Below are 288358 nucleotides of genomic sequence, written 5' to 3'. Positions count from 1 at the left end.
ATAATCTTCTCAAGACGGTCTTGTCCTTCTGCCATCTTTTTAACTACGGCCTCCATTTCCTCCGATCCCACTTCCGACACCAAATGTCGGAGGGAAGGTCGGAAACAGAAGCGAAGAGGCCATAGGGGTTGAATATTGTAGGGCTTTTTATTGGTTGTGTTCAATAACCCATAGTATTATAAGGGTTTACTTTGTAAAGAAGTTCAACAGAAAAGAAACAGTCATGTTGGTACGTCACAGAATGTTCCTGGGGTGATCTTCCAGTGTTCTGTCTTGGGGTTGTTAGTCAGGTGGTCGGATATATGCAGCTCAGGTGGAACCGGTAGTCTTTGTCACTGCCTTTGGGTAGAGCTTCCCCCAGAGTACCGAAAGCACTCAAATAAAGAAAAGAAAACAGCGGTCTCTGACCCTATCTGGCGTAGAGGTCTTAAATAAGTCTGTCACCACACCACGTGTGAGGTTGTGTTCTCAAGGGATCACTGAAATATTATCGACGGTCACATTATCGACTAGCAATAATATCGTTGAATAATTATCGACTACAAAAATATCGACTTTGTATACTTATTACACCAAATACAAAAATATCGACTACAAAATATCGAGTACTTAGAATATCGAGTACATAAATATCGTCTTATTAAATATCGACTACTAATATATCGTTGTTCATGAAATTACACCTAACACTACCAAAATATCGACTACTAAAATATAGAGTACAAAAATATCGTTTCTAAACAAATATCGAGTTATTTTTTGTACCCTTTCATGTCTAAAATACCATATTACTCATCTATAAAAGTCATTGCTCTATACAAAAAACAGTTTACATATACAACCTGTTACTTTTATAACATTACTATTTATCATCATTTCCTATACATTATATTAAATTGGTTATATCATTTGAAAAAGAATCTTTACATGTAACTAAAATTTTCATAATATTTTTATACTTACACATCTATTTTATTTAACAACTAACCTGCTTTAATGCAGAAACCACCACATACCACCATTCTCACATCAACAAACACACCAATTAACTTAAAAAAATTCAAACTAGCCTATACAATTCTTCCTTTCATCCTACAACCAATCAAATCCAAGCACACAAAATACACATACTATAAAAAGGATAAATCCATTCTACCATTTGCTGCTGCTAACTCTATAGAAAGAAGATGCCAACACTATGAAGATTTTGTTCCTGAACAAACATCTTTAAAGACCCAGCTCACTAGCTAATCATTCAAGTAAGTTACATTGCATTATTTAAAAATCTAAATTAGTAGTCTACTATTTTACTTATATCTCCTAACTCTTCCACTTATGTAATTTTTATCTCCTCCTACTTTTCTGATAGAAACTACTACAAACAAAATCCTAATACCTGCTCCTATTTCTTCCCCTGCAAAATAAGATAGTAAGTATATATTAATGCTCTGTTCTACAACAACAACTGTTTTTAAACACTATTTCACAAGATTCATACTTTACTTAAAACATTTTATTCACAGATATTCAGCGATTTTCCGATTTCAACACTACAAATGTATAGAACTACACTAAATAAACATGTAAGTATATATGTTTTTGTTATTAAACAACCAAAATTTAAAATGCTAGTTTCTAAACAACATATATTGCATATTACATCTTCCCTACAGATAAAATAAATACATCCTACATCAACTATACCAAAAGACAAGACTACCCTTGTAAAAAATGTAAGTATACATCAATTAGTGTAAAACTTCAGAAATAAACAAGAACTATGTTCTTAACACCATGTTATGTATTTTATATTTCCTCTACAGATATTGTGAATACATCATACATCTATTCTACCTACAGCAAAGAAAAGTACATATTTAGAAGTTAGTATACTTTTAAATATTTCCAATTTCCCAACGTTAAAAATAATTTTTATAATATGTGACATGTATTTATTCTATCTTCTCTACAGATCTAAACTTGACTACCTTGATGTACTCCACCAAATACTACAACTCAACTATTTAAACAAGTAAGTATATGTAATGTTCACATCAAATGTAGTACTAAGCAAATTAAAAAACTGCTTTCTCCTAGGAAAAACGTGTGTTATGTATATACATTAACTTAGCATTTCTATATTTTCATACCAACAGTAAATAAAGAAATACATACAAGAAAGTCCTTCAAAATACAGTTCTGCATTTGTGATTACTACTTTTAGTAAACGTAAGTATAAATACAACATTAATTATGTTTGCACCACTAAGTGAAATATATGTAATTTGATTTGGTTTCTTTCTACTCTTTCCTAGAACAAGTAAAACAAAATGACAGAAGGTGCAGAATTTGTAATGTCACAGAAAAATAAATTACTGTTATGTTATATGGGTTATGTTTATAGTCAGGAAAGACAAAGTGGTAGAAAAGTTTTCTGGAAATGTACAAAATATTACTCAAACAAATGTTATGGAAGGGCTACTACAGAGGAAACTAATGTGCTATTTACCAGGGAACACAATCATCCCCCCAATGTCACAGAAATTGAAATAAGAGATGCTTTAGAAAGTATAAAGACTGCTAGCACACAAAGTGATAGACCAACAACACAAATCCTTAAAGAGGAACTGTTAAAAGTCCCAGCCCATGCTTCAGGTCAACTACCCTCTATTGACTCACTAAAACGCACAATTGCATACACTAAAAGACGCACTTCCACAACTCCACCCAACCCTACTACTTTTGAGGAAATTATTATTTCACCAGAAATGTCCATCACACACAATAAAGACAAATTTATCCTTTTTGACAATGAAAGCAGTACAAACAGAATCATAATGTTTGCAACTGCAAGTAATTTAAGAAAAATCCAACAGTGTCCCCAATGGATGATGGATGGAACATTTAAACCATGCCCAAAACCTTTTTATCAACTATATTTCATCCACGGGTTATACCATAACTATAACATCCCTTTCATTTACTGTTTGCTACCAAACAAACAGCAAAACACTTACACAGAAATATTAAATGTTCTCAAAAATGAAATCAATAATTATTTTCCAGAAAAAATAATTATTGATTTCGAATTAGCTATGATTAATAGCATTTTGAAAATATTTCCCCACACAGCAATCCAGGGTTGTTACTATCATTTCAATCAGAGCATATGGAGACATCTCCAAAAATCAACTTTAAGTATTTTGTACTCAACAGATAGCACCTTTGCCTATCAAATAAAAAAATTGATAGCACTGGCCTACGTTCCTGTTACCGATGTAGCGGAACACTATAATTTATTAATTGACAGCACATATTACAAGAGAAATGAAGATAAACTAACCCCATTACTGGATTATTTCGAAGATACTTGGGTGGGAAGGTTGCACAGATCTGGACATCGACGCCAACCCAAATTCCATATCCCTTGGTGGAATGTCTATCTTAGTACTTTAAACAAAGAGGCAAAAACCAACAACAGTGTAGAAGGGTGGCATAATGCTTTCCAAGCTACCACAAGCAGAACAAGACCCACATTCCATAACCTACTAGAAGCTTTGATAAAAGAACAAAGCTATCAAGAACTAAGAATGGAACAATCAGTGACCCAAATTGGTCCAAAACTAAGTAAACAAACTAAACAAATGTTCCGACAACTGCAAAGTCAAGTCACACTATACCCTACAACTAGAGGATTAGAATATCTGTCAATAATAGCTAAAACCCTACTTTAAAAATGTCTACAAAATATACTAATATCTTCTTACAATAATGGTACATATAACAATCATAAACATTTCTAAACAATTATAAATAATACATATTTGTTTTACAAACTTATCAAAATTTTGGACATTATTTCAGAACAAATATGCAATATTTATAATTACCTCACACATACACATTACATAAAGATCGACATTTCCCACCCAATAAATAGAAATATAAAATTACGTACTATTTTTGTAGATGACAGAGACGTAATGAAGCAAAATACAATCCATACAATCCATTACAAAGTAAGAGAAATCCAAAATGGGAAACGATCAAAAACTCGAAAATAATGTTAAAATAAAATAAACGCTCCAGGAAATCCCGAAAACTGTAGTGTGGACACTTTATTATTTAAAGTGATATACACACAACTTTAAAAAAAACGTTGACGCATACCAATGTATCAATCCAATACGAAACCCTCAAAAAACCCGAAATAAAGGTAAAAATTATTAAAATCCGCTCCTGGCAAACACGAAAAATAGGAGATACACGTTAAAATATAACCATAATAAGTCATACATTAGTATCTCCCAAAAAAAAACACGCTTCCTTCCATGTAGTTTTCATGCGAGGAACCGGAACCTGTAAAAAAACATACATAACGAAACCCACCCACAAATAGCCTTTAAAATTTCTAAATACACTCACAATTAACATTAACCATGTAAGAAAACATTTCCTAACAATTCAAATAACACTAGAACTAAAACATACACGACGCATCTATAACGACGACATTACACCTAAACGCTACATAAACAATTCATACATACACTCAAAAACACTACACAGTTCGAATATACCCTCACACATTACCACTCAATCATAAATAGTATATAAAATTTACCTTACCTCTCTCCACACGAAGCAACACCCAACCGCGAGCTTCTCCAGTCCTGAATGAAGCGCAATAACCTTACGCGGTAAAAAAGTAGTCCCCTTAAACCAATTTTGAGAAGGTATCATAGAAAATACAATGTTATAGTCTAAAAATATAATACATAAACATTGTTATTGTAACAAATTAATACAGTAGACTCATTATAATTTAAACTGTTTAAAAAAAATATTTTTCTTTAAATATTAATTAATATATAGTAATTAATATATATTAATAATATTAAATAATTATGTAACACTTGAAATAATATATGTAAAAAATTTAATTTTGTGTACATTAATAGGAAAAAATTTGTGTTTCTTTATAACTAAACATGATTAATTTTTTTGTTAATAATTAATAATAATAAATAATATAACTTATTTATTATTATTAATATACAATTTATAACCATTTACTATATAAATAATTGCCTTAAATAATGTATTTTTATTTCTCTGAATGTATGTATTTCTGAAAAGAAAAGATAAATGTTTAAGTTTATTAATTAATAATAATAATAATAGTTATATTTGTTATTATTTTTATTAATTAATTATAAATTTTAAATAATAATGTCTAAGTATTATAAAAGTATATAATTGCATAAATAATCTTTTACCAATACCAGATATTATTATTATACATATTATTCCCCTTTACAGTTATAAAGTTAACAACATTATATATTTATATGTATAATTTAAAAACAACATTGTCAGAAATATGTGTAAAAAAATGTCTTAATTAGTATTTCCATATCTTGAGCAAATATAATAATTGTCATGTTACTTTATATAAATGTAAATATTTAAAATAAATATTTAATAATATTAATATCTAATATTAACATTATTAAATATAAATGGAAGAAACAGAAAAAAAACTGGTATTTTATTTATTTAAATATAAATACTTGTAACAGAAAGTGATTGATAATAAGATTTTGTTTTGACATAAAAAATGTTGTGAAAAATGTTTGTGTCACAAATTAAAACATGTACATAAATGATAATGTGTTATTCTGCAAATACAACCTTTCCAAAAATCTTTATGTTATATTTGATAGTGATTGTATTGTATTACACATGAAAAAATAAAAAAATTGTAATAAAGTTTTGTGAAAACATCCATTTTGCATTTTCTTGTAATATAATAACACACTAAATAAATTTATATGCAAATGTGCTGGACACTGACCAATTAATAATTGCTATTCCTACTCCAGTCAAAGTATTATCAGAGAAGTTGCTGGACACTGACCAATTATTATTTACTATTCCTACTCAAGTGAAAAGAATATCTTGAAAGGTGCTGAATACTGACCATGTATAAATTAGAATAGCTACTTTAGTATAATGTTATTGAGTAAAAATGGTCAAATATTTATATATATTGTATAAATATTATAAACATATTTTTTTAGTATATTTTTTGCTGAATAGTTCCAAAAATTATTATTAGCATTTAAAATAGCAAGTATTTGTCACTCAAAAATTTCAAATATTTGTAATATTTATAATAATTTTTCTCACACTTTATATACCCAAACAGACCCTGAACCCTAAAAATACCCCTTTAACCTAAAACTAAAAAGTGTCCATGAACTCAAAAATATACTCCTTTACCCAAGAACTGGAAACTGACCCTGAACCCTAAAAATACCCCTTTAGCCAAAAACTAAAAACTGACCCTGAACTCAAAAAATTCTCCTTTATCCAAAAACTGAAAACTGACCCTGAACCCTAAAAAATACACCTTTACCCAAAAACAGAAAACTGACCCTGAACCCTAAAAATTCCCCTTTAGCCAAAAAGTAAAAACTGACCCTGAACCCAAAATATACCCCTTTACCCAAGAACTGAAAACTGACCCTGAACCCAAAAATATACCCCTTTACCCAAAAACTGAAAACTGACCCTGACCCATTAAATATACCCCTTTACCCAAAAACTGAAAACTGACCCTAAACCTAAAAATATACCCATTTACCCACAAACTTAAAACTGACCCTGAAGCTTCAATAAACCCCTTTACCCAAAAACTGAAAACTAACCCTGAACCTTAAATATACCCCTTTACCCACAAACTGAAAACTGACCCTGAACCCTAAAAATACCCCTTTACCCAAAAACTGCAAACTGACCCAGAACCTTAAATATACCCCTTTACTCAAAAACTGAAAACTGACCCTGAACACTAAAAATACCCCTTTACCCAAAAACTGAAAACTGACCCTGAACATTAATTATACCCCTTCCCCCAAAAACTGAAAACTGACCTGAACATTACATATACCCCTTTACCCACAAACTTAAAACTAACCCTGAACCCTTAAAATACCCTTTTACCCAAAAACTGAAAACTGACCCTGACCCTTAAATATACCACTTTACCCACAAACTGAAAACTGACCCTGAACTCTTAAAATACCCCTTTACCATAAAACTGAAAACTGACCCTGAAACATAAAAATACCCCTTAACCCACAAACTGAAAACTTACCCTGAACACTAAAAATACCCCTTTACCCAAAAACTGAAAACTGACCCTGAACATTAATTATACTCCTTCCCCCAAAAACTGAAAACTGACCCTGAACTTTACATATACCCCTTTACCCACAAACTTAAAACTAACACTGAACCCTTAAAATACCCTTTTACCCAAAAACTGAAAACTGACCCTGACCCTTAAATATACCACTTTACCTACAAACTGAAAACTGACCCTGAACTCTTAAAATACCCCTTTACCATAAAACTGAAAACTGACCCTGAAACATAAAAATACCCCTTTACCTAAAGAGAGAAAACTGACCCTGAAAACAAAAATTCCTCCTGTACCCAAATGTAAATAATATTATGTAATTAACTATTAATGTATTATTAACAAAAAATAATAAGTTAATATATTAGCAAAGTATCTGTAATTAATTGAATGTAATTATTTATAATATTTATTCCCAAACAAATATTTAATAATAACAAATTATAAAAAAACATATTTGTATAAATAATAATTAAATTAACTAATTATTATTAATTAATTACTAATTATTTACTAATGATAAATATGTACCAAATTATATGATTTTATTAAAAATATAATATTTATTGATAACCAAATAATTGATCATTTAAATTTATCAGAAACATATAATTAATTTTTATTTTTAAATTACTCCCCACCCTTATCCCCTATTAACCCAACATCCCGCTCCTAAACATTAAGTACAATTTATACCAATAACAAGGATAAAAATATTTTAGCACATTAACTGTAATTTTTTTTATTTAATTATTAATGAATTTCCCCCCAATTATGTAACTAACTATAACAACTTTTATATATATAACTATTACTCTAAATAATTTAATTAACTAATTGATATTAATTATTTATCAATTTATTAGTAATACAAAATTTAAACAAAATTATAATAATTAATTAACTAATTAAGAATATTTATTTTCCAATTAACTAATTAATAATACATAATTACCAATTAATTACTACTTAAAATTTTATTACCAATTATATAAATTCAATAACTAAATAATATTATTCAATTTCCAATTAACTAATTAATAATAATTAATTACCAATTAATGACTACTTAAAATTGTATTACCAATTATATTAATTAATTAACAATATTCAAATTCCAATTAACTAATTAATAATAATTACTTACCAATTAATTACAACTTGAAATTTTATTTCCAATTATATGAATTAATTAAATATTTAATATTATTTATTTTCCAATTAAGTAATTAATATTATATTACCAATTATATTAATTAATTAACAATATTCTATTTCCAATTAACTAATTAATAATAATTACTTACCAATTAATTACTACTTGATATTTAATTTCCAATTATATGATTTAATTAACTAATTAATATTATGTATTTTCCAATTAACTAATTAATATTATTTAATTATCAATTAATTACTATTTAAAAATGTATAGATATTTATAATAATTAATTAACTAATTATTATTAATTATTTCCCAATTAATTAAAATATAAAAATATTTACAAACATATATAAATTAATTATTTATTTTAAATTACTCCCCACCCTTATCCCCTATTAACCCAACATCCCGCTCCTAAACATTAACTACAATTTATATTACTATTAAAATTTATTTATATTTTTTACCTTTTTTCAACATAATATCGATATTTTTTCCTTTGACTATTAATCAATATTTTGTCATGTCGATATTTTTGAGTCGATATTTTTGTACTCGATATTTTATTATCATTATTGTACTCGATATTTTTCACAACTATATTTTTGTTATCGATATTTTATCATATTCGATATTTTTAACTCGATTTTTTGTCCATTCGATATTGTGGAGTCGATATTATGTCTGTGCACCGTTCTCAAGATGTGAGGGGGGCGAATACGTGAAGGAGTTTGAAACTAGGTGCAGAAGTACTGGAGCATGAATCAGGGCGTTTCAGTTAGAAGTTTAGGGCAGTTACATAGCTAAGCTGCAGCCTTATAGGTATAAGAGTAAGAGCGGGTAAAGTAGAGCGCTGGGATATCTACAACACGAGGCAGATAAAAGCGCTATCTCCTCCTCCCTGATTATCCCAGCCCACTCCCTTAATGCTCCAGTGGCACAAGCTACGTACCGCTGTATGCCACAACTCTCCTGAGTTGTGGCGGCTCGTGCGTGTCCTCCGGGCTCCACCACTCCTCGGACCAGGTTTCGGGCTCTTCCGGGTCTTCGGTTGGAGTTCCCTCATTGTCTCCTTGTCACGCTGTGGAATCCTTGGTTTCGTCTGTGTCTGCTCCTCTCTCCGTGGTCTCCTTCTCAGCGGGCGCGCCGATGATCTTCACTTCCGGCTTTTTCTGCTCCTTTCGGCCTTTGTTGTCTAGGTCCCATTGGTCCGGCCACGTAGTCCCGCCGTTTCCGGGAGGAACGACTTCCAGGTCGAGTTCTTCGTACTGTGGGGCGGGGAAAAGAGCCTTCATTATCAGGTAGTCTGTACCTTCGGTGCCATCTTCATCATCATAGAGACGGTAAGGAGTCCAGCGGGAGGTGGTGCTATCGGGTGAGACTTTGCGACCCTGATCTTCCTCTCAATCATACATTGTTATGGTGACCTTGAAGGCTTCTGCACGCAGTGTACAGACTAAGGTCATGGTGTAAGTCTTGGGATGTGAAAAACAGACCGTTCTCCTGCGAGGAAAATCAAGCAGTTTAACTTATAACAACAGTTACATGTAGCTGCAAAGTGGCAAAATGGCATTTAAACTTCTAATAAGCTTATGCTAACATAGCTTGTTCTTGTGCAATAACTTTATTTCGCCACTGGGGCCATCAAAGTACAGGTAGCAGTAAACAGATATTGTACATTTGTAATTAAAAAATGTTGATTTCTCAAATTCATATATTGGAACAATGGTAATCCACTGGACACACAAGAATGAAAAATCGCATAGAGAAGTAAAAAGCTTTGTGATACAATCTTCAGTCCATTAAAAGAAGATAAAAGCAGTTAGCTAAAGGAGGGCTGTGCTTTAAATTATTACAAATCTAAAAATATGGGACTAAAACAATAAACCGAAAACATGGATACAATTATTGAACCTGTCTAATTTCATGCATTTCTACTTCCCTGAAGGTTCTAGGTTAAGATAGCTCGTCGGATGCGCCACATGCAATTTAAAAATCGGGATACAGCAAAGACTATTGGTGGTTGGGTGTCGTACTTTAAAACTCTGTAGGCCTCTGCACAGCGCACAAAGCCCAGGTTCTTACAAAGTTGGATTAATCAACGCTTGTGCGGCAGCAGATAGGCTGGGCAGAGGAACAAGACGTGTATTTCAAACTCCATCTCATAATTACATGCAGGACAATCCCCCTTTTGATCTTTAACCCATTTGCTGGTAATCGCTAGTAATGGGAGGGTCCCTAATCTAAATTGCACATACAATTTCCTGGCCAATGGGGATTGAATAAAATCCAGAAAATGTTCCTTGCTATATGTGTATTTAACTAACAAAAACTCAGCTGTCAAACGACCACATGTGGCACTTTCTTCCATAGACATTAAATTAAATTGTGTGTAGCAATTAACTAATTATAACCTGGAAATCATAACACATGATAGTTCAGGAGTTCTACAGAGGCCTGGCTTGCCTAACGTAAAGGCAAGATCCCTTATGTGACAAAGCCAAGGGATTTTCTTGGTGGTACAGATGGTCAGGAGCTCATTTAACTCAGCCCTATAGATGGACAACTCTGGGGTAACCCATAGCCTCCTCCAGAATGTTAAAGGTCTCAGAGTAATCTCTTTATCAAGGGTCTTGATGCCCATCTCCATACAGAGGGGAATAAGGCGGGTACTATGAGGTAGGCCAACAAGTTGCAACATGAAGTTGTTCTGGACCTTCGTTAGGTTGGTGGTAGAGCAATGCCCCCACAACTCCATCCCGTATAGCGTGCAACCCCTTGCTTGTGCTTTGTAGATTTCCCCCACAGGGGCGGCTGGTTTAAAAATTGAGCTTCTGTACATTTTCATATACCGCCCACTGTCTGGCTTAGCCTGAGTCTTGCTTTGGCCAGCTGGGGCCCCCATGCAAAATGCTCTGACAGGGTAACTCCCAGATAGTCAAATATCTTTACTCTTTTTGGAGGTGTAGTGTAGTTCCTATTATCCCAATAGGCTCTGCGCATTGGAATAATATCTTCAATAGTATAGACGTAGGACAGAGGTTAACTAGGTCTTCTACTGACGATATTAGACTTAAAGTTTAGTGTTTGCCAGCTAGCTCAGAGTTCACTAGAAACTTTCTCGAATAGACAAGGAGGAGTTTAACCTCCCTGGATAGACAAGAAGGGATTTAGTTTCTGACAGCCATAGAACATGACAACTTTGCTCTCCCCTAATCAAGAGTGTATCTCTAGAGTCGTGTGAAAACAAAAGACAACTTATTTTACTCAGTCAGTTCAGTGCATTCTTAGTTTCACCAGATTGTAGAGAAAAGGAAGAGACAGGCGTGTTCAATAAAAAGATGTTATTTATTGATCAGTCTCTTTTCTCATACAAGAGAAATGAATCGCTATTATTGCAATACTTATCGTTAAGTAAAGTGCATACAGTAATAACAGAATTATAAAATAATACTGTAAAAGCATTGATATGGTTTCTTAGCCATATGATACTTAAAATGGATAAAATAGATACATACATATATACATTGACTAATCGTACTCAACTGGTGCTTCTAACTACGCCTACCCCAACGTACCTGACCTAAGCCTAATACGTGGGCGGGAGTAGATAAGTAGCAGTTTAAGTTAAGTTTGCTTTGCCAAGGGTCTGCTTCAAGAACTCTCTGCAAGGGGTTATTCAGTTCAGTACCTGGGATTTAGAAGGCTGGAGGGCTGGTATCTCTATCTCAGGGCTTGATATCCCAGCTGCCTGCAAGGGCGGCTGGAAGCGCCGGAGCTGGATTTCTCGGCAGGAGAAAAGGCAGCATCTCTCTCTCAGCGCGTCAGAAAGGAGGGGCAGCGTCTGTGGGCTTCGCTGTCAGCTGGGCTCCTCGGCAAGTCTCGCTGCTCCAATCTTGTCACCACCTCGTGTGTTTGCTTAAGGCAATGTCGGTATTATTTATACCTGAAAGGTGCCGAGATTGACGTAAGGATGGACATAAATACGTCAATAAGGATGTCATACGAACTGGTCGTTCGCACATTCTTTACTGAAGTTCTCGGCTAAATCAAAACAATGGCTGTGGGGATTTCCCAGGTCGTGGTAGGTTTGATTTGTTTTGAGAACACCGTATGCCTATTAGGGGGCTGGAGAAATAGTGCTTGCCTAATGAGATGGCATGCGCTATGAACTAATCAGATAACGGGCTTCTGTGCCGTTGTATGGCTAATCAGATAACGGGTTTCTGTGCAGTTGAATGGCTGCTAGTTAATTATTAACCAGACAAGGGTCAGAAATAGGGGGATCGATACAGTACCCATAGTAAATACATCACACCCACTCCACGTAATCTATGTCCATATTTACAAATCTAGGCATAGTAAACAAAACTAGTAGTGCATGTGTATACCGAACCACCCCAAAATACAATCAAATGCATTCTGAAAATTGGAAATGCGAAATACACGAAAAGATGAGTATAGTTACTATATGCACTTCAAGCAGTATAATAATGCTAAATCTAATACGCATATTTTGAAATCAGCATGAACGAAATGCGGAAATTACACATGAAATGGCTCTTAATACAGATGAACATGCTAGAGGGTAGCTAATGTCTCTAGAGTAGTTAAAAATAGAAATTTTGTTCTCTAAGAATAGTTTTACTTTAAGCAGAAGATGTGTCCCCAAAAATCGTAAATATTTTTGGAAATGGATGGGGAAAAAAAAGTCTCGCTTTCCGTAAAAACTGGTGAGAAAATTTCTTATTGCTTTATTTTCAAAGTTGAAGGCCAAATTCAGGGTGTAGGGAATGCCGTGTGCTAGTTTGCTCAAAGTCATTCTCTCTGCTCTGGTGAAAACATCATATTGTTGAGACTTTCGAAAAAACTATCAACTGCTTCCTGCGAAAGTTCCACTAACTCGGAATTTTTTTTTAACATGCATTCATGAGCATGATTGCCTTCATTGATGTTTCGATCAGCATAGCTGACAGAAGGTCGTACCTGATCGATGCTGCTTTCATCTTGTACTTCACAACTCTTCAATCGTAGTGGTGAAGTCTCCACGAATGCCGTCATCAGGATTGGTAGCCGCTGGGGACAGTACAATGCATGAGCCATTACCGGACCCAACAAAGTCTCTGCGTCCATTGGCACATCCGATTGTAGTGTCAGACAGGTGTCCAACACGCATTCTTCGCCGCATAGCAAGCACCTTAATACAGGCATAACACAACTTTGCCACATCGGTCTAAATGAAAGAAACCAAGTCATGTTCAGGTCTCTAAGCCGGGCTATTCCAAGGACTTTAGTTATGCGGTCCCTGTAGCGTATGGCTAGGATTGTTTCTTCCATTGTCGCTGGTGTCTTGTCTGTGACGTGGTTTGCCATAGCGAAGTAACAGGATCAAAAATAGGATGCCTGCCACTAGTCCCAAAAGGAGAGGAAGTCCGCCAAAGATGGAATGGACAAAATCAGGAAAAATACCCAGGATGGCTTTGAATGGGGTTAAAGCTCCCGAAAACACTGTCTTAAATACACTCGAGATTCCACTTGTATCAGAAATATTTAAGATTTCGCTCAGTATTTCTGCGAAATGTATGGGGGAATTGGTTGATAACAGTGAATGAATTTCTGCAGTTGTCCTTGCAACTTGGAGATCATACGTTTCTTTTGATGACGTTAACATGGTTGGCGTCTGTAGGAGCACAGTCTTCATTCTGCTTAAAGTATCAATTCGAATAGAAGAAATTTTCAAACTGGGCCATAACCTTGCCTCCCTGTCTCGAGCATCGTTTGGGAACAATACTCTTTCACAGCACATGACCTTCGTAGTCACGGTTATGAGATAAGGTTTTCTGGGCAGCAGACTGCAACATCTGCGATCTACAATTAGAATGTAACTCCCGTTCGAGAGTCTCCTAAAGAATGGTTCTATTTGTGTTGCAGGTGTGCCTAGCTGGTGACATGAAAGGTTATTTGTAGTCCCTTCACAGGCTCCATGCAAATTAATACCCTGACACAGAAGTGTACCGCTTAGTGATCTTGCACAAATATTGCCACTAAGAAACACATTCTGGCCTTTATTACTAACACATGTGTGTGTATAGGGCAGGTTCCATGTTGACTTAATGTACCCTTTACCCAACCTTTCATACTGGCCTGCCTGTATATATTTTTGGCAGTATTGAAACTGGAAAGTTGTTATCGGAATATTTATTATCCCATGTATTATCCATTCAATGACAGGTCATTCTGACATTGTCAATGGTAATCTCTCAAGTTTTTCAATGCTCAGAATTGTATAGTCAGCAAGTCAGCACCCTTCTGTGCCAAACTGATTTGTTTATCAGTAAGGTTAAAGATATTAAATAGTGACGTTGTGTTGATTAAACGCCAAGGCACATAGCCTGAGCGCAGATTTTGTAACGTCCAGCCAAGTTGTACAATAGAACGCAATTAGGACTGACCGTGTTGTAACATCAGTAAGTCTTGCGATATTATATCGATTGCTGAAGACACAATACTGTCCAGTGAATATATTCTGGAGGACAGAGTCATTAACCCATTGTCCACAACAGAAAGTGATTTTTCCAAATTAATACGGTCAATTTCCCGTATTTTTTCTGCTGTCTCAATTTGAGTTACTTTCCAAGCTTCATTGTAAGCTGCATATATAGAGGCCATAATGAAATCACGCAAGTCAGCACCCTCTTGAAGTAAAGTTAGGTGTTGCTTAATTTCTGCCAGTGTGGATGTTTGTAGCCATTGAAGGCAGAGCTTGCCCACACTGTAAGTAGTTACTATCCCTGGATGTTGTCTTGGGGAATATCTAGGGTCTGGCCTGGTCAATTTGAACCCCTGTATTTTGTTCAGGAATCTGTCTTGACAGTTATTTGTATCAGTGGGCCAGATCAACCATTGTTTCCAATCAGGATGTGTTCTGTTTTGGTTTAAAATATGGTTCACGTCTATCTCAACATCTATAGAGTTATTACTGTTCGTTGTTGGCTTTGGAATAGACGGTTTGTTTAAGTCTTTGATTTTGGCTAAGCCAAGACAGGTAGTTTGTTGAATAGTGTCATTCAAAAATATAATTTGTTCTGGGATCATGCAGGCTCTGAACAATGATTCTATACCTTGTACTTGCCAATCTTTTGTACCCCAAACAGTTTTTGTTTCAATTTTATTGTTCCAGAAATCAAAACCAAATGTATTCATTTGCTCAAAAAATGAATCTGAATATATCAATTTTGTGTTTGTAAGCATGGTCTTCATACCTGTCATACCTGTCTTATTTGACAATTTGAAATAAAATGTTTCTGCATTACTTGTGTTAAACCCAGAAAAATATGAATATTTATCATAACATGTTTTAGAACTACCCTTTGGAGGAGTAGCACAATGTTCCCATTGGTTATAATTTAAAACATTTCTAGGTTGTGCAGATTTATGGAGATAATGGTTACCATAGTGGTTGTAGCAGAACATTTGATCATAATTAGACGAACCCTGCAAATAATCATGTTCTGTAAATTTAGCAGACATTAATAGGTCAGACATTATATCATTAATACTTTCAAAGTCCCAATCATCAGCAAATGTACTTGGTTTTACAAAGTCACTTAACGAGATCTTAAATTGATGTGGATACTTCAGGATTTCAACCGGGCCATAGATTTCATAATCAGTATTGTCCCATGCTACACCGCCTGGTATAGGATTGGCTGTGAAGTTTACTGAAGAAAGTTCTCTTTTCTTGACGTGTGAAGATGTGTGTGGTTTAAGGACCAAGTTGATTTTCTGGCTTGCTGTGTCCATTTTAGCATATTTTCCCTCAATGAAATGTCCCAAGCATAGTACCATGATGAGCCAAAGTATGAGGACAAATGCACCTAATGTCACCCAAATTTCAATCCATGGAGAAGTCAGATAGGTTCCCTTTAGTTGATGAAAAAGTTCCTTTGCTTTGTCTTTAAAAGTTTTTGTTGATGGCTGTACTTCTGGTTCACTTGGATCTTCAGAAAAATCATCGAAGTTGATGAAGTAGCCGGATGCCGTTCTGTCAATTGTTCCAATTGCTCCTGGATTACTTTTTGCTTTTGGATTTTGCTTTGTTTCATTAGAAAAGTCTGTAGTTACATCATCGTAGATCGGTGTTTCTTGATGAAAAGCTTTGATTTGGGTTTTAAGAGGTTCAAGTTCCATTGCTTTGTTGCATAGTCCTTGTTGTTTCACTGTAGATTTTCCAAATGTGATCAGTCTTTCAGTTTGAACCTCTGTTGATGTAGCAAACTTTGGTGTTCTGCTACTTCTTGGGAGTCCACTTGGCCTACTATTTGTTATCGGCCACATGATTGTGGTTTAACCAGGTCGATGGATATGACTCGGTTCTCCTTTTTACCAGCAAGGGGCGGTAGTACTACTGATCTTGTCCCGTTGATAGACAAGACAGGAACTGCTTTTCTGTAAGAAGGCCCAAATTCCTTCTTTACAGCGATCTTCTCTCTGACCAGATCCCCGACTTTTGGAATCCAGACAGGCCTTGCTGGGACAGGTGGTTTTTCTTCAGTGGTTGTTGGCTGCTGTTTCAACTTTATGTTGCTCAGGTCTTTTCTTGTTTTATTTAAGTCCTGTAAAATAGCCAAGCGATCTTTGATATCAAAGCATTTTTCTTTAACCACTGAAGTCTGACTATCTAAGTCCTGGATTAACATTCTAGTCCCAAACAATAGTTCGTACGGACTGAGTCCTTTCAGAGAATTTCTTGGCAGGTTATTTAGACTACGTTGGACACTTATTAAATGTTTGACCCACCCAACTCCTGAACCTAATATCTTTGCTGTTATAGATTGCTTTATGCCTTGGTTTTTTCTTTACACCATCCCGTTTCCCTCAGGAAGGAAGTGAGAAGAGTCCCGCAATGCAATGTTTATTCTGGCCAGGCACTCCCCATAAGCTGTTTTAGTGCTAAAGGAAAGATTTTGGTCAGAACGTAACATACTTCTAGCGTATATGCCATTCTAGACTCGCAAATCTTTGTATAACAGTTCCGACGTCAGCCGAAAGTTGGGGTCTACTATATAAGTGAAAAATAGTCTTTACATGTTAATGTGACGCATTATTCATACTGGGTTTTTATTCTTTTTGTTGATTTGAGACATTCTGGAGTGAAACGCCATGGTATTAAACCGTTTCTTTCGCCACTGCGATCTCTATTGCAGTCTGGGCAGTTTTTTACAAAAATGTGATGATGCAGGCTCATGCCTGGCCACCAGTACACTGATTGTAATTCTTCCAGAGAATCTTTTAGCTTGAGGTGTCTGAGACCCTCACCCATATGTGCGTCTGCTATTAACAAGCCTCTCCTGTCCGTGTTTGGAATTACTCTATCCCCCACTCCAGGGATTCGAGCAAAAGGGACTGAGTTTGCATCGATTATGTATGTATAATTGAGTGGGTAATTGATCGGTAGCGCTGAGCAGTCGCCTTTTGATGACGTTTTTACTGCCAGCACAGTTTCTCCGTCAATGTATTTTACTGCACGCTTTTTTGTAGCTACGAAAGCCGATTTAGTTGCTACCGCTGTGGCTGTCTCAGCCAATGAATTCCCTGCAACGTGAACGCCATCACGCTGATGACTCAGTGAGTGTATCACGTGAGTTTTTGGTAGTTCTTTCTGTAAAAGAACTACTTGTTCCCAAAGCACTTTTTGCTTTATTGTTGCACCTGTGTCATCTTTGTAACCGTTTTGAATCCATTTCTGTAAATCGTTATTGTATGATTTGACGCAGTAATACGAATCGCACACTATAAGTGTCGGGAATTCGCAATCGGCATTATCTAGCGCCATTTTTAACGCTATTATTTCAGTTTGTTGTTCTGAATTATTTTCCACTGAGTGTGTTTTTTTAAGTAGAGGTCTTAATTTACCTCCGCGCCACACGTCTTTTACAATTTCGCATGTGGCGTTGTAAGCCAGCTCTCCCCAAACTGAGGGTTGAGCATGACCGTCTGTATATATTACACAGGCGTACTGTCGTAAAGGCAGAATGTCGATTGGCAGAGGGTATTCTCTCTCATATTCTAGATATTTTAATTCTTTCATTTCCGGGTCAAAATAGTATTTTACTTTGTCTGTAGCAACAGAATTTACCCATTGTATCCATTCTGGATTCAGTGCCTTTGTCGGTAAATTACATGGAGTTGTTAATGCCTCAAAAGCTGATTCTGCTGTTCTGACTGTAACCTGTCTACCGTCGGCTTGGTATTTTTCTTTTGCTACAGCTGTTTGAACCGCATGAACAATGTTTTCCTTAATGCTGAACCTTTTTTCAGCTTCTGTGTACAAATGTGATCTGTATGCAATTGGTACCTTCTCTCCTTCATTAGAGGTCAGGTATGTGAATCCGCATCTTCCTGGGATGACTCGAATCACAAGGTTGCGTGTGTTGTCACGTGTTTGTAATTTTGTTTTAACTAACATATCTGTTTGTAAAGATCTAAAAATTTCTGTGTGTTTTTGAGTCCAATTGATTCTTTTAAAATCTGGTTTTATAAGATCATAGAGAGGTTTAACTCTCTCTGCATAATTTATAATGTAAGTTCTTCTGAAATTTAGGAAACCTAGAATTGATTGTAAGTTTTTTAGTGTTCTAGGTGCTTGGATTACAGCACATTTCTCTAGGAAATTGTCAGCCAGGCTTTTGCCTTCACTTGATAGTTCATATCCTAAAAACAGGACAGTTAGATGGGCAATTCTTAACTTTTTTAAAGTTCAATTTGTAACCCTCTGCTGCGAACCCAAGTATTATGGTGTTCACTCTCTTCAAGTGAGTATCCAAGTCATCATCTGTTAGATAGATGTCATCGACATAAGATAATGCCTCATCATCATATATTTGTAGTAATTCTGTTACTCTTGCTGAGAATAATCCTGGGCTGTTCTTAAACCCCTGGGGCAAACGACAGAAATTTTTTTGCGCGCCATTTATTGAGAACGCGGTCAAATATCTGCTCTCTGGTGCTATATTTTGACAGAAGAATCCATTAGAGATGTCTAATGTTGTTTTGTATTTTTTGCGCACTATGTTATTCATTAGTGCAGCACTATGCGAGTTTTGTACTGCAAAGGTTTTGCAACATGAGTTAAGGTGTCTGTAGTCCAAAACAAGACGATATGAATTGTCTGGTTTGGAGACAGGAAACAAAGGATTATTCATTTGTGAGGTGCAAGTTTCAATCACCCCCTGGTATTCAAGTTAATCTAGGATCTCTTTTACCCGTTTTCTAGCTTCTTGCTTAATTGGGTACTGCCTCTGAGCAGTAGGTTGTGATTTTAACTGGATTTTGTGAGGAGGAGAGTCCTCATCCCATCCCACATGGTTTTTATATAATGCAGGGGCTTGGGCTACTGCCCACTTTCTTGCAAGTGTATATTTTTTATGAATTGGAATATGATTTAGGAAGGCAGGCATAATTATTTCTTCGCCATGAGGGCACTCCCTGACAAACTCTGGTGGCCAGTCTCTTTCAGCTAGAAGGATATCATAGCCCTTGGAGAGATTATCCCAAAAGAGACCCCTTATTTTCCTAGTCTTATCCCCCTCTATACGCAATGTTATTTCATATATTTTATGAGGTTTGCTAACTCTGGTATCTGCAGTTTCCACCTGAATGTATTCATTCGTGTCCACTGTCTCCAGATGATTCATAAGGATCTTGCGAGCTATGCTCACTTCTGCTGCGCTGTCTAGCATTGTCTGAGCCCATTCTCCGTTTTTCAGCTGTGTCCTCAGTATTCTCGGCATGTTTGATTACTTTAATACTGGCTACCTTCTTTTTTGGAAACTGTAATTTTTTATTTTGATGAGCAGGTTCCTTGTGTTTGGACTTGACGTGCTCTTCCCTGTGTTCTGATCGTCCTCTTCTTTCCGATTTCTGCAAGGAAGTCTCAAAAGATTGAGAGGGACGTGTATCAATATCTTGATATCTATCAGGTTTTTTTAGATTATTCCTATTTCTAAGGTTGTATTTTTTCTCAGAGGGCTCCCTTTGGGGAGACTTGCGTCCTTGGTCCGGAGATCTTTCTCTCCGCCGAGGAGACCTTCCTCTGGACTGGAATCTTTTTTCTTTAGGAGTGGATTGTTTATTTCCATCCCAGCTCTTTTTTTGATTGTTTAGATTATTTTTAATAAATACCTTTTCAGGATTTTCAATAAGTTGGGGTTTCACCGGTTTTCCACCCAAACTATCTCTTCCTAGTTCTTCATAGGATTTTTCTATGATTCTGGCAATTTCAAATGGTTGGTCTGCTATATCTGTCTCTTTCAACCTCTGGCGGATCGCCACATTTGCTGCTTCTCCCTTTATATTGGCTAATAATATTGCCGAGACCTGCTTGAAGTCTTTTAGTAATTTCATACCAAGAATTAAAGCAGGTTCTGGACCGTATTCATCTTGAATTTGTTTTAGCACATCTGGTATTACTGACATGGATGGAACACCATGTGTTTTTGTGTAAATGGAAGCAAAGACTGTACCCCAAGTGTCACAGTCCTCCACATGTGGTGCGATTCCCATTGGAAGACAGATAGTCAGAATCCTGTGTTTCTCAACCGGGGTGGTATCTGGAAATACCGCCTCTATTTGAGTTATTTTTTGTGCTAACCAGAATGGAATTTGTTCCCGTTTTGCGGGTACTTTACCTAGACAGGACTGTATGTTCTGTGGTGTAATTTTATTTGTGTTCCCCTGGTGAGGGATCAGCTGTGGAATTTTAATAGCTGGTTGGACTGTTGAAGTCCGCATTACATATTGGACTAATTGTCTATGTATTTTAATTAATTGTTTTAGCTGTGCTAAAAGATCTGGTGCAGACATTTCTTCAATGTCTGGATGTGGTGTGTATCCGGCTAGGACCGGCCACGTTGCTCCTGGTCTACCTAGTGGACCGAGCCTGGTGATGTGATTATTATGTTTTAGGGCGCCATTAAACCAGAGCAGGTGCTCTTGGTATTTGAGTGGTATTTCCACCTCCTCGAAAGGAGTGTACTCATTTGGAGGTTCCTCTATTTTGTAATAGTGGAAGTCCTTTGTTACAGCGTTTGCTGCTGGAAAGTTTATCCATGAATAGAATACCTCTGTCTGCCGATATTCGTGTGCCTCAATTACGAATATGACTGTACCACCTCTCGGTGTCAGCCCATTTTCTATACGTTTTAAAGTTATAGATTTCCTTATGTTGACCGGGATGAGTATTGCATCCGGGTCTTGCTGTTGGAGACTATTGTCAGCCGCTAGGAGTTGAGCTGCTATTCTAGCTGTCTCCCTTTCTTCTTCATTTTCTGACATTCTACTGTCAAGAAAGTTATTTTTTTATTTGCAGATCAGGTTTCTATGGAAACAAAGATTAGATGCACAATATTTTGGAACAGTGTATCCTTCAACGTTGAATAAACCAAGAACCATACATAGGAGTCTCCTCCTACTAAGTTTGGCGGATTTAACCTTTCACCCACTCTAGACGTCTTTGGAGTATTATGGGGAAAAGGGGTCTGTGTGAAAAAGCACGACTGAGTTACTCTAATGTCTTACGTTAGATTTATCGCCTATCCAAACAGTTGGGCGCCATGTAGTGTAGTTCCTATTATCCCAATAGGCTCTGCGCATTGGAATAATATCTTCAATAGTATAGACGTAGGACAGATGTTAACTAGGTCTTCTACTGACGATATTAGACTTAAAGTTTAGTGTTTGCCAGCTAGCTCAGAGTTCACTAGAAACTTTCTCGAATAGACAAGGAGGAGTTTAACCTCCCTGGATAGACAAGAAGGGATTCAGTTTCTGACAACCATAGAACATGACAACTTTGCTCTCCCCTAATCAAGAGTGTATCTCTAGAGTCGTGTGAAAACAAAAGACAACTTATTTTACTCAGTCAGTTCAGTGCATTCTTAGTTTCACCAGATTGTAGAGAAAAGGAAGAGACGGGCGTGTTCAATAAAAAGATGTTATTTATTGATCAGTCTCTTTTCTCATACAAGAGAAATGAATCGCTATTATTGCAATACTTATCGTTAAGTAAAGTGCATACAGTAATAACAGAATTATAAAATAATACTGTAAAAGCATTGATATGGTTTCTTAGCCATATGATACTTAAAATGGATAAAATAGATACATACATATATACATTGACTAATCGTACTCAACTGGTGCTTCTAACTACGCCTACCCCAATGTACCTGACCTAAGCCTAATACGTGGGCGGGAGTAGATAAGTAGCAGTTTAAGTTAAGTTTGCTTTGCCAAGGGTCTGCTTCAAGAATTCTCTGCAAGGGGTTATTCAGTTCAGTACCTGGGATTTAGAAGGCTGGAGGGCTGGTATCTCTATCTCAGGGCTTGATATCCCAGCTGCCTGCAAGGGCGGCTGGAAGCGCCGGAGCTGGATTTCTCGGCAGGAGAAAAGGCAGCGTCTCTCAGCGCGTCAGAAAGGAGGGGCAGCGTCTGTGGGCTTCGCTGTCAGCTGGGCTCCTCGGCAAGTCTCGCTGCTCCAATCTTGTCACCACCTCGTGTGTTTGCCTAAGGCAATGTCGGTATTATTTATACCTGAAAGGTGCCGAGATTGACGTAAGGATGGACATAAATACGTCAATAAGGATGTCATACGAACTGGTCGTTCGCACATTCTTTACTGAAGTTCTCGGCTAAATCAAAACAATGGCTGTGGGGATTTCCCAGGTCGTGGTAGGTTTGATTTGTTTTGAGAACACCGTATGCCTATTAGGAGGCTGGAGAAATAGTGCTTGCCTAATGAGATGGCATGCGCTATGACCTAATCAGATAACGGGCTTCTGTGCCGTTGTATGGCTAATCAGATAACAGGTTTCTGTGCAGTTGAATGGCTGCTAGTTAATTATTAACCAGACAAGGGTCAGAAATAGGGGGATCGATACAGTACCCATAGTAAACACATCACAGAGGAGTACCATTTAGAGAAGGGTTTGGCCTAGTCATGCTGGGGGGATTGAAGACCATGTATTTAGTTTTAGTTAAGTTGATCTACAGCCCTCACAACTTACAAAAATTGGCAAAGTCATCAAGAGTGCACTGGATACTCATTGTTGTTTTTGAAGTTACAGGGTGTCGTCAGCAAACATCAGCGCAGGCACCCTCCCCGATGCTAACTTGGGAGTGTCTTTTATGTTTATAAGGTGGTCAACAAGACCGTCAATAAAAAGACAAAATAACGTAGGGGCTACAACACATCCCTGCCGGACCCCCTTATGAACCTGGAAACGGGAAGTAAGTTCCCCATATTTTCCACAATGTACTTGGGCAAAATTTCCCAGGTGGAGCCTCCAAATAACTTTAAGAAGGTAGGGAGGAATTCCAAGATCACTCAACACCTTCAAGAGTTCTCCCGAGGGACAGATCAAAAGCTGACTTCAGATCAACAAATATAAGGACCCTCTATAGTCACCATTTTCCAGAAAAGTAATTGTAATCTAAATGACTACGGTTGACATGTTTGATCTAAAGCCGGCCTGGTAGGGACTTAATATTTGTTCTTCTTCCAACCAGCCCTGCAGACGGTCCAAAAGCACCCAGCTAAGATGTTTTTTGGGTTATGTCGATTAACTAATCAGCTTGTAGTTAGAGGGTGAAAGAGGACAACCTTTTTTAAATATGGGAACTATCTCCTCCCCACGCCAGGTATAGGGGGGATCCAAACCCTTCAGGACGGCATTAAATAAGGCACACAAATATTGTACCCATATTTTGGGTTGTTCCCGGAAGAGGTCCCCCAGTAATTTATCTAGACCTGGCGCTTTATTGCGGTGTAACTTATTAATGGCATTTCCCACTTTGGTCATAGTGCTCTCCGGGAACCCCACCAAGGGGACCTCTGCTATCTTACTAGGGGTAGTGGAATTAACAGAGCGGCCATTCCCAATGGCATACAATGACCCAAAGTGGGTTTCCCAAGCTTCAGGCGCTATATTGGGCTTAATGGCCGATCTCCCTTCCCTATCGCCCAGATTACTATTGCTCAGAAGGTTTCCAGATCTTTATCGTTAAGAGCAATCCTGAGAGTTTCCCACCTCTCTAGTTCCCAGTTTTTGTTTTTCCTGGTAGGTGATCCATTTATACCTGGCCCTAGAAAGTTTAATTAGTGTCCTGTCCTTCCCCTTCACCGTATCCAGGAGGTCCTTCTAAGCCTTGCGGCATTTGTCATTAAACCAAGAACATTTATTTCAATTAGTTTTCCACCTGCACACAGTGGGGAAGAATACAGTCCGCTAGTTTCGTGGTTAGCTCCGTGTATTTGCCCTGCCTTTTCTAGATCCACAATGGGCCCATCCACCTGTGTTGCCATCCTCATTTTGGATATCATTGAGATTGCTAGCTGGTAAACTTTAGCCAGCTTGGAGGGAGACTGTTGTATATGGCCCCATTAAAGTTAGTGGGCCTGTCCCGTTTGTGGTGGTAGAAGGGAGTTTGGAAATGCCAAGGTCCCATGGTTTAAAGGTCAAATTCAGGGCATTGAAGTCGCTGTCCTGCCTCTGCATATTATAAAAATCAAGGATCTTATCCCAAAATCTCGTTTCCACCATGATGTAATCAATTAAGGAGGATTGTCCTGCTCTATTAAATGTGTGCTGACTTGGCTGTTCGGATTTAGTCCGTCCATTGCATGACCTAAGCGATAGAGCTAGAGTAAATGAGTTGATCTGCATTACCAATGGTAACCATACTTTAGTAGGGGTAGTCAGGGGATCGGGTATAGACCAGTAAAGAGCTTCTTCAGTTGAAGCGGAATGATTAGGGTCAATGAGGGGTTCGAAATGGCAATTAAAATCACCCGCAACGATCAACCATATCTCTGGGTCCAAGGTAGGAATAAAATGTCCCATGTGGTTGATTGTGGCAGATTCTTGACTGTTTTTAACAGGGCAGGAATACAAGTTGATTAGGGTGATTTTCGTCTTTGAGGGAAAGAGAGCAGGACACATTGGATGTTCTTTGTGGGTGTTATCATTTGCTCCGCCTTGCAACCAAGGTGAGTGCCTAGATGTTAAATGAGGCAAAACTCATCCGGTGGAAGTCTTCCCTCGCCCATGTCTCCTGAAAGAAGCATATATTATGTTCATCAACAAAATCACCCCAGTCAGGGTAGTTTGTTTTTAATACCTGCCAAATTCCACGAAAGTATCCTCATCCCTCTGACTTGCCCTCCTCCCCACTTACAACCTCAGGGACACTAGACCGGTGAGGTGGACGGTCACCCTTGTAAACCACACACTGCATATTTGGTGCCCCCTTCAATTAACCTTCTCTTCTTGCAATACCCGGCAAAACGGGGGAAATAACATTGTGGGTCCCGCTTGAGTCTATCCTACCTAAAGCAATGTGTGCAAGCAGGGCCCTGACTTCACTACAGTATCACTGGTTCAATAATAAATAAAGTCCCAAGTGCATGAAGGTGAGGTTGGAATTACATTTGGAAAAATCACCAACTTGAGAGAAAAAAGGAGAATTTGGAAAGGCTTGAATTGATATCAAAATATTTATCTGGGAATTTTGTGTTACAGAAAATCACTGTATGGCACTGCACAAACACATAATATTACCAGAGCTGCTGCCAATGTTGAGAATTGGGGTACTGCTATACAGCTTGAGGGCGGTGAACCCCTACTGAAGCAGCAGCTACAATTTCTGTCAAGATGAAATCATAAGCAAATCCCAAATTAACCTGTGCTTAATCCTCTGGTAACAGGGCAGAAACCCAGCCAGGCTTAATTTAGAAGCAATGTGTAAAGTATTTTTGCAGCACTGCAAAAAGTAATAAATTATAAGCTGTGACCCCAAACTGAGATTGTACTTTATGCAAATGGGAGGGTTACGTGAGCCCTTTGGACTACATATTCAATCGTGCGTTTATAATTTGGGTGGATCTGCCCAATGTTGTTATTGTTATATTTAGACGTTTTTCAGAAACTACGATCAGTGATATGTAATGTTACAAATATCCATGAACATGTATCCTCCGGCACGCAACCCAGCATATACCATGTAAGTCAATAAAATATGTTGTTAAAGAAAAAAATAATAATAAAGTGAAAACATGCCGCAAGTAAAATCCCACACCAATTAAAAAATAGAGTAACATTTACTGGGCCAAATCAAATAGTGTCTCTTTTGTGTGGTTACTGCCATTTTTGCTGACTGTTTTTTAAACTCTGCACTTTGAGGCACTACAGTCTAGGTCCCAGTGCATGTACACTGACCCAATAAACATGGCAAAATTATTTAATTTCAAACTGGCATATATGACGTCCCATTAACCTGTTCGGTGCAGAGGATGGAAGAGTTCTGTCATCCACCACGGTGCTCCTGTGGCGAGAATGGAACCGTTCCATCTTCTGTATATGACCACCAAAGGTTTTAGGTTTTTGCACCTTGGGAGCTGAAGAAGAGCTTTGTCAACCTCCCGAGGTATTTTTTTTTATGTCATTACACTGAAACTGAAATGAGTCCATCGGTTCATTTCAGTTTCACTGCTTCGGTGCTCATGGAGCTATCCCAGCCCTCTTGCACCGAAACACACAGGAGAGGTATTGTTGGAGAAGGGGAGAATCTCCTCTTTACAATGGTACCCTTCCCCAGTGGATCTCTACTTGGGGATCATCACAGGAGGGCGATTACCAAGGAGAGATCCACCACTGGACACCAGGGAGGGGGGAGTGGCCCCTTGGACAAGGGCCTTTGCTTCCCCCAAATCTGGATTGTATATTAAGTCTTTCTGCCCCCCCTGGGGGGCATATGTGGGCAAAAGCCCATGACCTCCCTGGGGGGGGGGGCAGACGGCACACTAGCACCTGGGATTATTATTTATTTTAAAACGTTGGGGAGGGGGTTGCCCGAAATAGGCATGCCAATGCCCCCACTCCCTCTAAATCAAAAGGGACAGTCTTTCTGCCCGATGGGAGTTATTACCACTTGGTCAGAAATCCCACTAGACACCAGTTTTTTTAAATTTATATAAAAGAGAGGTGGGGGCTGCCCATAATGAGAATCACTAACTAAATATCGATGGACACAATATGGACTACCCAAAATATCGAGGCCAAAATATCGACGGACAAAATATCGAATTCCTATCTACAAACAGGTAAGTACCAAAATATCGAGTCCAAAATATCGTTTATGTATATATACATTGTAAAAATATCGAATTTGTTAAAAATAATGTAAAATAAATAAATTATTAAAAATAAATAGCTAAAATATAGTTAAAAATACTTAAATTACCTTAAAATTATTAAATAATTAATTTAACTTATAAACAAAAAAATATATAATCATATCTGTTAAAACATATATATATATATATATAAACATAATAATAATAAAAAATACACAATATTATTACCGTAGGATAGCGTAGGGGTAAAAATTACTATTCCCACTCCTGGAAGTGCAACAGTAGGGAAAGCGTTGGATAGCGTAGGGGTAAAATTACTATTCCCACTCCAGTAAGTGCAACAGTAGGGAAAGCGTTGGATAGCATAGGGGTAAAAATTACTATTCCCACTCCAGAGAGTGCAACAGTAGGGAAGGCGTTGGATAGCGTAGGGGTAAAAAATACTATTCCAACTCCAGTGAGTGCAACAGTATGGAAAGCGTTGGGTAGCGTAGGGGTAAAAATTACTATTCCCACTCCAGAGAGTGCAACAGTAGGGAAGGCGTTGGATAGCGTAGGGGTAAAAATTACTATTCCAACATCAGTGAGTGCAACAGTAGGGAAAGCATTGGATAGCGTAGGGGTAAAAGTTACTATTCCCACTCCAGTGAGTGCAACAGTAGGGAAAGCGTTGGATAGCGTAGAGGTAAAAATTACTATTCCCACTCCAGAGAGTGCAACAGTAGGGAAGGCGTTGGATAGCGTAGGGGTAAAAATTACTATTCCTACTCCAGTAATTGCAACAGCAGGGAAAGGGTTGGATGGCGTAGGGGTAAAAATTACTATTCCAACTCCAGTGAGTGCAACAGTAGGGAAAGCGTTGGATAGCGTAGGGGTAAAAATTACTATTCCCACTCCAGAGAGTGCAACAGTAGGGAAAGCGTTGGATGGCGTAAGGGTAAAAATTACTATTCCAACTCCAGTGAGTGCAACAGTAGGGAAAGCGTTGGATAGCGTAGGGGTAAAAATTACTATTCCCACTCCAGTGAATGCAACAGTAGGGAAAGCGTTGGATAGCGTAGGGGTAAAAATTACTATTCCCACTCCAGAGAGTGCAACAGTAGGGAAAGCGTTGGATAGCGTAGGGGTGAAAATGACTATTCCCACTCCAGTGAGTGCAACAGTAGGGAAAGCGTTGGATAGCGTAGGGGTAAAAATTACTATTCACACTCAAGAGAGTGCAACAGTAGGGAAAGCGTTGGATAGCGTAGGGGTAAACATTACTATTCCCACTCCAGAGAGTGCAACAGTAGGGAAGGCGTTGGATAGCGTAGGGGTAAAAATTACTATTCCAACTCCAGTGAGTGCAACAGTAGGGAAAGCATTGGATAGCGTAGGGGTAAAAATTACTATTCCCACTCCAGTGAGTGCAACAGTAGGGAAAGCGTTGGATAGCGTAGGGGTAAAAATTACTATTCCAACTCCAGTGAGTGCAACAGTAGGGAAAGCGTTGTATAGCGTAGCGGTAAAAATGACTATTCCCACTCCAGAGAGTGCAACAGTAGGGAAGGCGTTGGATAGCGCCGGGGTAAAAATTACAATTCCTACTCCAGTAAGTGCAACAGTAGGGAAAGCGTTGGATAGCGTAGGGGTAAAAATTACTATTACCACTCCAGAGAGTGCAACAGTAGGGAAAGCGTTGGATAGCATAGGGGTAAATTGTAATATCCCCACTCTAGTGAAAATAAATTAATATAAATCACATATTTTAAATTAATCAATTAATACATTTTAATTGCCAATTAAGAATTAATTATTTACCAATTAAAAATTATTTAACAATTAATTCTAAATAAATACCAATTAATTAACATGTTTAATTAATTATATTAAATTACTTCCCACCCTATTCCCCAATAAACCCACAACCCGCTAATAAAAATAAAATAATATTATTCACATAATTATCAATTAATCAATTATTAAAAATAAATTATCCATTAACAATTAATTAATTACCAATTAAAAAATAATTGACAATTTATTCTAAATAGATATCAATTAATTAATTAACATGTTTAATTAATTATAATTAAATTACTTCCCACCCTATTCCCCTATAAACCCACAACCCGCTTCTAAAAATAAAATAATATTATTCATATAATTATCAATTAATCAATTAATAAAACTTAATTATCAATTAACAATTAATTAATTACCAATTATAAATTAATTGACAATTTATTCAAAATAAATACCAATTAATTAATTAACATGTTCAATTAATTATAATTAAATTACTTCCCACCCTACTCCCCTAAAAACCCACAACCCGCTACTAAAAATAAAATGATATTATTCACATAATTATCAATTAATCAATTAATAAAAATTAATTATCAATTAACAATTAATTAATTACCAATTAAAAATTAATTGACAATATATTCAAAATAAATACCAATTAATTAATTAACATATTTAATTAATTATAATTAAATTACTTCCCACCCTATTCCCCTATAAACCCACAACCCGCTACAGAATTAAATTACGCAAAAATTAAATAACATAAAATTAATTGCTTACAATAAATTACAAATAAATATACACTTTTCACACATAAACTAACATATAAAACACTTAAAAAAATTCGATATTATTAAAAAGTCGATAATTTTAATTACCTATATTATGTACTTCGATATTTTGACTGTCTATATTTTTTAATTCGATATTACAGTACTTACCTTCAAAACGATATTTTGGATGTCTATATTCTGTCCAGTCGATATTTTGTCCATTCTATATTTTGGACTCGATATTTAGGTTACTCGATATTTTGGAATCGATATTTAGACCATTTACCGTGGACAATAGCCCTGATCTGACTCCTGGGGGCAAAAAGCCCACTAGGCACCAGGGACAATTTTGTTTTCTCAGTGTAGGGGTGGGGGCTGCCCAGAATGGACTTGCTAATGCCCCCACCCTCCCATAAAAAATTGCCACAGTTTTTCTGCCCTCAGGGGGGCATAGTGTGGCAATAGCCCCCGATCTGCCCTCCCCAGGCAAATTTGAGGTTTGGAGTAGATTTTGGGTAGGGAAACTTTGGATGATCCACAATAAGCCACACCTCCCTGGACTTTCCTGGGTCTCTAGTTTCCAGAAATTTCTGGATTTGGTTGGTTTCCTTGTTTGGCCGCCAAGCCCGTAACGAAAAACTCAGGTGACTCCCCCAAACCAGGTCTTTTTTGTGTTCGATAATTTTGAAGTCTCCACAATAGGTTTTGGTCCATTTCCGGTCACAGGAACTTGGCCTTCCCACACAAGTGAGGTACCATTTTTATTGAGAGACTTGGAGAATTGCTGATTGGGTGTAGATTTGTAGCTCCCGCAGATTGCAAAACTTCCCATTACAGAAATGTGATGAAAATGTGTTTTGTTTTGACAAAGTTTGAGGTTTGCAATGGATTCTGGATAACAGAACCTGGTGAAATCCCCACCAGTCACCCCATGCTGGATTCCCTCGGGTGAAATGTATTAGCTTGCTAGGTTCCCCAAGTTGCCGGCTGAGCAATGGTCCATAATCCACAGCTTAGCACAATGAAAAAATATTCAGTTTTCAGTGAAAAAATGTGATGTGTCCATGTTGCATTTCTGCAGTTTCCTGTCAAAGCCACCAGGCCACCCACGCAAGTGAGGTACCATTTTTATTGGAAGACTTAGGAGAATGCTGGACAGGGTTACGTTTGTGGCTCCCCGCAGATTCAAAAACGTTCCATCCCAGAAATATGAGGATTTTTGTTTTTTTTACAACGTTTGATGTTTGCAAGAGATTCTGGGTAACAGAACCTGGTGACAGTCCCGCAAGTCACCCTTTCCTAGATTACCCTGTGTGTCTAGTTTTCCTAGGTGCCAGCAGAGCTAGCGTCTGAAATCCACAGCTAGGCACATTGCAAAAAAGTTCAGTTTTCAATGGAGAAATGTGATGTGTCAAGTACTATTTTTTTCAGGAGACTTGGAGAAATGCAGGGTGGGTATAAGTTTGTGGCTCCTTGCAGATTCTAGAACTTTCCATCACAGAAATGTTATGAAAATATGTTTTATTACAAAGTTTGAGGTTTGCAAGGGATTTTAGGATATCAGAACCTAGTGAGAGCCACACAAGTCACCCCATTCTGTATTCCCCTGAGTGTCTAGTTTTAACAAATGAATGGGCTTGCCAGGTTTCCCTAGGTGCTATCTGAGCTAGGGTCCAAACTCCACAGCTAGGCACATTTAGGGCCAGTTCTCACTGGAAAAATGTGGTTTATCAATGTTGCTTTTTGGGCCGTTTTCTGTCGTGGGCACTAGGCCAACCCACTCAAGTGAGGGACCATTTTCTTCAGAAGGCTTAGTGGAACACAGAATAGTAGACTTTCTATGCATTTTTGCCTTCTGAATGTAGGAAAGACAGTATGTAAAATAGAAATCATTTTAAAAAATGTGCTCCAATTCACATGCTAGTATGAGTATCCACAAATTCGGAGATGTGCAATATTTAGGAAAAGTGACTATTAAAAAGTCAGCCTTCATCTGACTGAACCTCCAGTAGGCCAATTAGCATTAGCTTGTTGGCAGATGTTGTTGCTAGTGCTTCCTATAATGAGGTGTACAAATGGATCACGGAACAGGCCTTTTCACAAAAGATCTGGAAGTAAGTGATGTGACACATGAGCTCATAAAGGGAGGTCAGGGATGGATTGGGATCTTCTTTAACTTTAAACGAACCAGGGTGAGGCCTGCCCAATCATAGTTTAGTGTAAACGGAGACCTTGGGAAGTGTTTCCTTTTGTACTCTAGTCTCTCTGTAACCAGTGTGGCGCCAGTCCAGTGGGAGGGGTATCTTGTCCCAGAATCAGTTTGTTGTAGCTGAAGAGAAGGGTGCTGCTCATTCCCATGATAGTCATGCAAGCTCAAATCAGGGGCAGGAAGATTCTGCGATGTTGGATAGTGGATTGTGCGATAGTTTGCAGTAACGCAAACATGATGTGCTACAAAAGTAGGAAGGGTTCCCTGGATACTTTTTTCCCATTTGGTTAAGGAGTGTCTAGGAGCCACCATGACCCACCAGCTAGGGAATATAAAATGACCTCTGTGCAGGAACTACTTTGCCCTCGTTGTGCCCTTTGATCACTAGCTAACAAAGATGAATCCTAAGGACCCATTTGTGGTGCCTATACATTGTACTTACATTATGTGCATTTCAATAAATATAAATTAAAATAAAAAGGATTTTTGTTTCACTGCACATTCTGCCATTATTTTCCAGAGTCTCCCAGAGCCTTGTTAAGCCAATATTTGTCTGCAGTGTTAACAGTTTTGAAGAGATAAGACTGCTCTGCTAATTTTATTGAAAAAAAGGCGAGTCAGAGAATGCTGTTAGCAATAATGTTCCTCACAACTTTATTGTACAAGAACTATTAAGCATGCAGGGGTATTTTTTATGACGCAAATCAGTGGCAACTCTGGTGTACTCCACAGATTTCATTCAAGAAACAGTCTAACTAAATTTTTAAAAGAGCGGGACATTACTGTTTGAGAAATATATCTGTTTAAAGCTATGCAAAAGGTTCAGAACCATTATTAGTCTGCAGCTAAGGAAAACCTAAAATCCCAGGCTGTGATGAAGCAGAAAAAAAGCCTGAGCAACTAGTTTGCCCCGATGGAATTTAAGGAAAACCATGTGATTAATATTCTGAATCAAAGCACATCTGTACCCTTTGTATCCAAGGCAGAATTTCATTTTTGCCAGATATTTAGATTGGCCTGTAGAGATGCCTTGCAAATGTCAAAACACAAGTAAAACAAGGAAATTCGAGGAAAATATATTGTGAGATAAAACAAAAACCATGAGTGATAGAGCAAGTCATCATTTAAGTGATTCAGGAAATAAGCTTCAATAAAAGAATAGAAATAAACAACATTTAACATTGAAATAGCAAAACAATTCGTTTGGAATGGAAGAAACATGTTTAAAAAATAGAATTTTATAACAACTGTGAACTCTTTAAAGTGGAAGGGAATGTTATCCATAAGGAGCTAAGGACTAATGACGTATCAGAGAGTTTTAATTGCATCTCAATTCAGTGCCTCTGATCTCTTTCGCTTACATTTGTATCCTGAGGACATTAGCTGTCTGTCTTTCAGTTATGTCACTTCTGTGCCTATGAACCTCGCTGTCCTTTACTTTTGCCACCCCTTGAAGCCTCCTTCTATCTGTCATTCATCTCTGTGTTTCTAACTCACAGAGGTTAGAGAGAGATAAGTTCACACTCATGGAGTTTGAGAGGCAGAGATTTAGTAAAACATTTGAGTGACAGTCAGGGGTAAACTGATAGGCAAACATATAGCAACTTGGAACATTTTTATGGGTGAGAAAAATGTAGAGTGCAAAAGATAGAGAGAGGTGACTGAAAGAGAGTAAAACAGAGAAAAAAGAAGGAGAAAAACATAAGTTGCAAATTACAGAGTTTGTCTTGAGATCAGAAGAATAGTGGTGTGAACAAGTTGGAGTTGCAAATAGCTGAGGGGGCTGGAGTGACCAAAAATGACCTCAAAGGTATAAATGCAAAAGTGAGACAGAGATCAGTACAGAAAATAGACTCACTAAGAGGAGAACGAGAGAGAGAAAAGGGCAAGATACATGCAAAGAGAGAGAGTTGACAAAAATAAGAGTTACAGAGTGTTAGAAATGGGATCTCTGGTTGGCTAAAACTTGGGCCAAAGCCAGGCAGAGACCACCACTCTAGTGAGGGCAAAGGAGTTACACGTGAAGGATAACACATGCTCACCCCCTTGGTAGCTTGGCACAAGCAGTTAGGCTTATCCCGGAGGCCATGTGTAAAGCATTTGCACACGCACACAGCAACAACATCCCAGGCACACTACAAAAGGGACTCCACACAAGGTTATATCAAAAATAGCCTTTGTATTCTCATAACACATTAGAATAGTAAACACATAATATACATGGTGCCACCTGGCACTAGGTCCTATTTACAAGGGATTATATACACCTGACAGGGCCCACTGGATCATCACCAAGTGAACCTATTAAAAGTAAAACATATCATGAACGTTCAACCAGTAATCACTGGTAACCACTGTACTCAGCATCAGCCTGTAACATAAACTACATTATGCACAGTATCACATTAGGCGCGAATTACATTCGGCGCCAACCCCACCAGCATAAACACATTATGCAATCATCTCGTAAGTCTAAACGCATTAGACCCTAACCTCCTAAGCATACTCACATTACGAAATAATCTCAGTGGAACATAATCTCACTGGCATAAACCATAATAGGCAAAACAACGTCATAATCATAAAAAACACATTTAGGGGTATAAAACATGGTGCGTAAATCATACTACATGAATCACATTTCCTAGCACCACATAACTCACATTAGCACATAGTCTCCTAAGAAAGACCATAGTAGAGGCATACATCACATTATGGCCTGGAGCCCTACAAGCCTAACAGTTCCCCATGCCAACTGGCCATCTCAAAAGGGGCTCAAATGCCCTATGTCCAAAAGACAGGGCATGCTGCCAATGCAGCAGTATCCATGTGCGCACTTTGCGCTGGGGCAGGAGTGCATCTCACTCCTATCTCTCACAATGCCCCCAAAAGAATGATGTCCTAAACGTGACAGCTGGCACTAAGTGCTGTGCAGCTGTGCATGAAACTTGGGCCTTTGCACCTTGGTGCCCTCGGGTTCCCTCTCTGGCCCTCTCTAGCAAGAAGGCTGCCCAATTATTGCAGCTGCCCGCTACGGTGGTGCAGCTGTGAATTCACAAACAGGCCCTCTGCTCTGGGGCTCTCTGAAAACAAATATGCCCCTCAAGTACTGGCACTATTCGTGTATGGGGGAGCCCCAATCACTGGGCTCCTCCGTGTGCCTAAGACAAAGAAAATGCCCCCGTCGTTGGAGCGGCCCGCCCTCTGGCGGGTCCGCTCAGGAACTCCAAACTGGCCCTGGGCCTCGGTGGGCACAATTACTGCTCGAGGGAAAAGACCCCCCCCCACTCACCAGGGCTGCAGGACAGGCCTCCTCAGGTCTCCACTCTACACTGGAGGCCGGCACTCCGCTCCTCTCCCTCGCTGGGGCGGCTTCCGTGGCGTTCTCTCATGCGGCGGGGGCAGGCACCGACAATGTGCCTTGTGCCCCCTCCATCTCCTTTACCATGGGTGGCTGGACACGGGCTCTCCTTCCCACCGGGGAGCTCTGTCTTCTCTTCCAGGCACAGATTCTGCATTATGCCCCGCCCACAGACAGGCACTGCAGCGGCCTGACTTTCTTTCTGCTGCTCACCTGGGCAGTGGCGACTCTCCTCCACCCTGCAAAGTGCGGGGTGGGCACCCACCACTTCAAAGATGCCCGATGTGGGGTGGCACCCGCTATTCAAACAAAAAAACAGGCAACATGCGGGATGGGCACCTGTCATTAAAGGATAGCGGGAGAGCGGGGTGGGCACCCGCTCTCCAATACCCAAAGGCCATAAGGACATCCAAATGCGGGGTGGGCTCCCGTCAAGCAAATAAAGGTATCAGCAGGGTGGGCACCCGCAATGTTCCCAAAGAATGCGGGGTGGGCACCCGCCCTTAAAATAAAGAAATAAGCGGGGTGGGCACCCGCATAGCTCGGCATTGATAGGGGGGTAATCCCCACGTCGGGATTCTCTCCCAACAAGCTGCAGCTCAGCACTGCAGTGAAAAGCAGAAGAGCTCCTTCCTCCTGGGGGAAATACAAATAGCGCACTTCAGGGCCTAGGAGTCCCAGCTCCTCTAGGAAAAGTCCATGAGAGGTTCAGGGCATAGCTGGACCCAGGGAGGCCAGCACACAGGGCCCTCCAGCAGGTAGGCAGCCCCCATGGCGGTTCCTCCTGGGCCCCAACCGCAGCAAGCCCCCACGAGTACAGGAACAAGAAGTGAACATTTTCCTGGGGTCACAGCCCATATATTTATATTAGATAATCCCTTTATGTCACTGCACAGGGCTTGGGGATACCAGTGAGAACTGGTTTAGAGGGGATTTGGAGCACTTTGTTTTGCTCAGCTCCTCTCCCCTTTGTCAGATGGGGGCTCAGTGATCAGACACACCACAGGGGGTGTAGCCAGGATTGTGGAGGGAAGGCACAGCCCTATTTGAGGTCCCAGATGCAACTCCTACCTCCCATCTGCATGCAGATCTCTCTATTCATCACTGGGCTTACTCACCCTGTCTCCAGAAGCCACCCACACCCCTCAGCTCCTGTTAATCACACGCCAGGCATGCAATTCACATCAGGCAGGCAGACACACAGCACCCAGAAATGCCAACTTCTAAAAGTGGCATTTCTCCACCAATCACCATAAATCTGCACACACCACTGCGCAGCATTTATCCTCACAAGTTCATACATACTAAACTCGTCCCTGCACTCCTCTCATACCAGGAATTATCATAGACACACAAATCCCCCAATCATTCCTATGGGAGGGCAAGCCAATCTCACCACACGCACTCAGAGAGCGCACACACACATTACACTGGGCCACAGTGCTAAAGTGCATAAAGGCCTAAAATCACTACTACCATGTCAGAGCTTAAGCACAAAGTTCAGGGGTGAACCTGCCAAAAGGGCCAAGTCCAACACAGAGGTATGAAAAAAGATCAGAGGCACAGAGGTGAAAGGTGAAAGATTAGACATGACAGTAAAAGAAGTGTAAATCAAAAGGTATAGTACAGCAAGCATTTGTAAAAGAAGTAGGCATGTTTTGCATTTAACTGTTAAAAGCCATACCAATGTGCTTTGCCAGTTCCTGTTTGTGTGTGTGAATGTGGTGTGTATGAGTTTAAATGTAGGTGTTTTTCTGAAGATGAAAATGTATATGTGTGTAAGATGCAGTTTATATGTGAGTGCATGTCTAAATAGCTGCACTTTACATTTTTTGTGTTTGATTATCAGATCAAGATCAGATCAAAGATAGCTTTATTCGGTATTTTGACAAAAAACCATAAAAGCGCACACAAAGCAAAAATACATACATGAAACACACACATTAGCTTTACATTTAAATGACCCATTACAAATTGCATAGTAATAAAATCAGGGCATATAAAAACAATTGTTAAAATACATATAAATAGGGAAATTCATAAGGAAATTCATAAAAAGTTATACAATTCATAGGGTTTCGAGGGACCATGTGGTCATTGCAGCGTATGTATTATTTGATGTAGTTATGCACAAGATAATACATTTTACGATCACGGTCACAAGTCATAGTTATTAGACCAAAGTCCCTCTACATTTTACAGCAAATGTCAAAAATTTGATCGACACGATGATGGTGAGTTCATCTTGCATCATGTACAGTCTGAGCAGTGCAGGTTTACATTTTCTCAAACCCCAAGATTTTAAAATAGGTATCAGATATCTTTTTCTACCCCACTGGTAATACTTGCAAAAAAAGATGCAGTGTACATTTGACTGGGTAGATATATCATCACATGGACATTTTATCAAATTAGCAGACCAATCATTAGGAGCAGGGAACGATATTAACCTATAAAAACAATCAGTCCTCATTCGTGTAAGAAGCATTCTATGGTAGCACGAAAAGGCTGGTGCCAGATAAGGATGGAGGCCCAAACCGTGGAGAATACGACGGTGGGCTACAATTGTACTCTTATTCCCATCTAAGTACCACCTCCTCTCCTCCAGTAAGTCGAGGCATGCCACTTTTAAAGCTTTTTTAGTTATTCGTGTGCATGAGGTGGGATTTAGATAGAGATCTGGTTGACCAACAGAGTTCAGAAATTTTTTAACATAGGCTAACCATGGGAGCTTTCTAGAAGCGGATTGGTTTAAACAGTCTTGGATTACTTCCCTGCTAAAAATTGAATCCTCACATGTCCAAATCTTATACCACAGCATAACTGGGGCTATCTTTATCAAATCGGTGATATGAACTCTATCTAGTTCATTATGGCATATGGTCGTGGAAGTGGATCGTGGGACTGATAGCAGGTACCTGAAAAATGCGTTTTCCGCTGTTTGTATTTGGGTGCAATCTGCCAACCCCCAAATACCAGCCCCGTATATAGCTGTGGAGACACATTTAGCTGCATAGATCTTAAGCAGTATATCTACAGGTTTCCCGCCCAATCTTTTGGCAAATTGTTTAACTGCACCTATCGTGCGAGAAAAGGCCAAATTACGAGAAGTAATTGCTGTTGTCCATGTGCCCTATTATTAAAAGTGATGCCTAAGTAAGAGAATGTTTTAGTCGTGGCTATCTTTGTATGGTTTACAAAGGTTTTGCAGTCTAATTTTGAGTTATTTCTAGAGGTGCAACACATTGTAAAAGTTTTTCCAACATTGATTTTTAATCCTCTAGTGCTCATAAAGGTTGAAAATCCCGTTAAAGCCCTCTGGAGGCCCAACTGTGTGCGAGCCATAATCACAGCATCGTCAGCATATAATAATAGTGGGACTGAGAGACCATTTATTTTGGGGTAGTCCACTTCTAAGTCAGATAAAAAGACTGCTACCTCGTTAATATATAAATTAAAAAGGAATGGCGCAAGGATGCAGCCCTGTCGAACACCCTTTTCTATGGGAAATTTTCTAGTTCGCTCTCCGTTTTTGCCATATCTAACCGTGGCACCTGCATCTCTATATAATTCCTGTATAAAAGATAGAATGTGCAAGTCTATTCCCATTTTAATCAAGGTTTTCCATAACACTCTATGATCCAGGCAATCAAAGGCCGAAGTTAGATCGACGAATGTTAGGAACAGGTTCCCTTTTTTTACTCCAATATATTTACTCATTATTAGGGTCAAGTTTAATCCCTGCTCTACTGTACCTAGGCCGGTCTTGAAGCCGTATTGGAATTTCGAAAGAATCCCATTACTTTTGGTCCAGGCTTGTAGTTTAGTTAACAACACTCTGCCTGCTACTTTCATCAGAGTGTCTAGCAGGGAAATGGGACGATAGCATTTTGGGTCCTGCCTGTCCCCTTTCTTAAATATTGGGATTACTATGGCTTCATGCCATGTGTCGGGAAAACCTGTTTTACTGTAGGCATTTATTACATTTGCAAGCAAGGGGGCCCATAGATCGACGTTCTCTTTAAATAAGTCAATAGGGACTCCATCTGGGCCAGGGGCCTTTAGATTAGCACTCTGGGAAATTGCTTGCTCAACCTCTAATGGGGTAATAAGTACATTTAGTGGGAAACTATCTTGAATTGATAGAAGTTCAGCCTGCCCATTAATAAGATCACCTTGTGGTGCCATGGAAGAATTTAGCATTACTAGTGAATTGCTCTTGTACAGGGACGTGAAATAGCTGACCCATATGTCTTCTGTTATGGCTACCTCCATTGAGTCTGTCTTACTGTCAGAAAAGAAAGGGGCGTTAATTTCTCTCCAGAAAGAAATGTTATCCCGTGAAGCACTTGCCTTTATCAATGCTTCCCAGGCGTTGTTTTTCAATTCTTCCTGCCTACCTCGTAGTGTCTGCTTATAGGCTCGCCTGGCGGCCTTAACTGAGCCAGTGTCTTTTGGCACACTCTTTAATGCCTGTAAAAGAACTTTGTGGGCTTTAGTACAGGCAGAGTTGAACCAGCCAAGTAATCTTCTTTCCTCGCCTTCCTTTTGTTTTTTAGTTAGCTTCTCGTTTATAATGGCCACTATCTTGCCATAAGCCGCTATGATCAGCTGGGGATTAGAGCAATGTTCCAGACAAGTAGTGAAATGTTGCACTTCTTTATGGATTAAGTCCTCCAAGAATTTTTTGGAGTCAATCTTAGCCCATTTGATGGCGTATCCGTTTTTCCTAGCTAAGGAGAGAGAGTGACAGTGAAGTATATCGGATATGCTTGTAATATGGCTCCCACAATTTCCTACAGAGATACTAGTACTGATTGGGAAGTGGTCACTCATTGCCAAGTCTTCAGTATCAAACCCCAACACGCAGCCTTGGTTATTATTGGACACTAAAATAAAATCTATTACGGTACCTGCCCCTCGTCCATGGAAAGTTGTTTGAAATGCTACAGAAGGTTCACAGAGTTCATTGGCGAAACCCAAATCCCAATCGTGCATGAGTTGATTTAACATATTGCCAAAAATAGAATGTTCAAAATGTGTGGTGGGATCCCCTCTTAGATTAAATATGCCACAATTTTTTGTCTCACTGTAGGGGCATAAATGGCAGTTAAAATCTCCAGCTGTGAGGATACAATCTGCGTCCCCAACGCCTCTCTTTAACATTGCAATTAAATTAACTAATAATGCTTTCAGATCTTCTTTTGGCACGTTATTATATATATTAATCAGGAAAAGGCTCCGCCCTTGTGCTTTAATCGCAAGTCCCTGTAGCGATTTACATACTCCTGTTTTAAGTCCTCCCCCCTCATTTGTGATCACTTTTAGATTGCACAAATTTGAAACAAAAATACACAAACCACCAGAGCCTCTGCCTCGATTTCCCTGTGTGGATGGAATAAAGAAGGTGCTGAAGCCCTCTATATGGGTCTCCTCCTGATCCCAGCACTCCTGAAGACAGATTATGTCCAGATTTTTCATAAAGGTTAGAAATAGCTGGTCCCTTGATTTTTTAGCTAGCCCTGCAATATTCCAGGATGTTATTTTTAAACTGGTTTTGCCCCCATTCTGTACACAGTCTTCAGCCTGCGGGATTAAAGTGTCAGTGCCCACTACACTGTGTACTATATCTTTTTGGGTTTGTATGGTCTCTAACGGACTTAGATGTATACTCAGATTATCAGATTTTTCAGAGACTGGGAATCCTTCCGATGTTAAACCCATGACTAATTGATGTGAGAACTGCTGGTCCGGGAGCACTATCTCCCAATCAAGGGCGTCAGCTGTTTTCTCCGGGGGCGAAATAGTATTACCATGGATCTGGGGGTCATTGTACATTTGAACTGAGTGATCTAGAACCAGATAAGTGGGACATAGCATAGCTGGCTGATGGACCCCTTGTTCCCCTATTATTAGCGTTGTTGGTCAATCGACCATATCTAAACAGTCGAACCTGTTCCTTGTGGGGAAGCCCCTCCAGTATTCAGGATTTAGCTCTTCTCTTCTTGGTAACCAGGGGCGAGCATCCCATCCTCTAGACCAGTGATTATTACTGTTCCTGTTTCTATTTCTATTGAAATGCCCCACCTGTGTCCAAGGCCAGTCCTGGCCTTCCTCCCAACTGGAAGATTCGCCGTAATTAAAAGTGTTTAAAGGTGGATAGAAGAAGGAAAGACGCTGTACATCAATCCCCCCCCTTTTCTCCAGAGCTGGCCAGGAAGAGATATAGTCAACTGTGGAGGGGTCATCACAATTGACTATGACACAGTCACCCTGTATAGTTTTTTTAGTGTCCCCAATCCAGAACACTCTTCTTAGTGAGGTAATTCTACTAGAGTTTGAGAATTGAAGGGGTCTATTTTGACTCAACCACTGCAGTACTTTATTTCGCAGTGACCATGGAGGTTCTTCGACATTATCTGCCAGTTCGGGGACCCCGGTAAGGATGACAGTATATGGGGTCGCCTCAGGTGGCAGATGTATCGGACGCCTATACCTTGCACCTTTCCTCTCAACGGCCTGAGGTTGTAAAGACTGGCCTTTGTGTGTTGTATGTGGGATATCCTTCGGTTTAACTGGCTGAATTTTTACTTCTGAGGGTGCCGGAGTTATTTGAGAGTTATCTATAGCGCAATTTGGTTTTCCCTTCCCATCTGTTGGAGTAGGTCTTGGAGTGTTTTTTGTGGCCCTCTGGACGGGTTGTGTATTTACAGCTCTTTCGAGCGGTACAGGCTGTGGTCGGGTAACTGGTACAGAAGGTTGAGCCAGTTTACTGGCCTCTTTGGGTTTCCCCTCCCCTGTGGTAAGTGTGCCTAATGATTTCTGTGTGAAGACTGGGGTGTTTAATTTCGCTAGTTGTTTTTCAATAATCATCAGGCTCTTTTCCATAGGTTGCAAATAGCGTTTTAGCAGCTCCCCCATACTATTTATCAGAAGATCATGTAGTGTTACGCATGAGGTGCATGGATCATGTGTACCACCCACTACTCCCCGAGTTTGTGAAATCTCCCGCGGATCAGTATTCTGAGATACAGAGATGTTATCAACGTTTGTGGGGATAGGAGTAGGCTGATCTAACACAATTATGTGACTGTTTGAGTTGGGGGGTGACTTGGTTTTGTGTAAATCAAGAGTGTTCTCATGTGAGTTCGTCTCCCTGATCGTCCTTTTGGCTATTGCACCCTGCCGCATACCCATAGAGTTCGCCTCTGTTATGTCCGCATGGTTGTGAGAAAATTGTAGATCAGGTGTTTTTTCAAGATCGTCACTATAGTGGGAACCTAGTGATAGTTGGGTAGCGGATAAATCCACGGTGTTTGGGACGGTGTGTATCAAAGCGTTAGTATTTTCTGCTACATTGAGCAGAGGGGTGATCGGTCCCTGATGGATGGGAGTTTGGGCAGAAGCTAAAGGACCCATAGAGGATCTTCTCGCGACTTCCAGTTCGTGTGATACTCTACGCTCCAACATGTGTATACTCTGCTCAATCACTTCATTAGTTTTAGTAATGAATAGATCTATAGGGCCTGTTATCTGGGCGACTTTAAGCGCCTTTTTACTTCTAGTGCCCTTATTCATTACTGCACAGCGAGAAACAGGATAAATGATAGATAGCGGATAATGACTGGCAACAGTATACAACAACCACGTGAGTCAACACAGTGTGTAGCAAAAATAGGAATGAAAAAAAAAAATTAGAATACCGTGGCCCAGTCCCGGCGTCCCGCTCGCGTCCCGCGAGACGGGGGTGACGCTGTATTTAAGCGCCTCCTGGCGCGCAAATGTCGCGGAGTGTGCCGCTATGGGTGCTGGGTATAGAAGTCTTTTGGCCCCACACCACGCTCCACTCGGTGGCCGGACCCCCAGGTGGTACAGGAGTCAGGCGGCGGGAGGCGGGTGGTCGAAGACGCAGGTTTTGGCAATCCTAGTTGGGCACAAAGTCAGCAGAAGGTCCGTGAGCACAACAAATAATGTGACAGAAGGTTCCCCCCCTCGACCGGGGTGACGCTGTATTTAAGCGCCTCCTGGCGCGCAAATGTCGCGGAGTGTGCCGCTATGGGTGCTGGGTATTGAAGTCTTTTGGCCCCACACCACGCTCTACTCGGCGGCCGGACCCCCAGGTGGTACAGGAGTCAGGCGGCGGGAGGCGGGTGGTCGAAGACGCAGGTTTTGGCAATCCTAGTTGGGCACAAAGTCAGCAGAAGGTCCGTGAGCACAACAGATAATGTGACAGAAGGTTCCCCCCCTCGACCGGGGTGACGCTGTATTTAAGCGCCTCCTGGCGCGCAAATGTCGCGGAGTGTGCCGCTATGGGTGCTGGGTATTGAAGTCTTTTGGCCCCACACCACGCTCCACTCAGCGGCCGGACCCCCAGGTGGTACAGGAGTCAGGCGGCGGGAGGCGGGTGGTCGAAGACGCAGGTTTTGGCAATCCTAGTTGGGCACAAAGTCAGCAGAAGGTCCGTGAGCACAACAGATAATGTGACAGAAGGTGTTTGATTATCATTTTAATTGTATGTTGCACACTCTGTTATGAGGACTCACAGTTGTACATGTCCAACTTTCCTGAAAGATTAGAAGATGGCTTGCACTGATGTACAAGTGAAAATGGAGTAGGAAGAAAAGGCAGCATCTTGTCTAGCTCAGGGAGAAGAGCCAGAGCGAAAACGCAAGCATGCACAGCATCAGCCAGCCATATTGCAAGGTTAGGAAGAGGAGGAATGCAGGCAGGGACGTGCCAACATTGGGAGATGGTGGATGCGGAGGTGTCAGGGAGACCAAAAACTGAAGAATGGCAACTTACAACATGGAGCAGGGAGAAGACAAGTGCATATCTTAGGGGGAGGACTTCCCTTCTGGTAGAGAGGGACAGGAAGTGCCTAATAGGGAGAAAAAAGGGGGCAGGGTAGATAGTTTGAGCACAAGTTACAATGGTGGGAAATTGTCCCACCCTCCTACATGGACTTGAGAGATGACACAGTGACGTGCATCTTCTGAGGGCAGAGGGTGTAGTTGGTATCTCCTGGCAGGTGAAGAGCACCCGTTTCTGTGCTGGATGTGGGTCTGTGGGCACTGTTTATCTTCTCCTGACACAACAGGACCTCTGAGAAGGAAAGACAAATGCTCCTGAACTCTGCCAGACTGGGTGAAAGACATTGTGGTGACAGCAGGTCTAGCTTGTTATGGTACTGACTGGAACTGCAGAAGGTGACACTTAGGGGGCGATTACACCGTCACATAAACGGGACAGAGCGACCTCCCGTCAGCAGTCCTGCCCACCTCATTATGATGCGACTGCATTCTGGCATTTCCCTATGGGAGCATGCATTATGGCTGTGAATTGGCCATAATACATGCCCCCATAGGGAAATGTGAGGTGTTGTTCATCCCCGCACCCTGTGACAGACACTTAAACGTGCCTGCCATGGGGTGCAGGGATCAACAGGGGGCACCTCGGCCCGCAACTGGAGGCCACACACACAAGGGGGCCGTGCTGGGGGCCCCAAACATGTTTTCTGACATGGTTTTTATGTTGGACAGGCCCGCAAGGAAACCATTCCGGAAACCGTACAGATGAATCCCAAAGGTGGAAAGGCCCACCCTTTGGGATTACATGCTGGTTCTGACTGGGCGACGGGCCCCTTGAGCCCATCGGAAGCCAGCATGAATGACCAGCTGGTTTCCATTCCGACCGGCTGATACATAATTAGCCAGTCGGAATTGAAACCGAATATGGAGGTCGGAAAGCCTATCCGACTTCCATTGTAATAGGCCCCTAAGTGTTCAGTAGGGAGCAGGGTACTAGAAGGAGGAGGCAGCTTTGCAAGTCTGTCTTGTTCATGTCTTTACCCAACAAGTGATGACAGAGAGTGGGATAGCTGGTTTGGTCATCACTGTGCAGAAAGTTAAATGGGGGGCTTTCTCAGGAAGGTGACACTGGAGCATTATAGTGGTGGTACTGGGACAGGATGTGATGGTGATGATGGTGATTGTGATAATAGTAGTGGTGGTAGTGTTAGTGATAGTGGGGGTGATAAGGGTGGTAATGGGTTGATATGGTGGAGGTAATAGTGATAGTTGTGATAATCTTAACAGTGTTAGTTCTCAGGGTGGTGGTGATAATGGCAGTGATGTGGTTGAAGTGAGGTTGGTAATGGTTGTAACAGTGCTGGTGATAGTGATAGAGGCACTAATGGTGAAAGTAGTGGTGATGTTAGCAATAATGGTGATGTGATAGTGGTGTGGATGATGGTGATAGTAGTGGCAATGGTGCTAATGGTGCTTGTGGTAGTAATTGTGATGCTGTGATAGCGGCAGTAGTCATGAAGGTGGTGTAGTGGTGGTGGCAGTGATAGAGGTCTTGGTGGTGGTAGTTTTGGTAATAATGGTAGGGTTCATGATAATGGTGACAGTGATGGTAGCATGATGGTGATAATGGGGGTAATAATAATGACATTGATGTGGCGGTGATGCTGGTGGTGCTGGTTTTAGGGGTGGTGATAGTAGTGGTCATGGTTGCCATTTTGTTGGTGATAGTGGTGTAGTCGTGATGGTGGTGGTGATAGTCATGGTTATAATATTGATAATGATGGCGGTGATCGTGGTGAATATTGTAGTGATGGTGGTGATAGTGGTGATGCTGATAGTTATAGTGGTTGTGAATGTGAATGGCAATGGTGGTGGTCATAATGGTGATGGCCGTAATGGTTGGGCTGATGATGGAGATACTACTGATGCTGGGAAATAGATTTTGGTAAGGCTAATAAGAATGGTGATGACAATAACAGATGTTATTGACAATAGGGGAAATATGGGCAATCTTAACACTGATAATTGTGGCAGTGAAATGGTAATGTGGTGGTGGTATGGTGGTGTGGTAATAGTGGTGGATGTAATGGCACTGATGGTAATGATGGTAGTAAATGTGCTGGAAGTATTGATGGTAATACTGGTGGTGAAAGTGGTAATTGTGACGGTAGTGGTAGTAATAGCGATCTTAATGTTTGTGACTTTAATTTGGCAGTCATGGTGGTAATGTGGTGTTTATGGTCCTGTTACTAATAGTGTTAGAGGTAACAGTATTGGTCATAATTAATTGTTGTGATGGAAATAGTGGGCGTGGTAATGAGGTGGTGATACAGTGATAGTGGTGTTAAGGGTGGTGCCAGTAATGGCAGTGGCAGTGGCAATAGTGAAGTTACTTGTGGGGTAATGGTAATAAGTGGTGATAGTTGCCATGCTATGCATGACGACTTATAGTAAAGTTTTGTTCCATTCTTAAACATTTGCACTATTAAAGCATTTTCGCTTCTTTTTGCTTACAAAATGTATCTTTCTTAAGTAGTGGAAACAGCACTTAATCCTATTAATAAAAGATACTTTTTTGCCAATGGATGAATGCTTTTTCTTGTTCTGAGATTCACACCTTACTAAATACTACATGTGAAACATACCATTTGCCTCTTATCAAGGAGACAAACACATACAAAGTGTAAAAAAAGATGATGATTAATACTGAGGTTGTTCTCAAGGCATCAAATTCCACTTGACATCAGGGAAGAGGAAACAGCAAAGGAAGTGTATCCAGAAATAGATCCAGTTGAGTTACAAGTGTCGGAAGCAAAAATATAAGGGAACAAATGTATTGGAACCCAACCATCAATTGATAATGTTTCGTTAAATATGCTTCAAACAGGAGTTGACATTGCTTCATCTTAGATTGGGAACCTTCAACAGCATTCTAAGGAATCATGTTGGAGAGGACATATAAGGCATGGCCAGCCCCCTTTCCTTAAGCAGCTCATGATATTCAGTTCAGGAGGAGCCTGAAGACGTGGCTTTTTAACTCTTAGTCTGTTTCTTTATTAAATGGTTTCTTTTATTTTCTTTTTGGTTTCTGTTCTTATAGTGTTGTGTTACCTTTTATCAGCCGTTGGTGGAAAAAAGCGTCGGGACACTCCAGTTCTAGCCGTACGCTATATAAAAGCAACGTAACATAACATAACATAACATTTGTTAGATACATGAGAGAGGAACCCAAGCTTGACACTCTTTGGCTAGAGTTTAATTCCGCTGTCCCACCATCCCCCTTCATTCATTGGGCTCCATGTAGCTAGCAGAACACTTCTCCAGGCAGAGATATCACAAAACCAAGTTTTGCAAGACAAGAAAAAAATTGTTTATTAATAAAATTGTGTGCATGTGCTTTTCCTTAATGATAATAATAATAGTAATAATAATAATTAAAATAATAATAATCATGATAAGAAGAAGAAAAAGAAGAAGAAAAGTTCCCTTTGCTAAATATACTGCATTAGTAGAGTTTAGTCAAACCTGACTGAAAGGAGTAAGAACATAAACTGTATTGTCTCTCTCTCTCTCTCTCTCTTTCTCTCCCTCTCTCCTCTTTCTCTCTCTTCCTCCCTCTCCCTCTCCCTCTCTCCCCCCTTCTTGTAGTTTTTTCCAAAATATACTTAGTAATTTCTTAATATGGTCCAGGAAATGTCACTCCAGTGGTACATCACCAGTTACTTATCCATATACATGTATGGGAAAACAGTTGCTTTGTCTCAATAAATTGAGGTCCAGAAAAACAAGAAATTACACTGACATTAGCAGTCAATACTTATCATAACGTGTCTCGCTGAGTCAATCCTGCATATATCAGTAATAAAAGTCCCTCCTTGAAGCTAGCATTTTGTATAAAGTCTGCTGAGTCATCTGCCTCCCCTTATGATAGGGACGGACTAGATCTGCAAATCCCCAATCTGCGAAAAACCATAGGCATGTGGTCTGGCCCTCCTTTGTGTTAGCCTTCAACTTTGGGAAACGTACCAAATCGTGTTCAGTTTTTCTCAAATGTTTCATTTGATGAAATACCAATGTGAACAGCTTTTCAACAGCATAAATATGCCATACCTTGGACTACCTCATGTTGGAGGGGGTGAATTAGTTGTTTCCACGTATGACCTAGTGTGACGCAGACAGCAAGCAAAACGTGTGTAGAAAGTTTGCTTGTGTGTGTAGTTAACAGGTATTCTAGATAATCACCTGTATCTACTACAAACAGTTACAGGAGATTCCTAGATAGCTAAATAGCTGTCATTAGCTTAATTGTTTCTATAACCTTCTTTCAAAATGTTTGGATCTGGCCACAGAGCTACCATATTTGAGCCATCGTTCCCATCTCCCGCCACCTCTCCAGCATGTCTCTGGTGAGACAAACATTGTGTAAAGCCTGACTGAAAATACCACACTGAGATGTTATGTTATGTTATGTTATGTTAATAGTACTTATAGAGCGCACGATTACCCTTGGGTGTCCTGGAGATAATCATGTAGCCATTTTCTTTAGGTTGTGTACAAATAGATGCCTTCACTGTGTGGGACAAAGTGTTCAACCATGAGTTCTCTGTTATTTGCACCCCTAGTTCAGTTTCCCATGTGAACACAGATGGTGATTTTGTCTGCTGATACCGGATACTAAGTAATATGTATAAATTCAATATCCTCCTGTTCGTTAACTCACTTTTTAAGAATGATTCCATTGGGGTAAGCTACCTCAATGCCTCTTCTCTCTGCTTCTGTTGAGGAGCCCAATGTGCTAGTCGTGTATAACTAAAGGGGTTTATTCTAGGGATTTGCCAAAGCTGTTGGCTTGATGCCTGAGATCTAATTACGCCCTTGTGATATAAACCACGTATTTTCACAGTGGGGCTATAAACCAGTTTCTAATGCACCTACACTGCACGCCTGGTGGAAAGTCAGAGTTGTTAAGAACTGGGGAGGGAGTTGGAGGAAACCTAGTCAGCTCACCACATCTTATTGTCACTGACCAGCGTCTCATGGCGATTCTAGTTGGTGTTAAAAGATTTTCTGCATCACAAGATTTAGCAGGTAGCCATGAGAGAACATGTAGGATAAATGTTGCTTATTCTTTTTCTACCTGGACCCATAGCTCCTCAGAATTTGTAGTAGAGGCCATAGTTGTGTACCTGAACATAAGTCTCCAAATGTGGTAAACACAAGCCGGCTCCATATGTAGCTTTACAGAATGTTTTTGGGGATATCCTAGAAATTCCTTTACCCCATTGTTTCTAACTCCATCTTTGTATTAGTGACTGTTTGAGATGTCAGAAAGTAATTAATTGCTTTTGCCATCAGCACACAAAGTGTACCTTTAAAGCCCTTATAGAATGTAGATGTGAGGCATCTGAGCCTGGTGCCTTATTATTTGGCAGGTTTATTATGGCATAACTGCCCTCTTTGGCTGCAGTACAATTGTTGATAAGGTGTACTTTCTGTTGCCCAAGCGGTGGGACTAGGATAACACATAGATAGTCAGTTGTGATCAATTCAGGTACTTCTTCCCCTTTATATAAAGCTGAATAACAATTTGGGAAATTCTGAGCAACATCTTTGAGTAACAATACCATATTCACAGAGGAATCAATCTCAGTTTTTAAAAGATATTAAAACCAATACAATCAAATTAATAAAATCATTACATCGTGTGAGTCATAACCATAACATTCTTGTATTAATGACATCACCAGTAAGGCAAAACATAGTTATTTCACAGAGAAAAAGCAATTACAAGTATGCTAAAAATCCTAATGAATCATATCAATTATTTTCTTCTAGATACTAATGGTTTTTCTCATATTGATTGCTTTCACAATAAACAGGGCAATGCTATAGCAAGTCAGGGGGTCACCTAATGTCTCCAAATATTTCAAAGCTACTTTATGTGACTTAATATTATGGGTGATGAACAGTGGTTTTAAATAAAAACATCTAGAATTCTTATAAAAATGACAAAACAGCATAAAGTGCAATGTGCTCTGTTTGCTTATTTTGTCACATGGAAATAATATATCTTCAGGCAGATGAGACCGCATTATAGGGAAGGCTACAAGATACTGAACAATGCCACATCTTAATCTTGTTAAGACAAAACGGTGCTGGGCATAGGTCACATATGTCAAATAGTTATTGGCACTTAGATCTCTGGTCCGTCCTATGTTGTAAAAAGGTGTCTCTGATCTCTTTCTTTGTATATGTCAGAATTTTGGATGTTTCTGACCATACTGATGTTTTATACATGTTTTCTAAGGCAGAATTAATATATAACAGCCATGGTATTTTAAGTACATCATGCAATTTAAGACAATCTAAAATATTTAATTTAGTAAAAGCAGTTTCTTCCCTTTTCCATATTGGGTCCCACAGTAGCAGTGGTCGGGCCAATAGGAGGTCTTCCAGAAACTGGAGACCCTCCTCAAAATGTACAATGGTGTTTGATGAAGATGGCGTTAAAAAAAGCAAATGTTTCAGGAACAGGCTTTCCTGCATTTGAGGGCCTTATTTCTTGTATGGCCCTATAGCCCTGCCCCATAAAGGGCTATACTTGTTCCTTTGGCTTTATATAAAGCTACCATCTCATTAATTGCAGATTCCCCAATTTGGAAGAAAATTTTAAAATGCCCTGGATCCTGCTCATTTTAGCTCTAGTATTTGAAATATTTTGGGACCATGAGCCATTTTCCGTAAAAACAATACCAAGTTAGCTAAAAGAATAAACAGTCTTAATAGGGCTATTATAAAAAAAAAGGTTTTAAGTAGGTTTTGGTTTGGGCCCACAAATCATGGTATATGTTTTAGATTTATTTATGACCATTATCTTCTGTATCATAAAAGTTGAAAATACGTCCATCAATCTCTGTAGGCCTATCAGGGTTCTGGCTACGAGTACGTCGTTGTTCGCGTAGAGTAAGAAAGGTATCGAATGACCTGCCACCATAGGGGCCTCAGCCTGTATCATCTGCAAATAATTATCTATCCCATTTATAAATAGAGAGAATAAAATTGGTGCTAGCACACAACTGTGACGGGCCCCCCGCCCCACTTTAAATTTGGGTGTGCATTCTCCCTGGGGGCCAAAATGGATCTGGCTAGATAGTTTCTCGTACAGACGGGAGAGGAATCCGTTAATCACCCTAAGCGCTCCCATCGAGGTTAGGGTTGACCAGAGCAAGTTATGGTCCACTAGGTCAAATGCACTGCTTAAATCGGAAAAGCAGAGGTATATGGAGCCTTCCTTTGCCCTAGTATACTTGCCAGTGAGCAATGCTAAATTTGTGCATAGCTCAATGATCCCTATTCACTTTCTGAACCCATACTGCACTGGTGTTAGGACAGAGTATTCAGTTGCCCATTCTTCAAGTCTTAGTAAAAGGACCCGACCCATCACTTTCATAGCAGTATCTAAGAGTGAGATTGGCTGATAATTTCTAGGATCCTCTTTATCCCCCTTTTTAAATATGGGTATATATATAAATTTCTTTATTCGGTTTTTCGCAAAAGAAAACCATAAACGGAACATTAAAAATACAATTTACATGTTTTCACAAATATACAAATAACTAAAATAGGTTCCAAAGAGATTCATACAAAGACAGTTTTACGAATAAAAAGAGAATATCAAAACATTTCGATTCATAGAGATTAAGTTCCAGAGGGCTTTTTACAGGTTTTTCCTATGCTTCATGATACATTTTAGGAAATTAAGAACAATGTAACAAACAGATTCAGATTCCAACATTTTAAGGCGAAGGAAAACAGGCCGGCAATGTCTAAGACCCCAGCACTTCAGTGTTGGTAATAGCCAAATTTTCCTATGTGGGTGGTAGAATTTACAAAGCATGATAACATGTAAATTTGACTGGTTTGATTCCCCATCGCAGGGACATGGGGGAAGGCTTAGGTCCCAGCTGTTAGTCACAGGGAAAGCTACCAGTCTAAAAAAATATCTAATCTGAATCTGGTCAACAACATTCCCTCATAGGTTGTGACCTGAAGGGTTAAATACGGCTGAATGCCATAAGTTAGCTGAACCATGTTCGCGTGGAGGACCGAAGATTTTGTCGCCTCGGAAGTCAATCTCAATGTCTCTAAATGACAGAGGGCTTGTTGCTTTAAGGCTTTTTTCGGGAGGTCAGCTATTGACTCCGGGTGGAAATAATATTTTTCTAGGCCAAGGTCTTTAAAAAAGTTTCTAATGTAGCAGAGCCACTTTACTTTTGAGGACTGGTCAAGAGCCACTGTGTCAGCTACAATTGCCTGCGTCAGTGCATTTTTGACAGAAGTCCAAATGCGCCGCCACAGCATCAATGGTTGAATCTTGAGCAAGTCCTCTAAGTAAGGAATTCCTAGTTCCAAATGAGAGGCGTAAGTTGAGGTGCCTCTCGGGGCAGCTAAAAGAAATCTTAAGAAAGTGTTTTCTGCTACCTGGAGGGCGCTGGTGTCAGTGTGTCCCCAGACTCCCGCTCCGTATAGGGCAATAGCCTGGCACTTGGCGCTATAAATTTTCAGTAGCTCCACTGGTGCCCTCCTCCCCAATCTCTGGGAAAAACTCATCAGTGCCGCCATGGATCTTCTGAACAGAATGCACCGAGTCTCTACTGCTGTCTTCCATGTCAATCTATCATCTATCATGATGCCAAGATATGGGTACTGGGCAGTAACCTCGAGTTTTTGGTTGTCAAGATAGATGTCTTTTGCTCCTTTTCTCCCTTTGCCTGAGACCATGACAAATGTTTTTTTGACATTTACTTGTAGATCCAGACCGCCCATAAAGGTCGTGTATTTATTCAGAGATTTCTGGAGTTCGCGCGGTGTGCGCGCGAGAATGACGGCATCATCTGCATAGAACAGAGCGGGAATCAGGCGCTGTTTTACACGTGGGAGGTCCTGGGCCCCCATCAACATCTCTGGCTCCAGGCCGTTGGTGTATAATGAGAAAAGAAAGGGGGCCAGGACACAACCCTGCCTGACTCCACGCTCTACACCAAAAGATGCCGTCAGCTCTCCACTCAGGCCAAAGCGCACTCTTGCCGAGGCACTAGAATAGAGTTCCCTCAGAAAATCTAAAAGGGAGGAATCCACTCCCATTAGACTTAGGACCGTCCACAGTTTTGAATGCGAAACGCAGTCAAAAGCTGCGGACAGGTCTACGTAGACCATATAGAGCATGTTCTTCTTTGCCTGTATATATTTACCCATAATTAAACTGAGGTTAAGGGCCTGCTCTACCGTCCCAAACCCCTCTCGAAACCAAACTGGAGATCAGAGATAATGCCCCTCTCCTCACCCCATTGCTGAAGTCGCTCGAGGATTACTCTCCCAACGACTTTGCCGAGTGAGTCCAGCAATGAGATGGGGCGGTAGCATTTCACATCCTGACGATCCCCTTTTTTAAAAATGGGGACCATAATAGACTTGGTCCAGGAATTTAGCACTCCCACATTTGCGGCGGCTGTGCACACTCTAGTAAGGATCGGGGCCCAGAGGTCCAAATTATGTTTAAATAGGTCCACCGGGACCCCATCTGGACCTGGGGCTTTTCCAGTCTTACTTACTTCCAGGGCCACTATTAAGTCGGGGGATGTCAAAAAGCAGCGGAATTGGGTATTGTACTTTTGGAAGTATATTCGCAGTCTCTCCTATATTTACGTTGTTTTTAAAAATGTTAGTGAAGTGGGCGACCCATGTTTCTTCGTCTATGGCCACTTCAATCTTAGGGCTGTTGTGATCAGTAAGATAGGGAGATCTAACAGTTCTCCAAAAAGCCTCGCTATTTTTTGAGAGAGCGCTCGTATGCAGGTCTTCCCAGAGTTTCTGTTTCAGTTCTTGGGTTCTTAGCCTGCGTTCCTTGGTGTATTGGCGCCTAAGAAGTTGGATCTGCCCCGCGTCTCTAGGTTTATTATGTAGGGCGAGTTTTAGTTTAGAAAGGGCTATGGTACAGCTATGGTTGAACCATCCTTTTTTCGTTGGATTCTTGGGCACTGATTTTGCAGTGAGTAGTCCCTTGATTTTCTCTAAGATTTGACTGAAATTATTTAGGACTTCTTGATGGTTGACCGAGAGATCCAAGCATTTTATTATATTGGGATAAGCCACTTCGACCAGTTTTTTTGTGATTTCATTTGGATTAATTTTACCCCATTTTATTGTGTAGCCATTCTGTTTTCCTAGCTCTAGCTTATTCTGGGCAAGAGTTTTCGCTATTTCTATATTTCGGGGCTTATAATCAGTTAAGTAAAGATCCAACCTCAACGCAAAATGGTCACTCAATGTGTTGTCGATAACCTGGAAAGTTTTAGCTATGTCAAGCAATCCAGGAGACAAAAAGATATAATCAACTGTCGTTTGGTGACCTCTGCCCACATAGGTCGGTTGAAGGGAGTTTTGATCCAGACTGGGGCGATTAGCTATTACAAGGTCCAAGTCTGAGAGCAGATTATTCATGGCGTTCCCCACCTTGGTATGTACAAAGTGGGCTAATGGAGCCTCGAATTCGTCCACTATCCCGCAGCACTGTGAATTCGCCTGTGGGCATGGATGGAGGTTGAAATCCCCTCCCCATAAAAGATGAATTGGCCCGTGTCCATCCTATAACTGATAGAGTTGCATTAATCTCTCTTGAACGTTACGCAAAAGAGTCAAAAATTGATCATCCTCTAAGTTGTTGTAAGAGTTGACCAAAAGAATAGACTCCTTATTCGCAAATAGAAGAGAGAGGATTTGACAATTTGACTCAGAATAAACCATGAACACTTTTAGATGATTCACTGTATTAGCTATGTATGTTATTAACCCTCCTTTAGGCCTACCAATTGAGCTACACACGGCTGGGATAAAGAAAGTTTTAAAGCCCAAGAGATGAAGCTCTGTTATGGACCATGTCTCATGGAGACAGATTATTTTACATGGTGCCAAAAAATACGAGGCAGTCCCATCCTCGATCTTCGGGCGTAAACCCGCCACATTCCAAATGAGGGTGGGTATAGGCAAGGTATCAGCTTTTAGTGCAAAGGTTTCAGTAGTTACCGCGGGTGATCTTATTCCTGGGGTCGTTCCTATTTTGGGGGGCGGCTTGGGTGAATTAGGGTTAGCAGATTCAGTTTCCGTTGATGGTCAATCGACCATTTCGAGTCCGCTAAATCTGTTGCTCAGCGGGATGTTATACCAAGGGTCCCAGCGGGGCGGTTCTCTGTGAGCCGTCCTGTGTGTATGTGGGCCCCATTCTTCCCAACCTCCACCCTGATAACGTGATCCCGCAAAGTGCCCTAGAGTTATCATACTCACAATGACGAGGGCCTCCATATTGTCTTGTGTTAGAAAAGTCGATCTGACGAGGAGGTGGTGCATGCCAGGATGAATCATAATCGTGAAAAAGGCCATTTGGTTGTCTTGAAGGGTAGAAAAAGGAGAGTGGTTTAATCCCTATACCTCCATTTGCATTCGTGTGATCCCAAGAGCAGATATAATCTGCCACGCGGGGGTCTTCAAAAGTAATCACAACACAGTCCCCTGGAATCGTTTTTTTGCCTTTACCCACCCATGGAGTCCTACGTACTGTCAGGATCCTTCCATGCCAGGTTGGAGGCATGGGGCGATTAGTGTGTAGCCAGTGTTGTGCCTTGTTTTTCAGGGACCACATAGGTTCAGCGTTGTGGTCCGCTAGCTCCGCGACGCCAGTCATTACCACTACGTAGGGTGATGCGTCCGGTGGCAGATCAAAAGGAAATATAATCTCCCCGGGTCCTCTAGAAACATTTCTATTACCTATTGGAACCGGAGGATTAGAGCCAGAGTTTGAGTCACCGGAGTTTTAGGTGTTACTTTATTTGCTTGCACTGTCTTCGATACAGGTGTTGTTGTTGACAGGGCGTTTCCCTGTGACTGGGTAGTGGCTACATTGGTAATTGGATTCAATGTGCTCTTAGTGTTCGTTATTATAGGTGTTACAGCCCGGGATACATTCTTTTGGGTGGTAGCGGGTTTCGGAAGGGTATTTACTGGCTTGAGGGAAAGTTGCTTATTATGATTATTTCCTCCAGTTTTTTTGACACCTCCCGGTTGTTTATGGTGAGGGAGGTTAACCACCTTAGATATCTGAATCTCCAACTGCGCTAACTTTTGTTCTACTGGTTGTAAATATAGTTTAAAGAGGTCAGCAATCTTGTTTAGCAGCTGTGAGTTATTACTCTCTGTTAAACCCTTACTGGTGGATAGGTGAATGGACGATTCCAAATCAATAGGGGTAGGAGTTTCATGAACAACATGATGGATCAACGCGGGAACTACCAACTGTTCTACTCTAGGGGGTGGGATCTGGGCGATACTAGAGGTATGTTCCGTCAGATCAGGGATAGGGTGTTTCGGATCATTCTTTCTTTTACTTATTGCACCCTCCCTCCTCCCTCTTGCTAGGATTCTTTCCTGTGATGCCGTTAGTGAGAGGCTTAGGGGTAATAGCTCAGGTGTTCTTTGGAGATCAGAGCTTATCTGTGAATCTGAGAGCTGAGAAGCTGACAGATCCACATTGTTAGGCAGACTACGTCTGCCCTCACAAAGCACCCTTGGCCCTTCATTATTGTTACCAGGAGCGGGTGTTCTAGCATCCGCCAGATTACCCATGGAGGATCTTTTGGTGAATGCTAAATCCAGGGACACCCTTTCCTCCATCAGTGAAATACTTTGATCTATGAATGTGTTGGCCTTTGTGATAAAATCATCCATAGGACCTAGCAATTTACCCACACTACCCGGGGCCTTAGTTTTATTTCCTCTGGTCATTACCATATTACCTAAAAGGTGACAAAGAAGTAAGCGAGGTACGGGGAAAGGGAGATGGCCCAGTCCAGTCTCTCCGGTCCTCGAACGGCCTCAAACGGCCCGCCCTTTGCCCGGGCTTCGCCCCGGGCGCTCCCGCGCAGCGGCTGTTCAACCTTCTAAAATAGTAAAAGGGAGGATTGATGGGCGGGGGGGGGCGGGGCCAGCAGGGAGAGCAGCCCAGGAGGAACAGATTGGGCTCGCAGGGACTCCTGGGTGATGGAGTCCCTGCTAACGTGCTCGCAGCCCTGCCAGCACCAACACGCCCCAAGTCCTGGCACAGGAGACCGCCCCTCTCCCAGCAGCAGCTCCCACTGGTGTTAGACGCACTGCGGGACCCGCAAAGCGGGTCCAGCGAGGTGCTGAGGGTTTTCCAGGGGCAGAAGAAGTTGGCTAGAAAAGCAGCAGCAGTCCGATGACAGGTCCAAAAAGGCAGGTGAGCGTCCCACGAACAGAGTCCTGCAGCCTGTTTTTACTCCGTGGGCGGGGGGGCGGGCCAGCAGGGAGAGCAGCCCAGGTGGAACAGATTGGGCTCGCAGGGACTCCTGGGTGATGGAGTCCCTGCTAACGTGCTCGCAGCCCTGCCAGCACCAACACACCCCAAGTCCTGGCACAGGAGACCACCCCTCTCCCAGCAGCAGCTCCCGCTGGTGTTAGATGCGCTGCGGGACCCGCGAAGCGGGTCCGGCGAGGTGCTGAGGGTTTTCCAGGGGCAGAAGAAGTTGGCTAGAAAAGCAGCAGCAGTCCGATGACAGGTCCAAAAAGGCAGGTGAGCGTCCCACGAACAGAGTCCTGCAGCCTGTTTTTACTCCATGGGCGGGGGGAGGCGCCATCAGGGAGAGCAGCCCAGGTGAAACAGATTGGGCTCGCAGGGACTCCTGGGTGATGGAGTCCCTGCTAACGTGCTCGCAGCCTTGCCAGCACCAACACGCCCCAAGTCCTGGCACAGGAGACTGCCCCTCTCCCAGCAGCAGCTCCCGCTGGTGTGAGGCGCGCTGCGGGACCCGCGAAGCAGGTCCGGCGAAGTGCTGAGGGTTTTCCAGGGGCAGAAGAAGTTGGCTAGAAAAGCAGCAGCAGTCCGATGACAGGTCCAAAAAGGCAGGTGAGCGTCCCACGAACAGAGTCCTGCAGCCTGTTTTTACTCCGTGGGCGGGGGGCGGGGCCAGCAGGGAGAGCAGCCCAGGTGGAACAGATTGGGCTCGCAGGGACTCCTGGGTGATGGAGTCCCTGCTAACGTGCTCGCAGCCCTGCCAGCACCAACACGCCCCAAGTCCTGGCACAGGAGACCGCCCCTCTCCCAGCAGCAGCTCCCGCTGGTGTTAGACGCGCTGCGGGACCTCGAAGCGGGTCCGGCGAGGTGCTGAGGGTTTTCCAGGGGCAGAAGAAGTTGGCTAGAAAAGCAGCAGCAGTCCGATGACAGGTCCAAAAAGGCAAAAAAGGTCCAAAATATGGGTATAATGATTGCTTTTCCCCATGTCTGTGTGATTATATCTATAGCAGCTATATTGAACACTCTGGTTAGAATGGGTCCCTGTGAGAGCAAACAAAATTCTTCTTCTACATAATAATGACACTGCCTTTGCTTTAGTGGGGGCTGAACAGTTAAATTATAGGGAGTACAATAAGAACCTCATCTGTGTGTATCGCATTCCAATAAATGTGTTTCTTGAAGGAGGGCTATATTAATTTCATGAGTACCTAACCATTCCTGTAGGGTCCTGCATTTCAATGGGGAGCTAAGACCCTGCGAGTTTAAGTTAAAATTGTTAACCAATACACATTTGTTCTAAATGATTTTTACAACTCTTATCTGATGATCATGGATGATTCCCCAACCTCTACATGCATCAACTCTGACCTTATTTCCCATACTGGAGGACATTTCAATGTTCCTGTACCCTAAGTAGGGATAGAATAGAACTTAGGATGGAAAGGGGAAACAATAAAAAATTAAGGTAATAAAAATATGCATAGAAAATCACAAACAGAAGGCACCACGCATGCTGTCAATTTGGCTCCAGTTTGGCACTGAGAGGGGAAGCTACTCATTAAGCTACCCATGTCTGGGCAAAAAATGGCTTATGCAATAAACTAAATTATATAATATCCCTAAACAACATATGTGAGCCCACTGACCTATGACAAATATCACTTTAAAGAGCAGAGGGAGCTTAGAAATCAGCATATATGATGGTAATCATTGACTTAAAGCAAATGTAGCTTCACATTAACGATAAATCAGCCAAATAGGCCTGCAGTATGATTGGGTCTCTGTACATATTTCCTCCTCAGATGGTGCCTCTGTCAACTCTTAATCCTGTACTCACCAGAGATACCTAGCCTCCCTCTTATTTGTATTTGTCTATTTTCTCTGTCAGAAGCTGTGACTCAACCACAGGGATCCTAGGTCACCTCACCATGTTCATTAACTCAAGTATTTGGTGTCCCTTTTTTGTTAGAAGTGACTGAAAGTTGTTTTCCTTTGTAGTTAAATGAGAGACAAAAAGGGAATCTCCAACAATAGGGAATGCTTTCAGCGAGCAAGTGTGTAAGATTAAATGTCTTGGAAAATGGTGACAGAGTCTCCAAAATGAAAATTGCCCATTCGTCCGGCAGCTGTGGCAATTTCTGCTTTTATCCAATTAAAGTGAATCTGAGCCAGAGCACCCAGGGGTAAATTCCTTAGACTTTTGAAAGTCAAAAAGACCCTATGGGTCAGGTTCAAGATTCTACAGATGCTTTAAGAATAGTTTTAAAGAGTTTCAAGACATGTTGAGGTAGATCTGAGCCTATTGTATTGAAGTTTATACTCTAATCCTTAGGATGTTTTAGCCTGTGTGGTTTTCTCCATTGTCAATTTTGCCTTGTGTCTCCTGTTGGTGCTTCCCGAGGACCAGTATTCCATTGTGCATGTTATCCTGTCCGTGAAAGCGCTTTAACAATGGTGTCTCCAGAAGGTCCACTCTTGTTTTAAATATTTGTAGATGATAATCAAGGTTAGATAGATATTTAGAGAAATCCTGGCGAAGCGATGATATGTCATTGTGTAACTCTTGCATGAGCAATTGAAGGTCTCTCTTGGCAGCCGGTGACTGTAAGTCTCCTGTGATTGTCATCTGAGTGAGAGGGGGCTCAATAGAAAGATTTGACGGTTTGTCAGTTGATGCAAACCCTTCCTTGATCATAGCAGTCTTGTGATTTTTATTATTAGACATTGAGGTTGGGTCGTCTTAGATGGACTACTGATTATGATTTCCAAAGTGCCCTGTACAAATGCTTACTGATTCTAGATGAAAATATCACCTTATAAGCAGGTTCACACAATTGCCAACTCGAGATCTAAGTCAGCAACTACACAACAGCCATTCCAATGGATGGACGCTACAACTCACATCTCGGCAGATGGACTACATTCAATCTTAGTTTGCATTCCCCACCTGTCCAAACCTATCCAAACTTCCCATAAGACTGTCCCACATCATGTTCATTAAATCACCCCATGCGTCTTGTGCAGCATATTAGGGACTTCCATAAAGAAATGAAGAGTAATAAAAACCTCACCTCCTGAAATGAGGCTGATTCTTTTCTAGTGACCCCAAAAATATATTAAATGAGTGTTTTCAGTCTCAAACTGGAGCCACCATAAGGTCACGGAGTAGACCACAAATATATGACCTATATGCCAGGCCTGACCAGGACCAGGAAACAGCTTGTTGGTTTTAGTCCCACGTCACAAGGATTGGGCATTAAATTGGCCAGCTGGAACTAGGATGCACAGTGCAACAGCCCCACAGTTTGCTACAAATCTCCAGGTGGGCCTCTAGAGTCCGCAGGCTCCCCTGCGACCACTAGATTCTGCACAGCAAGCTTCCTTTGCACGTGGGCCTTCCCTTTTCCCAAGGATCATCTCCAGGCACTCACTGATAACCACAGTAAAGCAGCAGATGTTATTACAGCTCCCTGCCGGCCCTTGGGATATCAAGGAGGCCCTGTGGACAACCATAGCCTGACACTGCAAGGGTGTTCTTCCTACTCTTCCTCCAAGCAGATGCAGGACAGATGGGTTAGAGAAGCCAGTTTCTGTTTATCGCCATCTTCCCTGTGGAGCTCTACTTCTGCCTGGCTCCTCTGACCAATCTTCCTGCTCCCGACTCCTATTGAGCATCTCTCATGCCTGGGAAAGGGCTCACATTAAAAAATTGTTAGGGTCTACAGGCCAGATCTCAGCAGACACACATGCTCTCCGGTCTGTGCCCAGGCCACGCAACCCCATCCCCTTCATGTAGTGTTTTGAAGATATGAATATGGTATTCCAGACAACTAAAGTTGACAGTAGCCAAATCTAAACAGTTGAATGGGAGAGAAAAAAAGAAAAAGACTAAAATAGATTTAAAAAACAAAGAGGCATAGATATCAGAGTCACAAGGTGAAGAAGATAGACCAGGGGTGACAGAGATCAGACATAAATGTGAGAAGAGAGTGATCAAAAGTACATCCATGAGAGGAGAGACACAGAACTGATAGTACAATTATTCCAGGATTACAGAAATAAAGACAGCGTAAGAGAGATAGACATAGGAAAATAGTGAAAGAGAGCACGAATGAGAGAGATGGATGAAGAGACCAGGAAGAATTGATAAGCACTAAAAAGGGAAGAAGGCACAGAAGGAATTTAGTAATAGAGCAATTAGCAAACATCAAAGACTCAACTGCCGGTTGGGAAAAGAAGCATGCACAGAGAAGAATGATTTTTCTTTATTTGATTCCGATGATGCACAGAACTGATAATGAAATCTATTCCGGGATTACAGAAATAAAGACTGAGAGAGAGAAATCGAGAGACATATGAAAAGAGAAAGAGCGCGAGTGAGAGAGATGGAGAAGAGACCTAGGGGAATTGATATGAGCTAAAGAAGGGAAAAGGCACATAAGGGATTTAGTAATAAAGCAATTAGAAAACATCAGAGACTCAATAGCCAGTAGGGAAAAGAAGCATGCATAGATAAGAATAATTTTTCATTATTTGATTGCGATGAGGCACAGAACTGATAATAAAACCTATTCCGGGATTACAGAAATAAAGAGTTTTTTAGAGTGTGATCGAGAGTCATATGAAAAGCAAGACAGATAGAGTGCTTGAGAGGGATGGAGAAGAGACCTAGGAGAATTGATGTGAGCTAAAGAAGGCAAAAGGCACACCAGGGATTTAGTAATAGAGGAATTAGAAAACACCAGAGACTCAACAGGCAGTAAGGAACAAACATGCACAGAGAAGAATGATTTGTCTTTATTTGATTGCGGTTTTATTTCTTATGAAGCACGATGGTCACCAAAAAAGCTTCATGGCGCCGAGGAACAGAGACAGAGTAAGAAGAAGCACAAGCGTAGGGTCTGACAGAGTGAAAAGAGAGCTAACGGAACAAGTGAGTTTTCAGTGCCTTTATACAATGTGTGACTCCCTTTTTCTCAACTACAGTGGCAGCATGTTCCAGAGTTGAGGACTCAATAGGCTAAGAGCTATTGTTCTTTTTGGCACCCACATTTTATTCTATAGACCTACAGCAGTAGCATGCTGTCTGACTAAAGAACATGGGCTGGAACATTAGCGAGAAAAACAGTAGGAAAGATCAGAATATTAAGTGTTCCAGAATGTTTTATGCTATGGGCAAAAATGTTAAATTAATTGCTGCTCCACGATAATTCTATGACGATTCCAGATGCTTAGGTCACATTATATTGTTTAAGTGGTAAATAAGAAGATTGGCAGCATTGTGCATGTGCTGCAGTTTTTTTCTCGGCGTATGTTGCGATTCTACACATAACATAAATCAGACAGCCAAAAAACGTAGGCAGGTAGCACAGGACAATGAGTCAATTCAATTCAATTCAAATAAGTCTTTATTTTGACTACATGTCATAAAAGACAACATATTTTAAAAAAAAATAAAGAATAATAACAGCATCAATTCCATAGTACATTATTATAATGTATGAATAATTATTTCAACTAATATACTGCAAGATCAAAAGGATGTTCTTGTAAGTTCTACTGAGTTGATCCCATCTACTGATTGTTCCATACACGTCAGTTAAAATCATAAATATTATAAATTGAGGTTAAACACACTAAAAATAAAACAAAATTTACAATACATTTATAATGTTTAGACAATCAAAATTTAAAACAGGATTAGACTGGTGGGGTATTCACTGATTTTAGTTTGTTCCTACGGATTGCCCTCATCCAATTAAAAAATGTGGCCACGGCAATTACTAAACTCTCGGAACAGTCCGTTCTTAAAATCCTTAGCGCATCTGTTCCTCTTTTGATGCCTTTCTGAATGCATATTGGCCTGAGCCACTAATAACGTGGGGATTTATACTCAGGGCATATAAAGAGGACGTGAGCTAAGCTTTCTGGTTGGGTAGTACAGAAAGGGCACAAAACACCATTACTGGTTGACCATTTGCTAGTAAATGTATTAATTGGGAGAGTTCCCACCCTGTACTGGTGGAACCATTTCCTATCCTCAGGAATAGTAATGATATCCCAGTATGGTTCGTAGGCCGGTATATGTTTGTGCTCCAAGAAATCCCTAGTGGTTGAAGGAGCAATACACTTCTGGAAATCTCTTTGAGTTACCATGGCCCAATAGAGCTCCTTTAGGGTCTTGCGTGACGGGAAAGTATTTTGTAATGGGTTGTCCCATAAGTCCCCTAGACCCATAGCTTTATAGATCAACCTAACTTCTCTGAACCAAGGTATTCTACTTCCTTTGTCCATATCTCTAGTTTCTAATAGAGCCTGAGCATAGTGAGAGAGTTCTGGGGTAACCCAGATCCTCCGCCAGTATGCAATCGGTCTAAATCGTGCAACGTCCTCAATTCTCTGACAGCCCAAATCTAAGTAGAGGGGTATCAGCGGTGTAGATGGGGGAAGCCTCACCAGGCCCCTCATGAACTTATTTTGGGCAATTGTCAGGGCCGAAATATTAAATGGCCCCCACAATTCTGCCCCGTATAATACAGAAGCCCGTATTTTAGTATCATATATTTTTAGGGCTGGAGCTATTGGTTGTGTGGCCAAGGATCGTAGTTCTCTTAAGAGCACTCCTGCCAGCTGTGCATGTTTAGTGGATAAGTCATTCATATGGGGTTTCCATTCTAGTCTTGACCCCAAAGTCATTCCAAGATAGGTAAAAGATTGGGTCTGCTCAAGGAGCTCTCCATTCATTAGTGCCCTTCCTTTCACAATCTTGTGCCTGTGCATGACCATGAATTTTGTTTTAGATACGTTGATGGTTAGGCCGTAGTCTGTACAGAAAGCCTCAAAACACCCAATTGCTCTCTGGAGCCCTTGTTGTGTTTTGGAAATTAAAAGGGTGTAGTCGGCAAACATTAACAGGGGTATGGGGACACCATTTAACTTAGGAGCATCTGTAGATAAGTCCTTATAATAATCAATAACCCTGTTAATGTACAACGTGAACAATGTCGGAGCCAAGACACACCATTGTCTTACTTCTCCCAGAGTTGGAAATTTATCGGTGGCCGGCTTGCAGTGGTGACATAACCTCGGCGTCGTCTATCCAATTCTGGATCCTGAACAGCACGAGCCTAGCCACCACCTTCTGAAGACAGGCTATCAGGCTATTTGGCCTGAAGTTGGCGGGATCAGCACAATCTCCTTTCTTAAAGATAGGGATTATTTCGGCTCCCTTCCAGATATCTAGAATTGGGGAGCCTCTAGCGATGGCATTGGCAAGTAACTGTATATACGGTGCCCAGACCTCTCTGCCATGTATAAAGAGATCCGCGGGTATCGTATCCAGCCCTGGAGCTCTCCCTTTAGGGACAGTAGTTAAGGCATATTCAACTTCTTTCAAGCTGAATTGCAAAGGAGTAGTAGTTACATCGTTAAGGATGATATTACAGCTTGTCCCTTTATCCCAATCAGAGCATGCAAACTGAGTCTTACAGTGCGACACCCACGATTCAGGAGGGACATAATTTTGCAGGTAGGCCCTATAGCACCCCTTACCCCATTTTACCAAGTCCCAGAAACCTACCATATTTCTCGACTTGCTAGCTTCAAATAGCTCTTCCCAATATTTTTCATCCCAGGATTTTTTAGCTTCCTGCTGGGTAATTTTATAGTTGCGTCTTGCAACATGTATTAGATCCCTATTCTTCGATCTTGCTGCTGCAGCAAGTAATTTATATGCAGCCCTGCAACTTTTACCGTACCAAGTTTCTGCCTGCTTTCTATTGTTACATTGTGGGCCAGTTACCTCTTTGATAAAATATTTACTAAGACTAGTAAAAAGTGTTGTGTGAATTGGAACAACCTTGGACATAAGATCATCATCAGATATACATCCCTGGAGCTCTGTGGTTGCGCTTACTACTAGTTTGCCCATTTCAATAATGTATTCCTGTTTCAGAAGGCACTCAGTCCATTTCACTCTCCTAGTATCATTTGTGGGGAAAATGTCAATGGTTATCTAACTGGCTACAGCATCCTTTGCTTTAAATAATTCTAGCTCTAAACTAAGGGGGTTGTGGTCACTCTCTATTCTATTTATAATAGCCATGTCATGGATGGATGACCAGAACTCTAGGTTGACTAAGATATAGTCTATCCGACTAGTACGCACCCCATTATCAAATGTAGGTCTCCCCTCTTCGTCTGGTTTTGTACAGCCATTTATGGCCCTAAGGCCCTGTTCGAGGCATAGGGCTTTGAGCTGAAGAGCAGCCTGAGTCCACCGTTTGATGGGGGGGATGGTCAGTTGAGGAATCTGCCAACTGCGATCTTCTCCCTTGGTGAGTTCGATGTCATTTTGATCCAAGGGTTCAAAAGAACAATTGGTATCACCTGCTACCAATAAGTTTACCTTGCCATTATAAATATCCAAATGTTGGCCGAACTTGGTGACTATCTCGGAGGGTTTACCTTCTGGTTTGCCCCTAGCATAGATATTGAAAACAAGTAAATCTCTACAGTCGGGACATTGTAGCTTTACAATAAGGATATCATTGCAATTAGAATTTATTTGTTTAGTTGTGTACCTATCATCCTGCTTGATCCAGGTGGTCAGGCCCCCCCATAGGCCTGCCTCTTTTGGTATGGACTGCAAGTACAAAAAAGTTCAAATAGCCCTGCCTAAACTGGGGTACCGTCTGCCATGTCTCATGGAGTAATATTACCGTATACGTGTCGATAAAAGTTAACCAATCCAGGGACACTAGTTTGTTCTTGAGTCCTGCTATATTCCAGGACACCAATAGTTGGGCAAATGTATTATTACTAATGCACTCGTCTGTCTGTGTGTGCCTCTCTGTGTGAATGTTCCTGAACATGGCTTTAGTCCTTGTGGGTGCAGTGTACTTTATATTTAGACTATGTTCTGCTCTAGAGTTTACGCCTATATCTGGATCCCTCCCATTTTCTACTTGGGCCATAATAAGATGAGGGTCGTTTCCTTTCCCCTTTTTCCCCCTTCTATCTTTCATGAGGGTTTCTTTGGCCCTATCATATGTTCCCTTAATGACCACTAGCGAATCACTGCCTCTGGGCACAAGTCGTTTACAGGATATCCCATTTGTGCGTCAATCCACCCAATCAAGTCCAGACAACATAGAAAAATTGTTAAATGTTGGAATGTTAAAGCCTGGGGTTTGTGCTTCCCTTACGCCATATTTCCTTGGCTCTCGTGTATTAGTCATCTGATACTGGGGGTAGAAGTATGTTAAGTCCTTAGTGGATATTCCTCCCCCTCCACTTTCCAGGTACCAGTCCCTTAGATACACAGTTGCCCTACGATCCCTGAAGTTTACAGCAACCACGTCCCCTAGTATATCTTTGGGTCTCTGGCCCACCCATCCCAGTCTTCTTAAGTGCAGGATCTCCCCGCTTATATTGGGCGGTAAGGGCCTATTATTTGTAAGCCAATGGACAACCTTGTTTTTAAGTTCGTGGTGCCCTTCTTTCCTCCCAGCTGTTAATTTGGGGACCCCAGTAAGGACTGTGAGATAGGCTGCTGATTCAGGTGGCAAATCTATTCTACGAAAAATACCTCATTCGTCCCTATCTTGGGGTCGGGCGTCTTTTCCGTATTTGCTATCTGGGATAGTATTCTGTGCGTTTATTGGTCCTCCCTCCCTCCCTTACCTGTCTTTCTTACATGTACTAGTTGGTTTGGGGGGGGGACAGATTATTTGCCTGTGGCTGAGACGTAGTGCCATTACTGATTACTTGATTAATTTTTTGCCCATCAGATATTGGCACACTGAAAGTAGGGCTTGCTTTGGAGGCTGCCAATTCATGTAAGATTCTGGTATTTGATGAAATTACCTCCTCTATACCACCCAGCTGTTCATTCATTTTTTTTACCCGCTCCATTAGTGGTAGTATAAGAGATCTAACTAAATGTTCAATGTTTCCCAATAGTTCTAAATGAACATCAGTGGGAAGGACTGAACATTGCAGGTGAGTTAGGTTAGCGGCTTTGTTCTGCAAGCCCTTAGGGGGACTTGTGGCTATTGAAGCCATTTTTGGGGTCTTGGCACACCTGCCCTTGTGTCTATTTCCCCCACGTTTCCTTTTGTTTACTTGTCCTAGACCAAGTGAATTTGGGGTGTGTGTCCACATTGGAACTAGTTGTCATAGGGGGTTCTAAATACAAGTCATCAATATCAGACTCCCTGCTGGTATTAGTGGAAGCACTTCGCCCTAATAGTTGTTGAGGGATGCCAATATCTCCCGTAGAGTCCCTTTCTGTGAATGTGTTCAGGGGAGTAATAGATTGCTGGATGAGGCCCAGAGACGAGCGCTTATTATACAAAAGCTCTATGGATAAGCGACGTTCCGTGAGGGCTATTTCCCGTTCTAAGACATTTGCAGCCCTTGTTATGAATAGGTCCAATGTCCCTTGAACAGACCCTCCCACCAGTGATTTTTTACCAGGACTCATTGTTATCACCGCAGTATTCTATCAAGCTCACATTAGCTACCGTGGTGCGATCCCGCGTCGCGGGGGCTCTCGTCAGTTTTTAAGCGCCTCCAGGCGCGGAGTCAGCGGCAGCGGCCACAAAGGATGCCGGTGGTTGTGGTCTTCTCCTCCTCCCTCCACCCAGCGGCCACAAGATGGTATGCTACGGCGGCGAGAGGGAGAACAGGGAACAGGATGGCAGCCAAGGAGAAGTAAGGCAGGTAGCAGGGAGCTATACCCAGAGCCAAACAGGAACCATAGAGACAGTGAGTCTCTTAGAGCTCATCTGAAAAGGCACAATATGTAGAAACAAGTACTACAAACTAAGTTGATCAGTGCACTCTTAGAGAGCTCTTGGTAAAGAATGAAACACAGATACTTAACATGGTGAATCAGCAAGGACTCGACACCTACGCTCTTTAGTTCCATTAATGAGAACATTAATCTTGTAGGTATGTGATTTTAAACAGTTTGCCCCATTCAATACAGCATTGCCTTTAAGCAATTCTAGTGGATGCTCGGTGAGACTGATGACTATAAAAGCAGGCGATGTACTATTGCCCACTTTCAAAAAAATTATATTATAATAATAGATAATGGGTACAAATGCAAATTAAAAAGTATTGAGACAGACATGATTTTTTGGAACCGTTAAGCACATGAAGGTACTTTTGAATTTATAATGAAAAGCTTGTCCACCTTCCATTCATTCTCGTATGTGGCTACAACCTCCTGGAAGTCATTACTATTCAATGAAAGCAATTTAAGGCTAGCCCCCCCCCCCAGCCTAATTTCCTTCTGCAGATAAATAAAAAATCTTCTTTTACAGACTATATCTTGTTATGATTTCTTGTCCTCAATGCTGATCCCATCCAATATGCATGTTTGGTTCACATTCAATATACACTTTTGGTTCCTCTCCTGTTCAGATAAAAGCTTATATTTTTCTGGCAGCATAATTCCCCCTCCGTGATAGTTGATACATATTCCTGAGTGACTAGCGCAATGGAAAACTCTCAAATAAATAAATACAATTGTGTATTGTTGTGTGGCATTTTAAGCTATGTGTGAATTTTCCCGTTTCATGCCCTTATATAGGTACAATTCACATTGCCCTTATATAGGCATAGAAATCAATCCCTCATTTAGGCAAATACAGGCATGGCTACTTCCACCCGTACCAAACGTCACAAGGACTTCTTGGAAAACTTCTTGGAAAACCAGTGACTTCCCCTTGCTTGAATATTGATTTGTCCAAGAACTCACTTACTTTACAAAGAACAACTATTCCCTAGGGGTTCTTTCCTGACGTTCATATGCCCGACTTTACGTCAAACTATGGCATTCCTAAACACCTTCAAGGTGTAAATATACCTTCACTTGCTCTAGCAAGATACGGTGGTTCGGAGCAGTTCGAAGACCTACTTGCCCAATGCAGCTCGCTACAGCAAGTGCAGAAGGAAGCCGACTATCCAGCTGATGCACTGATCAGGAAGCTGCCCTTCTCCTGCCGAGAATCCAGCTCCAGTGTTTCCGGCTCCCCTTGCTAGGTGTTGGGAAATAGAGTCCAGAGACAGTGATACCAGACCTCCTTCATTGTAACAAGGTATGGAGCTGATTAGAACCTAGAGAAACCTTTGGTAGATTCTTGGCAAAAACTAAACCTATGCTACACAATACTTACTTCTTCCTCGTACTAGACTTAGGTTAGGTACATTGGGGTAGGTGTATTTTAGAAGCACCAGTTGAGTATTTTAGTCAATGCTATTTATGTATGTATTTTTATATGGCTTAGAAACCATACAATGCTATTACAGTATTATTCCATATTACTGTTTACGCTGTACGCATTATACTTTGCAGTATGCATAACGATTGTAGCAGTTCACTTCTCTTGCATGAGAAACAAGACTGTTCAATAAACCCTTTTTATTGAAAACGCCTGTCTCACTATTTCTCTGCAACTCTGTAGAAACGAAGCAAGCACAATTGACTGAGTGAAATACGTATCTATTGTTTCCGCGACTCTGAGAGATATAGTCTTATTCTTGGGAAACAAAGTTGTCATGTTTATGTGGTTGTCAGAAACTAATCCCTTCTTGTTTATTCAAGAAAGTTTCTAGTGACCTCTGAGTTAGCTGGCATGCACACAATTAAGTTTAGTATATTTGATAGAGACCTAGTTGACCTTAGTCCTACGTCTAATCTATAGGATATATTATTCTAATGCGAAGAGCCTATTGGGAATATAGGAAGTACACAACATGGCGCCCAACGTTTTGTAAGGCACTAATTTAATGCTAGATACTAAAGTAACTCAGTCGTGCTTTTCTCATAGACCCCTTTTTCCGTAATACTCCAATAGAAGTCTGGAGTGGGTAAAGGGATAATATCCGCCATAACTGAGTAGGATGAAAAATCCTATGTATTAGTTTTTGGTTTATTGAATGTTGAAGGATACAGTGCTCCAAAATATTGTGCACCTTATCTTTGTTTCCTTAAAACTTGCTTTGTAAACTTTCATAAAACAAAACGACGAATAGCGACACCGAGAACGGTGAAGCTACAGGCAACAACGCCGTACAAGTTTTAAACTTTACAGAAACTGCAGATGAACATTCCAGAAACTTTAAGGAAAGCCATCACTATAAAACTTATAAGGACTGGCCTATCAGCAAGAGGTGGTAGGGTAGTTTTTGTGATAGAGGCACATGAATATCATCCGACAGAGGTATTCTATTCATGGATAGTTTTCCCTGAAGCAGATCCAAGAACAAAAGTGTTTCACTTCTACAAAGAAGATGAACCACCAGAGGAATACATTCCTTTCGAGGATATTGAAATTCCACTAACATACCAAGAGCATGCACTCTGGTTTAAAGGCGCCCTAAAACATATACATCACATAACCAGGCTCGGTCCACTAGGTAGGCCAGGAGCAACATGGCTAGCTTTAGCCAGCTACAGACCTGAACCTGACATTAAAGCAATGTCAGATTATGAATTACTTAGTAATATTAAACATTTTATTGAATCATATAGTTAAAGGTCTTTATTAAAAACACTCCTACTCCTCCTAAAAAGAAGTGGGAGAACACTAAACAAACTTCTAAAGAGAAGCGTTCTCAATCCCGAGGTAGGTCTCCTCAAAAGGAGCCCTCTGAAAGGAGGTATAACCTCAGGAATAGGGATAATTTGAGAAAACTTGATAGACATCAAGATACTGATACATGTTCCACTCGTACCTTTCAGACTTCGTCACAGAAATCCGAAAGAAGAGGACGGTCAGAACAAAAGGAAGAACGTGTGAAGTCTAAAAATGATCAACACGTTCAGAAAAATTATAAAACTCAATTCACCAAAAAGAAGGTAGCAGGTCTAAAAATCAGACATGCCGAGGACACAACTCAAAAACGGGGAATGGGCTCAAACGATAGACAGCTCAGCAGAAGTCACCATAGCTCGCAAGAACTGGAAGGATCATCTGGAGACAGTGGACTTGAATTAGTACATCCAAGTTGAAACTGCAGATACCAGGGTTAGTGTCCCACATAAGTTATACAAAGTAACACTCCTGATGGAAGGGGACATACAGAGATAAAAAAGAGCATTTTTGTGGGAGCTATTCTCTAGGGTTATGATATTCTTCTAGCTGAACAAGACTGGCCACCGTAATTTCTCAGGGAGTGCCCACATGGCAAATAAATCATTATGCCAGCTTTCTCCAACCACATTCCAATTCATTTAAAATATACCTATGCCAGAAAATGGGCAGTAGCTCAGGCTCCTGCATTATATAAAAATCATGAAGGATGGGATGAGGATTCTACTCACCATAAAATCCAGTTAAAAAATCAACCAACTGCACAAAGACAGTACCCAGTTAAGCAAGAAGCTAAAAAACAGGTCAGGGAGGTATAGATCAACTTGAATACCAAGGGGTGATTGAAACATGCACCTCATCAATGGTCAATCCTTTGTTTTCTTTCTCCAAACCAGACAATACATATCGTCTAGTTTTGGATTACAGACATCTAAACTCTAGTTGCAAAACGTTTGCAGTACAAAATGCACACAGTGCAGCACTAATGAATAACATTGTGCGTAAAAAATACAAAACCACATTAGATATATCTAATGGTTTCTTCTGTCAAAACATTGCACCAGAAAGTAGGTACTGGACCGCTTTCTCAATTATGGGGACACAGCGTCAATTCTGTCGTCTCCACCAGGGATTCAGGAATAGTCCTGGGTTATTTTCAGCCAAAGTAACAGAGCTACTACAAATCTATGATGATGAGGCATTATCATATGTCGATGACATCTATCTAACAGACGATGACTTGAATAGGCACTTGAACAGGGTGAACCCCACAATATTGGGCTTCGCCTCTGAAGGGTATAAATTACATTTCAAGAAATCGGGAATTGCCCACCTTAACGTCCTTTTCCGAGGACACGAGTTGTCAAGTGAAGGCAAAAGCCTGGAAGCAAACTTTCTCGAGAAATGTGCGCTGCTTCAACCTCCAAAGACGCTGAAAAACTTACAGTCGATTCTAGGTTTCCTGAATTTCGGAAGAACTTACATTCTAAACTACGCAGAAAGGGTTAAACCTCTCTATGAAGTAATCAAACCTGATTTCAAAACAGTTAATTGGACTAAAAAACAAACAGAAATGTTGTGTTCATTGCAAACAGACATGTTAGCAACAAAACATTTACAAACTCGCACAAACATATGCAACTTGGTGATCCTAATCATTCCTGGACAATGCGGATTCACATACTTAACCTTTAACGAAAGAGAAATAGTACCAATAGCTTACAAATCACATTTGTACACACAAGCAGAAATGAAATTCACTTCAACAGAAAAAATTCTGACAGCGGTTCAAACTGCAGTAGCAAAAGAGAGAGCCCTCATACAGGGTAAGCGCATAATGGCCGTTACTCCTGTACCTGCGTTAGAGGTAGTGATGAAAGCGAGCATTCCGAATGCTTAAGATTTACATCCGAGATGGATACAATGGGTTAATTCTCCTACTGCAACAGACGTTGAATACATTTTTGACCATTATTTAAAAACACAAGCATTTCTACAATACAAACAAGAATGTCCTCTGTCTACTGAGTTTCTGCCTCTAGAACAGTGTGAATATATAATTCATACTGACGGATCAGCCCAACCCGCAACAGGGGGTAAACAAGCATATAGTGCTGCATGCGCGATCGTTAAAGGTCGCTGGCGTGATGGTAAATTCCGACCAACGGTCACTAAAGCACAATCTCTAGGAGATTGTACAGCTCAGCGAGCTGAACTACAAGCATTTAAGATGGCGCTTGAAAATACTGATCGCGAATTCGCCACACTCATAGTGTGCGATTCGTATTATTGTGTTCAATCTTACAATGAATACTTGCAAAACTGGATTCTGACCAGGGTCCTGCGTTTAGCTCTCGAGCTTACAAGGAGGCCATGGCCAAATTGGATGTTGCATTGCGGTACTCTAGTCCATTCCATCCTAAGGGAAATTCGGTAGTGGAGAGAAAAAAACACGACATAAAGCAATCTATAACAGCTAGGGTATTAGGCTCGGGTGATGGGTGGGTCAAACATCTAACAAGTGTCAAACGTAGTCTTAATAATCTTTCAAGAAGTTCTTTAAGGGGAATCACTCCATATGAAATACTTTTTGGAACAAGAATGATTATTTCGGATCTCGATTGTCAGACTTCAGTGGTAGAACAAAAACCCTTTGATATCAAAGACCGTTTGGCTGTTTTGCAGGACTTAAATGAAATAAGGAAAGGCCAAAGTAACGTGTTCCTGAAGCCAACAACCACTGAAGAGAAACCAACTGTCCCAGCAAGACCTGTCTGGATTCCAAAGACTGGGGATCTAGTCAGAGAAAAGATCGCGGACAAGAAGGAATTTGGGCCTTCTTACAAACAATCAGTACCTGTTAGCCATCCACGGATCAAGAACAGTGTTACTACCGCCCCTTGCTGGAAGAAAGGAGAACAGGTTTGTGTCCATCGACCTGGTAAAACCACATCATATGGCCGATCATAAGCAGTAGGCCACGTGGACTCCTAAAATGTAGCAGATGTAGCAGACACCCTAATCTGGCTACTATCCAAGAGGTTCAAACTGAGAGACTCATCATTTTTGAAGAATCTGCAGTGCGAAAAGGAAAGAAGAACTATGCAACAAAGCCATGGAACTTGTACCTCTTGAGACCCAAATACCAGTTTGTCAAGAAACGCCTATCTACAATGAAATATCATCTGACTATACAAATGTAACAAGTGATCAAGTGGTTCCAGCGATTTCAATGAATCCTGATGCAATCCCTACAATTGACATGACTGCCTCTGGCTATTTCATTAACTTTGATTCGTTTTCCGAGGGTCCCAGTGAACCTGAAACAACGCCAGTAAAAAGAATTCTGAAAGAACAAGCAACAGAACTTTTTCATCACCTGGAAAAGTCTTATCTGGTTTCACCATTGAACTTTGGATTGTGTTGGGTGTACTTTTTCTTCTACTTTGGTTGACTCTTGTAATAACTTTGGGAATGCTGATAAATGGAAGATATCTTAAAAAGGACACAGAAAGTAAGAATATCAACTTACTCCTCAAGCCACACAAATCATTTCATCATGAACAAAGAGACTTGTCATTCACTTTGCCCTTATATAGGCATAGAAATCAATCCCTTATTTAGGCATAGTCCATGCTACCTAAATACAGGCATGGCTACCTCCACCCGTACTAAATATTACAACGACTTCTTGGAAAACCAGCTTAAGCAGTCAGGGACTTCCCCTTGCTTGAATATTGATTTGTCCTAGAACTCAGTTACTTTACAAAGAACAACTATTCCCTAGGGGTTCTTTCCTGACGTTCAAATGCCCGACTTTACGGCAAACTATGGCATTTCTAAACACCTTCAAGGTATAAATATACCTTCACTTGCTCTAGCAAGATACGGTGGTTCGGAGCAGTTCGAAAACCTACTTGCCCGACCCAGCTCGCTTCAGCAAGTGCAGAAGGAAGCCGACTCTCCAGCTGACGCACTGATCAGGAAGCTGCCCTTCTCCTGCCGAGAATCCAGCTCCAGGGTTTCCAGCTACACTTGCGGGGTGTTGGGAAATCGAGTTCGAGACAGAGATACCAGACCTACTTCATTCTAACAAGGTATGGAGCTGATTAGAACCCATATTACTGTTTACGCTGTACCCATTATACTTTGCAGTCCTCATAAGCATTGTAGCAGTTCACTTCTCTTGCATGAGAAAGAAGACTGTTCAATAAACTCTTTTTGTTGAAAACACCCGTCTCACTATTTCTCTGCAACTCTGTAGAAACGAAGCATGCATGATTGACTGAGTGGAATACTTATCTATTGGTTTCGCGACTCTGAGAGATATATTCTTATTCTTGGGAAACAAAGTTGTCATGTTTATGCGGTTGTCAGAAACTAATCCCTTCTTGTGTTTTCGAGAAAGGTTCTAGTGACCTCTGAGTTAGCTGGCACACACACAATTAAGTTTAGTATATTCGATAGAGACCTAGTTGACCTCAGTCCTATGTCTATTCTATAGGATATATTATTCCAATGTGCAGAACCTATTGGGAATATAGGAACTAAACTACAGTATGACCTTTCATGATTTATGAATACAACTGTAGAACAGTGTCCCCTATAGCGACCTCCTTCAAGCACGATAAAAGGAACAACTGGTCCTTAGTATTGAATGCAATGGATAGATCCAAAAGGGTCGATGCTGCATATCTACCTCAACTGTAATGGCTCTCAGTTCCTATGTGGCCAGAACCATCACAATTTCCATCCCTGTTTTAGACCGAAAGCCCAACTGTTAAGGGTCTAAAACATCTGAGAGTCCTTGGGAGTCTCTTCACCACATTTCTTTTGAAGATTGTACTCAAGACTGAGAGAATTGTTACCAAACAACAACTAGCCACCTCCATTAGGTCTTTAGTTTTTTTTAGGACTGGTTATGCCATGGCCTTCTTCCTAAAGTAAGCCCCCACAGATAACAAACAGCTAGGTGTCTTCTTTGTTTCAAACTGTTCTTTCCACTCAAGTTGCTTGAATTAGCGTCTTTAACCAATGGGCCAATGGGACACTAATTAATGCAGTTGATGCCCAGCTAGACTGTGGGTCTTCACGACTATCTATCAGATAGACTACAGAGGGAGCATGATGCTCTTTTCCTTGCAATTCCTAGCTTGAAAGAGAGAGATCATGTCTATATAGCATTGGTGAATCTTGCAGTGGTTTCCTGTTAGAGACCATATTGCATTCAAAGCCTTATGCCATGGATATGGGTGCCTGCATAATTTAGACCCCAGTAGTCTAGCCACCAAAAATTAATTGTTACCTGCCAGCTCAAGGCATGCATCGTAAGACTTAGGAAAAAACGATTGATACTAAAGTTCAACATCAAATCGCATATTGATGGCTCTTTTTGGTACAAGGGCCTTAGCTCTCGGATGCTCTTCACATGTGGCTCTCATCCACATTTATGAGCTTCAGGCAAAAGCTGACAACCCATTTGCTTGACCAGGTTGTTGTAGGATCAGCTCCAATGGACCTCTATTGGTGGTGGGTGCTTTATAAATGCGGTTACTCACTCACATTTCTGGACCTTGTAAGACTACATCTAAAGAAAAATGCCCTGCTTGACAAAAGAAGAGTCAAACATTCCCTAATTCTACTTGCATTCAGGGACTGGAACTGCTACCCAAAGGCCAGATAGCTGGCTACTTGCTTGTCTGCTCCAGAGACACAAATATTAGAAGGACTCCTGGCTCCAAAAGGGCCTAACTGACCATGGAGGACTGCACCCAGCAGCCAGGGCTGGAGACTGACCTAAGGCTTAGAAGCCTGCATTGAGCATCTGGGAGCTGCAGAGGGATTTCCAGTTTCCTCATGTGCCCATCTTTTGTATCTGTGTTAGTGTGTAAGCCTGTATTGATGTTGTCCACGTGTGATTGCAATTTGCTGTTTGGATATTTCTCAAGCGGCATTCCGCATTACACTGGTAGCTTGTGTAATGTGCAGCACACAACAAACATTTCCTGGACAATCTTTCCAGTAAGCACTGATTGCCAGGTTTAGGCATCAGAATATGGATTTGCATATGCTGGAAAAATACAGTTATGCTATGTGTCTTCCGCTACATTCTGTTGAAGGTTTTTTTGGATTTCCAAAGGGGTGTCGTGAGCAAAGGTATAAAGGCATAGGGCCAGATGGAGGTAATTCGTATTTACCGATTCATAAATACCAAATTTTACAGATTCGGTATTTATGAATCGTTAAATATGAAGGAGGGAGATTTAGGTAGATTCGGTAATTGCCAATTACCGAATCTGTAAAAATCGGTATTTACCGAATCGGTAAATACCGATTCGGTATTGCCCATTGATTCCTATGGGCCTTGAAGCCCATAGTAATCAATGGGCAATACCGATTCGGAATTTACCGATTCGGTAAATACCGATTCCAGCAAGGGTGCAGGGGGTGTCACTTTGACACCCTCAAGCACCCCAAATACAGGCATGTGTGCCATGTGGCACACAGACATGCCCTAAGGGCATGTCTGTCTGTCACATGGCATAGGTGTGCATGCATACATGTGCACGCACACCTGGATTCGGTATTTTACCACCCAATTGGATTGGGTGGTAAAATACCGAATCTGTAAGGCCTTTGGGACTCAGAAGAGTCCCACCTACATCAAGAAGTTACCGATTCGGTAATTTTACCGAATCGGTAAAATAGGGCCCCTACATCACAATAACCCATTTACCGGTCGGTAACGGCCGAAATCGGCCGTTACGGTCGGTAAATGGCCTCCTACATCGGGCCCATAGTTCTTAAAAGAAGACCTTATCTACACAGCCTGCTTTCAAAGCATTGAAGGATGGCACAGGGCTCAAATATTTATAAATTATGCTTACTCCCCAGGTACTTGGTAACAACAATGGTGAATTGGTGTTTGGCACCCTTGATTACCTATACATTTATTGAGTGTATGTGTGTATGGTTTCTGTATATCTGTTCTGTCATCAGGTGTATTGTGCATGCAGGCAAGGCAACCAGGGTGCGTGGGTATTTGGCTATAGCACAGACGTTTGTGTTGACTCTGCTGATTCGATCTTGATTTAGGAAATCTGCGGTGCTGTCAGGTGATGGACAAGATTGGCTCTAGGTCAGTGAAGGTATTCATATAGTGTGCCTTGCAACCCCCAGTCCTTTTGGCACATGTGCTGTCAAAGGACCTCATGCCTGTAGATCCAATACCACAAGTAATTTATTGTGAGCTGGTTTTGAATGTGGCCTACTTGTGGTTGCCTCAAGGAAGGATGTGATTTGGTCTAGGAGCCTCAATATAATATCACTGCTTAGCCTATATTTCCACCTGATCCCCTCCCAAAAATAGCCACCCTCACTTTGTCGATTTGTTTTATGCTGAGCCACCTCCAGTAAACATTCCTCGTAATTTACAGCTACTGCAGTCTCTGTAGTTGAATTCTATATTCTATTTGTGCTACAGGCAGAGAGGGATAGTGCACTTTTAACTGCAGACATTCTTTACCACATCTTGATTAGCATGAAAAAGCACCAAGGCATGAGTAGTTCAGTCCAAAGGGACAATTTCCTAGACCATTATCAGTACAGGTGGGATGAGGTCCACATTGAGTGAGTGGTCTTCCTTATGCATGGCTCCATTCCCCAACTCACTACCCCAGGAATCAACCAGCATCTTCCACACGTAGGCTGAAATTCTCCACCACAATCAGATGTTTATGGAATATAGAAACTTGGCTAATTTTATTTATTTATTTATTTAGCGATTTGTATAGCGCCTGGTGACCCAAGGGCATCCCCGCGCTGTAAAAGGCTGATATCCATTGAGGGAAGGGAAGGGAGGAGGGACATTTATTTCGGGAATGCTGGGGGTCATAATAACTTATTTAATAACACTGAGTCTCTTCTGAAGCACTTGGTGGGTGATGGCGTTGGCAAGATTTTGGCGAGAAATTTCACAAAGCTACATTTTGGTGACTAATAATCTGAAAATGAGCGGCAGCACAGGAAACATGTCCACATAAACACACATGCAGGTGCACGCAGACGCACACAAACTCACACACGTACACTGACCACAATGTGGATTATACAAAGCAACACACAAGCTCATAGATAACACAGATACTCAAAAGTGGTAACACACAAAACAATTTCTTATACTCTATTCATCATTCTTCAAAGCACAGTATATGGATTAATTTTGTTTAATGCATTTTTTAGATTTTCAGTGCACATGAATGTGGGACCACATCAATTTGGAATGTGACCAGAGAGAGAGAAATATGTCAGAAAGCGGAACATAATAGTCCGTGCAATTAGAGGAGGCAAGAATCACTCCATCCGTATAACAATTTTGGCTAGTCATGCGCTATGGATTCTAGTTTTCATTCTATTAGTTCACCACCTAAAACACCAATGCTTGTTAATAGGTGAAACATATGATCCTTTTTTTCAAAATAATATCTTTACTGGCTTCTATTGGTATATAATGCAAAAGCACCCAGTATCACCTATCACTTCATTGATAATTGGGTCTGTTAAACTGGAAGTTCACTTTCAACTCAATAAATGGGGGGCCCATTCACAAAGGTAAACTTAGACATTTGGTCTAAACTGAGACCAAATGTCTAAGTTTACGACTTTGGGAATTCACAAAGGGCATTTACAAGTACTATCTTTATGTCCGCACTCGAGCCCGAACTCCACCCCTGGTATGGACATAAAGATAATACTCGTAAATGCCTTTTGTGAATTCCCAAATTCTTGAACTTAGAATTTTTTTCTAAGTTTAGACCAAACATCTGAGTTTATCTTTGTGAATCGGGCCCGTGGTTTCCATCTATCAGTATTACTTCACGAACACTCTCAAGTGAAATCAAATGCTAGGTTAATATGATGGAGCCCTTCACCAAGATGTTTTCTTTTTTCTTTTCAAAAAGAAAACTCCGAAGCAGGATTTTCTTTTTTTGAAAATAAAAATAAAATGCATTTAGCAGTTTTCACTGTCCCTTACGACCATGGTTTTCATGGCAGTGACCTAAACTCTAATGCCACCCATCTAAACTAGGTAGGTGGAATTAGAGGTCTGCCTCCGATGGCTCTTACTCTGCAGGGTCTTCGGAGAGGTTCAATCATGGCGGAGACAGTGGAGTCTCCACCGTGATCAAACCAAGGCGTGCCTGCATCTAAATTGAATGGGTGGACCATTATCTTGGTAGTATTTATACTCTGTTGCCATTGCGATGGAGTATACATACCGCCAACGTATGAATTAACACATTAATGTGGTGTAAATGATAGATCAAGGGCATTTCAAACAGTGCATTATCATGGAGTGAAAAAAAGGTGCAAGAATAGGGAGGAGTGGGGGGAGTCTTCTCCTCTTATGTATCACCTATCTTGCCTTTCATCAATCAAAATATGTGTCTTTTTTGTTACTTCTGCAACAATGGCTGATCATCTGTCTACAATGATATATTCTAGTGTGGAACTGCCATAGCTCATTTCAACCTCTTTCTTATACATACAATGTGGGGGATGCTTAGTGGAGTGGCAAAGCATTGCCAAGGTGCAAAAAGACTATTTGGCATCATCAGTATACAGCTGTGTATCACTCTCAGTTTCCAAATCAGCCTACTTGAGGCAGGGTAGAGGGGAAATTCAAGCCTTATCTCAATATATTTCTAACTTCAAAATGCACGAATAGCATTCACATCAGTACCATTTTCAAGAACATAAAGAGAAATGGACAAGTCTATGGCCACCTGTTTGCAAGTCACAGCCAGTAATCAATCACTCTTTTAATAATAATTTACATTCCAGGGTGCCAATTGTCAGAGTCTCTGGTTAGTTTAACCAAGAACGTTTTCACGTTGACGTTTGGTCAGTCATGATTTTACTAATATCAAATTATCTTCAGGGCTATGGATTCCACAGTAGCCCACCTTGAAACAACACCCCTCCAGGGAGTTAACACGGGCACAGAAGCCAACTATATTGCTCTGCATTGAATGATATAACATGTTGGCCTCCTGTTAGTTCCAGACCCCTTCTAAATACACTAGGCAAAAGGGTCAAAGTAAATACCAAAGGCAAAAGCTGGCATCCCTCTCTATTGCTATGTTCAATTTCCTCTGGGTTGAGATTACTTGGCCTGTAAGAACCCATGCCATAAGGAGGGCACACATAAACATTATCAGATAGATCAGGTTCAGGCCACAATTTATGGGTCCAATCCGATGTAATAAATACCTCCATATCATGTGATGCCGAAAGGGAATCTCCCATCTGCATGTTGGCCATCGGGTGAAACAGGTATATGAAGCTGGGGAACGAGTTATTGACTAGCGCAAATCCGTTTTGACTGATGGCTGTTAGGGATGTTGATATTGGGTGCCCAGGTGTAACTTTCTGTTGGGTCTTTGTCATGCTAAAATAGCACTACTATTGCAGCCTTCCAAGAGTTGGGGGTAGCCATCACTCAGCAAAAACATCCAAGTACAAATCCATAAGCTGTGGTGGAATTTGACTTTTACATGTGGTATAGAATTACACAGGACGTCTGCCTGTGCCAGAGTTTTTCTTCCTTCCTAGCATTCCAATTGCTTCCCCTATTTTAACATTGGTTAGGCCACCTAATAGTTATCTCTATTCAGGACACAGGCTGGGAGACCTCCTGCATCCAGGAAATCAGCTATCTGATGCACATGCCTCAAAGGTGTCTGAGGCCAAAGCGAAAATAGTGTTTTGCAAAAATGGCATTAATCTCTAGCCAGCGCCATGGCAAGTGTTCACCTCTAACAATTTTGCAGACAGAGTCTCAACAATTAAACACTAAACATACAGGACGCACATAATTTTCTGCCTGATTCTAGGTTTCTTTTCACTTTATACCTCTTTCCTGACTAATTCTTATAGTGGGAGCCTCCTTCAATTCTTCCCTGCCCTCTCCCACAGTGGAGACTTAATTGTCTTAATAGTAGATCATTATCACACCCCTTATGTTCCCTCCGAAGGGTAGCTTACGTAGAGGGTTGAGGGAGGGTCATAGGACCATTGAATCCTACATACTCCCATTTGTTAATTAGTTTTACTGTCCCCACACACTCCGCTAATAAAGGGATAACTTAGATTGGTTGAGTTTTTTTTTAATCTTTAGTTATGCCTCCTAGCTTATTTTTTAATAGGAGCTCCCTGGAACATGGTGAGCCCACCCTGACCTTTAGAAGTCTGGTCGAACCTGATGAAGCATCATGCTACTAGAGTGTGTGAGGGTTATTCAAAGAAAAGGAATGTTTTCTTTTCCCATGCCTAGTAGCGTGGAGTCTAGTGGAGGCAAGAACCTCCTCTCATCACATATAGCATTATGAGACTAGGTGGGATACATTTTTTGTATTGTGCATTCAGTTTTGGAGGACTTATATACCCACCTCTTCTTTCCTAGGGTAGAAAGGGTCTCTCTACCCTCTAGGACTGCTCAGTATGTATTACACTTCCAGTTATCTGTTAACAGTAGCTCAAGTAGAGCCCTAATCTGCTGTTAATATGAGTGGATGGACAACTGTGACTTGGTTTTCCACATTCAATGGTACGTAGTAGTGGATTATGGTCAGAGAGGGTCCTGCTTAAGTACTTAGTGTTCACTGCCATCAGGGACCTTCCCAGTAATAACTAAAACTTGCCCAGTTTTCATCTATAGGTTATGAATTGTTGAATAAACTGAGTATTCTCAGTCCTGCTGGTGGGCCTTTCCCCAGATTGTATGGTCACAGTCCAATTTACCATCTGCATTTGAGAGAAAATCAATAGACAGACTGTTAACATGCAGTCATACCAAAGTAAGGGCTCAACATCTGTCGGTCTTAAGCCACTACTAAGCTGTACATCATATTGTTGCTGTGGGAACAATGTTTAGACCTCCACTCTCCTTTCCCACTTACAGTTCCAAATACGTCCAAGACTATGGTTGAAACTGGTGGCTAAGTGAGGAAATGTGCTTTATATATGAGGTAAGACAAGAAACATGTTTGATTTGAACTTGTCTCGTCAAATAGAAAGTCGCTAGTATACCCAAGAGTGCTGGATCTTTTAAACAAACAGAACATGTGACTACTGTTACTCTCTTCTCTTAACTCAATTTTAATTGCATGCAGTGTATTCTTTTCTATGGGCTTCACATAAATAGTCACATTCTATAGAACCTGAAAAATGCCCAAAAATTACTCTAGCAATGGATACGCTTGAATAAACATTCAATCTGTCAATGGCACAGTACCTTTATCTTGCTATTGCCAAGGGAATTGTTGTGACACTGGTCCTGTTCTGTTGTCCTGTATGGTTGTAAAAGCTTCCTAACTTGAGGCACCAAACAGAAACAAAGGTTCACAGAGAATTTGAAAATAACTCTGCATAGGGACAAAAAAAAAGTGAAAATCTTAGCCAAGGCCCTGGCAAATCACTTGTTTGGAAACTTCCCTTCCTTGGTGCACCCAGGTCAAGCGGGGTTCAAGCCCTGGCGGGCCACTTGACGCAATCTACGCAGGGTTCACAAAGCTATAGCCCTGACGGTCTGACCCTTTCATACTTCTGGAGGTTATAGAAAGGGTGTTTGATTCTGTTACCTGGAATTACTTGTTTCCTCACCAGTGGCGGCTTAATTTTGGCCCCAGATCCATCGCCTATGTCGGCCTTCTTTCTACTGACTTGATGGAGCACGTTCCGGTGACCTGATCCCTATTGGGCAGGGAACACGGCAGGGATGCCCTAAATCGCTCCTGCTATTCGAAATAGCAATAGAGCCTCTTGCGCAGTGGCTGCCTTTGATGCACAGGTATTGGGGTTTGATTGGAGCAAAGCATTGTCAGATTGCATCCGCCTTTATGTAGATGAGGCAGCAATCTTTTTTATGCACCCCGAGACTTCGAGCCTGCGGATAAGTGCAAATGTTGTGGATATTTGGGTAAACATTCAGCATTATCCTTAACTCGTTCAAGTCCACTATTTTTTTTTCAGTTAGTAGCCCAATGCCAGTTTTATGCTGAGCGGCTGATATACTGGTAGCTACCTAGGATTTAAGTACTTAGGGGTATTGATGACACCTGACGCCACGCTAGCTTGGGCAATGAACATCAAACCACGGTTGGACAGTCTGCAGATGGAGACCAAGTCCTATTGTCCCTTCTAGGGCGGTCCACCATCTTCAAGATGGTGTCTCTCCCTTGTCTTTTACAACTATAGAACTACCCTTATGCTCTACCTAAATCCTTTTTTCGTGCCTTCACTCCTTACTTAGAGACTTCTTGCGGAATTACAAGACCCCCCACATAGCACATACTAAATGCTTCAAGGCCATCTACGACGGTGGTATTACAGCTGCAGATGTGGAAAGTTACTGTAGGGCCTCTCACCTTGTAATCATCAATGAATGGTGGTCATAACTCAGAGAGACCCAGCCTGTGCTACTGCAAAGTGGGTTCTTGGAGATTTGACCATACTCCAGGTCCTTGATGGCACGGTGCTCCTGTCGACTCTCCCCTGGTGACAGTCTGCAGATGGAGACCAAGTCCTATTGTCCCTTCTGGGGCGGTCCACCATCTTCAAGATGGTGCCTCTCCCCTGTCTTTTACAACTGTAGAACTACCCTTATGCTCTACCTAAATCCTTTTGCTCCTGTCGACTCTCCCCTGGTGACTAGGATGGTGATCTTGACTAGGCGGCTGACCTTAAAAGCCTTGCCTTGGGGCACGAAATTGATGGGCCTGACACCCTTGTGGACAGATACCACGCTTCCACAAGTGGCATGACTGCTGGGTTTTTGCGTTTGGGATAATATTGGGATCTCCACCTATGGTGCCACAGTCAAGTTTGAGACTTTTTACACAGCACATGGCTCTCTGCCTGTTAAGGGAGGGTACCCTGAATTGCATAGGGCATGTCCTGGCCCAGTCGATATCGCAAGACCCGAAGCTTGTCCTCTTGCATGTAACTGATGACTTAAAGCTGATTTCATATGGCACAAAACTTCTTTGGATGGTCCCACACTAGCAAAGATAGATGTGGTGCCCCGTTGGAAAGCAGAGTCCCGGCCATCGGTGGCTGCGTATAAGAAAGGGGTCGATTGGTGCATGGTAAGGGAACGACCCATAGTGCCAATATCGGCCCACTCACCAGCCCTCTCGCAGCAACATGCATGTCGCAGAAATAAGCAGACAAGACAACTTTTTGTTGGAGATAAATTGCTGCAGGTTTATTAGCATATACACATGCCAACATGGTGGGTTATCTTACAGGCGATCCAAAGGCAAGCCGCCCCTCGCGGCCTACCACCTGATGGGCCAATTTGCATCGTGGCCTTAGCCAATCGTTGCTTAGCGGTTGTGGTGAGGAGATAGCCCCTCCCATTTCTGGTGAACCATTGGTCCACCCTCTTGCTCATGCCCCCCCACCTACGAGGGGCGGAGCGTTCAAGCGACCCCCGGTTGTACAGGTTTCCAACCGCCCGTAGGATAGCGGGGCGCCGTCTCACCCCAGGGTCCACCGCACAGACTTCCTGGGGATATTAGGCCTCAGCATCCTTTGTGCTCCTGAAGAGGGTACTCCCGGGTACCTTTCCGCCTCTGGATTGCCCTGTAACTCCGCCTGCAACACAAATGAGAAAAGATTAGAAGACATTTCCCCCCACCCTGAAAGCGCCGGGTATGCGGTAGGGAGGGAAACGGCGTCAGCGGACAAAGAGGCCGCTAGGTGGTCGGGGGAGGAATATATACTCTCCCCCACCCACACCAGGCCGGAAGTGACGAGCGGGACCCTTACAGGGATCTCAGGGCATTGGGCTGCCCCGTGTGCCATCTTGTGGCACTATGGGGGCCGCCCTCTTACTAGTGTCCCCTGCAGGGACGTGTCGGTCGGCCTGCATAGTGCCAATATCGGCCCACTCACCAGCCCTCTCGCAGCAACATGCATGTCGCAGAAATAAGCAGACAAGACAACTTTTTGTTGGAGAAAAATTGCTGCAGGTTTATTAGCATATACACATGCCAACATGGTGGGTTATCTTACAGGCGATCCAAAGGCAAGCCGCCCCTCGCGGCCTACCACCTGATGGGCCAATTTGCATCGTGGCCTTAGCCAATCGTTGCTTAGCGGTTGTGGTGAGGAGATAGCCCCTCCCATTTCTAGTGAACCGTTGGTCCACCCTCTTGCTCACGCCCCCCCTACGTGGGGCGGAGTGTTCAAGCGACCCCCGGTTGTACAGGTTTCCAACCGCCCGTAGGATAGCGGGCGCCGTCGCACCCCAGGGTCCACCGCACAGACTTCCTGGGGATATTAGGCCTCAGCATCCTTTGTGCTCCTGAAGAGGGTACTCCCGGGTACCTTTCCGCCTCTGGATCGCCCTGTAACTCCGCCACAGCCCTGGGTGTGACGACCGTCACAGCCAGGGCCCCGCACCAAGGCCGGCATTCCTCCTACTATTTCTAGCGCGTTATTTCTAGGGCCTCTCCCCTAACCAGCCTGAACAGGTCCAAGTTTAAATCGGGCAGGAGTGCCAAAATGTCCTCCCAAAGCCCCTTGCGCTTGGCGTAAAGTCTCCCAAGTCTAATGACGTCCTGTCTCCTCTGCCCCTAGAATTACACACAGCGCAGGACTTCCTGAGCATTGGCTCCAGCGCCTCCCCTGACGAGCGCCTTGCCTACAGAGATAGAGACATGTCTGACCACTGACCCCCCCACCAAGGCCGGCATTCCTACTTACATCCTCCTATATCTAGGGCCACTCCCCTAACCAGCAAGAAACGAGCCATGCTTATACTGGTGAAACCACCTGCGATCCTGATTCCTACACCAAGACGGAGACGAACTGCACAAATGTGTGCCACAAGTTTTGCTTCAGTCTAAATGGTGTATCCACTGGGACCCATGCGTGTTAACGCAAAAGCTGTGTCACGTGCTACAGCCCTATCATGCCCTCTACGTCCCTCAAAGACACCTTCCAGTCTGATGCCCCCCGAAGCTCTAGCGAGGGGTTTCATGGCCCAGACTCCCCAGTCTGAGTTATTAACCGTTATCCCCTCTCCATGTTCCAGATAGTGTGAATGGCTAAGCCTGTCCTGGCAAAGGCCACCAAGGCGAACACCCCCTCCCTTTGGTGACTGTCCTGCCAAGGGATATGTGACCTAAGCACTGGTGTCCTAGCCTACTAGCCATGAGAAGAGGGGGGGGGGTCAGACAAGCCGATAACTTGCCCCTTCTTGATCAGGTGACCGCTGAACACTCCTTCTTCCAACATTAAAGCCAAGTTGTGTTCAGACCCTATGTTCCCCTAAGTGTTCTGCACCCCAACCCATGAACTATGTGGCTGCTTCTGCCAATGCCTGGCAACAGGGCCGGAATTGTTAGTCTTTCCTGGATGGTCTTGAAGATCCATCTCTTGGTGCATGCCTGCAACCCTTGAAATGTCTTGGCTTACTCCGTGCCTGTTAAGTGGTCTTCTCTGAAAAACCAGGCAGTGATATTAGTGACAATCGAAGGACGGTGCTGCGCACCATACACAACCACCCTGTCACAAAAAAGGACCGGTGAACTCGTTACTGGTAATGGCAGAGGCGGTCCCTATCCGCCCCTCCGGAAGTCCAGACTTGACTTTCTCACCTAGCTGGGAGAAACCTTACAAATAAGACGTGTGTTTACCCCACACCCGAGCATGCGAGGAGAAGTAAGGGTCCCCACCCTGTGCGACACTGGTGAATGTGCTAAGACAAGAAGAATTATTTAATACACTATGGGCCCGATGTAGGTAAATCTAATATAACACTTCTAAAATACCGAATCATACCGATTCGGTATTTAAGAAGTGGTAAATTATAGGGGGGGAAATGTAGGTAATTCTGATTCGGTAAATACCGAATCTGTAAGATTCGATATTTACTGATTCTGTAAATACCGAATCGGTATCCCCCATTGATTCCTATGGGTCTTGAAGCCCATAGGAATCAATGTGGAATACCGAATCGGTATTTACCGATTCGGTAATTACCTATTCTTGCAAGGGTGCAGGGGGTGTCACTTTGACACCCTCTAGCACCCCAATTACAGGCTTGTGTGCCATGTGGCACACAGACATGCCCTAAGGGCATGTCTGTGTGTCACATGGCACAGGTGTGCATGCACAGATGTGCATGCACACCTGGATTCGGTATTTTACCACCCAATTGGATTGGGTGGTAAAATTCCGACTCTTGAAGGCCTGTGGCACTCTTCAGAGTGCCACCTACATCTCTATTTACCGATTCTGTACATTTACCGATTCAGTATTTTACCGAATCGGTAAATGTACAGAATCGGTAAAATTACCGAATCTGTACTTCTGTAGCCCCCTACATAAGAAATCCGTAATACCGGTCGGAAACGGCCGAATTCGGCCGTTTCCGACCGGTATTAGGGCTCCTACATCGGGCCCCAAATGTGTCCCGGTGTCTATCGCACAGCAAGTGAAAGGAGTTAAACAATGGTTACTTAAAACCAGCCGCTGTGCATGCTACGAAATTCGTTTTAATATTTAAATTGTTTACTTACCTGTAATTATCCATATGCCGGTTTTTAGCCCTCTCCACCCTGGCCCTCCCCGCCTCCCTACCCCACCGTAACTCCCTCCACGGCCCGCGGCTGCTTAAAACCAAGAAATTATCTAATAAGACCGTACAGTAAGCTGCACTTGAAAATGCACTCATATGAACCCTATCCAGAGGAAACTTACACCTGGCCTGCTAGTCGCCTGGCTTGAGATTATCTTGCCACTTGTAGCTGACTGTATCGTTAGTGCATGCCAATGGTCCTATACCACCTGGTACCATCATGTGACAACCTGGCCCCTTATATTACCAACTCTGACGGTTGCACTCCATTCCCGGACGTGCTGACCCAGGGCCCCCACACTGGCCCCAGTGTGCTCTTCCCCTGTACCTGCTCCGCGCCCTGGCAGGCCAGCCAGAAGGCGTGGAATGGCCTTCGTAGGACGAAACCCGTGAGAATCTGGAAGAGAGAACAGATCCATGAAAACAGCCCAAAACCAGCAAGACAGGTGAGCAAAAAGCTATTTCGCTGGCCAGTAACCCGCTCTCCTAATTGAGCACCAGTAGTTGTACCAAAGAACACCTTCCATCCTCACACGGGAGATGCATGATTAGCCCCCGCTCCCCAAAAGTTTAACGGAAAACACATATCATATATGGCACAGGGGTTGTCCAGGGAATAAACAAATTGCCCAGACTCAGAACATTTACAAGGGAAGGCCCAATTATCGCACAGGGGATACCTGCTATTCTCAAACTCGCCAGTTCCAGCAGATCTATATTTTCATGGGGTGGAAACCAACGAATACCCCCTCCTATAAACCCAAAGTACCAAAGTAGAAAAGACAGGGGGACCCTGCATCCCATGTGGGGTGACCTATACAACACGTAACAAGCAAAACTGCTTGTAATCCCATCCCGGTCGCCCCACCTGCTGTCCGTAAGTGGCCCTTAGAGTTGAAACAACCACGTCCCAGAATGCTAAATAGCCCCCGGGATTGGTACCCCTCCACCGGAGAGAGGGAAGGGGGCGTGTCAGATGGCACGGGGTCGAAAACCGGGCCCGGTAGCACAGACTCGCACTACTGCACGCCCCAGGAAGCAACGTGAAGAGCGGCAGATGCCGTGCCATCTGGCTCAGCTCCAGGCAACACTGATTGCAGGCTCAGGAACCCCAAACACCCCCATGGAGGCCCACGCTCGTGGAACACACACCCCAAATGTCATTCTAGCCGGATCTGAACCAGCGACCTAAGGATGCAGTTACTCCACTACAGTCCTCCGCTCTACGAACTGCGCTATCGTAGGCTGGGAAGAGGGGAAACAGCCCTCAGATGCACGAGGCAGGCCCCCGAGGAAGGGCGCGCGGGGGGTGGGCTGCCCCTAACGGAGCGCCAGGAGAACCAGGCCCTAATCGTCCTCCCCTCCGCGGCCCGGGAACAAGCCGCGTGACCCCACCGTACCAACAATGAAAAGATGGAGCGGGCAAAAGGTAGCCAAAGCGAACTCCCTATCGCTGGCTCCGTTAAAATCGTGCGCAAGCAGAAACACTGAGCCTCGTGATCAGGGCCCGCCCTCCCAGTGGCACAGCCCCTGAGTCCTTCCCAGACCCTCCAACCAGTGCAGCGACGGAATGACGACCATAGACTCCCGCAAAGGGTCGGCTACCTATAGAAAGTAGGGGGTAACAGCTCCACAGGTAAAACCTGAATGACATGGGACAGGATTGGACCGAAAGCTAGATAGAAGCCCTACCGGAAAGATAGCCTGCCCCGAGCGAATGCCTCCTAATAGCGACATCTCCGTGCTCTAAGGGTAAGGAATCGCCGGGTAGAAGCGATTCACGGAGCCAGGGAAGCCTCAACACACCAGATGCGGCGCAAAGGAGTAAAGCCTAAAATATCCGGAAGTGGAGCTGTCCGAGGGGCTCGAACAGAGTATTCTCAGCTTACAGGCCGGCCGAATACTGCGCGACCACATCCACATTCAGATACAAAAAACGCCCGAGCTGCGCGGCTCATTGACCATGCAGTGCACTCATGGACAAAAAGGCTCTCCCAGCGGCCAAACTTGTTAGGCGACCACGGACAACCGAGCCGGCTCTCCGCCCTCCTAAGCGACCACAAAGAGTGCCGCCTACATACACATGCTGATTACTAAACCTCCATAGGAGGACCCTGAGGATGGCCCCCAGACCCGTAGGGAAGAGAAGCCAAAATGGCCGCACCCGGGCGCCGTTACCCCCGTGCGCCGGACCTCCGTACCGCAATTGCTCCAAAAGTACTAAAACATAAAACATCACCCTTTGCCCGTCACCAACACCGAGCTCGGGGCCCAGTAGACCCCGTGAAAACCCCAATACTCTTCAGGCCACCCAGACTGGAAGAAAGGAAAATGGATGCCCGCGAGGTCGCCATTTTCCCCCTGGGCCTCGCACTAGCGGCCGCAATTCCAAGAAATTGCAACTCCTTCGAAAATAAGTGTCCCCAAACACCGCCACTCGAGGAGGGTCCTAGCGAACGCGGGGGGAGCCGGCCAAAAGAAAATTCAGCCTCCCATAGACCCCCTGCTTAAAACCAGACAGTTGCAGCCGCGTGTGAGGCCGAAACCCCTCTCCCACCCGCAGCGGAGACCCAGACCCAAGGAGGGGGGCAAACACGGGCGTGAAACCCCCCGTCGCAGAGTAACAAATCCCCTACTCCTCCGCGGCCATGCAGTCCCACGCTGGTAGGTTCAACGCAGTATGAGAACTGCCCCCCCCCCTTAACTAACCAGGAAAACACTGTTAAACAATACTTGCACACCAAGGAAGAGTGACCATAATAGTACGCCCCCGCTGCAAAAACCGGGGAGGTAGAAGCCAGCACCGTGCCCAGATCACCACCCCCGAACCGTAACCAAACACAAGATTACAACATCGACATAATTGAAAGCATGCCCCAGCTTCAGCGGCCCGCTCCTATGCAGGCAGCCCAGCCCAGGTCAACCCCCATACTGGGGAAAGCAGGCACGAAGGGGGTACAAGAAAGCTCACCTGAAATCAATCTATTCCTGGGCACGATCAACAACGAGGCCGTTAGGCCAGCTGGCAGGACCGGGCGAGTGCTGTTTTATGACCGACCGTGGCCTGAGAGGTGTCCTTCGAGCCGCCCTGAAAGCGGTGTCTAACCAGTGCAACATGCCCCGCCGTGCTGCAGTCACTAAATCTGGCAACAAGCTTACAGCGGCACTTGTGTGCACGCACCTGGGTGAAAAGCACTTCTAGCCCCCATGCCTCAAGGAGAGGAAGGGCAACCGGTCTGACCAGCAGCAGCAGTGCCCCAGCCTAGTACTCGTCAGCTTTTGAAGTCCGCACGCTCGCATGCATTACCCCCTGCTCGACTAAACTGAGCTTGAAAACTGAGCCCCGCTGCACAAAGCCCAGAGATCTTACTAAAGGACACCAATGTACCCGAGACGGTTAGGAGCACTGAGCCCCGCAGATGACTACCGCCGATAGAGGCTAGCGACAGCGTTCATGGCATGTCGGGCGATGGGGTCTAACTGCAGCACCCCCGTCGGCCCTTGGATGCATGCCGGCAGTGTTGGACTAGACCAGAAAGGCACAAACACTAGGTAGTGGCCTCGAGTATAAAGTGCAACACCTTAGCCGTAGCACCACATTAATGCATACATATTACACCTAAATGCCAAATAACCGTAACATTCATGGGGGGGCTACCGTGGAAGTCCTTGTAAAAGATGGTCGCTGGCCAGGCGACCGCGTACCCCACGGCCTGTTGACGCAAGATGGACGAGTGCCCCCCAGCAGCGAGCCAAAATGGCCGGAGTCCACTTGGGCCGCACATTGCATAGGAAGCGACTGGACGCCAACACTGCGAAGATACCTCACCAAAGCGATATCTTGCCGAGTGCTGATTAGCCGCTACAACCTGTTTGAAAAGTGCAAATCCAGGGAACGCACACGAGGGCGCTGAAAACTATGCTTGCCTGGCGGGGCGGGGCGCCATTGCCCGGCAGGCGCCCCATGAGTGCCCCTAATTGCCCCGGCAGTGAAAAATTACCAACAGGGACATGTGCGTGCAGCTATGAAAGATAGCGTGCCATTTCTCTCGACTGCTCAGCTCGCCAGAGCTTCAGCAGAAACCAGACAGCCTGGTACAAGTAGGTGCATAAACCACTCCTTCCCTACTAAAAGGCAGGGGCCCATAACCACCGCGCTATCCGGACACGGCAGCCACGGAAACTGCGGGCTTCCAAGCGCGGCATAGCAACCAACCCAGTAGGGAGTGCCACAGGTTGTTGAACCTTCACCCCCGAGATAGGATGAGGTGCCAGCATGGAGATCTGAAAAAGTGCACAGACCCGATTCCATATTAGTGACTATACCAACAAAGTGTCCTAGGTATCTGGACATAGACAGGACTGAAGAAGAAAAGTTCACCTTTAAGAAGCCTCTATGCTTTTTCCAAAGAAGCAGACATGTCCCCAGCCCACATGGTCTACTGAGGGCAAATGGTGGACACTAGTAATTAAATATTAATTTTGTGCTGAGTTGTTTTTTAATTACATTTCCAAGTAAGCTGTATAGAAAGTGGCTGTGGAATTTTAATTCCCAAACATTGTTTTGTGCATTATACATTTGCAGCCAAGGGGGGTGTTAAGACTCCGACTCATTCTCCCATATATTGCATCCCCTTCTGAACTGTTCAAAAGAAAATAGAGAATTAGTGTGCTTATAAATGTGTTATTCTATGTTTTTAACAATTAACCCCATGTCTATAATAGGTGGTGCATAATAGTGACCTAAATTGTGCAGGAATAACATAAAGTTATGGCGGCAGAAGGGATAAAACATACATAATATTTCTACTAATAGATACTAGCCCTGTTCCAATGTGCACTGAATTTTGACCCACGCCCCCGCAGAGTCACCCTAGCCTGTGGCCCAATAGCCTAGGGCCGCTCCATAAAATACCGTCTTCCAAAATAAGGGCATAATTAAAGGTGGCGCAGTAATTACGCTATTTCACCGGGCGGTATATCACACGCCAAAAACCGGAGCACTCGAAACGAAAGCCTAAGGTCCGGATTGAGAGAACAGAGAGTGGGGGTTCCAGCCAATCCCACGCCCAACAAGGCTATCCTAAGACTGAGGTGAAAGCCCCTCTCGTGCAGGTGCCTCGCGACATGTCCCCTCGCTCCTTTAACTGCCGCTTCCCCAATGAATGAATAACATAATATACCAAGTGTGAGTACCGTCTGCATCTGTCTCACCGTGCACCATCCATCCCTCACCATGGAAAATCATTGCCAGCCGTGGCGGGGTTCGAATTCGAACCCACACCTCCTGAGACACTAGACTAGATCCTAATCATGCTGCTTAGACCACTCTGACACGCTCCCTACTCATCTGAGGGCGTGCTGAACACAATCAAGGGAGAGAGCCTGCTAGAGCCACAAACCCGGATATATATCCTCCCTGTAACAAAGCACATCTCCGCTCACCGACAAAACCTTCCATAACGCTGCACCTCTACTCGCGGAGCGTGGACATCAAAGCCTCCTTGCCTACTCGGCGCCGCAGGCTTAACCTACAAAGCATTGCCACCGGCGATACCACCTCAGCGGGCCCAAAGGCGACTCCACATGCCCCCGGACATGCCATGGCCGTGTGATCGCTTGATCACAATTAGCGCCAAGCAGCACCTCACCCCCCAAGGCCTCTCAGGGGCAAACACACGCTCCTCGCAAGCCCTCGCAAGGCTGAGGCCGTGTACAGGCAAAACTCCCGGGGTGCAGGGCAGAGGCTTGCACATGCGACCCGTGGCAAAAGGCGTCTGCCCCCCCCGCTTCCCCGCACCTCACCTAGTAACCCGACTCACCGCCATAGAAAGCAAACCGTCGGAAAGCACAGCAAACCGACGCCAGACCAGGCCTCTGGACGAGCTACCAGAGGCACACCAAACGGCGTCAGGGTGAGGGGACAGCGGACAAAGAGGCCGCTAGGTGGGCGGGGAAGGAATATATACTCTCCCCCGCCCACACCAGGCCGGAAGTGACGAGCGGAACCCTTACAGGGATCTCAGAGCATTGGGCTGCCCCGTGTGCCATCTTGTGGCACTATGGGGGCCGCCCTCTTACTAGTGTCCCCTGCGGGGACGTGTCGGTCGGCCTGCATTTATGCCGCATGGGGAGGCCCCCAGAAGCATGGAAGGGTTTGGGGTTAGTGGCCGGCTTATAGAGACATACAGCTTGAGGGTGACCACTCTCTTATCCTGGATATAGTGGGCAAGATCAGGTCATCCACGGAGTCGAGCCGCAGATCTAACAAATGTTGCATGATTCTGTTGATATTTATGGGGTGGGGTTGGGTACAGGGAGGTTTGGCACAAGGGACACAGAGCTGTTCTTGTTTCAATTTCTTCTTTATTTCCGTCATGGCATATTGTAAAATAAAAAAAAGTGTTATTAAAAAAAGAAACAGTACCATGATGCATCAGGAAGGTTGTGCAGAAGCCTGGACTGGACTATTAAGATGATCTGGTACTGCACGGTGTAGAAGTGTGTAGGTTCCCCTTCAGGGGTAAAGGCAGGACCGCAGAGGGCACTTGTGAGTGCTATCTACTGGCTGGAGTACAACATCCTAACACTTACTGCAGATGCTTCCTTGAGTTTTCCTGTGTGCGTTTCATAACAGTTTGTGAACATGCAGTACCCTCCAACCCCTCGAATCACCTGGGGGAACTCAAAGATGGCAAGCAGAATGTATGTGCTGTCACATTAAATTTTGGGAACAAATTAGAACACTTTAAATTGATTATAAACCATATAAAAAAGGCTGACATATTGGTTTACATAATGGGTTTCAACCTTTTAGAACATTCAACTAACAGCCCCACATTGTTTACCACATGTAATTTCTGGTGCAGGTTATGATGTCACTTATTAACACTGGCAACAACGTTTTGCAAAGTTTCATTAATGAACCTAGTTGGTGGAACAACCTTCCCACCCACCAAATGTGTTTTAAACTCACAACAATCAAGGAGTTATTCACATAGGACTCCTAATTATTATTTTCTGTTTGCAATTTCAGCTCATTAAAATCACTCTGAAATCTCTTCTCTTATAGGACAGACATTTTCAAATTTGTCTAGGTATTCAGCTTAGACACTACTTAGTAGTAACATGAACAGCATTGAAGAGCATGCATTTCTGTAGGGGTTATAAATGTAAACATTAGGGGTAGCTTAGGGATAACACTAGTCTGCTATCTTGGTGATTGTGAAATATAAGCTGTATTCCCTGCATATGAATTAAACGTTAAATGAAAATAGGATGTCATGATGATTTAATGATCGTTCCTATGATGCTTAACTATGTTAGCAAATGGACTGTACTTTTCTTTTGCAGAACTACTTGCCCGTGCCTGTGCTGCCTGTGAAAAGTACATCGGAAAGATGAAGCATGATGACATAGACTTGAATGAGGACTCTACTCCATGTATTACTGAGATGGAATGGAATGAGTTGCTTAAGCAGTACTATGCCCTCGTTCAGTAAGGTTCATTTTATGCACCTGAATCAGAAAATATTTTCTTTTGTAATGAAACATTCTCTTTTACAATGCAAATACAGAGAGACTGTATTTAATTCTATTATTTATTTTCATTATTATGTAAGTTATTGAAACATCTGGCGTCTACCCATAGCTCCATCATGATTATGCACACTAAATTGGTGCCATTGCATGTTCCAACCCACTCAAATCTTATAGCATGAATGCCCACTCCTGCTAGGCAAGTAATAAAAAAGTAATCAAGATGTAAGCAATGCTTTGAAACATTGAAACAAAAGACGTCCTGGTAGGCAGACAAAATGTATGTGTTGCAAACCAGTAAATAAAAGCCTATTTATTGTATTAACACCCCAAATCATCAACCACCTGCCCCTTCTGTACCATGAGTACTTATGAAAACTTAATGCATGTTCTGCCTCTCTCATGTTATAGCCATACATGCTGCCATGTTTTCCACTTCAACTTCCTACATTAATTAACTAAAGACATAATCAATTGTATATGGCTCAATGGATCCAAACGTTGGCTCTGTCTTCAAACCTAGACAGCTATGCCCTATGGTCTAATATGTAAGTAGTTTGGTATCAATGTGGGGAAATGGGCAATACAGAAGGACAGCGTTGTGAATTTATTATATATTTCGAACGTTGTAAAAAGTAATTGCAATTATCCCAAAATTGCCAATACATATCTCACCCTTGGAACCGCTCTGTGTTATGTTATGTCAAAGGCTCTTATGTAGCATGAACACTCACTCCCAAAGGAGTATCTCGGCGCTTGCTACTGGACAGATAGCACCAAAATATTTAAACAACCATGTTTTTAGGAGTTTTTTAAACGTGGAAACGTGAAATGATCTGGACAGGCACACATATGAAGGGGGAGCTTGTTCCAGTAAATTGGGGCGAGCTAAGAAAAGATTGACCCCGAAATGTGACCTATGGGATATCACAGCACTTTCCTGTCTGTCATTTCTTTTAGTGCCTGCAGCCTCCTCCTTTTTGTGATAAAAATGTGCTCACTCTTCCAGATTTTAGAACAATGTCACCTGCACACCAGTCGGTGTTTATGCAGATTTTTTACATGTGAGTGTATTAACAAATACAGATTCCTCTTTGTCTCTTTTCGTTCTGGTCTTTTATGTTCCGTTTCTTCTGACACTTATACACAAATGACAGCTGCACAAGTTTCATTTGCCTGGATTTTGCAGGCAGTTAGTATCCAATGACATTACTTTTCTGAGGATATTTATCGCTTGAGTGCCACATAAAAGTACTAACCATCCCAATAGGAAGCATAGCACCGATTTGTGAATGTGTTGTGGATTTAACATGGATGTAAAGGCCAATACCACTGAGATTATTGTGAGAGTGCGCAAACAGTGTTGGAAATGACCAGCTTTTACGTGGTGTACCCCCAGCTTTTTGCCTTGACTGTTTTTGCTGGCTGTAGAACTCGGTACACTTTACCCTTGCTAACCAGAGGTAAAGTGTATGTGCCTACCTTCCATAATTCAGAAATTGGCATACCCCTAATTGTCATATTTAATTTACCTTTAGGTAGTAATTAGTACAAGAGTGAATTCCAGGGCTTAATTTGTGCCGGTGCTTTCCAGTGCTTAGCACGGGCACTTTCTTGACAGGGCCGGGTCTACACTCTTGCACTGCGCACACCAGGCACAAGTCAAATTTTTCAATTTAAATTAATCTTACACTAGTACTGTGTGTGATGTGTCTGTATGAACTCTCGTGCAGTGCTGCAGCGTGTTTTTCGCATCTCCCAAAGAGTGAGTCACTCACAGAGTAGTAGTCACACTCACACTGGCTGTATATATTCTGTATTATTATTCATATTTAAATAAACTTAACAGTGTTGTTGATGTCATGGCGGCAAATGCAAGCAGTCTCATCGCACTGCGCGCCACGGAGGCCTTAGCCACTTACTTGCTGTTGTGAGCTGGCCGGAGGTTTGGGTGTTTTTTGGGGTCGATTTTGGTTATGTGATAGAGTAGGGGCTGTGCGGCAACATGTGCAGATTTTTTACACATTGCCACGCCCAGCCCCCAGCATAACCACTGCATGACCGCAGTGCGCAACAGGCAGCTGAGCTCGCTCAAGTCATCACGAGCGGAGCATCGCATTAAAGTCGGCCCCGTCCCCCGCCGCCCGAGGCCCGACCCGAGTGTGTCTGGTGGTGGTGGTACTACAATTAAGCAGCAGCAGTAGCACCAGGCCTAATCGCAAATGCAGCTGGTGTGTCCATAGTCCCTGCAGGCCGGCCCACCACCACAGCAGGTAACGGGTAAGACCAACGACGTTAAGACAGTACTTTATCTTTATGACACAGACACACACACTTTTGTCAATCTGTGTTGCATTTGCTCAGCCCTTCCTTGGTCCGGGAGACGGCGTAGTACGAAAACTGTCACTGTCAGCTCGAGTAAACTGGACACGAAGACACTGACTGAGCTTTGCATTCACTAGCGCCTTGACACCGAAGCTTGGAATGTGCCATGCATGTAAAGGTAAATACAATGTAAGTACCATACAGGTAAACCGCCAGTGTTAATGGCGGTCTGCACGGAGCAACTGCAAAGTCATAGACCATATTGTGAACTCATGGCACAATGTAAAAATGTAAACTCTTTTGCAGTGCGTGTAGGTGGAGACAATGGCAGCCTTACGTCATCGGATGTCTGTCATGATCCGAGCTACTACAGCATGATCATGTCTGTTAGAGCTCTGCTGACTTTTTAGATTTTTCTGTTGAATGCACCTGACTAGACCGCACATTGTCTGGTGCCCCTGAGCCATCGGTTCGCACCTGATCGGATTCAATGAGATAGCTAGCCACTCTGCTACACACGTAGCATCATGACCCCAGCCTTATTAGCAGTCAACTGTTCTAGCCAGCCTGGAAAGGGTCGGTGCCATTGACTGGCACCAGGAAGTTTGTTTTTTTACGTGAAAAATCCTGCCGGCCTGGCCCCCAGGAAGGCATCATTGCCGCCTGGCTTGCCTGCAGGAATAAATCAAAAGAAAACAGCTGATCGAGTCTTGTCGACACCTGCTACCCTCAAGATGTTAATTTAGCAAAATCCTGCCAACTCGGGCCCCCTGTGTGGTGAAAGAGAAGTATGCAGCAACCAGGGAAGCGCTGGCTGAGAGACAGTGTGAGACGTCATGGCCAGACAATGGAAACATATTAATGTGTAGCAATTGTGCCCCAGCATTTGATTGATAGCATATAACTTTTAATTCTAAATACCAGCATAATGCAATAATACCATGTCACAATCTAAATGGCAAATACGCTTATGCCTCGTCTGTACACAAAAGAAAGGCCCAAATGAAGCGTGACTGAATTATATCTAAATACCAATAGGGACAACGAAGTCCATGGTGAGTCTCTGCTACCACTTGCTGTAATAGGACAAGGGCAATATTTTATGAGTCAAGTTGTTTCCTAATGAAAATGAACACTAAGCACAGAAGCAGAGACCATGAGCTGCAGACACTTATAGACTACTGGAGCACCTCAAGCAAGCTCTCTTGCCCTCCTGTCCAAGGGCCAAATAAGCTCTCTGTCTCAGTCTGGGACTGCAAGGAGGACTTACTTCTGGTAGCAAAGATGAGTCCAGCAAGAGAGCACTTACTCATCTGTGCAATGGGGGCGTTGTCTGTGAGAGTGTGGGAGCGGAGCTAAGATACTTTTAGCGCTTACTTTCTCAAGAGGGTTTAATATCTGATATTTATGTCTTTCAGTGCATTTCATTACTTGGTTTTACTCATGAGAAAGTGTTGGGCAGTTGAATGTCACTAATAAGTGCACTGAAACCATAATAATGTCACGCATCAGTCTTATTTGCAAGCAGTATGGCTTCTCACATCCTGTTTGGTACAGTCGGGTCTCACAGTGCCCTTGCATTTCCGGTGCTTTGCTGTGGTTTTAAGATCTTCTTAGTGTTCCTCGTTGCTCAAATGGACGTAATTTCTTATATTTATACATTTCCCTCGTCTTCATTGCTTCGTTTTGGTTGCGAAAAGTTGTCACTTATAGTCGTCGAATGTCACTCATAATTACACTGAAATTATGAAAATGTCACACATAAGCTGTCTAAAACCTTGGCAGCTATGTCAATTGTCTTTGACTTTTTAACCGTCCCCAGCCCTAAGTGAGTTGAAGTTCCTACTGCCTAATCGGAACCAATGCCAACAATCCCCACAATGTGATTTTTAAATAAGGGGGGGAGGAGGGGGCCTGCCGAAGTAATGACCTGCTGCGGTTAAGACTTCTAGTTCTTACTACAGTATGACATGTAGAGAGATGACTCGAGTACAGAGAAAGCCAATGCCCTGTCTGGCATGTACGCACATCCGCTTTCTTTGTTGTCCAAACAGAGCGCGCAGCAGCCGTGGCCACGCAGGATGAATTAGGTTGGCGGACCTTCCTATGACTATCTCGTGACCTAGAATCCCTAGTAAGTTCGGATGAGCAGCTCCGTATTCCATAGGATAGCACTTTGTTAAAGTGGGCAGACTGCTGTCTGATGCATGGAAACAAAAGGTGTGTGACGTGAGCCGACAGCCATAGTAGCACAGACTGGGATCACTCAGGCCATTGTTATTTTTTTCTGGCTCCAGTGAACATGCAGGCCAACTGGGTGCTGGACGAGGACGACACACACAATATTGGGTTAACTGGAATTTAGGGCCGTTAGCTGATGGGGTCTTTGACACTGCTGATCTACTTAATCCACTCCTTACAAAATGTTGTCTTTTTGGCTGTATTCTGTGCAGGAGAGTAGGGTCTGCTTTCCTATGGTCACCCCACTTTTGCTTTTTGCTTCACTGGTTTTCAACTTAAATGTGGCTGTGGGCCTGCTAATCAGACCCACAGCCCTGCTGTTCGCTCTCTAAATTCACATCATGTACTTTAGGTACATCACCAATTGGGATTTGGGTCACTCTTGTGAGTCCCTGTACAGTGTACTATAGGTACCCAGGGCATAGGTGCACCCAAGGCCTACCAGGGGCTGCAGCATATCTTTTGCCACCCCTGGCTGACCACCCAAACTGACACAACTGGCTGATCACTCAGCTGGGGCAAGGTCATGTAATCACCCCTTGCTTAGATATAGTATTCCTATATCTAACCTTATATCTAGACACATATACACCTATAAGTCACTCCTATGGCAGGCCTTAACAATCTTGAAGGCAGAGTGCTTGGTTTTATGTGAGATGGTGCTCTAGCAAGAGCTGAGCCTGTCTGCAGCTTTTGGAACCATGCCCTTATAGCTGTTCTAGGATATAGCCATACCATATACTCTTAAGTGCATTATGAACCTCACAGTTAAATGCTAACTTTGGTTTGGCTTTATCAAAACATGTCGTGTAAGGTGTCATACGCTTTGGAATACAACCCCCTCGCCAGTTCTGGCGACGGGGGTAGCATTCCACCCTTCTAGAGGGAGAAGACATGTTGTTCCTACTAATCCAGGTTAAAGTTAACCAGAGCCTCAGCATCACAAAATGAATGCTGCTGCCACAGACACAAGTCTGACCTCCTCCTGCTGGGAGTCCTTCCAACGAGGGAGGCTTGGACAATAGGTTTCCTGTCTTGGGAGGTGCTAGCACCACCCCAGACAGGCTATAGTGTATTGGGGCAGGGAGGGCTGAATGAATTGAGACACTGCCTGGAGCACACAAGGGAGTCCCATGCATAGTCCAGTTCAAACCGGTGCTGGGGCACTCCAGCCCCAGCTCTGGCACGCAACTGGACAAAGGGAAAAGGGTGTAACCACCCCCTTCCTGGGTCCCACCCATAGGAGGGTCCCAGCAGGTAATCCAGCCCCTAAATTTGGTATATAGGTAGGAGCTGAGTACCAAGACTTTAGATTTATCCTGACTGAAACTTGAAACGAAACTCTAGAACTTCGATGTTCTACTGCAACTAGAAGACTGAAGAATCTCCCTTGTGGTCAAGGAGTGACCACCCTGTGCAAGCAGGCACCATCAAGCGAGCAACGGTTTGCTTTGTTGACGCTTCCGCCGGAGCCCGAGCATAGAGCATGACAAGACCTGGACTTCCAGACTTCCAACAGCCCGATCCACCGTCACAGCAGAGCTGAGACCCGTGGAGGCGACGAGAGACGTGGGACCGGCTATCTTGGAAAGCCAGCAAATTGCTTTCCGTGCAACTTCTGAGGCACCCTCGAAGTTGTGCATTGGGGATTGAGAAGCCCCAGCCCTGAGCACCAATTGCACCAAAGATCAGCCCTCCACACTTCACGAGTTCTGCGTGGGGCCCTTCTCCATTTTCCTGCTCGACGTGTCTGTCCGGTCACTTGCCCATTGGCTAGTGGTCTCTGTGACAACAACACCTTTGATTTACACTGCTGGTCTGGTTGCTCCAGACTGGCCCCTGCTTCCCTGAAAAGGAGAAGCCCATCAGACCTTGCTGGTCTGATCAAGAAGCCATCTTCGATTCCTGCGTGGGTTGCCTTTGCCAAGGCTTGTTGACTCCAATCTGGAAGCCGACACCGCCAACAGCGAGAACCTTTGTGGGACAGTCTGTATCCAGCTCTTGGTTGTTGTTGACACCTCCTGGTCCATGTGGCTGCAGAGACAAGCTTCCCAAGATCACCTGATTGCTTCACGACATCGCCTGGTTCCTTCCTGGTTCCTTCCTGGTCACTGACTAGTGACCCAGACTCTGTCCCCTCTGCTTTCAGGTACTCTTCATCCTCGATCCACCCTTGGATCCACCCGGACACTTCTCTCCTGGTCTCCTGCAGCATCTTTCTCCAAGGCTTCATAGGAATCCCCGACGAAACCCGACACACTTTGACACCTATGCACCCGCTTCCTGTGGGTGAGGTAACACGAGTATTTTGGTACTCCTGTGGGTATTGACTATCCTAGTGTCCTAGTTTCAAGTAGCTTTTCCCTAGTCCATCCGGAAGTGTCCTAAAAGAACTAGTTTCCAATTCTTTTGTTCCCATTCTAACTCTATGGTAACTTGCGTGCGTGTAAAGACACTGCACACGCATCCCGTCGGCCTCCTGCTCCCTATCCTTTGGTAGTACAGCGTAGCCCTAGCGATTCTCCAGGCCCTAGGCCTTTCCTTTGTTCATGACGTGGTTCTTATACCACTATTTTAGTATATGGTGCGAAGTGCCCCTAGTGCCCCTTTTGTGCAACTTATTGTATTTTAATTAAGTGTCTTGTTATGTGCTGGTGCCTCTGACCTCATAAAGAGTTCAGAGGATTGTGTTAGAAATAAATACATATATATTTTGATATACAACCTGTGTGGTGTCCTTTCACTTGGTATTAAGGGGGTTACATATGGTAAAACAGCTGGCTTCACATGCCCTCTTGAGTTTAGCCTAAGACTGCTTTGTCCATGCTACCACTAGGATAGCTGGTCTATAAGGTTGACTTTACAACCATCACCATAACGGTTCTTTGGACTGGTGCAAGGTGCTCACTAGAATAGTGAACATCATATATCAGGCCAACTTCTCACATTGGTGTGCAGCGGTTGGGATTTGAACTTGCTGTTGTTTTGCCAATTGTAATCTTTGCAATAGCATTTGAAAGATCATACAGGTACCTATAGGTACATATAAAACAAGACTTAGATTACTTAATCTACTGAACTTAGTTGTTGTAGACCAATTGGCCTAGCACACCCTGACTACAACTCCCAGGGAGGTTTAGTAGGAAACACTTAGTGTAGGTAGGTGCACACACCACACCTCACTAGACCATGTCTGCCACAGGTGAGCCAAGTGTGCCTCTACCTGTGGGGAGTGACCCTCCAAGGGCACCCCACAGATATGAAATACTCAACTTCCAAGAGCTGAGACACTTGTGTACCACAAGGAGGTTGAAACAGGGTTCCAACCCTACCCTTCAGCACCTGATGGAAATCCTAGAAGAGTATGATGCTCATAAGGCATCTGGCTCAGGTCCTACAGGGAATGCAGATGAGGTTCTGCCCTCAACAGAGGATACCACTGATCCTACTATTATAGATAATGAGGATGAGGTGGAGGCAGAGGACTCTGAAGATGGGGAGGATAGCCAAGGCCAGGTTCAGGTTAGAAGACTTAGCCAGGCCAACTTAAGCCTATTAGGGGCTGAGAATGGGACAGCCCCATTCAGGCCTTCAAGTGGGTTTAACCAGAGGTATAGGAGGGAAAGATCTCACTCAGGTGAATCTCTCCACTCCAATGCCTCTAGAGGTTCTCAGAGGGGAATGAATTCCTCTCAAAGGAGAGAACATGAGGCTAGGATGAGGGAAGTCCAACTCAGCAAACTTGCTTTGGCAAGGGAGCAAAAGTTAAGTGGATTAGACCACTGGTGGCAGCAATATCCCTAAGGATAAAGACAGGTCCTATGACAATAGACACCTGAGTAAATCAAATCAAATCAAATCAAGCTTTATTCGGTTGCAGGAAAAACAGCCATAAAAGCACAATGTATTTAGTGGAGAAAAACTCGATAAAATACAGTTTAAAAAGTTAAAAAGAAAAAAGATGATCATAACTCTAAAATGTCGTAAAGGGACAGAGTCAGGTTAAGTTCCAATTAGCACCACAATATCACATAGTATTCCTTTACACCTGTAAGTGAGCAGTCAGATATTTTTCTTGATTTGTTGCTGCTAACATAAGAAAATCAGACAGGCATGTATAGAGTGCTAAAAATACTATATAAAAAAAACCCGATAACATCAATACTAGAAGAAAACACTAAAAGAAAGCCATGTAAAACAATATATCAAGAACGGGGGAATAATACAGCCAGATAAAGGTGATCAAAATCGAAAGAAACCACAGATTTTAAAACAAAGAAACACCCCAGATTCACCCCAAGTTCTGCCTATGCTTAACTACTAGTTTCAGAAATTTTACCAACGATCTGGCGAACGGTTCGCTGTCTAAAAATTGGAGGGCAAGAAATGCTGGGCGGCACCTACGTAGGCCCATGACTCTCAAAATCGGGAGTAGCCAAAGGCACCTCGGATCCTGATAGAATTTACAAAACATAATTGTATTGATCGTGGTTTGGTGAGAGCTATCGTCACAGGGGCAGGGTTGAAGAGGTTTTTTCCAAATGTTGATCCTAGGAAAGGTAACCAAATGGTGAAAGATGTTTAATCTAAATCTGGTTAACAAGAATCTTTCGTAGCCGGTAAGATTATAGGTTAGTAGGGCTGAACCGTGAATGATGTTTGTATTTGAAGTGAATGCTGCACTGTAATTTTTTAAACCTCACTGGAAAACCGAAGAGATTCTAGGTGAGCCAGACAGATCTTTTTAAACCTCTTTCTTGGGATGACAGTGATTAGTGTGGGGGAGTGATAATACTGGATCATGCCTAGGTCGCTGAGAAATTTCCTAATATAAGCGATCCAGCCGATCTTTAATGCCATGTCCAGGGAAATACAATCCTCTAAGATCTCCCGGCAGAGGATGGTTTCAGTAGACGACCAAATGCGGTGCCACAGAAGGAGGGGTTGAATCCTAATCAGGTCTGTTAGATAGGATAAACCCACCTCCAAATGACATGCATAAGTCGATGTGCCCTTTGGGACTGCCAAAAGAAATCGAAGGAAAGCATTTTCCACCTTTTGCATCTCCTCTACCCTAACGTGACCCCACACACCCGCCCCATATATTGCACTCGATACGCATTTGGCCCTAGAAATTTTGAGCAATTCCACCGTGGGCCGCCTGCCTAGTTTATTAGCAAACTTGACCAAAGCAGCAGTTGTTCTCACAAAGGTGAGTTTCCTGGATTCGATGGCATATTTCCAGGAACATTTATGATCAAACGTAGTAGTACTCTCTAGTTTTTGATTATCAATGTAGATAGGCTTAATGTTTTTGATCCTTGACCTTGCAGACATTACAAAGGTTTTTTTAATGTTAACCTTTAGGTCAAGATTGGCCATGTAGGTGTGATATTTCTCAAGGGCGAGCTGTAATTCCATAGGGGTGCGGGCTAGGATCACAGCGCCGTCCGCGTAGAGCAGAACCGGGATTGGGCACGTGTTTATAGTGGGGAGGTCATGGCAACCCGTCAACATGGCTTTTTCCAAACCGTTGGTATATAAGTTAAATAGAAACGGGGCCAGGACACAGCCCTGTCTTACCCCTCGGTCTACTCTAGACGACTTGGTTAACTCACCCCCGTACCATAACTGACTCTTGCTGTGGCATCTGAGTATAGTTCACGCAGGAATGTTATAAGGGAAGGCTCTACTCCCATGTCTGCCAGAATAGTCCACAGCTTATTATGGTTAACACAGTCGAATGCTGCAGACAGGTCGACGTATGCCATGTACAAAGCCCCCCCCTTGGCATTAACATATTTCCCTATCAATAAAGATAGATTCAATGCTTTCTCTATGGTTCCCAGTCCCTCACGGAATCCAAATTGCAGATCCGACAGAACTTTGTTGTTTGAGGCCCATTGTTGGAGATGCTCTAGGATGACGCGGCCGGCCACTTTCCCTAATGTATCCAAGAGGGAGATAGGCCGGTAGCATAATGGTGATTGGCGGTCCCCCTTTTTGAAGATAGGGACAAAGATTGACTGAGACCATGATTCGATGGGTCCCAGGGCACATGATGCTTGCAGAACCCTAGTCAGGATTGGCGACCATAGATCCGTGTTGAATTTAAAAAGATCGATTGGAACGCCATCAGGGCCTGGTGCCTTGCCGTTTTTACTGGCTTTTAAGGCGAGATCTACCTCCTCGTGTGTTATGGAGATGGGCAACGGGAAATATGGTAAGTCTAACCCCGCAGTAGTTGGATGATTAGCATTTGAGGAGAGGCTGAATATACTCCCAAAATGATCAACCCATGGTTGTGCGTCACTCGCAACACCGATGCTGGGATTAGCCGTTGCATCTGATAAAAAAGGTGACTTCACAACCTTCCAAAAGGCGGCGCTATCCCTCAGGGTACATGACCTGTGGAGTTGAGTCCAAAGATCTTTTTTAAGAGTGTTCTTCCTGGATTTTAGGGCCTGATGATAGTTTTTCCTAAGAACTGCTATGTCCTTTGGTGTTCTATCCTTATTATTTAAAGCTGCTTTTAAGGTCCGATAAGCTTTAGTGCAAGAACTATCGAACCATCCCTTAGTTCTGGTTTTCCCGGCTTTTGTACTAACGAAAAGGGTTTCCCTGATTGATGTGATCAATTTAAAAAAATTACTCATAATTCCCTCTCTAGTGGTGGTAGGATCAAGACAATTAACAAACAATTGCCTAAAATTTGTCACCAGGCTTGTGGTAATAGCCAGCGGATCCATTTTTTCCCACCTCAGTGAGTAGCCATTTAGACTGTCCATTGAAAGGTTATTTTGGGTTAAAAGCGTTTTAATATTTGGCCTTACGTGATTCATGGGAAGTTTTAAGGAGATGCTATTCGGATAGTGGTCGCTGACAATAATATCATGCGTTTTACAGGTCAGTAGGTCCTTTCCCGCTTTCCTGACATAAATATAAAATCAATTGTGCTAGGCCTGCCTCTACCATTGTAAGTGGGTATTACGGGAACAGGAGGGTTCACCAAGTCATTAGAGAGGGCAAGATCTATCCGCACAGGGTTTCATTTAAACATTAAGTAAGATTGAGTAAGATTGTGCCCCCCTATAGAGATGGGGATGATATCCACAAATGATTAACTGCTTTGGAGAGGGCCTGCAAGGTACAACAGATCCCCAGGTCAGTGGGCAGCAATCTTATGGCTCTCCTTTGCAGAAAAAGGAAGAGACAAGTTCCTCACAGTTAGTGGTGATGATGCTAACAATTACACTGTCCTGAAGAGTGCTGTAATTGATGGGTTTGGCCTAACCACTGAACAGTACAGGTTGATGTTCAGAGATACCCAGAAGACACAGACTCAGGACTGGACTGTTTTTGTTGATTGTGCCACTAAGGCTCTGGAAGGCTGGTTGCTGGGAAGTAAAGTTAAGGACTATACAGGATTGTATAATTTGATCATGAGAGAACAAATTCTTAACAATTGTCAGAACCAGTTGTTGCACCAACACCTGATTGACTCAGATCTGACCTCTCCCCAAGAATTGGGAAAGAAGGCAGACAAATGGGTCAGGACCACGGTTAAGCAGAAACCCCAGAACCAAGGTGGTGATCAGAAAAAGGCAGACCAAAAAGGTGGGGATCAGAACCAAAAAAGACCAGAAGTCTTCATCAGGCCCCCAAAATTCTAATGAAGGGGGGTCCCAAACTTCTAAGAAGAAGAAGAAAGATGGTCCAAAGAAACCTTGGTGTAATTATTGTAAATCTGCCTCTCACTGGTTTAGTGAGTGCACCAAGAAAGGTACAGCCCCAACCACTGTAGCCCCTAAGGCATCTGCACCCCCTAGTACAGTTAACAGTGGTAGTTTCCAACCCAAGGCTATAGTGGGGTTAACCATGGGTACTGAGGTGGATTCTGGCCTAGTCAGGATCCCCACTCAGGCTGTTCTTGTCTTTAATGTGGACATGGCTATGTCCTCAACTGTGAGTCCCAGTACTCTGGGCAAGTACAGGCAATCACCTTTAATCAATGACAAAGTTGCTCAGGCCTACAGGGACACATGTGCCAGTGTCACTATGGTAACACCTAACTTTGTGGACCCTGGACAGATTGTACTGGGTGATAATTACCTGGTGAACAATGCAAGCAATGTCACTACTACACATAGTGTGGCAGTTGTTAACTTCTCCTGGGGAGGGGTAACTGGCCTCAAAAGAGTCGTGGTAAGTGCAGACCTCCCAGTTGAATGTCTGTTGGGCAATGATCTTGAATCCTCGGTATGGTCAGAAGTGGAGTATAGGACTCATGCAGAGATGTTAGGCATATCAGCTCATGTCCTTGCTGTGTCCAGGTCACAGGCCAAAAAGTGCCAAACTGAACAGGCCTTGGATCCTGAAACTATGGACCAAGTGCCTTACAAGAGAAATAGCAGTAGGGTGAAGGCAGTGCCTTCCCCCCTGCCCTCAGGTGATGATCAGCCTTCTCAGGAAGCTGATTGTGAGACCCCTGAAGGAACTGTCCTAGAAGAGCTTGAACCTGACTAGGTTGAGTTTCTTGGGAAAGAGGGACCTTCAAGGGCAGACTTGAGGCAGGCACAGTTAGACTGACCCTCTCTAGAACCCCTCAGACAGCAAGCTGCTTCTGAGGCTGCTGGGAATACTACAGGTACCCATAAGGATTACTGGGATGAAGGACTCCTTTATTCTGAGGGTAGAGGCCCAAAGCCTTGTGCTTCCAGGAGGTTGGTCATACCTCAGGCCTTTAGTGGTTTCCTTCTTACCTTAGCCCATGATATTCCCTTAGCAGGACATCTAGGCCAGAACAAGACTTGGGCCAGGCTTGTCCCTCACTTTCACTGGCCCCATATGTCAGAAGATACTAAGGAGTTTTGTCGCTCCTGTGTGACCTGCCAAGCCAATGGCAAATCAGGTGGCATAACAAAGGCCCCCTCATACCACTACCTGTGGTGAGGGTACCATTTGAAAGAGTTTGGATTGACATTGTTGGACCAATGGATCCCCAAACAGCCTCTGGGCACAGATTTATACTGGTGGTAGTGGATCATGCCACCAGGTATCCAGAAGCTATTCCCCTAAGGACCACAACAGCACCTGTTGTGGCAAGAGCCCTCATGGGAGTTTTCTCAAGAGTGGGATTTCCAAAGGAGGTCTCAGACAGAGGTGCAAACTTCATGTCTGGGTACTTGACTGCTATGTGGAAGGAGTGTGGTGTTAATTACAAATTTACTACACCCTACCATCCACAGTGCAATGGGCTTCTTGAAAGATTCAACAAGACCCTCAAGGGTATGATCAATGGTTTACCTGAAAAGCTTAGGCGAAGATGGGACATCCTTCTACCCTGCCTTTTGTTTGCTTACAGAGAGGTCCCACAAAAGGGGGTTGGCTACAGCCATTTTGAACTTTTGTTTGGGCATCCTGTAAGGGGACCCCTATGTCTGGTGAAGGAAGGATGGGAGTTACCTCTCAAAAAGCCTAAGCTAGACATAGTGGACTATGTACTTGGTCTCTGCTCCAGGATGGCTGAGTATATGAAGAAGGCTTCTAAAAACCTTGAGGCTAGCCAAGAACTTCAAAAAGCTTGGCATGACCAAAAGGCTGTGCTGACTGAGTACCAGCCAGGACAGAAGGTGTGGGTGTTGGAGCCAGTGGTCCCAGCAGCACTCCAGGACAAATGGTCTGGACCCCACACCATTGTTGAGAAAAAGGGAGAGGTCACCTACTTGGTGGACCTTGGAACTCCCAGGAGCCCCCACAGGGTGCTCCATGTCAACAGTCTCAAAGCTTATGTTGACAGGGCAGACATGGGCTTGCTCATGGCTACAGATGAGGGACAGGAGGAAGAGAGTGACCCTCTCCCAGACCTGTTGATTCAGAACCCTGATGATGGTTCAGTTGATGGTGTGGCCTTAGCTGGCAGCCTCACTGACCAGCAGCAACAGGACTGCAGACAAGTTCTACAGTCCTTCAGATATATGTTTTCATTGACACCTAGTCAGACTAACTGGTGCACCCATGAGGTGGACACTGGTGACAGTCTGCCTATGAAGAGTAAGATCTACAGGCAACCTGACCATGTCAGGGACTGTATAAATACTGAGGTACAGAAAATGCTGGAATTGGGAGTAATTGAGCCATCAGAGAGCCCCTGGGCCAGCCCAGTAGTCCTTGTACCAAACCCTCACACCCAAGATGGTAAGAGAGAGATGAGGTTCTGTGTGGACTATAGAGGTCTCAATGCTGTCACTAGGACAGATGCTCACCTCATTCCAAGAGCAGATGAGCTCATTGATAGATTGGCTTCTGCCAAGTTTCTGAGCACATTTGATTGACAGCTGGCTATTGGCAAATCAGGTTAGCTGAGGATGCCAAGGCCAAAACTGCTTTCTCAACCCCAGGAGGTCATTATGAATTTGTGGTGATGCCCTTTGGCTTGAAGAATGCACCTGCCACTTTCCAAAGGTTGGTGAAACAAGTCCTCACTGGGTTGTATGTTTTTTGTGCAGCTTATCTTGATGGTATTGCTGTCTTCAGCTCCACCTGGGAGGATCACCTGATCCACCTGAAGAAGGTTTTAGACGCCCTGCAGAAGGCAGGCCTAACTATCAAGGCCACAAAGTGCCAGATAGGGCAGAGTAAGGTTGTGTACCTGGGCCACCTTGTAGGTGGGGGTCAGGTTCAACCACTGAAGAGTAAGATCCAGACCATCAAGGACTGGGCTCCTCCAACCACCCAGACACAGGTCAGAGCTTTCTTGGGCCTGTCTGGTAATTACAGAAAGTTTGTTAAGAACTATGGGTCCATTGTGACACCACTTAATGACTTGACTTCAAAGAAGATGCCAAAAAAGGTTCAGTGGACAGTTAGCTGTCAAAAGGCATTTGATGACCTGAAGAAGGCCATGTGCTCTGCACCTATCTTGAAGAGTCCTGACTACTCCAAAGAGTTTATTGTCCAAACAGATGCTTCTGAGTTGGGGGTGGGAGCTGTGCTTTCACAACTTAATGTAGATGGTCAAGACCAGCCCATTGCTTTTATTAGCAGAAGGCTGACCCCTAGAGAGAAACGTTGGTCAGCTATTGAGAGGGAGACCTTTGCTGTGGTTTGGGCCCTGAAGAAGTTGAAACAATACTTGTTTGGCACTCACTTCAAGATTCAGACCGACCATAAGCCCCTCTTGTGGCTAAATCAGATGAAGGGTGAAAATCCCAAACTGCTCAGGTGGTCCATTTCCCTACAGGGGATGGACATTACAGTGGAGTACAGACCATGGACTGACCATGGCAATGCAGATGGTCTCTCCAGGTATTTCCACTTAGAACATGAAGACTTATCTGGTCAAGGTTAAGTTTAATGTCCCTGCGTTTGGGGGGGGGGGGGGGGGGGTTATGTAGGAGAGCAGGGTCTGCTATCCTATGGTCACCCCATTTTTTGCTTTTTACTTCACTGGTTTTCGACTTAATGAGGCTGTGGGCCTGCTAATCAGACCCACAGCCCTGCTGTTCTCTCTCTAAATTCACAACCATGTACTTTAGGTACATCGCCAATTGGGATTGGGTCACCTTATGAGCCCCTGTACAGTGTACTATAGGTACCCAGGGCATAGGTGCACCCAAGGCCTACCAGGGGCTGCAGCATATCTTTTGCCACCCCTGGCTGGCCACTCAAACTGACACAACTGGCTGATCACTCAGCTGGGGCAAGGTTGTGTAATCACCCCTTGCTTAGATATAGTATTCCTATATCTAACCTTATATCTAGACACATATACACCTATAAGTCACTCCTATGGCAGACCTTAACAATCCTGAAGGCAGAGTGCCTGGTTTTATGTGATATGGTGCTCTAGCATGAGCTGAGCCTGTCTGCAGCTTTCCTTGTCCTTATAGCTGTTCTAGGATACAGCCATACCATATACTCTTAAGTGCATTATGAACCTCGCGGCTAAATGGTAACTTTGGTTTGGCTTTATCAAAACATGTTGTGTAAGGTGTCATATGCTTTGGAATACTACCTCCTCGCCAGTTCTGGTGACGGGGGTAGCATTCTACCCTTCTAGAGGGAGAAGACATGTTGTTCCTACTAATCCCGGTTAAAGTTAACCAGAGCCTCAGCATCACAAAATGGATGCTGCTGCCACAGACACAAGTCTGACCTCCTGCTGCTGGGAGTCCTTCCAGCGAGGGAGGCTTGGACAATAGGTTTCCTGTCTTTGGAGGTGCCAGCACCACCCCAGACAGGCTATAGTGTATTGGGGCAGGAAGGGCTGAATGAAATGACACTGCCTGGGGCACACAAGGTGTCCCATGCATAGTCTAGTTCAATCCGGTGCTGGGGCACTCCAGCCACAGCTCTGGCATGAAACTGGACAAAGGGAAAGGGGTGTAACCACCCCCTTCCTGGGTCCCACCCATAGGAGGGACCTAGCAGGTAATCCAGCACCTAAATTTGGTATATAGGTAGGAGCTGAGTCCCAAGACTTTAGATTTATCCTGACTGAAACTTGAAACGAAACTCTGGACCTTCGACATTCTACTGCAACTAGAAGACTGAAGAATCTCCCTTGTGGTCAAGGAGTGGCCACCCTGTGCAAGCAGGCACCATCAAGTGATCAACAGTTTGCTTTGTCAACGCTCCCGCCGGAGCCCGAGCACAGAGCCTGACAAGACCCAGACTTCCAGACTTCCAACAGCCCGATCCACCGTCACACAGAGCTGAGATCCGTGGAGGCAACGAGAGACGTGGGACCGGCCATCTTGGAAAGCCAGCGAATTGCTTTCCATGCAACTTTTGAGGCACCCTCGAAGTTGTGCATTAGGGAATGGGAAGCCCCAGCCCAAAGCACCAATTGCACCAAAGATCAGCCCTCCACACTCCACGAGTTCTGCGTGGGGCCCTTCTGCATTTTCCTGCTTGGCGCGTCTGTCTGGTCACTTGCCCGTTGGCTAGTGGCCTCTGTGACGACGAAACCTTTGATTTACATTGCTGGTCCTGTTGCTCCAGACTGGCCCCTGCTTCCCTGAAAAGGAGAAGCCCATAAGACATTGCTGGTCTGATCAAGAAGCCATCTTTGATTCCTGCGTGGGTTGCCTTTGCCAAGGCTTGTTGACTCCAATCTGGAAGCCGATACCACCAACAGCGAGAGCCTTTGTGGGACAGTCTGTATCCAGCTCCTGGTTGTTGTTGACACCTCCTGGTCTACGTGGCTGCAGAGATAAGCTTCCCAACATCACCTGATTGCTTCGCGACATCGCCTGGTTCCTTCCTGGTTCCTTTCTGGTTACTGGCTAGTGACCCAGACTCTGTCGCCTCTGCTTTCAGGTACTCTTCATCCTCGATCCGCCCTTGGATCCACCCGGACACTTCTCTCCTGGTCGCCTGCAGCATCTTTCTCCAAGGCTCCATAGGAATCAACGACGAAACCCGACACACTTTGACACCTATGCACCCGCTTCCTGTGGGTGAGGTAACGCGAGTATTTCGGTACTCCTGTGGGTATTGACTATCCTAGTGTCCTAGTTTTAAGTAGATTTTCCCTAGTCCATCCGGAAGTGTCCTAAAAGAACTAGTTTCCAATTCATTCGTTCCCATTCTAACTCTATGGTAACTTGTATGCGTGTAAAGACACTGCACGCACATCCCGTGGGACTCCTGCTCCCTATCCTTTGGTAGCCCCAGTGATTCCTTTGTTCATGACGTGGTTCTTATACCACTATTTTAGTATATGGTTTGAAGTGCCCCTAGGGCATTACTCTATTTTGTGCAACTTATTGTATTTTAATTAAGTATCTTGTCATGTGCTGGTGCCTCTGACCTCATAAAGAGTTCAGAGGATTGTGTTAGAAATAAATACATATATATTTTGATTTACAACGTGTGTGGTGTCCTTTCACTTGGTATTAAGGGGGTTACATATGGTAAAACAGCTGGCTTCACATGCCCTCTTGAGTTTAGCCTAAGACTGCTTTGTCCATGCTACCACTAGGATAGCTGGTCTATAAGGTTGACTTTACAACCATCACCATTACGGTTGTTTGGACTGGTGCAAGGTGCTCACTAGAATATTGAACATCATATACCAGGCCAACTTCTCACATTCTGGAGATTCTTAATTGACCTGCATCATACGTCTTGCCAGACACGCCAGAAAAAGGTCAAATCGAGTTAATTTTTTCTCATGCCTCCAGTTAGTTCAGTTACGTCACGATAGCTTCGACAAGAAGAGAATAGTTGCTCCTGCGCATTGATTAATAACAAAGTGGAAAAAGATAAATGCCTCCAATGTAAGAATTTGTGAAGACTGTTTTCACTGAACAACGCTCCGGTACATGGAGCATGAAAATCAAAGATTATCAATGCGAATGCAGAGCACATTTTCCCACACCCCATGCTAATAGTGTTTATTAAATGATGGTGATCTGCCACGTATAGCTTTTTTTACTCTAAAAGACACATTTGATGACAATCATAGTGGGAAAAGATTGATTTTGCTGCCCACAGGCACATTTTTAAATGCAAATGAAGAAGGACATACTTCAAAGTTGGTCGCATTACAGCAGGCAGCTTAGGGCAGTGCACTGCAAGATAGCGTGCTGGCCGCAGGCCGGCCCTTAGTTTGATGTTGCCGACCCGGGCTGGATTTTGGTTCTACAAATCTGCGGGGTTGGGGCTGTTGCAGTTGCATTGGCGCAGTGTTGAGGAGTAGTAGCCGCTGCCGGCAGTGATAGAGGACTACTACTGGCCAGTAATAGAACCAGCCACCAGGTGAGGCAGGGCCTGGCAGGCCAAATCCATTAAAATAAAGCTGTGCAGCAGCCTAAGGCTGCAGGCAGTGCACTGCAGGTAGTGTGTGTCCCGGGCCGGCTGCCCAGCCCGAACCGGTATCTTAAGTTTTACTTCACACTGACAGTTACTGTGTAATAGTAGTTAAAACAGTACGGAAGAAGAAGTTAAATTAGGTACCGTAAGGTAACTACTAGCAGCATAGGGTAGCTGCCATGCCACGGGCCTGGATCTGTCTATTCAGTGCATGTGAAAGACAGGAGAGGACTTGAGAGGGACATGAAGGGAGACAGGAGAGTGCATGAGAACAGGAGTGAAGAAGAGCTGGGGGAGACAGCCCGTATCCGTGTGAGCGGAGAAGAGAGAGACAGAACTTGCATGCAGACAGGACTCATCATCGCTGCAGAGACTTGGGGGGGCATAGCGCAGAAGACATGGGGATCACAGACAGGACTTGTGCACGGGTTGGGGGCACAGATAGTGGCTTACAGAAGGTGCACAGGCTTGAGACTCACAGACACAGGTATTACATCTGACTATTAGCAGCGCCAGTTGAAGATGTGGGTGGAGCTAATATAGTAAGTGGGTGGAGCCATTGGAGGAAGTGGGTGGAGACAGAGAAAAGTAGGTGTGGCCACCGACAAACATTTGAGCACCTGCACTTCATATTTTACTAATTAAACACTGGTGTATTCAGTGTACAAGAGTGTACTCAGTGTCTGTAAATGTAAGTGTACTCAGTGTTTGTAAATTAAATTTGTTAAATGGGCTGCAGCACCCATTGTACCACCCACTGCAGTGACTGTGTAAACATGACTGCAGGCATAGAACTGTAGCCGGCTGCGCAGTTTTACAACTGTACATTCGACCAGTAAAGATAACCCCTTTTTACGGGCATGGACCTTAATTGTTCCCACTGTCGGGCAGGAATCATTCCCAGTGTGAGAGGAGCTGCCCCAGAACTGGCTTAGAGTGACCACAGAGGAGGGGTTGCTTGTTTCCCTGGCCGCACATCTGGGGTTGGCACACAGGCACTGCATAAGGGGAGAAGTGAGTCTCAATTTTGAATTCAGTCAGAGAGTAAATTCTAGCTTATTTATTAGGGAGGGGCCTGGAACACCCCCCACCCACAAGTCAGGAGTCTGGCATAAATGTGGACCCCACAGTAGCCTCCCCAGAATACTCTCGGGACCTGTGGAAGAACAGAAGAGGACTAGGCCTGGTATACGTGACCTGAGAAGAGCCTAGAAAATTGGACTTGGTCTTCCTCTTGTACCCATGACAATGACAATGACATGGACTCCAAGTATCTTAAGGCAGACCTATTCACACTCCAGGACCACAACAAAGTACAAGAAAGAATATGACTCATTACAACGTGAGTCATTACTTCGCGTGCCATTACAATGCGGTCGTTGGACCGTGTTGTTACCATGCAATTCCATTACTACGCAAGTCATTACATCGACTAGCAATAGATGGCGAGGTGACATTAGAAATGTATAGTTTACTATTCCAACTCCAGCCTACGTTACGGTAGAGAAGGTGTTGGAACAGTAATCGGTACTATTTCTAATGTCAGCACGCCATCTACTGCAAGTCAAAGTAATGGCTTGCGTAGTAATGGCATTGTGTGGTAACAAAGCTGTTGTAGTAACAACCGCATTGTAATGGCATCGCGATGTGATGCCCGCGCTATTAAAGTTGTTTCCCACAAGAGGCCTTTAGTTTACTGTAACTGCTCAGCTGACCAGTTCCAGTCATGACCCCCCAAGGGCTGTCCCCCAGTGTCCTGGACCCTTTGTTGATGTCAAAGAGTACTCCTTCTAACATATCCTGAAAGCTGGGTTATCGCTGGTTGACCAGAAACAACCTGCCAAGCTGCTTCAATGAAGGTGTGGTGCAGCTCAGCCAAAGATTCAGGTTGATTGTGCTTGGAGCTTTTCCACAGCAGCAAATCCAATTCAACTACTCCCTGCAGCCTTGCACCACTAAAAGAATTAAGCTCCAAAAAGAGTGACTAAGTCTGAATGTAGGAATCTTCACAAGGCAAAAGCGCTTAAAGTATCAGGCTGACAAAGGACCTTCCATGGGTGCCAACTTTCTAAAGCTCTGACCTTTCCCCCCAAATGTCAATGGCGTCACCGGGATCGTGCCCAGCAGCTAGCCAATATTGTGGAGACCTCTTCACCAACAGCTTCTTCTCTTGCCTTAGTATTTTTCACTTCCATTTTAGAGAGGCTGAAGGTAAAACGTCTGACCGGGTCAAACCCGGTTTCTGTATCTGAACTGCGCTCTATCGCAGTTTGGTCTTAACTTGCACCTAAGTACTGGTCAAGGGCAACCTCATTTGGCCCTTAATGCTTTTTGCTGCTTTTTTCGTATTTAAACTTTAACAATTCATAACACTGATTTGCCTTATTGGATTTTTGACATTTTTATGTCATTTTGTTTAATAAAATCAACTGTTTTTCCAAACCGGTTTTGTATTTTTCTTGTTAGTTTTTGACTTTATTACTGTTCGGTACTGCAGAAAAACGTAGTTAAGCCTGTGCGCTGTGTGCCATAGCTACCAAGGTGCTGAGCTAAGATTAATTTTGTGCCTTTAAGTGTTCACCCTGGCAAGGATTGTGGTTTTTACTTAAAGTGGGTACTCATCCCCCTCACCTAATAACCCAATTTGTAATCCCACAGTTCAGCTAAACGTCATACCACAAAGTATCCAAGGTGTTGTGAAATATTAACAACCTACTCATGATACCAATAGCTATTTGTTGTAACCAGCTTTAACCAACGGGACACAGAGTCAAGGTTTGATTGCATCCTCCATGTGTGATATGGAGGCTGCTGCATAATGGTGCGAATGATGAGGCCAGTGATGGTCATTGGGGTAGTAATGGTAGTGGTGGTGTTAAAGGTTGTGGTAGTGGTCACCTAGAGGTGGTTATGGCAGTGGCTGCAATTATTATAGTAGTAGTGAGGGTAATATGGTGATGGCAGTGGTGATAATGGTGGTAGTTTTGGTAATGTAATATTGATGGTAATGGTGGTGAGATCCATATGCCACTTGTTTTGAAAAAAAGAAAAAGCCTTGACTGATTGTTTTATCTCTCACCCTTGTCAGCTATAGGAAACCTCAACCTTCCAATTCATTTTCCAGCAAGCCCTTTCATGTTTGTATGGTTTGGTGTGACTTTTGATCTCAGTTCTTGCAGCTCTCTTTTTGCTCATTCCCGGAAAAGGCTTTACTAGTCAACTCACTTTTGCTCCTTGACTTCACAGTAGGTTACAGAAGACCCGATTTGCATGCTTCCATTTTGCTACAGTATTTTGATAGCATCAAATACCTATAAAAAATGACATCTTGTTCAATATATAATTTTTTACATATACATTTGATCACAGTGGTAACTATAGAAGAATAGTTTTAATAGGTAAAAACTTTTAAAAATATTATAGAGTTTAGATAATTGTATCTGTAGGCCTAATTTAAAGATCAAGTTTAAACAGACTTTACACATTTTTTTTTTAAATACTTTTTATTTATTTTATTTTCATAAAACAGGCAACATTTACATTGTATATTGATTAAAACATTACATCATATTCAGCTGTTTGGATCAGAATATACACAGTATACATATACACATATTGAAAAAAATTAGTCTCTCACTGTATTGCTATCTGCCCAGTGATTTAACCAATTCAGGTATCATTGGGTGTGTTTACAGTAAGAACGTCTAGTTAGAGTGACTTCTTTAAGTCCCCTATATCTTGGTAAATTTCAGATAACAGCCTCCCTCTATTTTTAAATATCATCTGTTCTGCTGCCCTGAGTAAGTCTATGACCCCCCATCTTTAAATAGTAGAACATAGCTGATTCCCCTATTCCCTAGCAATGTCTTGTTAAGTGATCATTAGCATTAATAAGCATAGTGTGAGTTTATATCTGGGAAGATCAATTCTATTAGGAAGACCTTGGATACTAAATTATAATTCTGCCTCACATTATCATATTATTGCAGAATGCTTACCCACTATTTTTCCAGTTTAATTGAAACATCCTCCATTTTCAGATCATCTTCAGGAATGTTCTGTCCTCCTCCCAGCATTTCAGACATCTATCAGTCAAAATCAGGCCAATTTTGTGTAGCCTGCAAATATTATAGTAGGCCTTATGAAAGATATTCATTCCATTTCATTTCATAATCTTTATTTTGATACATATGTACCATAAAAGATGCATAAAACACACACATAGACATAAACAGCTAACATGAATGACATTATTACCAATTATCACATATCAGACAAAAAAAAGTGCAGTTACGTAAGGACGTTTTTTGGGGGGATTATCATCTCATTAAAAACTCTTAAATAAATAATTTAAAAAGGCATGTAATAAATAAATAATAAGCATATAACATCCTGGAGAAATCTAAAATTTCAGGTGAAATTTAGCTCTTATAAAATATGTGGCTAACAAAAATCTACTAACTCCAAATATAACGACTTGGGAATTTTTCAAAATTCTTCCTGCCTCTTTATACTTTTTTACACCTATATTTAAACAGAGTGGTCTCATCCATCTTTTTCTGGGAGGGGCATACGCCGGACAGAAAAATAAGATATGCAAATCATCCTCCTTACTCTCACCTGAGCATAAAGTGCATAAATCATCCCTATCCTTAGACCACCTTGCTACACATGATTTTGTCATCAGAATACCATATCTATACTTCAAATATAGTGTTTTAGCAAGTGGAGGTTGTACTTCATCAAGGAAACTTTCATAACAAGCACTATTTTTAAATATAAGGAAATTACTTGTCAATGGTCCTGTCGCTTTTTCATTTAGCAAGCTATGTTCCATAAATGCCCAGTATGATGATTTTAGTACCTTTCTTGAGATTTTGGTTAATATTGCTGGATTGTCCCAGAAATGCCCCAGACCAACCTTGGTTAACCAGGTTCTAACGTGTTTGAACCGAAAAATACAATTACCACTATCCAGATCCATTATTTCCTTTAGACCATTTTTGTAATCTAACCGCTCAGGGGTTGACCAAAGTCTAACCCAGAGCTCTAGTGGTCTCAGAATCGCATGATGGTCAGTGCATTTCATATTTAGGTCTAAGATAAGTGGTGTTAATGGTGTCTGGACAGGAACCCTTACTAACGCTCTATAAAATTTGTTTTCACTAACATTAAAAGCTTTATCGCACATGGGTCTCCATAGCTCAGCTCCGTATAGTGCTGCAGACTGTGCTTTAAACTTGAAAACTTCTAGAGCTGGTAAGACCGCTTTACTGTAACTATTACCATGTCTTTTCATTATTGGTAACATATTTTGAGTTGGAGTTATTTTACTTTTCTCCATCTGTGTTTTCCACGAAAGACTAGCATCTAATGAAACCCCTAAATAGATGAAATTCTGGACATGTTCCAGTTTTTGGCCATTTAAAAAACATGTGTTCCCTAAATGTTTTATGTGGATTTATAGCCATATACTTTGTTTTGTTAGTGTTGATTTCAAGGCCTTTTTTACTACAATGAGTTTGAAATGTATTTAAAAGACATTGTAAACCCTTGGGTGTTTGCGATGTAAGTATGGTGTTGTCAGTAAAAAGGAGGGATGAGACCCTTTCACCCCCCAATTTTGGAGCATCATTTATACAGATGTCTCAGAAAGAAGGTAGATCATTAACAAACAATGAAAATAAAGTAGGTGCCAACACACAACCTTGGCGGACCCCTCTCTTAATAGGGAGTTGGCTTGTTAACTCCCCTCCGGGGCCCCACCTAACTTTAGCATAGTTGTTTTCATGCAGCTTCATGATCTGCTCTAAGAGGTTAGGAGGTAGCCCTTGATGGTTAAGTGTCCCCCATAACAATTTTCGCGGGATTAAGTCAAAAGCAGCCCGATGGTCCACAAATGCTACATATAAATGGCCCTTTCTTATGTTCACATATTTCCAACACAAACAACAAAATCTAAAAACCTGATCGATGTTACTTATTTTGGCCCTAAACCCTGTTTGATACATTGATAATACTGTATTTTCCTCCATCCAAATGTTTACACGATTTAAAATATGCCTTGAATATATTTTCTGTAAAATATCCATTAAACTAATTGGGCGATAGTTAGCGGGATCGCTTCCATCACCCTTTGTAAAAATTGTGATGATTTCTGCCCCCCTCCATGTCTCCGGTAAATCTGCTCCAGCCGCTATAGCATTACATATACAGTTAATATAGGGGGCCCAAACATTTATTTCGTGTTTATAAAGATCGCCAGGAATTTTGTCTAAACCAGGGGCCTTCCCATTTTTTACTGAATGGATGGCCGACACAGTTTCCTGTAGATCAAAATTTAATTTGTCACCATTTGAGATTGGCCATAATTCATCCTCCAAAGGAAACTGTTCATTAGGGGGAATTCCATACAATTTGGAAAAATGCTCTGTCCATGTCATCTCATCTAAGAAAACATCCCTAGATAATTTTTCTCTCTTGTTTCCCTTGGCCACTATTTTCCAAAATAACATGTGGTCACTATTCTTTGCGGCTGCTACCATGGTAGACCAAACCTCTTCGTCCCATGTGGCTTTTGCCTTCTCTTGGGTTCTCTTATATTTTAGCCTTGCCTCCTTAACTTCCAGCATATTTTTGTTTTTAATAGCATGGACTAATTCGCCCTTTGCAGTACGGCATTCCTTGTTATACCAAGATTCCCCTAATATCTGGGGGTTTCCATTTATACCAATTTGTTTCATTTTTTTTGTTACCAATGGTATCAGTTTTTTAAAGAATCCCTTGTGCAGGTCTAGGAATGTATTACCTTCGTCTAATACAGTCTCATGTGAGCCAAAGGTTTCTGCAAAGATACTGTAAACATTGGCCAATAATTCATCATGCTCCAGCATATGTGCCCACTTGACAGAACGCCGATTATTACTAATTACAATATTATCCGCACTATTATAGGTCATACTTTCATTCACAGTTGGGCAATGCAGTAACCTGCTCTCAAACCGGAGCTCAAGCGGACGATGATCACTTTCTATTCTTGGCATGATCTCAAGATACATATCATACGACCAAATATCAGTAGATAAAATTATATAATCAATTTTGCTCTGGCATTTGCTTCTAAAAAATGTTGGTGTCCGTTGCGCATCGGACGATAAACGTCCATTACACGCTCTCAGGCCATGCCCTACCATAACTCTCGTAATTTGCAGCGCTAGTTTAGTACATGAAACCATCTCTATATCATTCAGTAAAGGAATTTTGTTGGCACTATCTACCTCATATAAGATTTCTCCAAGCCCAGTAATAGGTTCGTAATTATAATTAAAATCACCACCTATTATAATGCTTATATTCTGATCTAAAGCATTTAAACTTAAGTCCAATTTTTCTATTGTTGGAGACTCGATATGGGCCGGGCTTGGTCTATTATAAATATTATATAAGTGTACCGTTCTTCTATCTTCTGTTACTATTTTAATTCCAAGGATATCTAGTGAATCAATAGCTAATTGGGTGACAAGAATGTTAAGGGTCACTTTGACCCATATTACCAGGCCCCCTGATGGCCTTCCCCTCACAGATGGGACTGCAGCTACATAAAATGTTTTAAACCCAACCCTATGTGGTGTCTTTATGGCCCAGGTCTCCTGCAGAATACAAATATCATTCTTTTGGATGAAATCGTTCCATTCTGGATCACTGACATTCCTGTTGAAACCTGCTATGTTCCATGATATCAGTTTTAACCCTGCAATATTATCTGAGCTCGTGGTTCTCTGACACCCACCTATTAACACATTCTCTACAAAACTATCTCCCATGGACCACGTACTCTCACTAAATTCTATTATTTCTGGTACAAGAGATATCATTTCACATGCACATTTGTCATCCCTTAGTGTCAACTCTTTACAATGATTATTAGTGTGTGTATTATTTTTCCCCTCCAATTCGTTTACTATAGGTACTTCATTAATTTCCTTTACCATTTCACTTGTTGATTGCAGTCAATCTACATCTTCCAGAGAAATTAATTCTCGGAATCTTTTAGGAGTTTCCGGAATTAAAAAACTGCCAAGAGTCTGATTTAATGTGCTTCCAACTGGCTTGTAAAAGTAACCCAACGGTAGAGCGTAGATTCTAGGACTCTGGGGTAGCATCTCTTCTTGTATCTTCAATGGCTTGTGCACGGTATGTGGGTACCTAAAATTTATGACAATACAATCTACTTGTATGTACTTAGGTGAGGTCCCCACCCATCCTACCCTACGCACCATCAATATTTCATTAACCTTATGAATATTAAACTTCTTATACTTACAGAGCCAGTCAACCACTTTGTTCCTAAGGTTGTGCCAGGATTCCTTCTGATACCTTTTCAGGACTGGCACACCTGCTAATACTGGAACATAGGGACAGGTCGCTGGTGTCAGATTCAATACATCAGGATTGGGGATCAAATCAGTTTCCTTTTGACGATATGTTAGTATCCTGTCATTGTTATTTGCTGGAAGAAGTCCAGCAGCAACCGTACTATAGGGCACACGAACCCCCACTCCCTCTAGACTACTCCCTGGCTTGACACTATGACCTAGGTCATGTCTAGGTTGGTTTAATTGCTTCAATTGATTCGGGGTTTGATCTTTGTTACCAATTTTCGGTATTGTTTTACATAGTGACCTCAATTCTGTTACTAAACAAGCGTCTTCTTCAATTGTTTTGTTACTATCATTAATCATAGTGTCCAACTGTGCTATGGAAGAATGTAGCCTGTTTATTTTATTATCAAAAACCTTCATTTTGCTATCCATGCTTTCATTTATTTTGATCTGTATTGCGTCTAGGGCTTTTTTAAAGATGTCCACCACTGCCCGGTCTTCTCCTCCCTCCCTCTCTTTCTGATTACCCTTATTTATAAACAGATCAGCATCAGTTTGTACACCGATTGATTTCAGCAACATCCCTTCTTGTTCCAGCACATGACCATTTCCTTTCCTTACACCAGATTTCCCTTTTTTATCAGAAGTTTGTTTCTCCCTTGGTAGAATCTTAGGGGCACATTACGATCATGGTTTTCCCGCATCCTCCGGGCCGGCGGAAGCCACCGCCGGCCTGGAGGATGCGGGAAAACCGCTGGGGAGGCACAAAAGACCCACCGCCAAATTAGGATGGCGGTGGGTCTCAAAATCGGTACGCAGCTTTTCCGCCGCGGTCGCCTTTCGACCGCGGCGGAAAAGCTCTTAACATGGCTGGCGGTGTCTATCAGACACCGCCAGCTATATTAGGATGGCGGAAAACGGATGCCTTTCCGCGGCGGAATCTCCGCGTTGGAAAGGCATACAGTGATTTCTTTGGGGGCCTGTTGCGGGCCCCCAGGGTGATTGGGGGGTGGGGGGGTGCACATGGGGGGTACCTATGGTATCCCCCTGCATTTGCGTGCACGAAGCGGAAGGCACCGCGCGGTGCCTGCCGCTTTGTGCACGCAAATGCTAAGCATGCATATTTAACCTTGCGGCGGGTGCTGCTTCAAGCAGCACCCGCCGCAATGTTAAATATTGAGGATGTGACCGCCAGGCTGGCGGTCACATCCTAATTGCACTGGAGGGACCGCCGCTGCCCCTGCGGACGGTCCCTCCTCCTCTAGGGTGCGCCATCCTAATGAGCCCCTAAGTTGGATCTTTTGTTGTTCCTATTGTCTTCTGTGCTCGCAATCTTGTAGATATTCCAGTTACTATCATTCATCAGAAAGGAGGGAAGAGGAGTTGAAGTCCATTCAGTTCCCCTGACTAGATACTGCGATAATCAAAAATAGAATGGACACTGGTATCTACTATAACCTTTGGTTATATTTGAAAAACCCTCAGAGACGCTCAGATCTTTTTCGATGCGGTGTATGGTGAAAACCATACACCGCATCGAAAAAGATCTGAGCGTCTCTGAGGGTTTTTCAAATATAACCAAAGGTTATAGTAGATACCAGTGTCCATTCTATTTTTGATTATCGCAGATATTCCAGTTACCTCCGTTTCATTAGTATTCAAGGGGCCTTCCTTAGACTGTCTTTTCTCTCTATCAGAATTATTCAGGTTAAGAGCAAGAGTTTGAGCATGGCTCCCCTCATTCATGAGCAGGGTTGTTGACGGTAAAGGTTCGCTGGGATGCTTGTAGGTTGGAAGGTTAGATGGATCAAGTGATAGCCTTCTCTGGGCCAATTCGATTTTGTGACATAATACTGTTTCAGCTCTTATTATGAAATCGTCAAGCGTGCAAGCCGCCCCTTTCCGTTTACTCATAATTGCTTAGCTAATGAACCCAATGTCCCAATAGATTTAAACTTGGGTTAGACTTAAATACACACAAATTAGACAAATTACACACAAATTATTTCCTACGAAAATACGAAGAAATAACTCAAGGGAAATTTATATCCAATGTTTGTCTGTAACCAGTAACGATGAAGACTCTCACCATAAGTACTTGAATTACGAAAGGTAAAACCAAAGGGAGTGGCCCAGCCCAACCTCCTTCGGCCTATGACGGCCTTAGACGGCCCGCCCTTGTCCCGGGCTTCTCCCGGCAAGTCCCGCGTGCGTCCCGCGGGACGGGGAGTAAGTGTGGGCGAAATTTGTGAAATCGAAGTCCGCGAATTCGTGCGAAATCGAATTTGCGATCCGCATAATCCGCGAATTCGTGTGAATTTGCGAAAAAAAATTGCGTGTTCGCTGGGTTTTTTGCGTATTCGCAGACCGCTTGCAGCGCACCGACCACGAAGTTGCCCATGCGGTCGTACATGGGCGTGGCCATCTTGTGCGCGTTGCGTATTTCCGTTTCCGGGCGCTATTGGCAATCTCGCGTTGTGAGCGGCGCGCCATTATGAGTTTGCGCGTGTTTTTGCGTGCTTGCGGGGGAATTATCACGCAAACTTACCCACGCGGTCCTCAATGGGCGCGGCCATCTTGTTTTTCATTCATTGCTATGGTTCTGGGCCTGGCTTTTCTATCCTCTTTTAATCTTTGCAATCCTTTGTTTCTTTGAACTTTTTTTGCTCTTTTTTGCTCATTATCTATCTCTCTATTTGTCTAGATCTATATTTTGTATTTTTTTCAACTTTTTGTTACTTTAATAACTACTTTTTTTGTTTAGGTCTCTCTTTTATTTATTTATTTTTTTCCCCCTATTCTTTTCTGCTTTCGGCCAGGACCATGGCAAAGGGAGCCGGCAAGTCAAAGGGGAAGGGTCCTGCACCCCGTAGCCGGCTCCTTTGCGGGCGATTGAGGGGAGTGGATGTAGTGGCCAGGGAGGTTTTTACCACGGTGGAGGTGGCTACCCTGATATTTTTTGTTCAGCGCCACCTCCCTAAGACCGTGGTAGCAGGGGGCAGGCCCGGTCAAGGGTATGGCCTCCGGGAGCGTCAGCAGAGGTGGGATAAGGTGTGCCCGGCCATGCAGAGGGAGTCGGGGGTGAGGCGCACCTACGACCAAGCGACGCACCGGTGGGCCGATGTCCTCGACCGGGAGCAGGACCTGCTCCACCTGCTAGGTGTGGAGATCCCTGGCCTTGGTGAGTAGCTATTTAATAACTACTTTGTATTCTTCTGCTCTGTGTTATATTGCTAATATATGTTTTTCCCGAAGAGCAAGAATGCTGCCTATTCGATTACATTGCACGTAAAATAGTGTTTAAATAGCTTCTGTGATTGTAGGTGCTCGCCTCCTCAGTGGCGTTGCTACTATGCTTACTTGTTGGCACCTTTGTGCTCATTTGGCCTGAGAATATGTATGAGTGTAGTACTTTACAGAACTGCGTAATGCTAGAGAGACTAGAGATTCAAGTCTAGTCCTTCCTTTGTACTCCTGCTGCCACTAAGAAGAAGAGATAGTGATGGATTGATAGGTTGAGTATATTATGACTTGTTATTAGTAGAAGGACATTTTTTAGTGCTCTGCAATCATGATGACGGACTGTGTCTGTCACGTCGCGTGCTGCTGAGTGCTGGCAGTCGTAGTAGAACCTTTTTGTTGTTGGTTTAGTTAGTGATTTACATAACTTTCCAAGTAGACGGTCTGCGAATCCAGAAATACTGTACTAGTATCCTCCTAGTTGACCAGATCAGATAGGTCAATACATGTAGTGCAATTGTTGCTAATTTGTTTCCTCGAGATAATTTTAGATTAGGCAAGGGGCAAGGCGACTAGCACCATTGAGACTCCGGTGAAAGAAGGTGGACAGTCACAGGATCGGTCCCTTGCAGGCTCTTCTGCTGGCCCCAGTAAGTTGTTCTATTGTTATATTAATACTTATACTTCCCTAACTTTTACAGCTCCTATTCATTACAAACTGTTTCCTAATTCTATTTTTTACAAAATAGTCTTTGATCTTCTTCTAATCTAGACTACTTTCTACATTCTTATCCTGCCTCTACCATCATTCTCTGTGCTACTACTATTTACGATTATGAGTCGGTCTGTGTAGGTGGTGAACAACCATTACAACGCAACTATTACAACGCAAGTTATTACAACGACTTGCGCTGGGGGGCGCTCTAGGATAGGGAATAGTTTAATTTACTATCCAACACCTTCCCTACTATCCACGGGGACTGGAGTTGGAATAGTAAATTAAACTACTCACTATCCAGCACCCCCCAACGCAAGTCGTTGTAATGACTTGCATTGTAAAACGTGCGTGGTACACGCATGCGTTGTGAAAGCATGCGTTGTAATGACATACATCCGTGTAGGTAGCTAAGCTTGCCCAGTCGGCAAATGGTGTTAAACGAAATTCTGATCCAGCAATAGCTCTAGGCACTGAGTGCAGTCATCTGGGTTGCCCTTGCTGTCTATTCCAGTCTTTTTAATGTAAGTGCTTTGACAATTTCCAACAACAAAATGCCAATGTTTACACCAAGAAAAAGGTAGCAGTTGCCTTTTTGATTTGCTAGGAGCACATACCATACCACTAATGTTTCAGGGACTATTCTGCACATAAAGAAGTATGGACAAGAGAAATAGGACATTATTGATGATAGGTGCAGTTCGACTTTCCACATACCTCAGTCCGAACAGAAGTTGAACCCCCAATCCCCTGACCGACTATCTAGTGTGTCTGACCAATGATTTTACGACCCAGAAAATAAGAAGAAGACTACCGCCGAGTCCCGGCCTATCAGAGTCACTGAAACATGACTGCCAAGTGCAGTAGTTCAAACCCTTCCGCTCACTCACTCGTGAACAAAAACCACACAGTGTTTGTTAGTTTTAAAGTTTTATTTTCAATTAAGAAATGAAAAAATTATTTATTTATTTTTAATAGCGTAGTATTCGGAGCGAGCTCTGCTGATAGATGACGTTAAAGTTTAAACAAGATTCCCATGAATCAAATTACTTTAACGTAATAGTTAACAGACACATGAAATTATTAGAATAACTGTGCGGGAGCCCCCACCTTCTTTAAAGTACTTAAAGTACTGCTGGTGATGACTTACTAGTAGTTGGTGAATCGTCCTGTTGGCAGAAGGGCAATGTAATCTTCTTTCTGTAATTAGAAAAATGGTGCACGTTAAGCAAGCATTCATCAGTTGTCCTAAGAAGTGTAGCATTTAATGGAATAAGCATATAAAAAGTTAACACCCTCCCCAAAACCGTTACTTTTTTTCAATCCCAGTAATAAAAAAAGTGTTATGTAGCATTTTCTTCCATTACGAGATGAAATAGGGGGTTGTGTATGGCATCTGAAAATATGACATGTTTTTTCTAGACGTCACAACATCTGATGCGGCACAGATGACCACCAGTGCCGGGGCCAGCAGTGCGGAGGGGTTCACTCTAGGGGCGGATGTGGCGGCGCCACCAGGAGGAGCTGGGGGGAAGGCTCAGCGGCGGCGGACGATGGTAAGTTATTATACTCCTTACTTATTGAAATTTTTGAGTAGGCTCGCAAAGGAGTGTATGATGTACTGTACAGTACACAGTACAATAGTACAAGTACACTGTACTGTTAAGAGCAGTTACTAATTTAGAACTACTGTTTTGGCTATCACAGAGAAGACAGTCAACCTTGACTTGTAATAGCATTAGCGGCGGTACTTCTCGGGTAAGCAATGGCCCCCACTATTTGACTTCAACTCAGCTGGCAAACTTTTATTGTGAAGCCAAGTCATATCAGATGTACTTTAGGGATGTGAAGAACGAAAAGTGAAAGAAGGGTGAAACGAAGGACGAGCGAGTCTTAACATTTATGACTGTAAACAATGGTGTTTTTGAATGCAAGTCAAGAGAAGAAGACCGTGGTTTCCAAAATATAATGAAAAGGGTGTTAGTTGGTTGTTGAGAAAAAGAAAACTTGGTACATTTGAGATATTAAGAAGAATGATAGACGTACTTTGGAAGCCTGAATGTTATCTTCTTTTTCCTCATCGATAGCAGAGGTGTATGATGTAGTAGAGCAGACGCTGAGTGGATGAAGATTGTTACTTTGAACAGCATGTCTGTGCCAGAGTAGCAAAGCTGGGGAAATCCAAATACTAGAATTTGTAATTGTTCACAAATACTCCCTGCCTTGACTAACAGTACAGTACTTTACTTTGCAAGCACAGCATCTATTGTGTTTGTATTGTATAGTTGACAACATTATATCAAGTCAAGTCCCTTCCTCCGGCAATTATGGGTACCGCACTCACTCCCTATGTTAATAATGTTATTTCAGCTGTGTCATGGGTGGAATATCGCTGTAGTTCACTCATATCTATCAAAACAAAGCACCTAAAATCATCCATCATATAACCAAAGATCATGTGATCGGCAGGATAATGATATATGATCAGAATTGAATAATCTTCATTCTTCTTTTGTAGTAGTCAAGGCCCGGGGGGGGCAGTGCGAAAGATATCATTACATTGAGCAGTATCCCTTGATGTAACCGAGTATGGCCAGTGGCAGTGCCACCCCTATAGAAAAGTAAGAGCTTCCTATCCCCACCTGCATGTACTGCTTAAAGTACTGCGAGTCTGCGTCATCATGGCTTGTGTCTGTTTTTTTTGGGTACAAGCTGAGTGAGCTGCCATGCCGGCTACCACAAGTTCACGTACCAGTAATTTCTTTTGCAAAACAAAAGAAAAAAACAGAAGACTTTTTTTAGTACTCTCTGCCTATGTATGTAGTAGTGAGTCCATCCATAGTCCTGCTAGTGGAATTCCTGAAACTCCCAGTAATGTCACAGGCCTACAAAGAGGGCAGAAAGATACATCCCAAAATGTTATACTGTGTTTGCTACTTGCTGGTGTTACTGAGAGTCAACTTTTCGTTGAATTATTTTGACTTTATGATAAAGACTATTGGCTACAGTATTTTTCTTTCTTTCTTCATATAGATGCTACTCCGAAAAAGCTCACCAGAAAAGAGATGGCTGTCCGGGCCAGGGCCCGTAAGCTGGAGGCTATTTGTGCCGAGTATCGGCGGCCATGGGCTCAGGAGCTGGAGGAGGAGACAGCAACCACTGCATCCTCCTCCAGTGCCCCCGGGTCCACCAGCCAGAAGCCTCCAGCCAAACGGAGCCGTGGCCCGACAGCCTCCCGCCGCCGCCGCACAGCAGCAACACAATCGGCTGCCCCCCCAGAGCCTGGATGGTACTTCAGCGCCGCCTCCGTAAAAGAGTAGACTACCTGGAGCGGTTGGTCAAAAAACATCAGCAACAGCTCCGGGACCTCCGCAAAGAGCTGCGGGAGGTGCGGGACCAGCTGTCCACTGGAGGACACCCCCGGAGGAAGTGACTGTCCCTTGCCCCTTTTTTGAAGACTGTTGAGGGGGTGGGAATTGGGTGTTTGGGAAAGGGGACTTTTGGACTTTTGGACATTGGTTGGGGTTAGGCAGAGGGGTGAGTTGGATTAATTTATTTTATTTTTTGACTACATCAATATATTTATTAATAATTATTTTTCATACCAAAACACAGTATACGCGTTCATATTATTTTATGTGGGGGCATGAATGAAACATCTAGTCCTGAAATGTACCAAAGTGCCAGAAACCGAGTTAGTGAATTCAGTAGCCCTACTAGTACTTTACTAGTAGTACTGGCCGTCTCTGCTCTCCTCCCAGTCCTAGCCCATTGTTCTACCTCTCCAAAATGCTTATCTTCCCTGTGATTCATGTTTGAGAATACGGGTAGCCACAGGGCTGCCTGCATGGCAAATGGTGATTAAGGTTGGTTGTTGACTTCAATCCTCGATGGATGAAATATCATTGTTGTGTTGGTAGTAGTAGTGGTACACACTGGCAGTAGCAGCATATGAAAAAAAAGGAAATGAAACATTGAGTAGCCTGAGCGTAGCATTAGAAACAGTACGATAGATAGTACGCTACAGAACAGTGCCATAAATTGTAGCCTAAGCAGTGCTAAAGTATTCTAAATATAAGTACTCGTTTCATGGACTATGGCTACTATAAGAAATATTATGAAAGGCAAAGGATACTTAAACATAAGAATTAACCATTTGATTCGTCATGTGTAAGGGCATGATGTTTGATGCTCAATCCATGATGTTGCACATGAAATTCCATTTTCCAACATTTTCTGTTGCTTAGACCTTATCCTCCCCTGCAAGTGTGTGGAATTTCTTGTTGTCATTTAGTCATACCTCAATGAAAAACCGCACAGCCCGGGGGAAGGGGGTTAGGGTTTTTGAAGATTGGATGGGAATGGGGTTTTTTGGGAAAAGTTTTGTGGAGAGAAGAAAAAAAACACTGCATGGACAAACAACAAATGAAGAGAAACAAATGTTTGGATTCAAAGATATCCATAAATCTTTTAAGGGACATAAAGTTAGTGCACTACTGCATGCATGAAGATGTTTGCTTAACGGATGGTTATGTTACTGAAAAGTTGTACTTACTACATCTTATTAGTAAGTATGAGGAAACAATTTGACATTGACGCTAGTACAGGGCTGCATTAATTATGCAATTTCACTTGCCTTTCTGCCCTCATAGAGAATAAACACTATAGCTGGAGAGATGACTTTGAAGCAGAGAACAAAGAAACGCACCTAGTCACATTCGTAGAAGTTCATGTTTACAACAATAACATTTAAAAGATAAGTAGAAGTTAAGAAAGAATACTGTAACTTTATGTTGTAGTTGTCCTGTTGAATTGGTGAAGTTGCCTGCATCCAGCCATTCCTCTTATTCGCGATATACTCCTCCATTCCATCTTACGCTCCGTCGATCAATATTGGTGACCAGATACACTGTCCACTGGCTGCCTGATGAGTAATTGCGGATTGCTAATGGAGTTCATCGTTTGTTCCATGGCACATGGTAAAAGCTGTCCTGTAATTTTTGATGGAAAAAAACAGGAAGTGAACCAGTTAAAAAAATCTAAGGTACGCTGTGTAGTGCAAAAATAACACTTTCAGTTTTCAGAGCTGACTTTATTATTATATACAATCATCACTTCAAAAGTGCGTAACCTGGTTCTCATTTACAAGGATAGTAATAGTAACTATGGAGTGGAGAAGTGTGGCTCACTGGTTAGAGGAGGCAGACCCTGAAGCAGAGGTCAGACCCGGGACCAGGGTTCAATTCCCGACGCGGCAGGGTCTTGAGCCCAAATATCCACGGACTCGATAATTCTCGTTTCGGTGCCTACTCGAATCACGGGTTCACACTCTGCAACTCTGGGCATTAGCCTGCTTAATCTCCACTACGCCCCCCCCGCGGCAGGATGCCTGGCTTTCACCTTGGGGATGCCCAGTACGGGTATCTCACAGGGAAAAAAAGCCAGGACGGGTTCCCAAGGCAAGCGCCGAGATGCCTACGGGTAATCGAGCGCTATATAAGAACGCATAATAATAATAATAATAATAATATGGTTGAATTCTGCGGATCCACCTTGGATTTTCTTTAAAAAAATTGCAAACAAAATTAGACATTCCCAGGAGTGCTCCCAGACCCCTGAACCCAGTTGCAAACATGTAGAACCCCCCCAATTAGCCCCCTAAAATCATGCGATAGTGCTACAGGCCTAAGTTCAAACGTGCCAAAACGCACTCTGCAAGTAGGCCCAAACCCCTCTTTTCCACTGTGGATTTTCTTCAAAACACTTGCAATCAAAAGTAGACATTCCCATGAGTGTCCCTAGACCCCGTAACCCAGGTGCAAAACTGTAGAACCCCCCCACGTAGCCCCCCAAAAACATGCAATACTGCGACGGGGATGAAGCCTAGTTGAAAATCAAGCAGAAAGCGCACTTTGAAATTAGGCCCAAAAAACCCCTTTTCCATCATGGATTTTCTTCAAAACACTTGCAATGATTATTAGACATTCCCAGGAGTGCCCCCAGACCCCTAAACCCAGTCGCAAAAATCTAGAACCTCCCCAAGTAGCCCTCCGCAGAAATGCAATTTTGGAGAAAAAAAAAGAAATTTCACCTCAGATTTTCTTCAAACCACGTGCAATCACAATTACACATTCCCAGGAGTGCTCCCAGACCACTGAACCCAGTCGCAAAAATGTAGAACACCCCCAAGTAGCCCCCAGAAAAAATGCGAAAGTGCCAACCCTAACTCCAAATCGTGCCAAAACACACTCTGCAACTAGGCCCAAACCCCCCTTTACCACCATGGATTTTCTTCAAAACACTTGCATTCAAAATTAGACATTACCAGTAGAACCAGACCCCTGAACCCATTCGCAGAAATCTAGAACACCCCAGAGTAGCCCCCTAAAAACATGCGATACTGCTACCAGGTTGAACCCTAACTTCAAATTGTGCCAAAACCCACTCTGCAACTATGCCCAAACCCCCCTTTTCCACCATGGATTTTCTTCAAACCACTTGCAATCAAAATTGTACTATCCCAGCAGTGCTCCCAGACCCCCCAAAAACCTAGAACCCCCCAAACAGCCCCCCAAAAACAAGCAAGTGAGCAAAAACTGAAAAACGTTTTCACCATAGATTTTCTCCAATACACTTGCAACCCATATTAGACCTTTCCAGCAATGCCCCCAGACCCCTCAACCCACCCACAAAAAAGTAGAACACCCTCAAACAGCCTAAAAGCAAAAATGGAAAATGTGACAAAAAATGTGCGGCCTACCTGTTAAATCACTCCAAATGCGCTCTGCAGCTAGGCGCTAACTCCCCTTTCCCACCATGAATTTTCTTCAAACCACTTGCAATCAAACTTAGACTATCCCAGCAGTGCTCCCAGACCCCCAAACCCACCCTCAAAAACCTAGAACCCCCCAAACAGTCCCCCAAAACAAGCAAGTGACCAAAAACGGAACACTTTTTCACCATGGATTTTCTCCAAACCACTTGCATCCGATATTAGACCTTCCCAGGATTGCCCCCAGGCCCCTCAACCTACCCACAAAAAAATAGAACACCCCCAAACAACCCAAAAGCAAAAATGGAAAATGTGACAGAAAATCTGCGGACTCCCTGTTAAATCACTCCAAATGTGCTCTGCAGGTAGGCCCTAACTCCCCTTTCCCACCATGGATTTTCTTCAAACCACTTGCAATCAAAATTAGACTATCCCAGCAGTGCTCCCAGACCCCCAAACCAACCCCCAAACACCTAGAACCCCCCCAAACAGCCCCCCAAAAACACGCAATACAGCTAGGCCTCAGTTTAAATTGTGCCCAAACGCTGTCTGCAACTAGGCCCAACCCCCCTTTTCCACCATGGATTTTCTTCAAACCACTTGCAATCAAAATTAGACTATCCCAGAAGTGCTCCCAGACCCCCAACCACACCCCCAAAAACCTAGAACCCCCCCAAACAGCCCCCCAAAAACACACAATACTGCTAGGCCTCAGTTTAAATTGTGCCAAAACGCTGTCTGCAACCAGGCCCAAACCCCCCTTTTCCACCATGGATTTTCTTAACCACATTGGTGCTAAGGCAATTCCCGCTGGGTGCTGCAAACTCTTGATTCCCATTGTTCATGACAAGGTCAGCTCGTCATAAGCACAGCTCCAGTGCACTGCATGACGAGCTGACCTTGTCATGAGCATGGAAGGGGTTAAAACCACTTGCAATCAAAATTCGACCTTCCCAGCAGTGCTCCAATACCCCACAAATCTAGAACACCCCCAAACAGCCCCCCAAAAACATGCAATACTGGTATATTCAAAACACGGCTAATTGCACTGTTCACAAAAAATTGCTGTTTTCAGCACTTCCACTACTTTGATCCTCTTGAAACTTAGCTTGACACTTGTTCCAGCGATTCCCAAGAATCTCAGCAAGGCAGAACAAAATCGAACCACTGCGCTCTTTGAAGAAGAAGAAGAAGAAAAAGAAGAAGAAGGTCTACGACTTGTTTTCACTTTTCACCCAAACACACGCGCCCGCAAAACACCAAAAAAGGCCAAATTCTCCCAATTCTGGACCAAAGAATGCCAAACCCCCCTAAAACCTTGCCAACATCATTATGAACGAGCCTTCATCGGGCCTTAAGCCCTAGACTCAGTGGGAACCTTACCAACTTAAACCCAAAAACCCTAGTAAATCGCACTGAACTCTAAACCCTAGATATGCTTTGTATGTCTGTGTCAAAGAGCCTAGGTATGCTACATCAGGATGCTTCACTCAGTGGTGCCTGCCTTGACCGTCTGCATGGCCCTGCCGCAAGCATGGGCCAAAAATCCGTTCCGCCCAAGAATTAGCAATTTTTCGGTAATTTTGCGAGATTCGTGAAAAACCAAAAAACATCAAATTTCGCAAACATAACGGATGTTTGGCCCAAGCTTGAGGCAGTGCCATGCAGACGGTCAAGGCAGACACAACTTAGTGAAGCAACCTGATGTAGCATACCTAGGTTCTTTGTCAGACAGACAAAGCATATCTAATTGTATGCAGCAAGCCACATAGCCCCAATTTTACATGAACTGCTGTCTGGAGTGGACTCTACCTGGCATAACAACAACAGTACACTGCCTCGCCCTCGACCACTACATACCATGAATAGACAGACATGTAGTTCTGCTGTAGTAGTTGTAGACTGGTTTACCTGTTTGCCACTCACGAATTGGCCATAGTTCGTCCGTAAACCGACGCTGATGATCCATCCATCCCAGTGAGTGACTGTAAAGAAAAAAGATATATTATTTAATCAATCATCATGGTATATTGGCAAGTGAGTCCACTCCAAGGACATTTTGCATATTGGAAAATGCAACATAGTGGCCCCTGAATTTGAACTACAATTTGAAATAAACATGGTAAAAAAAACAGAGTAGTAGACATGAGTTACAATTACTGTGTAAAAGATTAAATAATAACTAAGACAAGACATATGATTCATTTCATGCACAAAAAACAAACAGCAATTGGTTTCATCAGAGCCAGACAGCCATTGCTGTCCACTGCATGCCATCTTCTCAATTATTCATTACCTGTTCTACTTTTTGTCCGCATCTTCTTCGGAAAGTGAGGGCCCACAGGGCGGCCTCTCCTGTCAATTTCAGAAGTAACTCTGTCAGCAATCAGCAAGCATGTAGTCAGTTAGTCATTTCAGTCCCACTTGAGGGGACTCGTCTAAGAAAACAAAGTTTCTTTATTCTTCGTAATCCATCCCTCTGCCTTGAGGGAAATGAATAGGTGGAGTCTGGAGGAGGAGGATAGAGGAGCATGATTGAGTTGTGAGCTTGTGAACCTCAGGAATGCAGACTGTGGCACCTTCAAATCAATAAGGAAAATAAGATGAAGACAGTGCTGCTGATGGACTTGTGAGAGTTTTGTTGTGGTAAAAGTTGCAAAACAAAGAAAGACACACAGGAATAAAAGTGAATAAGGACGAAAAAAAAGGAAGTCATTTTCAGGCCACGGTGTGAGGGAAGTAGAGCTCGTCCTCAAACTCTATGAATTGAGATAGGAGTAGGTCAGCTAACAGAGAAGAACTTCCGTCACCTAAGTCGGTGTCCTCTTCTTCCTGTGTACATTCACGTATTTTGTAATCTGGTGGTATGAAGTGCTGATTCATCTTGATCAGTGTTAACCTCTCCACATTTTTTGGCGAGAGGCGGGTCTTTTTTGAAGTTACAATGGCACCAGCAGCACTGAAAACACGTTCAGAAGACATGCTTGCGAGTGGGCAAGACAAATAATTTAGAGCCAGGTTGGTGATCAGTGGCCAAGAGGCCTTTTCCTATACCAATACAGCAATGGGTTCTGATTAACAAAGACCTCTGTTGGGTCTTCCAGATAGGCCTGTACCATCGACTCAAGGTTCTCCACGGTAGCTCCACTTTGCATACCATCTGTGGCCTTTGCAGCACTGGAACGAGCAAACCCATGATGAGTTAGCCAATCTGCTTCCGACAATATTCTGGCTGGGCCTGGTGCAGGTGAGGATAATGATACGGTTGCTGCTGGTGTCGTTAACGGCTGTGAGGGAATGTGACTCCCTTCGGCCACAGATTCAGAAGTGGAACTTGACGTCGGATGGCCTGCGGATTCAGTTGTACTTCTGCCGGCTCCTTGAATTTTCTGCCGCTCTTTTTCGAACCGAGTGGCTGACACAGCTAGCAAATGTTTGTACTTTGAAACATCTGCTTCATCAAAAGGAATGAATGCTTTGCTGGCCACTGCCTTTTTGTATCCTGGATCCAGAATAGTGGCACAAATGTAATGTTGTTCTGTATGTATGATTTTAAGCCTTTCATTGGCAACTAGGCGGCTTAATAACCTCTCCGCCAACTGATATGCGGCTTGCTTTTCAGCATCATCTCGGAACGTTGAAGACACTGCCTTCAGTTGGTTCTCTAGCATGCGCAACAATGGGATAGCTTTGCCCAAAGAACAGTCCTCCCTGCTGACTTCAAGCGTGAAGACCTCAAAAGGACAAAGCATGTCTGTCAGACTTGCAACTAGCTTCCATTCCTCCAACTCTAGCCTCATGTCTTTCATAGTAGAACCCAGTTTATAGTCCTAATCACTTATTACCACCCACTGCTCAGACAGACGCTCAAGCATGTAAACGGTTGAGTTCCAAGGTGTTGCCACCTCCTGGATGAGTTCTTTGACTGGCAGTCTACGTTCATGTTGAATGCTCCTCAGCTCCTTCCGGGCCTTAAAAGAATGGCTGAAATGTGTGCAGATTCTTCGGCAGGCGGTCAGTCTCTTGCTGACTTTGTTTTCTTTTTTCAAGAAATCTTGCACAACGATGTTAATACTGTGCGCCAAACACGGCACTCTGAAATAGCCACCTTGCTGCATGGCCTTAACTATATTACTGCCATTATCTGTGGAAACATAATCAACTATGCAATTTCTTAGATGCAGCCATTCAGAGACCTTCCTATCAAACTCCTCAAAAAGGTTGGGGGCGCTAGAAGGCGCGCAAATGGAATGGCTGCCTAACAGGGAGGCTCCCGTTCCCTGGAACACTTATCCTTCTGCAATCCTTATCCGCTGGTGACTGAGTGTCCCCAAAACCAGCTCATCCTGTGAGCTATACTGCCAGCTGCCCTCGGTCTGATTTCTGGACCGCCACCAGCCTCTGGAGCCGAGTAAACGACCCGGACGCAACTCCCCGGTGGTATCTGTGGAGCTGCTGAGCTGACCTGCGCGGGCACCTGCTGCTGGGCAAGACCGGGAATCGCCGCGAGGCGGCAGGCCCCGGCCGTTGGTAATTGCGGAGTGGGCTGCACGCCCGGACACTGCCGGCCTGCTCACTGCGCCTCCGCCTCCCCGCCTGCTGTGGGATCGCCGCAGTGCCTACTTGCTGACGGCGTGGGACTGCCTGGCTTGACGGCCCCTGCGCCGGCCCCCCTATGCGACTGCCGCTCGCTCTGCGGGTTCGCCGGTGGCCGACTGGTGATTGCCTCGGTGCTGGCTGCAGGGGGAGTGGGCCGTTTCTTTGCTGTGGAGGCGAGCGGCTAAATCTACCGACGGAATCTTCCGATCCCGGCCCGCTCCACGCCGCTAAATACCGGGCGGGTGCTCGGACAGGCGGCCGCCATTACAACCCGCCACTGAAAGACTGCTGGACTGCTCCCTGACATCGCCAGTGCACTACGGGGACAGCGCGTGAGGAGAACTGCTCACTGGGGGGTCTCCGGGTCCGCGCTCATAGCTGTGAGCCCCCCCCGGCACTGCGGTGGCCTGCTGCAACTTCTGACACAGGAGAGGGAGTAAGAAGCGGGGTGGGGGCACATGGTGATTATTGCCTTATGGTGCGAGGACTCAATCCATTATCCTGAGTGGCAGGTCATACTTTGGTTTACACCTTGGCCTACCGCGCCTAATCTCTTGAGTGGTGCGTCGAAGCTGACTTGCCTCTAACGCGCAGGGGCCCCCATTTTGCTCTGAGGCACGACCCCATGCGCCCTGGGTTCACGAGGGGTTGACGATACATGATCCCCACCCGGACTACACTCTGTGCGACCTGACTAGTGGTGGACCACTGCCATCCGCGTACTTGCACTGCCGAACATTGGTGCCCTCCTCCCTGTGGACGGACCTGGACACAATCGGCTGCCACCCCTAACCAGCCGGGGGGGGTGTGCCCCCACTTTGTTGCCCTCTGAGGTGGCGGGCAGCGACAAGAGCAGAAGCACGATTGTGCGGCCAGACAACCGACAATAGAAGCTGACTTTCGATGCCGCAAAGAAGGGATCGAAGTCGGCGACGGAGGACGCGAGGACTAGCGGAGCGGGTGCGGCTGTCCCTGAAACTCCAGCTGCAGAGCTCGACATGCACCGACTGTTGCAGGAAATGCGCCAGGGCTTCGCCACGGTGGTAGAGAAGGTGGACAGGATGTCCTCCAGGATGGACGCTCTGGTGCATAAAGTGGACCAGCATGAGGAGCGGCTTACGACAACGGAGCAACGTATTTCGGACAATGACGATATCACCGCATCGCATACGACTCAACTCGCCCGCATGGATAACCTGCTGCGTGTTATAGCTGCCAAAAATGAGGATATGGAAGCCCGTAGCCGACGCAACAACATCCGCGTCACGGGCGTTCCGGAGTCCACGGACACGGGCAGGATGGAGCTCTATGTGGAAAACCTCCTCAGAGCATCGGTGGGAGACGATGCTTTCTCGCCTCAGTTTATTGTGGAAAGGGCACACAGGTCGTTGGCTCCTGCCCCCAACCTGGAGCCCCACAGCGTCCGATCATTGCTCGCCTACTAAACTATCGCGACCGAGACGTTGCTCTGAGAGCAGCCCGCACCAAACAGTCCCTCCATTACAATGGCGTCAATTTTTCAATCTATCCTGATTTCACTCCACTAGTACAGGAGGAGAGACGTAAATTTCTCAACGTAAAAAAAAAACTGCGCGATGCCCAGATAGACTATGTCTTGCTTTACCCGGCGAAGTTGCGCATCACGCACCAAGGAAAGCAGCGTTTTTTCACAAATCCGCAAAAGGTGGAAGAATATTTGAAAGCCATCAGGAAAGCACAGAGAGGCGGACAGGACAGGAACGCTGGGCAGGAGGATGATCTACCGGCACCAGATGATGATGCTTGAAGTACAGTGCTTCCATTGGCCTGGAGGACTTGTTTGCTGTCCTGGCTGTCTGGACCTCAAAGACTCGGTGCCTGTGGGCTTATGCACCGCACTGACAATGGGGACACTTGAACTCAACTAGCGGTAATGTATCCCAGGGACCACTATCCCACCCACACCTCCACTGAGGGCGGTACAGAACGGGAGGCTAACAGGGGGAGAAGTGGCTGTGCGCTCTTGATGTGTAGTCCCCTACGGGTATACCCCATACATGGATGCAAGTTACGAGTGTTGTGGGGGGGAGGGGGGATGGCCAGGGAGAGAATAGGTGGCTACTGGCATGATTGGGATGCGGTAGTGGGAGGGGGGTGGAGGGACGTTAAAGCGGGGGGTTTTGGTTTGCAGGGGGGAGTACTGTTGTTTGGCATATGTGGGCCGGTTATGCACCTGCACGGAAATGTTATTATTCACAATATTATGGCATGTTGTCTATTTGCACCATTTCGTAGCTAATGGCGGGGTCGAAGCTTGATGCTCAACTGAATTGCATGTCTTGGAATATCAGGGGCCTTAATGATGCTAAAAAGTGTCGGAATGTGATTACATATCTGGAACGGCATAGGGTTCAGATCGCTATGTTGCAGGAAACGCACCTATCACCGCGGGCACGCCCCACATTTGCCAGTAAGTGGGCGGGAGCCTGAGTCTTCTCATCCTATTCCACTTACGCACGAGGGATGGCCATCCACATTGGACGTATAGTGCCTTTTCAGATGTGTGGGGAATTGTCGGATGCGGATGGCCGCTTTGCCATGCTTTGGGGCCGCCTAGGCCGTGATACCATTACATTAGTGAACTGTTATGCCCCTAATGTGGATAGTCCTGTCTTTTTTACCACACTATGGGGCAAGATCCTTGATGTTGGCTCCAGACATATAATTTGGGGGGAAGACTTTGACTTGGCACTGGCGCCCCCCCTTGACAGAGAGGATGGGGTGACACACTATAAGCCCAGGTCCAGGGAGCCATTACTGGATGTACTATTGGAGGGTGACTTAATTGACAGCTGGCGATCTCTGCACCCTTTCCGGAAAGACGGCACACACTTTACCTCACTGACAGGCACATGGGCACGATTAGATTACTTCTTCATGACTAAAGAGCTTGGAGCTGCGATAGCTAGGGTGGAGCACTTGCCGAGAACATACTCTGACCATTGCCCGGTCCAGTTACAACTGCGGGTACCCGGCTGGGACAACCCCCGACCACACTGGCGGCTACAGCCTGCGGCCCTGTTAGACGTGGTGTTCCGCACCGAACTTGGTGAAGAGATTATTGCATTCTTCCCTAGAAACAAGGGGTCAGTGGACTCGGTTGAACATATCTGGGAGGCATTCAAAGTCACAATCAGGGGCTACTGTATTTCGAAAAGCTTCGGGGTACTACGCGACATACAGCGCACCATCGCCACACTGGACAGTGAACTGAAAGTATTGGAAACTCGAATGGTTGCGGAAGGTACGCCTGACATCCATGCGGAGTTTAGGGCTAAATTATCGCGCTACGAGGAAGAGGCAGCCAGAGAGGTTAGGTTCCGGGGGAAATACTGGCAGGCGAGGAGATATTGCGAGGGGGATAGACCTGGCAGGGCCCTTGCAGTGTTGACACGCCCACCACGTTCACAGAAAACAGTGCTGGAAATCATGAATGACCTGACGACATACTGACCGCCTTCATGACTCACTATCACGCACTCTACACCACTGCCAATACCACAGACGTGTCATACGATAACTTCCTAGGTGATGTAGCTCTCTGCTGGCTTAGTGACGCTGATAGGGCCTTTCTTGCCGCTCCGTTCGACCTAGACGAGATCAGGGATGCCATTATGTCTCTTCAGAATGGCAAAGCGCCCGGCCTGGATGGGATCCCGACTGAGTTTTATAAAGCGTACATAGACATCAAGGCCCCTGTACTCAGAGAAGTCTTCGAGGAATCCTTGGCTGATGGAATCCTGCCCTGCTCCATGCGGGAGGTCGTGATTACCTCTCTTTTGAAGCCTGGCAAAAGCCCCACTGCCTGTGATTCATATAGACCGCTCTCGCTCTTAAACTGCAATGTTAAAATACTTGCGAAGGTCCTGGCCACCAGATTGTCTCTTCTGATGATCCGTTTCGTCTTACCTGATCAGTCCGGGTTTGTCCCTGGTCGGTCTACCTCCCATAATCTTCGTACCCTATTCTCCTTAATACGCACGCTACACCCTGATCTCCCTGTCGCAGCGGTCTTTCTGGACGCCACTAAGGCATTCGATTCCGTTGAATGGCCATATCTGTTCGCTGGGTTCAGTTGCTGTATACTCAGCCATCGGCTTAGATATTGATTAATGGACACCTCTCTCCCTCTATTGCCATCACGAGGGGTACCCGTCAGGGCTGCCCGTTTTCCCCCCTCCTATTCGCGATCACCATCGAGCCACTAGCCTGCAGGCTACGCCAGTGAGAAAGCGCGGTTCGCTGTTTTCAGCGACAGATAGATGTGTCTCTATATGCGGACGACATGACGCTGTTTGTCAAAGATCCGCTACACAGCCTGAATCCCCTGCTGAGAGAGTTTGTTGTATTTGGCAGACTCTCTGGAGTCCAGGTCAACTGGGCCAAATCTCAACTCTTCCCTCTTACGGATGCGGTCTCTGACTTCTCCCTCGACTTTCCGTTAGAGTGGTGCCGCTCGGACTTGCGATACCTTGGTATCCAACTTTCCCGTGATAAGGATGAAACACTGCGTCTTAACTATGGCGTAGCGATCACGAAGCTGACTTCGTCGGTTGATCGCTGGGTCTCCCTCCCTCTGTCTATGGCGGGAAGAGCCTCGCTAATTAAAATGGTGGCCTTGCCCCACTTCCTGTATCTTTTTCTTAATATCCCCTACTATCCGGGTGCGTATTTTTTTAAAACATTGAAGACGGAGCTATGTCGCTTATTTTGGGGAGGCAAACAACCACGGTTGCGGTGGTCCACACTGATTCTACCATATGACGAGGGGGGCTTCGACGTACCGGACTTCGAGGCTTATTATCTGTGTGCGCAGGCGCACTATGCCTATCACTGGATGATCCCCACTCCCTGCATGCCCCAACTGGCAGTAGAGGACTAGATAGCGAACCCCCTACCACTCAATGGGCTTATACATTGCACAGCGGCATCCATAGACACCCCATACACAACTGTTACATGCACTGTCGACGCTTGGAGCCGCCTGGCCAAGAAGCTGGGATGTCCCCTACCATACTCACCTAGGTTGCCACTGTCGTATCAACCTAAGCTTGAACTCCTGCAGGAACGCGGCTTTCGGTTACTTTGCCGGCGCATAGGAATCACCTGTTGGGTGATCTCTTCTCCAACGGACAGTTTCGACCTGCAGATTTGTTTTTTAAAACTCACACCCCTACACCCCTCGACTCGTTTTATTATATGCGACTCCGCCAGGGCATGAGGGAACTTCTGCCTGACTTTCCCGGTGAGCCTGAAATCTTCCCTCCGTTACACTTCCTGTTAGGTTCCCAGGACAGTTCCCATTTAGTGTCAGGAATGTACCGGCATGTGAGGGCATCGGGCCTGGTTCCGGACAGCCCGGCCAGGGTACACTGGTCTTCCGACCTTCCTACGGAGTACACTGACGAACAATGGCTCTATTGCTGTAACCTCACGGCCAGGATATCTGCCAGTAGTCGGCTCAAGATGATCCACTATAAATTCTTGCACCGGTTGTACTATACGCCTATCAAAAAGTATAGGTTCCAGTTGTCCAGTGATGACAGATTCGAACGGTGTCATGCGGAGCATGCCGGTTTCCTTCACCTGGCCTGGGAATGCCCCTCGGTTCAGATCTATTGGCAGCAGGTACATGTTGCCCTCAAATCTATGGTTGGTACTACGTTACATCCGGATCCGTTATTGATGCTACTAGGATACACTCCACATATCCCTAAGACTTGTAGGAAATTCCTGGATGTTGCTCTGCTACTTGCCAGGCGACGCGTTGCGTGTAGATGGGGCCGTGGCAGGGCGCCGAAATTCAAAGACTGGCTTGCAAACATGACATACTGTCAGGACCAACACATGATCTTTGCTGAGATGCTCCCCCTCTTCAGTAGGCCTAGGGACATATTGGGCCCTCTAATCACCTACACGCTGGCTCAAACAGTTGAGGATGAGGAATCGGGTGGAGATGGGGCTCGAGGTGATGGGGATGTAGACACTGGATCTGCCTGACTTCCTCGGTGACGCTGCCAGATCATACACTATACCTGTGCCCACCTACTACATATGTCATTATATCTCTGTTCATCTGCAATGTCCTGTACTGCTGTCTGCTACTCAGCATGCAGAGATGTTGACCGACCTCCTCAGTCTCATTGTCATAAACTGGACTGTGTTACTTCTAGGATGTGCTCCACTCTCGGGCCATTGCCCATACCTGGCATGCAATGTAACTATGTTGTTGATATTTTTCCCAATGTATCATGCTGCTGCCTCGCTGATGACTGTATGATGATGTACGAATAAGGTATTGCTCGCCTGCACCACATTGCCAACCTTTGTATTGACTTATGTTGAAAATCTCAAAAATAAAGTTTCAAAAAAAAAAAACTCCTCAAAAAGGTTAGGTGCAGTATGAGTTTTCTCCATGGCAAACATGGCTTCTGTTGCATGTTTCCGAGTAGGTTGAAAAACTGTGTCCTGGTCAACACCTGCATAATTCTGGTCTCTAACCCCTGCAAAAGAAACCCAGTGTGCAGTGATGCACATGTAATCAAGGGCTTGGCAAATGGTCCACATGTCTGTTGTCAGGTGGATAGTGTGAACAGCACTCTTCTGCAAAGCTGCCCCAATCACCTCCAGCACATCTTGATGTAGTGCTGGAACCGCAACTCTGGCAAAATAGGACCAGCTAGGAACCTTCCATTTAGGGCAGACTGTTGCCACAAATTCTAGAAAACCCACCCCTTCCACGAAAGAAAAAGAGAGAAGGTCCAGCGCTAGCATTTTAGCCAGCTTTGCGTTACAGAGACGTGCCGTTGGGTGGTTGCGTTCAAATGGTGCATCCGACCAAAACATGCTTCTAATGGTGGGCTGGACCATTTTACGTGATGATGATGATGCAGACTTCTTCAAACCAGTTAGGCACATTGGTGTACTTTTTCGCATTGGTGTCTCTCCCAGACTCTTAGTGTGCCTCATACATGTTGCAGGGGTAGAGGGTGTGGGCGCTACCACTGCAGTGCTGCTGCCAGGGGTACTGGGTGTACCAGAAAAAATGTCTGTCGCTTCTTCACTTCCCCCTGCACGATCAGCCCCTCATCATTATCAGATGCAATGTGAATGGATACATTTGGATCAGTTCTACTTTTGGCTTCCCGCATGTTCCTTAGGTGCGCATCCCACTGGATAGTGTGGTGTTTTTTGAGATGACCTCTCTGGCCTCCGGTGCCATAGTTGGTACCAAGCTTACCCTGACTAACTAATACTTTAGTATCGAACAAACGACCATGTTTTCTGCCTTTTTGCTAACAGTAAAAAAGTCCCAAACTGGGGACTGGAGATGTCTGCTGGTGGTGGAGGTGCTACTTTGACTTTCAATGCCAGATGAAGTGGATGATGGGCGTGGCTGAATTCGTTTCTGTTGTTCACTTACAGCACCACTACTTGAGGAAATGGAGGTGCGCTGGATGGAGGTACCTGCCGGCCCTTCTGACTAAAAAATATGTAGGTCGTGTTGGTGTTGTAGTTAACCGCATTGGTGGTGGTACCAGTGCCACGCCGCCCACATCTCGCTCAGCAGCCATTCAGGATAGGGTGAAAATGTCTGTCTGCTGCATGCCCGCTGGGGCTGGAGTGACGTCTGTGATGACTGGGTCATCGTCAGACTGTTCATCAGCAGCAGAAGACACCACTTCTTGTTCGTCGTCATCACCCATAAGTCGAAGCATTGCGGTAACCTTCCTTTTAGGCTAAGCTAACTTTGTCGGCTCATGGCGTGTCTCACTGTCAGACTGCATTGCTGGGTTCCAATCAAGATTCAGGTCATCAGAATGAAGGGGACTTGAAGAAGAACTTGTAGTAGTAGTAGTAGCAGCGCTCCTTGACCTTTTTCTTGCTGGGGATATGGAAGACAATGGATCATCATCAGGAGGAGTGGCTTCCTCGGATGATACCTCATCTTGAATATCAAATTCCTGATGTGCCTCTACTTCTGGAGGAACAAGCGTTGTAGGCAGTTGTGCCGCTCCATGAACCTCTATTTGCACCTCTCCATGCACCTCTCCATGCGCCTCTCCTTACGCCTCTCCTTGCGCCTCTACTTGCGCCTCTCCCTGCGCCTCTCCTTGCGCCTCTCCTTGCGCCTCTCCTTGCGCCTCTATATGCGCCTCTACTTGCGCCTCTACTTGCGCCTCTCTTTGCCCATGTACTTGCGCTTGCACTATTTGCACCAGTGGTTGTCGTTGGGGCTGTGGTTGTTGAACACTCGTCAGCTGAGTTACACCCGGCGTTGATTGGATGGTACTTTCTTGTGATGAGCCAACATCACTGGTCGATGGTGATTGAGAAAGTAAAGTGGCTGCCTCAGCAGCACTCATGGTTTTGGACCTAACTTGGCGTGATGGCACTGAGCCCAATGAAGCGGAGGTGCTGCTCCCAGCTTGGTCACCGGCGGACACCGCTGCTGCTGCAGGCGTAGTTTTTGTTCCCAAAAAAGGTGTCAGTAGGCACACCAGTCTCCTTGGTAGGTGGTGCCACTTGCTTCTTCTGCTCCTTCTTACTGGCAGTGGCACTGGCAACTTTTTTCGCTGAGGCACTACGGCTACCTTTCTTTGGCCCCATCTTCTTCACGAGTTGCAGAGTTGTATTGTCTGTGGCCACACGTGACGTCATGTGACGTTGTGCTGCACACACCGCTGCAGGACTTTTCCTGGCACTGGTGGTTCTCTTGTGCCCCTAAAAGCAATGGAAGCCAGATGAACATCAGTTAAAGACCCCAAAAAGTCGAAAAACCACACAAAAATCACCACAATCCAATGCCATTCATGCCCTCAATGATGTTTAAATTCAAGACACCACACAGAAAGACTTGGTTCATGCACCACTCACTACCCCTGGGCCGAATGGATGAAAGCAAGGCAAACTGGGTGCAGGCCTGAGCACACTGCCTGGCTTCAAAATGGCTAATTGACCCCCAGCCACATGGCCAGGCCCTGCCTGGACCAGGCCTCAAAATGGCCCCCACCCACATGGCCAGGCCCCAACAACACCCCAAAAAGTAAAAAAACACACAAAAATCACCACAATCCAATGCCATCCATGCCCTCAATGATGTTTAAATTCAAGACACCCCACAGAAAGACTTGGTCCATGCACCACTCACTACCCCTGAGCCTAATGGAAGAAAGCAAGGCAAACTGTTTGAGGCCTGAGCACACTGCCTGACTTCAAAATGGGCCCTTGACCCCCAGCCACATGGCCAGGCCCTGTTTGGACCAGGCCTCAAAATTGCCCCTACCCACATGGCCAGGCCCCAACAACACCCCAAAAAGTCGAAAAACACACAAAAATCACCACAATCCAATGCCATCCATGCTCTCAATGATGTTTAAATTCAAGGCACCCCACAGAAAGATTTGGTCCATGCACCATTCATTACCCCTGGGCTTAATGGAAGAAAGCAAGGCAAACTGGGTGCAGGCCTGAGCACACTGCCTGGCTTCAAAATGGGCTCTTGACCCCCAGCCACATGGCCAGGCCCTGCCTGGACCAGGCCTCAAAATGGCCCCCACCCATATGGCCAGGCCCCAAAAACACCCCAAAGAGTCAACAAACACACACAAATCACCACAATCCAATGCCTTCCTTGCCCTCAATGATGTTTAAATTCATGACACCCCACAGAAAGACTTGGTCCATGCACCACTGAGTACCCCTGGGCCTAATGGATGAAAGCAAGGCAAACTGGGTGCAGGCCTGAGCACACTGCCTGGCTTCAAAATGGCCCCTTGAGCCTTGACCCCCACCACATGGCCAGGCCTCAAAATGGCCCCCACCCACGTGGCCAGGCCCCAACAACACCCCAAAAAGTCGAAAAACACACAAAAATTACCACAATCCAATGCCATCCATGCCCTCAATGATGTTTAAATTCAAGACACCCCACAGAAAGACTTGGTCCATGGACCACTCACTACCCCTGGGCCTAATGGAAGAAAGCAAGGCAAACTGTTTGAGGCCTGAGCGCACTGCCTGGCTTCAAAATGGGCCCTTGACCCCCAGCCACATGGCCAGGCCCTGCCTGGACCAGGCCTCAAAATTGCCCCCACCCACATGGCCTGTCCCCAACAACACCCCAAAAAGTCAAAAAACATACAAAAATCACCACAATCCAATGCCATCCATGCTCTCAATGATGTTTAAATTCAAGGCACCCCACAGAAAGACTTGGTCCATGCACCACTCACTTGCCCTGGGCCTAATGAAAGAAAGCAAGGCAAACTGGGTGCAGGCCTGAGCACACTGCCTGGCTTCAAAATGGGCTCTTGACTCCCAGCCACATGGCCAGGCCCTGCCTGGACCAGGCCTCAAAATGGCCCCCACCCACATGTCCAGGCCCCAACAACACGCCAAAAAGTCGAAAAACACACAAAAATCACCACAATCCAATGCCATCCATGCCCTCAATGATGTTTAAATTCAATACACCCCACAGAAAGACTTGGTCCACGCACCACTGAGTACCCCTGGGCCGAATGGATGAAAGCAAGGCAAACTGGGTGCAGGCCTGAGCACACTGCCTGGCTTCAAAATGGCTACTTGACCCCCAGCCACATGGCCAGGCCCTGCCTGGACCAGGCCTCAAAATGGCCCCCACCCACATGGCCAGGCCCCAACAACACCCCAAAAAGTCGAAAAACACACAAAAATCACCACAATCCAATGCCATCCATGCCCTCAATGATGTTTAAATTCAAGACACCCCACAGAAAGACTTGATCCATGCACCACTTAGTACCCTTGGGCCTAATGGACGAAAGCAAGGCAAACTGGGTGCAGGCCTGAGCACACTGCCTGGCTTCAAAATGTCCCCTTGACCCCCAGCCACATGGCCAGGCCCTGCCTGGACCAGGCCTCAAAATGGCCCCCACCCACATGGCCAGGCCCCAACAACAACCCAAAAAGTCAAAAAACACACAACAATCACCACAATCCAATGCCATCCATGCCCTCAATGATGTTTACATTCAAGACACCCCACAGAAAGACTTGGTCCATGCACCACTGAGTACCCCTGGGCCGAATGGATGAAAGCAAGGCAAACTGGGTGCAGGCCTGAGCACACTGCCTGGCTTCAAAATGGGTCCTTGAGCCTTGACCCTCACCACATGGCCAGGCCCTGCCTGGACCAGGCCTCAAAATGGCCCCCACACACATGGCCAGGCCCCAACAACACCCCACAAAGTCAAAAAACACACAAAAATCACCACAATCCAATGCCATCCGTGCCCTCAATAATGTCTCAATTAAAGACACCCCACAGAAAGACTTGGTCCATGCACCAATCACTACCCCTAGGCCTAATGACTAGTGAGGCTTTACAGGCACCCTAAAATAACAAAATAAAAAACAACATATAACAGTGAGCTGAAATTCCATGACATAAATGAGAATTAAGTTAAAAAAAATCACATAAACAGTTGTATCATGCACCCATGACTAACCCGGGGCCTACTGGATACTGTGGCTACCCACAGTATTTTTTTTTTTAACGTTGTGAAAAAAGTTTTAAAACTGTAGATGCAGCAACTGCAATGCCCCAAACAAACAACACCAACTTACTTGTAAAATCTCAAGTCCAAAAGTGATCCAAACTCCAAAGTCTAAAAAGTCCTCAAATACAAATATCCAGCAGCAGCCACAAAAAGTAATCCTTCTAGCTCCAGATCCAAATCAAAAGTGACCAGGACATGGACAAAGCACTGGGAGGAGCCTGCTGGACAGTAACAGGAAGTTGGAGACTCTGGGGCACTTCCTTCCTCCCCCCCCAAAAAATGGACTCCTTGCACCAGAAAGTGCAGCCAAATCTCAATCTGAGGAGTTATTCTGATCAAAATCATCATTTTCAGAAGGTTTATGCTGCCTGTGGTGGATTTCTTGTGCAGAATTGAAATTTTTGCAATTTCGGGTAAGCGAGCTGTTCAAATCTCCCGCCGGAAGTCAGCTGCGCGCCGCATCTACGATCGGCATTGTTTACTCCCTCAATGCGTGATCGCGAGCCCTTATGACGTACTTGCGTTGTCAAACTCTCGGTGTGCAAGATGGCGAGCCACAATGACGTATTCGCGGTCGAAAAACTCTCGTGCGATCACGCAGCAAGATCCAAAATGGCGCAGCACACGCAAACCGGGAGAAAAACAACTCGCAAACACAGAATCACGGTAAGTCAACGCAGCGCGCGCGATATTGTATTTTTCAAGCGCTACTAAGCAAAAAAATTCACAGCTTGCGAATTTGCGGATTTTTTGGGCAAATTCGCACGATTAGCGGATCGTGAAATTGCCAAAAATCCGCAAATTATGCGAACAAAATAAATTTTACGCCCACGCTTAATGAGGATCCAACTGCCCCTTTATGCGCCTCCTGGCGTGTGTTTGCTCCGTCAGTGGCATCCTCGCCACGAGCGGGATGCCAGGAAAGGTAGTCCAGCATCGGAGCTGAAGCACCGGTCCCGGTAGGAATCAGAACAGCGTCCTAGTGAGCAACGTGGAGCCTGGTGAGTGCCCAGAATAAACAAATGTCCCAAAGCAGGTTTAGTAGGCATAGACCTGCCTCTATTGCCATGTCCACTGGGTGCATAAGGACAGGCTCCCAGTGGACATGGGATTATATCTCCCTCCCATGTGGTTCTAGTATGGGGTAAGTTGTCAGTGTTATTTATTAGGGTCAAATATATGGTGGGAGTCGCTCCCTTGTGTAGTTTGCCCAACAGTACCCAATGTTACAGAGTGCCGACCTCTGGCAAACCGGGCCAATCATAAGTGCATGATTCAGTTGTAAATATTTAAATCTGTGAGAGGAGGACGCTTCATATTCATCGTGCATCTACCTGAAAGTCTTTATTGCACCTTCCCTTAGTACATCCTGCAATTTGTAGATGCCTATGTCATCCCATCCGCAGGAGCCCTTCACTTGGGACACATCCACCAACACATGCCCACCCACAGTAGTGTCTCCTTTGGGATCCTTCCATTGCAGTTGGCGAATGTCTTGGCTTTGTTCCCAATCTGTAGTACTGCTTGTGTCGCTTGTGGCAACCCCTTCCTGTGTTGCTCGGATATGAATTTACCTTAAAAAATGAAACAACAAGAGGTGTTTAGCAAAACATGAACATGAACAATGCTGTTGCCGGAGAGTATCTACAGAGTAACCTCTGAAGAAAGTCTCTCATTGCACAAACGTTTTGGCTGACCATTTATACTGTTCGTAAGGTACAATAAACTGATTTGGCATTCTCGGCCTAGTCATAAACAACAAGTACAACCATCTGATAAGGGAGACACAGGTGACTCTTGACCTTGTGGAGAGCTAGTGTGGGCAGGTGTGTATGTGTCCAGGTGTCCGGCGTGGTGATCACTACATGTGGTAATTGCTCCTTAAATTTAGGAATACAGATGTGTAACAGGACAGGTGTGAAATTGCTTCCTGGACAATCAGAGACACAGAGGACGTTATTACACAGGCATTGGAATTCAATACCAATTTTGAGTTTGTCCCCACATTGAGGAATAAGGTGCACATCCGGGATATTACTCGCCATTTTCCCCCCAATATATTTCGTCGCAGTAGACCTTCCAAAATTAATCAGGGAAAAAGTGCAGGAGTGCAGTGTTAGCCACCAGACTCATAATTGTATTATATCTGATGACACTAGTCACAATACATACTGGAATTATCCAGACCTGACCTATTTGTGCTGTAACTGCCTATCTGTGGGATCAGTCAGGGCTTTCCATGAGTGTGCGTTTGTCTTTGGGTTAATTGTAACCCCACCTGTGACCTGTCAATCAGTAGGCTCGGGTTTGGGTCGCAGAGCCTGTCTGACGACGTCTCTACCCGGGGTTGATGGGGAGGTCACCGTGGGTGAATCTGACAGCAATGATATGAGTTTGTTAAACTGTGTACAATTAACATGGTGGTCATTGATATCATTTTTACTGACATACTAAGTATTGTGCACACAGTTCTCCTAGTGTACATCGATACTGTCTTTGCCAATATTGACACTGTTATGCATGCATAGATTATGGCTTGCTTTGACTTTGATTCTACTGGTATTGACATTGTTTTCATGCATAGATTATGGCTTACATTGAAATTGCTTCTATTGGTATTGACATTGTTATGCAAGCACATTTTATGGCGTGCATCGACATTGCCTTTATTGGTATTGCCGTGACCAGGCCTGCATATATCATGGTGTGTAATTACTTTGAATTCACAGATATTAACACCAGTATTCTCACTTGGTAAATGTACCCAACTGTTAAGGACAAGGAGTTGAGAGGACCAGTAAAACACTTGTATATTGGGGAGCTCATTGTCACCAGTGTGTGAGCAGCTGCCATCCAAAAGGTGCATACCTCAGTCTCCATATTGCAAACAAATGTGTTGTATTTTTGAAGGAAGGTTATGTCCAACATGTAGCAGTTATCATTTTGAAAATTGTGGCCCGTTCGAGAAGTGATAACAGTCATTATGACCATCTAAACATCTGGCTTGAAGTTGGATAGAATCACCTTTAAGTTGCAGGCTATTAAAATGTCTTTCCCCAGCATAGGGAGTTTTAGCCCATACCAGGCACCTTCGGTCCCAGTATGAGGAGGGACCCAATGATGAAGCATGCCACCAAAGGATCGATGAGGGTTACCGTCCTTAACAAAATATGTCTCTTCACTACAGAGATACGTATTTCTCTAAACCACACATACCTCTTTGTGCTACATTCATGCTTTAGGGAGGGGTACATGTCTGTTCAGACACTTCCCCTAGACCCCATTTTATGTTGTAGCTAAAGTACCAACCTGAATGGCTTCCTTCCTTTTCCAGCACCATTCCACATCGCAGTTGTTTAGTAGCTTCTTCTATTTCCTCCTTTGTTCCTTCTCTATCTAGGATCTCTCTGTCATCCCCAGGTAGTCTCTCGAGTGGCATATTTTCTAGAAAGATAAGTATCTTCTTTCTTCCAACTGTCCCCCTCCCTTTATATAGGTGCCTGTTATAATCAGCAGAGACCTGGTCCATGTCTTTGTCTGTGGACATTTTCACTCCTTCACCACTAATAATTTCCTCTACTCATCGAGCCTCTTCTTCTCCTCTACTCACGGGCGTCGCTTCAGGGGGGTGTTTAGGGTGTGAGGACACTTAAACGAAAGCATTCTTGGTTTGTTAGTTGGGCCTGAGGACCATGAGTCGAGTCTGCAATATCTTTGACGTTTTTTGCCACTGTGAGCCAAAAATGAAAGACAAAATAGTAACCTTTGATAACAGGAGAGGGAGGGACAGAGATACCCGTCTGGTGGCTGAATTTCAAAATAAAATACCCGATAACCTCGAATCAATACTTGCTTCTCTGCTTTTCCAAATTGTGTAATCCTAATCAAATATTTTATTCAGAGAGCCTCCTTTTTCTAAAGTAACAAAATTAACCTGTGCTTTACCCTGGGTGGCTTGACACAAAAAAGCTGTCAGGCTTAACTTAAGAGCAATGCATAAAGAATGTATGCAGCACACAAACTGTAATGAAGTGAAATCATAACACAATAAAAATCCAAAACCATTTAGGAAAAATAGAGTAAATCGTAATAAGCTATTTGATACCACAATGATAAAAATCCAACCAGTAGAACTAGAGTTATGATTGTTCAAGGTTTTTAGTAAAAACTAGCGCCTAAAAGATCAAAGCGCCAACCTCAGACAACTAGCCATGCGAGACCGGGTCAAAGCCAAAACATTTGTCAAACAGAAATGGAGTGTGGTTTGAATACACGCTTTCAGTTGTAAGTAGTACTGTGCTCAGCCCTGCCCCCCTCCTGTAACAGATTGCCCATTCAGGCACACCTAATCCTTCTTTTGCATGACTGTCTAGGAGAAATTCACAAAGTCTGTCAATTAATCCCAATCATTTAACCCAGACCAGGCTATAAGGTCAAAAGGACTAATGGTAAAAAAATGATAACTTTCTAAAAGTGGCATTTTTATAATTGTGATCAGAATCCCGACTTTACCATTAAAAAGGGCTCTACACCACAATTCCAAAAACCCTAAACATGACATAGCTACCAGCCCCAATTGGAAAATACAGTTTATTAAATGTTTTAATGAGTCCCAATGTTATGCGATGGGAGCGGTAGGCCTCACAGTAGTGAAAAACAAATTTAAGAGTTTCAACTACTAGGACATGTAACACATAAAAGTACATGTCCAAAATTTTAATTACACAGCACCCGGCCCTATGGACTAGGGTGTATTTTGGGGTGACTTACATATAATAAAAGGGGAGTTTATGGGTTAGCAGGAGGGCTTAAATGCCAAGTTGACATGGCAATTTAAAAACTGCATAAATGCTGCAGTAGCAGGCCTGGGATATATTTTAAGGTGCTACCTAAGTCAGTGGCACAATAAGTGCTGTAGGCCCCCTAGTATAATTTAATTTACAGGCCCTGGTGTAGCAGGGTTTCTGTTCTCCCACAGAACTGTGCACAGAGGATTGGAACCTCGGCGAATTAGGGTGACCCAAAACTCACCTCAGTACCCAACAAACCCCTTACCGAGCTAGCTACAGTGTCTCATTGGTCATAACAAACTCCCAATGTTTAGACAAACCAGAACATGAACTTACAATACCTCAGGTTACGTGGAACACATGAGCACACTTTCGTTATACAATCATTTCAAACCAGAATTTGGAGTAAATGAGGACACGTGCACATTTGAAATATTTATTTACTAATGCCGTTTTCTCAAACGCAGTATCTTAGATAATACAAGGAAACATATTATCAGAAGCAAAGTTATCAGCATAGTTACTAGTCCATAGAAAGCAAACGGTGACAGCATGTTAACATGCTGTAATGAATAAGGGTTAACAACACTTATTTCTCACCCTCCCTAACTCACATATTATATTAATAGCTAAGAAGGTCTCTTTGGGTTTTAACAGGGCGGGCCCATACCTCAAGATCCTAGAATGAAGAGATCACATCAGCATACACCAGCTCTCTCTGCATGCGAACAGCATCAAGTGTGTATCTGTGTTCTAAGCAAAGCAATATAAAACCCGCCTAAAGCCTAAAGTTGGCAGAAGCTGCACTTATGTTATGTCTATAAAGGTGCGGAGATCAGACCTCATAACAATTCTGTATCGTGTTATTCCTGAAGCTTCAGCACTCTCTGTACAGACATAGTTTATTAAGCAAAGCTGATAGCAGAGCAATAACATATTATTCTCATGTAAACCACAACGGGCTACTAGGTTGAAAGCTAAATCAACAATTAAGTGTCGTGTGCAGAAGCAGCAAAAAGGAAAAATGGCGTTTAAACATTTAATATGCCTATGCTAACTTAACACATTATAAAGATAAACAGTAGCTATATGACACTGGGAATATGCTACTCAGTTGTGAACATGAGTGCTGGGCGTTGCTGTCTGCAGCCTCCTTTGAGCGAAGGGAGCGCCATCCACATGCTCATAATGGTCGCTTTTACTTTCTTACATCTCCTTTCTCCCTTTATTTTAAGCCACACACTTTGCTCTCTATTGCACCCGCCCCCTCCTTTGTTAGCTATTCACCACATCCTGTGCTACGGAGACCGCCGCACTGGCAGGAACTTCACAACAGGAAACATGACAAATTGTAGATTAAGCCTTCAGCGTCTGGGGCCGCGGCTATGGGTTCTGGACCGGTAACATGCATTAAACAACCCCCCAGCACTCGGACCGGGATTGTGGCAGTGGATCCCAGCACGATGGTCCCTTGGCGGGTGTCTCCATTTCTGCTCCTTCAAATAAGTACTAAACCTTCAATTGGACCTCCTCCTCCTCGTTGAACTTGTTTTGAATTATTATTGGTATATTCCCTGCCGTTGTGAAGCCTGCAGGCTGTTCCTTTGTGTTTCTGCATGTAGGCATGTGCCGCGTGCGTCTCTACATGTCTGTATGAATGAAAATAAAAGAAATAAGGGTGCACGCGGTTAATGTCTCAGTGCGTGAAAGAAAGGCAGATGTGCGCTCGACAGATGTTGGTAATGTGTGTTTGGGGTTGTTATTGAATGTGTGTATCTAAAAATGACAGATTTTCTGTTCACAACCGGGAGAGTGTGAGGTGACATGAGTGTGTGTCGCGTGTGTAAATAGTGCCACAAACTCTAGTAAGCTTGGCTGTCTGCATTGTTATTAAAGCAGCACTTGTGCCAGACTCTGCTGACGTGCAGATAATGTGGTACAAAAGGAGGTGGTGATGGACTGAGCATCTGAACCAATCAAACACTCACACCCAGTCAACAGATCTGGCTTTAATCCATCACCGTTCTTTAGCCCACTCGGCCATCCCAGTTCAGACATGGCCATATGCAAATCAGTGTGACCCTGTGTCTCATGAGAACAGTCCAGCCCGAACTGCCAAGCCAAGCCTTCCCTGGACCGGAAACAAGCTTCCTAGGGCCGGTTTCTGGCATTACAGCCGTCTTCAGCCATGCTTGCTTGAATCCAGTGGCAAAGTGAGCAAGGGACTCACGTCTGAGCATACCCTGCCAACATATGGCAAACAAAGCGGTACAAAAGGGGGTGGTGATGGACTGAGCATCTGAACCAATCAAACACTCACACCAAGTCAATAGATCTGGGTTTAATCCATCACCGTTCTTTAGCCCACTCTGCCACCCCAGTTCAGATATGGCCATATGCAAATCAGTCTGACCCTGTGTCTCATGAGAACAGTCTAACCCGAACTGCCAAGCCAAGCCTTCCCTGGACCGGAAACAAGCTTCCTAGGATCGGTTTCTGGCATTACAGCCGTCTTCAGCCAGGCTTGCTTGAATCCAGTGGCAAAGTGAGCAAGGGACTCACGTCTGAGCATACCCTGCCAACATATGGCGAACAAAGAGATACAAAAGGGGGTGGTGATAGACTGAGCATCTGAACCAATCAAACACAGTAAGTAGTTCTGTTGTTAATATAATTATACTTCCCTAACTCTATTTTTTACAATATAGTCTTTGATCTTCTTGTACACTGTTTCTACATTCTTATCCTGCCTCTCTACCATCACTCTCTGTGCTTCTACTATTTACTATTATTTTTGAGTCGGTCTGTGTAGGTAGCTAAGCTTGCCTAGTCTGCAAACGGTGTTAAACAAAACTCTGATCCAGCAATAGCTCTAGAGGCACTCAGTGCAGTCCTCTGGGTTGCCCTTACTGTCTATTCCAGTCTTCTTAATGTTAGTGCTTTGACAATTTCCAACAACAAAATGTCAATGTCCACCAAGAATAAGCTAGTAGTTGGCTTTTTAATTTGATAGTAGCACATACCATAACGCTAGTGTTTCAGGGACTATTCTGCACATACAGAAGTATGGACAAGAGAAATAGGACATTGTTGATGATAGGTGCAGTTCGACTTTCCACATACCCCAGTCAGAAGTAACTGTGCGGGACTCGGGAGCCCTCACCTTGTTGCAACTTCAAGTCCTCCTGGTGGTGATGAGGAGTAGTTGGTTCTGTCTGTAATTATAAAAATGTTGCACGTTAAAGAGCAAGCATTCATCAGTTGTGCCAAAAAGAGTTGCATGTTAAGGCTAAGCATATAAGTTAACCCCCTCCCCAAAACCGTGACTTCATTTCACTCCCAATAATTAAAAATTGTTTAACATTTTCTCTTCCATTACGAGACAAAGTAGGGGGTGGTGTATGGCATCTAAAAATATGACATGTTTTTTCTAGGCGTCACAACATCTGATGCAGCACTTGCTATTTGATATTTGATATTTGAAGGGGTATTTATATAGCGCAACGTTCGCTCCGGAGGGAGCATCATGGCGCTGAGATTCCTGAAGCCCAGTGTAAGAGGTAGTCGGAGGCTAGATGGCAGCTTTAGTCCAGTCATCGGGTAGGGTAAAGATCCATGTTTTTAGGAGATGTCTGAAGGGTTTCTCCAGGGTTTGTTGTCTCAGGCGTTTGGGCATGTTATTCCAGGCTTTGATGGCCAGGAAGCTTAACGTTTTTCCACCTTTCGTCTTCAAGTTGTACCTTGCAGGGGACATGAGGTTGTCATGTGCAGAACGGAGGGGACGAGTCGGAATGTAGTGGTGGAAACGTCTGATTAGATATTTCGGGCCAGAGGTGTTAAACGACCGGAAGGCGATAATAAGCATTTTAAAAAGTATTCTTTTATGCAGGGGGAGCCAATGCAGGGATCTGAGGGCTGCAGAGGCAGAAGATTTACGGGGTAATTTTAAAACCAGTCGGGCAGCAGTATGAAGGATGCTCTGAAGTTTGATCAGAGTGGATTTTTTCGTTCCTGCCAGGAGGCCGTTACAGTAGTCCAGGCGCGAGAGTATGAGGGCTACTGTAACTGTTTTCCTGGCGGCCAGAGGTAAAAAGTCAAAAAACTTTTTTAGGGATTTTATTATCCCAAAGCATCTGCCGGCGACATTCCTGGCGTGCTGGTCAAATGAGAGATCCGAGTCAAACAATACGCCAAGGTTTCTGGCTGTTGTTACGGTCTGGGGAGGGGCAACAGAGTTATCTGGCCACCACAGGGCTGGACTGAAGGAGGTGTTCTTTCCAATGGGGAGGATCTCTGTTTTGTTAGAGTTACATCTAAGATGATTAGAGTCCATCCAGTGGAAGACAGCTGTTAAACAGTTTTTAAGATTGAGCTCAGCTGAGGTTGAGTTGTCCTGTAGGGGTACAATCAGCTGTGTATCATCGGCATACGAGGTTACCGGTATGCCGAATGATTCTATCAGGGATAGAAGAGGGATGAGGTAGACATTAAAAAGAAGGGGACTAAGGATGGAGCCCGGGGGTACTCCTGAGGAGACCTTTTTCTCTTTGGATTGAAAGGGGCCAAGAGCAACGGTTTGGCATCTGTCAGTAAGGAATGATTTAATCCATGCTAGGGCAGTGTCTGAAATCCCTATGTCCTTCAATCTGTTGATCAGGATGGAGTGGGATATGGTGTCGAAAGCTGCTGTGAGGTCAAGAAGAATGAGAATAGCCTTCTTCCTCTGATCCTGCAGCAGCTTAATTGTGTCTGATAATTCGATCAGAGCTGTTTCGGTCGAGTGTTTAGGACGAAAACCCGATTGTTGCGGGTGGAGTATATTGTGAGTGTCCAGATAGGTTTTAAGTTCTCTATGGACCAACTGTTCTGTTATTTTTCCCAAAGCTGGGAGAAGAGTGATCGGGCGGAGATTGGTCAGGTCCATCGGCGATTTATTAGCCTTCTTCATGAGGGGTTTCACTATTCCCATTTTCCAAATGCGGGGGACAGATCCGGTACTGAGAGATGAGTTGACTATGTCGTTAATGATGGGATTCACCACCTCTATGAGTTGGTGGAGAATCTTGGGGGGGCAGGGGTCAGCGGGGGAACCGGATTTACAAGATAGAATTGCTTCTCTGGTTTGCACAAGGGTGACAGGGGTGAAGTTTTTGAGTCCGTCAACTGAGGAATCCAGTTGGACAGGACTAGAAGGCCCTGGAGATGTAGATGGGGGGGGGGGAAGTCATTTTGAATGGAGGCAATTTTTTTTCTCGAAAAAGTCTGATATCTTGTCACAAAAATCTTGGGAAGGGGGGATTTCAGGTTGAAGTGCTTTTGGCTGGGTGAATGATTTGACTATTGAAAACAAGGTTTTTTGTTTATGACTAGCTTGGTTGATGGCATTAACGTAAAAGATTTTTTTTGCTGATTTGATATCGGAAAAGTAGTTTTTTCTTTGTTGAATAAAAGAAAGGCGGTCGTCGGTGTCATAAGTTCTGCGCCATTTACGCTCGGCTTTCCTGCAAAGTAGATGGGCGGTGGCTAAAGCAGGGGTAAACCAAGGGGCGTTAATTTTGGTTATTTTATGGATTCTACAGGGGTGGTTGGTGGGGTCCCGAGTTTTGATTGCTTGTGAAATCCAATTATTAAAGAGTTTTGCGTCTAGTTCGGTGTTACCAGATAAGACGGGGGATTGGGTTTGAGGGATGGGATTAAGAGTAAGGTTTTTCTGTACTGTTTTCCAGTTGACGGAATTGACGCGAAGTGGCTTAATTCTGTTGGTGGTTTGGGGGTGTACCTTAGTGATATGGAAGGGGATTAAACTGTGGTCTGTCCATATCATGGGGAGAGGGGGTGAGGTGATGAGTGAAGGGAGATTGGAGCATACACCATCAAGGGTGTGTCCTAGTGAATGGGTTGGCAAAGTGACACTTTGTTGAAGATTAAAGACTTCAAGGGTCTGCAGGAAGCTATTAGTTTGAGAGTCCGATGAGGACTCAAGGTGTAAATTAAAATCCCCAAGGAGAGTGAAATGTGGGTAATGGAGTAAGAAGTGGCCCAGAGAGTCGCTCAGGGAGTCTAGGAATTTGGAAGCATTTCCGGGAGGACGGTAGATCAAACCACCTGAGAAGGAGGAGGATTGACTGATTTTAATTGAAAAACCTAAACCTTCAGTGTTGGTTAGGGGGTCTAAATTAAACGTGTGACAGGTGTAGGTATTTTTCAATATGATTGCGACGCCTCCCCCTCTTCCTTTCGGCCTGTCTTGTCTAAAAAAGGAGTATCTCTGGGGTAGGGTGTTGGCTATGTCTGGGTTGCAGTCCTCCGTTAGCCAGGTTTCGGTGATCAGAAGACAGTCAAGGTCAGAGTCAACGATAAGGTCATGAATGTCTTGACTATGCTTGCACATTGACCGAGCGTTTATCAAACCGCCGGTGAAGGGTGGAAGGGAAGCTTTAGGAAGGGGTGGGGTGGAGAGGGAGTGGGTTGGGTTTGAGGTAAGGGACCACCTGTGCCGGGGCCAGCAGCGCGGCGGGGTCCACTCAAGCGGCGGCGCCACCAGGAGGAGCTGAGGGGGATGGCTCAGCAGCGGTGGACGGTGGTAAGTTATTATTATACTCCTTACTTATTGACATTTTAGAGTAGGCTCGCAATGGAGTGTATGATGTACTGTACAGTAGAAAGTACACTACTACAAGTACACTGTACTGTTAAGAACAGTTACTGATTTAGAACTACATTTTTTTAGACAATCACAGAGAAGACAGTCACCCTTGACTTAGTAATAGCATTAGTGGCGGTAGTTCTCGAGTAAGCAATGCCCCCCTCTATTTGACTTCAAATCAGCTGGGAAACTTTTATCGTGAAGCCAAGTCATATCAGATGAACTTGAGGGATGTGATGAACGAAAAGGGAAAGAACTTAGGGTCAATGGAAGGACTGAAGAATGACTAAAGAATGATATGTGTTTTTGAATGCAGGCAGAGGTGGCTGATAGGAAGGAATCAGATGCATGGCTGCTTGAAGCAAGGATGGTTGGAGGAGAAAGAAAAAAATGACTGCCTGTGTGGGTCAATCAGAAAATTCATGTGTGGTGTGCATTGCAATATATCATTTAGGTGAAACGCAAATGTAAGTCAAGACGGTGGTTTACCAAATAAAATGAAAAGGGTGTTATTTGGTTGTTGAGAAAAAGTAAAGTTGTTACAGTTGAGACATTAAGAAGAATGATAGACGTTTACTTTGGAAGCCTGGATGGTATCTTCTTAATCATACATAGCAGAGGTGTATGTAGAGCAGACGCTCAGTGCATGAAGAGTGTTACTTTGTTCGAACAGCATGTCCGTGCCAGAGTAGCAAAGCATAGGAAATCCAAATACTACAAGTTGTGATTGTTCTGAAACTCTCCCTTGCCTAAAGTAACAGTACAGTAGTTTACTTTGCGAGCACAGCATATATTTTGTATGTATTGTATAGTTGACAATTATATGAAGTTAAGTCCCTTCCTCCGGCAAATATGGTTACCACACTCACTCCTTATGTTCATAATTTTCTTTCTGCTGTGTTAATCATGGGTGGACTATCGCTGTTGTTCACTCAATCTATCAGAATAAAGCACCTAAAGTCATGCATCACATAAGCAAAGAGATCATGTGATCGGCTGGAGACATGATCAGAAATGAATAATCTTCATTTTCCTTTTGCAGTACTGAAGGCCCGGGGGGGCAGTGCGAAATATAAATTACATTGAGCAGTATCCCTTGCTGTAACCGAGTATGGCCAGTGCCACCCCTATACAAAAGTAAGACCTTCCCTATCCCCACCTGCATATACTGCTTAAAGTAATGCATGCAAGTCTGCGTCATCATGGCTTATGTCTCTTTTTCTTGGGTGCAAGCTGACTGAGCTGGCATTATGCCGGCTACCACAAGTTCACGTACAAGTAATTTCTTTCGCAAAAGTAAAGAAAAAAAGACGACTACTGGTGTACTCTCTGACTCTCTGACTATGTATTGAGTGAGTCCATAGTGCTGCCTGGTAGTAGAATTCCTGAAACTCCCACTGTTACAGGCCTACAAAGACGGCGGAAAGATACATGCCAAAATGTTATACTGTGCTTGCAAATTGCTAGTGTTACTGTGAGACAACTTTCTGTTGAATTATTTTTGTGTTATTGTTAAAGAGTGTTGGTTACATTACTTTTCTTTCTTTCTTCATATATTATAGATGCTCCCAAAAAGCTCACCAGAGGGGAGATGGCTGTCCGGGCCAGGGCCCGGAAGATGGAGGCCATTCGGGTTGAATATTGCCGGCTGCGGGCTCGGCAAAACGAGGAGGGAACATCAACAACCTCCTCCAGCACTGCCACCGTGTCCAGCAGCCAGCAGCCTCCATCCCAGCGCCGTGCTCAGACAGGCCGCCACGCTCGGACAGCCCCCCGCCGCCGCTCAGCTGCAAGACCATCAGCAGCTGGCCCCCTCAGAGCCTGGAAGGCACGCGTGCGCCGCCTAACCTTACGAGTGGACTTCCTGGAGCGAAATGTGGAAGACCTAGAAAAACAGCTCCAGGACCTCCGCAAGGACCGCCTGCACAAACACCGCCGGAAGTGACTGTGTCCCTTGCCCCTTTTTTAAAGACTGTTGGGGGGTTGGGAATCGGGAGTTGGGGATTATTTATTTTTGGACTACTTGAAATGGACAATTGTTTGGGTTAGGGAGGGGTGGGACTAGTTTATTTTTGTTAGGGGAAATACATCATTATTCATTTTACATACTTTAACATAGTGTACGCTTTGATATTGTTTTGTGGGGTAGTGGGCGGGAATTACGGCACATTTGGTTTTCCTCAAACTTACCAGCATGAATTATCTAAAACGTCCAAAAATGTTCAAAAGTGCCAGTAACAGAGTTAGTGAATTCAATTGGCCTACTAGTACTTTACTTGTACTACTATCAGTCTCTCCTCCGCATCCTAGCCCATCTTTCTACCTCCCCAAAATGATTATCTTACCTGTGATTCGTGTTTGAGAATAGAGCTAGGCACAGCGCTGGCTGCATGGCAAATGGCGATTACACCATCCCGGACCGAAATTCCGTTGTTGTGGTGTTAGTAGTAGGAGTGGTACCACACTAGCAGTAGCAGCATATGAAAAACAAAGTAAAAAATGAGACATTGAGTGGCCTGAGACGAGTATTAGAAGGAACAGTAGCCTAAGCAATGCTGAAGATAAGTATGGGGAAAAAATAATTGCATGGATGATTATGGCTACAACAAGAACAGTGACACAGCACCGTAACACAACAAGTCTTCTTGACATGTAGGCAGATGTTGTTGACAATGGATCCAATCTATGGTGGGCATGAAATTCAGAATTTATTTTAAAATACTCATTGTTGTTTTTTTACCCAGAATTACAATATCCTAGGATTCATCTAGCTGCCTTAAAATTGAGTTGAGGAGGTTGCTTGCACCTTATCCTCCCCAGCAAGTGTGTGGAATTATTGTTGTAATTTACTCACACCTCAATGAAAACCACACAGCCTGGGGAAGAGGGTTAGGGTTTGAAACTTGGATGGGAATTGGGTTTGTGGGTAACGTTATGTGGAAAGAGGAAATAAAACACAGCATGGACAAACAACAAATGAAGATAAACAAATCTTTGGATACAAAGCTATTCATAAATCTTTTAAGGGACATAAAGGAAGTGCATGCACTACTGCATGCATGACGTTGTTTGCTAAATGGATAGGTTTCTGTAAAGTAAGTAGTACTTTCTACAATGTACTATGAAGAAACAACAATGTGACAGTACAGGGCTGCAGTAATTACGCAATTTCACTTGCCTATCTGCCCTCAGAGAGAAGAACCACTTCGTACATTAAATTAGTTTAAAAAATAGCAAAGAAAAAAGTATACAATGGTTGGAGGGATGAATTGAAGCAGAGAGCAAACAAATGCACAGTGTCACACTCACAGAAGTTCACAACAATAACATTACTTAAAAGATAAGTCGAAATGAAGATGGATACTGTAACTGTATGTTGTTGTAGTTGTCCTGTTGAATTTGGGAAGTTACATGCATCCAGCCATTCCTCTTTTGCGGTACTCCTCCATTCCATCTGACGCTCCGCCGATCAATGTTGGGGACCAGAAGACACCTTGTCCACTGCCTGCCTGGCGGATGCTGAATTGCGGGTCGCTAAGCGTGAGGTCATCCTTTTTGTTATTGCACAGGGTAAAAGCCGGCCTGTAATTGTTGATGGAAAAACAGGAAGTGATATTAAAACACCACGGAGAATATAAGGTACGCTGTGTAGTGCAAAAATAAAACTTTCAGTTTCATAATCGACAGTATTACAAAACATACAAGCATCATTTCGAAAGTGCGTACTCTGAGTCTCCTTTTCAAGGATAAATAAGTGTGGGCGAAATTTGCGGATCTTTCCCCTCAAGCTATGTGTAAAGTGTAAACTGCGATTTCAGAACCCTAACCCTAACCCTAACTCTAACCCTAGGCCCTAAACCCCCTTTTTCACCATGGATTTTTTCCAAACAGGCAAAAAGCAAAAATTCAATAACTCATACTTAGCATATTTTCGGCCTAGTTCCCAAATCACTCCATGCGCGCTCTGCAGCTAGGCCCTAACTCCCCTTTCCAACCATGGATTTTCTTCAAACCACTTGCAACCAAAATTAGGCATGCCCAGCATTGCTCAAAGACCCCAAAAACAGGCAAGTGAGCAAAAACGGAAAAACCTTTTCACCATGGATTTTGTCCAAACCACTTGATTCCGATATTAGACCTTCCCAGCAATGCTCCAAGACCCGCCAACCCACCCGCAAAAAAGTAGAAGACCCCCAAACAGGCAAAAAGCAAAAATGCAAAATCTCATACTTAGAATATTTTCGGCCTTCCTTCAATTCTGTCCAAACGCGCTCTGCAGCTAGGCCATAACTCCCCTTTTCCACCATGGATTTCCTTAAAAACAAATGCAATCAAAATTAGACTGTGCCAGCAGTGCTCCCAGACCCCAAAACCCACCCCAAACACCAGGAACCCCCCCAAACAGCCCCCCCAAAACAGGCAAGTGAGCAAAAAGTGAAAAACTTTTTCACCATGGATTTTGTCCAAACCACTTTATTCCGATATTAGACCTTCCCAGCAATGCCCCAAGACCCGCCAACCCACCCGCAAAAAAGTAGAAGACCCCCAAACAGGCAAAAAGCAAAAATGCAAAAACGGGGACTTCGAAAAATGTAGGCCTAGTTCCCAAATCACTCTATGCGTGCTCTGCAGCTAGGCCCTAACTCCCCTTAGGCATGCCCAGCATTGCTCAAAGACCCCCCAACCCCCCCCCCCAATACCAGGAACCCCTCCAAACAGCCCCCCGAAAACAAGGAAGTGAGCAAAATCAAAAAAACTTTTTCACCATGGATTTTGTCCAAACAACTTGATTCCGATATTAGATCTTCCCAGCAATGCCCCAAGACCCTCCAACCCACCTGCAAAATAGTAGAAGACCCCCAAACAGGCAAAAAGCAAAAATGCATAATCTCACACTTAAAACATTTTCGGCCTTCCTTCAATTCTGTCCAAACACGCTCTACAGCTAGGCCATAACTCCCCTTTTCCACCATGGATTTCCTTAAAAACAAATGCAATCAAAATTAGCCTGTTCCAGCAGTGCTCCCAGACCCCAAAACCCACCCCCAAACACCAGGAACCCCCCCCCAAACAGCCCCCCCAAAACAGGCAAGTGAGCAAAAAGTTAAACACTTTTTCACCATGGATTTTGCCCAACCCACTTGATTCCGATATTAGATCTTCCCAGCAATGCCCCAAGACCCGCCAACCCACCCGCAAAAAAGTAGAAGACCCCCAAACAGGCAAAAAGCAAAAATGCATAATCTCACACTTAGAACATTTTCGGCCTTCCTTCAATACTGTCCAAACGCGCTCTGCAGCTAGGCCATAACCCCCCTTTTCCACCATGGATTTTCTTCAAACCACTTGCAATCAAAATTAGACCTTCCCAGCAGTGCTCCAAGACCCCCCGACCCAGCACTGCAAATCTAGAACACCCCCAAAGAAATCCCCAAAAACCTGCAATACTGGTATATTCAAAACATGGCAAATTGCGCTGTTCACAAAAAACAAACAGCAATTGGTTTCAACAGAGACAGACAGCCATTGCTGTCCACTGCATGCCATCTTCTCATTATTCATTACCTGTTCTACTTTTTGTCCGCATCTTCTTCGGAAAGTGAGGGCCCACAGAGCAGCCTCTCCTGTCAATTTCAGAAGTAAGTCTGTCAACAATCAGCAAGCATGTAGTCAGTCAGTAATTTCAGTCCCACGAAGACAAAGTTTTATTTATTCTCCATAATCATCCATCTGCCTTGAGGGAAATGGATAGGGGGAGTCTAGAGGAGGAGGATAGAGGAGCATGATTGAGTTGTGAACTTGTGAACATCAGGAATGCAGACTGCGGCACCTTCAAATCAATAAGGAAAAAAGGATGAAGACAGTGCTGATGATGGACTTGTGATTAGGTGATTAGAGTTTTGTTGTGATAAAAGTTGCAAAACAAAGAAAGACACACAGGAATAAAAGTGAATAAGGACGAAAAAAAGGAAGTCATTTTCAGGCCTCAGTGTCAGGGAAGCAGAGCTCGTCCTCAAAGTCTATGAATTGAGATGGGAGTAGGTCAGGTAACAGAGAAGAACATCCGTCGGCGTCACCTAAGTCGGTGTCCTCTTCTTCCTGCGTGCATTCACGTATTTTGTAATCGGGTGGTATGAAGTGCTGATTCATCTTGATTCTTGTTAACCTCTCCACATTTTTGGGCGAGAGGCGGGTCCTTTTTGAAGTTACAATTGCACCAGCAGCACTGAAAACACGTTCAGAAGACACGCTTGCGAGTGGGCAAGACAAATATTTTAGAGCCAGGTTGGTGATCAGTCGCAATACAAACCTTTTCCTATACCAATACACCAATGGGTTCTCATTAGAGACAGACCTCTGTTGGGTCATCCAGATAGGCCTGCACCACCGACTCAAGGTTCTCCAGTGTTGCTCCACTTTGCGTACAATCTGTGGCCTTTGCAGCAGTGGACCGAGCAAACCCTTGCTGAGTTAGCCAATCCACTTCCGACAATATTTTTTTGGGCCTGGTGCAGGTGAGGATGATGACACGGTTGCTGGTGTAGCTAACGGCTGTGGGGGAAAGTGACTCCCTTCAGCCACGAATTCAGAAGTGGAACTTGACGCCGGATGGCCTGCTGATTCAGTAGTACGTGTGCTATCTCCTTGAAATTTCTGCCGCTCTTTTTCGAACCAAGTGGCTGACACTGCGAGCCAATGTTTGTACTTTGAAAAATCTGCTTCATCAAAAGGAATGAATGTTTTGCTGGCCACTGCCTTTTTGTACCGTGGATCCAGAATAGTGGCACAAATGTAATGTTGTTCTGTATGTATGATTTTAAACCTTTCATTGGCAACTAGGCGGCTTAATAACCTCTCCCCCAACTGATATGCGTGTTGCTTTGCAGCATCATCTCGGAACATTGAAGACACCACCTTCAGTTGGTGCTCTAGCATGCGCAACAATGGGATAGCTTTGCCCAAAAACAGATAACAACCATGATATTTAGGGGGAAGATGGTGGCGGGCTAGGACCCCAGGTCGGGAGCTCCTGAGTGACTGCTCTTTCTATTGGAAATACAAGATATGCGCGGCCCCCGTTAATTTCATTTTCTACCGCGTATTATGTGTACCCTATTCCTTCGCCTCCAAAATTCCGTTAAATGCCCTTAAAACCTACACGGCAGAAAACACTAACCTTTGACTCCGTCTCTACCTCCGCTATCCGCTGATAGATGAGGTTGGGCGGTGCCTGCACGCTGCATGTTGCCGCCCGTTCAGAAGGAGTTGCTGGCTGAGCCTCGCCAGTTTGAACTTGCACGCCCGCCCTGTTCAGTGATTCCCGACTTGTGTGTGGCTCGGCAGGGGAGGTGGGGGTTTGCGGACGCGCTGTATCCCGGTGTGTGGAGCGCTGTGGGAGTGGAGGGAATTACATACTCTTTAAAAAATGCAGTTTTAGGAAGTTCCTTGACTAATGTTATAATTAAAGAGACCAGGGGGGTTAAAGTATTAAACTTTGTGCCTGGGAAAGGAGATAAAGAAAAAGGAGGAAGATGCTTAATTTCTCAGGGTGCAGCTCAGTTACAGTCCAAGGAACACCCCAGTGTGCAGCAGCAGCGGATGAAAAAAAATGGACAACACTGGGGGAGCAAGAAGCAATGATGGGGATAAAACCCTCAAAAGGGGGGCTGGAGGCACAGAAGTTGTTCAAGCGCACGGATTGAGAGTGGAAGCAGAGATAAACTGTACTGAATCAGGCGGTGCTATAATAACAAGTGAGGGTCAAGGAGCAGTAGCATTTGTGTCTGCGGAAGAGGTATGCTCTGAAGAAGCAAAAATAAGCATGGTGCAGGAAAAGGGCAGATCAAGCTACTGCCTGAGAAATAGACAGTTCCTTAAGTACACCACTCCGGTGGTATCTAAGCAATCTATCACCCCTCACAGCACTAAACGGAAGTCTAAGAAGCAACCTCAGATCGACTCAAATAACTACTATACCAGGAGGAAAAACCCAAAGGAAACAGGGAAGATCGGTAATACATTAGAACTTCCCCTCCGAGTAACTCCATCTCTCAGATCCTTTTTTAAAGTCCAGGAGCAAAGTCAAGTGCCTCCCTCTAAGGGGGCTCAGGCAGTTAAAGCATTAAAAATTAATGCTTCCTCTTTACCACCCAAACCACCCTCAGCTATATCTGGGTCACCTATAACTGGTCTCTCAGTCCTATACAATCCCCTATCTGTCCTTACTATAAGAGAAGTGAATAACATGGATCCCGCACAAAGTAACCTGACGGTTACTACATTACAAAGGCAAGTGCAATCAGATTTAATATCTGAAGGGGCAACAGTCTTACAATCTCTTCTGCCAGTAAATCAATTGAGTCCACAATATAATGGCAATAAATCTGGGGGAGATCAACTTCAAAATTTGATGCCTGGTCCAAATTCCGGCTCAAGTTCTACGGACTTGTTCCTCGAGAAAATGCTGGAGGAAATGAGGGCAAAGTTTGCCGTATCGGAAATAAACCAGAGCAAAATCCGGGAAGTATGTGAAGCTCTGGATACTAAAATGATTGCCTTGAATGATCGGGTTACAGAAGTGGAATCAGTAGTTGAGGGACTCTCTAAAAGAATGGAAAGAAACGAAAAGGACATAAGGGTTCTAAAAGAAAATGGGATAAGTACTAATGAAAAACTGGAATCCTTTGAGAACCAAGCTAGAAAAAACAATCTGAGAATATTGAATGTTCCAGAAGGAAAAGAAGGGACAGATATTAAGAAATTTATAGTACAGCTACTTGAGGAACATTTCTCTTGGACACAGGAGATAAAACTAGATGAAGACATCCAAAGAGCGCACCGAGACCCCTTTGGTTAGAAATAAAAAAAGAAAGAACCCATGGAAAATCTTGATAAACTTTAAAACTTATACTATCAAAGAGAGAATCTTGAGTGAGGCGCTAAAAGATGGCCTCCAAAGCAACCCAGGACAGACAATGGGAATTAGGGCAATATATGCAAGAACTGAAAAGCCTAGAATTATGTGGTGAAATAAAATGTATAATATAAGGGAGCCAGCCGAAGTTGCCCACTTCCTAGAACAGATGAAAGGCCAAGTGAGAATGCAGCCTGGGTCAGGTACCTGATCTTTATATTTTTGAAGGAGAGAAGGGAAACAAACTCAGTTAAGGAAATAAAGAGTCTAAGAGGTTAACGATTAACTCGAAGGAGGCAAAGGGAATGGGAAAAGGAAACAAAATATGTAAATTTAAGAAAAATAAAAGGGGGCATTTGTTGATAAAAGTGAGCAGTCCTGGAGCTCAAAATGGGCTAATAATGCAGCCCACCAGGGAAAGAAGGGAGGCTTCCCCAGGGAGGTTGTTTTTAAGTAAGAAAAATATATAAAAATATAAAAATAAGCACAAGGGTGGGGAGCAAACTAGGGGAAAAAAATGAAACAATTACCTCGGAATGCAGAAAAGAAGTTATTAGGGTCTGCCAAGCACAGTTAAGGGAAAGTTTAGAAAAACAGCAAGTAAGAGAAAGAGGAATATAATATCAACATACTATCATGGAATGTAAATTGGGTAAGACTACCAAGCAGAAGGCGAAGAATTTTAGAGTATTTGAGGGTGGCAGATTGTGAGATCATAATTCTACAAGAAACACACTTGCTAAAAGGGAATGTGAAGAAATTATAAAAAAATTGAACTGGGTAGATTGCTATGTTTGTACATATCAGGAATGTGTTGTAAAGGGAATAGCCATACTATTTAAAAAATCTATAAAAACTAAAATTGAGAAAACTGAACTTGATAAAAAAGGTAGATGGCAATTACCTGGGTAAGAATCTATAACACCCCCTACACTATAGCAGGTTATTATGGACCTAATTCCGATGAGCCCACCCCACTACAACGTTTGTATACTCATTTATTATCTTCTGCATCCCCTGTAGTTCTAGGGGAGGATTTTAATCTGATTCCAGACCCTAAAGTAGATCGCCTGCCCCCTATGAAACAAGTGAATCTCCCCAAAATGAGGGAGTGGTTGGGAATCTACAAAAGAGATCTGGTTTTGGTGGATATTTGGAAGGAAAAAGGGGACAAAAAACACCATTTCACCTTCAAAAATAAAAGATTAGGTTTACATTCCAGAATTGACTTCTTTCTGACAGATAAATTATTAGTGGATAAGATACACAAAGTTGAACACTTGCCTGTCCTGTTGTCGGACCACTCAGCCGTGCTATTAAAAACTCAGCTGGGTAATGAACAATTAGTAACGAGATGGACGGTAGATCACACTATTTTTAATGATTCCCAAAATATTGAGAAGCTTAAAACAGATTCGGTGGAATACTTTGAGATTAATAAAGAGGGAGTATCACCGCAAGTCACGTGGGATGCATATAAGGCTGTTATTAGGGGGAAGATACTCAGTTTGTCTGCATACAAAACAAAAAGATCAAAGCAAGAAATAGGAATGTTGGAAACTAACATCAGAAACCTAGACTTATTAATAGAGGCTGAGGCGGACTCAGAAAATAAAAGGAAATTGGAAGCGGATAAAAGGGTGCAAGAGGAAATGTTAGTAGGTGTACTACAGAGCAGGGTAAGAGAGAGATGGGAGGCAAGCACGTTAGCTCAATATGAGTACGGAGAGGGGTGCAGTAAATTACTAGCATGGAAAACAAAGACAGACGCCAGTAGAAATAAGATTCTTAATATTCTAGATGGCTCAGACCTCTGCTCAGAAGAGACAGTAATAATGAAAGAATTCGTAGACTTTTACTCTTCTCTGTATACGGAAGATATAGCTCCAGTAAGAGAGGAGTTAGACGAGTATCTAGAAAATCTGGATCTTCCCGAGTTAACAAGTTTGGAAAATGAAGAATTGAACACCTTAATCACAAAAGAGGAGGTAGAGGAAGCGATGAAAGACCTGAAGAGGGGCAAAGCAGCAGGGCCGGACGCTTTACCAAATGAATTTTACATCAAACTTAGTGAGGTCCTGTCTCTCCCACTTACAAACGTATTAAATAAAATCTATTTAGAGAAGGGAAAACTTCCTGACTCGTGGAATGACGCCACGATAAGCATCTTGCGAAAACCCGGTAAAAATCCCGCTAAATGCGAATCTTACTGCCCTATAAGCCTACTTAATTGCGATTATAAGATCTTCACACAAATTCTAGCAAAAATGCTTGGTAAAATTGCAGGGAAATTAATAAAATAATATCAGAAAGGGTTTGTAAGGGGCAGGCAACTGCAAGAACTTACACAGGAACTTATCAGGTCAATAGATATAGCGACAAGCGAAAAAATACCCCTAAATATAATAACTCTGGACGCGGCCAAAGCGTTTGAAAGAGTGAATTGGGCTTTCCTGAATGTGACTCTAGAAAAATACAACCTGGGTGAAAATTTTCAGGGTGCCATTAAAGAACTGTATCGAGCACCAAAAGCCAAGGTCCTAATAAATGGGAATTTAAAAGAGAATATATCTATATATATATTTTAATTTATATATTGAGTCACTAGCACACAGGCTTAGAGCTCATCCGGAAATAACTCCATTCAAATATAATGGATGGGAAAAGAAAATAGCTTTGTATGCGGACGATCTGATGATTTTTACGGGCAACTATGATGGATCTATTAAAGCTATCGAAGACACCTTAAAAAAGTTCGGGAGCGTATCGGGTTATCAAACCAATCAATCAAAAACAGATACTATGAGTTGGTATACCCAGGTAAATAGTTCCTACTCCAGGGAGAAAATCAGATACTTGGGAATAGACCTGGTTAAAAACTTAGACAAGATAACCAAGACAAACCTGGATAGAATAACAGCGGAAGTCAGAAAGTTACTGAAAGCGTGGGAAGGCCTCGCTCTGACATTTCTGGGTAGATCTAATCTAATTAAGATGTCAATCCTCCCAAAATTTATGTTTTTATTTGGTGCAATCCCTCTAGAATTCAAGAGGGATGCATTAAAGAAAATACAAGGAGAACTAGCAAGCTTTATTTGGGCGTCCAAAAGTACACATATAGCTTGGGGAAAATTGCGAAGAAGAAAGGTAGAAGGAGGAATCGCTAGTCCTGATCTAGTGGAATATTATAGAGCTTTTCAGTTTAAGCATATGAGGGTTCTTTTGAGGAATCATGATCAGTACCCGGAACATCTTAAAGTAATGACTGGAAATACCGGATACTTCCTGTATAAATTCGGCCACCTGAAATATTTCAAAAAAATAAAATTGAAGAGTTTAAGATCAGCAGCCAAGCTTTGGTATCAGATAAGGAGCACCATGAATATTCCATATTATAGTGAGTTTGCTCCTATATGGGACACTCCAGGGACCCCAGAGTGTCTTTAAAGACAAACTGACAAATCCACTGAAAACATCAGGATTCCAAGTATGGGGCCAGTTAATGGTTGGCAATACCATAACAGACTGGGGTACTCTGTTTGTGAGTACAAATGAATCCCTTTCAAAGTTTAAATTCTATCAACTCACTAGTTGGGCGAAAACATTGAAGGAGAAAAGCAGCGGGAATAAAATCTTAGAAACATCCATGATAGAAAATTCATCTAAGAAAAAAAGAAATTGCATTTTGGTACTGGGCATTTATTGAAGCCGGGGAGGAGGACTTCCTGATTCCAGAAAAGACCTGGGGGAAAGATCTGCCGTCGCTGGACCTTCAAAACCTGAGGCAAGTATCTATGAATAAATGCTGGTCCATTGTGAAATCTGCTACCTTAAGGAGAAATCACCTCTTTAACTCCCACAGAGCCTACTGGACGCCAAAGCGATTGTCTAAATTCGGCGGATCTAACATGAAAACCTGTCCCAAATGTGGCTTACCAAGGGCAGATGACGTGCACATGTTTTGGCAGTGCCCCCAGCTTAAGGACTTCTGGCGGGAAGTGAGTAAAATCTTAGAATCGGTACTGAGAAGACCAATTGTAGTAAGTATTGATCTTGTTATTTTTGGGGTCAGAAGGCAAGAGGTAGAAATAGCCTTAATAAAAAAGGAAGAAAATCTCCTGTTTATGTTGATTTTGCTTGCGCGAAGGGAACTTTGCATTAAGTGGATAAGATCAGTCCCCCTACACACTTAGAATGGGTGGCCTCTATAAACAGAATAAATAAGTGGGATAGGAAAGGGAAACCCAGCAGAAAGTATAATTACTGGGAGATATGGGAAGACTCCCAGTTTGTAAATTAAAATTGGGATACTGGGAATACAAACACGTTATGGCCTACCTATTTCCAATGATTATGCAATGGCAATAAACTTACAGGCAAAATGCCTGTGTGCGTGGCCAGGGTGGCCAGCTACTCCATCCCGAGTGCAAGGTATTGAAGGTGTTACGGACGTAAGGGGACCCTACTCTGAAAGCACGCATGGCGAGACCCTCCAAGGCCAAGTGCTGTGAAGGTTCAGAAAGCAGAGAAGCGGGTCCCTGATAACTCCAAATACAGTCTATTGCAGAATGAGGAAAAAAAAAAAAAGAAACATCTGCTTCATCAAAAGGAATGAATGCTTTGCTGGCCACTGACTTTTTGTACCGTGGATCCAGAATAATGGCACAAATGTAATGTTGTTCTGTATGTATGTTTTTAAGCCTTTCATTGTAAAGTAGGCGCCTTAATAACTTCTCCGCCAAATCATATGCCTCTTGCTTTTCAGCATGATCTCTGAATGTTGAAGACACGTCCTTCAGTTGGTGCTCTAGCATGACCAACAATGGGATAGCTTTGCCCAAAGAACAGTCCTCCCTGCTGACTTCACGCGTGAAGATCTGAAAAGGACGAAGCATGTCTGTCAGGCTTGCAATTAGCTTCCATTCCTCCAACTCTAGCCTCGTGTCTTTCTGAGTAGAACCCAGTTTATAGACATACTCATTTATTACCCCTCACTGCTCAGACAGAAGCTCAAGCATGTAAAAGGTTGAGTTCCAACGTGTTGCCACCTCCTGGATTAGTCCTTTGACTGGCAGTTTACGTTCATGTTGAATGCTCCTCAGCTGCTTCCGGGCCTTAAAAGAATGGCTGAAATGTGTGTAGATTCTTCGGCAGATGGTCAGTAATTTGATGACTGTGTCTTCTTTTTTCAAGAATTCTTGCACCAGGATGTTAATACTGTGCGCCAAACACGGCACTCTGAAATATTCACCGTCAGACATGGCCCTAACTATATTACTGCCATTATCCGTGGAAACATAACCAACTATGCGATATCTTGGATGCAGCCATTCTTTGACCTTCCTGTTAAACTCCTCCAAAAGGTTAGCTGCAGTGTGAGATTTCTCAATGGCAAACATGCCTACTGTTGCATGTTTGCGAGTACCTTGAAAAACTTTCTCTGTGTCAACACCTGCTTGTTTTAACTGTTGTGTGACCCCTGCAAAAGAGACCCAGTGTGCAGTGATGCTCATGTAATCAAGGGCTTGGCAACTGGTCCACATGTCTGTTGTCATGTGGATAGTGTGAACAGCACTGTTCAGAATAGCTGCGCCAATCACCTCCAGCACATCTTGATGTGGTGCTGGAACAGCAACCCTGGCAAAATAGAACTGGCTAGGAACCTTCCATTTAGGGCAGACTGTTGCCACAAATTCAAGAAAACCCACCCCTTCCACGAAAGAGAAAGGGAGAAGGTCCAGCGCTAGCATTTTATCCAGCTTTGCGTTATACAGACGTACCGTTGGGTGGTTGCGTTCTAATGGCGCATCCGACCAAAACATGCTGCTAATGGTGGGCTGGACCGTCTTACGTGATGATGATGATGATGATGCAGACTTCACACCAGTTAGGCTCATTGATTTAGTTTTTTGCATTGGTGTCTGTCCCAGGCTCTTAGTGTGCCTCATACATGTTGCAGGGGTAGAGGGTGTGGGCGCTACCACTGCAGTGCTGCTGCCAGGGGTACTGGGTGTACCAGAAAAAATGTCGGTCGGTCGTTGACTTCCCCCCTGCACAATCAGCCCCTCGTCAGCATCAGATGCAATGTCAATGGATACATTTGGATCAGTTCTACTTTGGACTTCCTGGATCTTACTTAGGTGCGCATACCACTGGATATTGTGGTGTTTTTTGAGATGACCTCTCTGGCCTCCGGTACTATAGTTGGTACCAAGCTTACCCCGACTAACTGATACTTTACAAATCGAACAAATGACCATGTTTTCCACCTTTTGGCTAACAGTAAAGAAGTCCCAAACTGGGGACTGGAGATGTCTGCTGGTGGTGGAGGTGCTACTTTGACTTTCAATGCCAGATGAAGTGGAGGATGGGCGTGGCTGAATTTGTTTCTGTTGTTCTCTTACAGCACCACTACTTGAGGTAATGGAGGTCGAGCTGGATGGAGGTCCCTGCCGCCCCTTCTGATGAGAAAATATGGAAGCTGTAGGTCGTTTTGGTGTTGTAGTTAACTGCGTTGGTGGTGGTACCAGTGCCACCCTGCCCACATCTCGCTCAACAGCCATTCGGGATAGGGTGAAAATGTTTGTCTGTTGCATGCCCGCTGTGGCTGGAGTGACGTCTGTGATGACTGGGTCATCGTCAGACTGTTCATCAGCAGCAGAAGACACCACTTCTTGTTCATCATCATCACCCATAAGTCGAAGCCTTGCGGGAACCTTCCTTTTAGGCTACTTGTGATGAGCCAACATCACTGGTTGATGGTTATTGAACAACCAAAGTGACTGCCGCAGCAGCACTCATGGTCTTGGACCTAACTTGGCGTGGTGGCACTGAGCCCAATGAAGCGGAGGGTGTTAGGTAATAATGGGGTAAACCCTTACCTCATCGACCTGGGTCAGTACAATGTTATATAAAAAGGGGTGGTCGATTACAAAACTGTTAGACATCTCATTACTAATAAAGAAAGGTACATCAATTGAGTAAGTCTCATTTAGATTGCATTTAATCCAGCCGTTTGCAGTGATTTACTGCATTTGTACATGTATTATATTTCAAATTCATACAATACATGGTAAATTCAACTTTATTCACTAATTCGTGCTCGGTGATTGTCAGATAAAGAAAAAGGATTCAAAGAAGGGTAGGGTGTGTTTGGAAAAGAATAAGGGACAAAGAAAAGGAATTGTGTCCTTTAAACAATTCACTCATATTCAACAAAACATTTCAAATCATGTCATAGATCACAATTTGTTGCCACAATATACACTATACACATTAGTTGGATATCATTTTCCGGTAAAGTGTGTATGTGTAGGTCATAATGTCGACGTTTCGACCCCCAAATACAGGGCAAGTGGGTCCTCAGTTCGGGGTCTTCCTCAGGACAATTAAAAACAATGACAGTGAGCACCTGGGAAAACAAAAAAGTGTGTGTCACTGGGTGTAGTCAATTAAAATCTAAAAAACAAAAAACAAGGCCCAGAGTGGAGATGTACCTACATGTGCAGGCGATCGAGTGGTGACCCGTCTGTGTTGGGACTCGTGCCTGTGACGTAGTTTTCTGAGGAAAATGAATTACGGTTAGGAAGGATAATGAGGGCAGGCTTTTAATAATCTGGAAAACGCAGATTAACAGCGACTTACTCAGTTCGCCCATGCAGTGGAAGACGCACCTTTCTTTATTAGTAATGAGATGTCTAACAGTTTTGCAATGAAGCGGAGGTGCTGCTTCCAGGTTGGTCCCCGGCGGACACCGCTGCTGCTGCAGGCGTAGTTTTTTTTCCCAAAAAAGGTGTCGGTGGGCACACCAGTCTCCTTGGTAGGTGGTGCCACTTGCTTCTTCTGCTCCTTCTTACTGGAAGTGGCACTGGCAACTTTTTTCGCTGAGGCGCTACGACCACCTTTCTTTGGGTCCATCTTCTTCAGATGTCAGAACAGCAGGCCGCAGTTGCATGAGTTGCAGAGTTGTGTTGTCTGTGGCCACACATGACGTCACGTGACGTTGTGCTGCACACACCACTGCAGGACTTCTTCCTGGCACTGGTGGTTGTCTTGAGCACCTAAAAGCAATGGAAGGCAGAGGAAAATCAGTTAAACCCCCCAAAAAGTAAAAAAACAACCATAAATCACCACAATCCAATGCCATCTATGCCCTCAATGATGTTTAAATTCAAGACACCCCACAGAAAGACTTGGCCCATGCACCACTCACTACCACTGGGCCTAATGGAAGAAAGCAAGGCAAACTGGGTGCAGGTCTGAGCACACTGCCTGGCTTCAAAATGGGCCCTTGACCCCCAGCACATGGCCAGGCCCTGCCTGGACCAGGCCTCAAAATGGCCCCCACCCACATGGCCAGGCCCCAACACCACCCCAAAAAGTCGAAAAACACACAAAAATCACCACAATCCAATGCCATCCATGCCCTCAATGATGTTTAATTTCAAGACACCCCACAGAAAGACTTGGCCCATGCACCACTCACTACCACTGGGCCTAATGGATGAAAGCAAGGCAACCTTGGTGCAGGCCTGAGCACACTGCCTGGCTTCAAAATGGCCCCTTGACCCCCACCACATGACCAGGCCCTGCCTGGACCAGGCCTCAAAATGCCTCCACCCACATGGCCAGGCCCCAACACCACCCCAAAAAGTCGAAAAACACACAAAAATCACCACAATCCAATGCCATCCATGTCCTCAATGATGTTTAAATTCAAGACACCCCACAGAAAGACTTGGCCCATGCACCACTCACTACCACTGGGCCTAATGGACTAAAGCAAGGCAAACTGGGTGCAGGCCTGAGCACACTGCCTGGCTTCAAAATGGGCCCTTGACCCCCAGCTACATGGCCAGGCCCTGCCTGGACCAGGCCTCAAAATGGCCCCCACCCACATGGACAGGCCCCAACACCACCCCAAAAAGTCGAAAAGCACACAAAAATCACCACAATCCAATGCCATCCATGCCCTCAATGATGTTTAAATTCAAGACACCCCACAGAAAGACTTGGTCCATGCATCACTCACTACCACTGGGCCTAATGGAAGAAAGCAAGGTAAACTGGGTGCAGTCCTGAGCACACTGCCTGTCTACAAAATTGGCCCTTGACCCCCAGCTACATGGCAAGGCCCTGCCTGGGCCAGGCCTCAAAATGTCTCCCACCCACATGGCCAGGCCCCAACACCACCACAAAAAGTAAAAAAAACACACAAAAATCACCACAATCCAATGCCATCCATGCCCTCAATGATGTTTAAATTCAAGACACCCCACAGAAAGACTTGGCCCATGCACCACTCACTACCACTGGGCCTACTGGCTAGTGTGGCTTAACAGGCACCCCAAAATAAAAAAGTAAAAATCCACATATGGTGAGCTAAAATTCAATGACATAAATGAGATTTAAGTTCAACAAAACTCACAGAAACAGTTGTATCATGCACCCATGACTAACCCTGGGCCTACTGGATACTGTGGCTACCCACAATATATCTTTTTTAAAGTTGTGAAAAGGTTTTAAAATTGTAGTTGCAGCAACTGCAATTCCCAAAACAAACAACACCAACTTACTTGTAAAATCTCAAATCCAAAAGTGAAGTCCAAAAAGTCCTCAAATACAAATATCCAGCAGCAGCCACAAAAAGTAATCCTTCCAGCTCCAGATCCAAATGAAAAGTGACCAGGAGATGTACAAAGCACTGGGAGGAGCCTGCTGGACAGGAACAGGAAGTTGGAGACTCTGGGGCACTTCCTTCCTCCCAGCCCCCCCCTGGACTCCTTCCACAAAAAAGTGCAGCCAAATCTCAATCTTATCAGAGTTATTCTGATCAAAATCATGATTTTCTGAAGGTTTATGCTGCCTGCGGTGGATTTCTTGTGCAGAATTGCAATTTTTGCAATTTCGGGAAAGTGAGCTGTTCAAATCTCCCGCCAGATGTCAGCTGCGCGCCGCATCTCTGTGTTCGGCATTGTTTACTCCCTCGATGCATGATCGCGGACCCTTATGACGTACTCGCGTTATCAAACTCTCGCTGTGCAAGATGGCAAACCGTGATGACGTAATTGCGGTCGAAAAACTCACGCGCGATCACGCAGCAAGATCCAAACTGGCGCAGCAAACGCAAACCGGGAGAAAAACAACTCGGCGGACTCAGAATCACTGTAAGTCAATGCCGCGCGCGCGATATTGTATTTTTCAAGCGCGACCAAGCAAAATAATTCGCAGCTTGCGAATTTGTGGATTTTTGGGCAAATTCGCGCAATTCGCTGACTGCGAAATTGTCAAAAATCCGCAAATTCGCCCGCGAACCGGATTTTACACACACGCTTAACAATATTGGTGCTCCATCTATAATTGGAATCTAGGCCAAGTTTAGGGTTTACATGACCATTGACTTTCCTCTTAGTTCACTGATGGCATTGCCTTTGAGTGGGAAGCCATGAACATTTGTAAAAACTATCACTTTTAATAAATGTCATAAATGTCTGTCAATGCAGTGTTCTAATGCTGTGTGCCTAAGTTGAAACAATTCTGTATGTTAAAGAATTATACTTTTTTGAATTTGAAGAGATTGTTATATTTTTACATAATGTTTGTTGCACAACATTCATGCCAAAGGTTTTCATGTCTTGGCTCATGTATGGACTCCTACAGCAAAGGCTTGGTTCTGGCTCGGCTTGCGCTAATAATTTGCCTGCACACCCTCCTCTATTTTCTACTTGGGCTCAGTACATCAGGCCGTCAGTCACTTGATAAAATGATTGGTATAAGGCGAGGACTAGAAACATTGAGCTCTGCCGACATGCACCGATTTGCAACTCTACAGTCAAAGCTTTTTGTAACAGAGACAAAGAAAAGTGCATGCTGTGAAAATACATTTAAAATGAGTGATCCGAGGGCAGGGACTCCAGGCTGTTGTGTTGTATTTGATCATAGTCAAGAGTTCCAATAGAGAACTACCAGACCCACGTGGGACGGGCAGGGGCGTACCTTCAATGGGAGTGTTTGACACCTTTCAAACACTTTATGTGTGAGACCTATAGAAGGGCAAAGAACATATTTTCGTTGCAATGTGAAAAAAAAATTCTTGCCCAGGATGTAGGCATAGTAGTACACAAATTCCATGTTCTTCAAGGCAAAACCCTCTAGCATGGAATCAATTCTGACCTGATATATCCATGATATATCACAATTTCTTCTTGTTATACGAAGAATGTAAAGAATGTGGTTTGTGGGGACAAATTTATAAGTTTCGCCTGCACAACGCTTGCTGTTGTGTTGAATATAAATCTTAAAAGTGGATTACATCCCGCCCTTCCTTTTCATTTGTGTGCTTGGCACTTACTTTTCCTCCGGTTCTATCGCTTGCAGCATGCCATTTGCTGTTCTCCATGTATCCTAATCAGTGTCTCAAGGCCAAAATGCTCTTTTCTAACCACTTTGATACCTTAATTACGAGTGAACATACTGCTTTTTTTGACCCACTTCTTGGTGACTGTGCTTCTTACGGAATTTTAATGTAACATTGCTTTTATGTGGTGCGAGTTCTTCGCTTATTTTTATTTTTGTAGAGACCGGAAGATTACGTTTTTTGCTTACAGGATGTGTTGAGTTGATGCGGAGACTCTAATCTGTTTTCTCAGTTCTAAAGTCAGCAGCTCTGGCCAAAACACAAAGTCCAAGTCTTGTTTTCTTCAGCTGTCTGAATGGAGGGCGCTTTAAGCAAATCAAGCAGAGGCGTAGCAAAGATGTCATATGCCCTAAATACACTCAGTTCGACTGTTCATTCCTTTCAGTGGATTTGAAAATTACCAAACTGATTTCCTAACAAGTAAACATTATTTTATTTTCAATTACCCTAAAGTGTTTATAGCATTTGTCACCAAGACTTCTATAATGGCTACATCTGGTGACTTTTAGAGCTTGAAAACAACTTGGAGCTTTGGCGTCATGTCAATTTGGGAAAATTAGTTTACATCTTTGTCTCCTTTCGAAATGCACTTTATGCGAGCAGCATCCATCAGCAAGGGCTTTTCCTTCTTGCTTTCCCGGTCGTCTTTGCTTCCTCATTGTTGATTCTTGCACTACTCTCACCCTTACCCCTCCATGTCATCCGCTCCCCCTCTTTCCAAGACGAAGCTCAACCCTTTGGAAAATTTGGTTTCAGCAATGGCAGGATCTTGCTGAGTGCCTTGCGTGATTCCCTGCCTTTCTCCCAGTTTCTACGCATTAGGCGCAACTGCTATTTCAAAGAGGATTATTTCACTGAAGCAAAAACCCTCAGCCGCAAACTCAGAAAGAGAGGCTACCCTCGCAAGTTAGTGCGCCGCTCTCTGAAAAGGGCCTGGTATTGCCCAAGGGAAACCCTTTTGGAACCAAAGGAGAAAAAAGATCAAAATAAACTCATATGTGTCACCACATTTTCCCCAGCTTCCAATGCAATCAGAAAGAGTGTGCTCAAACATTGGCCAGTTCTTAACACAGGGCAATTGACAATAGAACGTCCAATGTTTGCTTTTAAACGGGCCAAGAACATTAAAGACCACTTAGTAAGAGCATCTCTGCCTATACAACCCCTAAAAACTACTATAAATGATGCATGGGGTCTCCCACCGTTAACAGGCTATTCAAAATGTGGGAATTGCATTTATTGTGACTCTACCATTGAAGGAAAGTCTTTTGAATATGGCACTATTAAATTTGACCGCAGATACTTTTCCAACTGTAACTCTGCGAATTTGGTATATGCAATTCTCTCTCCTTGCATGCTTATCTATATAGGGCAGACGAGTCAAAAACTAAAACTAAGAATCTGCCAATATCGAAGCAGGATCCGGTGTAACAAAGCCAATGCACCACTTGTGGAACATTTCTATGAAAAAGGCCACAGCGAGGAAGAATTACTTTGGACAGTTGTTTCTATCATCAAACCACCTCCCACAGGAGCGGACCTTTCCAAATTGCTCAATAAAGAGGAACTGCATTGGATTTTAAAAACTGACAGTATCAGAAAAGGCCTCAACCGCCTTGAAGACTGGACCTCCTTATTGTAATCTTTGTTATATGTCATTATGTTAATGAAAACCGTTTTTAGAAAGTCACCTGTTGCTGCACTATTAGTCTCACACAATCACAATGATCTTTTCACCATTTCAAAATGGCCGCCTCACTGCTGCACATTCTCCACCAGATACCAAGTCACAGTAAGTCCCTCATCAGTTTCCACGGACCATGTGGCTTGAAAAGCCTGTTCTTCTGGCTGACCGGAAGATCGATCCCATCGGACTGCCATATTTGCCATAGCGCTCCGGCCATCACAAGTAAGTGACTCTCGCCCTTTGGTAATTAAGCAAGGAGCAATCTGATACACTGCATTGCAGGTATCTAACTCTCCTACCCCGCTCCGTTTGTTTAGATTGAGCCATCACGCTCCTTTCTTGGCAAATCCATACAAACCTGATGGAAGCCCTGGACTTGATGTGAAAGGTAAATATGTCCTACCCCCTCACTCCGGCACTCCGCCTAAGACAGATGACCGGAATCACTAACCCCACACCTTTTTTCCTCAGAAAACACATCTATCAGCGTTTACTCATCAGTATTCCTGAACCTACGAGGAAACCAACATGTAGGTTACTCTGTTCTTTCTCCTGCCACCGCCCGCGATTATTGTCACATCCAGAGACCTAGTCACATTATTTCTTCACGTCATTCACGACCCAGCCATGCAACTGCCTTAGACTTATTTCCATTCGATCACCAGAACGACCGCTTAGCCAGCAAGCCAATATTGATTAAATTATTTCTACCTCACATCCCATGGATCTCAGTAGAGACCTTGAACTTGTGTTTATATCACTATCCCCTTCACTCGCCGATTACCTGCTCCGTCCAACCACACGCATGCCTGAACACCTCCTTGGTCACAATCTCCACCTCTTCATTCGCCGCAATTCTCAAGTCACTCGTTTTTTTTAAAAAACTGTCTCCAACATGCCTAAACTGATATATATTTCCTGTTTTTCCTTCCCCCTTGCCTCCCATTTCCTTCATGTAAAGTAATGCGATAATAGGCATTGTGTTAATAACTGTTGTACAAAACAATAATGTTGATAATTCTTGTCCTGATGATGATGTCACAAATGTAAAAAGGCATCGAAACGTCGTCGACTAAAAAACCCCATATGCAATATGATAATGCTATATTATTTGATGCAATGGTATGGTTATGTTTGAGATTGAGTCTGTAGCACTGACCACAAGTATACAGACAGATTTTCGCTTTGCCCTTTTGTCCATTTCTTTGTTGTTTTGTCTTGATTGTTGTGGGTCACGGCTGTGCCCACTTGTTATCTTTTTTGGTTCTTAAAATTCACTTTATCAACCAGAACATTTAAAATACATTTTCTTGTCCGGCTGGACAAAAGACATACTACTTATCAGGTGTATGATTAATGATTTTTGTATGTTATCTTGTCCACATGTAGGAACCACTGTTTTTTTGTAAAAGGATCTTGCTGAGTGCCAAGAAAGGCTGCTTTACACCTTTATTATGCAGCGCTCCTTTGAACCAAATCACACCTCTTTCAAAAGGTTCACTGTTTACCCAGTCCATCTGAGCTGTTACACAGCACTAAAACCCTAGAGATACTGCTGCAAAGCTTCACAAACAGCCTGTCGTCATTTAAAAAAACACAATTTACTGCAGCAATTAGTTTGATTTGCCACGTGTTTTGTGGTTTGTCGTGTGAGGTAGGGTAATTGTTATGTTTTCATAATGCGTTAAATTCTTATGTTTGCAGTTTTGTAACATGAAGTTTGTGCTTTATCTGAGCACCAGTTACATTATATATTATTTTTTTGTAGTCGCATGTAGATTAAGTGATTTGGAAAGAATCAGAGGATTTTGAGCTGATGCAGAGCCTTGAACCGTGCTCCCTAGGTCCGAAGCTGGTAGCTCTGACTGCTTCACCACATCCTCTTTTCTTTAGTGTATTTTCTGGGACAGAGCCAATAACACAACATTCCCTTCAGAAGCTCACTGAGCCACTTTACTTGTATTACTTGTCTGCATTTCCTAGCAAGCAATCTTTACGAGTGCATCTGCAGGCCTTCTCTCTCCTCCCCTTGTCCCGGGTGACACCTCGTTGCTTTCCCTCTCATTTTATTTATTTCTGTTTCCACAAAAACAGCTGCCATCTTTTTGACATCATTCGTTCCCATCCAATAAACTAGGTCTTTTAAATCATTTCCCTTCAGACTATAGGGATGAACATTAAGTCCCATGTGTAGAGGCACACAAGAAACCCCCGTGGCACAACTCAGCATATATCACTGTGAGACGTCTTTCCAGTCAGAGCAAGGCGCATTCATGGACACACAGCACAGTCTCACCTAATCTTGGTTCCCAGCCTCATCTGCATTCACACTGTACTTATTGTTTACATGTTTTTTTCCGCTTTTTCCTCTCTCATTTACCTAATCTCCCCGCTTTATAATACCACCAGTAACAGCACAATATATTGCCTTTCTCAAGATACCAGTCATAACACTCTAACAGAGTTTCAGTAACTTATATTGCACTTCTCCCACGCTACAATTTACAACAAAAACAGCTTATTATTAATCACATAGGGCAAACCTATTGCATTGACCAATGCTCGTTACCAGATGTATTGCCACCTTAAGTGGCACTTGGTATCCTCAAGTTCAGCAAAATATTGCTTTGAGAAAGTCAACAACCAGTATTAAATGTGTAGGTTCTTATGTCAACTGTTAGTCAGCATCTTTCTCTACCACATGTACATCTCAATGGAAGACATTGGGTTATGGAAGAATTCCTAGGGTTTCCATGGCAGCAAAATGTTGAAAGGCACATGGCAACCTATAATTATTCCTCTTTACCGAAATAACTTTGTGATGCTGAGCATCATTCAAAAAAACAGGGTGAGAAAATGAGTTCAATTAGATTGGGGGCACCAAGTACATAGTACTCACTTGCACAACCAAATCACATGCAAATAGTTAATAGTAATTATCTTAAAATTGCCTGTTCTGGGAGAACAGTACAATGTGAATGGATGCATGGACTTCACTGACCCTTAATACATTTGCAGGGTTTTGCAAACATTGTGAAGTTATGTCCTGTGATGGTAAATAAAATGCCTTTATTAATGTTTTCAGTGACGGTGCTAAACTTGATACTTTGGAAGGTCATGTCGCGCAGTGCCGGGAGATTTTAACGAGAATTGAATCCGCCAATCCACAGCTGGCAATAGACGGAATACGGAATGTCTGGATTATTAAACCCGGGGCAAAATCACGGGGTCGAGGTAAGATTCTTATTCTTTTTTGTCTTGGAAATTTCTTTTGTGAGTCAAAAGCAATGGATGCAAAAGCCCTGAGAAACTTTTTTTTTAAAGTTAATTGTATTGATATTCTGAAGACATCCTACCTATCGTACCGTATATATCCTTTTACGTTATTGCACAGAAGTCTATTAGAGTTCATACTGTGCATGTTTGGGCTCTATCAGACTTCCTGTTTCTGGCTATATCGCTTTGAGCTAGGATGCAACTAAATCCTATCATAATCTGTATAGTGCGAGCCGTCCTATTCTCATCCCTCCCTGAAGTTTCATTTTGGGTGTGATATGTATGGACTGAACCAGCACTGAGTCACTGTTTAGCCTATGTTCTGCAAGTATTTATGGATCACTGGGCAGTTCCAAATTAACTGGAATCAATTCCCAATATTAAGTACACACAAATCAATAATACCCATTTTCTGTATTTTTTTGGGGGGGGGGCTCGACTGTAATATTTGTAAAGACATGTAATCTGATTATAGCTAACTGCGCAGGGAGGTAATCAGACTTTAGCCCATTCTTCGTCTTCTAGTGGGCCAGCATTGTGCCCCTATAAAAGATGTATTTAGATTGAAGCCATTTCTTTAATTTTTTGTATTTTTAGGTCGAGCGTACAGCGCTTACGCTGTCGCTTAGCGACCACCCATTGTGTATACTTTAGGAAGAGAACTCACCCCATTGCTTGCTGATCACTTTTTCTTTGCCTCAGTTATTGTCCTTTACAAAGACTTGCTTGCCAATGGTCAGTCTGCTGTCTTTGTCCCTCCTTCTCGTTTCCGGTTTTCTCCGTGCAGCACCGACCAACTTCTACATCCTTACACTTTAGGTGTTTATTTCTTCATTTGGGGACTACTTTTCTTCTTCTTGTTTACAAACTCAGGACAGCAACTGAACGACCGCTTTATGGACGTTGCAGTATAACTTTCTAATATGCTCCATTAATCCCCACCCCCAGCTGCAAGGACGTCTCGCTTTATGGTTCGGAAGCAGGCACCGTTGCCGAAGCTTCGCTTCCTCCATGAGCCTTTGTTCCCCTCTTCCCCGCCCCCAACATGGCTTCTAGCGCACGCTCTACTTAATCTTGCCCACACTTTCACTTAAACAATGGCAGGCTTCATATTCTCTTTTGAAAACGTCGTTTTTGTTTAGCTCCATGCCGCACTTTCACTTAAACAATGGTGAGTGCCAGGTATACACACGTCTTAGACGTGAGCTTCTTAAAACTCCGGAGGACTGGGAGATTCATAATTATGATTTTAATTATCGGATTGTGGTATTTGGGCCCTATGCTCTCATACTAATAAATGAGGTGACACAAACACACTGGCCCTGAGCACGTGCGCTCAGCCCTTTTTATTAGCAGGTTCATCTGACTGATGACGCCTGTGGTGGGTGGGTGTTCAGTGTGGGTTACACCATGCTGAAACACTAGAACCTATCCCTCACGAAACTACATCCCTCCCAAACTTTAATGAAGGTCCAAACAAAATGAAGTCCGAACCTGTGGGAGAGAATTCAAAATTGCAAACCAAACATAACTCAATGTAGATGATTTCCGCATAGTCTCTTTGCTGCTGGTCATCTGCCGGCGTGGGTATCCTTGCAGCCGGGACCACTAGTTCTGTTCGGGGGCCCTGTGGATGTGCTCTCTTTGTACTTGCACCGTTGAAGTGTGCTTTACAGTCCCTTTCTTCCGACACCACAGTCAGTGAAAAGTGCAGATGGAATGATGGTGGATCATCGGTGTGTTGCTGTCCACTGTATGGTCCTGGTTGAGGTGTTGTCTCCAAATGGTGGCGGTCTCCAACAGGATCTGAAGTTGCAGGATATCCCTCTCACGGATACCCCTCTCTCGTGGGTGTCCCCTCTCACTGGACGACCCGGAGGCCCTTTGCTACCAGGCTTCCACTGGACCAGTGGGCTGCCGCCTTGTCGCGCCAAATGCGTTGGAGGAGTCGCTACGGGTCCCTTCTCTGTGTCCGAAGCTCCACCTGAAAAGGGTGTTGTTGGCACTTGTTCTTTCGCATGCTACCTTTGTTCTCCCTGGATCTCGAGAGCAAGCTTCAACGGTCCATCTTTCATTTCGGAACCCACTGCCACCGGTGTCCCTGAGGCCTCTGTCCTTTGGATAGCCACGGTCCTGTGTCCGTTCTATCCCAGAGGTGGTTGTTACCAATGGACTGGCCTGCTCGCCTCTGTCGTTCCCGGGTGACCTTCGGGTTTGCATGTAGATGTGTACACCCAGTGGTGCTGATGCTTTCCAGGTACTGTGTTCGGATGTCCATGCATCTTTTCACTTTCCTCATCGAGTGTTCCCCTTCTGGTGTGTGTTGTGGTGTTCCATCACGCACACTTCTTTGCTCTTCTCCTTTCCTCTTTGGGTGTTCCCCTTCTGGTTTGTGTTGTGTTGGTCTGTCATGCACACCTCTTTGTTCTTCTCCTTTCCTCTCTTCTTCCTTCGTCGTGACGTTGTGCCCCTCAGGATTGGTCTTCTCTTCCTTCCTTCACGACTCGTCTGGTCTTCTATCTGGTTGGTCTTCCCTCACCAGGCGTCTCCGTGTAGAGTGCACTCTACCCGGGTCTCCCTGGTCTTGTCCTCCCCTCGGACACAATCTTCACATTTGTCTGTGACTGGACCTGTCGTCACGACCTTCCTTCACGTAATAACATCTGGCTTCAAGTGATGTTGTTGGACTTCGCGTACGTCTCCTTCTGGTCCTCTTCGTTGACGTCTCCTCTGTTGTTCTTTTCACAGATGTCTTCTCAGTTCTTCTTGTTGGACGTCTTTGTCAGATGTCCTCGCTCGCTGACTTCTTGCAGGTCAGCATCATCCTTACGACCAAACTGGGTGGTCGGCTTCTTCCTCCTTGCGACCAAACTGAGTGGTCGACTTCTTCCTCCTTGCAACGAAACTGGGTGGTCGGCTTCTTCCTCCTTGCGACCAAACTGGGTGGTCGGCTTCTCCTTCCTTGCAACCAAACTGGGTGGTCGGCTTCTTCTTTCCTTGCGACCACACTGGGTGGTCTGCTTCTTCCTCCTTGCGACCAACTGGGTGATCGGCTTCTTCTCCCTTGCGACCAAACTGGGTGGTCGGCTTCTTCCTCCTTGCGACCAACTGAGTGATTGGCTTCTTCTCCCTTGCAACCAAACTGGGTGGTCGGCTTCGTCCTCCTTGCCACCAACTGGTTGGTCGGCTTCTTCTCCCTTGCGACCAACGGGGTGGTCGGCTACTTCCTTCTTGTGAATCTCCATGCTTCTGGTGGTCAGCGCAACAGCTCAATCGTCTCTCCGCAGTTACAGTGCTTCGGCGCACTTCTGACTGCGCTCTCCTGTCCCTTCCATGATTTGCTGCGGCTGTCTTGTAGTCTTGCCTCGGCAGTGATTACCTGTGGCCACTAGGCATCCCCACACTCTCCATCTTTGCCTCTGGCAGTCTCCGTTCAGCTGTGAGTTAGCTTTCACTCTTCCATTTGCTATCCCCAGGCGTCTCCGGTTTTCCTTTTCCGAAGAAGGGAGGGCTTACTTACTTCTTTTCCAATGGAATGACAATGTCTTAGGGGTCTGCCTGTCTCTTCAGTCGAATCCTGTTCGCTGTACTCATCTGCTTTGAGTAACGTACCCACAACTGCTTCTGTGTGGAGTTCCTGCACTCCTGGCGCATTCCTGCGCTGTCCCTTTGCAGTACTTTGGCGCCACTCTAGCATGGCAAGTGTCTTGCACATTCACCTTTGTGCATTTAGCAGTCCCCGCTGTGTCCTAGTGTTGCCTTTCTGTCTTTCTGCTAGCGCTCGTTGTCTTTCAATCATGTGCTGCAACAGTCCTGTGCTGCTGCTGGTATTTCCTTGACCCTGGTTATGTTCTCTAATTTTCTAGTAAGAGCCTGGACTTGGCTCATTCTGTTCTTGTCACTGATTGTGGGCTGCAACAACTGGGTGCTCTTTGCTGCAGGCTTGACTTTCCACCATGGGCTTTTCGTTTCTAACTTCAGTGGCGCTAAAAAACGAACACTAGATGGCAGTGTTGCTTTTCTTTCCTCATCCATGGAAGCTTCCACATGGTGGTTCTTCCTTTAGGGGACCTTGCTACTTTGCAGGATTGCTGGGATTCCTAGCCTGCCTCCACTGGGAAGCCTTTTCTAATTTAATGGCTGTCCTTCTCCCATGCTCACACGCACCCTGGACATTGATACTGCACTCCTCTACACGCCCGGCAGAGGTCCCATCGGCCCCCAGCAGCTTCACCACACTGCTGGCCTTGCTTTGCTGCCTCTTTGCTTTCCGGGCAGGGCAGGGATCGCACACGCCTCTGGAGGAACTCGTGCCCTACTGTGAGTTTTCCTCTACTTTCTTTTGCTTTTGGGCAGCGTTGGGTGTACTGCCCCTCGGTGCACTTCGCCCTTTGAAGCCGGCTCCTCACGTTCAACGGGCTGGGTGTGGACCAGCGCTGCTAAGGGCAGTCTGTTCACTTTGCAGAGGGAGGGGGGGGACGGCTTCAGTACATGCTGGCCGCCCTGACCAACGCAGGTCACCCGCTGTCTCTTCACTTGTTCTCCCCCCCGCAGCAGCCTCTCAGTTTACACGCTGTGCTGGGCGGGGGGGGGGGGGGGAGGTCGGCGCTGCTGCCCGAGCCTGCGTGCTCCGTTCTGGGCAGAGTTTCCGATCATGCAGGACGGCGTAGCGTATCTTAGCGGGGCCTCGGGGCAAGCGCTATTCTCCCTCTTGTGTCTCCTCACTTGTTGGGCACAGCGGCCAGCCATTCACTTTTCGCGGCTTTCCACCCCTCGCAGCATGCTTTTTTCTACAAGGGCTGCGCAGAGGGTTGCTGGCGCTGCACTGATCGGCCGCAAGCTGCACCATTGGGCTTCAGGCCGGCAGCTGATTCACCCTCATCACACCCACCTACCGCAGCCACTTACAGTTTACTCTGCTGCACGGGCGGGGGAAGGTCAGTGCGTACTTTCGCCAGGTGCAGCGGGGTGGGCTCTCGCTGGCCTGGGTTCACCTCGGGGCATGTCACGCTTCGTTCTCAGGGCTGAAGGAGTGGCCTCCCGCTGGTGTCCGATTGCACAGGGTCACTTCTCTTCGCGTTCCCCCTTCCTCACCTTCGGCCGGCGGGCCCTTTCATCCCAGTAGGTGGGCTCTGCGTGTTCCTCCTCACTTGCGGGGGTACTCCGATGAGGCCGATGTGGGTGGGCTCCACTCGGCTGGCCCTGCTCTCCACGTCCCTTCAACACCGGGGAGGGTGGGGGCGGTTCACGGCGGGCTCATGAGGTGCGGGGTAGGCTCCCGGTCACCTCCTAATCTGCATACAGGCTCGGGGCTCGTCACACGCCCCGCGGGCCTCCCGGCAGCTGGCGCCATTCACGGGGTGGGGGGGGGGAGATATCACCCGGCAGCTCTCTCCCCCTTTTTCATCTTCTGCTGGGCTGCTGCACACACGGCACAGCCCCCTCATCGCCAATGTGGTATTTGGGCCCAAGGCCCTCATACTAATAAATAAGGTGACACAGACACACTCAGTTGGGTTAGATAACTGGCCCTGAGCACGTGCGCTCAGCCCTTTTTATTAGCAGGGTCATCTGACTGATGACGCCTGTGGTGGGTGTTCAGTGTGGGTTACACCATGCTGAAACATTAGAACGTATCCCTCATGATACTACAAGGATGAAGCTTGACAGTTACTGTTATCCAGCCGTACCTCCTTTTCAAGACGTGCTGTTCACAAAAGAGATGCAGTGCCTTCCAAGATCGCTTTAGTTTTAAAACAGATGTGGATTTTTAGACTGAGCTCACATATGGGGTACCTCACTCCACCCTTGCCCCAGCAACTCCGACATTGGTGTCCAACTGAAAAAGGAAGCACGGAGACCGGGTAGAGCTTATTTCGGACATACCGACCTCACGTCTGGCACAGTAAGTTACATGAATGCAACTAATGTACTGTATGCGTGTCTCTTACTAACTGCACCCCGTGTCTTTTCTTCAAGGGGATGCCCGTGGGTGGGGCCACCACACAGAGTAGGACCTATCCTGGCCTCTGGGGCCACTGCCTTTCACAGGGGTTGTAATGCAACAGCGGGAAACAGCGGCACATTGGTGATTAATGCACTTCAGCGCCAGCTCTACAGAGAGTGTCTGAAAAGTTGGTGCCACAGTGCACGTCTTTGTATATCATGCTCCCAAAATAATTCCTGTATGCCCAATTTTTAGCTTTATTGATGTTATCTGTCAAGTGCTTCGCACTTTCATGAATCATTGAGGCAGTAGGATTGCCTCCCTTCTTTTCAAATTTCAGGAAGGAAATGCATGGAAATGGCCTTAAAATTATTTGCACTTATAAATTATTCTTAATGAAAAGAAACATTGGGCGCGCTATTTTTTCTACTTTTAAAGGACTGGATGAAAAAAGCCAATTTACATTTTTCTTGTACTAACCATAGTGTTTTATAATATTCCATATATTCATTTAGAAATATTGGGTCCTTTTAGCATGAGTTTGTATGTATAACTCATGCCTGTTACTGATTTGCCCCTAAGCAAGTTTTAAGAATGTGCATGATGTATCCGGTATTAGTTTATGGTACTGATTTGAGAGCACAGGTATCTGAAGTCCTTCCCTGTAGTGACAGCTTATAGCTGGCATATGGCTATTATGTTTGGGTAACATTTGTTTTGTGCTTCTGTTATTTAGGTCTATTCTTATTATAAAGCAATAATCCCACAAGATTACCAGGACGACTGGCTTTCTCATACCTACATTTACATTTTGATACATGCAATTTTGCTTTCCTAATGAAAATGCAGGAACTTTATTAGCAAACAACTAAATTTACTAACTATGGCACTGAGGAAAATGACCCAGGATAAAGACGAAAACCAAATAAAACTTATAGTCTCAGGGCAGTGCACTCAAAGGGGCATTTCATATCGGGCCTTGCATCCACTTTTCTATGAGGTTCTGACAGCTGCGCAAACACAACACCTGGTGACAGCCAGAAAAAATCACCCAATCTTTGATTCCTCTGAGTGTCTAGTTTAAAAAAATGTATAGGGTTGCTAGGTTTCCCTAGGTGCCGGCAGAGCTAGGGTTCAAAATCTACAGCTGGACACTTTTCGAAAAAAAGGGTCAGTTTTCACTATGAAAATGCAGTGTGTCCACTTTGCGTTTTGGGTCGTTTCCTGTCGCGGGCACTACACCTACCCACACAAGTGAGGTACCATTTTTATTGGGAGACGTAGGGAAATACAGAACTGTAGAGCAACTGTTATTACCTATTGACTTTCAATACATTTATGCCTTCCAAATGTGAGACAATGTGTAAAAAAGAAGTCACTTTGAAAAATGTCCTGTAATTCACATGCTGGTATGGGTGCCCACAATTTTGGAAATGTGCAAATAGCTACTGTTTCTAAACTCACACAGTAAAAAACCATTGCAAGACGCTGCTCAATTATTGGCTCTGAGCTCCTCGGATTCTTGGTGAACCTACAAGTCCTATATATCCTCACAACCAGAAGGGTCCAGCGGATGTAAAGGTATATTGCTTTAAAGAGTCTGCAATCCTTAGAAGGAGTGTGTGTGAATAAACCATTTAGGAACTAGATAAAAAGTGGACCTATGATAACCAAAAACAATGTGTGACCAGAAAAAGAAGGTATAAAAAATAGAATTTTTATAATTTCTTTGACACCAAGGGCCCCATTAGGATGGCAGGTGGATTGCCCCCGCCGGGCTGGCGGTAGCCTCCGCCGGCCCGGTGGGGGCAATCCACCCGCCATCCTCACTGAAATGACCCCCGCCACATTAGGATGGCTGGGGGTCCGCGGCAGACGGAAAGACCGTATTGGTATTGGTAAGTATTGGTAAAGAATATGTTTGAAAATATTTTTTATATATTTTTTAAATAAGAGAGAAACAAAAGTATTACTGACAATATTAGTAAATATACAAGTTCAGATGTGTCTTTGTATTAAGTGCAGAAATGGATATAAGATGTTACTAATACTATTCACATATACTTATCAATTCATACATGGCTTAATAATATAGCATATTGATGCATTTCAGACTTGATATTGTACTTGTAGATGTAGATTTACGTAGTAAATTCGAATTAGGACAAAAAATTCAATACATATATTATTTTAGACGACCAAACAATGTAGTCATGGCTAACATAATTCGTGTCTATGCACGTTTCGGCGGTACGCCTTCATCAGGCAGCCATGTTGGTTTAATAGAATCTTATTGGATAAAATGTCATCTAGCAGTGGGGTGTGAGTTGAAACTGATAATGGCACTAATTATGGAAAGGATACCTCTATTACTCCACAGGTAAGAATGAAATTGTGTGTCAAATTACTGAAACGATGTAAAAAATCCCTATTTCCCAAATGGAGTCAAAAAATTGCTTCGAATGATGTCAATCTTTAATTCAGGAATCCAGTGGAGCGATTATTATTTCCTCCGAAGGCCCAGTATAATTTTAAGGGTTCACACCTCAGAATACGGGGGAGGGGTAAGCAATTAAGTCCTTCAAACGATATGGACTTGCTTTTATAAGGAAATACTATTTTATTTCTAACTTGACACATGAAAATAAGTACAACATTCAGAAGCAACAACACAATCCCCCTTGAGGTCAAGGCTTTAGTAGTATTCAGTTTAATCCCTGCCCCACCTCCCTTCGTGTAACCTTTTCAGGGTTATTCACCATTCATTGATGGCCACATCAGAGAATGTAAACTATTAGGCTTTACTCAAGCATTCTTCCTATGACTTTAGGAATTTAGTCAAAAGTGCCTTCGGGGCCACAGCACCATTAAGCCTGTCCATGTTGAAGCTCCCGTAATTTAGACTCCCTCTTCTGAGCAATGCTGCCAGAGGTCTCTTAGTTGTCAGAGCAGCACCCTGCTTGCAAGACATGATGACTTGACTTTGCTCAACAGGGTTGAAAGGTGCAGGCGGTAGCAATCCTGTCTAAAGCTCCAAACTGGAGCAATCGATGATGGAACATCATCCACACAATCTCTGGTATTCCCATGTGGTGAGACTGGGGCACTTCCTTCCCAGTGCTGATCCAACCCGCAGATCATAGCCTCGGTCTTTCATTTAGGCAGAGGCCTGAATCCTTTGGCTACATTGGTACTGGCAGCCCCTCCTGGCAAGCAGGGTTGCAGAGGTACATGGTTATGTGGGCGCAGGCTTATCCAGCAAATGTGCCCTGGCCCAGATGGTCACACGTCTTGGCACTCTTTAAAGTTGTAACTTTTCTGGTGGCCCCCTCTGGTGTACAGTGTCATTGCAATGTGGCAATACAGACATAGCAAGACCAGCACAGCACTCAACACATGGCTCAGTTTAAGGCTTCCCTCTCCTGGTATGGGGTACATCCCTGCACACGGGCGACGGGCTGATCGATGCACAGCTGAATACTCACACCTCGCACAGGGATTCCTCATGGTATGGCTCCACAGTAGACCTTGCTACCTCCAGTGCTCTTCTCTTCCTCACACGGCACACTGGTCTTGGCAAGCAGGCAGACCAGGCTACAGGGCAGGTGGTCTTGGTGTCCCTGGGTAATGTCCCCTCACCCAGCAGGAAGACTAGCAGAGATTGGCCTCCAGTTCTGCTCACAGCTCTATGTCTTACACAGATTCCCTTTTTCACACAACCAGTCTGGCTGCTTGGCAGATGAGAAATGTTTGGGGAATCAACCTCCTCTTCTGATAGTCCTTTTCAATGCACCGACTGTGATTTAGGGTCTGGGTCTTTGAGGTTTCATGATTGGGTTCTGCTTGTTTTGAAGTCGGCACTTTTACTTTTCCTCTTTTGTTCATGAAAGATGTCCATCACAGTAGGCAAGATTACGAAGCTAGTTGTACACAACACAATTCATGGGAGTGACCAGAGCTCACACCCGGATGTCAGCCACAATGCTATGTGCATCAAACGTTAATTTCAGACACCCAGCCCTACTCTTTATGATTTCCTTATTAGTTTGATCATTTTTCCTGAGAAGTTCCCTAGCCCTTTTTCTGTGATCTATCCCTGAATCTAAGAGCAGTGTTTTTAAGTGTAAAGGCAGTCTCTTCCTTTTCCCTCTAGTGTGTTGCCCTCCAGCTAGAAGGAATACTGGAATACGCACATTTGTCTGGGGGGTTCCTGTCCTCCTTGTGCCTTCACCAGGTAGGACTGGGCTTCCCAAAATGACATCCAGGTTTTTCCATCCGATGTACCTCTACATCGACAGTACACTTTGGGGCCAGGACTGTTACCTTTTATGCATTGTACTCTGACATGTACACATGCATTCAGTACACTCGCTCAGTCTGCTCGCACTGTTCAGCATTGAAAGCTTTTCTATCTTTAATCAGGGTGTGTTATTTACTAACACACACGCTGCCACCACACACACTTACTTTGCGCGCCCTGCACAACAGTTCACCCTTCATGTATTGTACTTCACACAAGCATGCATCCACCTAGCACATACATTCCATGCACATGCACTGCATCTCTCGTGTAATATATCTTTCTCAGGCATACATTCACCTAGTATGTTATGTTATGTTAAAGGAATTTCTTAAGTGCACATATACCAGGCGGTTTCATGGCGCTGAGGGCGGAAAGGGCGCAGTGTTGAGGGACAGTAACCTTACTGATATTCTTGGGAGAATAACCAGGTTTTAGGCTTTTTTCTGAACTGAACATGGGGGATGCTGTTCTCACTTCCAAGGGGAGCGAGTTCCAGAATTGTGGAGCCAGAACCACAAATCTGAGCCTCCCATGCTTCTTGCACTGGAATGGGAGAGAGGACCGGAGGTTGAGGTTGGACGAGTGCAGATTTCGGGAGGGGATATAGCGTTTAATCATAGAGGAAATGAAGACTGGACCATTCCCAGCAAGGGCTTTAAAGATGGTGCAGCCCAGTTTGAAGGCACAGCACCTGGCCACTGGAAGCCAATGTAGGCTCTTCAGCAGGGGTTTAACGTGGTGTCTCCTGGGCTGATGGGCGATTAGTCTGGCTGTGTGATTCTGCACCAGCTGCAAACGGTGTGATTGGTAGGCTGGTATACCAACATATAATGAGCTGCTGTAGTCGAGAGGCGAGATTATCAAGGCTAAAACGACCAAAGTCATGGCTTCCTTAGTCAAGAATCTGCTGATCTTCCTGATTCTGCGCAGATGGAAGAAGCAGGAAGATACCACCGAGCCAATCTGGGCTTTCCTGGACAGATCGCTGCAGATTACAATCCCCAGACTTTTGACCGAGTCGACTCGGAGTGGAGGCTTACCCAGGAGAGGAGGCCAAAAGCTAGAGTTCCATGGGTTGGGAGGCCACCCCAGTCAGAATGAGCTCTGTTTTATCGGGGTTGAGTTTCAATTGATTGGCGGTCATCCAATTACTGATGAAACACATAGTGAACTGAAAATTGGGCACTGAGGAGGGAGAGGAGTTGATGTCGAGCACCAACTGCATGTCATCCGCATAGTTAAAGGTTTCAACCTTTCTTTCGCTTAAGGAACGGATCTGAGGTAATAAATATAGGTTAAAAAGAAGGGGTGACAGGGAGGACCCCTAAAGTACCCCGCAAGTCAGTTTCATTTTTTTGTATGTGAAATTAGCCAGACGGAGCGCTTGCGATTGGTTGCTGAGGAAGGAGGAAATCCAGATCAGCACCAGGCCCTGGATCCCGGTGCTGCTGAAACGGTTGATCAGGAGAGCATGATCGACTGTGTCAAAGGCAGCCGATAGGTCAAGCAATACCAAGGCCTGGGTGAGGTTCCTGTCAACCCCTCTTCTGAGCTCGTCCATTACCGCAAGGATAACTGACTCGGTGGAGTGGGCCGGTCGAAACCCTGCCTGGTGCGGGTCCAGAAAGTGGGAGTGTTCGATGAAAGAACTAAGGCAGTTCGTGACATGAGCTTCCAAGATTTTACCTAAGTAGGGCACCAGTGAAATAGGGTTGTAATTACTGAGAACCAGGGGATCAGAGTTGGGCTTTTTCAGTAACGGGACAATTTCAGCACTTTTAAACGAGTTGGGGACAATACCAAGTTTAAGGAAGTTATTAAGAAGTGCATGAGGCGGGTCTGGGCATTTCAGGAAGGGGTTGCGTAGAATGTGAGGAGGGCAGCATATTCCCACCATCTCCTGAGGCGGAAGCCGGGAGGAAAGCTGCCACTTATTTTAAAAATTGTGTTATTTACTTACTCGTTTTTAACTTGCACGTTCTCCCCCTGAGCACCAGAGCACAAGAGTCATTGTGCTTAAAGAGACCCGCACAGCGGATATTAGCGCTGTTACGGGTGGGAAACAAACATTGCCGCCATCACTGCCAAAATTAGGCTACGCCCACTATTAGGAGGCCACGCCCCCAGCCTACGACTTAAAAGCGCTGAATACAAGCGTTTTTTCAGACATAATCCCACCATCTCCTGAGGCGGAAGCCGGGAGGAAAGCTGCCACTTATTTTAAAAATTGTGATATTTACTTACTCGTTTTTAACTTGCACGTTCTCCCCCTGAGCACCAGAGCACAAGAGTCATTGTGCTTAAAGAGACCCGCACAGCGGATATTAGCGCTGTTACGGGTGGGAAACAAACATTGCCGCCATCACTGCCAAAATTAGGCTAGGCCCACTATTAGGAGGCCACGCCCCCAGCCTACGACTTAAAAGCGCTGAATACAAGCGTTTTTTCAGACATAATCCCACCATCTCCTGAGGCGGAAGCCGGGAGGAAAGCTGCCACTTATTTTAAAAATTGTGATATTTACTTACTCGTTTTTAACTTGCACGTTCTCCCCCTGAGCACCAGAGCACAAGAGTCATTGTGCTTAAAGAGACCCGCACAGCGGATATTAGCGCTGTTACGGGTGGGAAACAAACATTGCCGCCATCACTGCCAAAATTAGGCTACGCCCACTATTAGGAGGCCACACCCCCTGCTGTAACCACCCCACGCCTATTAAATATGTGCATTGCTAGGAAGCGCAGCGGACGAGCGCAGCGGGAGCGCCGTTTGCGCGCCGAAGGCGCGCCTAAGGCAAGCCCGTCGGCGCTCATCCGCGCCGAGACCGGGCCTAGGGCCTTGCCCCCTGACCAAAACCGTATACAGAGCAGAAGATATGTCTATGCCAGCCAGGAAATTCTAGAACTAAGATCTCAAGCTAGATGTAACTTGATTGATCTACATAAGGAAGGTAAGACTTGTCCAACATGTTCACTAACATTCGCCTTTTCACAGATCAGAGATCTTAGCATAAACTATAACAAACTTTGTAGAAAAACATATATGAAAGCTGGTCTCTTAAATGTTACATCCATGGTCAAGCATAAGGTTCAGACAGCTGAACTTATTGAAAGCCAACATTTGGACCTACTGTTCGTAACTGAAACATGGGCAGACGAAGCTTCGGACACAGATCTGACTCTAGCAATTCCAGAAGGCTTCTCCATTTATAGAGCAGACAGAAAAATAAAACGAGGAGGAGGTTTAGCAATCTTAGCGAAGGAGGGACTACAGATTAAAAGCTCAGATAAAGGAAGCAGCCCAGACTGTGAAACATTATCTTTTCAAATAAAAATCACCAATAATTATACATTTAATGGTATTTTAATCTATAGACCACCAAATGCTAACACACCTCTAATTGAACTATTAAGTCCTTCTTTGGAATCCAGTGTGACACACGGTGACTATACAATTCTAGGAGATTTTAATGTACACCTAGAAAAAACATCAGACCCTAAGGTAAAGTCATTTTTGGATGAAATGGCAAACTTTGATTTAGAACAGAAAGTATACACCGATACGCACTGCGCCGGCCACACTCTGGATGGTATTTTTACATCATGTCAGAAGTTAAATATAATTGACATGCTCTCGATTCCGTGGTCAGACCACAAGATGGTCTCTTTTCAACTAGAAAATACGCAAGATAGGGGAAGACCGGTCAAAGCCAAAAAAAACACATATCATGAATGGTCTAAAATCCAGCCCCAAAAACTCATAGATACCTTGATTTCATCGTACCCTATTTTAGACGAAGACAGTAACAAAGCTTGCAAACAAGTTAATATATGGTTGGAGAACGCAGTTCAACTCACCGTTCCAATTTAACAAATCACTGTCAAAAGAAAAATACCCTCACAGCCATGGTTCTCTGAAGCTTTGAAGGAAAAGAAACAAGAATGTAGAAGAGCAGAAAAGAAATGGAGAGCCAACTATGAGGTACAGCAAAGATTAGAATACAAAACAATACTCGCGAGCTATAAAAAATTAATAACAACAGAGAAAAGTAGATATTTTGTCCCAAAAATCAATGAATCAAAAAACTCTAGCAAAACTCTTTTCTCCACTGTCAAAAAACTCTAAAAAATAGAAAATAATATGATGGAAGAAATATCACCTGAGTTTTGTAATACCTTGGGTAACTTCTTTATAAATAAAGTCTCGTCAGTCTATGACTCCTTTAAAAAATATACATCAGATAAAATTAGTCAAACAGATAAAGTCATGGCTCAAACAAAAAATTTAGAAGAACAACTAGTCCAACCTACAATGTTCCAATTCATTATTCCAACAAAAGACCAAATTCAAAAGGAATTGCTCAACACTAACTCAGGCAGTCCAATAGATCCATGTCCACCCAAGATAATGCACATTTGTTCAGAACAAGCGAGCAATTTATTGGCAGGATTATTTGGCCAAATAATTAATACCAACACCTTTCCGGATGATTGGAAAAAAATCTCTATTAGACCACTATTAAAAAAACCTAATCTGGATAGAGACGAACAAAGTAGTTACAGACCCATAGCCAGAATTCCTTTTGCTGCCAAAATATTGGAAAAACTCCTGAATATACAACTATCCCGCTATCTGATTGACGGCAACTGGCTGGATGACTCTCAGTTTGGCTTCCGCGAAGCACACGGAACGGAAACTGCGTTAATTACAGCAGTAGAAGAACTCCGAAAAGTGATGGACAACGGAGCGAAGGCCGCCTTGATATTACTTGACTTATTGGCGGCCTTCGACACGGTCAGTCATGAAATTCTTTTACAACGATTAAAACCTGCAGAAATACATGACTCAACGTGCACTCTCATTGAATCCTATCTTACCAAGAGAACTTTCACAGTAGAAGTAGGAGAATCAAAATCTAAAGCTTTTTCCCTACCATGCGGAGTTCAACAGGGATCATCATTAAGTCCTACCCTTTTTAACCTATATGTCACCCCACTTGCAGAAATAATAAGAAACTGTGGTTTTACCCCAATATCATACGCTGATGACACTCAGATTGTAGTGACCATCAACAAAGACATAGATGAAATAGCAGAAAAATTCCAACACTGTATGATACAGGTTAGCCGATGGATGGAAAGGAATTGTCTGAAGCTCAATGGAGACAAGAGTGAAGTGATGATAATAGGGGGTGACACAAACATCTGGTCCCCCGCATGGTGGCCTAAGGACATGGGCAGATGTCCTGGGTCATCAGAAAAAGTGAAGAATCTGGGCTTTATAATTGATATGAATTTATCATTTGAAGCTCAAGCCAACAAACTGTCATCTTCACTCTGGTACATCTTAAAAATGATAAAAAAACTATTTCCATATATACCACAAGACTCTCGTAAAACGGTAGTTACAGCACTAGCACTAGCAAGACTGGATTATGGAAATGGTCTATATGCCGGAGCCAGGAAAAAGATTATAGACAAACTACAATGCCTACAAAATACAGCGGCTAGACTGGTCCTAGATGTACCAAGGTTTGAACCAATCAGACATAGACTGAAAAATTTACACTGGCTGCCAATTGAAAAAAGGGTGAAATTTAAATCACTGTCTAACCTACAAGGCACTGCAGGGAAAAGGTTCAAAATTCCTAAGGGACCACTTGAAACAGTATGAACCCATGAGACCTTTGAGATCGGGAAAGATGAAATTAATTGCTGTTCCCAGATTTAAAAGAGCTAACTGGGGAGGGAGAAGTTTCCTGATACACGCAGCACGTGCATGGAACCAACTACCCTTGAATATAAAAACCTGTCCATCTTTAGAAACCTTTAGAAAAGAAGTAAAAACATGGCTTTTTTCCGAATAGTGCATCCTGATCAACACCCGCTCCGTCCACAGACACGCCGTGGAACTCTGGAACCTCCTCGATGCTACATCACCGGACGTCGCCTTCCTCACGGAAACCTGGATGAACGCCTCATCTGCACCCGACATCGCCATCGCCATCCCGGACGGGTACAAGATCATCAGGAGGGACCGCATCAACCAGACCGGAGGTGGCATCGCCTTCGTCCACAGGAACACCATCCGCATCACGACCGACGCCAACGACTCCTTCGCCGCAGCCGAACATCTCCACTTCCAGATTCACACCGACCCTAAGACGACCCTCAGAGGCACCCTCGTCTACAGACCCCCGGGACCACGCACACAATTCAGCGAAGACATCACAGACTTCATCAGCCCGCACGCCCTCCCCTCCACTGACTACATCCTCCTCGGGGACCTCAACTTCCACCTGGAGAACAACAAGTACCGCAACACCACCGCCCTGCTGGAAAACCTCGCCAACCTCGGACTCAAGCAACTGGTCAACACCCCCACCCACTACGCCGGCCACACGCTTGATCCCGTCTTCTCTTCCAGCAAGTACATCACCTTCAGCCACGCCACCGGACTCCACTGGACCGACCACAGCTGCGTCCACTTCAGCTTCAAAAGATCCACGACCCACCACCACCCGCAACAGGTACCTCACAGGAATTGGAGCAAGATCACCGCAGACCAGCTCACCACCTCCCTCAGCCAGAGCCCACCCGCCAACACAACGGACCCCAACGAAGCAGCCCGCAACTTCACACAGTGGCTGACCACCTGCACCGACGACCTCGCGCCACTAAAGAACCCTCCCAGCAGACCCAGAAGCAAGAAGGCATCCTGGTTCACCGAGGACCTCAAGGACTCCAAGAAGACCTGCCGCACCCTCGAGAAAGCCTGGCTCCTCGACCGGACCATCGACAACATGACCGCCCTCAAACACGCTACCCGCAAGCACCACCAGCTCATCCGCACCACCAAGAAGAAATCTCTGAAGGAACGACTGGACAACAACGCCCACGACAGCAAAGAGCTCCTCACTTTCGTCAAGGAGTTCTCCAACCCCAGCACCGGCACCAACGACATCACTCCGTCACAAGACCTCTGCGACTCCCTCGCCTCGTTCTTCCACCGCAAGATCGCCGACATCCACAACAGCTTCGGTGCCCCACCCACGCACCCAACCGTCGAACCAACGCCCCCCCACCGCCACCCTTCGCGCCTGGACCACGGTGACCACCGAAGACACAGCCCGCACGATGAACACCATCCACTCCAGATCACCGACCGACCCCTGCCCACACCACGTCTTCAACAAGGCCGACTCCACCATCGCACCCCAACTCCGGAACATCATCAACGCCTCCTTCAACACTGCCACCTTCCCGGAGAGCTGGAAGCACGCCGAGATCAGCGCCCTCCTGAAGAAACCTACAGCGGACCCCACCGATCTCAAAAACTTCCGCCCCATCTCGCTCCTCCCTTTTCCTGCTAAAGTCATCGAGAAGATCGTCAACAGACAGCTGACCGCCTTCCTCGAGACGAACGGATCCCTCGACCCCTCACAGTCCGGCTTCAGAGCCAACCACAGCACCGAGACCGTCCTCATCGCAGCCACCGACGACATCCGGACCCTGCTCGACAAGGGGGAAACAGTGGCCCTCATCCTCCTGGACCTCTCCGCTGCGTTCGACATGGTCTGCCACCGCACCCTAGTCCAGCGCCTCAGCAACATCGGTATCCAAGAGAAGGCACTGGAGTGGATCATCTCGTTCCTCGCCGGAAGAACACAAAGAGTCCGTCTCCCCCCGTTTCGCTCCGAGGCCACCGAAGTCATCTGCGGCGTCCCGCAAGGATCTTCACTCAGCCCCACCCTCTTCAACATCTACATGAAACCTCTCGCAGCCATCGCACGCCAGCACAACCTCAACATCATCTCTTACGCCGACGACACCCAGCTGATCCTCTCCCTCACCAGAGACCCCGACACCACCAGAACCTGCCTACACGAAGGGATGAAAGACGTCGCCGAGTGGATGAAGGACAGCCGCCTGAAACTGAACTCGGACAAGACGGAAGTCCTCATCCTGGGATCTTCGCCCTCCGCCTGGGACGACTCCTGGTGGCCCCCAGCCCTGGGCACCGCACCCGAGCCAACCGACCACGCACGCAACCTGGGCTTCATCCTGGACTCCTCCCTCTCGATGACCAGACAAGTCAATGCCGTCTCCTCATCGTGCTTCAACACCCTGCGCATGCTTCACAAGATCTCCAGCTGGATCCCGACCGAGACCAGGAAGACTGTCACCCAGGCACTCGTCACCAGCCGACTGGACTACGGAAACCCCCTCTACGCCGGAACCACAGCCAAGCTACAGAAAAGACTCCAGCGCATCCAGAACGCCTCCGCCCGACTCATCCTGGATGTCCCCCGACGCAGCCACATCTCCAGCCACCTGAGGAACCTGCACTGGCTCCCCGTCGACAAGAGGATCACGTTCCGGCTCCTCACCCACGCACACAAGTCTCTCCACACCTGGGCCCCAAGTACCTCAACGACCGCCTGACCTTCTACACGCCCACCCGCCAGCTACGGTCCACCAGCCTCGCCCTCGCAGCCGTACCACGCATCCGAAGAGCCACCGCCGGAGGAAGATCCTTCTCTTACCTGGCTGCCAAGACTTGGAACTCCCTCCCCATCCACCTTCAGCTGACCCAGGACCATCTCGCCTTCAGGAAACAACTCAAGACCTGGCTGTTCGAGCAGTAGCATACCCCTCCCCCCAAGCGCCTTGAGACCCTCCCGGGTGAGTAGTGCGCTATACAAATGGCATGATTGATTGATTGATTGAATAAACATCAGACACTGCCATAGAGCTGGAAAGGATTTATCTTAGCGCCAAGACGCCCATGGGCAATCGCTGCGCTCTATAAATTTACAAATCAAATCAAATCAAATCAGCAGTCTGTAGGGGAGCCGGACCCAACTTTTCCTAGGAGGGCCATAAAGTTTTCCTTTGAAATAAGGGGGATTTGATCGAGAGAAGTTGAGTTTTTGCATAAGACTGGAGGGGCCATGGTGGGTGTAGAAGGGGAAAAACTGGCCTTCATCGTAGTTATTTTCTCAATAAAGTAGCGGTGAAAGAGTTGCATAAGGATTGTGAGGGAACAGGTTTGGGCATAACTCTATCTGGTTTAGGGAGTTCATTTACTATGGAAAAAATATCTTTGGACTTGTTGGCTGAGTTTAAGATTTTTGTAGAGAAATATTCCGCCTTAGTCTGGAGGATGGCATTTTTATACTCTTTGAGTAATTTTACATAACAATCTTTTTTAACTGGAGAGTAATCCCGTCTCCAGCAACGCTCTGCTTGCCTTAAGGCAAGTTTCTTCATCTTAAGGTCATTGGAGAACCACCGTTGGGCCTCGTGGGAGCATAGAACCTTAATTTTTTTATTTGGGCAATCTTGTCGCTGGCGAATTCCTTGATGTTGGCACGTTTTCAGTTCCTAGCCCCATGATTTCTAGTGAGTGGGTTTTTATCAGGGGACATACAGGAGATCGTAAATGTGATAAGACAGTGGTCTGACCAAGTACTTGGGGAGATTAGGAACTTGGAGATTTCCAGGTTTGATGTCCAGACTTGGTCTAACATATGCCCTTTTATGTGGGTTGCGGCGTTAACATGCTGGGTGCAGTTAATTCCCAGGAGAAGGTCAGTGAATTCTAGAGAGTCAGCGCTTTCCCGGTGCAGTGTAGTTTCTATATTCCCAATAGGCTCTGCGCATTGGAAAATGATATCCTATAGTTTAGATGTAGGACTGAGGTCGACTAGGTCTCTATTGAATAAATTAGACTTAATTGTGAGTGCCAGCTAGCTCAGAGGTCACTAGAAACTTTCTCGAATTCACAAGAAGGGATTAGTTTCTGACAACCGCATAAACATGACAACTTTGTTTTCCCAAGATAAAACTGTTCTTCAGAGTCGTGGAAACAATAGATATATATTTCACTCAGTCAATCGTGCATGCTTCGTTTCACCAGAGTTGCAGAGAAATAGATAGACGAGCGTTTTCAATAAAAGAATTTATTGAACAGACTTCTTTTTCAAGCATGAGAAATGAACTGCTACAATCGTAAAACTGCTTGTAAAATATAATGCATACAGTATAAATAGTAGGATAAAATAATACTGTAAGAGCATTGTATGGCTCTTAAACCATAGATAAATGCATACATAAATAACAGAGGCTACAAGTACTCAACTGGTGCTTCTGAAATAGGCCTACCCCGGTGTACCTAACCTAAGCTTAGTACGAGGGAAGAAGTCAGTGAGGTGTAGCATAAATGTAGTATTCTTTTGCCAAGAATCTGTCCAAGATTTCTATTAGGGTCTAATCAGCTCTGTACCTTAGTTTAGAATGGAGAAGGTCAGTCTCGGGACTCGATTTCCCAACAACCTGCAAGGGTAGCTTGGAAACACTGGAGCTGGATTTCTCGGCAGGAGAAAAGACAGCGTCTCTCTCAGCGCGTCTGCTGGTGGATCGGCTTCCTTCTGCACTTGCTGTAGCAGAATGCGACGGGCAACTAGATAGTCGAACTGCTCCAAATCACTGTGTGTTTGCTAAGGCAAGTGTGGGCATATTTATACCTCGAAGCTGCCGAGTTTGATGTAAAGGTGGACATAATAACGTTATCAAAGAGTCTCAGTTCTTTGAAAACTCCATGAGTTCTTGGACAAGTCAGTTCTCGAGCAAGGGAAAGTCCCTAGCTGCTGAAGCCGAGTTTTCCAAGAAATCGTTGAAGATTTTCGGAACTAGTGGAGGTAGCCCTGCCGTATTTGGACTGCATGAGCTATGCCTAAATATGGTTATGATTGCTATGCCTATATAAGGATATGGTGATTTATACCTATATAGGGTCTTAAAATGATACATAACACCCACTCCATGTTATCATATTCATCTAAGTTCAAGCACTAAAATATATAATCTAGAGAATGTGTTTACAACCCCCCAAAAACCATATAAAATGCATTTGAAATGGTTGCACATGAAAAAAATGAGCATTCATTGTAAGCATATGATATGATATAATGCTAACCGAATGAATCACAAATTTTACATTTATGAAATGGCTCTAGATACAGAAAAAAGGTCGAGACCATCCCATAACAGATTATATAAGCTAGTCTTATTTGTGTATTGGGTCAATATTTCTTCTAGGAAGTAGTCAAAGAATTCTTGTTCTCTAAGAATAGTTCTACTTTAAGCAGACTACTTTGTGCCAAAGTTCAGTCTGTTTTGGAAAAAAAAGTCAAATAAACCTGTAGTGGAAATAGAAATCAAACTTTGGAAGCTTTTGTTTTGTAAAAGTGAAGGTCGAATTTCAGAGTTCCAAAAGAACGCTGTGTGATAATTTCAAAAGTTATTCTCGGTGTCAGGAGAAAACATTAAGTCATCAAGGCTGGCAAAGAAATTGTCTACCATAGTAGGTTAAAGTTTGACCACTTCATTAAGAAAGTCAATTGTGCACAGATGTGAAGCATCGCCGTCAGCGTCAGCTGCGTTAGCAATGTTCATAGCAGACGGTACCTGTGTGCCTGTTGGTCCGCGTTTCTCATCTCCAGTTGGATTTTCCGTTGAGATCTCAATGAATGCCGTCATCAGGATTGGTAGCCGTTGGGGGCAACACAACACATGAGCCGTTACCGGACCCAGTAATGCGTCAGCATCCGTTGGCATAACCGATGGTAGTGTTAGACGGGAAACGACCATTACAACGCAACTTTTTCAACTCACTACCTTTACAACAAATCTATTACAACGCAAGAACCTTCACAACGCATGCTATTACAACGCATGCCATTACAACGCAGATGCTATTACAACGTAAGTATGGGTATGTTTTTTATTGTATTTTTTAATTAAAAGCTATTTTATTTTTTTTGTTTTTTTAATTTAAAAAATGTTTTTTTGTGTAAATTACACCCACCTAATACCCTTATTTTATACCCCCCAGTAGTTACATTAATACACCTACACTATCCAGCACTTATCCTAATTTTACACCCCCCTGGAGTTAGAATAGTAATTAATACTCCTACACTATCAAGCACTTACCCTACTTTAACACCCCCCTGGAGTTAGAATAGTAATTAATGCTCCTACACTATCCAGAACTTACCCTAATTTTACACCCCCCTGGAATTAGAATAGAAATGAATACTCCTGCACTATCCAGCACTTACCCTACTTTTACACCCCCTTGGAGTTAGAATAGTAATTAATACTCCTACACTATCCAGCATTTAACCTAATTTTACAGCCCACTGGAGTTAGAATAGTAATTAATACTACTACGCTATCCAGTACTTAGCCTATTTTTAAAGGTAATAGGTATTAAATTAGTTATTAAAAGTGCTATAATATTTAACTCTTAGCATAATATTACTCCCTTCTTGAATTTTAATAATAAAAATTACTCAACAAGATTATTACACTTACTATACTTTTTTAGCATCCCCCAAAAGTATGGTTAGTAATTTCTAAATATACAAAGTTAATTATAAAAAAATGTTTTAATGGTTTAAAAATGTTATTTAAAAAAAAATGTATTTTGTTTTCTGATGTTGTATTTTATTTTTTTTAATTATTAAAAAAAATTAGATATTTTAAAAATATATTTTTAAATTAATCGTACATATTTTCTCATACTTTTACATTGATTTCAATGTAATGTTTTGTCCTTCATTTATTTCCATTTCTGGCTATGTGTTTGCCGCGTGTATCATTTTTCAATTAAATTGAAGATTGATACGGGATGGCACAGAAGCAAATGGGAGCAGCATAAAGGTAAGAACAATATTTACAAATTATTCACATGCTTAGATTATTAATAGTAGAATAAATAAAATATGTATATAAATAAAACATAATTGGAATGCAAGACTGTTTTATTTTCATTTTTGTAAAAAAAAGTTTTATTAATTAAAGAATATTTTTTGAATTTTTTAAATATCATTTAAAAATTGTTGATGTATTTTATTACATTAGAAAAAATGATTTAAAACATATATTACTTTTAATATTAAATCAAAAATAAATTGTCCTTTTTCTTTTTTCATAGCTCCGGATGACGTATACGCGTAGACGTGATTCATCGCGGCCATATTGAGGAGCGTCGATGGACAGAGCAGAAGCAAGGAGACCTGCGCTCAGGTAGGAAAGTTTTAAAACGTTATTTATAATATGAAAGTTGTTTAGAAGTTATCGAAAGGATTACTTTAGATATATCTTTATGTTATTATCATATTTTTAGCATGTCACCGATCGTGTTGCTAGAGTATGCCGTTGTCGGTCACTTGTTATTATTTTTAAAAATTATATTATTATTTGTTATTATAATATAAATTTCAAAGTTCAGGAATAGAACAGTAACAGATTTAGATAATTGTTTTATAATAAAGATTTATATGTTTAAGGCGATGCTACAATCATTTCCTATAAACAATGGGTAGATTAAATATCCAAACTTGGAATGTCGAGGGGTTTATTAACAGGGGATAAGGGCAGACGCTTATCTGAGTTGCCTAAGCTAACTCCAGTAGATATATTATGCCTTCAAGAAACCCATGTACCATGGATTAAAAAATCATGGTTAAATATGAATGGATATAATCTATTAGCTGTCTCCACACAATCCTCGAACATAAGGGGGGTAGCAATTCTTGGGAAAAATAACCTCGGACCAAGTGTACGACACCTTTCAGACCCTCACGGCAGATGGGCTATTGCTAAACTTATATCCGGCATAACCATATGTACGATATATGGTTCAAATCAAGACGATCCCACAATCTTTGAAGAATTAGAGATTGAATTGCCCACATGGCAGGGTCCGTTAGTTTTGTGTGGCGATTTTAATATTTCATTAATTTCCCCATTACCTAATATCTCCTCTACAACAAAATACCGAGGACGTAAACCTAGAGTTTACAAAGCCCTTAGGAGGCTTACAGCTAATCTTGGCCTAACTGATATGTGGGTACACAACAATCCATGTGATCTAGGATTTACCTACTTCTCTCATCCGCATCAAAAACAAGTTCGAATTGATTATATATTTGCCACTAGAGAGCTCATTTCACAATCAGATATAAAAAAAATTCCAAGAATAATTTCAGACCACAATGCATTAATCCTCGCAGTCACAACTACTCCTCTGTCTACTCAACAACGATCTTGGTCATTTGACAGGAAGTTACTCTCCAATAATGAATTCATTTTACACATTAAAAAATGGACTGAAGAGTTTTTTAATATAAATCGCTTCAGCGCATCTAGAAATGTAGTTTGGGATGCATACAAATCTGCCTTAAGAGGAGAGATTTCCAGTTTTCAATATGCCGCACAAACCAAAACTAGAAATTTCTATGATATAAAGTTGTCCGAACTGACTAAAGCTGAATTAGAACACTCCTCCTTGATTGAACAGGGCAAAGATTCCAATAATCAATGGCTTCGAGTTGCGGTCTTAAAAGCCGAACTCAATACTGATTTAAGCCAAAAAGCCGCTCAAACTTATAGAGCCTATAGAAAGAAAGTTTATGAAAGTGGGGAAAAAATAGGCAAACAATTGGCATTACGAACACGTCAAAAAAATGTTTCCAAGAATATTACCACTATAGTAGATGGTGGACGGACTTACGTCCAACCGACTGACATTATCCTACAATTTAAACAATATTATCAAAATTTATACTCTGAAGAAGGGACAAAATCGGAAGAAGATATTGATACCTTTTTGGCTGGCTTTCTTACCAATTCGGCAGCCACCACCTTATTAGATATTGAGATGAGAGAAGAGCTTGAAGCCGAGATCACATTGGAGGAAGTTGTTTTAGCCCTTTCACTTTTATCTTCTGGTAAAGCAGCAGGCCCGGACAAGTTGCCAATTGAAATTTATAAAACCCTTAGTCATCAATTTAGCCCCTTATTATTGGATTTATTTTTGGGTGTTCAGTACAATGGCATTCCCCCATGTTCTTGGGATGAGGCTAGCATTATAGTTTTTCCTAAGAAGGGAAAGCCACCCGAGCAGCTGACGTCGTATCGCCCCATTTCATTGATAAATTCGGACTCCAAATTATATGCCAAAGTAATGGCTCTCAGACTCAGTGGGATCATTGGGCACCTGGTCTCTCCATGGCAGCATCTCTTCGTTCCAGGTAAAGGGACCACCGATCATATTCGTCGGGCTATTGCCCTATTTGATGCCATGTCTGTCGAGGGGGGCCAGATGTCTATGATCCTACTTGACGCTGAGAAAGCCTTTGATCGTGTTGCATGGAACTTCTTGTGGGTTGCCATGGCACGTCTTAATTTCGGCCCTAAATTTCTTAAATCGATAAAATCTATGTATCATCAATCCAAAGCAAGAATTTCACTATTAGGTTTGGAATCTGGTCCCAGTAACATTACAAGAGGCACAAGACAAGGGTGTCCCTGCTCACCTTTATTATTTGCCCTTTATATAAACCCTCTTATTCTAAAATTATTAGAAAATACTAATATCAAGCCAATCCTATGCAATCAATATGAAACGAAAGATTTGGCATACGCTGATGACATCGCGGTATTAACAACTCACCCGATAGAAGCGCTGCATGAAATTGAACAGCTCTCCCTGCAATATGGTAACTGCTCGGGATATTCTCTGAATAGGGGGAAAACCATTGTATTGTGCACAGACAACACTATATGCTTAGATATAAGAAGAGCAAAAACCGCTACGTACCTGGGTGTGATCTTATCCACTAATACCAACACAGTAGTTAAAAACAACTTTGACCCACTTATTGCTAAGATTAAGACAGATCTGGACAGGGTAAATGATTTACATCTCTCTATTATTGGAAGGGTGAACTATTTGAAAATGAATATACTACCGAGATGCCTATATCTTTTTCGATCTATCCCTCTAATAGTAGATCCTAAGATAATTATGTTAATTAACAAATTCATTTCTAAATTTGTTCGGCAGCAAGGGAAAATTAGACGGTCAATGTCTTATCTGTCCATTCCGTTCAATAGAGGTGGGCTCACAGCACCGAATATTATCCTATATCATTGGTCAGCTTTTTTAAAACATCTAAAACCAATGATTCTAGAATCACCGTCTATCTCTGATACTAGTATTAACACCAAAATCCCTACAATTTATGAATTGGTACTTGGGCAGGAAGCCAATGGTCTTTTACTAAGAAAAACTGAAAATACCCACTATAAACACCTGAAGGGTGAAATTATTAAAAGTGCCTGGCTAATCTGGAATCAGGTCCTCAAACACATGAAGATCGGCAAAATCAATCGCTACACGCCCTTACTCCAATCTACTATTACTTCTGGTCTGGATTTTGATTATACTGCTAAGAGATGGCAAAGATTGGGCATAAGAACAGTAAGAGATGTTTGGGTAAATGGCCCACATACTACATTTCAAGATCTAAAAACAAAATTTGGTCTTCCTGAAGGGGACTTTCTCAAATTCGCACAACTACATGCAAAACTAAAAACAAACATAGACTCAATCAATCTCCAGAAGAACGATCTAATAGAAGCATGCACTATCTCAAAAACTAGGATAGGAACATTTTATGATATTCTTCTAACAAATTTGAATGACGATATCGAGAAAACAGAAATTAAATGGGCGGCGAAAGTAAATAACCCCGATATTGACATAGATAAAATACTTGACATGAACAATAATTTGTTTATGGCTAGTAATTTAAGGGCACAACTTTATAAAACAATATATGATTTATACTTTACCCCGGCCAAACTATTCACGTGGGGTAAAAGGGAGACTGATTTATGCCCACGCTGCTCACAAGGCCCAGCGACATTAATTCATATGTTTAGTAGCTGCCCCGAACTTCTTATAAAAAACATGATTGCTTCATTTTGGGAGAAAGTTTTCCATCATAAACTTCCCGAATCAGATACCCTATACATTCTGGGGTATGATAGCATGCTTAATTTAACAAAATCAGAACAAAGATTATTATTTATAGGTACAGCTGTATTGAGATTAATTTTATCAGCTCGCTGGAAGGATAACCTTCCTCCTAGCTTTCAAATGTGGCTAACTCGCTTTCTTGCTGTGTCTAAATATGAATCTGCAATATTTGCCACTAGGGGATTTAAAACAAAGCACCGTGGTGAAGAACTTTGGCGCCCAATTTCTATCTGGAAAGAAGGTTTATTTTGTGGTAAATAAATAAATAATACCCTATTTTTGAATGTATAAATGAATAACAGATAGCTCAATAAATAAGAGTCAAGATTCGAGGTAGTAGGAGTTTCGCAGGTTTATTACAGCATAAAGGACAGGAACAGGACAACCTGCATAGGAATAGGATGGCAGGGCCCAGCAGCGCTGCTGGTGTCAGGATCGGGACAAGGAAAAGGATGATTTTTTAATAACAGTACATGAGCATATATACATAGCGCAAACACATAGCATTACATTGAAATAGGCGTAGCAGTGGGTGGAGCAGAAGGTGTGACGCGTAGCAGTCGCGAAAGATAAGGGTGAAAAGAGGTGTAACAGGGCGTATACATAGTCATGTGATGCAAACGTAACAGAATATGTCATGAGTGGGGCGGAAACCATGGAGGGGGCTACCTGAGGAGCCGGGACCTCTAACCTGATGGTGCGCGCAAACTAGCAATGACGTATCACTAGGAGAAGCTGGGGGCTATGAACTCTGTGCTAGGAGCAGAGACTGAAGTCTGGAGAGTCAGGGCGACATGTACCTAAACAGTATCTAGTATCTGATGTTTAGAGAACATGTTGATATAAACTAGAAGTTAGGAGGGGAAAGGCTAACTTGATTCTAAGACTGGACCATGCATTATTCTACATGTAGTGCGTGATGAAGAATATTAAATGACCATTAAATGCAGTATTTCTCTAACGTGGAGACGTGAAGGCTAGACAATGACGGAAACTATTGATGCAGTTCAGTAGCTTAGGAATGCAGAGAAGGAGGACTGAACTGATAACTGGAACTATAACATATTCTTGGCAGACTCAGAGGCAGAGCCAGGCTGGACCGGGCACTGCAAGGCAGGAAGTAAGTGAAGGGTCGAGGAAACAGGTGGGGGCTGTATCGCTCCTCAGCGAAGTTTCAGGAGACAGGAGCTGAATCTGGTGTCCAGGCCCTTTTGAGGCCTAGAAACGGGGACTTTACAATGAAATAACGTGCACACTGAGAAACGTGGCAACGTAACTTTACATAGGCCTGATATTCGTAGTATTCACGAGGACTGGAAACTGGCATACTAGAGGTGGATACAACTGTAATTGCGTCATTAATCGAACATAGGGAATGCATATGCATATTTAATCATGCACACATAACATATGATGGATGACACGTAGGGACACAGAACATGGCAAAATTTACTTTTCCACATTCCCTCCTTGTGACTACGTTTCCATCAGGAAACATCAATTTTCATGATACCGTCTATCATTTCATACAGTATCATTTGCTCGTCTCGAATTTTCTTGGAACGGGATTTAGAACGGGGCTTGGGACTAGGAATACAAGAGGTAGCACAAATGCCGCAAATCGCAGGGCCACATTGTATACAGAGACAGCAGCTGAATATGATCGCTACTGCAATACCTAGGAAGGACAATATTTTCCATCCCCATGCGGAAATTATATTCCAGAACCAACCGGACCATGTCCAGGTGCCTGGGTCTTGGTGTATCAGATGGGCAATTTTATGGAGTCTGGTTATAGCTGAATAAACAGACGGCGCGTTATTTGGAATGAAAATGCAGCAACTGGATCCGATGACTCTACAGGCCCCGCCCCTATCGGCCAGTATGACGTCAAGGACGAGACGATTCTGTAAAACGACAAATCTCATAGCAGATTGCTCTTCAGTTAAGTTACCTAGAGCAGAGGCAGTCTCATTTACTACAGCTTCGAGGGTTCTAGTTAACCTACGGATTAGCTTACTATTCTGGATAGGTCCTATAAAGAAAAAGAAACCTCTATTGAAATCTGTATACTGTTCTAGAGCAGTTTCAGTATAATCGACAATTGGGGACTCCCTTCTATGTCTAATGTGTACTAGATGTGTGTTTCTATGATAATCAGGTGGGGCTAGAAAAACAGGTGGCAGTAGGAAGGCAATGTAACAGGTTCCCTCCCAATCGAGGGGCAGACGAACATATGCAGTTTGACCACAAATAAAATAAGAATGACGTGAAGCTTTAAAAATAGATTTCCCACTGTCACTATACTTGACAATAGTAGTACAATCACTGTCTCCTACATGTACGGAACCATTATTTCGGACACATAATTCACCTCTGACTGGCAGTACTGAAATAGCAGGTAAGTCTGGAGTGGAATCAGACTGAACATTCAGGACCATGAAATTCGACGAATAATTACCTAAATTATACACTTCATTTTCTAGATCTAACCCTGTTCTGTGGGGGAGACCTTGCTTGTCTGGAAAACATGTACTGTTAAGAAAAGACATATCTGTTGAGGATGACGTTAACGTGGACCATGCTCCACACGAACCATTATGTGAAAATGGATAAGGAAAAAGTGGCAGAACTCCATTCGGGGTCTGGAAAGGGGGGAGTCGACCACACACCCAACAATTAGTGGCATTGCTGGTCTGGTGTGAGTAATGTAACATACGGATGAATGAGTTATTTCGCATAGCGAGGCGGTAAGAGAGTTCATGAGGAGGCAGATCACTAAACATATGCTCTACTGTAGCATTAGCAGACTTATTTACATGAAGAACTGGGAAATACAAGTAAAATGCATAACTGGTGCAGGAAATCATAATGCTGAGAAACAATATGAAACATAGAAAAACGATACATCGGATTGAGTTTTGACTGACTCTCTCACTATGGGGGTCTATTTTATACATGTCAGAAACAGTCTAACCGTTTCACCTAGGGGAGGACTTAGACAATCAAACTGACTGACTTATTTTACTAGACCGGAGTTTTAACTTATACTCCTGTTGCGGAGTTTTCTCTAACAGGGGAGGGGTTGTAGCAATGTCTTTTGCGGGACAGTCCTTGAGAACAATATTTTGGCAATCCTTCAAATCCTGGGAAATGTTCTTTAAGACGGGTTTCAGTCCATTAAAAAGTTTAATATGAGAAAGGTGCACCCAGCCTTTGCGACCCTCCAACTTCACGGCTGTACGGGTGGTGAGGAGGACCTGTCGGGGCTCTTTCCAAATAGGCTCCAGCGGACTTGATCTGTCAAAATTCCTGACCATCACCATGGATCCTGGAACGATTTCGTGCGGTGCCACCTCGGTATTGTCTGGAAATGCGGCGGCAACCTGTGAACGACATGAGTTGAGGGCAGACATCAAGGAAGCTAGGTAATCTGTCAGCATATTACTTGAAACATCGGTAATACTTCGGGGTCTAGGAGTACCCCACATATTTGGGGGGCGGCCGAAAACGACCTCATACGGGGACAGACCTGATCTGGAATGTGCGACCATGCGCATATAAAATAAAGCAACTGGCAGAGCTACTAGCCAGTCCACACCTTTTTCTTTGCATACTTTGGCGATACGGATTTTCAGAGTCTGGTTATGTCTCTCTACGAGACCGGCTGCTTCAGGATGGCGTACACAATGAAACTTCCACTGGTACCCTAACAACAGGGAAACATGCTTCATGAGTTCAGATGAGAATGGCTGGCCGTTGTCAGAATATACGACTCTAGGGAGTCCATAACGAGGGAAGAACTCACGAACCAACTGCTTGGCAGTGGTCGCGGCTGTGTAATCTGGGACTGGATATGCTTCTGTCCACCTGGACAAAGCGCATACAACTACAAGGACATACTTGAAACCTCGACATCGCTCCATCTGAATATAATCCATCTGGAGGACTTCAAAAGGGTGGTCAGGGGGCTGGAATCCACCTTGTTCCACCGGGACACTTTTACCTGGATTAAACTGACAACATATCATACAGGTACGGACTTTCTGCTTGGCTGCAGCTCGTAAATGCTTGTTGAACCAAATGTTCTGGATACTGTCTAACATAGCTTTTTCCCCTAGATGTGCTGGACTATGTGCGGTATTAATAATGACTTGAACCATAGAGTCGGGGAGAAACCATGTGGCTCTACCCTTCGTTAACCATCCTTGATCTGTCTGGACCCCTCCTTGTTCGGACCATTTCTTGATTTCTTCAGGAGTAGCATGTAACTGTATGTCTATGACATCTTGTGTAGGGTCCTTAACTGTCATGCATGTAATCGGATCTGGAGTGTGTGTCATGTTAACTGGAATGTCTAGAGTCTGTGCTGTGAGCTTGGCTGTGCGATCTGCTAGATCATTACCTTGGGAAATAATGTCAGTAACTTTCGTATGTGCTTTGCATTTCATGATAGCGATAGATGTCGGTAAGTGTATGGCATCTAACAGAGCTTGAATAAGGAGACCATGCTGAATCTTGGTTCCATGAGAAGTCATGAAACCTCTCTCCTGCCAGAGCACTCCGAAGTCGTGTACAACTCCAAATGCGTAGCGTGAATCTGTGTAAACATTAACTTTCAAGTTCTTGGCGTGTATGCAGGCTTGGGTCAGAGCAACTAGCTCTGCTGCTTGAGCGGACAGAGTGTCGATGCGGTGTGTCTCTATTACTTCAGTGTCAGTAGTCACTGCATACGCGGCGACTAGTTCTCCTGTACTAGTTCTCATACATGAACCATCCACATAAAGTGTCAGGTCGGGATCTAATAACGGAATATCTGTCAGATCTTGTCTTGGTTTTGTCGTAATGTTAACTACTTCCACGCAATCATGTGTGGCAGAATTCGAAGTAACTGATGGTAACAGTGTAGCAGGATTTAAAATGTTGCAGCGTCTGATTTCTATGTGTGGCTGGAACAGTGTCAATTCATAACCTGTTAAACGTGCAATTGTCAAGTGCTGAGTTTGTGTTCGGTTCAAAAGAACTTCCACGGAATGTGGAACTTGTACTGTCAAGGAGTGTCCTAAGACTATGGAATCACTTTGTCTGATAGCTAGTGCTGTGGCTGCAACTGACTTGAGGCACGCAGGCAGAGCCTGGGCTACAGGATCAAATGTGCTCGAAAAATAAGCACAGGGCTTGTATTGTCCTGCTTGATCTTGTGTGAGAACAGATAATGCTGTACCTTCGCGTTCAGTAACGAAAAGTGTAAAAGGCTTACTGTAGTTCGGTGTAGCTAGAACTGGAGCTTGGCATAGGGCTTTCTTTAACTCATTGAAACTAAGTGTATGTTCAGATGTCCAAGGGAGAACAGTCGATACGGCTGCCTCCTGTGTCGTTAACTGTATCAGTGGCTTAGCTAGAAATGCATACTGAGGAATCCATTGTCTGCAATAAGAAGTAAGGCCGATAAAAGCACGTACCTCCTTCTGGGTCTTGGGCTGAGGAAGACTCGCTATTAACTGGATACGGTCTGGTGTCAACTGCCTACCCCTCTTAGACAGTAAGTGTCCTAAGTAGACCACTTGCTGGACACAGAATTGAAGCTTAGAAGGGGACACCTTGTGCCCCATCTCGGCTAGGAAATACAAGACTGTAAGGGATGCTTGCTCGCAAGCACGTTCAGAACGGGCTGTGATCAGTAGATCATCGACATACTGGAGCAGGGCAGTGTCAGTTGGCATGTGAATGTTGTCAAGTTGTCTCTTGAGTGCTTGACTGTAAATACTAGGACTTTCTGTGAAACCTTGAGGAGCTCGTGTGAACATATAGCTCCTTCCATTTAAACAAAATCCGAAAAGGAACTGGCTGTCTGGATGAATAGGAACACTGAAAAATGCGTTCTTGAGGTCTATGACAGTGAAGAACGTGGCTTCGGAATCAATGGCCGTTAATAGGGAAGAGATATCTGGAACGACTGGGTACTGCGGAATAATACATTTATTAAGTTCTGGTAGGTCAATCACTAATCGATATACTGGGGGTGCATTTGGATCAGTACGTTTCATGACTGGAATGATCGGAGAATTACATACGTTGGAGTCAGTTTCTACAACCACTCCTTGAGCAATAAGCTCGTCAATAATTTTGGATAAGGCTGCTACAGCCTCAGGTGGCAATCTGTACTGTCTGATTCGTGGTAACACTACACCTAGCTTGAGAGTCACACGATAGGGTGTGATTTGCATATAACCAACATCAGTTGGACCTTGCGCCCATAAGTGCTGCGGAACATTAGACAGTCTTGAATCAAAGTCTCGTAATACATAGTGACCCTTAAAGTCACGTAGGAACAATCGTATTCCCTCTGGGGAACAGCATATAACTGCACCTAACTCTTTCAGTGTCTTAATGCCTAATAGGTTTTCTGGACATGACTTAGTAAGTAACAGATCAGTAGTGCGGGACAATGGACCTACTTCTAGAGAAACTGGCTTTGAAATCTCATTTACGATAGGTTTTCCTGAGAATCCAAGGGAAACATTTCTTGAGCCTGAGAGCGGAGCCCCTGGAACTTCGGCGTGACTAATTGTGGTCCTACTTGCCCCTGTATCAACCAAAAACTTTCTGTCTTTCCCTAATACTTGACTATGAACATAGGGACCTTCTTGATCTACAGGTATCTCGATGAGAGGCAAGCCTACCTCCCTCTCTAGGCTGTTTCATGAATACTGCTGGTACTCTGGATACTCAGACTGTGCATACTGGTACATCTGCTGTGTGACGTGCTGTGTTGCAGCAATAGGCTGCGGTGCTGGAACTGTCTGTTGTGCATTCTGTGGCTGAGGAATCTGTGAAACTTGTTCTTGTCTAGGCGGACGTGGTCTTTCTTTAGTCTTACCAGTAGCTATGTTGTGTTTCAGAACTGCACACTCATTTATAAAATGACCTGGCTGTTTACAATAATTGCAGTTCCCTTTAACGGGAGCTGCAGGATGACTGGCTTGATTCGGACCCCTCTTCTGACTGTCTTGAGGAACAGATTGTGCAACTAGTACTTTCATTTTCGTGTCTTTCATACGTTTTCTTTCGTGTTCTTGCTCTTCTCTGATTCTATTCTGATGGTATTGGAGCATCTGCAACATCTGGGACGGGGTATTAGCTTGCCAGGTACTTTCGACTTTCAAAACTCGATTTTTAATTTGTGGACTTGAATTCTCGACTAATTTAGTAACAAAAAGGTGAGGGTATGACTCACTACTTGTCTTGAGGCCACTGTTAATGCTGAAACATTTTTCAAATCTAGAATAAAAATCACTAATATCCTCATCTTGCTTCTGTTTACAGGCTGAGATTGCATCCCAGTCTTCTTTTCTAGTTGTCAATAATCTGGGTAAAACTTGTATTAATAATTCCGGTAATTCTTTACATTTATCTCCAAGACCGGTACCTGGTACTCGTGCCTTGTCTTCAGCTTCTAGAACTGCCCAATCGATCTTTTTCTCTCCCACCTCCCATTCTTTTTCCTTGAGCTTTTCATACACCCCTGCGGGCAGCAGAACTTTTAACATTTTAATTATATCCGGATACGTGTATTCTCCCATACGGAGCATGTCTTTTAATTCTCTATGGAACCCTGCTGGATCTTTGTCATGACAGGGAATTAATTTCTTCATCTCGAGGAGTTCCATCTTTGTAATCGGAGTGTAAACAAACACTCGTTCTAGTTCGCCACCCGTTCCTCTGACTGGGTGGACTTCTCGTAACGGATTCTGTCTCTCCATGTAAAATGGTTTACTTTCTGGGGGTGAGACATGAACAAAATGCGGGTTCAGAAACGTTCTATATTTGTGGCGCTGTTCTAGAATGACACTAATTAAATCGGTACCTAGACCTCTCCACCTATACTGGAGTAACTCGTTCAGGATATCATGTAACGGACCTGGATCAGAATGTTGACCCTCATACAGAGTAATGAGGTGCTGGATCATATACATACCCACCAGTCGTTGTTCGGCTGGGGGCATTTTCAGAAACATTTGTGCCACTATTTCGTCTGGAAAAGTGATAGAATCAGTAATCCATCGGACTGCTGATCGGGCTAGTTCTTGTTCATGCATGGTACTTAACTCACTGTAACCGATTCGTGATTTCAGAATGTGATCGGTAGCTTGAAACACTTGTTCTAGTGAACCTTGTTCTGGTGCTGGATGATGAAAAATAGACTTGTGTTCTAGGCGTAAATGGCGATCTGGAAATCTAGGTTTTCCTACATACGCTATTCTGGCGGGATTCTCGTCCTCTACCTCTTCAGTATCAGAGTTACTTTCTTTCTCGCTTACTTGTGCTGCTTTACGTTGTTCGTGTATCTTTATTATTTCTCTACGGATTTTCTTGTACATACTCTCCATAGCACCGACGGTCTTGTGCTTACCCTCGGCTATATTATCACTCCACCTTGTCAGGGTTCTCATTTCGGCTTGATCTTTAGACGGATAATCTTGTTCTCTTATTAGACAATTGATCAGAAACTTTAATATCATGAGCTGGATCTCGGCTTTCCTTTGAGACATGGCCTCGCTAATGCTTTCTGGATCATCCCCTGTACGGATGAAACGATATATTCTGTCTAGATCTTCTTTCATATTCGGTAAGGTGACTAGATACTCGGCCACCTTTCTTACGCGGAATGAATATAAAACCATATTATCCTCGCCTGGGACTGGATCATAGCCGCATTCGGCAAGGGATTTTCTTATTTCTGCTACAGTCTGATGTCTGGGCGTACGCTGTGACGCTTGTGCATGTAATTCGGCTATCGTTAAACGCTTATGTGGCGGCGGGGTTCGAGGAGGACCTCCTCCTGCGGCCCCTAGACTAGAATCATCAACTGATGCTTTTCGTGCTGGCAGAGTGGGAAATGGAAATGCGGGCTGGACTTGTATGGTGGGCTGGACCGGGGGTACCGTGACAGGTACTCCGGTGTCTGGAGGAGCAGGAATTGCCTGGTTTACAGGGACTGGATGAGCAGGAACAGGATTTGCATATTCTGGGACTGTGTCGTCCAAATAGGACGAAATAAAAATATCAGCTGCGGTTGGTTTGTGACGTAGCTTGGTCGGAACTAACGGTGGCGGGAAATTACTGGATGCCTCTGGGGTCGCTTTTGGCAAGCCCTCGGCAAAGAGAGGATACATACCCCTATTAAGGGCATGCCTCTGTCTGTCTGATTGTTCAGTTTTAACTCGTTCACCAATCTCGATTAATTCCCTTTCTTGGGCTCGTTCCAAGGATTCTCTACTTAATTCTGACTTTCTGATTTCTTTTTCGGTTCTTTTATGAGATTCTTTACGCCATAACTCGATGGCATCTTTCTGTGACTGTCTGGCTTTCTTTTTCCATAATGCTTCTTCTACTCGCATGATGCACTCGGCATCCCATGTACCCGATACGGGCCATCTATACTTTTCTTCTAACTGTTTGGTATACTCTACCCATAAATCTAGATACAATATGGCGCTTATGCCATGCTTCTGATACATAAAGTGACCTGGACTGTCCCTCGGCGGAACAGGAACTGCTTCTTCTAACAAACCCTTTCTGGTTTTTAACTGACGTAATCTCGAAAAGAGAGACATTGTAAACTTGAATCGGAACACAATACAATACACGAGGAACAATAACAATTGGGAGAACAATTCAGGCATACCACGACATTGGAAATACATTGAACAACATCATAACATAACAGTTCGGACAGAATATTACCTGGAATACTGAGAACAGAAACACAAGAATTTCTCGAGAACGGAACAGACTAGAGTTACTGGATGCACTGCTGAAACAGTACGGAACATACCGGTCCCATAAAGGGACGCATCAAGACCCGTATCCACCTAGGTGAACACTTCGTTTGTGAGTCTGTGTACCACCAACCCACGGACCAGAGTCAATTTAGATTGACCCTGTCTAGATACTACCCCAGTAATGGTACTCACCGGGCAGCAAGAACGGAAGGCCTCGGACTGGACTGGACTGCTACGACGACGGACGACGAACTTCGGACTTCAGTTACGGGTGGACCTCCGGATACCTCGGACCTTGGACTCTCGGCTTGGGCTCTGGTCGGGACTCGCCGCGTTCCTCCACCGTCTCGTTTGGATGCTGGACCGCCTCCTCCGTCTCCTCCGTAGGCCTGAGGGATACTTGAAGCAGAAATATCTGCATGTGCACGGTATGGTTCCGTCACGGCTGCAGAGGGTCAGGGGGTCGGCGTGGCTTCACCGACGCGTGGGGAAAGGGCAAGTCCCTGTTCGGGCGCCATTATGTGGTAAATAAATAAATAATACCCTATTTTTGAATGTATAAATGAATAACAGATAGCTCAATAAATAAGAGTCAAGATTCGAGGTAGTAGGAGTTTCGCAGGTTTATTACAGCATAAAGGACAGGAACAGGACAACCTGCATAGGAATAGGATGGCAGGGCCCAGCAGCGCTGCTGGTGTCAGGATCGGGACAAGGAAAAGGATGATTTTTTAATAACAGTACATGAGCATATATACATAGCGCAAACACATAGCATTACATTGAAATAGGCGTAGCAGTGGGTGGAGCAGAAGGTGTGACGCGTAGCAGTCGCGAAAGATAAGGGTGAAAAGAGGTGTAACAGGGCGTATACATAGTCATGTGATGCAAACGTAACAGAATATGTCATGAGTGGGGCGGAAACCATGGAGGGGGCTACCTGAGGAGCCGGGACCTCTAACCTGATGGTGCGCGCAAACTAGCAATGACGTATCACTAGGAGAAGCTGGGGGCTATGAACTCTGTGCTAGGAGCAGAGACTGAAGTCTGGAGAGTCAGGGCGACATGTACCTAAACAGTATCTAGTATCTGATGTTTAGAGAACATGTTGATATAAACTAGAAGTTAGGAGGGGAAAGGCTAACTTGATTCTAAGACTGGACCATGCATTATTCTACATGTAGTGCGTGATGAAGAATATTAAATGACCATTAAATGCAGTATTTCTCTAACGTGGAGACGTGAAGGCTAGACAATGACGGAAACTATTGATGCAGTTCAGTAGCTTAGGAATGCAGAGAAGGAGGACTGAACTGATAACTGGAACTATAACATATTCTTGGCAGACTCAGAGGCAGAGCCAGGCTGGACCGGGCACTGCAAGGCAGGAAGTAAGTGAAGGGTCGAGGAAACAGGTGGGGGCTGTATCGCTCCTCAGCGAAGTTTCAGGAGACAGGAGCTGAATCTGGTGTCCAGGCCCTTTTGAGGCCTAGAAACGGGGACTTTACAATGAAATAACGTGCACACTGAGAAACGTGGCAACGTAACTTTACATAGGCCTGATATTCGTAGTATTCACGAGGACTGGAAACTGGCATACTAGAGGTGGATACAACTGTAATTGCGTCATTAATCGAACATAGGGAATGCATATGCATATTTAATCATGCACACATAACATATGATGGATGACACGTAGGGACACAGAACATGGCAAAATTTACTTTTCCACAATTTCCTAGTGGAATTGGCTGAATCTAATGATTTCCTTTTACTTTTTTGCAATTCCCTATCAATACATTTGCTTTTCTGCTTTTTGATTTCCTGTTAAATTATGCACATTATATCTGTTACTGGTTACATCATTTCCTTTTATTTATTTTTGTTTTATTGAACTTATATGTATGTACTCTATTCAATCTTTATGCTAAGTGTACTGTCTTATGCTGATACTGGTTCTTAATAAAAAATAATATACAGAGAACTCACAAAAAAAATGAAAAAAAAAAGAAAAAATGATTTAAAACATATATTACTTTTAATATTAAATCAAAAATAAATTGTCCTTTTTCTTTTTTCATAGCTCCGGATGACGTATACGCGTAGAGGTGATTCATCGCGGCCATATTGAGGAGCGTCGATGGACAGAGCAGAAGCAAGGAGACCTGTGCTCAGGTAGGAAAGTTTTTTAAAACGTTATTTATAATATGAAAGTTGTTTAGAAGTTATCGAAAGGATTACTTTAGATATATCTTTATGTTATTATCATATTTTTAGCATGTCACCGATCGTGTTGCTAGAGTATGCCGTTGTCGGTCACTTGTTATTATTTTTAAAAATTATATTATTATTTGTTATTATAATATAAATTTCAATTTAATTTCATTGTTTATTTAATTTAGGGCAAAACAGGAAAGTAATGGTGTAGGTAGTGTTAGTAATGTAGTATGTGAGCAACAGGTAGTCTGAAGCCACACACAACAAAAATTGTTGTAATGCACCCAATAGTCTTTATGAAATTTCTTTTAATCTTTTAGAAATCCTTGGGTTTAGACTACCTGTTAATGCTTGTAACATTCTCATTTCTTGGAAACTTTGCTCCTTCCTCCAAGTTCCCAAAAAATGATAAAAGTTAGCGTGAGGTTTTCCAATTGTGTGGTTGAAGGAGTTGTGCCATTCCTCTATGGCATTGTTTGTCTTTGCTCCTCCTTCTAAGCAACTCGTGTAGCAGTTCCACGACTCTACATGGAATCGTGGCTTCCTCCTGCGACCCGACCTGCTTAGATGCCCAATCCATGTGTCTTCAAAATAATTTAGTAAGGGTGCCAATTTTTCTTCGTTTGATGTGTAAAAGTCTGATTCAGTAATTGCAATGTAGTACTCGTCTAGACTTTCAGGAGGAACGAAGCAAAGTGCTGTTAGTTTTTTTAATTCGAATTGCAGTTTGCTATCTGATGCATAATCCACAACTAGGGATGTTTTTTACGCCAAAATGCCTTGGAAAAATGGAAAAAAACATCCCTGAATTTAGTTATCCGTGTACGTTTTTGTAATAACATTTATCATTGCAAATTCAAAATCAATTATTATTTTCCTAGGACTTCTGTTTGATGTTTTAGATTTAATCACTGACAAAAGTTCAGTGTACGTTGTGGATTGTTTATCAGGTAGCAAACTGCATACTAAGGAGACTATTGTATTGTTAATTTTTGCATGAATAGTGTATATTTGGATGAATGGATGGGGCGTGCTTTTAAATGTCCCATCCATCATCCAAGTTTCACTATTCTCTAACTTGGCTAGATTACGGGGTGTGCTAAAGATAATTATTAGTTTTTGAGGGTTTTGGTTGTCATGCAGGATGAAAGGTTTGTTAGATATAGAAGCAGAGAGTTCAGGTGGAATTAGAATATCAGAGAATGTTTATGGTGTAACTCTTTGTGGGTTACTTGCCTGTTTTTTACATTGAATAATTCATCTCAAATTGGGTATGATGGGCATACTGCTAGCAACATGACTAGGGACATGCTGAGCAACCTCCCTCAAAATAGAACCAGAGGAGTCATTGGAGGTGCTTGCAATAAATATCCTTCATTTCATTTATTGTTTCTCTTACTTCAATCTCCATTGCAGAGGCAGAGTGGTTATGCTCAGATGTTTTAAAAACGGTGTCACCCAGAGTAACCGCTCTGCCTTTGCAATGGGATGAGTAGTATTGCACACACCTCCAATGTCTCCTTGGTTCTGTTATGCTCTCCTTGCAATTAATGTACCCTGCACGTTGAAGAAGACGGTTTCTTTTGCTGGAGGTAATGTAGTGTGCTGTTTTATTTGTTGACATTTTCTGAAATGATAAGAAATAAAGAAAAATAAGGTTTGAATTATTATTATTTGATTTTTTTCATCAGTTTGCAATTTCATTTGATTAACTTGACCTTTTATATAATTTGTAATGTTACTCTATCTTTAGAAAAAGTGGTTATTTTTTTTTACTCAGTTTGCACTAATATATTTACCTTGTAATTTTATTTTTGGATGTTTTGAAGAAGGTGGATATCATTATGAAGTTGGTCTTCTGCTGGTTGTTTTTTCATGGTTGCTCCAGCTGAGATGTTTTGTTAGAGATCTGGTTTAGAATAAAAAATATATAGACTGTTGATTTTCATAATATTATTTCCCTCTTTATAGGATTTGAAAAAGTGCTGTATTACATGGTTAGAAGGCATGACAGTTTTGTTTAAAAAGCATTTATGGCATGAAAATATTTCTAATATTTTTGTAATACACAAAAGGCAGTTCAATTTTCATTTACAGGTGTTACTCTATCTAGTGAAAAAGAGTTCATTTATTTTATAGAATGTTATTCACCTTTACTTTTGGTTTTTCAATGTTTTGATGCTGGTGATTTTTTTATGAAGTTGGTCTTCTGCTGGTTGCTTTTTCTGAGTTGCTCTAGCTGAGATGTTGTAGTAGATATCTGTTGTAGAATACAAAATAAATAGGCTGTTGTTTTTCTTATTAATTCACTATTTTTAGGATTTACAAAAATTGCTGTATTTCATGGTTATAATGCATGACAGTTTTTTAAAAATTGCAATTTTGCAATGAAAATGTTTTTCATATTTTTTAAATTTACAAAAGGTTCTTCACATTTCATTTACAGGTGTTACTCTATCTGGTGAAAAGGGGTTTCATTTTTTTTTTCAAAATATTTTCAGAAATATATTTACCTTTACTTATTGTTTAAAAAATGTTTGGAAAATCGTGTTTTTTTTTAATGAAGTTGGTCTTCTGTTGCTTGTTTCTTCTTGGTTGTTTCACCTGTGATGTTTCTGTAGATATCTGTGGAATAATATACAATATATAGGTTGTTGATTTTCTAAATGTTCTTTCCCTAGTTCTAGGATTTTTAAAATGGTTTATTTAAATGCTTATCAAGCTTCATAGAAATTGTAAGTTGTTTCACAAAATTGCATTCATTGCTTTTTAATATCTTATATTTATAAATAGATTATATTTTGGGTTGATCATTTGTTATCTGATTAAAACTCCTTTTGAAAATTCCTAGAGAAAACATTCCTTCTTTTAATGTAACAATTTGTATTTTTTACGGTATTAAAATACATAATTTCTATCATTAATTCACTTACTTTAATTGTCCTCTATTTCTTTAAAATGTTCGGCATGTTAATTAATTCACTGCCAAGTTTTACTACAACTGAAAAATAATTTTTAATCAATAATATCTTTTTTTTAAATAGGTTCCTTTTTGAGATAATAATATTAGTTAAATATATCTTCCTTACTTGTTTTTGGTGAAAAGTTGAAAGTTAATTGCACTGTATTATCTCTGTGGGTGCTTTGCCAGTAGCGTAAATTATGTCTGCTCTCGCTCATAGTCTTCTGACCACTGAGTTCAAAATGGTGGCTCAGCTGAATTTATACTTTTTTGTGTGTTACACCATTATTTCCATTAAAATATTCAATGTTAATCTTTTTTTTGTGGGATTTGTTTGATGTGAGAACGTATAATTTAATTTATTGGTAAAAAAAGTGTCTGTTTAATGTCTTCATTTGAGTTTACTCCTCCATTTTGTTTGCTTAGAGTTCTATTTCATTTCATGAAAATTGTTGTAGGACTACGGCGTGAGCAAGGTCATAAAATGGTGGATCGTTTTAAAGTACTTCGTTTCTTTTTATCTTTGGATTATGTTTTCTGCGTTTTTTTATTCTTTGAATTTTATTGTAAGTTTGTTTGCGTAGTCTGTGTTTATTAATCATTTTTTCACTACTTGTTTGTTACTTGAACAATACTCGAGTATTAATTTTAATACCTGAGTATTTATTTTGTTAACATTACACGTTTTCACAAAAATATGTGGTCAGTTGGGTTCCTCGTTTTAATACACTTACCCACCCAAAACCCCTATTTTCTCTGCATCACAGGCCAGGAGTTAGTTTACAAAATGTATTTGAAAATATTTTTTTGGGGCGATGTAATGGTATGCGTAGTATTGTTTTGCGCTGTGATGGCATTTTTAATGTATTTGAATTAATTTCCGTAGTAATGGTTTGCGTAGTAATGACATTAGTTGTAATAGTATTCGCGTTGTGAAAAATGCGTTGTAATGGCATGCGTTGTGAAAGCATGCGTTGTATCATCATACATTCATGTTAGACAGATATCCTACACGCATTCCTCTCCACAAAGCAGGCATCGTAGAACAGGTAAGATGCAATCTTGCCAGATTGGTCTGAATGACAGGAATCATGTGGTATTCAGATCTCTCAAACGAGCCAAGCCAAGGATCTGTGTTATTCTCTCACAATACCTTATGGCCTGGAGCGCATTTTCCATGTTGACTTGGGTATCGCTGGTGGCAGGATTTGCCATAATGGAGCTGGAGGAATAAAAATAGTATCCCTGCTACGAGTCCCAAAATGAGAGGCAGGCCGCCGAACACTGAGGGGTCGATTCCGATTTGGGAAATAAAACCGTCCTACGATTCGTATTTGTAGCCATTTCCGTACGATTCATAAAAAAACGCCCGAATTGCGTAGTACGATCCGTTTACAAAGATTCCGTACGAATGTTTACGAACCGTACGAAAAACAAGCGAAGAACCGTACGACACGGACTCGGCTAGTGAACCGTACGATTTGTAAACATGCCGTACGACCTGCCAAGTACGATCTGGACCGGAGACCGTGAACGCCATTCGTACGGGAAAACGCTGTCGTGTATGAAGTGCGATTTGTATGGAAAACATCGCATATAAGCGACCCACACAATCAAAGAAAAAGCGAACCCCCCTCAACGAAGCGCACGCGTACCCTGCGAAAATGTCGCGTATGAGAGAGCCACACAATAAAGTACGAAATGAACCCCCATCAACGAAGCGCACGCGTGCCCCGTAAATACGTCACGTATGAGAGAGCCAAACAATACAGTACGAAAACGACACCCCCTTAACGAACACCAAGCGTACCCGCCAAAATACGTCACGTATGAGATAGCCACACAATACAGTACAAAAACGACCCCCTCAAAGAACCCCACGAGTACCCACTAAATACGTCGCGTATGAGAGAGCTACACACTAAACGCAACAAATCCCCCCCACAAAAAAACTCAACGCGTACCCCTAAAACAGCACAAGGAGTCTGAAAACGAGTCGCACAACACCACAAAACATATCTCCTGTGTACAAACCATTGCAAAACAAAGTCCTGTCCACAACCAAACTGAAAAACAGAGGGCCAAAAACAGACCTACCCCTTATAACACACCCACCAAAAATGCAAACTAAGCCACACCCACAAATGGACCAATAAATAGGGCCCATACACACACAAACCAGCATCCTTTGCAACATACACATTTACCTAGAGACTGAAAACACACCAACAACTGCAGCATCCACCTTCACACATACCACCAATCACATTCAGACCCACACCCCCTCTTCGCATTCAGACCCACACCCCCCATCCATACACACCCTCATCCCCCAAACACATTCACCCCACAACATGTCAAGACCAAAGAATCCAACGTTCACAAACCAGGAGATGGAGATCCTTGTAGATGAGGTCATCAGAGTCGAGCCACAGCTGTTTGGCGCATTGGTCAGACAGACCAGCATAGCTGAGAAAACACAAATGTGGGAGAGGATCGTCAATAAGGTCAAGGCTGTTGCACCCATCAGGCGCACCAGGACAGTTTGCCAGGCAGGTGGTATGAACTGCGGAGGTTGGTCAAGCGGAAGATGGACGAGGACTACGCCCAAAGCCAGTCCACTGGAGGTGATGGTCCCCGCAGACCAGTACAGTACCAGCCCTGGGAGGAGAAGGTCATGGCCCTGCTGCCACCAGTGGGAGTACATGGAATTGAATGAGTCGTGGAGCCTGGTGAATATACAAACAACTCATGTAACATGGGAGAACTCCCAGCATAGGCCACACATATGAGGGGTGGGTGCATAGGACTCCCAGAAATGCCCAGACATAGGAGGGGTGGGTAGATAGGACTCCCAGAAGTGCCCAGACATGGGAGGGGTGGATGGTTAGGACTTCCAGCAGTGCCCAGACATAGGAGGGGTGGGTGGATAGGACTCCCAGAAGTGCCCAGACATAGGAGGGGTGGGTGGATAGGACTCCCAGAGAGTGCCCAGACATGGGAGGGGTGGGTGTTTAGGACTCCCAGGAGTGCCCAGACATGGAATGGGTGGGTGGTTAGGACTCCCAGAAGTGCCCAGATATAGGAAGGGTGGGTGTTTAGGACTCCCAGCAGTGCCCAGACATGGGATGGGTGGGTGGTTAGGACTCCCAGCAGTGCCCAGACATAGGAGGGGTGGGTGCACTGGACTCCCAGCAGTACCCAGACATAGGAGGGGTGGGTGCACAGGGCTCCCAGCAGTGCCCAGACATAGAAGGGGTGGCCAAGGCCGGCATCCTCAATGGGTGGATGTTCCAGCTCGTAAGGATCCAGGTAGAGTGGCACGGCCTTCTCAACTGCCATGTTGTGCAGCATGCAGCACACAATGAAGATGTTACACACCTTGACTGGGGCGTAGGGGAGGGATCCGCCAGTCTTATCAAGGCACCGGAATCGTCTCTTCAGGAGTCCAAAAGTACGCTCTATCACTCGCCCGGTCTGTCAGTGTGCATTGTTGTACCGCTGGTCTGCAGCTGTTCTTGGGTTGCGGAGCAGTGTCATGAGCCACGGCATGTTGGGATATCCCGCGTCTCCTAAAAATATAATTATAATTTGGCTAATGTCATTCTGTCAGAGCAAACAAGAAATGAAACATACAGGACAAACAGAGTATACCCACCAACAAGACATGCCTGCTCATTGCGCAGCTGCAGCATTATCTGTGGTACCCTGCTACGCCTCATGATGAATGCATCATGGCACAATCCTGAAAAACGTGCACAAATATGGGAAATCATCATATTAGCAAGTCACACCACCAGGGCATTTATTGAGTGGTAATGTTTCCTATTGCGGTAGGCCTGCTCCTGAGCCTGTGGTGGCACCAAAGCCACATGTGTACCATCAATGGACCCAATTACATGTGGCATCCCCCCATGGGCATAGAATTCACCCTTTATATCTGTTAACTCTTCAGGTCTTGGAAATTTGATGAATTCATCAATGTGCTCTAACATGGCAGCTAACACATCACGTGGAAAACGGCTGAACATAGCTTGGGACATACCCCCCACATCTGCAATGGTATATTGAAACGTACCTGTGGCAAAAAAAGTAGGGCTGCCATCACCTTTAGCTTTGGTGTCAGCGCAGTTGGATACTAGTGTTGCGGTTGGAGTTGTGGTTCCAGCCTGTCCGTCAAGTTCTGAATCATAACACTATTGAATCTGTGCCGTCTGATGCAATCACGTTCCCTCATGGTCTCAGAGACGGGAAAAGCCCTGGTAGAGGGGGTGCCCTGCAGGACATATTTGGGAAGAATGGATAACAACTGTCAGACAACAACTAGTCCAATGTACATGGCACATGCAACACTGCTACTACACATCAAATTACTATGGGGTGTATGCAATACATCCTGGACACATATGCCAGCTTCCTGGCACTACAAACAAAACCCAGACACATATGTTGTTTTTGACCACAAAATTACATGCACACAATAGAGCTGCTGGGCTGCTCTGAGTGAGCAGAGCAAGATATCACAGGAGTGACACAGGAGTGACACACGTCACCAGATCTGCATTAGAAGGTTGTCATCCCATACAGATAGCTGACTGCAAGGCACAGAGCCTGGTTACAAGGAATATCTATTAGACATATCCTAGAACTTGCTAATAACGGTGTGTATGTGACAACGCAACACCACAGCTATTGTCACGATGAAGTCATGTATCCATGGTGATCAATGATGTATGATGCCATCAGACACAAAAGCCATTGCCAAAGCACATGTGGCATGGTGTGCGTACCTGTGAAACTATTTCAGTCACAACACACACCCATAATAGATGCACCAACAGCTGATGCATTTAACAGGACACAAACAGCAAATTCTATCTTTACAATGACACACACAGTAAATTGTCACATACGGGACCTGATGAGCGTCAAATAGTCAAGTGCGAAAGTGCCACAGTCACTGGCATCATGAGACCGGTGCCCATAGTGATGACTGTGCCATCCAAGTGTTGATGTGCATGACAACATGGGCATGATGATACAAATGGGACTAGTGTAAAGGTGATGTGTAACACATAATGCCCCATAACACACATCACATGTGTCAACAGGTCATCACACATCGATTGTGCAACGTGATTTGATAGCCTGTGCTACATCAGTACCTGGGACACCTAGGGCACGCTCATGTAAGTATGCAATGACAAGAACTAGATAGACATCATTCTGTGAACTGTACAACTACATCACTGCCATGTGTGCTGATGTTTCACTATTGTAATGGTGGCATACGCGAGCGACCCGTACCCCGAGCTTGCGTGTGTGTGTGTGCGGGACATTTCACTACTGTGAATGTGCCATACGCGAGCGACCCATACCCCGAGCTTGCGTGTGCGTGACGTTTCACTATTGTAATGGTGGAATACGCGAGCGACCCATACCCCGAGCTTGCGTGTGTGTGTGCGCGACGTTTCACTATTGTAATGGTGGCATACGCGAGCGACCCGTACCCCGAGCTTGCGTGTGTGTGTGCGTGGCGTTTCACTATTGTAATGGTGACATACGCGAGCGATCCGTACCCCGAGCTTGCGTGTGTATGTGCGTGATGTTTCACTACTGTGAATGTGCCATACGCAAGCGACCCGTACCCTGAGCTTGCGTGTGTGTGTGCGTGACGTTTCACTATTGTAATGGTGGCATACGTCAGCGCCCCGTACCCCGAGCTTGCGTGTGTGTGTGCGTGACGTTTTACTACTGTGAATGTGCCATACGCGAGCGGCCCGTACCCCGAGCTTGTGTGTGCATGACGTTTCACTATTGTAATGGTGGCATACGCCAGCGACCCGTACCCCGAGCTTATGTGTGTGTGTGCGGGACGTTTCACTACTGTGAATGTGCCATACGCGAGCGACCCGTACCCCGAGCTTGCGTGTGTATGTGCGGGACGTTTCACCATTAAAAAAGTGGCATACACAATGCAGGCTGGTTGTCATGAATACTGAGATTTGAGTGTGTGCTACAGGTGTCCTGCAAAAGTCAGTTGGGCAAAAATATACAATGTTGCAATTTTGTTGTGGAACTGTTGCTCAATTTTTAAACCATGCAAATGTGTTTCAGGGCCTTAGGTTGAAAGTGATTGGATGAAACGTAGGATGCCAAGTATTATGGCCTATCACACTGTACTCCTGATACTGAAAGCCCCTCAGCAGCACAGATTTAAGGGTGCAAATGGCTGTGAGAGGGCACTTGCCTGCACAACATTGGAGTGGACTACACTTCAGCTGTCTCTGCTTTCCCTGGACTCTGATTTTGCTGGCCATGGAGAGGGCACCTGCATTCAGTGAGGAGAACCAGGCCCTGCTGGATGCCCTCCTACCAAACTACAGCAAGCTGTATGGGAGTCCAGGGGAGCAGGTGAGTGATGAGCACTAGCTCTGACTGTGCACCTGTTGTGTGAGTGTCACTACAGCCATTGTGTCATTGTTAAACAGACATGCAATGTGGTTTGGCAGTGAGTGCCGGGTGTGTACATTGTAGTGTATCCCATGCAGAGCATGTTATAATTTAAGTGTGTGTACTCCTTACTTGCATTGTGCTAACTGTGACTTCCAATGCATATGGATTTACACTATCTGCTGTGCCACACCTTGCATGTTTCTTTGCCATAATTTAGTGGCCTGTAATAGTGTTCAGCCCAGAGTGACAGCTAAATGTACTCACTGATGTGTATGTTTCTTGGGGAGCTGTGGCGATGCTGTACAAATGGTGTGTTTTAACTCATGGACATTGAAGAGTGTGAATATTCCTTGTCAACTGGCTGAGTGTGTATGTGATGTTTTGCACCACAGCTGCATGGCGTATGCAGCAGCAGTACCCATCTGATTTGACAAGTATGCAGTGTTGTGTGCATGTCTTGCACAGTAAGCCCAACACCTGTGGCACCTCTTTGTCAAGTGTGACATGTGCAAAGGGAGGGTTGTATACACTGTTGATACTGACAGGCGAGTGATCTGTGCCAGGGTGTGTATGTGTGGTCTGCTTAGGGTTCGTAGGTGTAGTGGGATATGTGAAAGCATGTCCCGTGCTGTCCAACACCCTGCATTTGCATGTGTTGTACAGTGTGTGCCATGATCAGTCACTGTGTTACACCCTTTATGCCATCTGTTGCATTTAGAAGCCATGTAGGGCATTTGTGTTTGCCCACAGGCCAAATTCACATTGACAATGATGCAAGTCCTGTCTGCATCCTATGCCCTGTTCACATCATCAATGTAGTGCAAGTGTGTGTTACTGAGACATGGAGCAGGTGTACTGATGTTGTTTCACTTTATCTTCCTGACAGGTAACTGCCTATGAGAAGGGGGAGATATGGTCAGCCATCACCAGGGCTGTCAGGTCTTTGGGGGGCCCTCGCCGTCGCCTCATCAATATCAGGAAGCGGTGGCAGGACATCCGGTGCTGGACCCGGCGTATCGCCTAGCTCCAGCTAAAGCTGGAAGCTCCACCCCGGCATGGCGGCAGCCGTCAACTCACCCCCCACATGCTCCGGGTCCTGGAAGTGGTCTTCCCAGACCTCCATAGGCAGTTGCAGGATGGACAGCAGCAAGGAGGGGGTAGGTATGTGTCTGTTTGTAGTGTTGTGTGTCACATGCTACTTGAGGTGCTCTGATGCCTGGAGGCACTCCCACTGTTGTGGGGTCTGGTCAGAAAGGCTGTTTGTGCATTGTAGTATGAACTCACCATATTCAGCTGTTGCTCTTTTCCATCCCTTCCCCTCCTCCACATGTGTCCCCTGGTTTGTGCTCCAGTAATTGCACATGTACTTCTAGGATGCAAGGTAATTGGACTGCACATTGATTTGCGCATCATGTGTGAGGGAGGTCTGTGACATGTGTTGGTACCTTGCCTGTGCCACGACCTGTGCACTGTGTTTGGCATTCATATTTGTTAGCACTGATCATGAATCTCAACATGGGAGTGTAATTTTGAATATGCACACCCTAGCAGCATGCATGTCACATGTTGCGTACTCATACATGATGTACGTCATTTGCAAGATATGCATAGTGAAAAGACGGTTAATTAGGACACAGTCAGCTATTTCTAGACCCAAGGATCTGTGTGCCCACTACAGTCCCCTGCAACACCCTGTTCTCCTAATCATGTGTGTCATCCGACACTGTGTCCATTCTATGTGTGTTCAGCATGGGTGTGCCTCAGTGGCATTGGTCCCTGCCATACTTTGAATTTATCACGTGTTAGCTGCATGTGCACAGTGTCCATGGATACAAGATTTGTGTTGGGCATACTCACACTGGGCAGTGCCTGTGTGCCTATTCCCAGGAATGTGTTGCAGTTTGTTTGTGAGTAATATGGATAGGCTGCCACACAAGGTGACCTTGCTTTACTTTTACTATAGTTGCAGCACAGTTTTAGATACCCTGCTTCAGAGATCTTAAATCTTGCGCTGTTTCAATCACATTAACGGAGTTATGGTGGTGTTGTGCAGGAGAGGTGTGATGGGCCAGCCTGTTTGTCCTTGTCAGTTGTGAGCGTTGGATGTAATTTGTAAGGTAGAGTTATCACCATGCACTTACCCTGTGGTGTTGGACATTGCTGTCATTGGGGGCTTTACAGGCTATGTTGTTTGCTCACAGAGATGATTGTGCCTCAACGATATTTGCTACATGTATGTAGTTGTGGTGCTAAGCTGTTTGGTCTTATTGCACACACTACAGTGCTCACATTTCCCATGTGGTTAAGGGTGTGTATACAATGAAGCAATGATATTCATGCTCACTATTGGAGACACATTAGCTTAAGCATTGTCCAGATTCTGGACATGTGTTCAACTTCACATTACAGCCAGTGTGTGTTATATGCTAGCAACTGTATGATGTGGTGATAGATGCCCCTGTGAGGAGTGACAGATTTGTACTGATCTCACAGAGGATGTACCTTGGCACTCCCAAAACTTGTTGAGAGTGGTTAAGGTTTGGAATGTGTGCATATGACTGATTGTGTAGGTAACACTTCTGTGTCTGCATTATAGTTGTGTTACAAGGTAGTGTACAGCACACAACATGTGCAATGTTTTTGAATAAGCTTGCAGGTTTTGATTGAGGCCAGTGTTAGTGGTTAATGGTGTGCCTTGATCTACATAGACATGTCCCCACAGTGGTCTTGAGTGCTTGAGACTCCTTTGTTGTCAATTGTACAGACTAATGTGTGTCAATCCATCAAGACTTCATTTGGACCATGTATATGGTATATGGTCCATGCCATTTGTTTCTAACAGTGCTTCATCTTGAAGTGTGCAAGCTGTATCCAAAAATGTGTCTATGTTGTTTGTGTGCATTTCCTTGTGGGCGTTCTTTCATGCAGGCACATATGTGTTATGTTCACACAATGGATATTTAGAACATGCAATACATGTTGATTATGTGAAGTATGCAGAGTCCCAATATGCCAATATTTTAAGACATTACTTCTAACCAAAGAGTACTTCCTGGGCTCTCTGTTGGTGTAACTTTGGGGGGTGAGCTGTGTTACTTTGCCCTGAGGGCCAACACAACGGTTCATTTATTTCTTAACTTGAGGTGGCATAACTTCATTGTATAGATGAGCTCTCATGTACACAAACGGACCCTCCTCAGTGTGACTCTCACTCAAGTTGTGGCCTGGTCAGTTATTTGGATCCTTGGGTTCAAATAGCATTGTGTCTATCCCAACTGTGCAGTACTAGTCCAAAATATGTGCTGAGTAATGTGGCTGCTACTCAAGATGCATGCCAGGATTTGCTATGTGCACAAATGATTTTCTGGTCATGTGTCAGATGTGTACAGGTGGCTGATGCATTTTTGTTTCTTCTCCTTGCCAACAGCATCATCAACCGAAACCGGATGAGACATGAGCACGGACCAGGAGGAGGGACCCAGCCACAGTGCCACCTGCGCAGAGGAGTTGGAGGCAGGCAGTGGCACGGAGGGTGAGGGGAGTCAGGTGGCCAAACCTTTGGAAGCTGACAGCTCTTACAATGCAGACGGCTTGGCTTCTGACTCCCAGGAGGAGGGGGAATACGCAGCGACAGCAGCTTCCATCCCTGTGTCTGTCCCCACCTCCTCCAGACCCATCTCCACCCTCCCAGTTGCTAGTGTCCCTTCTGTCCGTGCTGCCCCCGTGTCTCCTTCGTCCCCGGCACTGCAGCCCCTGCCCCTGTCTCCCCTGCTGCCCTCGGTGCTGAGTCTATGGACCTACTCTGGTAGAATCTTGTTGGTCAGACATCAATGCTGACTGACCTCCATGGCCAAACTCAGATCATGACACAGTTGTTGTCATTCATGGAGGGCATGTCAGCTAACATGTCTGACCAACGTCGGAGTCTACCGTCCATAGACTCCACACTGACGGCAGCAGTTGCCCTCCAGCAGCAGTCCATCCCCCAACTCCTTCGGACCCATTCACATCCCCTCTCCCATACCTGTCCACAAAACACGCAGACACACCAGAGCACGCACATCACCAGAGACACCCAGCACACCACCACGGAAGTCTAGGCGCAGTTCTCCAGGCACCCAATCTCAGGGGGGATGTAGGCACACCCACAGGGACTGGGGACAGACAGCAGTCACACAGACACAGACACACTACACCATACTAACATCCTTCTACCTCCACTCCCATTGTGTCCCCGGGTCCAGGTGGTGGGCTGTCAGAACTGGCAGCAGTGTGCAGTGCAGAATATGTTGCCACCTTTTGCACTGCAGCAGCCACTGAGGAGGATTCCTCCCCCCTGCACCCACAACACCTACCCTTCCCTCTTCTGTCCCTGCGGTGCCGGTAACTGACCCAGATGATGCCCCCATGGGTCCACAAACCTTCAAGTCCAACATGTGCAGGCAAGTTTGGGGGTGACAACCTCCCCAACATACCACCAAAAGAGACAATATTATGAACTGGCCATTGGCCTTCTTTGAGCCTGGACTCATTTATGATCTAATTTTCAGTTTGGAGCTGAATAAAGCTTTTTTTCCATTTAGAACTATTGCATTTCAGGTACTTGCTTTAGGTGCTGTCTGCCTAGGAGTTGTTGTAATGTTAATGTTTAAGTATTGGGAAAGATATCTATTTTCTGATGGTAATGAGGTGGACCATGGTATCTCTGTGCCATCCGAATGTTGCAGCAAATTAACTTGATTTGCGTGTGTGCAGTTTGCATACAGACATTGTCCAGAAGAGTGTCCCTTCCTCAGTGACACATGAGATCTTCACTACATACAGTTGCACCATTGTTGTGGGTACTTTTGTGCAGAGTTCCTTCTTTTTTTGGACATTCCCTTCAGCAATGGCCATGCCTGCTCACAGATGAGTTGTGCTCATTGGTCTATGCTATCCATGCTACTCACTGTACTTGTGTTTGTAGTATGTAGTAATGCCATCATGGACACCATCTGACTTTTTCACACTATGCAGATATATATGGTCACAGCCTTACCCTTATGTTTGGATTTGTAATGCTGGGGGTTGGTGCACACAACTCATGATTTATTGCTTTGTATCTAAGGTGTTTCAACCCAGTTCCTTTCATGAAAGAATACATGTTTCACCACCTGGACATTCATATCATGTCCGGGATATATATGACAGTGTGTTAATCATTTGTGCTCTATTTGTTTGGTGGGCTGTTACATGACTATACACTACAGAGTCATGATAGTAGGGTGTGTAGGTTGCCTGCAACCTCCATGGGTGGATCAGCATGTGTGATGTGACATCACACCCACATGTGGTGTGTCACACAGTGTGTGAAAGGTAGAAAACCTCCTTGGAGTGGGACACTGCTGTTAGTGATGTCTTGCTATGGCACTATCAGGACTGTCACAGGTTGGGCTGTAAACATACACACAAGTAGTTGTTGAATGATGATGATAATGCACCCCCCTTTCACTGAGCACTGCTGTGAGTTCTCTGCACCCACCCCCATACTGTTGGGCACTGCTGGGAGTCCTCTGCACCCACCCCCGTACTGTTGGGCACTGCTGGTAGTCCTGTCCACCCACCCCTCCCATGCCTGGGCACTGCTGGGGGTCCTATCCACCCACCCCTCCTATGTCTGGCCACTTCTGGGAGTCCTATCCACCCACCCCTCCTATGTGTGGGCACTGCTGAGGGTCCTATCCACCCACCCCTCCTATGTCTGGGCACTCCTGGGAGTCCTGTGCACCCACCCCTCCTGTGTCTGGGCACTGCTGGTAGTCCTCTGTACCCACCCCTCCTATGTCTGGGCACTGCTGGGAGGCCTATCTACCCACCCCTCCTATGTCTGGGCACTGCTGGGAGTCCTAACCACCCATCCCTCCCATGTCTGGGCACTGATGGGAGTCCTAACCACTCACCACTCCCATGTCTGGGCACTGCTGGGAGTCCTGTGAATCCACCCCTGCTATGTCTGGGCACTGCTGGGGGTCCTATCCACCCACCCCTCCTATGTCTGGGCACTGATGGGAGTCCTGTGCACCCACCCCTCCTATGTCTGGGCACTGCTGGGAGTCCTAACCACACTTATAGTGGATGCAAATGTTGTAGGTTTTTTAAAATTGTTTGATATATTAATTTTGCAAGAAACATGGAATTTGATTAGTACTCCACTGATCGGTTACTACGAATATTTGAATGCCACAAGTAAGGATGCAGCATTTGGCCGACCAAGTGGTGGACTTTCAATATATGTTTCTTTAAGTCTTAAGGTTGAACATTACGTGATAGATCTTCAAGTAAAATGGATCCTGTGCATTAGCCAGTCAATCATTGATTATTTAAAATGTGTATTTAAGTTCGAAAAAAAAGGTCCGAGCAACTCAAGTTACCCAGTTATGGGAAATGGTGAAAGTGCTATATTATGATCATAGGGATGCACAGATGATCATCTCTGGTGATTTTAACACTCATCTTTTATCATATAAAAAGCGGGAACCTTATTCAGATTTATTAGCCCATTGGTCCAATTGTGAATTTACCAAATACAACCTAACAATTTTGTATGATAGAGAGCACTTACCAACATTTAATAAAACAGATTGTCCATCTATAATTGACTACACAATACTGTCAGATAAGCTCTCAGAATCAGTCCAAAGTTACGAGGTGGTTCAAAGGATTGAGAGTGACCATAATCCACAAGTTATGACGATTAGTCTACCGTTCGTGTATCTAGCAGAAAATAGAATATTAAGAACAGCCCCGGCTGCATTTAACCTAAAGAGGTTAATATGGAGTGAGAAAACAGAGAAAGATATTATTGATTTTCTCTCCCTATTAATTCTTGATGCAAGGGCACCCTACTCTGAAGGAACAGCTATGGTTGCTCTTTGGCCCACCTTATGTGACTCTTTATTGAATAAATTCCATCTGGGGGGGCAATTTTGAATCCTAAGAACCCAGGTTGGTATTCCCACCGCTTACTAGACTTGAAACGCTCATTTAATAAAACTATAAGAGCTTTGTATAGAAAAGCAAAAGGGTCATCTTACTTTTTAATGTCAACTAAAATCAGAGACTTAAAGAGGGGCTATAAAAAAGAAATTTGGAGGGCTAAACAAGTGTATTATGAAGAGATCTGGGCCAAACTTCATTATGCATGTAAATCTAAGGATCTGCATCTGTTTTGGGACATTATTAACAATTTAGAAAATGGAAATTTTAGAAACACAAGTGCCTATATAGATGAATTAAGTTGGATAAACTATTTTAATATGAAAATAAGTCCCATAAGAAATTCGACCGAGTTGGTTGAATGTGTTACCCACAATAGTAATAGGGACCCAATAGAGGGGTAAGTCCCTTTTAGTAACGGCTGTTTTTCAGACTCTATTGATACTGAATTATGGTCGGTAGAGAAAGTTAAAAAAGTTTTATTTAAATTGAGATCAAATGGTGCACCTGGCCCTAATGGGATTCCGAATGCCATTTTTAAAGCTAAAATTAAGTATTGGCCAGAGTTATTGACGTCCCTTTTTAATGATATACTTAAGTCAGGTTGTATCCCGGAGTCATCGAAGGGTAGTATTATTCAGCCGATTTATAAAAATGGGCCTCAGGACAACCCCGCAAATTACAGACTAATAACCCTCACAGACGTAGATGCGAAAATATTTGCAAGTTGTCTGTTAGAGGAGTTGGAGATATGGGAGGAAAGAGAAGAACTGATCCCAATTTTCCAAACAGGTTTTAGGAAGGGAGAATCGACTCTTACTAATTTGATTTTATTGTCATTATTGGGAGAAAGAGCACAATGTAGGAAACAAAAGTTGTATATTTGTTTTATCGACTTAAAAGCCGCATTTGATTCTGTCCCCAGAAATATGCTTTGGACTAAGTTAACAAATTTGGGTATATCGGAAACTCTGTTAAAAATGATTAAATTATTGTACTCCAACACCTGGGTACAGGTCAAAATTGGAGACGGAAGACATACCACCCGCCGCCTTGAAACAATTGTCGGCTTAAAACAAGGCTGTGTGCTCGCTCCCTGTCTTTTTAACTTATTTATGTCTGATCTCCCTACCCATTTTAAGGATGTAAATTCACATTCCCCTGCTGTAATGGGTAAAGAAATAAAATACCTACAGTATGCTGACGACACTATTTTATTTAGCCAAACCCTGATAGGATTAAAAAGACTAATAACTTAATTTAATTTATATGTGACTCAAAACGGTTTAACAATTAATACAAAGAAAACAAAAATAATGTTAATAGGGAATGGCAAACTAGGGGTAAAGCATTTGAATATCAATGGGTTGTCTCTTGACTGTGTAAAAGCCTATAAATATTTGGGAATTACATTTGATAAGAAACTGTCATTTAGACAGCATTTTGATAACCTAGAGGCTAAAGGTACCTCACTTGCTTTCGCTTTCCGAAAAATGGGAGACAAGTTACTATGTCCCAATTATGACCACCTGCTTAAAGTTATGAAAGCAAAACTTATTTCCTCCCTGGACTATGGGTCTGTAATTTTTAAGGGTAGAGATGTGAAAGTGTTGGAGGACATAGTTGCAAGGACATATAAATCAGTCTTTAGGATTCCTAGACACATCTCACGTGCCAATCTAAGATTGGAATTGGGCTTAAGGAATCAGATACTTGTTCGCCAAGCAACATTTTTAAAAACATTATTGGCATTATTTCGAGCCGATGAGGGCTCGTTGGCCAATATGTGCTGGTGCGAGATTTCGAAAGGTGATTATTCCAAAAGTTGGCAAGAATATTTAGTAGAGTGTCGCCTAACTTTTGAATGCCCAAAATTGGAAGATGAAACAATGAGGAAAATGATTTATAAAAAATTAATTAATTCATAACAGTGGCTTTGTTATCAGAAGTTTGGGATACGGATGAGATGAGGAAGAAAACTCACTTCTGGACCATTGCCAATACTTTTGAGAAAATAATGGCACAACCATACTTACTTTTTCATCAAAAATCCTTAATTAAAAAGAAATTTATGTTATTAAGATTTGGAATATATCCAACCAAAGATGGAACCCCCAAATGGGAGTCCAAATGGGCGACAAATAATTGTAGGCTATGCGGCCTGCATGATGAAACCCTTTTGCATATTGTAACATTATGCCCAAAAATGTTGCAGGAGCGGAAAATAATTTTAAAACCAATTTTTAAAGAAATGGGGGTTAGAACCTGTAGAACGGCACTAATACTTTGTTTAAGTGGTGTCAACTCTCATGTTATCAATCAATTTGTCCAATTCATTTCTAGAGCGGAAAAGAAATTATGTAAGGCCGACTCACAAAGCAAATGTTTATATTGATATGACTGGGTAAGGATGATGTTGCTGTATTTAGGGAGTTGATGGATTATTCTAAGGGCACTTTTTAAATTTTTATAGGAGTCCTAACCACCCACCCCTCCCATGTCTGGGCACTGCTGGAAGTCCTATCCACCCACCCCTTCTATGTCTGGGCACTGCTGGGAGTCCTGTGCACCCACCCCTCCTATGTCTGGCCACTGCTGGGAGTCCTATCCACCCACCCCTCCTATGTCTGGCCAATTCTGGGAGTCTTATCCACCTACCCCTCCTATGTCTGGCCACTTCTGAGAGTCCTGTGCACCCACCCTCCTATGTCTGGGCACTTCTGGGAGTCCTGAGCACCCACCCCTCCTATGTCTGGGCACTGCTGGTAGTCCTCTGTACCAACCCCTCCTATGTCTGGGCACTGCTGGGAGGCCTAACCAGCCACCCCTCCTATGTCTGGGTACTGCTGGTAGTCCTCTGCAGCCACCCCCATACTGTTGGGCACTGCGGGGAGTCCTGTGCACCCACCCCCATACTGTTGGGCACTGCTGGTAGTCCTCTGCACCCACCCCCATACTGTTGGGCACTGCTGGGAGTCCTCTGCACCCACCCCTTACTGTTGGGCACTGCTGGGAGTCCTCTGCACCCACCCCCATACTGTTGGGCACTGCTGGTAGTACTCTGCACCCACCTCTACACTGTTGGGCACTGCTGGGTGTCCTATCCACACACCCCTCACATGCCACGCACCGTACCCCAACATTAATGGCGTATGTGCGGCTTGTTTCACTATTGCAATGGTGAAATACGCGAGCGGGTGACGCACCGTACCCCAACATTCATGGCGTATGTGCGGCTCGTAGCACTATTGCAATGGGGATGTATGCATGTGGCGCACCGTACAGGTACACTTCCTTTGTTGCGGTACATTGTACTCACCGTCTGCGCCGTCATCGGTTTCTATGCACCAGCTCGTAGGCGTACAGGACTGGGATGACACGGTCGATGAGGTTTATGGCCTGTCTGTGGCATACCCGGGTTTTGTTCGGACCAGACTCTGCTTTTACAGATGTTTTCAGCTCCCGTAGCAATAGGGTCGTACGGAGTATCGCCGGAATGGATCGTACTTGCTGTGCCGGAAACTGATGCCTGTTTACGTACAGCATGACCCGGATATGAATCGTATGTATTTTTAGTTCGGATTCTGTTGGTTACGAATCGTATGTAGAAATGCTTTGGGTTATGATCATACTTCATCGTACGTACGGGGACGGTGTAGGTGTACAAATCGTATGGGAAAAATGGACCACACTGCGATTCGTGGGGGATTTTACCAAATCGGAATCGACCCCAGAGTGTTCGAATTCAGGGAAAATGCCCAGGACTGCTTCAAATGGTGCTAACAGTCCAGAAAAAATCATCTTAAATACGTGTGCAATACCGCTGGTATCGGACATGTTAAAGATACGACCTAACATTTCTGTGAAATGTATTGGGCAGTTTGTTGATAATAATGCATGTATCTCTGCAGAAGTCCTTGCAACTTGCAGATCATACGTCTCTTTGGACAAGGTGAGTGGCACAGTTTTTTGCAAAAGAATGGCTTTCATTCTGCTTAAAGTATCAATTCGTATAGAAGAGATGTTCAGTGAAGGCCATAGTGGTGACTCCCCGTCTGTCTTGGTTTTAGGAAACAATACTTGCATACAACAAGTGACCCTGGCTGACACAGCAACGAGATACCACAGGTCTGTTGCACGATCCAGAAACAATGAGGAACCTATAGAGTATTCCACACGAAGAACTGGAATAGCAGGATAGAAAAAGAACAGGAGAGATACAAGGGAAAGGACACTATAAAGTGCAGTCCAGAATAGAAACTTTATCTAGAATAAAAAGTACCCATCAGCCCACTCACTAGTGGAACTTCGTCATCTGGGATTTCAGGCTTGAAAAGTTGGTGTCCAAAAAGCACTTCCTCAAGAAGATATTGAGGCTAGCCTAGGACCCAATGGTTGAACCCTCAACCAGAAAAGATGACAGAGTTTTAGGCTGATAGGGCTTAGTTGCAGTGCTCAAAGAAAATATATAAGAATATGTGAAACAGAAAGGATAATAATCCAAGTGATTTAAAAATGCCTATCTTGATGTCAAAAAGGAGACTTTATTGGGTGTGCCCATCAAGATGGTATGATTAAAAAACAGAGTGATAGTAGCAGAAAAAATAGTTTGCTAATTACCATAGATGTTCTCTGGTCAACATGTTTCAGCCTTAAGAGGCTTTCGTCAGGACCTATGAATCACTACTGCAACACTTACTTCATGTGCTGTGAAAGACAAACTACAGACATTCTTATCGGTGGTGTATCCCCTCCTGTCAAAAGATATAAACCAGAAAAAAGAACACAAAACAGACCACACAACAAGAAGTTATGGTCATTATAGCAATAATTATGTGCATATATCTTGATTTGTATAGTGTGTTCTTGTTAACAACTTACCCAAATTCTTGGGATGAAGAACCTCACCTCACCTGGCAACGGCTCAGGCTAGAGGAGGCCACGCACTAAAAAGAATTATTTAAAATAATGTATTTCAGTTCATATTTTTCCATAAGATGTCTGTAGTTTGTCTTTCACAGCACATGAAGTAAGTGTTGCAGTAGTGATTCATAGGTCCTGACGAAAGCCTCTTAAGGCTGAAACATGTTGACCAGAGAACATCTATGGTAATTAGCAAACTATTTTTTCTGCTACTATCACTCTGTTTTTTAATCATACCATCTTGATGGGCACACCCAATAAAGTCTCCTTTTTGACATCAAGATAGGCATTTTTAAATCACTTGGATTATTATCCTTTCTGTTTCACATATTCCTATATATTTTCTTTGAGCACTGCAACTAAGCCCTATCAGCCTAAAACTCTGTCATCTTTTCTGGTTGAGGGTTCAACCATTGGGTCCTAGGCTAGCCTCAATATCTACTTGAGGAAGTGCTTTTTGGACACCAACTTTTCAAGCCTGAAATCCCAGATGACGAAGTTCCACTAGTGAGTGGGCTGATGGGTACTTTTTATTCTAGATAAAGTTTCTATTCTGGACTGCACTTTATAGTGTCCTTTCCCTTGTATCTCTCCTGTTCTTTTTCTATCCTGCTATTCCAGTTCTTCGTGTGGAATACTCTATAGGTTCCTCATTGTTTCTGGATCGTGCAACAGACCTGTGGCATCTTTCGTGTATTTAAAATGTATAGTTGGGGGACAAGATGCTAGTAGGTCTATAAACTATTTCCCCTCGGGCCCTTCTCCACTCTGTAGTTTTATGTGACAGCAACGAGATAGCCTATTCCTGGCATCATCCCACAACAGCTGTGATCATTTAACATTATGTAGCTACCATTGGAAAGCTGCCAGAAAATTGGATCTATCACCACTGTGGGCGAACCCTGCAGGTGGCAAGAAAGGTTATTGGAAGAACCTTCGCAGGCTCCTTGTAAATTAATACCTTGACACAATACTGTACCGCTTAGTGAGTTTTTACAATTTTTACCACTAAGAAATCCCTCCTTTGCCCCACTCCAACATTTGTGTGTGTATGGTAAATCCCAGGTCGACTTAATGTATTCTTTACCCAACCTTTCATACAGGCCTGCTGGTATGTGTTTCAGCGGTACAAAAGGGGGGGGTGATGGACGGAGCATCTGAACCAATCAAACACTCACACCCAGTCAAAAGATCTGGGTTTGATCCATCACCGTTCTTTAGCCTACTCTGCCACCCCAGTTCAGACATGGCTATATGCAAATCAGTCTGACCCTGTGCCTAATGGGAACAGTCCAGCCCGAACTGCCAAGCCATGCCTTCGCTGGACCGGAAACAAGCTTCTGAGGACCGGTTTCTGGCATTACAGCCGTCTTCAGCCCGGCTTGCTTGAATCCAGTGGCAAAGTGAGCAAGGGACTCACGTCTGAGCATACCCTGCCACACTTATGGCGGCCAAAGCGGTACAAAAGGGGGAGGTGATGGATGGAGCATGTGAACCAATCAAACACTCACACCCAGTCAAAAGATCTGGGTTTGATCCATCACCGTTCTTTAGCCCACTCTGCCACCCCAGTACAGACATGGCTATATGCAAATCAGTCTGACCCTGTGCCTCATGGGAACAGTCCAGCCCGAACTGCCAAGCCATGCCTTCCCTGGACCGGAAACAAGCTTCTGAGGACCGGTTTCTGGCATTACAGCCGTCTTCAGCCCGGCTTGCTTGAATCCAGTGGCAAAGTGAGCAAGGGACTCACGTCTGAGCATACCCTGCCACACTTATGGCGGCCAAAGAGGTACAAAAGGGGGTGGTGATGGACGGAGCATCTGAACCAATCAAACACTCACACCCAGTCAAAAGATCTGGGTTTGATCCATCACCGTTCTTTAGCCCACTCTGCCACCCCAGTTCAGACATGGCTATATGAAAATCAGGCTGACCCTGTGCCTCATGGGAACAGTCCAGCCCGAACTGCCAAGCCATGCCTTCCCTGGACCAGAAACAAGCTTCCGAGGACCAGTTTCTGGCATTACAGCCGTCTTCAGCCCGGCTTGCTTGAATCCAGTGGCAAAGTGAGCAAGGGACTCCCGTCTGAGCATACTCTGCCACACTTATGGCGGCCAAAGCGGTACAAAAGGGGGTGGTGATGGACAGAGCATCTGAAGCAATCAAACACTCACACCCAGTCAAAAGATCTGGGTTTGATCCGTCACCGTTCTTTAGCCCACTCCGCCACCCCAGTTCAGACATGGCTATATGCAAATCAGTCTGACCCTGTGCCTCATGGGAACAGTCCAGCCCGAACTGCCAAGCCATGCCTTCCCTGGACTGGAAACAAGCTTCCAAGGACCGGTTTCTGGCATTACAGCCGTCTTCAGCCCGGCTTGCTTGAATCCAGTGGCAAAGTGAGCAAGGGACTCACGTCTGAGCATACCCTGCCACACTTATGGCGGCCAAAGCGGTACAAAAGGTATGTTTTTTAAGCAATATTAAAACTGGAAAGTCGTCACTGGTATCGTGAAGGTGCGATGTATTATCCATTCAACTGATGGTTTCTCAGAAACGGTCAATGGTAGTCTCCCCAGTTTTTCTATGCTCAGCACTGTATAGTCTGCTCCCTCCTGTGCCAACGCGATTTGCTTATCTGTAAGGTTAAATACAGTAAACAATGACGTAGTGTTGATTAAGCGCCAAGGCACATAGCCAGATTGAAGGTTTTGCAACGTCCAGCCTAACAGTACTATAGAACGTAGTTGAGACTGGCCATGTTGTAACATCAGCAAGTCCTGTTCCATTATATCTATGGCAGAGGATAAAATGCTGTCCAAAGAATATATTCTGGACGACAGAGTTGTTAACCCATTGTCAACTACAGAGAGTGATTTCTCTAGGTTAATACAATCAATTTCTCGTATTCTTTCAGCTGTTTCAATTTGCGTGACTTTCCATGCTTCATTGTATGCAGCATATATACCGGCGAATATAAAACGTTTATGACGTGGATTACGAGGTCCTAGTAAGAATTCTCGTAAATCAACGCCATCTTTAAGCACAGATAAGTGTTGTTTTATTTATGCAAGTGTAGATTTCTGCAGCCACTCAAGGCATAGTTTACCTACACTATAAGTTGTTATTATACCTGGATGTTGTCTTTGAATATATCTTGAATCTGGCTGAGTTACAGTGAACCCATTGTGTCTTGTTCAGGAATCTATCTTGACAGTTATTCGTGTCTGTGGGCCAGATTAACCATTTTTTCCATTCAGGATTTGTTCTGTTTTGTTGTAGAATATAATTTACGTTTACCTCCTCATCCGAAGTTAATTACTATCAGGTGTGGGATTAGGTATGGACGGTTTGTTTAAATCTTTTATCTTAAAAATGCCAAGATAAGATGTCTGTTGAACAGTGTCATTTAAAAGCATACTTTCTTCTGGGATGATGCAGGCTCTGAACAATGCTTCTAAACCTTGTACTTGCCAGTCTGTTGTGCCCCAAACAGTTTTTGTCTCAATGTTGTCTTTCAAAAAGTGAAAGCCTAAGGTGGATAATTGAGCATAAAAGGCCACAGAATAAATTTGTTTAGTATTTGTCAACATACTTTTCATGCCTGTCTTATTAACATTTTTAAAGTAAAAACTTTCTGGGTTTGTAACATTAAAACTTGTAAAATATGGAAATTTTCTAATAAATGTTTTAGAACTACCTTTTGGAGGTGTCGGACAATGTTCCCATTGATTATAAGTTAAAACATTTCTAGGGTTTGCAGATTTATGCAAGTAATGATGGCCAAAATGATTCAAACAATACATTTCTCCATAATTAGATGAACCTTCCAAGTATTCATGTTTTGTAAATTTAGCTGACATTTCTAAGTCTGCCCTCATGTTATTAACAGTTTCAAAGTCCCAATCATCAGAAAATGTGCTGGCTGAAACAAAATCACTCAAGGAAACCTTAAATTGGTGTGGAATTTTCAGCAGCTCGACAGGGCCATAAATGTCATAATCAGTTGTATCCCAAGCTATCCCACCTGGTAGAGGAACCGCTGTGACGTTCACTGATGACAGGTCTCGTTGTTCACGATGAGATGATTTGTGTGGCTTCAGAAGCAGGTTGATGTTCCTACTTGCTGTGTCCATTTTAATGTGTTTTCCATCTATCAACTTTCCCAAACTTAAAACAAGAATGAGTCATAGCAGGAGATAAAATACACCTAATCCAATCCAAAATTCAACCCATGGTGAAACCTGATATGTTTTTGCAAGCTCTTGACCAAGTTCCGTTAATTGTTCCTTGAAAGTTTTATTTGCTGGCGTAGTTTCAGGTTCACTGGGATCCTCAGAAAAGTTATCAAAGTTGATAAAATAGCCAGGGGCAGTTCTGTCAATAGTTGGTATTGCATCTGGATTCTTTGAAATCGCTGGAGTTGCTTGTTCCCTTGACATGTTTGTATAGTCAGATGCTACATTATTGTAGACAGGGGTTTCTTGACGAACTGTTATTTGGGTTTCAAGAGGCACAAGTTCCATGGCTTTGTTGCATAGTCCTTCTTTTCTCACTTTAGAATATTCAAAGGTGATGAGTCTTTCAGTTTGAACCTCTTGGATGGTAGCAAGATTTGGTCGTCTGCTACATCTTGGGAGCCCACTGGGCCTACTACTTATTATCGGCCACATGGTGTGGTTTTATAAGGTCAATTGATACAGACCGGTTCTCCTTTCTTCCAGCCAGGAGCGGCAGTAGCACTGTTCTTGATCCGTGGACTGCTAGAACTGGTACTGGTTTTCTGTAAGAAGGCCCAAATTCCTTCTTGTCTGCAATTTTTTCCCTGACCAGATCCCCAATCTTTGGAATCCAGACAGGTCTTGCTAGGACAGGTGGTTTTTCTTCAGTGGTCATTGGCTTTTTGCTGGTGTTGCTTAGACTTCTTCTTGTTTCATTTAAGTCCTGTAAAACAGCCAAACAATCTTTGATATCAAAGGGTGTTTGTTCCACGACTGAAGTGTGACGGTCGAGTTCTTCAACCAACATTCTAGTACCAAAAAGGATTTCATATGGAGTGATTCCACCCAGAGAACTTCTCGGCAGGTTATTAAGACTATGTTGGACATTTATTAGATGTTGACCCACCAATCACCCGAACCTAATACCCTAGCTGTTATAGATTGCTTTATTTTACGTTTTTTTCTCTCCATAACCATATTTCCCTCAGGATGGAATGGACTCAAAAACCGCAATGCAACGCCCAAGCTGGCCATGGCCTCCTTGTAAGCCCTAGAGCTAAACGTAGGACCCTGGTCAGAATGTAGCGTGCCGATTGCGTATGTGCCGACAAAGACTCGCAAATCTTTTCTAACAGTTTGGGCGTCAGCCGAGCGCTGAGGCCACATCCAAATGAACCTTGTGCAGGAATCCACTGCGACCATGATGTATTTATAGTTGCCATCCCTCTGTAAGGGACCGCAGTGGTCCAGGTAAACACATGCTAATGGTTTATCTGAAATTAGAAGGGGCGTCTGCGCCGGGCGTTTCACTGTTGAAACTTTTTTTTCTGGCAGATTTCACATTCCAAAACATAGTTTCTGGTTTGTTTCCTCATGCGTGGCCACCAGTATCGTTGTTTTAGTAATGAAACTGTGGCAGAAACACCTGCGTGTGCAGAGGCAAGACCTTTGTGTGCTGCTAGTATTAGTCCAAACCTGTGTTCCATGTTTGGGATTAGTCTATCCCCCACTTTAGGGATTCGAGCAAAAGGAAAATTATTTGCATCAGTTATATACGAGTACTTGAGTGGAAAGCCTTTTGGTAATGTTTTACCACTGTCCTTTATTGAGGCAGTGACAGCTTGCATTATTTCGCTGTCTATTTTCGTTTTTGAACGAGTGATTGCAGCTATGGAAGCCGTTTGCACAGCTGCCTTTGCGGCTTCATCAGCCAATTAATTCCCTTCAACGTGAATGCCATCACGCTGATGACTCAGTGTATGGATCACGTGAGTCTTTTGTAGTTCTTTCTGCAAAAAAACTACCTGTTCCCAAAGCATTTTATGCTTGATTGTGCCACCTTTTGCGTCCTTAAATACATTTTGAACCCAGTTCTGCAGATATTCATTGTACAGCAGTCTGAACCGCTGTCAGATTTTTTTCTGTTGAAGTGAATTTCATTTCAGCTTGTGTGTACAAGTGTGATTAGTAAACTATTGGTACCTTTTCCCCTTCATTAAAGGTTAGGTATGTGAATCTGCATCTCGCTGGGATGATTCTGATTACAAGGTTGCGTACATTGTCGCGTGTTTGTAAGTGTGTTGGTGGCAACATGTCAGTTTGTACTGAACGCAAAATTTCGGTGTGTTTTTGAATCCAACTAGTAGGTTTGAAATCAGGTTTGATTAGTTCGTAGAGAGGTTTAACCCTTTCTGCGTAATTCAGAATGTAAGTTCTTCCAAAGTTTAGGAATCCTAGAATTGACCAAGGTTTTCAGCGTTTTTGGAGGTTGGAGCAGCGCACATTTTTCTAAAAAGTATGCTGCCAGGCTTTTGCCATCACTTGAAAGTTCGTATCCTAAGAATAGGACGTTGAGATTGGCAATTCTTGATTTTTTAAAGGGGAATTTATACCCTTCAGAGGCGAAACCAAGTATTATGGTGTTCACCCTGCTCAAGTGCCTGTCCAAATCATCATCTGTAAGATAGATGTCATCGACATAAGATAATGCCTCATCATCATACGTTTGTAGTAACTCTCAATCAATCAATCAGGTCATTTATAGAGCGCACTACTCACCCGTAGGGTCTCAAGGCGCTGGGTGGGGGGGGGGTGCCGTTACTGCTCGAACAGCCAGGTCTTGAGCTTCTTCCTGAAGGAGAGGTGGTCTTGGGTCAGGCGCAGGTCGGTCGGGAGTGAGTTCCAGGTCTTGGCGGCCAGGTAGGAGAAGGACCTTCCTCCTCTGTTACTCTGGCTGAAAATAATCCAGGACTGTTCTTGAATTCCTGTGGGAGACGACAAAAAAGTTGTTGGGTCCCCATTATTGAGAAAGCAGTCAAGTACCTGCTTTCAGGTGCAATGTTTTGACAGAAGAAACTGTTTAAAATATCTAATGTAGTTTTGTATTTCTTGCGAACGATGTTATTCATCTGTGCATAGGTGTATTTTTTATGAATAGGAATATGATTAGAGAAGGCTGGCATAATTATCTCTTCGCCATGTGGGCACTCCCTGAAAAATTCAGGTGGCCAGTCACTCTTTTTCAGCCAGAAGGATGTCATAACCCTTACATAGTGTTTCCCAAAAGAGTGCTTTTATTTTTCTAGTTATGTCCCCCTCTATCCGGAGTGTTACTTCATATAACTTATGGGGTACACTAACCCTGGAATCGGCAGTTTCAACCATTACCTTGACGCAATGTCTATGGTTATCAATGAAGCTGCTCCTCTGCAACTCAAGAGAATTCCATCAAAAAACTCCAAACCACGGTTCAATGACCTGCTGAATGATGTTAGACGTGCTCTTAGAGCTTCGGAACGCATTTGGAGAGCAGTCCCATCTTCCAAGCACCTTAAAATTATAAGGAGTAAGAGAAAGGATAATTACAGAAAGATCAAACGCACTAAAGCCGAATTTTTTTCTCACCAACTAGACGAAGCCAGAAATCATCCCCGAAAGATCTTTGTATTAATCAACTCACAATCTAAGGATAAACCGAAACAATTGCAAAATACCTCGCACACCCAACCTACATGTGACGAATTCTCTGCTTTCTTTAATCTAAAAACTGCAAACATCAAGAGGGATCTCCTCAATGACCTTTCAAGCTTACAGTCCTGTCATCACACCTCTATCCCTCCATCTGTTCCAACCCCAACTCCACAAACATCCCCTAAACTGAAACTAAAAAACAAGGCAACCTTGTCCTCCTTCGACAATTACACTGAAGAAGCAGTAGGCAGGATTCTTAGCACCCTCAAGCCGGCCAATCATGCCACCGATCCTCTCCCTGCTAACGCAGTTAAAGATCTAACACCTCTGATCCTTCTGCTCTGGACTAGGATCATCAACAGCTCTCTGCATCAAGGCTGCATCCCCGATGTCCTAAAAATGGGTCAAGTCCTAAAAAACCCCACAGCTGACCCGATGGACCTTAACAACTATCGCCCTATTTCTAACAGCCCTACCCTAGCCAAACTGTTGGAAAAATGTGTTCTCCAACAACTGACAAAACACATTGACCACTTCGACCTCATTGACAGTCACCAATCTGGCTTTAGAGCAGGGCATAGCACCGAATCAGCCATGACTCACATTATCGACGACGCATTACAAATACTTGACCAAAATGGATGTTGCCTACTCAACTTATTAGACCTCTCCTCGGCCTTTGATACGGTCAAACACGAGAACCTCATCGACCTGCTGAATCTCAGAATGGGCCTATCAGGCTCAGTGCTCAATTGGTTTTCCTACTTTCTTCATAACCGTTCCCAAAAATTCAAGGTCAATAACTCATTGTTCAATGCTGTACCAGTAACTCTTGGAGTCCCACAAGGGTCCGCACTATCCCTGACTCTTTTCAATCTGTTTATGGAACCTCTTACTGCCTTGTTGCAACCATCCAACGTCCAATTTCACATGTATGCAGATGATACACAAGTCTACCTGAAGATTAATACCCCTGAAGATATTAAATTACTCAACAAGACATTGCTAAACTCCCAATCATGGCTAGCGAAGAACCATCTCAAACTTAATGCACTCAAAACTGAATTCCTACTTATAGCTCCACCCTCCAAAATACCCCTCTTCCAGGAGTGGTTCATACACCTCACGGCATTCAACGTTCAACCAACTATCATTGACTCAGCAAAATCTCTGGGTATAACCCTTGATCGTGACCTCAACATGCATAAACATATTGGCATCGCAACAAAGGGAGCAAATCTCCAGATTAATATCCTAAGGAAGCTTAAACCCTTCATACCAAAAAACGACTTCAAGACTGCAGTTCAGGCTCTAGTTATCCCCAAGATAGAGTACGGTAGTGTTTCCCTTTGTGGCCTCCCCAAAGCTACAACAGCACCACTAAGAGCCACCATCAACGCTGCAGCTAGACTCATCGCAGGCTCAAAAAAAAATCCCACATCTCCCCAGATTTGAAAGCCGTGAATTGGCTACCATGGGAAGCCAGAATCCATCTAAAAATAGCCTGCATGACCCACAAAGCCATTCACCATAAAACTCCTGGATATCTTGCTCAGAAACTGTTTCTCTCTGGGGGTAAAATATCCACAAGAAGTGCAGAAAACCTAGTACTGAAGCCACACAGATTTAATAAGAGTAAAACCTATAAACGCTCCTTCTCAGGGATGGTCCCTAGGATATGGAATGCACTACCCCCAGAAACCAGACTTATCACATCCACTGCATTGTTCAAAAAGGAAGTAAAAGCAATTCTCATGAAATAATCCACATGATCTTCCCCTAAGGTTAACATGATCTGCTGCCAACAGACAACCCATATGGCACTGAGGCTCTCTCGCCCAGCACCTCTCTCCGTTTTTATTTTGCACAACGTAGGATGAAGATCCTATCTACCTCTATCGTTTGCTTTTGGTCTGCTCATTATGTACATGTATATTTATATGTTGTATGGTTTTTGTTTAACTCTTTTCATTATTGCTTGTAAAGCGCTCTGATATCCGCAAGGATCTGGTTCGCGCTCTATAAAACTTTCCAAGTAAATAAATAAATAAATAAATAAATAATGTACTCATTCAGGTCCACTTTCTCTAGATGATCTCTCAGAATCCTGCGAGCTATGGTGACCTCTGCTGCGCTGTCCAGCATTATCTGGGCCCACTCCCCGTTCTTGAGTTGTGTCCTCAAGATCCTCAGCATGTCTGATTTTAATACTTGCTACCTTCTTTTTGGAGAATTGAGTTTTCTTATTTTTTGGAACGTGTTGATCGTCTTTGGACTTCACACGTTCTACTTTGTGTTCTGATTGTCCTCTTCTTCCGGATTTCTGCGAGGAAGTCTGAAAGGTACGAGAGGAACGTGTATCAGTATCTTGATATCTATCAGGTTTTCTTAAATTATCCCTATTCCTAAGGTTATACCTCTTTTCAGAGTGCTCCTTTTGAGGAGATCTACCTCTGTATTGAGAGCGTTTCTCTTTAGGAAGTGGCTGCCTACTAATTTACCATTTCTTTTTAGAAGTAGTTAGAATATTTTTGATGAAAACTTTTTCAGAATTTTCTGTTAGTTCGGGCTTTACAGGTTTCCCTCCCAAACTATCTCTTACTAGTTCTTCATATGATTTTTCAATAATTATGGCAAGTTTATATGGTTGCTCAGTAATATCGAGTTCTTTTAATTTTTGGCGGATTGCCACCGATCCTGCTTCACCTTTAATGTTAGCTAATAAGATAGCTGAGACCTGTTTGAAATCTTTCAGTAATTTTATACCAAGATTCAAGGCTGGTTCTGGACCGTATTGATTTTGAATCTGTCTCAGAACGTCTGGTATTACCGCCATAGACAGGACACCATGTGTTTTTCTGTAGATTGAAGCAAAGACTGTACCCCAAGTGTTGTCCTCCATGTGTTGTGCAATCCCCATTGGTAAAGAGATTGTTAGAATCCTGTGTTTTTCATGAGGTGTACTATCGGGAAATACCGCCTCTATTTGAGTAATTTTCTGGACTAACCAGAATGGAATTTGTTCCCTTTTTGCGGGCAATTTACCAATGAATGGTTGTATAGTCTGTGGTGTGATTTTCTTTGTGTTCACCTGAGGGGTGTGTTGTGGAATTCTAATAGCAGGTTGGACCGTTAAGGTCCGCATGACATATTGTACCAATTGTCTATGTATTTTAATTAATTGTTTTAGCTGAGCTAACAGTTCTACATCTGACATTCTTTCAATGTTAGGTATGTGGTGTATAGCTGGCTAGTACCGGCCATGTTGCTCCTGGTCTACCTAGTGAACCGAGCCTGGTAATGTGATTTTGATGTTGTAGGGCACCTTTAAACTAGAGCTGATGCTCTTGGTTAGTTAGAGGAATTTCAACGTTCTCGAAAGGAACGTATTCCGCTGGATGTTCCTCCATCTTGTAGAAGTGGAACACATGAGTTGTTGGATTTGTTGTGGAAAGACAATCCATGAATAGAATACCTCTGTCTGTCAATATTCATGTGCCTCTATGACTAATATAACCATACCACCTCTTGGTGATGGGCCATTTTTTATAAGCTTTATAGCTATGGCTTTTCTTACGTTTTCCAGGATGATTATGGCACCGCGCCATCTTCATAAAACCCTGTAACGTCTAAACCCGGTTGGGCTGCTGCAGCTCCACCGGTTGCGTTGTTGTCATTATTCGGCATTGTTTAATGAATGTTTTTGCAGAGCAAGTTTCAAGGAAATAAAGATAAGGTGCACAATATTTTGGAACACTGTATCCTTCAACGTTGAACAAAACCAAAAACTAATACATAGGATTTTTTTCCTATTCAGTTTAAGGTGGATTTTTTTATCCTTTTAAACCACTCCAGATGTCTATTGGAGTTTTTATGGGAAAAAGGGGTCTCTGTGAAAAGCACGACTGAGTTACTCTAGTATCTAGCGTTAAATTCGTGCCTTACTAAACGTTGGGCGCCATGTGGTGTAGTGTCTATATTCCCAATAGGCTCTGCGCATTGGAATAATATATCCTATAGTTTAGACGTAGGACTGAGGTTGACTAGGTTTCTATTGATATATTAGACTTAATTGTGAGTGCCAGCTAGCTCAGAGGTCACTAGAAACTTTCTCGAATTCACAAGAAGGGATTAGTTTCTGACAACCGCATAAACATGACAACTTTGTTTCCCCAAGATAAAACTGATCTTCAGAGTCGTGGAAACAATATATATATATTTCACTCAGTCAATCTTGCATGCTTCGTTTCACCAGAGTTGCTGAAAAATAGATAGATGGGCATTTTCAATAAAAGGATTTATGGAACAGTCTTCTTTCTCAAGCATAATAAATGAACTTGTACAATCGTAAAACTGGTTGTAAAATAGAATGCATACAGTATAAAGAGTAGGACAAAATAATACTGTAAGAGCATTGTATGGTTCCTAAACCATAGATAAATACATACATAAATAACAGAGGCTAAAAGTACTCAACTGGTGCTTCTAAAATACGCCTACCCCGGTGTACCTACCCTAAGCTTAGTACGAGGGAAGAAGTAAGTGAGGTGTAGCATAAATGTAGTATTCTTTTACCAAGAATCTGTCCAAGATTTCTCTTAGGGTCTAATCAGCTCCGTACCTTAGTTTAGAATGGAGAAGGTCAGTCTCGGGACTCGATTTCCCAACAACCCACAAGGGTAGCTTAGAAACACTGGAGCTGGATTTCTCGGCAGTATAAAAGACAGCGTCTCTCTCAGTGCGTCTGCTGGAGGGTCGGCTTCCTTCGGCACTTGCTGTAGCAGGATGCGTCGGGCAAGTAGATAGTCGAACTGCTCCAAACCACCGTGTGTTTGCTAAGGCAAGTGTGGGCAAATTTATACCTTGAAGTTGCCGAGTTTGACGTAAAGGAGGACATAATAATGTCATCAAAGAGTCTCAGTTCTTTGAAAACTCCATGAGTTCTTGGACAAGTCAGTTCTCGAGCATGGAAAAGTCCCTAGCTGCTGAAGCAGAGTTTTCCAAGAAATCGTTGTAGATTTTAGGAACTTGTGGAAGTAGCCCTGCCGTATTTGGACTGCATGAGTTATGCCTAAATATGGTTATGATTTCTATGCCTATATAAGGATATGGTGATTTATACCTATATATGGGCATGAATCTGGAAAATTACAATAGGGTCCTCAAATGATACATAGCACCGGGTATCTGTGGGTCAATAGTTAAAGTATCCAATAAGAAGGATTCTGGTGTGATTGATAGCCAGGTGGGAGATATTGTCGCCCAGCAGTTGCGGGAATTTGGGCATGGCTTGGGAGGTTCTGTAGAATAGTACACAAATAAAAGGGGTAAAGGGGGATTCAAATTTGAGTATCAGGCTGTCGACTGGAGGGATACCTGTAACACCTAAAGAAGTAAATTGTAGTTTCTGGTTGATGATGGCCGCGACCCCACCACCCACTTTCCCTGTGGATCTTTTGGCCTGAAGGATGTAATATTTATCAGGCACTGCTGACAAGATATTGGGAATAGACTCAGCAGTAAGCCAAGTTTTGGAAAGAAGGAAGATGTCTGGTTTCTCTCAGTCGATTAGCTGAAAGATGTCCAGCTTATGTTTAACCATTGAGGGAGTGTTTAGATAACAGACTGTAATTCCTCTCTTCTCCTGGTGTTTAGGGGAGATTAATACCGGAGGGGCCTTGTTAGTGCGGGGAAAGCCCATCCGCTGAGAGACAGGGAGACTTCAGGAAGGGAGTCCCTGTAAGTTAGAATACCTACCCCATCAATTTTGGCACATCTCATGCTCAATGGGCCAATTTCCCAGCAGCTGCTTTAATTCTAGTGCCGAGTAACTGACAAAATGGGCATGGTGAGGGGCCCCTGGCCCCGGTGGGATGCTGACGGGCGCATCCAGGCTTGCCTTTGGCGCGCCCACTGCGCGACGAGGGATGCATGCAGTTTAAATAGGCTGCCGCCAACTAAAGTGCTGACCGCCCTGCTCCACACCCAACAGTTCCCAGCGAATCAAGGACTGGGATTTTAGAGCACCAGCACCCTCCACGACAAGCGGGAAAACCCGTGGTGGACCAGCGTGCGGGCGTGATCACCACCGGGTAAAGTGCAGAGTACAAGTAAGAATTGTTAAAAACACTTGATTTTAACACAAAAAGAGGTAAAAGCAGTTAAAAGCAGTATAGCTAAAATTAATGCTTAGGCAAAAGATGACACCAAGACATAATCAATTTCAGTGATTGCTTCAAGTATACACGCGTACATGTACTAACAGGTGTTTGGACAGAATATCCATTGAAAAATATTGTGATACCAAAATATAATTTCTAGAATACCGGGGTGCCAAAAATACCAGCCATATCAAAAGCTGGAGTATCATTTTAAATGTTGTTTTTAATATTGTAAAACAAATTGTTAGATAAAATATTGTTGTATTGAATATAATTTTTACGTGTTTTTACATGTATTTTTTTGCACTTTGTTTCATGTTAGTTGTTTGTTAATTTGTTTGCTCAATGTCTTTCATAAAACAATTTATGTAAGTTGTGATTTTTTTAAAAAGATTTATTAATGTGTATAATTATAGTGTCCAAGTACCGGGAAGTTGAGTTTTTAGGGGGCAAAGATGGGGAAATTTGATTTTATGTATAATTTGTATTAATATGCAAAGTATTTATTTAATGTTTTTGAAATGATTGTTTTTTATTTAAAAAATAAGTTATTTAAATAAATCCTTATTTTTAATTTAAATGTGTTGATAAATGTAAAAACTGATGCGTAGAGAAGTAGGGGCTGAGCGGCCTTTAAGCTCCATAAACTAAGGGCATTTTCCCACATCAAGAGGAGGTTCCTGCAAGTCCAGTTGCCTAAGGGCGGGCTCGTCCATACCCGTCACAGCTAGAAGCAGGCGGGCTAGGCCACACGTCTTGGTTTTTACTTTTGTTAAGATACTGTTTTGATTAATCGTTCCTAGAGCAGGGAGGAGCACGGAGGACCAATGTTTGAATTTACATCTAATCATAGCCAAATACACGAAAGCTGCCAGAGGCTCTATCTTCTTGGGTTTCATGGATTTGTCCACAGCCTTTGACCTTGTAAATAGGTCAAGGCTGTGGACCATGCTCTTGGAGATGGGTCTTGATCAGTCCTTAGTGTATTTTTTGGCCGAGCTGCATAGGGACTTAAATGCTTCGATCAGGATGACTAACGAGGGGAAATGTACATCAAGTTTTAAATCTGGCAGAGGGGTACGACAGGGATGTATCTTAGCTCCTATGTTGTTTACGCTATATGTAAATTCATTGGAGGTAAACCTTTTAACAGCAACACCCGACGTCCCCCATATGGGAGGCACCCCGATTTCGGTGCTCCTTTATGCGGACGACGCAGTCTTATTAGCAAGGACCCCGCTGGGCCTTCAAAGACTGCGGGACTCATTCAGGGATTTTATGAATAGCCTGGATCTAGTAGTAAACAATGGCAAGTCACATGTTATGTCTTTGGGTGTCTCTAAAAATAAAGTCAAGACCTTTCTCTGTGGCAATGAAGAAATCACCAGAGTTAAGGTATTTATCTATTTGGGAGTAGTTTTTGATGACAGGGGTACGTGGTCCCCACAGCTCTCAATAAAGGCAAATGCTGTGAGAAGTTCTTCGGCGGCAGTGCTCGGCTTTGCGAAAAGGTTGGGGGGGAAACCTTACGAGGCGATCCTGGCAATTTACAGGGCTAAGACCCTGTCTGTTGCAAGGTATGGGGCAGCAATATGGGGATTTACTAAACCAGACCACATACAAATAGAAGAAAACAAATGTCTACGGTCCCGCCTAGGCCTTCCGCAATCCACAGCTACTTATTCCGTCCATTTAGAATTGGGTATTGGTTATATAGCAGATATAATCAATATAGCTCCCATTCTGTTTTGGATCAGAATCTGGTTGAACCCGAATCTTTCCTTAAACCACAAGATCTTAAAGGATTGTATCAACCTAGACAACATGAAGGAAATACAGTGGCTGTCTTATATAAAAAAGTTAACCGTATATCTGGGGCGACCGGAAATTTTCTACAATCCAGAATCTCTATGTAAATCGGACTTGGCGTGGGTAAAAACTAATTTTACTATGCTAAGGGAGGCAGAGCGGGAAGCTGTTGAATTAAGTAGACCATCGGTTAGGGGCCATGTTCTGGTTACCCTGCCTTTAATGTTGCCTCCCTATCTGTCTATAGTGACCAATTCTTTCCATAGATGGTTACTGACAAAATTCCGGTTTAACCAAATATATACGGTACTTTGGGATTTGCATGGCTGGAGTAGACCTGAAGTTGCAGCTCCGTGCAAATGTGATGATTTTTCCCCCCAAGACACCCTGCATTTTACATTTTTTTGTCCACTGTACCATGATGCCAGGAAAAGGTTTATTCTCCCTTTATTGAAGAATATGAACTTTATTCAGTGTAGACCGGCTTTATTGTTCTTACAACTGTTGGAATCCCCTGTAATCATGTTTTGTGTCGCCAGCTTTTGTGCCATGTCTGTCAAAACTAGGAGGGCGAGACTGAAAGCCGCACAAGAAATTCAATCCTCCTAAAATATTGTTAAAGCAGACTACCCAATTGCTTTAAATCAGCAAAATAATTGTTAATGATCCTAAAATGAATTTGTACAGTATTTTTTAACTTGTATATACATTTCCTTTTAATATTTTTAATTGTTCTGTATATGTATAGCATACTTTTATGATTTTTATTAATCGAATAAAGTGGTTTTGACTTGACTTGATTAATCGTTCCTTATGTCCGGGCCTGTTTTGTCAGTATTTCTGAGTTCTACTGTGCTTGTCTGCAACTACTTTGGTGTCCAACCCACTTCAACTCCTCCAGCAAAGCTACCTCAATTGATAGAATGTTGGAGAGGGTTATGGGGGTTATTAGCACTGTGATAACATTGACAGAGAGATAGCTGTCTTTGAACTTGAGTTCAGCTCCAGTATCCCCTGTCCTCGAGGCTGGGTAGAATATCCCATTGGACAAGGTGTCTGCCTGACTTTGTGTCAGTACTCCCACAGTCTATGCAATTGGTGCTTTATAACCCCTTGCTGAGGCAGGCAATCACAACAGCAGCTTGCATCTTCAATCTCCAATGAGCAAGATGGGGAAATGAGGAATTCACAACTGACACAGAGTAGCACCTGGCTCAATTAACCAGGCCTGCCAAACCACAGCAACAATCTTAGCTCCTTATGTCCAATTCCACCTTCAGCCTTCACACTCCCTTTTTCCCCTCCGGGGGAGTCTCGAATTGAGCAGCACATTGTGGAGGAATACTGTATCAGATTTACGGAGAGGCTACAGGCATAGCTTTCCCCTCTCTTGGATAGACTCAAATCAGTTGAGGTGCGAAAGGCTATTTTTGCTCAGTTGTTCTTCCTAATGGCCACAACAACTAAAGCCACCAATATGAAACCTCGTTTCTCATCTCAATCCCAGCCACCCCTCCCCTCCTGGACCATCTGTGGGTCTATTACTGATCCGATTTATGCCTGTTCTCACATCAAGCTTACAGGTTATATGTGTTGCCCGAGAGGACCAAATGCCTATGGGGAAATTGTCCATCTGCCAGGCTGCATAGGGCTGGGCAAACACCTAATGACATAAATCTGAATCAAAATCAGGTCACTGTCAATCTCCCTCCAGCTGCCAGCCCCTTTGTGGTGATTCTGGAGGGAGTTCCTCCTGTAAGCAAGGATCAAGGGGAAATTCTATTGGACTACAAAATAAGGTCCTGCATTGGCTTGCATGACACAGAGGTGGACTCGCAGGGTGGACTGGATCGGGCAGAGTCCACAAGACTCAAGAAGGATTGTGGTAGATTCAATTTTAGCTCCCCTTCTTGGTGAGTAAACTCATTGTTTGTCAAATGATTCTGGAGCAAATAGGCTATTTTTACTAGCCCAGCTCCCTTCACCCAGAGGTAGTTAGTCATAGAGTGCCCAGGACTATTGATTGTGGCAGGAGCATCCAGGTGTTTACTTCATCTCTGTATCTCAGGTTCTGCAATTGACTGACCCCCCACATAAACATTACACCTTATGGGGGGGTGATCAGCTTAAACAATGCACACCCAGACCCATTAATGCATTGATATAACACACTTAGTTCCTAGCCATCCCTGCCCCCCCTTATATTTCTCCAGCTTGCAATGTATCCACACATACAAAAGTGTTTATATTTGCTCTAGTTACTGACACCAGGCCAGCAATTCTTTGAAAGTATTTGTACTCCTTCCTTTTTTCTTTAACTTGTGTAGACCCAGTTAATGGAGTGAAATGCTATTCAGCATACTAGCATGTGTAGGCACGGGTTGAGACTTTTTTCACCCCCCCCTCCCCTTCCCCCCTATTTCTTCTTGCTTTTCTCCTTTTTATACATTATATACTATGTCTCACCCTGACACCAAATTGATTTATAATCTTCTATTCAACAGATAATTGTAAACTGTTCACAACTATGCCGTAATTTGTACTGGACATATGTATTGAATGATCTCTGCTATGCATACGGACTATTCTAAACTGTTTTGTTTCACAAATGTTTATGTAACTGTAAAAAACAATAAAAACAAATGAAAAAAAATGTCCTATCCACTCCCCCCCCCCAAAAAAATGGGGGGTGATCAGATTTTAATTCCTGTTGCAAATCTATATGAAGCTCGCTCTAGTGCGGATTGACCTTCTAATGATACCAAGGCATCTGTCGCAACTGATTATTCCAGAAGTGTTGTGACCTTTATGAAGGACCCTATGTCTAAAATCACCAACTATCCCCATTCCTTTTTGAGTTGGAACATTGCTGGTCCCAAGGACAAGCTCACAAACCCGACTTGGCTCAATTGTCACCATATATGATTTTATTGCCCTACAGGAAACTTTGGACACCATCTCTTCTTGTTGTGAAGGTGTTGCTTGCTACTCCTGCTCTGCTACCCCGTCTATATGTGGCAGGGCAAAGGGTGGCCTATCAGTATGGGTTCATTTGAACCCAAGAGTGGATGTCTCTGTCATTGACTCAGGAAGCTTGGTCTTCATGGTTCTGCTCATCAATGACATTTTGAGTCCCTTGCATTTTTATTTGATTTGATACATTTTTATAAAAATTATTTTTCAAATTCTACATGTATTCCTTTTGCTCAACTGTTCTCAATTTTATGGGATCTTAAGCCGCTAGATGTTGGGTTCTCATCTCACCCCCACTTTATACTCTGTGAGGACTTACACTGTTCAACACCGATTTGGAGCATGGGTTGAAGCAATCTATGTCCTTTAGGGGTCATCAAGGCAGCAGAGGAATAGAGGAATAGAGTTAAACCTGTTTTTGGCCTTACATGATCATCTAGATTTTGTCGATATGTTTAGGGGGCATGGGCCTTCTTTGGTAACTTATAGAGGATCTAGGAGGGAATTGATTATTGATTATATATTTGTTTTCGAAACAATATTTTCCAGATTTTTACAGGGTGCTATCCTTGAGACACGGTGAGGGAACCATAATGGTCGGTCAGCAGTAGGACTTTTCCGAGTGCTAAGGACAGAACCTCACAGAAATTATTTCTGTTCCTCAGTATACCAGCAAAGGTCTCAAGCTAGTATGACATCTTGAGGAACCTGGTGTCACTCTTAGCTTACTATTGAAGGTCCATCACAAGGTTTTCCTAGACTGCTTGTCTAAAGTGGATGAGGGGGCATTGATAGATCCATTTGAAGAGCTATGCTTATGGATTAGGAACCATTTGTTGAAGCCAAATCGACATACATTAGAGAGTCCACAGTGGTTTGAATGGCACTGCTCTGCAGCAAATCCCAGGTTTAGAACCGCACTCAAACCCAAACCAAAAGATTCCGTAGAGGTTAGTGTAGTTAGGACAATTTATAAGTTCATCTTGGAGGATAGGAGGGATGGGCTAAATAAAAGGGACTGTAACATCTAAAATATGCAGTGCTTTCAAACAATAGCAAATTGTTGTGGGATGGTGTAAAAAAATGTTTAGACAAAGGGATGCCTTGGTTAATCCACTCTTTCAATGTAATGTAGTGGGCCCTGAATGAGTCTCACACTCCAGTGCAAACTATTAATCAAAAATAGAGGAGAGTTTGGCAGAAACTCTTTGTTGCAAGCTGGGTAATTTGCCTCTATTGTGTGTTACCCTGCCAAAGGTGGATAAACCTTTCAGGCAAAGCTCAGGTGGCAATATCCCAGGGCCTGATGGCGTCCCAATGGACCTGATCAAATGCAATGTGAACCTATGAGGACCATTGATCACGCATGTATGTAACAGCTTGTCTGGCAGTAAGATCCTTCGCTAATGGGCCATTTCCACCATAGTCCCTATATTTGAGAGAGGCGATTGTATGTTGCCAAAATCTTACCACCCCGTCTCCCCCATCAATAGCTCTGGGAAAATAATTGGGAGGGTGATCTTCAATCACCTAAAATCTTGGGCAAATTCAAATTATGTCTTGTATCCCCAACAATCTGATTTCCGTCCAGGGCTAGGTAATGTGGAACAGTTCTTAAACTTGCATCTTATAGTGGAGAGTGCACCATTATTAAGTGCAGGCCACTATACCTGGCCTTCATGGGTCTGTCAACTGTATTTGATTGAGTACACAGAACCAAATTATGGCTATTGCTTCTAGATTTAGGGTTTGAAGTGGCTTTGGGGAATTCTTTAAATAATCTCCATGGGAAAAGTTGCAAGGGTCCACAGGGGAAATGCCCAAAACCTTTCAAATATCCAGAGGAGTGCGTTAAGGCTGCATCTTGGCCCACTGTTGTACAGCTTATATATTAAAAGTCTGAGCCCATTTTTGATTAACGCTGTTAAAGCCACTCCAAGGATAGCAAACCTGTCTGTACCTCCTTTATTATTTGTAGAATACGCAGTACTAATGGCACAGACCCCGAAGGCTCTCCGTTTGTTAGTGGAGTCGTTTGTGACTTCCATGAGAAAATTGAATCTCCGCACTAATTTCAGGAAGTCACATATCATGATGTGCGCCCCAGACAGAAAATATATTTCCGAATTGGTCAGTGGTCAATCCCTGGACAATGTGTCCAACTTTAGATATTTGGGGATTTTTTTCTTTAATTCTTCAGGCTCCTGAGCTGCAGATGAGTAGCTCCCATATAAAGCTCAGTAGGGCGGCTTGGGCATTCTTCTATCTTCTGCAATCTTCGGGAAGGGCGAGCATTGCTCCCCATTTGAATATATACAAGTCTTAGTGTGTTTTTGCAGCTTTGTGTTGTGCTGGGGTATGGGGTTACCACAATGCTGCCAGTTTACAAACAGAGGTAAGTCATATCTGCAGGTGGCTCCTACACCTCTCAGTCACCAGTTCCCATTTTTGTATTCACTCTGAGTTAAATCTTGAGTAAATATTGAACCAACGCCAGATTAGCCCCACTTATGCTCTGGGTAAGCATTTGAATAAACCAAGTGGCTAGTTTGAAGAGCGACATTATTTTAGACAACCTCACGTTAAAAAGGGGTTTATCTTTCCCTTGGTTAGGCCATGTTTCCAAAACTCTGAATGAGCTGATCCTGCTTGATATAGTAAAGGCATTTACCACTTAAACTGAGAATGACAAGTTGAAAGTTAAGGCTAGCTTTCTTGAGCATTATCAATCTCAAATACTTGGGAGGAGCTTGGCGGGCATCCGAGATGGCCGCGTGAGCACAGCGCTCCCCGGACCCCCGCCGCTCCCGGCTTAATATCCTGATTTAATCCTGATTTTTGCGAGGATTCATATAGAGGACGTTGGGCTGATCTACCTGGACTTTTCATAAACGAATTTGGACATTGGGTGTCTGAATTATGTTCGCTTGAACTTTTGGGCTCCGCCCTCGAAGTGCGCCCGGGACTGGGTGAGGCTCGGTGGCCGTCTTGGAGTTGAACAACAACGGCAGGGGGATTGGACGTGTGAGACCCCCTCTTAAGTTTCGGTTTCATTTCTGCCTCGGACTGGGACATTGGTGAGAGGGCTGGGCCAGAGCTGCGGCCGCTCTCCACGTAGGTTGTTTGGCCCTTGGCTGCACTGTTTCTGGAGTGGGCTGCATCTATCCTGGTGCTACATCTCTTGTAGTCCTTTGGTCCAGGGGCCTCCGTTTCTGGTGCTCGGCCTGTCGACCCTGGTGACATTGCTTGTGACGCATCTTCAAAATGGCGGGCAGAGGGGACCGAGAGACGCGCAAGACGAAGGCACCTCTGCGCGGGGGTCCGGTTCAATCTAATGTCATGGATCGTTATACCCACTCTAAGGGGTCCCCCGGAGCTGCCCTGCCCGGTCCCACTGCGTCGGACCAAGTACTAGATGCGTCGCCGGAGCCCTCCTTGCAAGACATCATGGGCGCCATTTCTGGCATGAGGGAATCCATAGGCCACCAGTATGAAACTTTGGCCCACAAACTGGACACTGTGGCGATTGAGGTCAATTTGATTCGAGCCGATCTCTCCAAGACGAACGAAAAGGTGAAATCGTTGGATATCAAATCTTCCAGCCTCACGACGGACGTCTCTGATATTCAGACGGAGATTGGCAATCTCCGCAGGGTGAACGATTTCATGACCCGGCGCTTGGAGGATTTTGAGAACAGGGCGCGTCGCTGTAATGTTCGCGTGGTTGGTGTGCCGGAGAATTCAGAACCCCACTCGGTTGATCTCCTGGTTGAAGATCTTATCCAGAATCACCTTTCACCGTCTGGCCTTAGTAAATTTTTCGCAGTGGAGCGCGCACATCGTGTTCCGGGGGGCCAGGGCAAGCCTGGCGCCCCGCCGAGACCTATTGTTGCCAAGCTTTTCCACTACAGAGATCGGGACGCTATCCTGCAGGCCTCGCGGGCGAAGGGCCCAGTAGCCTTTGAAAATGCCACGGTGAACTTTTATCCGGACTTTTCCCAACAGGTCCAGAAGCAGCGGATGGGATTTCGTGGTGCCAAGAAACGTCTTAGGGACTTGGGGATGCGTTACGCAATGCTCTTTCCGACCAGGCTGCGGGTGGAGCATGATGATCGAACTTTCTTTTTTGATCGGCCAGAGGCTGTGAATGACTGGCTGGACTCCCTGCCTAATCGACCTCCTGAGACTGAGTCCGAAGCCCACCCGGGCGGTGCTGAAGGTGGTGTTGAGAGCTAAACGTTTCGTTTTTGACTGATGCCTTGTTTTGTATGACTTTTCCAGGGATGTAAGCCTATGTTCCTCTACCTCATATGTGTTTTGATGTATGGTCTTATTCTCGTTATTATTGATCGGGGGGCGGGTGGGCCGGAGCCTTTCCTCCTCCGGGGTCTTTGTGTAGAATAGGGGTTCTTGGGCGACAGGCACACTGCAGGTTGGGGTGGCTTTTTAGCTTTTTGCAGGGGTGCAGGGTGGGGGGTGTTTTCCTGTTATTTGGGGGGTGGGTGGTTGGGAAGTTCATTGTTTGTATGTTCTGTGTTCAAGGCGACTTTATTCTGTATTTGAATTGCTTTTTGTGGTCGTGCTCATTGATGGGGGGTTTGGGCTTTGTGGGGTGGGATGGGGGGTAGCGGGTTGAGATTTGTTTCGTGGAACGTTAATGGTCTGGGTGATCGTATCAAACGCAGTGTGGTGTTGAAATGTATACGACGTTTATCTCCTGATGTTGTTTTCCTGCAGGAGACTCATTTGATAGGCAATGTCTGTCATGCAATGAACAGGTGGGGCTATCGCCTCGTAGCACATTCGGGGTTCACCTCGGGTTCCAGGGGTGTGGGTATCCTCATTCGGGCTTCCCTCCCCCTGGCTATTGATGATGTTATACAGGATGACCGGGGGCGGTATGCTGTCCTTGTGGGTCGGTATGAAGGCCGTACCCTTTCCTTATTAACTGTTTATGTGCCCCCCGGCTTGCAGACTTCCACCTTTTCAGATTTGGGCCGTGTCTTGTTGGACCTTCCTGATGGTACTCTCTTTCTGGCTGGTGACTTCAATTCGGTAGTCTCTGGCATTCATGATCGCCACCCTCCTAGGGATACCCCGGCGGCTCAGCAGTGGTTGGGTGGCTTTTTGGATACCTTCGGCCTAGTGGACTGCTGGAGGCTTTTGCATCCTACGCAGCTGCAGTACACCTTTCACTCCGGGGCCCATGGGAGTTTGTCTCGGCTGGATTATTTCCTGATGCCTGCGGCTCAGTCCCCGGCTGTGCGTGAGATCGTGCACTTGCCCAGGGGTATCTCTGACCACTCTCCGCTCTGGCTTCGTTTTGAGGTTGGGGTGGAAGCAGCGGGCAGGGTGGCTCCCATTAATCCGTGGTATCTTACCTCCCCTGAGACCCGCACCCTTTTACTTAAGTCCCTCGACTCGTATTTTCTGGATAACGAGGGGTCGGTTTCATCTGCTGTGTCCCTGTGGGAGGCCTTTAAGACTGTGATTCGTGGGCAGGCCCTCTCCCTTATTGCTGAGGCTAAGAGAGCGAGGAATAGAGAAGTGGTTGACCTTGAGGGGGAAATTTCTGTACTGGAGGAGGGCCTGGAATATGGTGTCACGCCTGAGAAGCTCCATGCCCTGGGTCTGAAACAATTTGATTATAAGTCCTTGGTCACGGATGCCGCCAAAGTGATGTTTCGGGAGCAACAGGGACGTTTGTATGATGTGGGTGATAAAGCGGGTAAATTGCTGGCGTGGCTGGATAAGAAGGAGAGAGCTAATCGGGTTGTACCCGTGATTCAGTCTGCCTGTGGTGTGAGTGTAACGGACCCGATTGGAGTAGTTGACCGGTTTGCCGAGTACTTCCGTGTGGTGTATACCCCTGTGTCTGTGAGGGATGTGGTTGACTCTCGCCTTCTGTTGCGTGATATAGCCCTGCCCATTGTTTCTGATTCGGACCGTGTGGCGTTGGACTCCCCCTTTACGGTTGATGAGATAGCTACTGCCGTCCGTTCCCTCCGTTCTGGCAAAGCATTGGGCCCGAACGGGTTGCCAATCGAATTGTACAAATTGCGTCCGGATAGGCTTGCTCCGTATCTCCGTGCCATGTTTCTGGAGTCCCGGGACCGGGGTATTCTCCCTTATGATCAGAGACTAGCCACGATAGTTGTCATCCCCAAGGAGGGCAAACCACGTGATCTTTGTTCCTCCTATAGACCCATATCCCTACTAAATGTTGAACCCAAGGTGTTGGCGAAACTCCTGGCCACCCGTCTCTTGACGGTCATTAGTGACTTGGTCCATCCGGATCAATCTGGATTTATCCCACATCGCAACACGGCTCTGAACCTACGTCGTCTTCATGGCGCGATCGCGAGGGCGGGGCTTCTGACGGAGCCGGCCATTTTGGCATCGTTGGATGCATCCATGGCCTTCGACACGGTGGAGTGGCCCTATCTTTGGGCGGCTCTTGAGAAATTTGGTTTTGGGCCTGATTTTATTGGTTGGGTCAAGTTGCTGTACACGGCACCTCTGGCGCAAGTGGTGGTGAATGGTAGGGTCTCGGCTCCTTTCACCCTCGGCAGGGGTACCCGTCAGGGATGCCCCTTGTCTCCATTACTGTTTGCTCTCGCCTTGGAACCGTTGGCTGCCTGGCTCCGGTGGGAACCGTCTCTCAAGGGGATTCGCTGGTCTCCGGACTTTGAGGACCGCGTTTCGCTTTACGCGGACGATATCCTTTTATACCTCACCTCCCCGCGTAAATCTCTGTCTGTTCTGTTTGATGTTCTTGCTTCTTTTGGGGCCAACTCGGGCCTCGTTATTAATTGGGCCAAGTCCTGTGTATATGTTCTTTCGGGGGTTTTGCCCCCCTTGCCGAGTAGACTTCCCATTCAAGTGGTCCATTCGGGCTTCAAGTACTTAGGGATTTTTATTACGTTGGACCCGACGCTCCGCTTTGAGCATAATCTCCTCCCACCGTTGCTTAGACTGCGATTGGATGTAGCCCGTTGGCGCAAGCTTCCTTTATCCCCGCTGGGCAGGGCGGCCCTGTTTAAAATGATGTCCTTGCCGCGATTCCTTTACGCGCTTCACAACTCTTATGACGCTATCCCTAAGACCTATTTCCAAGAGATTGAGAGTCTTCAACGGCAGTTGATATGGGATGGGCGACCCCGTATCGCACTCGCAAAGCTCACCATCCCCTGGTATGACGGGGGCATGGCGCTCCCCGATATCAAGCGATATTATTGGGCTTCCCAGTTGTCTGCCATTAATCATGTGATGTTTTCCCCGGGTCGTAATCCTGCATTCGAGATGGACAGACTCCAGCTTCCAGGTGGGGACTTTACTAGAGCGCTTTATTCCCGATCGGCCGGGCGCCATCTTGTGGGCCCATCCAGGATTGCAGTAACGGTGTGGCGGGCTGCGAGTGTGAGTTTGGGGTGGGAGGATCGATTGACGTTAGCGACACCGCTTTATGCATCCGAACGTTTGGGCGGACTCTGGTCTACCAAGGGTTTCGACCGCTGGGATGTGATTGGGATCTGTAAGGTGGGTGACGTGTACTCGAATGGTTGTGTGAAGTCGTTCCAGGCCCTCCAGGCGGAATATGGTTTGAGTGGTAGGGAATTTTTTCGCTACCTGCAGATCCGACATGCCCTCGTCTCAGTCTTGGCTCCTGATGAGGCCTTGCCTGACTCTTCCCCCCTCGAGGACCGTGTCCTTGATGGGCATCTTCCCGATAGTACTATTTCTCTGATTTACAAGAAGTTGATTAATAATCGGGTGGACTTACTGATCCGACTTCGGGAGGCTTGGGTTCGCGATGGGTTGGAACTGGACGACGAGGATTGGCAATCGGCGCTCTCTTCTCCCAAGGAGGTGGCCATTCCTGCCCGTCTCCGTTTGGTTCAGCTTAAGATTCTTCATCGAGTCTATGTCACTGGTCCGCGTCTGGTTACGATGGGCTTTTCTTCGGATGGGCTATGCAAGCGTGGATGTGGCTTGAGTGCGACTTTTTTGCATATCCTTTGGGAGTGCCCGGTTATAGTTGCTTATTGGACTGCTGTGCTTGAGGTGATGACTGCTGTTACGGAGGTGGCCCTGCGACCGGAGCCTCGCAGATGTCTGTTGAATGTATGGGAACCCACTGACTACTCTTTGGCCCAGACCAGATGGGCTACCCTTGGTTACATGATTGCGAAGCGGGATGTCGCGCAACTCTGGGGCGCTTCCAGGCCCCCTGAGGTCTCGAGGTGGGAGGACAATATGGACTGGTCCATGTTTCGTGAAAAGACGGTTTATGTGGCCAGGGGCAGACCCAGGGCGTGGACGAAGGTTTGGGGCCAGTGGAATGATTATCGTGGGGGTATTTGCACCCCTCCCCTTGATAACACTGCTGAGATTGTCCTTTCTCCCTAGACTAGAGTTCCCGGAACCTTTCCGTAAAGTTTTTTATACTTCCGGTTCTCCCCGCTGCTCCCCTCCCCCCCCCTCCCCGACTTGATTGGAGCCTCCGGGCTCTGGGTGTGTTCTCCTGATCGTGGAACCGTCCCCTCCGCTCTTTGGGCTGACCTTAATTATCGTCCATTCGCCTTTAGTGTTTATGTTTTCTTTTTGTAAAAAATAAAAATACAAATTGTTCTGTGATGTCTATAGAGTAGCGCTCTGTACTTGAGCTGTACCTATCCACGGGTGTATATTTTCTTACATGCATTTTGCCTTGTTATTAGCGGCCAGCCCGTGAGGTTGTAGGCCCATTCTTGTACTTTTCTATGCTTACTCCAATAAAGGTTTTGGAAAAAAAAAAAAAAAAAAAATAATCAATCTCAAATACTAAGGGCCTTATTACCAGTTTAGCGGTCCATGAACCGTCCTACCCATAGTTGTGGTCCGCTTGCCGTGAATAGTGTATTATGAGATTGTCGGATTGCCTTTGCAAGACCACGGTCGAACTGCCAGCACACTGCAGACGGCCAGGCTTGCGGTCAGAGAAAAAAAGCTGCCAGAGGGAGATACTGAGGAGTCTTACCGCTGTCCATATTATGAGTTGGCTTTCCAATGAGCTAACTGTGGCAGTTGGACTACTATTTTGAGGTCATCAAAGGATTTGGGGAGCATCCTCACCTCTTTCATTTTTTCCAGGCTGAGTTCGATGTGGATCCCTTTCTGAAAGTCCCCTCTTTACAGCAGCATCTCCACGTTGAGGAATATGATCCTGTTTGCGGCGATCTACAGGTAAGTCCTTTTTGTATCATATATATTTTGCATGGACGGCATACATATGCGCGGGAGCCTGGCAATGGGTAGGTGGTATTTTTCCACATGTATCATGCACATGTGTGCCTTCGACAAAAAAGCAGTCGAAATACTCTCAGGCATGGATATATATGGAAAACCATTCCCCACCACTGCAGCCACTTTGCGGGCACCGCTGTCAACTTGCAATGTGGCGGTCGGAAGACTACTGGCACTGCAGTCTTCTAGAGGCTAAAGTGTTCAGACAGTCAGATCGCCAATCTCTTAATCAGGCCCTGAGTCTCGAACTTACTAAGTGCTCCATTAGAGACTACAATTGTCCTTGACAGGGAGAATACAGATAAATGGAGTAAATATAGCCCCTGAATCAGTACTATATTAAAGCTGTTCAGCCGGACAGGGTATTTTATTGATGCTTTCAGTTTGAAATACAAAATAAAGGGGGACACAGTCCTGCATCCAACGCAAAGCATTTAACATATAACATAAACAAAAAACTCACGCAGGGGAATAAGCTTGTGAGCTATACAGAAGATACAGCAAGCCAAAATGAACAATGACACTGTTACGCTTCAATGGCAAATTGGATAGTGCTTTCGGTGTACTATTAGTTGACGACATTTCGATACTGTAAGGAATGTACTGTTATCATCATCAGGACATTGTATTACATGCCTGAGGAAGATTTGCATGTAAAACAATTGAAGGAAATGAGGGAAAAAGTGGAGAACAAACAGTAAGAAGATCAGAAGTTCTAAGGACATGCAAACAACATAGTGCCGGTGATGACCAAGAGGTCTGCATTCCAAACGGTGAAGTTGTGCGCCAGGTGTCAAACTTGAAATATAGTAAACAAGCATAACGTGATGAAAGATGAAGGATGCAAACAAGCATAACGTAAGGAAAGTTGAATGATGCAAGTCCTAAAAATTAAGTGGAGTGGATAATTTATTTATTTATTTAGTGTGTTTTATATAGCGTGCAGCTACCCCAACGGGGTGTCCCGGCGCTTCTGCACATTTGCTGAGTCTTACCCAAGTGAGTTTAGCAGAAAAGGAAAGTTTTCAATGCTTTGCGAAAAGGCAGCTCCTCCTGTATCATACGAATGGAGATGGGGAGTTTATTCCATAAAGAGGAGGCGCATACCTGGAAGGTTTTCCCCCCGGAGCGTGCTTTTTTGAATCTGGAGGAAAACAACAGATTTTTTGAGTTAGAGCGAAGGTGTCTCTCATTGCTATAAGGGCGAAGACAGGAGGAGAGATAGGCAGAGCCTTTTCCCTTGATAGCGCGATGGGCTAAGGTGAGGGCTTTAAATTCCGCTCTTTTACTAACAGGTAACCAATGTAACCTGCGTCGATGTGGCGAGATATGCTCACATAGGGAAATGCCACTGACCAGCTGAATAGCTGCATTCTGGACTGTCTGTAACCGAAGTCAGTCCAAGATACAGACCATTGGCATAGTCTAAATGGGATGTAATCAGTGCCTGAACAATGATCTTCCTGGTGCTGCTAGGGAGAAAATTGATGAATTTTCTGATCATCCTAATTTTTTAAAAACAGGCAGCAGACACTGTCTGGACTTTGTTATGATAGGATAGGCTGAAATCCCATCTTACCCCCAGGTTTTTTACTGATTCCTTGGGGGAGGGGGCTACGCTCAAATCAAGTGGCCACCAGAGGTTAGAGTCCAAAGGAGAGACTTGATGGAAAAAGAGAACCTCGGTTTTTCCTGCCTTCAGCCGAAGAAAATTATTATCCATCCAACGGGCGATGTTACGAAGACAAAATTTCAATGGATCAAAGGTGGTCTGAGTGGGAGTGTCATATGAAAAGAAAAGCTGAATGTCATCAGCGTATGAGGTGGCCTTAATTCCTGACTGAGCGATAAGCTCAGCCAGGGGGGGAAAATAAACATTGAACAACAGGGGGCTCAATGAAGAGCCCTGGGGGACACCCCACTTTAACGGACGGCTCTCAGAGGTGTAGGGTAGGGTGAACACCGCCTGTGTTCGGTTGGATAAAAAAGAGGACAGCCAGTCCAAGACCTTACCTTGAAGGCCTTTAGACCGGAGGCGATCAAGCAGGACGGGGTGAGAGACGGTGTCGAATGCTGCCGAAAGATCAAGCAGCACCAACACCGCTCTTGAGCCCCCATCCAGCTTCCATCGCACGGAATCCACCATCTCTATTAGGGCAGACTCGGTGCTGTGGCCAGGTCTAAATCCATGTTGGGAATCATGGAATAGGCCATGGGTTTCCATGAAGCCTGCTAATTGCTGATGTACCAGTTTTTCAAGAACCTTGGCTGGGGCAGGCATTAAGGAAATAGGCCTATAATTAGCCGGATCGTCTGGGTCTGTATTGGCTGTTTTGAGAATAGGAACTAATTGGGCATGTTTCCATGAATCCGGGAATATGCCTGTCCTGAGGGAGTCATTCCAAATGCCGTTTAATATGCGATTGAGAAGATGGGCCAGTGCTTTATATTGTTTGGCCGGCCAAGGGTCAGTTGGAGAGCCTGATCTACATTTTAAAAGTTCTGTCAAGGATCGGTCTAAAGTGATCTCCTCAAATTCTGAAAAAACAGGAGCAGATACTGAGTGGTCCGTCAGTTTTTCTTCAGTTCCCAAACCTTTACTACGGGGGAAGGACTCATAGATGGTTGCGATTTTTTTCTCAAAATAGTCAGAAAGATGATTACAGAGGGACTGTGACTCTGGGAATTGACATTTAAGGGCCAAAGGGTCAGTGAAAGTTCTTACTGTGTTAAAAATTTCCCTGGTGGAACCTTGTGCTCTGTTGATTTTCTCCTCCAGGAAGATTCTTTTATGATTGATTATCTTCTTCCGGTATTCCTTAAGGGCTATTTTGTATTTTTGTTTATCGTCTAAGGAGTACGAATGTCTCCATCGACGCTCCAGAAATTTACAAGCAGATTTACACTTGCGTAGTTCATAAGAATACTAGGGTGAGGAAGGGACAGCTCGAAAGGTTTAATGGGCCTCAAAGGAGCTAAAGAATCAATCACAGAGGAGATCCAGCTGTTGAAATTTGTCAAACGGGAGTCCAAGTCTGATGCATCCATAGGAGCGACAGTTGGGAGGTGTTCAGCTAAACTATCGGGAGAGATCTTACTCCCGTTGCGGCCAACCATCTTGGCCAGTAGCCTAGGTCTGTCTTGATGAAATAATAAGATGGAAAAAGGAATGAAAAAATTGTCAGACCATATCACTGGGTAAGGCTTGCTAATGGAGATGTCCGCTAGATTGGAGCAGATAAGATCAAGTGTGTGTCCAGCCTTATGGGTGGGAAGAGAGACCAGTTGGATTAATCCACCATCAGTTAGGGTGGAAAGAAAATTAGAACTGGTAGTATCGGAGGCATCCTCCACATGAAGGTTAAAGTCACCAAGCAAGGTGAAGTTCGCATAGCGGGAGCTAGCTTGGAGCACAAAGTCCGAAAGAGCAGATTGGAAAGTTGCCTTGGATTTAGGAGGACGATATACTAGTAGACCTGAACATGTAATATTGGCCCTCAATTTAATACAAAATGGTAGTGCCTCTATCAATTCAATTTGGGCAAAGGGATAAGAAGAGATGGTCCATTGCGACCTATATATTATGGCCACTCCTCCACCATGACTATCAGTCTGCCTGTTGGCACACATGATGTTATAACCAGAAGGAATAGCCAGACACAAGACACACAGAAGATCCCACTTATTGTCTATCAGGGTCTGGGCTATATCTAGGGAATGTTTCACCAATGAGCGACAATTAATCAGACCCGCCTTAAGATTTAACCTTTTCCTATTAAGGATGGGTCGAGCAGGGACCTGTAGGAGTGAACATTGATTCACAATATTACCAGCTTCCTGTCCATGGCTACAGGGCGTGCATGGGTAAGAGGAAGTATCAAGGTCGAATGGCGTGGAATGCGAGAAGGCGCAATGTTTAGATCTTAACTTAATTAGAGCCTCCCTACCGTAAAAGATGGTGGGTGAAGTGCCGAATCCGGTAGAGTCTCCGGCCACGGCTGCGTCATGGTCGCGGACGGGCGCAGACGGGCTGGACTTTGGCTTGACTCCGGCGCGAATGCGGCGCGCCCACTGCTAGCGCTGGATGCGCGGAGAAGTAGCCATTTTCTCTGGTAGTCCCGTCAGCTGCACTAGAGCGCTGGGACTTGTGGTTCGTTGCAGCGTCTTCGAGCGCAGCACCTAGTCGGCTGCAAGTACTCAGAAGAGCAGGCTGTTACAGGGCTTGAAGGGTCAATGCGGCGTAAGTAAGCAATAGATTTGTAAAATATAATTACACGCCGCAAACAAATAAGTATATTTCAAACCTAAGTATTAAAAATGCAGCAGATAGCTTTTCACCCGGCTTTCCGCCTCAGGTGCACAGAACCAGAAGAGTTAGCAGATAAACAAACACCCGGCTGAGCCTCAGGTGAGCAGAGAGTCTCGCGAGCAAGCGCGCTCCCTTCTCTTGTAGTCCCATCAGCAGCGCTAGAGCGCTGGGACTTGTAGTTTGTTGCAGCGTCTTCGAGCGCAGCACCTAGTCGGCTGCAAGTACTCGGAAGAGCAGGCTGTTACAGGGCTTGAAGGGTCAATGCGGCGTGAGTAAGCAATGGATTTGTAAAATATAATTACACGGCGCAAACAAATAAGTAAATTTCAAACGTAAGTATTAAAAATGCAGCAGATAGCTTTTCACCCGGCTTTCCGCCTCAGGTGCACAGAACCAGAAGAGTTAGCAGATAAACAAACACCCGGCTGAGCCTCAGGTGAGCAGAGAGTCAGATAATGAGACGGCAAGTGGTATCTGACGTAGCTGTGACATGAAAACCAGATAGAAACATGCTGATTGGCGAGATAAGGACCGCCTAAGCCCTACCTGGCAGAAAGATTGTGCTTTTTAAGGAGCTAAGCATGCTGGTGGCTGGTGCTGACGATGGCTGTGACTAATGACACCAGTATGTGGTTCCTGAAGGAGGAGTATTGGCTTAGCATGTGCGGGCGCATCAGTAAGCTGTCTGAGAATGTCTCAGCTGGAGTGAGTTGGTCGGATGGCGTAACGGGTTGATGTGGATTGAGTTCAATCGTGTAAGGGCGCAAGGGGCTCGTAAGTACCAAGTAAAATGATGGAGTTATAGGGGCAGGAGATGCAAAAAATGTCTGCTTACTGATCGTAGAGCTGCAAAATTAATAATTGTTTAACTGGAGCCTCAATTGCGGGTCCGGTTGAGGGTATGCCGCGCTGATTAGCCTTGCCTTATCTCACCGATCAGCATGTTTCTATCCAGTTTTCATGTCACAGCAACGTCAGGCACCACTTGCCGTCACATTATCCACTCCACCTCATTTTTAGGCCTAGCATCCTTCAACTTTCATCATGTTATGCTTGTTCACCATAGTTCAAGTTTGACACCTGGCACACAACTTCGCCGTTTGGAATGCAGACCACTTGGTCATTACTGGTACTATCTATGTTCTTCGCATATCCTTAGAACGTCTGGCCTAATGTAATAAAATACCCTGATGATGATCCCAGTACTTTCCATATGGGCTCGAAACGATCGCAAACACTATCCAATTTGCTTATAGCAGGTACTGCGCACACGTGTGAGGATAAACAGTATTAATACTGAGAGATTTACAAAGAAATCAAGATGACACCGGTTGTGTAATAAACACCTTGTTTATGTAAACATTTTCTTCATGAACATACAACGCCAGCCGACACGTGTTTCGTCAACAGGGGTATACCTGTGACTCTTCAGGGCTGTTAATTTATATTACAAGACAGTATATACATTAGAACAAATTGTATTGTGTATTGTGGTATACTTCTATAGCGCAAACCTGTCACCTCCAAGGGCATCCTGGCGCTTTGACCCCTAATCCAGCAGATTCAGCAGCCTAGCCTGTTCCAGGGAAGAGGTGAGTTTTCAGTGCCTTTCTAAAGGCTAAAAGACCCTCAAGGCTTCTCAGGGAGAGTGGCAGGGAGTTCCAGAGTTTGGCCGCCGCTACTCTAAACGATCGGCCACCCATCCTCACTCTCTGGAAGCGTGGAACTACTAGTAGCCTAGATGAAGAGGAACGTAAGGCTCGGGAAGGGAGGTACCAGTCAAACATTCTCTGCAGAGGGATTGGGCCCAGGCCATGGATAGCCCTGAACACAATACAGGCTGCTTTATAGCGAACGCGTGACTGGACCGGCAACCAATGGAGTTCCTGTAACGCTGCTGTTGCAGAGCTATAGTAAGGGCGGGAGAGGGCAAGTTTGGCAGCCATATTTTGCACCCTTTGGAGCTTGCTCAGAAGTGTTGCCGGGGCCTCCAGAAGTAGTGCGTTACAGTAGTCGAGTCGACTTAGGATGGTACTACGCACTACTTCGGGTCTGGCTTGCTCAGGGAGGAGAGGTAAGACCTTGCGCAGCATGCGGATCAACATCATGCACGTTGAGGTGGTTTTATTTACGTGCAGGTCCAGCTGCAGGTTGGGCCCAAAAATAACACCCAGGTTACGTGCCGAACGTGCGGCTGACACCGACTCAGAAAAAGACGGAGGCCAGAAGTCATCTGGGAGATTTCGGGGAACTCGGTCATTGGAGCAGTATAGGACCTCTGTCTTAGTTCCATTGAACTGTAATGAGTTCAAGCGGAGCCATTCCGCAGTCGCCTGCATGCACCGATGGAAGGTCTCCAACGGGACTGCGTCCTGTCCCTCCAGTGAGAAAACCAGCTGGGTATCATCCGCATAGTTAAATGCGGAGATCCCAAATGATTTGATGAGCTGGACGAGAGGGCGGAGGTAGATATTAAAGAGTATAGGGCTGATGGCAGAGCCCTGAGGTACTCCATGCCCTACTCTCCGCTCCTCTGAACTGAAGGGAGGGAGCGAGACCCGTTGTTGACGGTTGTCCAAGTAGGAGATTAACCAATCCCTGGCCCTACCTTTGACCCCGCACTCCTCCAGCCTCGAGATCAAGGTGGGATGGCTGACCGTGTCGAACGCGGCCGACATGTCGAGCAGCACCAGAAAGGCTGCCCGACCACTGTCGACTCGCGCCCGCAGATTGTCCAGCACGGTCACCAACGCGGATTCCGTCCCATGAGCAGGGTGAAAACCGAACTGCGTCTCATCCAACCAGATGTTCCCTTCTAAGAAGCCGGACAGGGTGCGGGTGACCAATTTTTCCATGATTTTGACTGGAAAAGGAAGCAGGGAAATTGGTCGGTAATTAGAGAGGCAAGCAGGGTCAAGCGTAGATTTTTTTAGAAGCGGAGATACCACTGCCTTCTTCCAGCAGCCCGGTACCGTCCCTGTATGAAATGACTGGCAACAGATGGAATGCAAGGGCTGGAAGAGATCCTCCTGAAACACCTTCCAGAGTTTTGATGGAAGAGGATCAAGAGGCGAGCCAGAAGAGATCGTTAGGGCTAGGCTACCAAACTCCTCCAAGGAGGGAAGGGGAAAGCTACTCAGCTGGGGTCGACTGGCCACAGTCACCGGAGCTCCCAGGCTGAGGGCCTGGTCCGGTGAGGGAGGGGAGAAGCTACTCAACTGGGGTCGACTGGCCTCAATCGCCGGAGCTCCCAAGCTGGAAGCTAAATCCAAGGAAAGTAAGGAAAGGCTACTCAGCTGGGGTCGACTGGCCTCAGACGCCGGAGCTCCCAAACTGAGAGCCGAATCCAAGAGGGGAGGGGAGAAGCCACTCAGCTGGGGTCGACTGGCCATAATCACCGGGGCTCCCAGGCTGAGGGCCGGGTCCGAGGAGGGAAGGGAAAAGCTACTCAGCTGGGGTCGACTGGCCTCAATCGCCGGAGCTCCCAAACTGAGGGCCTGATCCTCTGGTCGGGGTCGACTGGAAGGCGTGGTCAGAGCTTCCAAACAGAGGTGAGCCACCCTCTGCAGGGGTCGACTGGCCACCTCTTCCGGAGCTCCCAGACCAGTGGTGAACTTGGCGGGGTCCTGCAAGCCCTCCAGGATTTTACGGGTTTTCTCCTCGAAGGCATCAGCAAGCGAGTCACAAAGAGCTTGCGAAGAGGGGACAGCACTGGCCACACACGTAGGGTGGGCAAGGTCCCTAACGATTTTAAAGAGGGCTTGTGCCTTGTTAGGGGCCTGATTCAGGGTGGATTCAAGATAGGTCACTTTGGCCATCTTGATCTTTGCCTTATATTGTTTTATGGCGGCCTTGAAAGCAATTTTCTCCGGGTCCAAATACTGTTTCCTCCAGGCCCTTTCTGCGCGTTTGCAGTCAAGTTTGAGCTGGCGTAATTCGCTCGTGTACCAGGGGCTAGCTCGATTCACCCTCCCTCGGAGGGGTGCAAGCTTATCCAGCGAGCTCGAAACGGACTGGCAGAAGAGAGTATAACTCTCTTCGGCTGTGTCGCCAAGCTTAAACTCCTTACCTAAGATGTTCGGTAATGGAGAGGTTTTAAGAATTCGGGACCAAGGTCTCTCTAGCTTAGCTAGCGAAATTCCAGCCTTTCGTGAGATATGGTCCTCTAGACATAGAGAGAACATGATCAGATAGTGGTCTGTCCAAAACTGGCACTTAATATCATTTAGTGATACCCATGTTGGATCTGCAAATACTAAGTCCAGAATATGACCCTTCTGATGCGTAGAGGCGTTCACCAACTGTTCCAGATTAATATCCGTGCATGCTTGACTAAGGGAGAGGAATGCATTGTCTAGTGAACCGCCTGCCCACAGGTTGAAGTCACCAAGAATCAGTAACTTGGAGTGGGAGCTAGAGAGTTCGAAGATCAAGTCAATGAGGAGCGATATGGAAGGTGCCGGTCCCGGGGGACGATAGCATAGAACACCTGAACACAGTATCAGCTCCTGCTGTTTGACTGTGAAACCCATCAGTTCAAATCCCGGTACTTCCCGAATCTTTAGCTGGGAGAGGGTCAGCGAGTCTCTGTAAATGAACCCGATTCCCCCTCCTCGATTGAGTGGGCGTGGAGTATGACTGATTTTATAGCCTGAGGGACAGGCTAAGCCCAGCTCAACCTCACAGTCCTCTCGAGTCCACGTTTCTGTAAGAAACAGGACATCGAGTCTTTCTGATTCGATGAGGAAGGCAATCTCCGTATAGTGCTTGCACAGGGATCTGACATTAAGCAAGCCACAGGAGATTCGCCTCCCAGTTGGTTCCCTAACCGGATCCTGACAGGGTCTCAGACTAAGTAGCTCAGCCCGAGAGTAGACTGTGCGAAGTGGGCCCGAGGGGCCAGAGGTAGCGGCCCTAAGCGCGTCCGTTGCGCGAACGGGCGCAAACGGGCTTACCTCTGGCGCACCTCCGGCACCCCTACGGCGCACCCGCTGCGCACCGTCGCTGCGCACTTGTTTAGTGGCCATCTTATATGGCCGACGGGTATCGCGTGGGTCCTGGCAGGGCGAGTGGCTCTCCCTCACCCAAGATGGCGCCCAGTGAGGAAAGACCTTCTCCCCACTCCAAAATGGCGCTCGAAACCGGCGCGATGCTATTACAATGCCCCCGAGTCCCTTCTATCCCACAAATGTGGGTGTAGAGCAGTTAAAGTGCGGGTAAGAGCTCCCTTGATTCCCCCTAAGCGGCGCAGGCAATTAAAAATAAAAAGCGCGATCGCTCGGCGCAAAACAGAATAATGCAAGTAAAGTAAAATATTAAAAATTCCAGAGCAGGAGGAGCGTTCTACACGCAGCGCTAGTGCTGGAGTTTAGGGTCAGACTGAAACGAGGAAGGAGGTCCTACTTTAATAGCCTCCTCCTCCAATGCATGGGTCCTGGCAGGGCGAGTGGCTCTCCCTCACCCAAGATGGCGCCCAGTGAGGAAAGACCTTCTCCCCACTCCAAAATGGCGCTCGAAACCGGCGCGATGCTATTACAATGCCCCCGAGTCCCTTCTATCCCACAAATGTGGGTGTAGAGCAGTTAAAGTGCGGGTAAGAGCTCCCTTGATTCCCCCTAAGCGGCACAGGCAATTAAAAATAAAAAGCGCGATCGCTCGGCGCAAAACAGAATAATGCAAGTAAAGTAAAATATTAAAAATTCCAGAGCAGGAGGAGCGTTCTACACGCAGCGCTAGTGCTGGAGTTTAGGGTCAATTCAAGAATTGCTAGTGAGTACAGTGTCCCTATAGGAAGGACAGGTGAAAAAACAAGTACCTAAGTAACGCGTGGAGTACCCCTAGAAAAATGAGTACAACCCGAATGTGATGGTGGCGTGGGGGGCTGAAAGACGAGAAAGCACCCCCAGGATATGAAGAGAAAAGGCTAGTAAGTGTATTCCAAAATGTTTGCTACATAATCTTGACATTATTGCATATAGGTCAATGCATCAATGGGACAGTACGAGAGCTCTTTAATCATCTCTTGATTGGAACAAAGGAGGGCAAATGGCAGAAAATTGAGACTACAAAAAACGGTGCGATAAATGGCATGGTAAGTCGAAAACATTTCAGCAAAACGGAGAGCAAAACAGGAGTACAATGATTGCAACGGTGTGGCGGTAGCACAAATGTTGTGGAACGTTGTTCTGATACGAAAAGTACACGAGGTTTTAACACATGCGAACAATAAATCATCAAATACATTATCTACCGTGAACCATGTGTACTTGCATGAACAGTAAATAACAATGTGACATTGACTGCCTGAAACATGATCCTGTGAGTAAGCGAAGTAATGTGAGTGAAAAACGGGCGGAAAGCGATCAGTTTACATGCGAGAGGAGGTCTCATGGTGTTGAGTAACCGGGTGGGGTTGCAAGTTAAAATAGAGGTGTTTACCTGTATAGGCGTGATGCATGAGCTAATTGGGAAACAAAAACGGAGGGGGCGCAAGGCCAAAATAAGAAAAAATGTCGGTAAACAAGGTTGGTGAGCAAGAAACTAGAACATGTCATTGTCCAGGAGGAACTCACCTACTAACCGGTGATAATTCCAACCCGGTCTACGGGTATAAAAAATTCCGTAGGTACGGTACGATGGGATGAAGGAAAACAAATACAGAAGGGTATTTCTGTGTAGCCAGGACCTGAAAGTCAAAACGGAGGGTAAGTCAACTTGCGGCTATGTAAAGGGTTGTGACCTAGTATGTGGAGGTCAGGTGACTCGTGAGAGGTTAATTACCTTAGGATATCAGGTCGCGGCGGTGCTCGTCTCGCTATTCTGAGTAGGAGACTGAGTAGGTGAAATGCTCGTGTTTAAAAGCCCTAAGCGTATGGATGACGCATGCAAGAGCGTAATGGAGACCGGAAGTGAGGACTCGAGCGTGACGGAACGGCTAGAGTGCTAACCTTCATCTCGTGTTGTGGAACAAACCGAAGGATCGCATAACAAGCACGAAATGAGAACATTTTAAAAGTGAAATGGGACTGTGAAAGGGGGGCTTTGACGCGAGGGCGGACCTAGAGGGTGGCACAGGATCACATTTGTACAGAATTGTAAATATCTAGAGTGTAGGACACAATAAGACCATTGCTTACGATGTTATACTTGAAAGACAATGAACATGTGAACAGTTAAGTGAGTCTATTACAGGGAATACATAGTTCTAATTGCTAGTAAATTATTAGCGAGTAGTATACAGACAAACATTAGAATTATGAGATCGGACAGTAACATGTTCACGTAGATTAAAGAAAAATTCATGAAGCAAAGGACAACAAGGCTAGTGGTAAATGTGTTTTATAGGAAGAGACAAAATTGTAAGAAGTTGTCTCAGCCTATAGTACAGTAGGTGTAGTAATTATTGGCATTAATTGTGATTGAGAGAAGAGAGAGAAACAATCATATAAATATCAAATTGGGCAAGCAGAAACAGGTACAATGATAACCTCTAATTGAGGATCTCTACTAAACAACCAGTGGATGGTGGTCAGGCATGATAAGGGTCATATCCCTCGACATCCAAGGAAGCCATGTAGGTATAGCTGATGTGCTCA

The sequence above is a fragment of the Lissotriton helveticus genome, chromosome 1_1 (genome assembly GCF_964261635.1).
Source record: "Lissotriton helveticus chromosome 1_1, aLisHel1.1, whole genome shotgun sequence".
In the NCBI taxonomy this organism is placed as follows: domain Eukaryota; kingdom Metazoa; phylum Chordata; class Amphibia; order Caudata; family Salamandridae; genus Lissotriton; species Lissotriton helveticus.
Note: the sequence above shows the minus strand (reverse complement) of the source record.